This window comes from Oryx dammah, unplaced genomic scaffold (assembly GCF_014754425.2).
Source record: "Oryx dammah isolate SB20612 unplaced genomic scaffold, SCBI_Odam_1.1 HiC_scaffold_20, whole genome shotgun sequence".
Lineage (NCBI taxonomy): Eukaryota > Metazoa > Chordata > Mammalia > Artiodactyla > Bovidae > Oryx > Oryx dammah.
In genome coordinates this window covers 66,429,172-66,714,467 of record NW_024070204.1, presented here as the reverse complement: position 1 = coordinate 66,714,467, position 285,296 = coordinate 66,429,172, and the positions used below count along the sequence as shown (strand labels likewise).

Sequence of the window (285,296 nt, the reverse complement as noted above, 5' to 3'; positions counted from 1 at the left end):
AAAGCGCTAAATTCCGTAACTTAAATTAACAAATAATCTGACGTTCAGACTACCTGCCCTTGTTGCAAAGCTCCTAAGTAACCCAACTCCTCCCCCCACCTTCTCCGAACGGTCCTTCAGGGTCACCTGAGATGATGTCTCCCTGGCTTTCAGTCCTAAAAATTCCCCCTGAGTAAAACAACTCGCAACTTTTAGGCTGTTTCTGTTTTCAAGTCGACACCCTCCACACCCATCTCCAGTCTATCAACCAAGCAGGGTTGACCTCACTTCTAAGTACCCTGGCAGTGTGTCTTGTCTAGTCCTCCCCCAGAGCCTCCCAGCTCACGTGGCCATCATCCCCCCTCGGGAGGGCTGCAACAGCCGCCCTCTCTTGTCTCCCTGTTTCCACCCCCTACAAGCCATCTTCATCCGAGGCTGGAGTCCCCCCACTGAGCTTCTGATCCTGCCACGCCACCCCAGAATCCCCCTGTGACGCCGACAACACTGACAGTATCAGCCAGCACTCATGGGCCCCACATTGCTGCAGGTGTGTTCCCTGCACAGACGCTCCTGCCCCTCCCAGGAGCCCTGCGAGGGCTGCTGCGTGCTCATCCCAATCATTGGAGGGAGGAGACGGCGTCACAGAGAGCGCCAGCTACCTGCCAAAGGCCACCCTGCTGGCGAAAGCAGAGAGAGGATTCAGACTCGGGCAACTTGGAGCCACAGCCCACACACCTTTAATCTTGACACCACCCTAATGTGCCTAGCACCCAAGAGACCTGCTGGCTGGGGCTCAGAAAGCTCTTTGATATTCACTGCCTGCCGCCCCAGTGCTCCTCTCATGGAGGTGCCCCCTCCCAGCTGCCCGGCTTGGCTGGCCTCCTCCAGCCTAGGGCCCCCCAGGCATCCCCAGCTCAGAGCCTTCAAACGTGTTGTGTCTTCTGCCCAAATCTCCCCACTGATGCTCACTCCCCCTCCACCCCCTTCTCCCACTTAACTCCTAGTCAAGCTTCTCAATACTTTGGCCACCTGATGCGAAGAACTCACTCACTGGGAAAGACCCTGATGCTGGAAAAGATTTGAGGGCAGGAGAAGAGGATGAGATGGTTGGATGACATCACCAGTTCAACGGACATGAGTTTGAGCAAGCTCCAGGAGATAGTGAAGGAGGGAAGCCTGGTGTGCTGCAGTCCATGGGGTCCCAGAGAGTCCGATGCAAATTCATGACTGAACAACAAACCTCTCATCCCAGAGAGGCCTTGGCTGACCCAGCCACAGGTCAGTGCTTCAGGCATAGGCTCATATACCTGGAATGGTTCCTCCATGAATTTTTAATACAAGCTGTATTTCTATGAAAGTGGAAGTGAAAGTCACTCAGTCCTGTCCAACTCTTGGTGACCCCATGGACTATACAGTTCATGGAATTCTCCAGGCCAGAATACTGGAGTGGGTAGCCTTTCCCTTCTCCAGGGGATCTTCCCAACCCAGGGAACAAACCCAAGTCTCCTGCATTGCAGGCGGATTCTTTACCAGCTGACCCACCAGGGAAGCCCAAACTGAGTTGGCCAAAAGTTGGTTCTATGTTTCCAGTACCATTCCCTGTAAAAACCCAGACGACCTCTTTGGCCAACCGAATGCATCCGCATGGGTATGTAACTTCTGTTCTCCCAGATGGACTGTAACTGCGGCCAAAGCAGCCACCGTGTCTCTGTGAGTCCTAGCGTGTCCCGGCGAGCACTCAGTAGGCGCTTGGGAAGTGTCTGTGGGAGGCAGGGAAGAAGAAAGGCAAGAACACTGGCCGAGAGGGGCTGCCAGGCCGTCTCGCTTTTGCACGCGGACCACTAGAGGGCGCCGTCCCCCGAGAAACCGCCCAGCGGCTTCGGGTCCCCGCGGCCCGGGACTGCTTCCTTCTGCGGGGAGAACGGCGGCCTCCTGCAGAAGCACTCGGGGCAGCAGGAAGCTTAGACCCGGCTTGACTCCCTTCTCTGCCGCTTCCCCGCGGTGTGAGCAGTGGGCGTTCAGCCCCGGTGTCCCGTTCTGTCAAGTGGAGTGGGAGAATCAGCCGCGCCTGCCCCACGGAGCTGGTACTTCCCTCTCACAGACCTCAGGGTGATGGCAGAAGTGCTCGCTGTCCTTGTGGAAACCAGCGCCTAAGAGCCTCAAGGGGGAAAACAGATGTATTTGCCCCGAAACGTCTGTGGAAGGGGCCACCCTGAAAAAGGACTCCTGAGTAGACAAGAAAAATGAATGTGTGCGTACTCAGTCCTGTCCAACTCTTTCTTCCCGGCCCCATGGACTGCAGCCCAGCAGGCTCCTCCCGGCAAGCTTTCCAGACAAGAACACTGGAGTGGGCAGCCATTTCCTACCCCAAGGGGATCTTCCTGACCCAGGGATCCCACGCTCATCTCCAGCGACTCCCGGAGTGGCAGGCAGATTCTTTACCGCTGCACCACCTGAGAACAATTCTGGTCCCTTCCTCTCATGTGTCACTCAGACTCGAAGATGTACCTATTGTCGTTGCCTGTTCTTGATGGGAAAGGAAGCAGGCACAGCTCTGCCTGGTGAGGTGCAGGGAGCCCCTGCTCACCCCCTGCCTGCCCGCCGACCACCCCTCCAGCGGGCCTCTTGTACAGGAGCTCTCCTCGAAGTGAGAATGCCGCATGGCCAGCTGCATGGCCGGGGCACAGGTTAGAAATCCACACCCTCTGACCACAGCCATACAGCACCCCCGGGACTATCCATCTTCCCAAACTGTCTTAGTGATATGCTCAGTGATTGCTAGTGAAAAATGGAGAGTGTTTCCTGCCAAATCAGTAAACAAGGATGTCACAGTCATCAGCCCTCTAATATGAGCTCCTGTTCTTGCCTGGAAAATTCCATATACAGAGGAATGGCAGGCTACAGTCCATGGGGTCACAAAGACTGAGCACTTGCCTCAAAATGAGCTTCTGAGCCCTAAGGACACTCCCGGGGGAGAAGAATATTCGACAGCCATCAGGACTGCAAGCACTCCCCAGGGGCGCTCAGGCCGTGAACAGCAGGATGCTAGCCCAGGCAAGCGGAGATGCGTATGAAAAGAATGATTTCAGTGAGCCCAGGCTCTTGCATTTTCCCATACATAGAAAAGCTCTAAACTCCTTAACTTGGGATATCTGGGTTTCTTCAACACTAATCTGTTGATGTTCAGACTACCTGCCCTTTGTTGCAAAACTTCCATAGAACCTGGCTCCTCCCCTCGCCTCCTCCAAAGCAGTTCTCTCAGGGTGACTTGAGATGCTGTCTCCAGACTGGAAGTCCTCAAAGTTCATAGTGGATAAAACATAACTCTCAACTTTTAGATTGTGAATATTTTTTAAGTCAACTAATAGTGATCATGTAGGTCTTCTGAGATACAGCATGATACCAGGTGAATTATTATTATTTTTGAGATAACATTGGTTTATAACATTTGCCAACTAAAAAAGATGCATAACTTGAGAGTTGCAAGTTTTATTTGGGCCAAAATGAGGCCTGCAGCCCGGGAGGCAGCATCTCAGCTCTGAGAGATTGAGGCAGCAGTGGGGGGTGGTCATAAGGTTTTGGTGAAGGGGGAGTTCAATGCCATGAACTCATTTTCCAAAAGGCTTTTTTGTTAGGATCTGATGTCACTGTCAAGGGATTTAGTGCTTCTCTAGACACGAGGAGACACAAGGATCAGTCAGTTCAGTTCAGTCGCTCAGTCGTGTCCCACTCTTTGCGACCCCACGGACTGCAGCACACCAGGCCTCCCTGTCCATCACCAACTCCCGGAGTTTACTCAGACCCACGTCCACTGAGTCGGTGATGCCATCCAACCATCTCATCCTCTGTCGTCCCCTTCTCCTCCTGCCTTCAATCTTTCCCAGCATCAGGGTCTTTTCAAGTGAGTCAGCTCTTCGCATCAGGTGGCCAAAGTATTGGAGTTTCAGCTCCAGCATCAGTGCTTCCAATAAACATTCAAGACTGATTTCCTTTAGGATGGACTGGTTGGGTCTCCTTGCAGTCCAAGGGAATCTCAAGAGTCTTGTCCAACACCACAGTTCAAAAGCATCAATTCTTTGGCACTCAGCTTTCTTTATAGTCCAACTCTCACATCCATACATGACCACTGGAAAAACCATAGCCTTGACTAGATGGACCTTTGTTGGCAAAGTAATGTCTCTGCTTTTTAATATGCTGTCTAGGTTGGTCATAACTTTTCTTCCAAGGAGTAAGCATCTTTTAATTTCATGGCTGCAGTCACCATCTGCAGTGATTTTGGAGCCCCCCAAAATAGTCTGCCACTGTTTCCACTGTTTCCCCATCTATTTCCCATGAAGTGATGGGACCGGATGCCGTGATCTTTGGATGGATATCATAAAATCTGTTCCTAAAAACATCCAACTATCTAAAGACCTGTCCCACCAGATTCCCTGGAGCAGACTACCTCACTCCGCCCTGAACTTCCTCAGGGGCTGTTGAAGGTCAACAGATATAGCTGCTTATTCTCTATAGAGGCAGATAACAAATACCTTTGTTGTTCAGTCATTGGTGATGCTCTTGGTAAGTGCCAGTTTGTACTTGACACGATTATATAAGGTTCACATGTACAACATCCTATTTCAGCTTCTGTATACACTACAGCGTGAAGTGAAGTCGCTCAGTCGTGTCCGACTCTTTGAGACCCCGTGGACTGTAGCCTACCAGGCTCCTTCGTCCATGGGATTCTCCAGGCAAGAATACTGGAGCGGGTTGCCATTTTCTTCTCCAGGGGATCTTCGTAATTGTCACCAAAAATGTACTTTCCAGCATTCACTCATTTTGCCCTCAGCCCCCACCCCCTTCCCCTCTGGTAACTACTGCTCTGTTCTCTCTAGGTGTTTGTTTTCGTTTGGTTTCAGTTCAGTTCAGTTCATTTGCTCAGTCGTGTCCGACTCTTTGTGACCCCATGGACTGCAGCACGCCAGGCCTCCCCATCCATCACCAACTCCTGGAGCTTGCTCAGATTCACGTGCATCGAGTCAGTGATGCCATCCAACCATCTCATCCTCTGTCGTCCGCTTCTCCTGCCCTCAATCTTTCCCAGCATCAGGGTCTTTTCAAATGAGTCAGTTCGTCGTATCAGGTGGCCAAAGGTTTGGAGTTTCAGCGTCAGCATCAGTCCTTCCAATGAATATTGATTTCCTTTAAGACCGATTTCCTTTAGAGACTGGTTTGGTCTCCTTGCTGTCCAAGGGACTCTTTGTTTGGCTTGGCTTGCTCATTTTGTTTCTTTTGATTTGTATTTGTGTTCCTCCATCTGACATATCACTTAGCATAATACCCACAAGGTCCGTCCACGTTACTCCAAATAGCAAGATTTCCTCTTTTTATGATGAAATAGTATTATGTTGTGTACACACACACTTTTTGAACTATTCATCTATCAACGGGCATTCAGGTTATTTCCATATTTGGTTATTGGAAATAATGTGGCTGTGAATGTGAGAAGACACGTATCTTTTTGAAGCAGTTTTTTCCTACTCTTCAGATGGATACCCAGAAGTGGAATTGCTGGATCATATAGTAGTTTTATTTTTAGCTTTGTGAGGAATCTCCACACTGTTTTCCATAGCGGCTGTACCAATTTACATTCCCACCAACTTGTAGGAGGGTTTCCTTTCTTCACATTCTCTCCAGCACTTACTGTTGCTTGCCTTTTGGATGACAGCCATTCTAATAGTCATGAGTGGTGCTTCATTGCACTTTTTATTACCGTTTCCTACTAATTAGTAATGTTGAACATCATTTCGTGTGCCTATTGGCTGTCTGTATGTCTTTGTTGGAAAAAAGCTTCTATTCAGATCCTCTCTCCCCTTTCTCAAATGAGATTTTTAACCTAGCCTGAGAAATGCTGGGCTGGAAGAAGCACAAGCTGGAATCAAGATTGCCAGGAGAAAGATTAATAACCTCAGATATCCAGATGACACCACCCTTATGGCAGAAAGTGAAGAGGAACTAAAAAGCCTCTTGATGAAAGTGAAAGAGGAGAGGGAAAAAGTTGGCTTAAAACTCAACATTCAGAAAGCAAAGATCATTGCATCTGGTCCTGTCACTTCATGAGAAATAGATGGGGAAACAGTGGAAACACTTTCAGACTTTATTCTGGGGGGCTCCAAAATCACTGCAGATGGTGATTGCAGCCATGAAATTAAAAGACACTTATTCCTTGGAAGAAAAGTTATGACCAACCTAGACAGCATATTAAAAAGCAGAGACATTACTTTGCCAACAAAGGTCCGTCTAGTCAAGGCTATGGTTTTTCCAGTGGTCATGTATGGATGTGAGAGTTGGACTGTGAAAAAAGCTGAGCGCCAAAGAATTGATGCTTTTGAACTGTGATGTTGGAGAAGACTCTTGAGAGTCCCTTGGACTGCAAGAAGACCCAACCAGTCCATCCTAAAGGAAATCAGTCCTGAATGTTCATTGGAAGCACTGATGCTGAAGCTGAAATTCCAATACTTTGGCCACCTGATGCGAAGAGTTGACTCATTGGAAAAACCCTGATGCTGGGAGGGATTGGGGGCAGGAGGAGAAGGGGACGACAGAAGAGATGGCTGGATGGCATCATAAACTCGATGGACGTGAGTTTGGGTAAACTCCGGGAGTTGATGATGGACAGGGAGGCCTGGCGTTCTGTGATTCATGGGGTCGCAAAGAGTCGGACACGACTGAGCGACTGAACTGAGCTGAAAGAGTCCTATATTAAGGTTAAACTTGAATGACCCACAATGACTTCCCTTTGTGCCATAGGAATAATATTCTTCCTCCATAAAATCAGTGATTAGGTGTTGCTAAAGGTACACAATAAGCCTCCGACTCTTTGCGATCCCATGACCATGGTATTCTCCAGGCAAGAATACTGGAGTGGGTTGCCATTTCCTTCTCCAGAGGATCTTCCGGACACAGGGATCGAACCCAGGTCTCCCGCACTGCAGGCAGACTCTTTACTGTCTGAACCACCAGGGACTCACACAATAAGCCTAAAGTTCCCCTTTTAGGAATCTGGAGAATTTGTACTTTGAATTGAAGGAATTATGGAGAAATAAGACAGCTTCACCAAAAAAAAAAAAAAGAAGAAGGCCAAAAACAAACAGGCACAAATGTGTGTTTTGAGGTCCCAGCTGGGCCTCCTGACCGGAGACTGGGGCTGGGCCTGGCAGTCAGGGCCTGAATGCCCTCTGAGTGAGACCTCCAGGCTGCAGCAGCCGGTCCTCAGGTGCAGGCAACAAACCTACTTTGTTTTGTTCCCTCCTTTGAAGGGAGGGAAGGACCCTGAGGAAGGAAGCGTGGAGGGGCCGCTTTGTGACCCCGTGAGAGAGGAGCAGGAAGTCGAGGCGGCGCCAGGCTGCCAGGAGCCCTGGGGGGTCAGGACCCACCAGCTGGAAAATCTTCCAGCAGATCTTGCAGCTTCTGTGACCACTGGGACCACTCCAACAGATCTGGGGGCTGTGGAGGGCTGGAAAGGAGGTGCTCAGACACCCCAGGGAAATTACTAGCCACGACTACCATGCCTCTCCCCTGCATTCCCAGCTTGGGCCCTGGAAGCTGCCTTGGGAAGAGGCCCCCGGTCATTTCTCTGTCCTGTGGCCCTGGGGACCTCTGGCATGGAAGGTTTCAGACCTGCCAGGCCTCTGCCTCTCATTGGTGCTGTGATATGATTGACACTCTATCCTCTCTTCCGTCTGCGGATTCCTCCTGTATAAAATGCGGTCGGTCGTGGTGGAAACGAGAGAGTAGTTTCAGTGTACCAAGAGTGGCTCAGGACGTTCAAAGCAGCAAAGCTGGCTGGGGCGGCGGAGCAGCAGGGGGAAAGGGGCGCAGCATGTCATTCTCACAGCATGGATTTCTGTCCCTGGGGTAAAGGGGAGCCATGAAAGGGATTAGCCCAGGAGACACGCGATCAGATTTGCGTTTTCCAACGTTGCGCTGGCAGAGGCTGAGACGGGCAGGAGGCTGCATCCACTGGGGCTCCTGGTACCAGCTCCAGGCCAGACACCCAGGATCCACATGCCTGCCCTGCCCACTCCCCGCTGTGGCAGACCTACTTAACTTACTCTGCCAATGCTTTAGTTTCCTCATCTGTTAAATGAAGATCAGAAGATTATGAGAATTAAGTGAGAGACATAAAGCACAAGGCCAGAGTAAGTGCTGAACCCAGGGTAGCCATTACTGTTTATCAGTAAAAACCATCAATTTTAAGCAGAGTACATCATGTGAGACGCTGGGTTGGATGAAGCAAAAGCTGGAATCAAGATTGTTGGGAGAAATATCAACAACCTCACATACGCAGATGATACCACCCTAATGGCAGAAAGCGAAGGAAAACTAAACAGCCTCTTGATGAAGGTGCAAGAAGAGAGTGAAAACGCTGTTTAAAACTCAACATTCAAAAAACTAAGATCATGGCATCTGACACCATCACTTCATGGCAAGATGGTAGAAAAATGGAAACAATGACAGATTTTATTTTCTTGGATTCCAAAATCACTGCAGCCATGAAATTAAAAGACACTGGCTCCTTGGAAGAGAAACTATGACCATCCTAGACAGCATATTAAAAAACAGAGACAACACTTTACCAACAAATGTCCATCTAGTCAAAGCTATGGTTTTTCCAGTAGTCATGTATGGATGTGAGAGTTGGAACATAAAGCTCAGTGCTGGAAAATTTATGCTTTTAAATTGTGGTGCTAGAGAAGACTTTTTATGTTTTCGTTCAGAAAGGCCACTTTACTGATGGAGGTAAAACTGAAGGGTGTTCTCCACAGCCCTCCCTCACTCATGTCAGTGGCTTCATTGGGCCCTTGGACTTCAAGATCCAACCAGTTAATCCTAAAGGAAGTCAACCGTGAGTATTCACTGGAAAGACTGATGCTGAAACTGAAGCTCAAACACTTTGGCCACCTGATGCAAAGACCTGACTCGCTGGAAAAGACCCTGATGCTGGGAAAGACTGAAAGTGGGAGGAGAAGGGGAAGACAGAGGATGGGATAGTTGTATGGTATCACCAACTCAATGGACATGAATTTGAGCAAACTCTGGGAGATGGTGAAGGACAGGGAAGGCTGGCGTGCTGCAGTCCATGGGGTTGCCATGAATCAAACATGACAGCATCTGAACAACAACGAAGGAGTCGTAATCAATGAATGCAGGAGTTTGTGAAGATCAAAAAGGACGAAGTCACTGAAGGCCCTTGAGAGTGCTTGAGGAACAGTGTGGCCCGGAGGACACAGTGTAACAGGACTCCTTGGCCCTCCTTGGGTGCCAGGCTGGGAGCTGATGCCTAGATTGGACTCCCGCCCCTCTCCTCCCTGTGCCCTGGCCCGATCCACCCACATGACCTAGCTTCCTGTTTGTGATGCCAAGGCTGGTGGGAGGAAACCAGTGCCCCCACCCTGGGGCTGGAGGGCAGGAATGTGGATGTGCTGACGTCAAAGCGTGTCCTAGTTCTAGGGAAGTCGGCATGGGAAGGGCTTCCTGCAGCTTCGCCTTTGACCCCATGGCTGCACTGGAGTTGTGAGCCAGCCCAGAGGGAGTCCAGCCACAAAAGCAGGGTTTTTTTCTAATGGACGCCCCTATAGTGAAGTCAGGGTCCTACCCCCACACGGCTGCGTGGTCCAAGGAAATCACCTCCCCCTCTTCAGGCTCAGCTTTTCCCTAGCTATAAGGATCTATAAGTGTTCATTCCAAAGCCTCCTTCACTCTTTGGACACATATTATGGGACCCAGCCTGACCCACCCAACCTGGAAGGACTGATGCGGAAGTTGAAGCTCCAGCACTTTGGCCACCTGATGAGAAGAACCAACTCATTGGAAAGGACCTGATGCTGGGGAAGATTGAGGGCAGGAGGAGAAGGGGGCGACAGAGGATGAGATGGTTGGATGGCATCATGGACTCACCGGACATGAGTTTGAGCAAGCTCCGGGAGATGGTGAAGGTCAGGGAAGACTGGTGTGTTGCAGTCCATGGGGTTGCAAAGAGTTGGACATGACTTGGAGAGTCAACAGCCTGAGCTGGCTGATGGTGGGGGTAGGAAAGGAGGCCCTGAAGCCAGCAGACTGTGGCCCAAAGCATTTCTGGAGGTGGCTGCAAGGGGTTTTCCGAGCATCAGGCCTGTGACTCAGGCTGAAGCCTGACCCAGGCACCTTCTGGCCCAGCTCTGCAGAGGCATAATATACCTCTTCTCAGCCGTGCAGAGGCAGTGAGGCATGGCTGATATGTGTCCATCTGTGGGGGTCCTTCATAATATCATCTATCAAGCACTTGTCACACCCTCAGAGATTTATGTGTTTTCAATTGATTCCAAATTTAATCCTAAGAGATAGAGACTGGGATTGCTTCCATTTTACAGAAGGGTAAACTGAGGCTTCCCTGGTAGTTCAGTGGTAAAGAATCTGCCTGGCAATGCAGGAGCTGAATTGTGCTTAGTCGTCCAGTTGTGTCCAGCTCTTTACGACTCCATGGACTGTAGATGACCAGGCTCCTCTGTCCATGGGGATTCTCCAGACAAAAATACTGGAGTGGGTTGCCATGCCTTCCTCCAGGAGATCTTCCCAAACTAGGGATCAAACCCAGGTCTCCTGCACTGTGGGAGGCCATCTGAGCCACCAGGGAAGCTTAAGAATACTGGAGTGGGTAGCCTATCCCTTCTCCAGGAGAACTTCCCAAACCAGGAACTGAACTGGGGTCTCCTGCCTGCAGTGCAGATGTGGGTTCAATCCCGGGTCAGGAAGATCCCCTGGAGAAGGGAATGTCAACCCACTGCAGTATTCTTGCTGGGGAAACCCCGTGGACAGAGGAGCCTGGTGGGGCTACATATAGTCCATGGGGTTGCAAAGAGTCAGGCACGACTTAGTGACGAAACAAAAACAACAGCAAAGTGAGGCTCAGAGAGGTGAGGGAAGCTGCCCGAGCTCACAGAGTTAAAAAGTGGCAGAGCCAGAAAAAGAGCACTGTGTATCCCCGACATCAGCAACACGCCCCTTTGACCATGGCCCGGCCATCATCTCAGAGCACGCTGGGCAATCTGCCCCACAGAGGGTCTCCCACCCACTCAGACAGCCTGAGCTGCAGGCCCCCAGAATGTGAGGAGGTGGCCCAGACCATCCAAACCTGTGTGCAGGTCTGCCCACCCTTCTCCAGGGTGATCACCCGTGTCTCCCTGAGCAGCAGGCTCACCCCTGGCCCACGCTCCCTGGAGCACAGGGGCTCAGGCTCGCCACCCCCGTGCGGTGGGAGTGAAAGAGTGCACGCCCAGGAGCACGGAAGGATGTCTGAGGAGGGCTCAGAGCAAGGTCTTGGGACAGCAGGAGAAACCAGGAGTGAACTTCCCTGGGAAGGGCACCAGGAGTAGTTTTCAGAACCTTCTACCACCCTCCACCCTGTTCTTCTGCCTTGCCTGCCCACCCTCCCACGGCCTCTCTGCCTTTCTCCAGGACACTGCTCAGCCCCACTGTAGAGCCAGAGGACCTGGGAGAGAGTCCAGACTTGGCCGTCACTAGCGGACCATTTTTCCTTTCTCTGAGTCTCTTTCTTTTTCTGTATAAATACATCAACATAACATCTGCCTCATTTCAAGATTGCTGGATATTAAGACATGATGTTTTGAAAGTACCTGGTACAATGTCTGACATAAAGTAGTCATTTGATAAAATCACAGGTGTTAGTGCTCTTGGTATTTTTTCATTCAAGAGTCCAGACAACAGGAAGAGCTCACTGGGTGTCTGTGAGGCCCTTTCCCCAGACACCCAGTAGGTGGCGGCAGAGACTCCTTGTTAATTGAAATCCCTGGTGAGCGACAGCTCTCCCAGCGTTCAGGACTGTTAATCCCATCAGCAGTTGATTCCTGAGCATCCCAGCAAAGCGCGCGGGCCCAGGGGCAGTGGGAACAGAGGGGAAGGGCAGGGACTTTTAGCCAGTGGATAGGTCGGGAAAGAGAGTACTGACCACTTCGAAAGAAAGCTTGGTTTCAATTCTGCACATATAACCAAAGTGGGATGGTAGGATCATATGGTAATTCTATTTTTTTATGGTAGAATTAAAATTTTATGGTAATTTCTATTTTCATATGGTAATTCTAATTTAATTTCTTCTCTCTCTCTCTCTCTTTTTTTTTTTTTTTTTTTTTTTATTGCCATGCCTGTGGCATGTGGGATCTTGGTTCCCGGACCAGAAATTGAACCCATGCCTCCTGCATCGCAAGCAAGGAGTCTGGACTGCCAGGCAAGTCCCTATTTTTGATTTCTTGAGGCCCCTCCATTCTGTTTTCAACAGTTGAGTTCAGTTCAGTTCAGTCACTCAGTCGTGTCCAACTCTTTGCAAGCCCATGGACTGCAGCACACCAGGCCTCCCTCTCCATCACCAACTCCCAGAGTTTACTCAAACTCATGTCCATTGAGTCGGTGATGCCATCCAACCATCTCATCCTCTGTCATCCCTTTCTCCTCCCACCTCCAATCTTTCCCAGGGCCTTTTTAAATGAGTCAGCTCTTCGCATCAGGTGGCCAAAATATTGGAGTTTCAGCTTCAGCATCAGTCCTTCCAATGAACACCCAGGACTGATTTCCTTTAGGATGGACTGGTTGGATCTCCTTAGTATCCAAGGGACTCTCAAGAGTCTTCTCCAACAACACAGTTCAAAAGCATCAGTTCTTTGGTGCTCAGCTTTCTTTATGGTCCAACTCTCACATCCATACATGACTACTGGAAAAACCATAACTTTGATCAGACGGACCTATGTTGGCAGAATAATGTCTCTGCTTTTTAACATGCTATCTAGGTTAGTCGTAGCTTCTCTTCCAAGGAACAAGTGTCTTTTAATTTCATGGCTGCAGTCACCATCTGCAGTGATTTTGGAGCCCCCCCAAAATAAAGTCTGTCACTGTTTCCACCATTTCCCCATCTATTTACCATGAAGTGATGGGACCAGATGCCATGATCTTAGTTTTTTGAATGTTGAGTTTTAAACAGCTTTTTCACTCTCTTTCACCTTCATCAAGAGGCTCTTTAGTTTTTCTTCGCTTTCTGCCATTAGGGTGGTATCATCTGCATATCTGAGGTTGTTGATATTTCTCCTGGCAATCTTGATTCCAGTTTGTGCTTCATCCAGCCCAGCGTTTCTCAGTCCGGTTTTCAACAATAGCTACACCATTTTGCATTCCTACAAACAATGCACAGAGGTTCCCATTTCTGCTCATTCTCACCAGCACATGTTTTCTTTTTTCATTTGTTATGTTTTGTTAATAATAGCCATCCTGACAGGTGTGAGGTTTTGATGATTTAGTGATATTGAGCATCTTTTCATATACCAGTTGGCCATTTGTAAGTCTTCTTTGGAGAAATATGCATTCAATTCCTTAGCCCATTTTTAAACTGGATTACTAGTTTGAGTTCTAGAAGTTTCTTATGTCTTTCAGATATATCCTTTGTCAGATCAGTGGTTTGTAAATATTCTCTCCCATTCTGTAGGATGCCTTCTCGTTCAGTTCATTGTGTCCTTTGCTTTGCAGAAATGTTTAGTCTGATGATCACCGTAGCACTATTCACAGTAGCCAAGGTGTGGAAGCAGCCTAAGTCTCCACGGACAGAAGAATGGAGAAGGAAAATGTGGCGCATGCGTACATTGAGGCCTCGCTCAGCCTTGGGAAAGACGGAACGCTTGCAATTTGCAACAACAGGGATGAACCTGGAGGACACCGTGCCAGGTGAAATCAGCTAACCACAGAAGGACAAACACTGCATGAGTCCACTTGCGTGAAGTCCTGAGAGGCGTCAGATTCACAGAAACAGAGAGTAGAGGGTGGGTGCTAGGGCCTGAGGGCCAGGGAAGAAGAGCTGCTAATCGAGGTGTCCACACTGAGTTTCAGGGTGAGTGAGCTCTAGAGGTCTGTGTACAGCCTGTGTGTGCAGCTGACCTGCTTAGTGCATTGTGCACCTCAAAATCTCCGAGGACGGTAGATCTCAAGTGTTTTGGGTTTTTTTCAAAATTTTTTCTATATTGGAGTATAGTTGATTTACAATGTATTCTTTTCAGGTGTATAGCAAAATGAATTTCTTACACATCTATCTATTCTTTTTCAGATTCTTTCCCCATATTGTTGTTGTTCAGTTGCTCATTGATGTTTGACTCTTTGGGACCCCACGGACTGCAGCTCACCAGGCTTCCCGGCCCTTCGCTGTCTCCTGGGGTTTGCTCAAATGCGTGTCCCTTGAGTTGGGGTTGCCATCCAACCATCTCACCCTGCTTCCTGTCGAGGTTATTAGGGGTTATTGAGGAGGCTCCCTGTGCTGCACAGTGCGTTCTTGCTGGCTTTCTGTTTGTGCGTCGTTTGTCTGTGTTAGGCCCACACGCCCTATCCACCCCCTCCCCCGGCCCCTTTCTAAACCTGCAAGTCTATGTCTGTTTCGTAAATAAGTTCATTAGCATCCTTTTTTAGATTCCACCTGTAAGTGGCATCATATGTTATTTGTCTTTCTTGGTCTGACTTAAATGTCATCTTAAGTGTTCATACCACAAGAAAATACTTTGAAAGAAAAAACAAGGAAGAAAAGAAAGTTCAGGTGAAAACCATCACTGAAATCTGAAGGACGGTGGGGAGAAGCAGAGGAGGTTTAGGGTTCCCCAGCCTCCACTGCCCTCTTCTCTCCTTCATCTCTTCTGTTCCTTCCTCCTTCCTTTCCTTTCTTCCTTCTCTCAACAAATATGTACCATGTACCTACTACATGCTCTGCACTATGAGCTGAGAACGCAGCAGGGAGCCAGACCAAGCCTGTGCCTTCTGGAACCTCCAAACTAACAGTGAGACACAAAATAAACAGATAAACTGAACAAACAAGAAAGATCCTTCCAGATCCTGGCAAGTATCAGGAAAAGAATAAAACCGAGTGATGGGATTCAGTGCCCAAGCAGAGAGGTAAGGAGGGAGGTGGGCAGCTGGGGGAAGCGCCCGCCAGAGCAAACAGCCTGTGGGAAGGCTCTGAAGCACTCAAGTCCATCACGTATTGGGGAAGAGGCAAGAGGCAACTGTGAGGTCAGTAACAGACAAGGGGCCCAAAATGCCAGGCTCAGGCAGACGTGCAAGGGTGTCTGCAAGGCTGCAGCAACCACAACTGCCTCGAACACTGACAGCACCCTCCAGGTGCCAGGCTCCAGACTCAGCCCACTTTACAGATGGGGAAACTGTAGGAGGGGCCGCAGCCAAGGCAGGGTCTTCAGGGTTCCTGGAAACCTCAGGGGCCACTGGTGAGAAGGAAGAGAGAAAGGAGGGCAAATTTAACATGTATTTAGCACCTCTGGGTACCAGGCACCCTGCTGGGCTGTTTGATGTTGAGTCCATCGTCATCCTTACTCCAGAGGAAGGTACTGTTGTGATGCCCACCCTAGAGATTGTGAAACTGAGCATCCAGGAGGAGAGGTAATTTCCTTGAGGCCACAGTCAGGGAGTAGCAGACCCAAGACTTGAACCTGGGTCTTCCTCATTGAGGCAGGGGGTTCCCTGTGTCCCCAAAGCCTCAGAGCTCCTTGGAGTTCATTCTTCCTCAGACCCTACAGGCACCCTGGCTGCCGCTCCTCAGGGTCCTTTGATCCTGCCCATCAGCTTATCCAGTCCATACAACCACGAGGTCCCCTCTGTCCCCAACTGCCAGTACTCCAGCACATCCCATCATCTCTCCCTGGATGGCTGGGCACTGTTTCCTTCCTTCCTAACACTGCAACAGTCTAAGATGCTCTAGTTCCTTCTGTCCGGTCATCTCCCCATCTTACTGTACCCTAACACTGCTACAGTCTAACATGCTCTAGTTCACTTCTATCCATTCATCTCCCCATCTGACTGTACCCTAACACTGTGACAGTCTAACATGCTCTAGTTCACTTCTGTCCATTCATCTCCCCATCTGACTGTACCCTAACACTGCTACAGTCTAACATGCTCTAGTTCACTTCTGTCCATTCATCTCCCCATCTGACTGTACCCTAACACTGTGACAGTCTAACATGCTCTAGTTCACTTCTGTCCATTCATCTCCCCCATCTGACTGTATCCTAACACTGCAACCGTCTAAGATGCTCTAGTTCACTTCTGTCCGGCCATCTCCCCCATGTGACTATTCCCTAAATCCTGCAGACCTCTCCAGCCTCATTTCTCAACCCCTAAACCCTGTGTTCTGGACTCCATCACCCTGACACACATATTTTCCTGAACAAACGCACCGTCCATGGAAGCAGACACGAGTCCCTCTTACTCATCCCTCCTTCCTCAAAGCTTAGCACTGCTCCTGGCACAGAGAGCAGACTCCGTGAAGGTGGATGGATGGATGAGGCTGATAGGGATAAGCAAATGGATGGATGGATGAATGGAGATGAACAAATGGATGGATGGATGGATGGATGAGGAGGAATGGAGATGAAGAAATGGATGGACAGATGGATGGATGAGGCTGATGGGGATGACCAAATGGATGGATGGATGGATGGATGGAGATGAACAAATGGACAGATGGATGAGGCTGAATGGAGGTGAGCAAATGGATGGACAGATGAGGCTGAATGGGAATGAGCAAATGGATGGATGGATGGATGGAGATGAACAAATGGATGGATGGATGGATGAGGAGGAATGGAGATGAATAAATGGATGGATGGATGAGGCTGAATGGGGATGAGCAAATGGATGGATGGATGAGGCTGATGGGGATGAGAAAATGGATGGAGGGATGAGGCTGAATGGAGATGAGCAAATGGATGGATGGATAAGGCTGAATGAAGGTGGATAAATGGGTGAATGAAGGGATGGGTGGACAAATGGAGGGATGGATGGATGGATGAAAAACTATTTGAGCATGTGTTGTACCCCTGACTCCCAGAAAGGAGGTCGGAGCATAGATGGGATCAGGGAGCCAAGTAAGCAGTCCTCCAGGTGGGACCATCTGGGTTCAGGAGCAGGTGTCAGTGCTGGGGGCAGGCCATCACCGGGTGCTGGCAACCTCTTGTGTGCACAGAGTTATGACGTGTGAACCCCAAGACGTGACCTGGAGCATCTCCTGGAAAGGACAGGAGTGGGTGGAGTACCAGAGCTGGGAGCAGTGAAGCATGTCAAGGCTTTGACTCGGTCAGGTGCTATGGGAGTTTGAAAACTGAGTACAAACACCCACCCCACGCACAGACACAGTCTTGTACAGGCACAGAGGACTCTCACTTGTGGTGCCATGACTGAGCTTCACTGTGGTCCCTGAGAAGGTGAGATTCTGCCCATCATGCAGATGAAGACACTGAGGCTCCTGAAGGGGAGGTGACTTGTTCAGGACCGCCCAGACAGAGGGTGGCAGAGCTGGGTTAGCCCAGGGTGCAGATGAAGGTGGTCTGGTCCTGGCTGAGAATGCACCTGGCATCTCTTTCGCGGGAGCCGGACGCAAAGGAAGCTCAGATGTGGGGCCAGGCTTAAGAGCATGCCCACGTGCAGTCTCCAGGCCTGCCCCCCGAGCTGGCCCAGCACCCACATAATCTTCCCAAATGCAATGTGACCGTGTCCTGCTCTTCTCTGAACTTCAGCTCTCCAGTGGCACAGGATGAAACCCTAGCTCTGGACTTGACCTTCTAGCTCCCTCATTCTCTGACCCCTGGAGACCCCTCCAGCTTCCTGCTTCAGCTCCCTGCACTCCGTCACCCTGAGTGCTTATATTTTCCTGAACAAACACACAGTCCATGCTCTCAAAGGCTGAACACATTTACACAGGCCAAGCTCTGTGTCAGGGCCGCCTTCCCGGTCTTCTGCACTCCAAGAGTTCCTACATGGCCTTTAAGGTGTAGCTCTGCCTTCAGCCACCATCTGTGACCCACCCACCCACACCTAGGCTGGGTGAGACAAGCCCACTGCTCTCTGCTCCAGTTACATGCTATGCTGAGCTCTGCCGTCAGCGCAGTTATCGTAGAGCAGCAATCCGCTGGTTGCTAGTCTGCCTCTCCGACTAGATTGTGAATTGCAAGAGGATGGGCATCACGACTTACCTCTGGAGCTGCGGTACCTGGTACAGCACCTGGCTGGAAAGAAGGGAGGGAAGGACAGGAAGGAGCAAGGCAGGGCAGAAGTGAGGATGAGAGAGATGGGAGGAGGGCAAGACGGAGAAGAGGGAAGGAGGGTGAGGAAGGGCAAGAGGAAGAGCCGTCGAGCGTTCTTTCCTCTACATTATTTTATTGAAAAGTTTGGGCAGCGAGGAAACCCGCAGGGAAGGGGCCACACCTCATAGCATAGGGCTTTGATGATTTTTGCTAAATCTGCAGACCATTGTTTTTAACCTTAATCTTTGTTTTTAATTGGCTCACTGAACCATATGAATCTTAAAAGGAAATGCTGCATCACTATCCTGAACGGAAGCTAGAATCACTTCCCATCAACAAAAAGTTTTCATAAAAATGAATAGAGCTGGTGCTTACCGTGTGCCAGGTGCTCTGCTAGGCACATCGCTCACATTAACTCGTTCAGCCCCGGAGCAGCCTTAGGATGAGGCCCCATTGTGTCTCAAGCACAGAGATGGGGAAACTGAGGCACAGAACCCCACCCAATGTCACAGCGAGGAAGCAGCAAGGTTACCATCGGAAGCCAAGCAGCCTGGCTCTAAGAAATAAACAGATAAGACAATGTCTTGTCTTTTGTCTTCTTCAGGTTCTGTGCCTGAAACCTTTCTTTGTTACAGATATCAGCAATCGCTAAAGAGGCATGGTGGCTCAGACGGTAAAGTGTCTGTCTACAATGCGGGAGACCTGGGTTCAATCCCTGGGTCGGGAAGATCTGGAGAAGGAAATGGCAATCCACTCCAGTGCTATTACCTGGAAAATTCCATGGATAGAGGAGCCTAATAGGTACAGTCCATGGGGTCGCAAAGAGTCAGACACAACTGAGTGACTTCACTTTTACTTTCAGCACCAGCCTGAAGCTTTCTGAAATAATCCACTGATGGAAGGGGAATCAGAGAAAAACGGATTTCTCGTGATGTGGTCGGTCTACTTTTATTTCATGCCAAGTCTGGAAAACGGTCTCTGCTCATTGGCTCAAAACGAGCCGGTAGGGTGCAGCCCATACTTCGGGAACCTGGAACAGAAGGAGCTCCCAGCAGCATCGCCAGCACCACCCTGGCATTTTTAGCTCAGAAGACTGTCTGAAACTGTAGGAGACAGAGCCAGAGAGGAAGTGGAAGAATGGGCAAAATTCTAAAATTAAACAAATAAAATTAATTTAACTGTGTAGCAAATTGATCTATCATTGTGGTATCTTAAGACCATGGAGAAGGGAAAAAAACAAATCCAAGATACCTCTTAACACAGCCAAAACACCGTGCTGCCCTTGAGCTAAAGGCAACAGAAGTGGAAGGAAAGACCGAGCTTTATACAATAGGTTGGCTGTGGCTCTCCAGGTCTGAAACTGCATGTGGTTATTGTAGCACTGAGCCAATGAGCAAACACATTGGTGTTTTTGGAAGTCATGGTTTTCAGCAAAGGACATATGAAGATGGGAGGGAGAAAATTCCTGTGGTGCTGAACTGGAATTTGAGGGGAAAGCATGACCTCATGCTATAAATGTTGTTATTGTTGTTCTGTCTCTCAGTCGTGTCCAACTCTTTGCAACCCCATGCACTGCGGCACGCCAGGCTTCCCTGTCCTTAACTGTCTCCCAGCGTGTGCTCAAACTCATGTCCATCGAGTCGGTGATGCCCTCCAACCATCTTATCCTCTGTCTCCCGCTTCTGCTCCGGCCCTCAGTCTTTCCCAGCATCAGGGTCTTTCCAATGTGTCGGTTCTTTGCATCAGGTGACCAAAGTATTGGAGCTTCAGCTTCAGCATCAGTCTTTCCAGTGAATATTCAGGGTTGATTTCCTTTAGGATTGACTGGTTTGATCCCCTGTAACTGTATTTAAATGCAAATGAATGTTGATTTCCAGCTCTGTCTGCTCAAAGGATTGGGATCAATGACACTCTAATAACAATGAGCCCACCAGAGCTTGGTTTTTAATATCATTCCCAATACAAGGAACCAGGGCCATCTGGGAAAATGAACAATTCCAAGTTTGGGAACAAGAAAAATACAAGATGAGCCTGGAACAGCAGGTTTTGGCAGAAGATAAGGAAGTGACCAAAGAATGATACATCAAAAAGTCACAGGAGCCAGCTCCAGGAGATCACTGTTGCCAACTGTGGCACAATTTAAGTATTGACTTGGAGGGGACAATCAGCATTGAATAGTGATGGCAATGGATTGTACCATGCTGAATAAAAAAAAGAACCCACAAATTCCCCCTGATAAATATAAAATAAAGAAAAAAGAAAGAAAGGAAAGGGGAAAGGAAAGAGGGAGGAAGGAAATGGGGGCAGAGGGAGGGGGTTTGAGGGAAGCTCGTCCTTGGAGAAGAATGCCAACTAATGAATGAAGAGGAAATGATGGGTTTATAACATCATTTGACCACCATTTGTAGTAAAAAAAAAAAAAAAAAAAAAAAACAACAAACTAATTCCTTTGTCATCAGTGAATGCTCGAGAGTCATCAAGGCAGAATCATCAAGGAATGATGGAATTAGAAAACCATTTGGATCCATAAATTGATTTAAATAAGAGTCATCAGTTGGGGGAGGCTTGTGCGGGGTAGGCAGGGTATATACACAGTCTCAAAGCTCAGCCTCCATATTACTTGCTAATTCTACAAGAGAAAAATGGACCTTTGTTGTAGAGAAATCTGGCAGAGCCCAGCTTAGCCAAGAGCTCATTTGGGACCATTGGAACTCACGTGCCTCCTGATGGGCCGCGTGGAGGACTGGGCAGCGATGCTGGGAAGTCCTGCCAAGACGCGGGACCCGGGTCTGATCCTGAGCAACAAGCTGACAAACCGGCACCACAGGACAAGGACGTTCTACAAAACAATGGCCCTGGATTTTGCAGAAAGGTCAAGGCCATGAAAGGCACAGAGGATGGAGGGACTAATTGTTTCAGATTGAAGGAGAGAAGAGAGGCAATACAGATCTCATCCTGGGCTGGCCTGCAGATGGGAAAAGAAATGCTATCGGGGTATTCCTGGGACAACTGGCAACATCTGAATATAAACTGTATATAAGATAATCATGTGTATCAAATGAATGTTGTGATTATGCGGGGGGTAAGGAAGCGTGTAGGGGTAAAAAGTCATGATAGCTACAACATACTTTGAAAGGGTTAAGCAAAAGAAGGAGGGGTGGGGGAAGAAGGTATATAGATTCATACAGCAAAAGAGATGAAAGCACATGAATCGGCCCATTTAGAGCAGGATTTCTCAACCTTGTCCTTATTTTGTAGACGCAGAGTCTCTCATCTTAAACCGCTTTTCTGAAGATCTGTTTACTTTTGGCTGTGCTGGGTCTTGCTGTGTGCTGGCTTCTCACTGTTGTGGTTTCTCTTGTGGAGCGTGGGCTCCAGGGGCTGCAGGCATCAGTAGCTGTGGCCTGTGGGATCATCGGCAGGTGGATGCTTAACAGCCGGACCACCAGGGAAGCCCTTAACCTTGTCCTTAACGACATCATCAACCAGAAAATTCTTTCTTCTTTTTTTTTTTTTTTAAGAGTTGCACATAGCAATTTCATCACTTGGTTGTAAGAGTTGGGCTGGACATTAGCGATGTAATCTCTAGGTTGATTAGAGGTCAACCACCCAAATGCCATGAGATTTAGTACTTTGTCCTAGAGGGAACCCCCTCAGTCTCTCTAGTATGAGTGTGTGTGTGTGTGTGTGTGTGTGTGTGTGAAACGGAAACATTCACTCAGTCGTCTCTGACTCCTTGTGACCTCATGAACTGCAGCCGCCAGGCTCCTCAGTCCATGGGATTTTCCAGGTAAAAATAGTGGAGTGGATAGCCATTCCCTTCTCCAAGAGATTTTCCAGACCCAGGGAGCAAAACTGGGGCTCCACACTGCACGCAGATTCTTTACCGTGTATACGGACGCTAGGGAAGCTGACAACCATCTTACCCTCCGTCACCTCACACAGTTAGCATTTTTTCCCTTGTGATAAAAACCTTGTTGAGAGGGGCAGTCACGACATACTACGTATGAGGTGGCATCATAGCAGTGCTGAGTAGCATCCTTGGCCTTTTCCCACTGGGTGCCAGTAACAAGCAAAAATCTCTCCAGACAGTGCTTCTAGACCTGTCGCCTGAAAGGCAAAACCACCCCCAGCTGAGAACCGCTGCTCCAGGTGAAGGGCCGAGAGGCGTTTATTGAGCCATTCTTATCACTTTGCGGGTTTATACATTTCCCAAATAAAAATGCTTAAAGCAACAGCCCACGTGTCAAAGTGTTGGCTGAAATAAAAATGAACAACATGAGAGCTGTGGGTTCCAGTTTTATCTGGGGACTCGCTGAGGACCATAGTCCAGGAGACCGACTTTCAGATAGTCCTGAGGAACTGCTCCAGGTCGGGGAGGCAGGGGCAGGTGAGCAGGTACTCGATTTTGGAGAAGGGGTACGTGGAATCATGCAAATCTCTCAGCAGGGTTGCTGTTAGTCTCAAGGAATAGATATCTCAGTTAATGATCTTAGCACTTTCCTAAGTATGGAGAGATGCAAGAAATTGGGTTCATAAAATTTTCTCCTGAAAATATCTAACTACGTAAAGGCCTGTTCTGCCAGTTTCTCCAGAGCACAGAGAGTTCCTGATCTCTGCCCAGAACTCCTTTCAGGGTGTGGTGAAAGTGGAGAACGAACGACTCAATTCTTGTAGAGCTGGATTCAACAGTCTTGGTAAAAGAAAGTGGCTGTGGGGGCTGGGGGCGGTGCAGTATGTGTGTGCGCTTAATCCCTCAGTCATGTCCAGCTCTTGGAGACCCCGTGGACTGTAGCCCGCCTGGCTCCTCTGTCCACGGGATTCTCCAGGCAAGAACACTGGAGTGGGTGGCCGTGCCCCGCTCCGGGGGATCCTCCTGACCCAGGGATGGAACCCACAGTCCCGTGTCTCCTGCACCGGCAGGCAGGTTGTTTACCAGGTGAGCCATGAACGGTCGGGGGGTGTAGAGGGAGGGGTGTTTACTCCTCTGGCCGGGTTGTTAGAGCCCCACGGTCCCTGGTCCCTGTTTGAGCTCCTTGGTGGCAGGTATCTCTTTCATCTTCATTGCCCCACAGAGGACCTGGCCACAGCAATTACGTGTCAACCTGGGCAAATTCACAACACCATCTTCTGCGTCTGGGAATCCATTGATTGACCATCAGATTGGGCGTGCATGCCACCAGCTAAGGAGGCCAGAGTCAAGAGTCAGCTGAGGTGAAGCAGAGCATGGAAGCCCAGACCCTAAGCCCAGAGGGTCGGTGGCAGGCGGGGTGCTCACAGAGAAGCAGGAAGGTGTCTGAGCCAAGGCTGGGCAGGGACCAGCATGTGGCCTGGAGTTCCTAGTGGGCCCAGCATGGAGTGTTGGGACTTTTGATGGAGCAGGCAGCAGGGAAAGGAAGCTGATGCAGCCAGTATATTGAACGGGGCAAGAAGAGCCATGCCCAAGAAGGGAGGACCTCGGGCCTCCAGCTGCAACCCCTAAAGACAGCAAGCTCCCTGGCTTCAGCCCTTCACTCCTGCAGCCCCCACTGCCTCCTCAAACTGGACTAATGGAACATTCCAGAAGGAGAGGCTTGGACAAGAAAGAAGAGGAAGGGATGTGGGACCACAGCCACTGCACGGAACTGGTATCTCATGTGGTCCATGTCTGAGAACACGGACTTGAATCCAGCCTTTCCGGACCATCTGTGGCAGTCCCGGAGCCCTGAAGATGGCATTGTCAAATTCCGAGGCCTCTGACAGCCCTGCCCGAGCCAGCTCTCAGCACTTCTCTACCCTACCACACCCCCCCAACTCTGCTCCCTCACATCATTGCAGCCACATTGGCCTCCTTGCTGCTCCTCAAACCAATTAAGACAGTCCCCCAGCCCCAGGACCTTTGCACTTGCTGATCTCTCTGTCTGGAATGTTTTACCTCGTATCCTCTCACTCTTCCTTCCTCACTTGCTTCAGCTCCAATTGCACCCTTTGAGGGAGGCCCTTTCTGAACCCCAACCCCAGTCCTAAACTGCGAAAGTGAAAGTGTTAGTCACTCAGTTGTGTCCGACTCTTTGGGAGTCCATGGACTGTAGCCCGCCAGGCTCCTCTGTCCATGGAATTCTCCAGGCAAGAATACTGGAGTGGGCTGCCATTCCCTTCTCCAGGGCGTCTTCCCCACCCAGGGACTGAACCCGGGTCTTCTCCATTGCAGGCAGATTGTTTACCATCTGATTGTTTACCACCAGGGAAGCGCATGAACTGTTCTACCCGGACCTTATTTCCTTCATAGCAGCATTGTTTCACTTCTGAAATGATACTTTTACTCGCTTGCTTGTTCACTGCCTCTCTTGCTAGACAGTAAATTTCGTGAAGGTGGGGACTTCATCCTATTCCCAGCTATACACTCTCTAGAACAAGGTCTGGCATACAGTAAGTTCTCAATAAATACTTGAAAGAATGAAATACTTTAATTCATCACCCTTCTGTTCCGTGTTAAGGTTGTCCCACCTCCAAAAGGAAAAGTCCTGACTCCACTTCTCTTCCTTTCAAATCTTTACTTTACCAAACTCTTTTCCCTTATTCTAGAGAGGGAAAGATGATCTTAAAAAAAAATTTGTTTTTGAAGAGCAGGGGAGATCATAGTAAGCCTGATATTGACTTCCCTTAGGGAAGTTTTGCTTTTATTTTTTTTCTTGGTTACGCTTCATGGTTTGTGAAATCTTAGTTCCCTGACCCTGGTGGCTCAGACGGTAAAGAATCTACCTACAGTTCGGGAGACTCAGGTCCGATCCCTGGGTCGGGAAGACCCCCTGGAGGAGGAAACGGCAACCTGCTCCAGTATTCTTGCCTGGAAAATCCCATGGACAGAGAGGCGTGGCAGGCCACAGCCCATGGGATCGCACACGGGCGGACACCACTGAGCGGCTCACACTTTCACTTTTCAGTTCCCTGCTGCTGTTGTTCAGTTGCCCAGTCGTGCCCGACTCTGCACCCCATGGACTGCAGCCCGCCAGGCCTCCCTGCCCCTCACCATCTCCCAGAGTCCGCCCAAGTTCATGTTCATTGCATCCGCGAGGCCGTCCAGCCATCTCATCCTCTGACGCCCTCTTCTCCTTCTGCCCTCAATCTTTCCCAGCATCAGGGACTTTTCCAATGAGTCATCTGTTTGCATCAGATTACCAAAATCCTGGAGTTTCAGCTTCAGCATCAGTTCTTCCAGTGAATAGTCAGGGATGATCTCCCTTAAGATTGACTGCTTTGATCTCTTGGCTGTCCAAGGGACTCTCAGGAGTCTTCTCCAGCACCACAGTTGGAAGGCATCAACTCTTTGGCATTGTACCTTCTTTATGGTCCAGCTCTCACAACCACACGTGACCACTGGGAAGACCACAGCCTTGACAGTACAGACCTTTGCTCGAACAGTAACGTCTCCTTTTCAACACAGTGTCTTAGGTTTGTTGCCGCTTTCCTGACAAGAAACAATTGTTTTCTGATTTCATGACTGCAGTCACTGTCCGCAGTGATTTGGGAGCCCCAGAAGAGGAAATCTGTCATTGCTTCCACCTTTTCCTCTTCTATTTGCCATGAAGTGATGGGACCGGATGCCATGATCTTAGTTTTTCTAATACTTAGTCTTAAGCCAGCTCTTTCACTCTGCTCCTTTACCCTCATCAAGAGGTTCTATAGTTCCTCTTTGCTTTCTGCCATCAATGTGGTATCATCCACATACCTGAGGTTGTTGATGTATCTCCTGCCTGTCTTGATTCCAGCTTGTAGCTCATCCAGCCCAGCATTTCTCACGATGTGCTCAGTGTATATGTTAAACAAACAGGGTGGGAGCAGATAGCCCTGTTGTACTCCTTTCTTGATCTTGAACTGGTCAGTTGTTCCATACACAGTTCTAACTCTTCCTTCTTGGCCCACATACAGGTTTCTCAGCAGACAGGTAGATGGTCTGGTATTCCCATCTCTTTAAGAGCTTTCCACAGTTTGTCATGATCCACACAGTCAAAGGCTTTAGCATAGTCGATGAAACAGAGATACATGTTTTTCTGAAATTCCCTTACCTTCTCAAACCCAGGTGCTCAGCAGTGAAAATGGCAATTCCTAAGCACTGGAGCACCAGGGAATTCCCAGAATAGTTTTGCTCTTAAAGGTGGGTTCCCAGGATTTCCCTGGTGGCCCAGCAGTTAAGACTCTGTGATCTCAATGTAGGGGCTCAGGTTTGCCCTCTGGTCAGAGGACTAGACTCCACAAGCCACAGCTAAAGATTCCATGTGCTGCAACAAACACCCGGCATAGCCAAATAAATAAATAAATTTTAAAGTAAAAAAAAAAAATTTTTTTTAAGTGGATTTCCCAAATGCTGATTGTGACCAGCCCTGGAAAACCAGCATCATGCTGAATAGCGCAAGACTGGCGTGGGCTCCGAGCCAGGCTCCCGCTGTGGCCTCTGCCAGCCACGCACTTCCCCTCACTGTGTGCATGGAGACCCCCAGCTAAGCCTTCAGATATTGGCTCAAGCGTCCTCCTCTGTGAGAGGCCTTCCCCTGACCCTCCGCGATGCAACGGTCTCTGCCGCGGAGGGCATGTTTGGTTCACAGAACTTCTCATATTTGTAACTGTTTGCTCCTTGGTGGGTTTCCTGCCTCCCACCCTGGACTGTTGGCCCCAGAGGGCAGGGACCCTGCCTAGGCTGTGTCCCACTGCACACCCAGCACCCGGCCCAGAATCGGTAATGCCATCCAACCATCTCATCCTCCGTCGTCCCCTTCTCCTCCTGCCTTCAATCTTTCTCAGCATCAGGGTCTTTTCCAATGAGTCAGCTCTTTGCATCAGGTGAAATAGTTATGTATTTATTGTGGACCATGCTGTTCTAGGTGCTGGGGACACAGCAAAGAACAGGTCTCACAAAATCCCCGGCCCTTTGCAGGTTACATTCTGGGCAACTAAAATAAACTATAGGATTATGGGACCTCCCTGATGGTCCAGTGGCTAAAGCTCCATGCTCGCATTGCAGGGGGCTCAGATTCAATCCTTGATCAAGGAACTAGATCCCACACACCAAAACTGAGAGTTTGCATGCTGCAATTAAAGAGCCTGTGTGCCGCAATGAGGATCAGAGGTCTCAGGCTGCAGCTCAGACTTGGTGCAGCCAAATATATAACATAATGTACAATTTTATATATAACATATAGTTAAATATATGAATATTTAATTAAATACTGAAGGAGGGCACAAGACCCCACTCCAATATTCTTGCCTGGAGAATCCCCATGGCTGGAGGAGCCCGGCAGGCTGCAGTCCACAGGGTCGCACAGAATCAGACCCAACTGAGCGCACACATGCATATGTTAAAGTAAAATGCAGGGTTACTGAACAGTGACTAGAGCCACATGGGAAAATAAAGCAAGCAGGGGGAACGCGAAGGCTTGGGTGGATGGGGGTTGTCCTTTACATGTTGGAGTCAGATAAGATGACATTTAAGCAAAGACCAGAGGAAGGTCAGAAAGCGAGGCAGGCTGGCATCTGGAAAAGAACATTCTAGCCGGAGAGAACAGCTGGGCGAATGCACCAGGGCAGGTCTTTCCTTGGTGTCCGCAGACTGAGAGAAGGGCGGGTGACAAGAGGTGAGCCTTCAAGGTGAGGGGAGGCCCTATGGCAGGGCCCATGGGCCACCGAGGCCTTGAGTTTTCCCACTGATTGAGACGGGGAGGCACATGAAAGGCACTGGAAATAAGCTGTTTGGAGCCCGTGTGGACGCAGAAAGAGCAGGGAAGCCATGGACAATGCTGCCTCTGAGCAGAGTGCAGGTGGGGAGGGAGACATGATTGGATTCCAAATAAATCTGAAGGTAGAGCCAACCAGACTCCCCGACGGTCGGATGTGGGGATGAGGGGAAGAGAAGAGTCGCCTGTCTCTGAAGTTTTGATCAGAGCCCCTGGAAGGATCGAAGTGCCAACTCCTTTAAAATGAGGAAAGGAAGGCACAGCGAGGCAGGTAATCTTCCTGAGCTCCCAGCCTGGGCTGGAATTTGAATCCTGGGCTCTGGCTTTGGAGACTTTGCGCTCCCTAACCCTCTATGGTGTTCAGCAAACATTGAACTTTATGATGAAAGAGTTTTCGAAAGAAAGAGATCGATAGTCAGTGCCTGGGTTGGAAGTGTGATTGCTTCTAGGATTGGCCCTGGAGATGAGAATGGCAACCCACTCCAGTATTCTTGCCTGGAGAATTCCTTGGACGAGGAGCCGATAGTCTATAGGGTTGTAGAGAGTCAGACACAGCTGAGTGACCAACACTTCCTAGCACTGCAGCACCCAGATTTGGGCTTCCCAAATTGCTGAATTTCCCAGAAGGCTCATCACCCAGGCCTAGCTGCCCTTGTAGTTTCACTGGGATGGCATTGGCCGTGCCAGCCTGTGTAAGCCAGCCTGCTTCCTGCAATGCCCTAGGCACAGGGACAGCACCTGGGGGTGCTGGGCACACAGGCAGTTTCCTCACCTCCATCCCACTCAGGGTGCCGTCACCGTGGAGACACCCCACCAGGTCTTTGCAATATTTGGGTAACACAGGTTGGAAGGGCTCCTCCTCGTTGTGGAGGCCAGGCCCAGGCGAGCTGGGGCGTGGGACAGGGGTGGGGCCTGGGGGATTCTGGGGCTCAGCCTGACACCCCAGCAGAGAGCAGACCTGCCCCTCCTGAGCGCCCACCAGGAGTCCAGCACCCCTTTATCTCAGCACACCCTCCACCCCACAAAGAAGGACCATCAATCCTGAATTGCATATGGGGAGATGGGCTCAGCGAGCCCAGGTGGAACAACCAAGAAATGGCAGCTAGTCTGAGTCCCGAAGCCTGCGTCTTCCCAGTCACAGCCTCTCGCCGCACCCAGCACGTGAGGCCCCGGCAAGTGATTTACTCGCCCTGGCCTCAGTGCTCTGTGAAAATGGGAGCGTAACCTTGCCTTCCGCACCGGCTGCCACGAAGCCAGAGTGACTGCGTGTGGAGAGCCAGGATCTGCGTTCACCACGCCGCCTAGGGGGTTCTGAGGCTCGCTCCTGTGTGGGCACTGCTGTTTCAGGGCACCAGCCTGCGTCACCTCTCGGCTCTGAATCCTTCCATGGCTCTCCTTCGTCTTCTGGAAAAGCCCAGCGGCTCTGGAGTGATCTGAACTGATAGGAGGCTATTCACAGATAGCCTTCACTATTTGCGCTTTCTTTGCGTATCCATACATTGTGGTGTAGAAACATCATCAGTGTGTTTGTTTCTAGAAGACCCCTCCCACTGGATGTGTTGTGTAAATACAAGGTATATTTCCCTTTTTTAAATCTGAAAAGCTCGGATTTCTGAAACCTCTAACCCCAGCAATTTGGGATAAGGGATTGTGAACCCCTGACACCCTAAGGCTCTTGCTATATTTCCAGGCACTAGACTGAGCACCCTGCCCGTATTTGATCCTGACAGTAACCTAAGCAGCCACTTTATTATTAAGTTCATCTGATAGAAGAGGACACTGAGGCTCCAAACTGTGCAGCAGCTGGCCAGGTTCACGTATGACGGCCAACCTCTGAACATCAGACCACCGCTCAGAGCCCTGCACCCAGTCAACATGTGCCACCGTCCTCTCCTGCCCTCTGCGAGGTCGGCCAGCCTGGCTGGGGCAGGACACACCAGATGGAGGCCTGAGTCATGGGCACGGCCCCTCCACAGCCTCTCATCTGACCGGGGAAACAGGTCTGGCACCTCACATCAGTCAGGGCCACTAGGGAAGGGCTTCAAATGCTGGTTAGAGCCCTTGAACCTTATCCAGAAGGCCATGGGGAGCTTGAGAGTGACACAATCAGGTCAATGCCCTGAAAGAGCGGTGCCCAAGCGTGCGTGGGCACCAGAGGGCTTCTTAGACAACTGGGCCCCGCCCCCGAGCTTCTGACTCCCTAGGTCTGGGGTGGGGCCTGGGAATTTTCATTTCCAGCCAGTTCCCAGGTGCTGCTGGTGGTACGGGGTCCCGTGCTGAGAGCTGCTGCTTTAGAACAGCACAGCAGCATGGAGTGCCTGAGTATTTGCTGGAAGAAGGGCTGCCACGCTGGTCGCTCGATCCTCGCAGCTCACAGATGACGAAGCCCTGAGACTCAGTGGGCAGAGATGGCCCACACAGTCCACACAGCCATTCCATGCTGGGGCAGGAACTCCACCCTGGGGGCTTAGGGCTTCCGAGTGACCTCCCCTACACCTCGGCTCTGAGATGGTGCCAAAGATGGGGCTCTTGGAGGGCAGGACAGGGTGCTCGGTCCTCGGTGAGCATCACAGTCACCCAGTCTATGAGTCAAGCCAACAGGTGTGGGCGTTGCTGCGTCCCTGGGCTCCCGACCCTCTCACCCACTCCACCTGTGGACCCCCAGCTGCAATGAGTCTGCCCCAGCTCCTTGCCACGGCAGCAAGGCCATGAGCAGGTTCAGCCAGGCTGGGCTGTAGCTGCTGCAGAGCGCATCTCCTGATAAGACCCCCTTCCCTGGAGAAACCCCTGACCTTGCCTTGAAGTCCCCGAATGGCTGCTTCAAGAAAATCCAGGCATTTCCCTCATGGCCCTGTTCTCTGGCAGGTTCTTGCCTTCAGCACCTCTTGGAGGGACTCCACCCTGCACCCTTAGGAAGGGATGGCCCTGAGGGACTAGTGGCTGTCCTCTCTCAGCTCTCAACAAGGCTCACAGTCCCAGTCCCCTTCCTGGCTGAGTGACCCTGAGCCCTATTTGCAGACTGCCCACCTCAGAGGCCATAGGTGGGTGAGATGCCATATTATCAGGAAAACCACTATTTCCTGAGCACTCTGTGCCAGTTCTGAAGTCAGGCATTGGCTAGCACCCTCTCATCAGCAGGATGGATGATCTGCTGATCTGCTTATCTCCCTAGACAGGCCTGGGGGCCCCTCACCACTGCCTACCATGGATGGCCATGCTCACACAGCCCTTATGTACCTTATTTTTTAGGAGAGAAAATGAAGCAAATAAAGCAGATGGTTAAGAGTTAAACAGGAGTGAGGGGGTGCTTGACTGCAATATGGTTTTCTGAACTTTGCCGAATGCTTGAGCTATTTTCTGATACAATCACACTAGCTTGGAAGGCAGGAGGAGGTCTGAGAAACTGGGTCAGGAGCTGGCCAACCTCCTCATCATCCAGCTGTGATGGTGAAGACAGGAGGCTGTGACTCACTGAGAAATGCTGGGGTGTTCTGGATGTTTCTGAAACTCTGAAGTCCCCTCTCCCCTTGCCCAACTTCTGGCGAGGGTGTGCATGGGGTGAGCCCCTCAAATAGCAGGGTGAACCAGCGTGCCTGAGGGGTCACCCATCGCATTCCATCCTCAGACCCCAGAGCACACGGGGAATGCCGGGATCTGAAGGCTTTCCTGGAGCCCTTGTGATCCCGGTTCCAGCCCAGCTCCACAACACCCCCACTTCCCATGGCCATGGTGTGAGCCTTTGGGCCCCCGGCCCACAGAGGCAGCGAGTCCCCAAGCTCTGAGCCTGGTGGAAAGCACCTCGGCTGTAGAAGTGGGCTGACTCCAGCTTGTTGTGCTGTTGCTAAGATCTGTGCTGATCAGTCTGGATCTTGTGGGGTTTTTTCCTCTGGTTTCATGTTCTGACGGGAACTGTGCAAATCTGGAGCGAGTTCATAGCCGCCACAACATTCCAGAGGGTGTGACGCCGCCCCGAGTTCCTTCTTGGCCCCAGACCCCGCGTCCACACCCTCCCCAGCTGCTGAGCAGAGGGACCGTCAGGAGAGCAGCTCAAACCAAGGCTGGAATATGATTTATACGATTCGATCCTCAATTGTCCTTTCCAGATGCTAACTTGCCTTCCAGTGAAAAGGAAGACATTTTAGAGTCAGTACTGAATTCTGCTTCTTGGTTCCCTTTTCAGGTATTTCAAACTCCATAAATTCTGTCCTAAAATCTTCCCCCAGCCTCATATTCCACAGTGCCTTGCGAGCCAGACCAGCCGTCCCCCAAATATCCTTGCACCTGGGGTTCACCTCTCCCCTCCTTCCTGTGTCCTCCCAGCTGGATGGGATCAGATCAGACAAGCTCTAATTCCTTCCTCCCTCCTGCCTGCCTGCATCACTTCTCCCTGCCCTCTTTCCCTCAGGAAACATGCATGCTATCCCAGGGCTTTGTGTGTTCGAGAGACAGTTGCAAAATTGATTTATACATTTTATAAATAAAATTACCGGGTGATATAACTTCAGGTAGAGATGATGAGCACTTTGAAGAAAAATGCAGGCAGGAAGGAGATGAAGGTTAGGGTGTACGTGTGGGAGAGAGTTGGGGGCACTGAAGCCGGGGGTCGGGGGAGGCCCCAAGGAAGTGGAATTTGGGCAGAGACCTGGAGGGGAACACAGCAGCCTGAGAAAGACACACCTGGGGGCGAAAGGGCAGCCCACAGCCTGCGAGGGAGACAGCAAGGAGGCCCTATGGCTCCACGGTGAGAGGCACGGGAGCAGAGGCGGAGAGGGCGCCCTGGGGTCTGGGGGCTGCTGAGCTGCAGGAGGATCTGGGGTTTTCTTCCACATGCCAAGAAGCTCCAGGGAGCGGAACGCAGAGATGCAGCAGCATCGGGGCTGGGCTTTAAAAGGCTCTCTGGCTGCCCATGGGTCAACGGTGGAAGCAGACGTCAGGCAGAAGGAGGCTCCCGCTGCATCTGGGTGGGACACGGGTCAGGCCTGAGGGGCTAGCACTGGTGGCCCTTGGGAGAGGTGGTTGGTTTTCTCAGGGACAACACTGCCTGAACCGCCCTGGCCAGGCCAGATAGCAGCCACTTGCATGAGCTATCTTAATGACAGGAGGTCTTGGTAAGGAACGCAGAACTAACAAGGTACCACCAACCGGAGGGAATCGGCAAAGCTCGGAAGGAGACAAGCGTTCATGTGTCCCACCAACCTTCCAGAACCCACCTCGCTGGGACCCATCTTGGCTTAATGATGCACATGCCACCGGGAAGGACCCTGAGTCGGAGTGATCGGCCAGAGACAACTCAGAAACTAAGCCCGTCACGTAGAACCCGAAACTGAGAGCCACGTGGCAGAGCAGGCCTCCTGGGCCCTCTCACCCTCCTTCTCCCCACCAAGAGGGGCCCCTTCCCAGCGAAGTCTCTTGCTTTGTCAGCACGTGTGTCTCCTCGGACGACGCACACTCTCAGGCCCTGGAAGGGCTCCTCCCTCCTGCAACAGTTTCGGAATACCTGTTAGAGGGACAGGGTATGAGAGGGGAGGCCAAGTCAAAAACAGCTCTGGGGCTGCAGGCAGAGCCACCGCTGCTGGGAGGGAATGGGATGGGGAGAATGCAAGCGGAGTGTGTCTGTGGGGGCAAAATCAGGAGGTTAGTTTGGGTTCCAGACAGCGTGGAGCCTTGGGAGCCATGGAAACAATAAACAAACCCGCTCTGCGTTGGTCCTGAGGGCAGCAGAGGAGCCACTAGTGGGTTTCAGGCAGAATTCCAGAACATTCTAGATGTTATCTCCTCTGGGGAGCTTCCTGGTGCAAGTGGCCTCTGTCTTGTTAAGTTACTTCATTTCAGAATCTTGACTCAGTTTCTGCAATATTCTGTTTCACTCTAAAAGCTTTTACTGGGATTTCCTTGGTGGTCCAGGGGCTGAGACTCCACGGTCCCAATGCAGGGGGCCCAGGTTCCATCCCTGGTCAGGGAACTCTTAGTTACAATGCTGTAACTAAGAGTTCACATGCCGCAACTAAGGCTCAGTGCAGCCAAATACATAAATAAGTATTTTCAAAACTAAAATAAAAGCTTTTACCATGTGTTAGGCACTGTGCTGACCCTGGTGCCAGTGCCGTGGCATGAATTAGGAGGAGCAGACCATTGACTGTGGCACTGTTTCTTAGAGGAAATAGGCACAGAGAGGGTGGTCACTTGTCCAAGATCACACAGCTGGGATTCAGACTCAGGCAGCCTGGCTCCAGAGTCTGGGTGTGAAACCACTGCCCTCTATTACCTGACTCTTCTATCACCACTTCCCCACCCCACACACATGTCACTGTGCAGCTATGCACGTAGAGACCTCCAGGAGAACCTGAGTGGAGGATTATTCTCCAGTCTGGGTTTATCTGCAGGCTCCTCTCTCTGTGTTTAATTCACTAGATAAATATTTATATGTGAAGGCCGGGGCTGGGGGCTGCTGAGAAGCAGAGACGTGGAGCCTGTATTTCCTGCCTGCACAGGGATGGAGGGAGGAGGGGAGCGAGGTGGGGGCCCAGGCCGGAAAATTTGCCTTGCGGAGGGCTCAGCCCCTGGAGAGAAGAGAGCCCGGACATGGCCCCAGAAGCCTGGGTTAGGGGCAGGGGAGCATAGGCGTAGACAATGCCAGTTTTAGGGTCACTTCAGACAGCTCCCCTACCTCTCCCAGCCTGTTTCCACCTCGCTGTAGAGGGAGCAGAGACACCCACCTCCTAGCACCATCACGAGGGTCCTATGAGGCCGTCCACAGCCCCACACCGCCAGTGGGTGTCCTTTCTTTTCTAGCTCTGTGAAAACTGCCTACCAACACTCCACAAAGAAAACCAGAACTGGCGCTTCCAAGCCTGGGTCAACGTCCCGTGCCTGTCATGCACCGTTCTCTGAGAAGTTCTGGTGCTTCCAAGCCTGGGTTCAATGTTCCATGCCTGTCATGCACCGCTCTCTGAGAAGTTCCTTTCTCAGGGAGGCTAGACAGCGGCCAAATGCTGGGTGGTGGCTCTTGGCTTCCCAGTGCCCCCTGCCCGACACATGTCCCGCTGGGGCTGGTGCAGAGGACACAGGGCCACACGGATTCCCAGCTGTCTCTTGACACAGCAGATTCCAGGGCCTTATTTAGAACCTTTGCTGTTCTGGCGGTGGGGGGGGCGGGGGAAGCTGACAAACTCCCCAACCACTCTCCCCTCACCTCCACTCCCACCCCAGGGTAAACAAGGGCTTGGGCTCTGGAGCCAGGCTGACTCCCCAGCTTTGAGCACAGCCTCACAACTCTAGTCCCAGGCCTTTCAGGAACCCTCACTGCCAGTGTTGGCTGCTTAGGCCTGGGGCGCCTCAATGTAGTAGCCAGGATAGGGTGACTGGTGATCCAGAGAGGAAGAAAAGCAAGACCTTCTTTGGGAATAGAAGTGAAGATGCTTCCTCTGCACCATCTACCAGTATCATTAAAATGAAATACCATGAGTCTTAATAAGAATATATGTAACATTGCATATTGCCTAGAAGAAAGACTAGAAGGAAAGACAATAGGCGGAGACAATTTCTGTCTTTGGATGGTAAGAGATTAGGAGCTATTCTTTTAATTGATTTTTATTGGAGTATAGTGGCTTTACAAATTTGTGCTAGTTTCTGCTATACTTATACAAGATCCCCTCCTTTTTGAGCTATTTTTATTTACGTATTTATTTTTTCTATATTTTCTAAAAATTTTTCCATTGAAAATACATCATCATTAAAATCACAAGGAGAAAGCACCTTTTTAAAAAGATCAAATTGTTAAAAAGATGAAACCCAAAGATACAGTAAAAAGCTATAGAATATATTTTGAGAAGAGATGCAAAAATATAACATTTAAAGCAAAGATAATATATATAAGTAACATATAAACCAGATGAGAACAGATTAAGATATGTGACTAAAATAATATATGATATATGTGGTAGCAATAATATATTTTAAATGAGAAAATTATATGTGAGATAGAATAAAATACTATATCTCCTGTATATCTCCCAGTACAGTACATACTCAGGGCTCCCTATGGTTTACTTGTCTTTATCTCTTGCTGGACTCTGAGGCATTCAAGATTCAACGTACAGTTTTACTTATCTTTCTGTTCCTCTGAGTACATAGTAGGTACTCAATACATGTTCACAAATGAACAAATCAATATCTCCTTAAAAAAAAAAAAGATACATATGGAAGCTCTAAGTGTACCAGGAACAAGTCAATAAAACACAGAAGGTTGTATGTTTTCAGGCAGGATCCCCAGCGGCAGCTCCAATACCCGTGTCCCCATCTAAGTCCCCTTGTCCCGGTGGGCTGCTTGTGGACTCTCTATCTTGCCCATCAGTCTTGCAGATCCATAGACAAGGACTGTCTTTGCAAAGCTCTGAAGCCAAGGCACCCACGCAGCTTAGGCCTCTCTCAGGAGTCCAGCAGAAACAGGTCAACAGTCAGAAAAAGGCAACAGACAAGATGACGTTGGCTCTCTAAACGAGTTCAGGTAGGTCCTCGATTTCAGACAAAAAGGTATAAGGGCACCAAGGATGGATCCTTAAGGGCGGGCCCAGCTCCCCCCTCAAGATGCAGCTTCTTTCCCCACTGCTGCTTCTGTCCCGGGGACAAGAGGAACCCCAACCCAAGAACTTAGGGGAAGCACTGTTGGCTGAAAAAGGAAACATCAAGAATGAGAGGGGCCGGAAAGTGTCCTGTTTCCCTTCCTGTGTCACGGAGTGGGTGACTTGTCTGTCTTCCCATCTCAACTGAGTTCCTCACACAGAGGGGTAAGGACTTCTCCAGCGTTGTGCAAGAGACTCTCAACAGGTGATTAAACTCAAATGACGCTGAATGAACTGCTCTGCGCCACTGTATTCATTGAAAGAACAAATGAATGAATGAACGGATAGAGACCCATTTCTGCTTCATCTCCACCCCTGCGCCCCTTCCCTGAGGATATCAGAATGAGTAAGTCTTTGAACATGCGTTCGAAAGTGTTCACTAGCTTCTAGTATGTGCCTGGCACAGTTGTATCCCCCACATTCATGAAGCTCACTTGCTCTGTCACAGCTACAAGTGATATTTTTTAATTCCACTCTCCCTACACATATGCTGACTTGGGGGATATTTTTTCCTTTTAGAAGAAAGTAGATTCCACTCCTAGATAGATACCCAAGGGAAATGAAAACATATGTCTACGTAAAACTTGTTGAATGTGCCCAGCAGTATCATTCATTATACTCCCCAAATGGAAACAACCCAGATGTCCATAAACCAACGAGTGAATAAAGTAAATGTGGCTTATCCATACCATGGAACATTATTATTTGGCCATAAAAAGCAATGTAGTACTAATACATCCTATAACATGGATGAGCCTGGGAAACCTTGTGTTATGTGAAACAAGCCAGTCACAGAAGATCCCATATAATCCCATTTATAGTAAGAGTCCAGAGAGATGAATCTATAGAAACCGAAGTAGAATCGTGGTTGCCTAGTGAAGCGGATTCATGGTTCTTAGCACTGGCCATGAAACGGGGCCATGAAAAGGGGTGCTTTTGGGGAGTGATGAAAATGTTCTGAAAGAGACTGTGGCAGGGCTGGAAAAATTCTGAATATACCCAAATCTGCTGAATTGTATATTTTAAATGGGTGAATTATACATGTGAATTATATTTCAATAAAACTGTTATAAAAGCAAAAAAAGAAAGAAAACAGAGAATTTCCTCTTTCAAGCAGGCAAAGTGTTGTGGGGATGGATTTCACGGCCGAGTGGTCTGCTTCGGTTTAGGAGTGGAACTTTTCTTTTTCAACAGCTTTGAGTTCATTTTTCAAGGCGTCTTTTCTCAAGGTTTGTGCTCAGAAGCTCTCTGCTTTCCACCACCACTCTGTCCCCAGGCCAGGCAACCCTGTCCGTGGCCCTTGACCTAGTTTGCTCCGCACCCCTCCCCAGCCTCCCCCTCCCCCGTGCCCACGCTGCTCAGCTGCCACCAGCTCTCAAATGCCAGAGCTGCCACCTGGAGCCCTGACGACGCAGGGGCCCGCAGTGTTGTGATGTGTTTGGATGGAGAGTGAGTTTGGGGCCAGCGTTACCAGGCTCTGAGGGTGACTAATCCCATCTGTATTTTTGGTTTCAGCTGCCTGGACTGCTCATCTGGAGGACCTCAAACCTCTCAGCTGTTTCTGAAGAAGCTTGCCTCCCAGATGAGGCAGCGCAAGCTTAATTAAACCCGTTCTCCAGCCCACTCAGCGACCACTCACACATGTATGTGCCCAGCAAGTATTTACTGAGCACCTACTATGTGCCAGACACTAATCTGGGGACACATCGATGACAAGACAGAACTCTTGCTCTAATGGAACATCACAAAATAGTGTTTTTTTTTTTAAAGAAAAAAAAATCTAGATGGTGTTAGAAGTGCTATTCAGATAAATAAGCCAGCATGAGGCGATGGTGGAACTTAGAAGTCACTACATCTACTTGTGGGGGGAGTGGTAGCAAGCAGCTTCTCTGGGGAGAAGACGTGTGATAAAGAAGTGTGTATGTGAAGATCTAGAAAAAGACCGGTCTAAGGTGGCTCAGAGGTTAAACCGTCTGCTTCCAATGCGGGAAACCCGGGTTCGATCCCTGGGTGGGGAAGATCCCCTGGAGAAGGAAATGACAACCCACTCCAGTATTCTTGCCTGGAGAATCCCATGGACAGAGGAGCTTGGTAGGCTACAGTCCACAGGGTCACAAAGAGTCGGACACGACTGAGTGACTTCACTTTCACTTTCAAGCAGAGGAAAGCAGCCATGATATTAAAAGACGTTTACTCCTTGGAAGAAAAGCTGTGACAGACCTAGACAGTGTATTAAAGAGCGGAGATATCACTTTGCCTACAAAGATCCACATAGTCAAAGCTACGGTTTTTCCAGTAGTCATGTATGGATGTGAGAGTTGGACCATAAAGAAGGCTGAGAACCGAAGAATTGATGCCTTCAAATTGCGGTGCTAGAGAAGATTCTTGAGAGTCCCTTGGATTGCTCGGAGATCAAACCAGTCAATCCTAAAGGAAGTCAACCCAGAATATTCATTGGAAGGACTGATCCTGAAGCTCCAATACTTTGGCCACCTATTCAGTTCAGTTTCACCTATTATGAAGAGTCAACTCATTGGAAAAGACCCTGATGCTGGGAAAGACAGAGGGCAGCAGAGGATGAGATGGTTAAATAGTATCACTGACTCAATGCACATGAATCTGAGCAAACTCCAGGAGAAAGTGAAGGACAGGGAGGCCTGCAGTCCATGGGGTTGCAAAGACTTGGACATGACTGAGTGACTGAAAAACAATAACAACAAGCAGAGGAAACAGCACATGCAAGGGCCCTGAGGCAGTAATGGCAATGAGTCCACCATGATCACAACTCTCAGCCAGTAAGGAAGGGCAGAAAATAGGTTGGTGCAGGCTGGATTATATAGGGCCTTCTGCACCTTGGGGAAGAGTTTGTTGTCTTTAAATGCAATGGGAAGCCATTGGGGGGATTCACAAGAGAGGAACAGAATGTGTCTTACATTTTTCAAAGGCTGCTCTGGCTGCAGAAGGGAGAAAGGGACCAGACAGGTGAGGGCCAGGCTTCAATACCTTAGGGGTCAGGCTCCCTCTGCCCTCGACTTCTTCCACTGTCTCCAGGAGGCCACCAGGGCCCCATCCCTCTCTTATTCTAGTATCAGTGCAGTAGTTTTTTTTCCTATACCTTTCCTGTTTTTACTTGAAATTTTCCTTTAAATTAATTGCTATTTTTACTTGTTTTTTTTTTAAAGGAAATTATATCACTGCCAAAAATCATGACTTCCATTTTTCTTTCTAATACCCATTAACATAATTAACATAAAAACACAACCATTAAATGGTTTTAAATGAACAAGTGAATATAGTCTAAAGATGATTAGTGAAATTACAAGACTAATAGTTCACCAGAAACATATGAGTTTGATACACTAGTTATTTCTTCTCTAACACACTCTAAAATAAATACTTGGTTATTGAATTAAAAAGCTAATCCAAGTACTAGCTCAAATCATCTCATGCTGGTTTGAGAAAGAGTGTTATATAAGTTAGGACTGGAGACTCAAGCATTCAACAGGGCCTGTCTATTCTACTTGTTGTCTCTGGTCTTGAGCTGGTTACTTACCCTCTCTGAGCCTCAGTTTCCTCTTCAGTGAAGTGGGGATAATAACAACCCAACCTCATGAGGTTGTTATGAGAACTACATATGTAAGAAGTACTTAGAATACTGTTTCACACAGTATAGGCTAAACAAACAGTATCTAGCTGAACCATCCCAAGGATGGTCAGAAGGAGTTTCCCAGCTGTCTGCATGCCCAGCCCAGCCAGTACCCAGACCAGCTGAGCAAGCCTATCCTTCTCTTGCCCCACCATGCCTCAATCCACACCCCAGGAGTTCCCGGGTTGACTGGCTGGGACTGACCCCAGGAGGGAAGGTCATGGTAAATGAAATCAATATACATTGCAGAGGAATGGCTTAGTGACCCGTGTGCTCAGGGCTCAGCACACAGCCTTAATAACCAAGGACCCCCTTGATGAACCTTCCCTCAAGCCTTCCACTCCCTCAACAAGCAGACCAGGGGCCCAGAGTCGGGGAGGGCTTTGCCCAAAGTCATACAGTGAGGCTCAGGAGCTAAAGCCAAGTCAGGGACTCCAGGGCCCCTTCTTTGTCCACTGGACAAACGTGTATTTGTCTGTGGGTTTCAGTCCCCTTCAAGGGCGCTTTACCTGTACCCAAGAACTTGCAGTTGCTGACTGGCCTGCTTATCTCAAACCTGGGCCGTCTGCTGACTGTTCCCTCTGCTGAAATCCCCTTCCTCTACCCTTGATGCCTCCTTTACTCCTTTCCCACCTAGCAAACTCCTACTTATACTTCAGGGCCCAGTCAACTGCCTCCTTTTCCTCCAAGAAAGCTTCCCTGATCCTCAGCCCAACAGACTCAGCATTCCTTCTCTTTCATCACAAAGTGCTTCTAAATCACAGTGACTGAGAGCTCCTGGAAGGTAGAAAACAGCCTCTCCTCTCAACTTTGATGTCATTAGTATCTACCAGTAACTAAACGAACACATGAAAGAATTTATGAGTCAGCTGGCTTGCCATCCCACATTCCTGAAGGCAGCAACTGTGTTCAGTGATGTTGTTGAAAGTGGAGAGAGCATGGGCCGCCATGCGCAGCCTCACAGACGGTGCACTGCGCAAGGCCAGGGATGCCAAGCAAACAGACAGTGATGTGAGTGACACCCTCCAAGGTGGGCAACATGCCAGCCGGACTCCTGGCCATCCTGCAAACAGAGGCAGCCCATCAGATAGTGCAACAGAAAGGGCACAGGCTTTAGATTCACTCACTTGAGTTCAAATCCCAGTTTTGCCACTTATTCACTGTGTGCCCTTTGGCAAATGACTGAAACTTTTTGAGCTTCTGGAGCGAAACAGAAATACCCACTTCACAGGACTGCCATTCCTTCCCTTCCTTGGACATCTGGAATTCTTGCCCTGCTCCTCAAACTTCCAGACTGTTTGCACATCCAGGCCAAGTTCTTCCCAGACTGAATATAAACGCTTTTTGTTCCAGAAGCCTGGTCACTAGGGCCAGTTTGATACAAATCAGTAAGGCCTTGTTCCTCTGGGAATTTCTCTCACAGATTCCCTCATATGTGTGCATGAGAATATACACCAACGCTTCATGTATGGGGCAAAAGGCTGGAAATGATCTACATGCCCATCAGAAGAGATAGATTAGTGAGTTACATGCATCTATACCATGGGTACCACATAGCCATAGCAAAGAGGCAGCTCTCTGCTTACTAACAATATGCCATTTCCGAGATAAAGTAAGGGAAAAAGAAAGGTATGAAACAGTATGTTTAATGACTCAGCTGGGGGTCAGGATCTGACACAGAACATGGAAAATGACATAAGGAAACATCCTCGGTTCACCCTAGGATTGTTCATCATCAGTACCACTCAGGATGCAGAGGAAAGAAGCTAATTCCTTACACACAATGATCCTGTGAGCCATTAAGGAAACCCCACTGAGAAAGGCCAACCAGATGGTCTCTGAGAAACTGATAATGCAGTTCCTGAAATGGGGAATCAGGTAGGTGTGTAAAGAAGTCACTTATTACTAATCAGATCAGTGGATACTTAAAATATTTTACCATGGACATGAACTTTTAAAATGAAAGCAAACCATTTAAAATAAGATTTTGAGGCTGATATGTATGAATTAATAATAATAATAATGTTCTTTGACCTTGTGCAAGGCTCATAGTGACCCCATTTCCCCATCTTTAAAATGGAAGGACGATCGGGGGAAGAGACTGGATTTCTGTTCTCACGTCCCAGGGCCCACTGCTGTGATCCAGGCCTGAGAGCCACTGCTGGATTTCAGCAGGGCTGTCCTCACAGGTGTGGGATGTCACCATTGAGAGCCACCTCTAATTTGGGCATGAGTTCTAGTTCCTAGCAATTGGAGCTTGTTGCTTACACCAGTTCCCAGGGAGCAGGATCACAGTAACCTCTGGCTCAAAGAGTCTAATTTTAAACTCTGGGTTCTGGGCAGACAGAACAGAAAGGTCAGATCCTGGCTACCTCCAAGATGCATGCCCTTTAAAAAGATGACCCTGAGTGCCGAGGACAGGAGAGAGGAAATGATCTCTTCCTACTCCTTCCTCTCTCCCTCCTTCTGCAAACTCCAGTGAGTGCCTATCTCCCAGGGGTACCCAGCGGGGAAGTAGTGACCCAGGGAAGTTCCCATTTCACCCTGAGTCAGGGATCTCAAAGCTGCTTGATCTCAACAACCCCATCTAGGGTCATCAGTTCAAAACAGATCACTAGCCTCCAGTCAGGTGATATATTAGGACTTTTTATTTCTCAAGTGGCTTTCATCTGTTTGGGGGTTTTGTTTGTTTTATAATTTGTTCAGATCGGAGTCCCAAATGATATGTGCACACCTGGCGATCGGTTGCTATGGTTCCAAATCTCCTATACGCTTCTGATTTCCTCTCCATTTATTACTACTTTCGTGCTTATTATTCCTCTCCCTCCCTCCATCTCTCTCCTTGCAATTTATCTACAGAAGAAACCACCTGTGTATCTACAGAGCCGCCCACATCTGAAGTTGGCTGACTACATCTTCAAGGTGCCACTTAACATGTTCCTCTGTCCCCTGTAGTTCCTGTAAATTGTTCAGATCTAGGGGTTTGATCAAATTCAGGTTTGAGTTCAGGGCAAGACTACCTCCTGGGTGCTGCGTGTTTTGCATCAGGAGGTCACACCATCTTTTTGTGCTGTGAGCAGCCATAGCTGCCAATTCATCCATTAGGGGTGACACAATGGTGAGTGTCTAATCTGATCGTTTTTGCTACATTTTAAAGCAGGCATAGCAAGTTTAAAGCTTAAAGCAAGTTTCTATTTCTCTAAACAGAAAGGTAGACTAACTCATGATGCTTTCTCTTTCTTCAGCAGCTTAAATCCCTTTTGGTACAATAAATGTGTGCTGGCAGGCACAGCTCTCAGAACCTCTGATGTCCACCTATAAAATGAGGTGCTGGTCTACTCACAGACCTGTTCTGGCCTACATGCTCAGCTCTCTCGTTAAGGCTGTGTGCAGGCCGACTTTCCATGAACTGCAGAACCAGGCATGCAGCAGGGTTTTTCAGCCTCATCCCACCCCTCACCCAGCCTCCATCCCAAACCCCACTGCTGGAAGATGGCAGCAGGCCTTCCCTTGAAAGTGAAAATGTCAGTCACTCAGTCCTGTCCAACTCTTTGTGACCCGATAGACTGTAGTGTCCTTGGAATTCTCCAGGCAAGAATGCTGGAGTGGGTTGCCATTTCCTTCTCCAGGGGATCTTCCCGACCCAGGGATTGAACCCGGGTCTCTCACACATTCCAGGCAGATTCTCTACTGCTCTGAGCCACCAGGGAAGCTCATGTGCATGTGCAAGGCGTTTGTGCACGGCCTTCCTTTAGCCATGCACAAGCCCGGTTTGCGGTGGACGACCCTCTGCATGCCTGCTGTGGGAAGTCCGTGAGATAATACAGCAGGGGCCCGACCTCCAGAGAAACCCAGGACGGGTCCCTGGTCTTTCTCCCAGCATTCGCCCTTCAGGAAACACACAGGTACACACACAGCCTGGTGTACACACACAACGCAGTGTGTATGCGCGCGCGCGCACACACACACACACACACACACACACGGCCCTGTTCTCCCAGCATTCCCCCTTCAGGATACACATACATACACACACATCCCAGTGTACACATACACCCTAGTGTGTACACACACACACACACACACACACACTCCCAGCACTATCCCTCCGGGAGGCCCTATTGTTCAACCACTTCCCCAGCCCGGAGGGGGTGGCCTGCGGGGCCCTTCCTGCCGGCGCTGACGTGAGGCCTGCGGAAGGAACAGCGCGTCTCGGCCCGCATTCCTTTGCTGCCCCGCCCGGCCGCACGCACGTCCGCACCTCCAGCGGCTTCCCAGCGCCCTGCGGCCGCGGTCCGGCTCCCCACCAACCCCGGGAGGGGGCTTCTGGGGAGTCTGGGGGTCGGGGACCAGATGCCCACGATCTCCCTGACACTTCCCGCCCCCGCGGCGGTGGGCTCAGTCGCCCATTCAACAGCTGAGCAAAGTGGAGGCCAGAGGCAGCTAGGATGCCCAGGGCAAAAGGGCAGAACCAGGGCTCATGGCTGGCGGCCGTGTTTTTTTTTTTATCTACACCGCACGTTTTCCCCATTTCACTGCCGGGGAAGGAGAAGGAGAGAGGACGGCCTGGCAGGAGGCTTCGGTACCCAGGTGCCCCACCGGGTAGCCAGCAGGGGTGTCCGTGGGACCAGTGAGACAGCGGATTTATGTGACCAGGTCTTGCCACTTCAAAAGGGACAAGCAGTGGGGAAAGGAGCCGTCACTTCCTGAGCACCTACGGAGGTCAGGCTTCCTGCAATGATACTCCTCGATCCTCATGACAACCTTACCAAATAGATACTGTTTTTCCCAGGTTGAGTGTTTGGCTAGGAAGTGACTGAACCTGGGTTTTCTTAAGCCCAAAGTCATCCTTTTTCCTGGCATAACTGGGGTACTGTGGCCCCAGAGGAGCAGAATCTGGATCCTGGCGCCATTAACTCAGCTCGCTGTTCTGCAGTGGGCAAGTTTGCTTCACCCCTCAGCGCCTCAGTTTCCTCATGTAAAATGGTGCGCTCAGTCCCTCAGTCATGTCCAACTCTTTGCCACCCATGAACTGTAGCTCTCCAGGCTCTCCTGTCCCCGGGATTTTCCAGGCAAGAATACTGGAGTGGGTTGCCATTTCCTTCTCCATGTAAAATGGAGACAATAGCAGAACCTACTGTGTAGGATGATGGTGAACATTCTGGAAGATGACCCAGGTGGTTCTTTCTTATTCTTATTAATTCATTTCTGGAGCTAAATGGGGCTGAAATGGAACTCAGGTGACTGACTGTCCCAGTTGCCAGTGCTAAAACCAGGATACCCTAGGCAAGCCAGCAGCGATGGTCACCCATCATGATGCTGGTGTTTTTAACAGTCCATGCTGGTCTCCAAAAGGTGGGAGGATAGCCATTGTGTGCTCTCAGTGCAGGTGAATTTTCCCAGAAGCCCTCAGGCCTCAAGCCCTTTGTCCTGGTCTCCATCCTCTGCCCTTGCATAGCCAAAGGGAAACCAGACATTCTCCACATAAAAATTTTCCACATCCTTCAGGGCAATCTTCTGATGCCAGAAATAGTCAGCAGGCTTTGGGAATCAGCCCAGACCACTAAAAATAGCTCCCATGGCCCCCTGGAAGGCTTGCACCATATTGGCCCCGGGTGGCCTGCCACCCAGCCAGCTGTCTGACCCAGCCAGCACCTTAAATGACCATGAGCTCTGCTAGTACTGCCGACCGAGGACAGCGGACACAGAAAAGCCTGGCTCCCCCTCCGCTCCCTCAGGCCAGCTGGCAGGCCAGGACCACCCTGGCCTGCCACCCAAAGATGATCCTTCCTCTACCTCACGGCATGTCCTTCCCCTCCATCCAGACAAGACGGCACGTTGCCCGAGTTGACGCCTGGACAGCCCACAAGGGCCTCTGCGGTGCTCACACAAGCAAGGACACAGCAAGGACACAGGCCCCCTCCCTGACCACCTACCCCACGCTTGGTTCAGCGCCTGCAAACAGTGACACGCACGCACACACCGAGTGTCTATCTTCAGCTACTCAGTTGCCTCTACCCTCTTAATTAAAGCCGTGTTTCCAAACCTTTAACACCTTTGCCTCGATTCTCTGCAACCCCTGCACCTTGCAATTGCTAAGAAGATATCACTTTTTGCTATTGGTACCCAGGGTTTAAAAAAAAGAAAAATAAATAAAAGGATGAATATGCATTTTCAAGCTAGTCAATACCTACGATTCCCAAGATTTCATATCTGCCCCTACCTCCCTCCCTTCACATCAGTGAAGTCCAAGACCGACAGAAAGAGGATGGCTGGGGGCACTTGTGGGGGCGCCAGGTCCCCGCCAAGTCTCCCAGCCTGAGGCTCGCAGTCCTGGTCTGAGGCGGGAGGGGGCAGAGAGGCACTCTGCCTGGAGAGGGGCCGGGCCTAGGGGCGGTACTCCTGGGGCCCGCCGCGTGCTGGAGCAGACACACAGCCTGTGCTCCCTGAGTTGCTGTTGTTCAGTTGCTGTGTCGTGCCGACTCTGCGACCTCATGGACTGCAGCCCACCAGCCTTCCTTGTCCTTCATTATCTCCCTGGCTTGCTCAAACTCATGTCCATTGAGTCTGTGATACCATCTAACCATCTTGTCCTCTGCCATCCCCTTCTCCTCCTGCCTTCAGTCTTTCCTGGCATCAGGGTCCTTCCCAGTGAGTCAGCTCTTCACATCAGGTGGCCAAAGTATTGGAGCTTCAGCTTCAGCAACAGTCCTTCCAATGAGCATTCAGGATTGATCTCCTTTAGGTTGGACTGATTTGCTCTCCTTGCTGTCCAAGAGACTCTCAAGAGTTTTCTCCAGCACCGTGATTCAAAAACATCAATTCTTCGGCACTCAGCCTTCTTTATGGTCCAACTCTCACACCCATACATGACTACTGGGAAAACCGTGCCTTTGACTAGACGGACCTTTGTCGGCAAAGTGATGTCTCTGTGCTCCCTGTTGTTTGTTGCTGAGTCGCCCAGGCGTGTCCGACTCTTCACGACCCCATGGACTGCAGCACGCCAGGCCTCCACAGCACCTCAGCAGACCAGACTGAGTCCATGGAAGGCACGGAAATAGTTGGACTTTTATTCCGGGTGCTGTCTGTGCTGTTACCCAAACCCTACCCTGGCCTATCTGCCTTCTTTCGGGGAAGAAAGCAGAAGCAGCAGAAAGAATGTGTTCCGGAAGCAGCCCTCCATGGAGTGGAGGCCACATCCTCGCCCTGTGGAAAAGCAGAGGAAAGAGAGCTGCCTGCCAGGGTTTGACAAGCCCCAAATGAACTCGGAGGAAGGAAGCTGAATTCCACGCAGGCATCCCCACCCCATTCCTGCTCTGGCCAGGCCAGGTCCTTTCCCCTCGCTCAGCCTCAGCTCCCACTGACAGGGGTTTCAGACAACCTGTGGTCCTTCCCACTCATACATTCATTCATTTCCCCAAGTATTTCTAGAGCACCTACCATATTCCAGACCTGGTCTAGGGCTGGGAATGCAACTGTGAAAGAGATTGATAAGGGCCCTGCCCAGCAAATGACGAGGGCTGACAGTGCAGAGAGGGGAGCAAGAACAGACACTGTCACTCTAGACCAGAAGCTAGGCCTGGGCCTGCCTGGTGTATCTCGCTGTCTGATATGTTGGGTGAGTGGAAGCAGCCCTTGCCGGGAGTGGTCTGTAGTCAGGTAGCAAGGTTCGGGGGTGTGGAAGTGGAGGAAGGGGCCTCTGGCCTGAAGGTATTCAGGCAGGACCTCTCTGAGAAAGGGAGAAGCCAGCCTTACGAAGGAGAGTGTGCAGTGGTGTGTATGAATGTATGAGTGTTCACGGATGCATGTGAGTGTGAGTATGTGTGTGAGAGCATACGTATTTGAGTGTGGATATGTGTGTGTGTTTGGGTCTGTGTGGGTGTGTGACTGCATGTGAGTGTGTGTGTGGGTGTGTGAGTGTGGGTGTGAGTGTGTGTTAGGTGTGGGGGTTCAAGTTCCAGGTAGAGGGAAGGGTACAAATGTTCTGCAGTGGGGAAATGCAATCTGTTTATTGAAGTAAATGAAAGAAAATAGAGGAGATTCAGAAAGAAAGTGGAGGTGGTGTGGGGAAGAGATGCTCTGCCAGTAGCAACATGTATGGGGCACTCGTCACGTGCCAGACACCATGTTACATAGGAACTCGCTGAGCCCCACAACTTGAGGAAGTATTCCTATTATTAATCCATTATACAGATGAAGAAACTGAGGCACCAAAAAGGTAAATAACTTCCCCAAGATGACAGAGTTTGAACCCTGGCTTCAGGGACCTCTCTTTTAACTGTTCTACCAGGCACCAGGCTAACTGAGTCCATGGAAGCCAGGAAAAGAGCTGAGCTTTTATTCTGGGTATGACTGGAAGTCACTGGAAGGTTCTAAGCAGAAGTATGACTTCAGGTGTTAGTCAGAATTAGGGTCAGGGGCAAGAAAAGTCCCGGAGAAGGCGATGGCACCCCACTCCTGTACTCTTGCCTGGAAAATCCCATAGATGGAGGAGCCTGGTAGGCTGCAGTCCACGAGGTCGCTAAGAGTCGGACACAACTGAGTGACTTCACTTTCACACACTGGAGAAGGAAATGGCAACCCACTCCAGTATTCTTGCCTGGAGAATCCCAGGGACGGGGGAGCCAGCCTGGTGGGCTGCCATCTGTGGGGTCGCACAGAGTCAGACACAGCTGAAGCGACTTAGCAGCAGCAGCAGCAGCAGCAGCAGGAAAAGTCCAGTATAATAGTGGCTTAAACAACAGGAATATAAAATAGAGTTTTCTCACATGCAAAAAACCCCACCAGATTCCAGAGAAAGAGAAGACAAGCCACAGACTGGGGGATAAACGACTGTTATCCAAAGACACATACAAACATCTTGAAACTCAACGGTAAGAAAACCACCTGATTTTTTCTTTTTTTTTTTTTCTATCGTGCTGCCTGACATGTGGGATCTTAGTTCCCTGACCAGGGTTAGAACCTGGACCCCCTATAGTGGAGATGCAGAATCCTATCCACTGAACCACCAGGGAACTCCCACAACCTGATTTTTTTTTTTTAATGAGCAAAAGATATGAACAGATAGCTTACCAAAGAAGATATAAGTATGGCAAATAAGCATATGGAAAGATACCCAACATAAGTCACTAGGGAATCACAAGTTAAAACAAGATACCAAAATAAGATATGAGGATATATTGTACAACACAGGGAATATAGCCAATATTTTTAAACAACCATAAATGGAGTATAACCTTTAAAAATTGTGATTCACTGTATTGTACACCTGTAACTTATGTAATACTGTACATGAACCATACTTAATTAAAAACAAAAACAAAAATACCATACACACCCATTAAAATGGCCAAAATCCAAAACATTAACAATACCAAACGCTGGCAAGGATGTGAAGCAACAGGAACTCTCATTCATTGCTGGTGGGATGGCAATGGGTGCAGCCACTTTGGAAGACAATTTGTCACTTTCTTACAAAACTAAACATGCTCTTTCAACACAATCCAGCAGTCATTCTCCTTGTTACGTACCTGAAGAAGCTGAATGCTTATATCCATGAAACCCAGAGCAGCTTTATTCATGATTGTTTATAATATTTATTTATGAATTATATCTATAATTATGCATTCATAATTGCCAAAACTTGGAAGCAACCAAGATGTTCTTGAGTAGACGAAAGGATAAATAAATGGTCATACATCAAACAATGGAATATGATTCAGCTATTAAACCATGAAAAGACATGCGGAAAATTTAAATGTGTATTAGTAAGTGAAAGAAGTCAGTTTGAAAGAGCTGTCATAAATGACATTGTTGCTGTTGTTGTTCAGTCGGTAAGTTGTGTCTGACTCTTTAAGACTGTGGACGGTAGCACACCAGACTCCTGTCCTCCGTTGTCTCCTGGTGTTGTGCGCTAAGTTGCTTCAGTCGTGTCCGACTCTTTGCAGCCCTATGGACCATAGCCTGCCAGGCTCCTCTGTTCAAGGGATTCTCCAGGCGAGAATACTGGAATGGGTTGCCATTTCCTCCTCCAGGAAATTGTCCCAACCCAGGATCAAACCGGTGTCTCTGACGTCTCCTGCCCTGGCAGGGGGGTTCTTTACCACTAGTACCACACCGTCTCCCGAAGTTTGCTCAGATTCATGTCCACTGAGTTGGTGATGCCATCTAACCATCTCATCCTCTCCCACCCACTTCTTTTGCCTTCATTCAGTCCCTGGGATTCTCCAGGCAAGAATGCTGGAGTGGGTTGCCACTTTCTTCTTCAGTGGACCGTGTTTCGTCAGAGCCCTTCACTATGACCCGTGCGTCTTGGGTGGCCCTGCAGGGCATGGCTCATTGAGTTATGCAAGCCCCTTCACCACAGCGAGGTTGGAATCCATGGAGGGGCAGTGACATTCTGGAAGAAATTAAACCTCAGAGACAGTAAAAGGATCAGTGGTTTCCAAGGGTCCCGGGTAGGGGAAGGACTGAATAGGTAGAGCACAGGACTTTTTTTTTTTTTTGCTATTGCATGTAGCATGAGGGGGTCTTAGTTCCCTGATCAGGGATCAAACTAGTGCCCCTTGCAGTGGAAGCATGGAGCCTTAACCACACAGGGAAGTCCTGATCACAGGATTTTTAAGGGAGTGAAACTACTCTGTAAGATACTGTGATGGTGGATACCTCATTATATAGTTATCCAAACCTGTAGAATGTACAACACCAAGAGTGATCCCTAATGTGAAATGTGAACTGTGGATATTGGGTAATGATGTATCATCATTGTAACAACATCCTACTCTGGAGCTGTATGTTGACAGGCAGGAAGTCTAGGGCCTGTATGCGGAAGAAGGTACATGGGAACTCTCTGTGCTTCCCACTCAGTTAAGAAGGTACATGCGAACTCTCTGTGCTTCCCACTCAATTTTCTGTGAATTTAAAACTGCTCTAAAAAATAAAATCTAATAAAAAAATTTTAACTACTGATACAGACCACAAAATGGACTATGCTAAAAGAAAAAAAAAAGCATGCTGACTGAAAAAATGCAGACACAACAGAAAGAATACTGTGTGATTTCATTTAGAGGAAGCCCTAAGATTACAATTTTAATTTATGGTGACAAAAGATATACCCTTAGATGGTTGGGGTAGGGGTTGATTTGGCAGAGGCATGAGGGAATTTTTGATGATGGATATGCTCTAGACCTTGGATGTGCTAGTGGGTATTCTGTATACATTTGTTAAAATTCAAATATATATAAAATTATGTAGATTTGTCAAAAATCACTACCCCATAAGAGTAAAATAGGTTTATTGAGGTGAAATTTATCTCAATGAAATTAGAAAAAAGGAAGGAAAAAAAATCCTACTAGGGCTAATGATTTTGCTCTGCTCAATGAGATTCTTTCTTACATGCAAACTAACAAGTGAGCCAACCAAAGTTTTACAGATGTTTACAGAAAACACAGGACTCCTGGGTCAGAGACAAGGGAGTTTTATTTCTCACAGCAGAGTGGGCAGCATGAGGTTCTTGTTTGCACTGGGTCCTCTTGCTGCCGAAGTTCCATGGGACCAGTGCAGTAATCCCAGAGGGATGCTGTGGGTTTGTATCAGAGCTGAGACACACTGACTTTAGGAAAATCATTATCTTCTAGGAGGCTGCTAAAAAATCTAGCCAGAATTTGTTCTGGAGAATAACATCTCTATTATCCTGTTCAGAACAAATCTGTTCTCTGGTCCAAAAGAAGACACTATCTTAGTTCCCTCCGGCTATTTGCCATTTAAAAATTCTCAAAAAGATGTGATTCTGTCTAAAGCATGTCACAGAAGGTATAAAAATTCCATGGAGAATTACCTCCCGACAGGCCTCAGGGACCCAGACTCCTATCTTTCTGCTCTGCAAGATATTCATGCTCTGCACGAATCATTCCCAGTATGCTTCATGGTTTTAGCTGGCTGCCTCAGCTCCAGTCATCACATCAGTATTCTAGACAAGAAGAAAGAAAAGGAGAAAAGCAGTCTTTAAGGACAATCTTTAAGGATACTTTCTGGAAGTTGCACACACATTAGGCCTGACTTATTCAAATAGCCGCACCTGGCTACAGGAGAGACTGGCAAATATAAGACGTATACCTGCCTAGAAATCTATTACTAAAGAAAAAAGGAAGAACAGATACTAGTGGCCGTTAGCCATCTCTGCCCTCATCAGTTTAATCATGGTCTGTTAATTTACTGAAAATGCTGAGAATACAAGGATACATCAACCCACTTCCCAGGAGCCCTGGGAGTGTGGGAAGCCTCATCAGTACTTCCCACCTTCCCCAGTCTTAGAGTGCCGGCAGGCTCCCAACTGCGGGCAGGACTCACCCCTGTCTTGCTTGGGGCAGTGGAAAGACCCTGCCAAACTTGGCCTTGGACCTGACACTGAATTCAGCCCAACTTGTGACTCTCAGTGAATCCTCTACTTTTTCAGGTCCCTCTACTTTTTACTACCCTTTGTGACATGGCAATAATCCTAAACCCTGATGAAGAGGCTAGATGGGAGCATTAAATCAATCACATATAGAAAGCAATAGTCAGAGGAGGTGCTCAATAAATGAGAGTTCCCTTATCTTTCTTTTCTGACCCTGAGCTATCATGGCTGTATTGGACACTAGCTCTGGACAGCGGAGAAGGCGATGGCACCCTACTCCAGCACTCCCTGCTTGGAGAATCCCAGGGATGGGGGAGCCTGGTGGGCTGCAGTCCATGGGGTCGCTAAGAGTTGGACACGACTGAACAACTTCACTTTCCCTTTTCACTTTCCTGCATCGGAGAAGGAAATGGCAACCCACTCCAATGTTCTTGCCTGGAGAATCCCAGGGACGGGGAGCCTGGTGGGCTGCCGTCTATGGGGTGCACAGAGTCGGACACGACTGAAGTGACTTGGCGGCAGCAGCTGCAGCAGCTGCAGCTCTGGCCAGAGATATCAGAGATAAAGTCCCCAGGATGAGCAATGGCCTGAGTGGAACCCAGGTCTTAACTCTTCAAGGCTGCAGGGCCCTTCACACCAGAGAAGCAGCTCATAGTACAATAACTGGGCTTGAATGCTGTGTCCTGTCACATTCAAAGTCAATGTGAATGGGAACCCAAAGGGCTGACTCTGGGCCATGGGGGCAAGGTAGTCATAATCATGTTGCCTCATCTTCATGAAATACTGTACTCGACACAGTTTTTAGGTCCCTGATGAGAAGAGCCTAACGAATTCATTCAATTAAAATACGGAGAGGAAGCTGGGGCCAGGCTCCCAGCTAGTGCCTTTCAGTCTTTCTTCCCTGAGGGCCATGCCCTTGGCCTCACTTAAGGCCCCACAGTGCCCACAATTTGAGATGCCCGCTATGTGGGGCACAGGGCTCTGGTCCATTCTGTGTAAGAAGAACAGGTGCAGGGCCTCTCATGATGGCTCCCGGGAATTCATTTCTAGAACAAGCAGTTTCGGCCTGCGACAAGTCCTAGGGCCCTTCTTTCTTCTATAAAATCTATTAAACAACAATAAATTGGCTTCAGACCATTCTTTATACCCCTGAGGACAGGCGTCCTTTCTGTGCCATGAACCCAGACTTCTAGGGCTCAAGGGTCATCCCCTGCAGAAAGCCTTTTCTTCTTCTTCTGCCCTCCACCCTTTCCTCCCTGCCTCTCCCCACTTTTTTGTCCTTTCCACACCTCACCACCAGCTCCCAGACCATTACACTAAAATCCTGGGTCAGCCCATCAGTCTCTGCCACTTGCTGGGAGAGGCCAAGGTCAGGGACTGTGTCTTCTCCATTCCTGTGTGTCCAGTGTCCAATGGGAGGCCTGGCACCAGTCAGAACTCTAGCTTTCATGCCTGGATTGTGGGCTAAGGCACTTATCTTGGCCAGGACCATCTGCCTTAGACTCTCCAGTGTCATCACAATAAATATCAAACCATAGTCTGACTGGCACAGACATCCCCCCGCCTGCCACTGCGTATGGCTCTACCAGGCTGGCAATATCCTAGAATGAGGTCCCTCAAGGTCCCCCAATATCCCTTCATTTCCCCAACCACTCCTTTCGCCAGCTATAAGCCCAGCCTCATGGTGGGCACAGAAATGAGAAAGGCACGATCCTGCCCTCGGTGGCTCATAATCTGGTGAGAGTTGGACGTCCTCTCCCCCACCCCCCCTCCTCCCCTCCGCTCCCTGCCCTTGCTCCTTCCATATGCACTTAATGAGCAACAGACAGACAGCCGAACAGACTCAGCCGTGCTGGGAAGGTGCTGCTGAGAGCTCTGTGGGGAAGAATCCCCAGTAGTCACTTGAGACCTTGACAAGGGACATTTCCAGAAGACTCAGTATGGAGATCTAATCCTCTTATTAGATGAGAAGCTGTGAGTCATAAGCCCCAAGCAGTGCTACAGACTTCCCCATGAATCACCCACTGCCCCATCTCCGCGTTAGAGGCACCCACCGCGGGGAATTCTCCCTTGGATGGGAGGGAGGGAATGTGGGGAAAATGTAGGAGGTGGGGGCTCTGAATGGGGTCCCTGCGCAGCTCTCCCCACTGCTGTCCCGCCAGAGCCTCAGCCCTGGTCCCGAGAACGAAGCCCAGGGTGAGCCAGGACCCTCACGCTATTTCCTGATTACCAAGTGCTTTTATAGGCTTTATTTCAGTTGCACACCACTGTTGTGTTACTGGAAATTCTCCAAGGGAAATTGCCTCATGTGGAAGGGAAAGAAGTCGGTTGAGCAGAAAAGAACCACTTCCCCCTAGCTTGAGCCCAAGACCCACCCAGAAAGGAGAGGGATTGTCTAGAGCCGTCCAAGTTCTCTCATTTATTGATCACATGTATTGACTGAGTGCCCACTGCATGCCAGGCTCTGTTGTAAGGGCAGAAGACCCCACGGTGAACAAGACAGACAAGATCCTTGCCCTCAAGGCCTTCCATTCTAGCAGGGAGAAAGACCATACACAAAGAAGTCAGTGTTAGGTGGTAATGAGTGCTACATGGAGGAACAAAACAGAAAAAGTACACGGGGTCGCCGTGGGGCAGGCTGGTTGCTAAGTTTAAATGGAGTGGATGTCAGAAAATGGCCCATTAAAGAGGTGCGCTGAAGGAAATGAGGGAGCCAGCCTTGCAGGGATCTCAAGGGAGGTCTGTTTGGTGGAAGGAAGAGAATGGGTCCCTGAAGCAAGAGTGAACTTTGTGTATGCGAGAAGATCAATGAGGCCACCTTGTCTTGAAGAGATAATTGAAAGGGAAGAGGAGCAGAAGATTCGGTCAGAGATGTAGCAGCCAGATAAGTCATGTCAAGTCTTGTAGCCTTTGTAAAACTTGGCCTTTTATTATGAAAGAGATGGGTGCCGTGGAGGGGTTTTAAAAGTCTAACTCCTTTCCTGTATGACAGACCACATCACTCTACTGCTGAGGACTAGGAAAGTTGGACAAAATATTTTTAAGCATTTCAGATTGAAAACATTCAAGCACTAAAAGGGCAGTGAGGAACTGTGGGATCAAGAGGCAAACCCTGAGGGACGAGAATAGGATTGGGGTGTCTCCTTTCCCCAAAGGGGTTATCTGCCAATTCTGAAGCGGAAGGCTGAAAGACTAACAATGTGAGCAGAGATTTTAAAAGACTCATGAGTATAGTGGGACAAATATTAAAGTTGAGGGCATACGAGGAAGGAATCTGGTACACTCCTAGGCTTTCTTGTATATTACCCCAAAAAGTAATATGGGCTCAGGGGGCTTGGAACTTCCCCAGACTTTTAGTTGAAACTACTAAGAAAGTGTTAATCAGTCAGTCGTGTCTGACTCTTTGCGACTCCATGGACTGTAGCCCACCAGGCTCCGTGGTCCATGGAATTCTCCAGGAAAGAACATTGGAGTGGGTTGTCATGCCCTTCTCCAGGGGATCTTCCTGACCCAGGGATTGAACCTGGGTCTCCTGCATTGCGGGCAGATGCTCTACCATTTGAGCCACCAGGGAGGCCCTGAAACTACTGAAGAATACAGCTTTAGAAGAAGATTTCCATCCTCACAGGGTCTAAAGTCCAGCTTCAGGTCCTCTCAAGCCACCTCTGTTTCTGGGTGGGTTAAAGTTTTCTCAGATTCCTAGGCCTCCAAGCCACCTACAACAAAGTAAACCCTCTTGAAAAGAAAGTTACACTGCCTTAAATAATCTCTAAAATTTTTCATACACAGAGCCTGACAATCAAAAATAACCAGGCATATGCGGGAATAAAACGCGATTTTACAAATACAAAAGAAACAATAGGCAACACAAGAGAACCCAGAGTTATTAGTCACAGATGTTAAAATAGCTGTTTACATGTGACAGTATCAAAGTGGAGGGTAACGGAATCTTCCAAGACTAATGAAAGACATCAAGCCACAGATTTGAAAAAAACTACAAATCATAAGCAAGGTAAATAGGAAGAAAACTACAGAGACATTGTAACAAGAACTGCTTGTAAACAGAGACAGAGAGAAATCTGAAGCAACCAGAGGGAAAAAGACCAGTTACCCTCAGGGGGACAACAGTAAATTAGTAAGCTGACTTCCCAAAGACAACAAAATTCAGACGATGATGGAATATGCCTTCAAAATGGTTAAAGAAATAAGACTGAAATTAGAGTTCTTTGCCCCATGAAAACATTTTTTCAATAATGAAAGTGAATTTTTAAAAATGTGTATGGAAGCAAAAACTGAATTTGTCGTCAAAGACGTGTCCTATGTATAGGCAACCCTAGAAGGATAGTCTCAGCCTCTGGTGGCAGGCAGAGAGGAGCAGCGCAGAAACGGGCAGAACAGCCGTGGGGCCGCTGTGGCGATGCAGGCAACTTCTGAGAGCACCTGGATCAGAGGGCTGGCTTTTGGAAGTGATGAGAAGCTGGTCTATTTTGAAAATTGTTTTGGTTTAAAAATGGACCTGTTTCTTAATTTACTGATGAATCAAACACATGCTATGAGCAAATGAGAGGAGTCAAGGATGTCTCCAAAGTTTATGACCTGAGCTAAAGGAAGAATGAAGCTGCCAGTAACCAAGATGGGAAGGGCACAGATGGCGCTGGTTTGGGGGTAAATCAAAGGTTTGTTTTTGGAACTGCCAAATTTGGAAGTCTCCTTAAGAAAGAAATGGATATGTCAAGGAGGTTGTTGGAGTCTGCAGTTAGGTGAGAGGTCCCGGCTAAAGATTAAAATTTGTTACCTTTTAAAATTTTTTCCTGTATGATAATGGAGGTGGGGGTGGTAGTGTTGATAATAATTATGGTTAAAGCGGTTAGCACTTATTGTTTATTGTGTGTTAAGTACTGTGCAAAATATTTTATATACATTATTTCATTTAATATTAACAACTACCATGTAAAGCAAATACTTTCAAGACTCCCTTTTTAGATATGAAAACTGAGACTTTGAGTGGAGAAGTGATCCAAGGTCATACAGCTATTAGTTGTTCAGGCATATGAAACAAAGTCTCAGAATTTGGGGGATATTATCAAACTACTGAGCACTTTCTAGAGGATGGTCACTGACTCCATTATTCAAAAGACATGTATAAGTACCTGCTGCTCCCTAAGCCTTAAAGTAAGTCCTGGGGCCCAGACACAGGGCAAGACAACTCACTTCTCCCTGTTTTCCTTCACCAGCACACTCTAGGGAAGGGTTGTTGTTCAGTCGCTAAGTCATGTCCGATTCTTTACAACCCCATAGACTGTAGCCCTCCAGGCTCCTGTCTATGGGATTCTCTAGGCAAGAATACTGGAGTGGGCTGCCATTTCCTTGGGGAGGGTGCTGCTGGGCAAGTGACAGATGGGGCCAGAATGAGGACTAGCTGTGTCACCAGAGGACAATGAGCCTTTCTTAAGCCTCTCTGACGAGCCCAGATGTGACCACCTTTCATTTAATCCTTAAAAAGCCTTTGACGGTCAGAGGTTATTGGCCCATATTACAGATGAGGAAACTGAGGCTTAAAGAGTTTGGTAACTTACCCACAGTAAGTAAGTCACAAAACTAACAAGTGGCAGAAGCAGGTCTTGAACTCAGGTCTAGCTGACTCCAAGTCAAGTGCTTTATCTACCATCCACAAAAATCCCTCTCAAACCTCAGGTCTTTACTGCCCTCCTGGTTTGGAATTGTCTTCCCAGTTGTATCCTCAGGTCTTAGGTTCACCAGTCACCCCATCAGAGAGGCCTCCCTGATCAGCAAAATCTAAAGGACCCCCTCTTAATATCTCACATTCAGAGCCTTCATCCCGCTTATGTCTTAATTATTTACACACTCCAACACCACCATTGTTAGCTACCTGAGAGCAGGAACTTTATCTAGCGCTAAAGCATCCCTGGGCTTGTAGAGAGTCAATAAATATTTGTGGAATGAATGAATAAAAAAATGAATGAATGAACAAGAGAACGAATGGACTACTGCTTAACCTAAAAAGCCACAGTCAAAAACAATGTGATTCTACCCTATTTCCCTTGGCGGGCACAGCTGTGTGCACCGTGGTGCTGGCCACACCCTTTGTTTGGAAGATGAAGACACCTCCTGAGCCCATAAAGGGGAGCAGAGGCTTGGCTGGACCCCGAGGCTCTTCTCCAACAAGTTCTCCCTGCAGCCCCAGGAAAGTCCCCAGAAGTGGGCAGCCCTCCCACCTGCTCCTCAGAATGCAACCTGCGGAGAAAAACAGCCCCGGGTGACCTGGATCCACCCGGAGAGGTGTGGGAAACCTGAGCCGGGGCTGGCGCTGGGCGGAGCCACCCCACACGGCCTCGGCTTTGTTTGCCTCTGTGTATGGCAACCAGAAACCAACGAGCCAGCAGTTCTCAGAGGCCACCTCCCCCCACCCTCACCCCTTTATTTTAATCTCCTAAACTGATTTGTCAGCAGCAGGAAGTGACATGACAGCTTTCCTCACAAAAGGGAAACTCCTCCGTGTTTCCATGGGGATGGAGGCTACTGTGTGATCACAGATTTATATAATCTTAAAGGTGTACACACCATGATGTCATCTGCCAGGAGCCAGGGGAGGGAGGGAGGGAAATGGAGGCCAGAGGCTGCAAGCCTAAAGCAAATTAGCTGCGATTTGCAAAATTCCAAAGAAAAGAGAGGATGCGGTGGAAGCATCTGGGGTTGGTAGTCTCCTAATGGAATAATGGATGCCTGGAAACCACAGGAAAGCATAAAGTGTGCATTGATGCATATTCTATGTCCTAGAATTAGAGGGCTGGGAGGAAGCTTACCCATTAGATCCAGTGCAAACTGGTCATTTTCTGGGTGGGAAAACTGGGCCCCAAGAACCGCTAGTGGTCATCAGGAGAGGGGAAAGGAATCTGACGTTTTTCCAGGGCCCACAACCTGCCAGGCACTTCTACATTCAAGAGCCTATCTCTCCCTCCCAGGTGAAGTCCAATAGGTTTTTTTATCTTCATTTTACAGATGAGGAAACTGAGGCCCAAAGGGATAAATGGTTTTTCCACCTCAATATCATGGGGTAAAACCATGGTGACCCCTGGTTGGCTATAAAGCTCATCTTTTCCTCACTCCCATGAGCTGTCTTTTGGACTGAACTGGAGCTTCCTTCCCTAGTCTTTTTACACACCCACGTTCCCATCTCTGCAAGGCCGTTTACTTGCTATATGACCTTGAGCTACAGAGGGCTGTCACTTCACCTCTCTGAGCCTCTGTTTCCACCTCTGTAAGATGGATTTTGCTTTAAAGGTTAAATTCAATCCTATGGAAAGCAGTTAGTACAGTGGCTAGCACAGGGCACCAGTTCTAAAACTGACAGCTGTTATTACATTTATCAGTATTAAATGATTGAGTTGTCCCTATGTCAGTCTCCCAGCTGAGAAACCTTTTAATAGCTTAAGCATCTTTCTTCTCATCTTAGGTATTTTTATCTTGACTTCATTGGTGGCTCAGACGATAAAGCATCTGCCTACAATGCGGGAGAGCCAGGTTCAATCCCTGGGTTGGGAAGATCTCCTGGAGAAGGAAATGTCAACATACTCCCGTATTCTTGCCTGGAGAATCCCATGGACAGAGGCCTGGTGGGCTACAGTCCACGGTCGCTAACTTCACTTCACTTCACTTCATCCTTCCTAAGAAAAGCAGTCTCAGGTCCAAAGTGACATTTTCTGGAGGGCCTGAAGACCAGGAATTGAACATACAAAGAGGAGGGGTTATTATAACGCTGGCTATCCTGGCTGGAGGGAGGTTAAGTAGCTTGCACTGGGATAAGTGAGTGAATTGTTTTCACTGGCGGCTCCCTTAGGCAGCCACTGTATTTTTCCACTGTGTGGATCACACTGGAGATTAATTCTGGTTCAGCCGATGCCTGCCAAGCAGAAAGCGATGGCCCAAGCCCACAGTGATGGCAGCCATGGCATCTGCCGTGGACTTGAAGTCGCTGGTATGCTTGCACGAAGGGAGATATTTGCAATAGTAAATGTCTAGGGTTTGATAAAAAAACAAAACAAAACTGGATACGGTTTGTTTTGAAAGGCGTGAACACACTTGTAATCGGAAGCCCAGTCGAGGAAATGAACTTGCCGGCCCAGGGTAAGTTCTCAGAACAGGGAACACAGGAATCTTTCTGGCGCTGGGAATCAAGTGGTGCATGGTGAACCAGTGGAGAAAGGTCAAGGCCTTGAACAATGGGCCTGGACCAAGACCACTACTCTGGGAACCCCTGGAAAACTAAGCTGTTTGCTTTCTGGCTTCCTACAGCACTTTATCCAGAAACAAAGGAATGCAGAGGCTAAGAGGCCAGCAGTCCAGAAGCTTCTCTGTTGTTTAATTCAACATTAAAGACTGGGCTACGGGTTGGTAGTCAATTACACCTTCTCTGTTTCGGGCTGTTTGGCAAGACAGTGAAAATCCAGAATATTGCCCTAGAACAAGCCAGATTTAATTGTCTATCTTCAACAAAATTATGAAATCAGGACAGCAAGTGACCTGAAGGAGGCTGCCACCAAAAATGCTGGGTACAGGTGCGGAGATGCCCAGGGAATGGGCTCCAAAACAGTAAAGGTCAGGCTGGGGTGGGGGCTCCAGGTGACTTGTCTGCATTGTATTGGCTTACTGTGCTCAGTATTCCTTTTCATAATAAAGGTCTTTTCAAAAGAGAAAGAGCGCATGAGAAGCAAGTGATGAAATAAAAAGGCCATAAAATTAGGAAACAAAACAGACATAGGGCCCAACTCCCCCACTTGTGTTACTTAGCTATGCTGGGTCTCTATCCTTTACAGATCTTGCTGAGTTGTTCTGGGGTAAGCACAGCCCACCTTGCACATGGTAGAAACACACTTGTGCCAAGTGTACCGAGAAACCATCTTTATCTTTTTAGTAGAGATCAGAGGAGGGGAAGAGGCTTAAGATTAACCTGGGGGAAGGTATTAAATGAGAAAAGCAACCAAGCAAATGGCCACTTATTCCTAGCTTTGGCTCTGGGTACACTTGGGTTCCCTGTGTGACATGTTGGGAAAAACATAGGCAGACACTTGAATTCATTACCAAGAGCAGGTTCTAGTACTTTTTAAAAATAATTGATTACATTTCTCTACCACCCTGGCAACCCAGCCATCTCATGGGACTAAGGGGCCAAAACATATTCTGAAGGACCTTGTTTTCCCCTATTCCAGTTATGGGAACGGAATCAGAGGGCTGACCAAGAAAAGCATCGAGATTTCAATAGAAATGCCATAATTTATTCTGTTGTATAAAAAAGTCATCCTTATGTAACAAAATGTCTTCTTAAAAGAAGATATATATTATTTCAGGTCATAAATAATCAGCAAACATACAACTGTTGGCAACTTAAACAAAACAAAATCAGCACTGGTGCTTTCCAGTGCTGAAAACAAACCTTAGGATATATTTACAGGATATTACAGTACTCAAACACAAAAATTGAGGTATTTGGTTCTTCTAGGAGTAGACACTGACATTTGTGAAGGTGGACCGCCTACACAAAAATAAATAAAACAAAGTATATTCTCATATGTATATGTGTTGTTGGGAATGGTAATACTGGTAGGTATGTCAAGCATGAAAAGTGTCTTCAGAAAACAGGGACAAAAAAAAAAAACAGAAATCGGCTCTCACACTTGAGTCCTCTCTCTTCTGCCCCTTTCTGTCCGAGGGACTTGATGTACCCACTCTATGTTGGTCCCGAAATGTGCTGAGTTCAGCAAACATCTTGGCGTGAAGTCATCATTACAACTGCTCAGGAACCCAGTGGAACTTGGGTGAAATTAAATAAATAAAGACCAGCCCTCACAAGCCCCCTTCCCTGGAGTTATTGCATTTCCACTTTCCAGGAGCCTGGAATCCCCGGTGGGTTGTGAAGATCACCTCCCGTGGCTTTTCAGCAGCTGGGAGAGGTCGTGATAGGGCTCTGAAGGTAGCTCAATGCACTGTTTGTGGGGTGGACGGGAATGGAGACCGGGAAGTTGAAGACGGTGGTGGTGGAGGCGCTGCAGTCAAGCACAGCGATGGCGGGGCTCCCCGCCTCTGCCGAGCAGTGGGGGGCCAGGACCTGTGACTCAAACTGCAGCAGCTGGCCCATGAAGCTGAAGTTAGGGGAGATGATGCTTCTCCTCTGCTTCACAAACTCAAAGGCCTCATCCAGCTTGACTCGATTAGTCCTCATGAGGTAAGCGAGGCAGATGGTGGCCGATCGGGAAATGCCCGCCTGACAGTGGACAAACACCCTTCCACCAGCATTCTTGATGGAGTCTGGAAAACAAAGGGTAGCTGGTTATTTGAGAGCCCAGGAGAATGACTCCAACCAACCCCAGGTGTCTTAAGAAATGCCACATGTGTCCTCTCCAGTATGGTCAATGTCACCTCATGTCATCACAGACACACTGTCCATGAAGGCAATGTGGGCACAGTGGATTTAAGCAGCCGGGGATTTAAACCCAGGCAAGGCATCGCCACTAAGCAGATTGATATTGAACAGATCAATTCAACCTGAGATTCAGTTTGCTAATTTATCAAGTGGGACATCGAACCTCTACTTTGCAGGGATGCTGCCCATGCCAGACTGATTTTAACGTCTAGAGGAAAGCTTAAATCTATGTCGCTCAAGTTCTTGCCATGGAGTTTAGTCTCAGTCACTGAAACAGAAGGAGTCTGGCCAAGCCCCAGGCATCTGCTCCGCTCACCTATGAAGTCGATCGCCTCATTGAACCAGGAGCTGATGTCCGCCTTGTGGTTGTCCTCCACGGGGATGCTCTTGTACTGGTAGTGACCCTCGAAATGGTTGGGACAGTTCGCAGAGACGTTGATCAAGGCAGTGATGCCCAAGGCATCCAGCATGTCCTTGCGGGAAGCATGATAGGCACTGCCCAGGTACAGAAAGGGCAGGATCTCCACTGGGCCACCCTGAAATCCAGAAACACCCAACGCTTGTCAAGCTTTGTTCAACGGCAATGGTGGTGCCCACATCCACAAAACCTCCCTGCTGGATAAGTTAGTTTCAATATTGGGTGAACCTCACAGCACTGTTAAAGAGTGTCAATAAATAGGGGACTAAACCCATTTGCCTAGGCAGGGCCAACAAGCTAATTTCTGTAGTGCCAACAATTAGAGGCTCGGCTCCATCATACCATTTAACCACGGGATAAATGAAATCTCCCTGTGTCCCCTGTTATAAATAAAGCTGCACGTCACTTTCTATATTTTCACTAGCGCGGCTCTGCCACCTTTGCCAGCTTTCCTTCTCCCCTCCGGCACAGCCCCCTACTAACCTGATCGTAGAGCGGGGTGCTGCAGGAACTGCACCCCGATTCAGCGCTGTCAGGGACACTAGTACTCAGGGGAAGGCTGAGCCCCATGGGGGTCGACTGTTTGCTGCACAGCTCCGGGTAGGAAGCAGAAAAAGCTTCATATCCTCCTGGGAACACAAAGAGACACATTTTTTTCCATTAGTACCGCCGAGACAGGGTACCTTCACACAACTTCCCCATCCACCAGGGCTGGAAGTTTAGCCCGGAGAGCCCCAGGCGAGTCTTTGTTCCTAGAGCCAAACAAAGCCAACAAGTCCCACAATGCGACTCAGGCGGCCAAGCTCTCCAGGTGACAGCACCCCCGCAGCTGAGAACCAGGGGTCCCCAGACTAGGCGGCGGAGGGCGTGCGGCCCGCCCCTGAGCGTCCCCGAAGGCGTACCTTTGAGCAAAAAGATTTGCGCGCTGCGCGCCTCGCGGCAGAGCGCTCCGGCGGCCAGGGCCAGGGTGCCGTCGCGCTTGGCGCAGTCCAGCGCGGCGCTGCGCTCGTCCAGCAGCACCACGGCGTGGTAGGCGCCGGCCAGCAGGCGGCCGCGCAGCTCGGCGTTGGGCACGATGTGCTCCAGACCCATGGCGCCCTTGGCCCGCCGGCGCACAATGGTGCTGAAGCGCACGTTGACCGAGCCGGCGATGTGGCCGGCGTTGAAAGCGAAGAAGGAGCGACAGTCCAACAGCAGGCACTGCGCCGCGCGCTCCCTCAGCAGCGTCCGGAGGCCTCCGGCGTCCAGGGAGGCCACTTCCATGACCATGGCCGGCCCCAGCGCCCCCAGCCTGCAAGTCGTCCTGTGTTCTTTGTCCCGGGAAGCGAACAGCAGGGCGATGGCTTTCGAGGAAAAGCCCGACCCCGGTTTTCTTTGCGCCAAACCCAAACTGCCTTTGGACCGAGCGAGGGGTCGTTCTGTGGGACTCTCGACCGCCTCGGCTTCCTTGTTGCTCTCCCGACGGCCCTTCCACCCGCGACTTGCCCGGAGCCCCGAAGTCTTTCGCAGCGACTCCGAGCCGGCGGAGAGCGTTTATATTGTGGCTCCGCGTAAGCAGGCGGGGCGGCGCGGGGCGGGGCGCGCGCGCGCGCGCTGTGGGGGAGGGGATTGTTTGTTTGAATGACGGTCACGTGACTGGTGTGGTGACGTCACCCGCCTTGCCGGGTTTGGCGCCGGAGCAGCCAAAGGCGAAGACGTCAGCGGCCTCCGAGTGGGGTCCGCTGGCTAAGCTCTGGCTCGGGCTTCGGCCTCCGCCCGGCCGTCCAGCCTGCGCCTGGCGCGTCCCTAGGGAGCTGGTCCGGGCCACTCTCCGGGCCCAGCGGGGAGGGGAGAGGGTGGGCGCTCTGCCAGCCGAGGGCTGACTCCCGTGTGCGAGTGCCTGGGAGAGCGAGCGGGCCGCGTGCCACGGGCCCCCGCCTCCCCTCCCCTCCTCCCCCTCCACCGCGCTGCTTCCCGGCGCCCGCTCCTCCGCCGACCGGAGCCGAAAGGGGTCTCCTTTGTGACTGGAAACACATGCGCCCCTTTCTCTCATGTCCTCGTACCCAGCAGGCGAGGAAACACGGGTTCCCGAGGAGACGCGATTTATTATACTTGCCCAGTATCGCACTGCCGGGGGTGAGGGGTCCGAGAGGAGACTGAAATGAGGGTCGGAGAAAAATTGAGCTTCTCCGCTCAAGAACAGCCGGGGTAGGTTGGGGTGGAGGTGTTCAGGGAAATACATTCCTGTTCCCCAGGCTTTCCTGTTACTTTAAAATGTACATTTAACAAGTAAAATGCCGTCCAACCAAACCCCAAGCAGAAAAATGTCAATCCTAGTCATGTGGTCCTTACGTGGTTGTGAGCCTAGGAAGGCGGGTCAGGCGTCTGAAATGAGGGTGAGGGTCGCAAGGTGCGGTTGTGGGTTGCGGACGTCCGGCGACCCCCCCGCCCAGTGTGGATCGACAGCGCCCCCGCAGGAGCCGCCAGACACCTTTCTTCTGCTCGCGTTTAAGTCTGAGCGGCTTCATTTCTTTGTGGTGGTTTTTTCAGATTCTTTGCGACTTCATGGACTGGAGCCCACCAGGCTCCTCTGTCCATTGAATTTCCCAGGCAAGAATACTGGAGTGGGTTACCATTCCCTTCTGGGGATTTTCTTTTAGTCCCCAAACATGTACTGATTGAGCGCCTACTAAGCGCTGGGCTGGGGACTGCAACCGGGAACCGGAGCGCGGTCCGGCCCCAGGGCCCTGGTTCTTGCCATCAACGTGAGCTGGTCTTGAAATACAACCCTACAGAGCTTTAAGAGGATTTAGAGGACCTGGACAAAGGTTTGGGGAGACCCCCCATGCGGTCACCCTCATCCTGGGTCCTAGTGAAGCCCTCCGACCTCCCCACCCCCGGCGGCACCGAAGTGCTAGGTACACAAACACAAATATTGCGCCATCAGGCTGGGGTGCTGAGTCAGGAACATTCTGTGGTTTCCTCCCCTCTCCTCTAGGAGAGCGGGGGATTTCACTGCCACCCAGTGTCGTTGATCTGCTGGTTGTATCAACAGAGGCAACTTCTGCATTTGCCTCGCTTAGTTTGTGTTCTCACATGCTCAGACTTTCTGCCTAAATTCTAAAAAAGTAAAAGTCTAAGTGCTTTTTTAAAAAGAGCATTTTTCGCCTTCAGGTAAACACTGGCTGAGAACAGCTAAGAGGTCCTTAGATTATGGCAACACCCGCCCTGTATCTTTAAAAAAGAGAAAGTATTTGTTTATACTACTTATTCAGCTGAGGAACTCAACATATTTTATGCATTGAATCATGAAATGTTACAGCTGCTGACTTTTCACAGCATACCAACTTGATCTATCCCAAGTTTTGTGTGTGTGTGTGTTTTACTAAGAGCAGTTTTTAATACCTACACATTTTCAAAAAGCAAACTTTTTTTAATACAAATATTAGAGCGGTAAGTGGCAGTTTGGCCCTACAATCAGGTGTCTGCTGAGCTCTGCAAGGTTTTCCTCTCTAGCTTGTCTAGAAAGAGCAGAGCTTGGACCCCATGCTGTCATTTTGCTCCTGGGTGATCCTAGTTGAATCTCTTCCCCTAATGAGCCTCTAAGCTGACATCTGAACAATTGTCTTACAACTGCCTACTTTGTGAATGATTTGAGGCCCAAGTTAGAGATGGTAGATATAAGGAGCCCAGGCCCTACCCATGCCTTCTTGCTATGATTCACTAGATCTTTTGGTCTTCCCTTTCCCAGAAGAGCACTTCTTATATAATCATGCCATTTTGTGTTTCAGCATTTGGCACCAGAGCCTGGTGAGAAGGTCACGACTGGATGCTGGTAGGTGAGGCTGGTACAGAGGTCCCTCCTTGAGCCCAATCAACACACAATGGCTCAGGTTAGGGAGTCTGGTGGTAAAGATGTAGCCCCCTAGGCCCTCAGTCCAGGATGCAGAGGTGCTGCTACTGGGTGGAGATGGAGCCAAAGAGAGGCCCAACATAATCTGGTCTGTGGTGACTGCAGAGGCCGAAGGGACTGGCACTGTGGCCCTGGGAGGCAGAGGAACATGAAAGGGCATCAGGGGATTTTGACTCAGGGGAGAGAACCTGGTCTTTCTCACCTGGGCTCTTGCTGATTTTAGATGTGCTCAGGAATAGACCTGGAGGCAGTGTAGAATAAACCTGGAGGCACCGTTAATGTGTAGCTTAACACTGAAAAGTGACTTTTCCTCTCGTGTCCCGACTCCCTCCTTCCTGTGATGGAGGTAAGGACACAGGGGCTGTGGGGAGACTGGGTAGCCACGATTGATTTTACACTACAATCCCTGTCCAAATCCTGCCCTCAGAGTTGACTTTGGACCTGTTCTGAGGTCACTGGAGGAGAAAAAATGGTGCTCCCACAGATGCTAGTCAGAAAGTAGCCCCAGCTCACTGTCTCCTCTGTGACCTTGGCAGGCAGATGGCTTAACGTTTCTGAGCCTCTGTTTCCCCATTTGTAAACTGGGAGCGCTACCCAGGCCAAGATGGCAGACTAGTGTCTCAAAATAACCATCTTCTAGCTCAGCTGGTTAAGAATCCGCCTGCAATGCAGGAGACCCTGGGTTGGGAAAATCCTCTGGAGAAGGGATAGGCTACCCACTCCAGTATTTCTTGGGCTTCCCTAGTGGTTCAGACAGTAGAGAATTCACTTGCAGTGCAGAAGACATGGGTTCAATCCCTGGGTTGGGAAGATCCCCTGGAGGAGGGGATGGCAACACACTCCAGTATTCTTGCCTAGAGAATCCCCATGGACAGAGGAGCCTGGTGGGCTACAGTCCATGGGGTTACAAAGAGTCAACTGAGCAACTAAGCACAGCAGGGCCCAGCACAGGGGGGTTGGGATGCCCGTTATTTTATAGGACAGATGGGGGAGGAGTTGAGGAAGTAAAGACTATTATCCTACAAATATCTCCTGGAATGGCCAACCTCAGGAAGAGAGGTGTTAATTTCTTCAAGCAGAGGCAAGGGTTCCCTGAGGCAGGCCATTATATATGATTATAATAAAAACAATGAAAAACAAGGTTAAAGTCAAAGAAACAGATCCATCATGGAGTCAGAATTGGCTCTTAGGAGGGCCTGCTGTGGATCCCATCTGGAGGGGGTGCTCTTGAGAGAGGGTGCTGGTTCCCACCATTCATGTTCTCTTCTGGGATCCTTGTACGGTCCCCCTTGTGCTGTGTGGCTGGCAGCTCTAGCCTTTGCTTAGTACCCTTCATAACGCCCTCTGTCCCCGGAAATCCCACCCCTGGGCACCACCCCTTCATCTGGCCCCGCCCCCACAGCTGTTGCTGATTCTCTCATTGCTTTCTAGGCAAACCCCTGGTTTCTCATCCTCTCCCACCCCCACTCCTTTGCTCACACTGCCCCCTTCCCATGCCAGGATGCTCCCCTTAGGGCTCCAAATCTCAGAGTGCCATCCCCAGGAAGCCTTCTTTGGTCTCTGTGACTTCTGCCCTAGGGCTTCCCTCGAAGCTCAGTTGGTAATCTGCCTGCAATGCAGGAGACAAGAGTTTGATTCCTGGGCCCTGAGTCTGGAAGATTCCCTGGAGATGGAAATGGGAGCCCACTCCAGTTTTCTTGCCTGGAGAATCCCATGATCAGAGGAGCCTGGCAGGCTACACAGTCCATGGGGTCGCAAGACTTAGTGACACCACCATCACTTCTCCCCTAGGTCCTGGAGGACTTTGTCCAGAACTTTCTAATTATGTAAACATCTCTTAGATCCTTATCTTACCCTCAGTTGCTTAAGGGCGGGAAGTGTGTTTTTCTGATCTTTGATCTCCCCACCCTGCTATCATAGTTATACAGTGCCTGGCACATGGTAGGTCCACAATTTGTAGCACAGTGGAAGAATTTCCTATGAGGTGCTTTTGAAAAGTGTAAGAGAGAAAGGGACAGGAATGGCCATTCGTGAAGCCTCACTCCTTGCCATCTGGATTACAGATATCATCTCATGAAGCAGTCAGTGGTCCCATGAGGTGATTATTATCCTCATCTTACAGGCAAGGAAACAGCTCAGAGAGGAGAATGTGCCCAAGATGGCACAGCTGGTAATCATCAGATTCAGATCCTGGTCCTGTCTGATGGCGATATGGAGGGGGACCCCGGCATCCTGCGGTAGGAAACCCAGTCTGTAAGGCCTTCTGGCCTGTTGCAAGTGCATCCCCACAGCTCTGGCTGAAGCCTCTGACTCTCAGCTTGCCTGAAGCTCTGCCTCTGGCACCAGCCCTGGAGGGAGCCTAAGCCTCCTAGAACCCCGGACTCCAGCCCTGGTGTCCCTGTTGCCTCTCTGAAGTCACTCAGTGCTTGGGATTTGGGGCAGCCACAGGCACAGCTGGTGGCTCAGATGGTAAAGAATCTGCTTACAATGCAGGAGACTGGAGTTCGATCCCTGGGCCGGGAAGATCCCCTGGAGAAGGGAATGGAGAAGGGAATACCCATGCAGTACTGTTGACTGGAGAATCCCCTGGATAGAGGAGCCTAGTGCGCTACAACGCGTGCAGTTGGAAAGAGTTGGATACGACTGAACTACTGAGCACACGCGTAGGCACAGACGCTCAGCAGCCGGGCTGGCAAGGGGTGACTTCACCCTCCACACCCAGGCAGTTAGGACAGAACTGGCTTCTATTGCACAATCCTTAAAAACAGATCACCATGGTCAGGACCAGGAAGGCCCATGGGAGTGCACCATCTCAGTCAGCCCCCTCATCTGGGAGACAAGGACCCAGAGACATTAGGCAACCTATCCAAAGTCACACAGTGTCCAGAACATTCCACATCTAGTCAGCGCTGTGTGAACTCTGTGTACAAAACCTTAAGTGTTTGTCTCTGGAGGGTGGGGTTACTTTCATTTTCTTCCTTAAAGCTCAATATGATTTGAATTTTCTAACACAAATGTGGAACTTTTGTAATTGGGGGGAAGCTAAAAGTATTAAAAGGCAACCATATCTAGGATAAGCCCTATTTACCATATTTCAGGTGACTTATTAAAAGCAAGGTACAGAGTTCAACTGCCTGGGTTAGAATCCCAGCTTGAGCACTCACCAAGTTGTCCTCAGACAAGTAACTTTACCTCTCTGAGACTCAGTTGCCTGACGTATAAAATGAAGACAATAATAGCATCTATCTTGTAGGGCTGATGCAAAGATCATATGAAACAGGTCAGCAAACTGCAGCCCATGAGCCAAATCTAGCCCGCTCCCTTTTTGTATGCTTCACAAGCTAAGAATGGTTTTTATGTTTTAAATGGTTGGGAGGAAAATCAAAAGAAGAGGAATATTTTTGTGACACGAAAGTTGTATGAAATTCACATTTTATTGTCCACAGATAATGCTTTATTAAAACTCAGTTATACACACTGGCACTATCCTCTGTGGCTGCTTTCACGTTACAGTGGGAGGTGAGTGACTGTGGTGCTGTCTGGCTCACAGAGCCTAAAGTATTTACTTCTGTCCCTTTACAGGAAAAGTTTGCCAACTCCTGATATGAGATCATGGATGAAAAGCACTTTAGAGCAATGCCTGGAACAGGACATTTAGTGAATTTTGTTACTATTAATATATGGATATCTACGAAATCTTCTTTCCATAGGATGTGTTCAAAAGCAACAATTGCTTTCATAATATTTTTCATTGAGCCTAAAACACACTTTTCATATTTTAACCTTCCTCAAAGTGGAATATAGACTTGCGGTCAGAGGCAAAGCATAGATGATTGGCGTAGTTAGTAGCCAGCATTCCCCTCTTTTTAATTTTTCCATATTTATTATTTGGCTGTGCTTGGTCTTAGCTGTGGCACTGGGGTCTCATCACAGAGAGCGGGCTTCTCTTTAGTCGTGGCACGTGGACTCAGTAGTTGCGGTACGTGGGCTTAGTTGCCCCTCAGCATATGGGATCTTAGTTCCCCCACCAGGAATTGAACTCCTGCATCCGGAGGAGGCAATGGCACCCCACTCCAGTACTCTTGCCTGGAAAATCCCATGGACAGAGGAGCCGGGTAGGCTGCAGTCTGTGGGGTCTCGAAGAGTCGGACACGACTGAGCGACTTCCCTTTCACTTTTCACTTTCATGCGTTGGAGAAGGAAATGGCAACCCACTCCAGTGTTCTTGCCTGGAGAATCCCAGGGACGGGGGAGCCTGGTGGGCCCCCGTCGGTGGGGTCGCACAGAGTCGGACACGACTGAAGCAACTTAGCAGTAGCAGCAGCAGCATTGGAAGGATCAGGGAAATCCCCAGCATTTCTCTTTCTGAATGGTGTATACATTAAAGAGGGGAGGGGTCTCAGAATTGCTCACCTCTCAGTTCAATAGAATACAGTGAAGTTAAAAGGTTTCAGATGGACAGGAATTAAAGCACCACAGTCATTTCCTCAATAAACATTCTGTCAGGGAAACAGATTTGTCAATTAGACAAGTGCAGCTCAGGTGCTAAGAGTCAGGATAGAGATAAGAAAGACCAGAAAAGGGGCCCTCCCCCAGCTAGGAGAGGAATGTGAGGGAAAGATGCCCAGGGGAGGGGCTGTCTCCCTGGAAACAAAAACTGTCACAGAATAGAAAAGTCTGGATGAAATACTTCTGCAAGATGGGTCTCAGTGACCTACTGCTCAGACCCTGAGAGTCAGGTCTCAGTTTTCTGCCGTATAAAACAGGGGCAGTAAGAGTCCCAAGAGGCCAACTCTCAGTTTTGATGTGGGACCAGATGAAGCCCCGCAGCCTGTGTGAACAGGCCCCGTGGCCAACCATCTCTGTGTCTACCACTAGCTTGGGAGCAGGGACAAGACTTCTTGTCTTTCTTGGTCCCCAGCACAAACCCCAAAGCAGGTTTGTTGGATAAACACATGCAGATGAACCCGGGAGCCCGGGAGAGGGACCAGGAAGTAGCAGGGCTCCGTGACTCAGACAGGCCCAGCCCTGAACCCAGGGCACCGCTTGCCAACATGGTCCCAAGCCCCGCCCCAGCCACCAGGGGAACTGACGCCACAGTGAGAAGCGACAGATCTCTGTTGTTATTTTTTTTTTGGACAGAGTATGAATTGAGACGTAATTTCCTTTTTATGATTAGAAAACATTAATTAGTGTTGAAGGAAGCAAATGAGGTCATACTTTGTCTCTTCCAAACTCTCCCCTGAAGGAAGGAGAAGTTACCAGTGGTGTGTTCAGAATCCTAGTTGAAGACTCAGAAATTGTGCCTACCAATTTTGCCTTCATGGCTGAGTTATTTGGGGGCGATTTCTACTAATAGTTGCTAATCTCTACTGAGCACTTCAGCTTCCCTGGTGGCTCAGACGGTAAAGAATCCCCCTACAACGTGGGAGACCTGGGTTTCATCCCTGGCTCAGGAAAATCCCCTGAAGAAGGTCGTGGCAACCCACTCCAGTATTCTTACCTGGAGAATTCCATGGGCAGAGGAGCCTGGAGGGCTATGGTCCATGGAGTTGTAGAGTGGGACACGACTGAGCGACTAAGCCCTGAGTGCTTGCTATGAGCCTAGCCTTTTGCCAAGTGGTGTATATACATTTCCTCTTAGATCATGACGCTAGCCCTGTGAGGCAGGTACCATTAACCATCCCCACAATAAGAGAGGAGGGTACTGTGGCTCAGAGAAGTTAACTAACTTGTCCAAAGGCACACAGCCAGTAAGAGCCACTGCCTGGGGCCTGTCACTCCCTCTCTCTAAGTCCTTTGTCCTTATCTCTCCACAGCACATGGTGCATGTATCATGAGGGTAGAGTGTTTCATCATTTCACGGTCATTTCGTGGGATAATGACTTTTAGGGGGCTGCTTCTAGATTCCTAAGGAAGGGGGAAAGGAAATAGACCTCAGACTGGGGCTTTCTGCCTTGCCCTCCCTGACTCACTGAGCCACATTGCACAAATGATTCATTCACTGGCCTGGACCTCAGTGGGTTTGGCTACCCATTGAGAGTGAAGTCACACCTCCAGCTTTCCAATGCTTTCATTGGTTCACTCACCCAACTTCGGGCAGGCAAGAAACAGGCCTGGCTGGCCTCATTTGGGGTCAGGAAAGCACACAAATGCTTCTCGATGTCTTGAAATCATGGCTGGGCATCTCACTTCTAGCCTAAGAGATTTTCTGGGGGGCCTAAAGTTGATTTTTAGGGCTGTTGAAACAAAGTACCACAAGCTGAGTGGCTTAAAACAACAGAAACTGATTGTCTAACAGTTCTGGAAGCCAGAAGTCCAAGACCAAGGTGTTGGCGAGGTTGGTTCCCTCTGAGAGCTGTGGGGGAGCACCTGTCCCAGGCCTCTCTCTTAGCTTCTGGTGCCTGGAGGGCAGTTTTGGATATTCCTTGGCTTGTAGAGTCATCACTCCAATCTCTGCCTCCATCTTCATCAGTCATGCTGGATTAGGTTCCACCCTAATGATCTCATTTTAACTTGATTACCTTAGTGAAGGCCTTGTTTCCAAATAAGGTCACATTCTGAAGTGGGGGTTGGGACTTAATCGTATCTTTTGGGCGGAACATAATTCAACCCAAAACAGAGCCCCAGAGATAGCCGCCTAAGAATAACATGTTCAGTATGGCCCAGGTAAATATTAATGTATCCATTTAACATGATCTTCATGAAAATACTGAAGATGGGTTGTTTTTTTTGTTTTTTCTGGAGTTGATACTGAAGGTGATATGAAATAATAATCAAGAATAGACAGAAAAACTGGAAAAGAAAAGTAGTGTGGTGGGGATAAGTCCTACCAGATATTAAAACATGTCATAAACCCCAGCAATTAAAATGGTGTAGTTAGGAGCATGAATAGCCAGGCAGAGCAATGAAACAGAATAGGAAGTCTAGAAATTTGCCCAAATACATATTGAAATTTGATGTATGGTGAAAGTGGCATCTCAGATCATTGGGACATAATGGACTTTTAAATAAATGATCTTGAGACAATTGGACAGTCATTTTGAAAAAAGATAAAAAGAGCCATACTTCACACCATACATTTGAATAAATATCCAATGGACCAGAGACTCAGATTTTTTTAAGTGAACCATAAAACTTGTAGAAGAAAACATGAGGGGATTCCTGTAGAACATAAGAGTGAGAAAAGCTTTCAGTTTAGGACTCAAAATCTGGAAACAATGAAAGAAAAACTTGATAAATTCAACTACATAAAAATTAAAGCTAAATTTAAGCTTTTATGGCAAAAATAAAACTTCAACATTTTTTTTTAAAAAAGGCAAGTAGTAGACAAAGGCTAATTTCACTGGTATTTAAGGAGTATTTAAAAATAGAGATTTTTTTTTAAAAAGTATGATTTTATAATGGACAAAAACCACAAGGAGATAGTTCCAGGAAAAGAGCTGCAAAGGGACCCAGAACATGTAAGAAGATGCGTATTCATAATCATAATAAGAGACAAGAAAATTCTAACTATGCTGAGAGACTCTCATCCTTCAGGTTGGCAAAAATCCAAAAATTTGAAGGTACCCTCTGCTGAGAAGCTAAATTTGAATATGAATTAGGCATTAGAAGATATTGTAGAAATGAAATGTTCACTTTGGTGGTTGCTTAGGAAAATGTCTAGACCTTAAAAGATGCATGCTGAAGTGTTTGGCAGTAAAAGGTTATGATGTTAGCAACTTGCTTGAAATGTTCAGAAGAAAATACACACACCAGTAAATGAATTAAATGGCACAACATGAACAATTGTTGAGTCTATGTAGGGTGTAAGGGTGTCCATGACTGCTATTCTTCTTTCACCCTTTCTGTATGCCTGAAATGTTTCGTAATATAACGTGAGTTCCTGTCACATGGCCTCGAGGTGAACTCGGTGAAGTGGAAGGTATCAGCAAAAGAAGCTAGCTCAGCTGAGACAGTAATAATTGATACTGTGGGCACCGGGCACTATTTCATCAGCCAACTCACTAATCGTTACTGTCCCCGTTCACAGACAAGGAAACTGAGGCATCAGCAATCTGCCAAATCCACAGAGATTTGAACTCTGGAAGCTCTGCTGATTGATTTTAATCTGAGCCAGTCCCTGAGAACTGCTAATAGGCTTTGAAAAAACAGTCTTAAATCCAAATGTTATTAAATTGGACTAAGTTCTTTACTCAAATGAAAGGGTTCATTCAAAGGGTTAGCAGAGATCCTGCTGATGCATCTTAGAAACACTAGCCATTTATAAGGTGTACTGTCCTGGCCTCTAATTTAGACTCAATCATTTCGGACTCACTGAGGAGAGAAAAGAATTGTAATAAAGCAGTTGTGCACTCAGTCTAATGATTCACCTAGCAACCTGTCAATGCAAATTCAGGGTAGTCTTTAAATCAAGGTATATTAACAAAAGATAACTTACAATTGAAGTGAAATGGAATCACTTTCAAAGTGCATTTAATGATGTAGAGTGCTTTCATCAATTAAAAAGTTTCATAATTTAAAGAAAACTAGTGCAACCCCACCCCAGCGCCTGGGTTTGAATCCCAGCTCTGCCAGTAACCTCAGAGGACAATGCTGGGGCAAGTCACACACCCCTCCCTTGACCCTAGTTTCCTCATCTCTAAAGTGGAGATGACTAGCACCCTCCTTGAAAGCTCTCCGGAGGGTTAAGTGATCTGGATGTGCTGTCTGGAGGGATATGTGAGGTTTGAGACCCTCTGCCATCACGCTCCAGTGGAGCCACCCTGAGAAACTGCACCAACAGCTTGGTCTGTGATGGCTCCACCTCCCGCAAGGCTAACTCTCCCCTTTTTATGGAGTGTCCACTCTGTGCCAAGCCTGTGCAGCACACTGGGGACCAGGAGATGAACGACACGTGGTCTCAGCCTGGAGAGAGAGGAGCACAGAAGTCATCTTGCCACTCAAGTGCGCGTGGACAGGCAGACACCAGCACAGCTGTGGGGCCCCAGAGGGGAGCCTGGGGCGTGGAGTACTGTTTAAAGGACAGTATCTTCTTGGGGTGCACAACAATGGGGATGTAGTTAATGCCACTGACCTCTTCACTTAACCAATGGTTAAGATGATAACTTTTATGTGTATTTCACTAAAATATATATATATTGTATATGAATATGTAATCCATATTTTAATGGTCAATACCTTCTTGGGGAGTCCCCAGCCCAGAGGAGGTGTTCTTACACTGGTTGTGCAGATGAAGAAATGGAGGCCCAGAGTGGGGGAGCAACCTGCACCCCCCCCCCCCCAAGAATAAGGCAGCTTCCTCAGGTCTATCTGATGGAGATGGAAACCCACCCAAGGCTTGACTCTCTGGCCTCAAGTCCACTCTGGGGCAAAGACACAGAGCAGGATAGGATTGCTTGATGTCCAGCTGGGGGCTTTTTCCACCACAGCCCCCACCCACAAACGCCTAGACTGGGCCCTGGGATCACCCCCACCTAGCCCCTATCCAAGTTCTGGGACAAGCTCCAGACAAGGGAGAGGGTGTAAAGAGATCCTGTTCCTTAATCCTGTTTAGAGAGGGAATGTGCCCCTGGTCGCCAGGGGCAGAGGATGGTCTCCAAAGGGTCAGTGGCTGGAGGAGTCACCGGGCTCCCATCTCTATTCTCCCCATCTCCTGAGTGCCCTCATTTTCTATTCTGGTGAAATCAAGCTTCAGGTAGATCCCTTGTCTAGGTGGGGCCTTGTCCGTGTGTGGCTGGGGTGTTCAGGCAGCCATGGATATATATGAGCCTCCCTGGGTACCCCCACCCACTGCCTCCTGAATATCTGTGTAGAGACCCTTCCCCTCCCAGCCAAGAAGGGTGGGGCAGGGATCTGAGAGCCCCAGAGGCACGCTTTCTATGCCTTCCTTCATCCCCCAGTGGCTGAGACCAACTCAGGCCCTCCTTCCAGGGACATTATTCCTTCTTGGAACTCTCAGGACCATCTTGAGAAGGGAGAGGGATAAAGTCTGAGATGGTCAATGCTGAAGAGAAATATTGATACAAAGTAAGAAAAGGGTTAGAAGTAGGAGTGGGTTGGGGTCGGGGCTCAATGTAAGTTGGGTGTTCCAAGAAGGTCTTGGCAAGAAGTTGACATTTGAGTTAAGACCTAAGGGGGTGAGGGAGTGAGCCGTGCAGCATCTAGGGAAGAACCATTCAGGCAGACACCCCCAAACAGAAACAAGCCTCGTAAGAACAAGAAACAGGCCAGAGGCATCCAGACTGGAAAGGAAGAAGGACACTGGCTTCATTCTCAGGTGACGTAATCCCATACGGAGAAAATCCTATGGAATCTGAAAGAAAAGTTTGATACTATGAGAACTAGTAAACAAGTACAAGGTCACAGGATGTAAGATCAATATATAGAAGTCAATTTTATTTCCACACAGCAAACAATGAGCCAGCCAAAAATGAAATTAAGAGTATAATTCCAGGGAATTCCCTGGCAGTTCAGTGGTTGGGACTCTGGGCTTCCACTGCAGGGGGAACAGGTTCAATCCCTAGTCAGGGAACTAAGATCCTGCAGGTTACGTGTGACACACACACACACACACACACCCAAAATTCCTAATAGCATCAACTAGAATAAAGCGTTAGGAATTAATTTAACAAAAGAAATACAAGACTTATACACTATTACAATATTTCACTGAGGGAAATTAAACTGTAAGTAGTTGGAGAGACATTCCATGTTCTTAGATTGGAAGACAATGTTGGTCTTACAAGTTGATATATAGATTCAACATCACTCGCTCAGTCACTTCAGTCGTGTTCGATCTTTGCAACCCTATGGACTGTAGCCTGCAAGACTCCTCTGTCCATGGGATTCTCCAGGCAAGAACACTGGAGTGGGTTGCCATTTCCTCCTCCAGGGGATCTTCCGCGGAATGAACATGGGTCTCCTACATTGCAGGCAGATTCTTTACTGCTGAGCCGCTGGGAAAGCCCTTAGATTCAACATAATCACTATCAAAATTCCAGCAGGCATTTCTTTTCCCAGAAATTTGCAAACTGATTCTAAAATTTATATGGTAATGAAAAATACCTAGAATAGCCAAAACATTCCTGAAAAAGAAGAACAAATCTGTAGGATCTTCACTTCCTGATTTCAAGACTCACTATAAAGTTACTGTCAAGATATTGTGGTACTGGCATATGGGTCAATGGAACAGAATTGAGAGTTCATAAACCCTTACATTTATGATTGATTAATTTTTGACAACCATACCAAGGCAGTTCATTGGAAGAAAGGATAGTCTGTTTAACAAATAGTGCTGGAACAACTGGCTATCTGTCCGCTTGCAAAAGGAAGAACTTACCCTTACCTCACACCACATACAAAAATTAACGCAAAATGGATCATTAACTTAAATGTAAGAGCTAAAACTATACAACTTTAAAAAGAACACACAGGGGGAAAAATCTTATAAACTTTGTGTCAGGCAAAGTTTTCTTAGCTTGGTTTATAAAATTTAAAAAATCAATAAGCTGAAATTCATGAAGGTTCAAAATTTTTGTACTTAAGAGCCACCATTAAGAGAACCAAAAGGTAAGCAGTAAAGTAGGGCACAGTATTTGCAAAACCGAATCTCTTAAAGGACTTGTGATCTGGTATTTACAAAGAACTTCTGCAGCTCAACAATAAGACAAACAACCCAATCAAAAAATGAGCAAGCAATACGAACAGATACTTCTCCAAAGAAGATATACCCATAGCTGATAAGCACTTGAACAGATGCTCATTAGTCATTAAGGAAGCACAAATGTCAAATGAGATCTATATCATACCCACTAGAATGACTGTGATCAAAATGACGTATAATAAATGTTGGCTAAGATGTGGAGAATTGGAACATTCACACCATGCAGATAGGGACATAAAATGGGGCAACATCTTTGGAAGCTAGTGTGATGGTTCCTCACAAAGGTAAACATAAACCTCCCACGTGACCCAGCAACTCCACTCCCAGGTCTCCACCTTAGAGAAGCAAAAACATACGTCCACACAAAGAGGCGTGAGTCAGTGTTCACAGAAGTGTTATTCATAATAGCCCCAAACTGGAAACAACCTGCATGTCCCTCGACCGATTAATGAAATGAATAGGCCAAATGTGGCCAATGTACACACCAGAACTGTTCAGCAGTAAAAAGGACCAGACAGATGACAGATGCTGCCACACGGATAAACCTCAGAGATGTTATGATAAATGAACGAAGCCAGACACAAGGGACTAAATAGTGCATGATTCTGCTTTATGTAAGATGTCCAGAAAAGGCAAATCGGCAGACAGTGAGCAGATTAGCAGTTGTGTAGGGCTGGGTGGAAACAGGGACTACCTATAAACGGGCATGGAAAAGGCTTCTGACTGGGGACTGTGCAAATGTTCTAAAAGTGATTTATGGTGATGGTTACACCTCTGGGTGAAACTACCCCCCAAAGCACCGAATTGTACTCTTAAATGTTATGATATTTAAAGTATACCTCAATAAAACAGTTTTTTAAAAAGCCTCTGTTCAAGGTTCGGGTTGAGGTTGACTTTATACCTGGCCCGGGAGTCCTTCCTGGGTTGCAGTAGGCTGGGATAGCTATCACCCTGTGGCCTCGGAGTGCCATGGGTCATAGTTCCATAGCACGGCCCCAGCAGAGCGTGACTACTGTTTTACACATAGGGCTCTTCACTTTGGTATAAGCTTCTTGAGAACAAATATTTAATGTTTATTCTCAGAATCCTAGTAATCCTGGGGAGGGAGCTGGGGAAGAAGGAAGCAGAGTGGCCAGACCCTGCAGGGCTTCACAGGCAGGACCTTGGAGGCTGTGGGCAGAGCAGTGACCAGGAGGACATGTGTCAACAGGGTAATAAGGACTCACTTCACCTGGGAGTGTGAGGATGAAATGAGCTCACAGTGCAAAGTCATAGCACAGTGGCACAGAGTACGCACCAAACTCACTAGTTGGTGTCACGATCACCGTCTCATCCCCAGTACCGCTGGCCCAGGGAGATGAAGCACAGCTCATTGAGGTCACAGCTGTCTGTCTCATGACCTGCAGGAAGCCAGGTTCAGCAAACGCCCGTCCCTCAGGGGAAGCCCCAGGGCTAGTGGTCAGCTCCCGGAGGGCACAATGCCATGCACTAAAGACAGGCGGAGTACAGAGTGGCCGTGACCGTGCCACCCACCACCACCTTTGCTCCTCACCTGGAGATGGGCAAATAGCAGCAACACCTCCTACAGGAGTCATTGAGGGTAAGGCCCAGCCAGTGAGGTTGAAGTCCTGGGCCTGGAGTCAGCATCTCACAAACAGCGCTACCTATTCGGAGGCCTTTATTTGGCAGATATTTACTGACACATCGCAGACCATGCCAGCCGGGACACAGGGTGAATGAGACATCCTTCCCCAGACCACACACACACACACACACACACACACACACACACACACAGACACGCACAGAAGCACAAACACACACAGACACATGGACATACACACACATACATGGAGACACACATACATAGAGACACAAATATACACAGATATATACACACAGATGCACACGTAAACACACACAGACCCAGATACATATACCATTCAGTTCAGTTCAGTTGCTCAGTCATGTCTGACTCTGCGACCCCATGGACTGCAGCACACCAGCTTTCCCTGTCCATCACCAACTCCCGGAGCTTGCTCAAACTCATGTCCATTGAGTCGGTGATGCCATCCAACCATCTCATCCTCTGTTGTTCCCTTCTCCCCCTGCCTTCAATCTTTCCCAGCATCAGGGTATTTTTAAATGAGTCAGTTCTTCGCATCAGGCAGCCAAAGTATTAGAGTTTCAGTTTCAGCATCAGTCCTTCCAATGAATATTCAGGACTGATTTCCTTTAGGATGGACTGGTTGGATCCCCTTGCAGTCCGAGGGACTCTCAAGAGTCTTCTCCAACTCCACCATTCAAAAGCATCAATTACTAACATATACTATTAGTAAGTTCCAATTGTCAAAGCATCAAATTCCAGAATAGGGGTAGTGTTTATAAAATGCCTTCTGTGGAAATGAACACAGTAGGTGTCCCATGGGGCTTACTTGGTCAAGGATAAGCTGGGTGGCTCTTCCAGTTCCTAACTGACAGGTTTCCTTGATGAAGAGGCAGGAGAACCTTCAACCCACTCGGTCCTAGCCCTGGCAAAGTAACCATCCCAAAGAGAAAGAGAGACTATGACACTGGGGATATTTCTCTGACTTTATAAAAAAAATTTTTTTTTTCATTTTCCCAGACAGAACTCAGCACTGTCAGCTTTAAAAAGCAGAGAGTCCTGGAACTTCCCTGACAGTCCAGGTTAAGAATCCTCACTTCCAGTGCTGGGGGCAGAGGTTCAATCCCTGGTCAAGGAACTAAGATCCCATAAATTGACTGGCTTGGCCTTAAATAAATAAATTAAATTAAATCAGAGAGTCCTGGTCACATTAGCTCCCACCCCACATACCGTGAGGCAGGTTGGTTCCTGCTCCGGATGCTGGCGGGGAGCCCAGAGCAGTGTTCTCAGTCCTGGCCACACGCCGGAGCCCCTGGGTGCAAAGTCCTGACACCTGGGTCCTATCCCCAGTGCTTCTAATGTAACTCACTTAGAGTGGGGCCTCAGCCCTGAGACTTTCCATACCTGCCCAAGGGCTCTAAAGTCCAGCCAGGGCTGAAAACTACAGACCTAAAGGATTATCTTTGAGGTCCAGCACCTGTTGCTGAGGGAAAAAGCAGATGGTAGTTTACTGTATGTTCATTCAATGTGATATATTCATTCAGTATACTCAGTGTGTATTCACTCAATGGTGTTAGTTAGATGCTCAGTCGTGTCCGACTCTTTGCAATTCCATGGACTGTAGCTGGCCAGGCTCTTCTGCCCATGGAATCCTCCAGGCAAGAATACTGGAGTGAGCAAGGGATCTTCCTGATCCAGAGATTGAACCCAGGTCTCCTGCGTTGCAGGCAGGTTCTCTACCATCTGAATCACCAGAGAAGCCCCATATGTATACAGATGGCATGTAGATGTGTATAGAGTGGCTTCCCTGCTTTTGTTTTTTCAAAGATAGTGTGTATGTGTGTGGGGTTGGGGATAGGGGCGCTACAGTTAATCACTCAGGACAGAGCTGGTGGGGCTCCAGCCGAACCAACACGTCCTTCTGGATGGGGGCGGGGGACACTTTCAATTTTCAGAGTATGTGCTTCTCAAGCAGTGGCATTTTTCACTCCAAGCATGTGTCGTTTTTAAAATTATTAATAAAGAGAAATAAAGCCACCATGCCTTGAGCTTCTCTCACTTCCCTTTTCTTTACCTATTCAGGGGACAGGAAACACCCATAAATAGCTGGTGGGAAGGAAATGTCAAGGTGAGGGTTGAGTCAGTGAGCCAAAGCCAGCCGGGCCTAGCTGTCTGGCTCAGCCCTCCAAAACCCCTTCCAAAGTGCCCAGGTCCCTTCCAGGCTGGCAGGTTGGACACTGCAAGGGTCAGGGCATTCCAGGAGCAGGGAGTTCCTGGAGCAGACCCCAAGAGCCAGGAAGGGGCCTGGGTTCCAGCTCTCGAGCCAGCCGGCCCTTGGAGACGGGGCTTGGGGCTCCACTGGGTCACGGTCCTGGGGCCAAGTCATCCTGGTAACCTCCCTCTGACAGTCACCTGGCCCTGCCTCTGGTCATTTCAGAGGAAACTCCAGACAGGGCTGCAGAGAGCCCAGAAGGGCCGTATTATCTAATGAGACCTTCACACAGCCCGGGGCCACACAGACCTCCAAGGGCTCCAGCAGGAGCCCCCCAGCTGCTGCTGAGTGCGCTGAGGCCAGGCTCAGGGTACCCGGGTGCTGGTCCTAAGCCATACAGGTCTGTGATTTCAGGACCCACAGCACCTTGCGGCCCACAAAGGCTGGCTGAGGTCCGTCCCCCACTCACACTGTCCCAGGAACTCTGCCTGGTGGTCTCTCCACTGTTAGACAGAAAGCCAGGGCCCTGGTAATGTGACCCCCAGGCCAGCCCCAGGAATGCCAAGGCCCCATCACCTGTTGCCCCACCTACAAGAACAGGAAATGACGTCACTGAGTCACCTGCTCCAGGCCAGCTGCTTAGAGAAATGAAAGCGTCACCTGCCTTCCGGGTGACAGTGTTATCATTTTCCCCATTTACAGTCAAGAAAACTGGGGATGAGAGTCATTTTGGCACATGACCTGTGTCCCCACAAACGGGGTGAAGCTTGAGCTCAAGACCGCTATCCTGAAGGGCAGGCCCTACAGTGCTCTCAGAGCACCTGGAGGCAGCAGAGGCAGAGGGCTTCCCTCCAGCCCTGGCCACCTCCCCCCAGTCCTCAGCCTCAGGCATCCACCAGGAAGGCCGGGAGAAGGCGCTGGATGCGGGCAGATCACAGCTGGCCTCAGCCTAGCAGACCGTGTGTGGGGGCTGAGCCAGATCGGACCGGAGGAAGGGCCCCTGGAGAGCCAGCCTCCGGGCCAGGAGCCAGGCGGACCTCTGGCTCTCAGGCCAGGACAAGGGTGTCCCTTCCCGCCTCTCTCTTTCTTAGAAGTCCTCTCAGTGCTGCGCTTCCTGAAGTTTCTGCTGCGGTGCCAGCAGCCTGCCTAAGCCCTCATCCCCCGGGGCCTCCTTTCCAGAACCCAGAGGGGAGGGATCACAAGAGGCTGGTGCCATGGGTTCAGGGGAAGAGAACACGCATCCAGGGCCCTCCAGGGTTCTGTCTCAGCTTCACCTATTGGACGGTGTGAGGCCAGAGACTCGGCCCCTCAGAGCCTTGGTTTCTTCAGCTGTCAGTGGAGTTGGCAGTGACAGCATGCTTGCAGACCGAAAGAGGACAGGCTTTGACGGGGAATCGAGCACCTTCCTTGAGCCACTTATTGTCGTAACTGCTGGGCATGGATGAGCATTTCCTAATGAATTCTTCCCAATAGCCAGATGGAGTAGAAATTAATATTTTCCCCATTTTATAGCCATGGCACAGAGACGCAGGGAGAGAAGGTAGTGGTCAGAAGTAGAACAGTGCTATTGGCAGCAACATAGATGGCCCTGGAGACTGTCATCCTGAGTGAAGTCAGACAGAGAAAGACAAATATGATATCACTTATATGTAGAATCTAAAAAATGTCACAAACCAACTTATAAAATAACAAGACTCACAGACTTCGAAAACAAACGTGGTTAAAAGGGAAAGGTTGGGGGTGGATAAATTAGGAGTTTGTGATTAACATACACATCCTACTGTATATAAGATAGATAACCAACGAGGCCCTCCTACACAGCACTGGGAACTCTCCTCAGTATTCTGTAATAACCGATGCAGGAAAGAACTTGAAGAAGAATAGGTACATGTACATGCTGTATATCCGAAACTAACACAACATTGTAAATCGACTATATTCCAATATAAAATAAAAATTAAATTAAAAAAATTTTTTAAAGGTTTGTGGTAGAGCTGGGAGGAGTTGAGCTGAGGGGCCAGAGCTTTCACTTTGCCTCCCATGAGTAATAACACCACCTCACAGACTTCTCATGGACCGTGATTCACACAAGGACAGACCTGGCCCATTCACTGTATACCTGTCCCAGCACCTAGTAGGGCACATGTCAAAGAGTAGGCACTCTGGATACAAGAAGGTTCTGGATGGACAGTGCTGATGTTCGGAGAGGAGGTAACCTGGGCTGTGGAGTGAAACACCCCCCATTTGCCAGCCCTGTCACTCCCAGCTCTGTGACTCCGCCTCAGCCTCTCCATGGAGAAGTGCAGTGATAATCACAATAATACCATGAAGGAGTCGCTGTGAAGATTAGTGGCACATAGCCAGGCCCCTTTTATGAGACTGAAGGGCTGCACGTGAGTTGACCGTGAGATCACAGAGGTGAAAGCCCTGTGGCACGGCGTGAAGGGTGACACAGGTGTGAGTCATGGCACATCTGGGCTGCGTGCAGGTCACAGGCTCCGGGCCACAGGGCCCAGGCTCGAGTCCCCTCTGCCGTGGACTAGCAGGGGGGCCCTTGAACCAGTTTCCTCACCTCTCTGTGCCTCAGCTTGCTGGGTAAGAGTACTCATCCCACGGAAGATCCGTGAGGTGCACACACTTGGCCCAGGGCCCAGCTTCACCAAGTCATGGCCATCATTATTGTCTAGAATAGTTGTCTCTGAGACACACACTTGCACACGCACCCCGCTCCTGGATTGCTTCCAGAAGCAGGGCTGTCACCTTGAGTCACTGGAATAGAACTTTCTAGAAAGGCATCAGCATTTTCCTGCGCTACCGTTGATGCCCTCCAGTTCTTTCTGGCTGACTCCAGCCACCCTAAAGCCCTGCATTCCTGCCCTGGGCCATGACACAGCAAATCCTAGGGAGAGACCAAGGCTCGTGAGTGTCTTCACTCCAAATGGCCCCAGCCTATGGGGTGAAGTGGGGTCTTCCAAGAGCCCTGACTGGGGAAAGTGAGCTTGCGGTAACCTCAGGCTGGGTGTTCCTCCTGCATAGGCCTCCTCATCCTCTGTGGTAAAATAAGAGATGATCTAAAATAAGATTGTAATCTCCCTCTGGTGTTGCTTTGATGGCTGATATGCTATTTTTTGTCTTCTCTGTTAATAGCATCATCATTGCCACAATAGCTAGTACTGATTGAACACCTGACATGTGCCAGAAACTAAACGCAGGGATGGAGATAACAGCAACTATCAGTTATTGAATGCTGACATCCACCAGCAGTGACCAGTCTCCTGATTATCTCATTTGATCCCCACAGCAACCTGACCATCCCCACCAAAAGGATGAGCAAGTAGGTTCCATGCAGTGAGATGGCCTTATTCACCTGGGATCTGAACCCAAGAGCCAGGTTCCTGATCAGTAGGTCATGCCCAAGTCCCTACAGCCCTAAGAGGTGAGAATTATTATCTATTTCACTGATTTAAGAAAACCAAAAACCTGTGGCCCAGAAGGGAAGTGAGTCAGCCCACGTCACACTGTGTGAAATGATGGCCTCTGAGGATATCCTGCTTCTATCTTCTTTTATTCTGATCGACTCAGCTGAGGCTTTAAAGAAACACGCTTGGACTTTGTGACTCTCACTCCCGACTCAGAATTCCTGTCTTGTTACTCTGGGCCTGCAGCTGAGCTTCAGATAACCAAGGGCTCAGCCTTAACCTCCAGATAAGCGGAGCCCTAGGGTGGAACAAAGACAGGAGTCACAGGAGAAAAGCTCACATCACACTCACTTCCTGGTTCCCCACTGAACCTGGGGAGGGGGAGGGGGGCATTTATTCCACCGGCACATGTACCATGTTTCACGCTCATCATCTTATTTTTGGTCCATGACAACTTTGCCAGCTCCATGTGACAACCCTCATTTCGTGGGAAACGGAGCTCATGTGATTTACCTAAGCAAGGAACCAGTGACCAGTGTCCTGGGCAAACTGTATCATCCAGGATACTTGAAAATTCCAGCAGGTTGTAGAGGGTGGGTTGTTTTTCACTTTGAGGGAGAGAGTCTAGAGGTGGAGGCTGCAGGCCCTGCCTCCAGCCAGGCAGGAAAGAGGTTGTGAGGAAGAGTAAGGCTGCACCTACAAGCTCCTTCCCGAGATATAATCCCTTTCAGGGGCTGCCCTGGAACCAATGGCAGCTTAGTCCCTCTTGTCAGTCCTCCCTTTTTATACTCACCTTATCCCCTCCAAAAGTCAAGAAAAGAGGAATTGGCTGTTTGATTTCTGAAGGCCCAGGCTAAGTGAAAATAGGAGCAGTCCTGAGGGGTGTGTGTGTGACTCACCCCCCGACCAAAGGACCAGGCTGTCCAGAGCAGAGGGGACCTTCTTAGGACCTGGGCTTTTGTTCCCTTCGGGACCCGAATGAATCACAGCTCCCACCAAGCCACACTGGCCAGTCCCAAACTTTCCCACGTAGAATCGAAAATGAGTCCCAAGCATCACAAATGAGTCAGGGGGGCCCCATCAAGCGCACAAAGGCAAAGGCTATGCTCTTCCTTACTCTTCACCTTCAACTTGGCCCCTGAAAGAAGCCAGACAGAACTTGGTGCTCTTTGGGGGCAAAGTGGAAACTGCAATCAGAAAAAGGTCGGCCACAAGGCCTCTATGGAGACCAGCCGGCAAGGTGGTGACCCCCCACTCTGAGGTGGCTGTTTGGACACCACTCAAGCTTGCTCACTTGTTCACTGACTTGGGCAGGTCAGGAGCATTGGTGGGGTGGCCAGCAGCCTCCAGGCTTTCTGCAGACTTTTGCTCCTGCAGACCCTTGCTCCTGTAGACCCTGCCGAGCGTGACGCTCCTGCGAGGATGTGGAAACCAAGGCACTGGCCAGGGTTGCCCAGCCAGGAATTGGTTCCAGAGCAGTCTGACTCTGGTGCCTTGCTTCTTCTGATCCTGTGTCTATAGAAACCCAGTCTCCATCAGTGGGCAAAGAATGCCCACTTTATAGGTCACCAGATGAGTTGGGCCGGGAGAGTCTAGAAAGCCCGAGACTTTTCTCCACCCAACAGCTGGGTTATTTTGGAGGAGGAGCCTGCCCCAAAGAGCAGCAAAACCCAGGCCTGTCCCCTGGGGCCTCAGCATTCCAGAGGTCAGGTGTGCGGGCCTGAGGCAATTCACCAGGTCGTGGCCCGCTACAGGCTGCGCTCCGCTGGCTTGTGACCCGCGTTCCTCCATGCTCCCCTCCTCCCTTTCCTCAGCATGAAGGAGACGGAGCTGCTGGCAGAGCCTCCTCAGCATCTGGCAGAACATTCTGGCCCACTGCTGAGCGCCTCTCACTCCCCAGCTGTCCCTGGGGATGGCCGGTGACTCATGTTTCCATTTTCAACACTGGTCCAGGGACCAGATCTTTCCATGACCACCAGGGCGGGACATATGGTGTTGGAACCAAGGACAGGAGCTGTGACATCAGACAGGCCTGAGTTCAAATCCTCCTTCTGGTGCTGGTGTGTGATTTCAGGCAACTGACTTACCAACCTTCTGAGCCTGCTTCCCTGTTCATAAAGGGTGATCACAGCAAATGACTCTAATATCTTTGTTGAAAAAATCTCTTCCCTTTTGCTTGCAATTCTAAAAAATAAACCTTCCCTTCTATTAGTTTTCTTTTTTATATACTTGCCATTCATAAGCCAAGGAGAGAAGAAATTGATATTTGGTTTCTTAAAATGGAACAGTAATATTTATCTACCATTTACTATGTGCGAGGGATCTATTATAAGGTGCTATCACCAACCCCATTTTATAGATGAGGCAACTACTTCCCTACTTTACCCAGGAAGTTTTACTTTACCCAGGAAGGTTTACTTTACCCAGGAAGGTAAAGTAACTTGCTTAAGTTCACACAGCCAGTAAGTGGCAAAGCTGAGATGCACACCCAGGCTGTCAGGCTGCAGAGTCTTGGCTCTTAATCAGTACGTTGAGAAAAGTAAAGATGAAGCACATGAGCGAGTGACATGGTGCTGGGCACATCGTGGATTCTGAATGCTCGATGGCAGTGTTACCACCACTATTGTTTTTGCTTTGCTATCAGCATGTCTGAGTCTCATTCTTTTTTTTTTTTTTTTGGCCATGCCAGGTGGCATATGGGATCCTAGTTCCCTGACCAGGGGTGGAACCTGTACCCCCTTTGTTGGAAGCACAGAGTTTTAACCACTGGACTTCCAGGGAAGTCCTTGAGTCTCATTTTTGAAATAAGACTCATGAAAAGAAGTGAGCGAGAGCTCCTTGCCCTTCCAGCCAAATCTAAGAAGCTCAAAGACAGTCATTGGCTCACCCAAATGTGTAGGTCCCCGAGCAGGCCAAGTCAGCATTCTTGCTGGGTGGCCTCGAGCAACTGACTTCCTGTCTCTGGGCCCCAGTTTCCTTATCTGTCAAGTGGAAATGCTCTGTTCTAACTTACCTTTGGGTTGGGAACAAGTGAGAGAGCACTAGGCTTGCCCTGCGTGCCCTGTTGAATATTGGCAGGCTGTCAGCAGACCCTCCAGCCCAGCAGCCCATGGTAGCCACTGGGGTCTGTTGCTTCCCAGGAAGAATGCTCCTGTCAAAAGACGAGGCTCGCAATTTGGCCCCCAAACCTCCAAATCAAATGACCAATGAAATGCTGGTAACAGAAGACCCACCTGAGTCCAAGTATCCCTGGGAGGTACTGAAAGACATGATAATCAGGCAAAGATGAACAAAAGAAAGCAGGGCTGACAATGTTGATAACAGAGCACGATTTGAAGAAAAAAATGTTCAGTTGGATGGTAAGGGGAGCCTTAACTCTCTTTGCCTCCATGTGCTATCCTCAACTGGCTTTTTTAATTGATTTTTTCTGGTTGCACCACGTCTTGGTTGTGGCACACAGGATCTTTGATCTTCTTTGCATCATGTGGGATCTAGTTCCCTGACCAGGGATCAAGCCTGGACCCCCTACATTGGGAATGTAGAGTCTTAGCCTCGGGACCACCAGGGAAGTCCCATGGCTTCTTATTTTTAATGTCCTTCCCAGACCTTTCCACCTCATCCAGGTCTTCATTATTGCTTCCTGGTCCAAAACCTGTCTTCATATTACTTGAAGCATGGAGCCAGTCTCCTCCAGGTCTCCACACTGCTGCTCATATTCACTTCTTGGAGGCTGTTGTCTTGCTGAGATCTTTCCTGTCTGGTTCCTCTTTGACCAGACAGAGCCACTGCCCGTCTGTCCCCCTGTTTCCAAGGCCCCACCACTGCCTGCTCTCAAGATAGTAGGGAGTTTGCATCGCAGACGAATGGAGGGGGAGTGGGCATCCAGAAGACCTCCACCTGGTGAGTTGCTCACAGAGCCAACTTCAGCACTAGTCTATGAGTGACACGGGGCCTGTCTAAGAGTAGACATCCATTAAAGATGGGTGGAGTGAGCTTAAATTGAACCCTTAGTCTGTTAAATGTTAATTCAACCCGAAAAAGTGATGAGGAGGAGGTCTTGTCTGGCAGCATGGGTCCTGAGCTACAGAGAGAATTTTTTAAAATTCTGATTGAAATTTTTCAACTGGAAAATATGTTCACTGGAATCTTCCAAGCCCATGCCTTTCTCTTACTTCCTTCAGTCAATATGTATTAATTGTTTTTGTTACCAGGCTCTTGATGTTGTAAGCATGCAAAGATTGTGTAAAGATTGGAGCAGCTAACTCTATAGAAGGGACAGGAAGTCTCTTAGCCATTGGTCAACATCTATGGAACATCAGCTATTTATTGCAGATATTTATTGCGTACAATGCAATAGGGAACAAGGGCTTCGTAGAGCTTACCCTCTGGGGAGCGGGCAGATAGTGGTGACAGATATCGCAGTAAGAGGCAGGCACCCACACACACATAGTTAGTTACATTTCAAGACACTCCCTCTACAGTTGTGCTGGGCTTAACATCCTGGCTTCTTTACTAATTTCATGTGACCTGGAGCAGGAGGCTTAGTAAGCTCCCTGAGGTTCAATTTCACTACATTTAGATGGAAATGATAATTACTTTCTTTCTAGAGTCACCATGAGAATGATAAACAATTCAAATAGCTGGCATATCATTTTTTATATTTAGGACAAGGATGATGACAATATAATAAATGCCAGATGAATGGTTCAGAAAGAGAGGGAGAGGAATATCTCTTCCTGGAGAGGAATGGTATAGATGAAGAGGGTTTTCACGAGAAGGGGGTGGTTGGTGCTGAGTCTTAAAGGAGGGGTTGGATTTCTATACAAGGAAGTGGCCAAGAATGAATCAGTTCAAAAGAAGAAAAATGAATGATTCAGAAGGTCATTAAAATAAAACAACTAAAGAATCTAAACCAAATGACTAGGTTCCTTAAAAATAGGACATTGCGCTGCCAAGTTAAGAGAGTGTTAGTCAGGCGGGGGAGGAGGTTACTGGGAAATTTCACCCAGTTCAGCATTATTGAGAAGCTGCGGGTTCTTGGAGCCCTCAGTGAGTGTTGCACAATCTTATGGGGTCAGGGGTACCCAAACTGTGGGCCAGAGATGGAGAGGGAAGTGTTTAGGACAGGACTGATGTCAGAAAAAAATAAGAAGCTACTGGTAAAGAGGAGCTGTCTCAACTCACAGACACTGAGAACAGACTTGCGGTTGCCAGGGGACTGCAAGGAGATCCAACCAGTCCACCCTAAAGGAGATCAGTCCTGGGTGTTCACTAGAAGGACCGATGTTGAAGCTGAAACTCCAATACTTTGGCCACCTGATACGAAGAACTGACTCATTTGAAAAGACCCTGATGCTGGGAAAGATTGAAGGTGGGAGGAGAAAGGGATGACAGAGGATGAGACGGTTGGATGGCATCACTGACTCGATGGACATGAGTTTGAGTAAACTCTAGGAAATGGTGATGGACAGGGAGGCCTGGCCTGCTGCAGTCCATGGGGTCGCAAAGAGTCGGACACAGCGGAGCGACTGAACTGAAATGAACTGAACTGAACCGAACTGAACTGAAATGTTAGGGGAGGCAGAGGGATGGACTGGGAGCTGGGGATTGGCAGATGCAAACCATCTCATATAGAATGGATGGACAACAAAGTCCTACTGTCCTGGGATAAACCAGAATGGAAAAGAATATGAAAAATGATGTATATGTGTGTATACCTGAGTCACTTTGCTACAGCAGAAACTAACACAACACTGTAAATCAACTGTAATTGTTTTTTTGTTTTTTGTTTTAATAAAGGAACTGTCTCAAGGGAAAGTGGTTAAATGTATTGGAGGAATCTGGGTGGGTACACAGGCCAGCAAAAGTCTGTTCTGGGAAACTAAGGCAGGGACGATGCATACTCAGGGGTCTGGGTCTGATCCACAGGACCAGGATGTATCCTGTTCCTTCTCCACCAGAGCCCTGCAGCCCCTCCTCACTTTCCCCCACCCTCTCCTACGTGAGGACCTCCCAAACTTCTCCATCCAGCTGGTGGAGCTAGGCAGGCAGATGGGCTCAAATCCCAGCCCTGCCATTTGCCAGCTGTGTGATCACTTCACCCCCTGTCCCCTCAGTTTTTTGTCTATACAAAGGAGATTGTAATACTCGTGTCACTGGATTACAGTGGAGAGTTAATGAAACACATCCCTGGCACCTTTAGGTGCTCAGAAAATGTTAGTTCCAGCACTTTCTCCCATTCTCTTCCTTCTTCTGACTTCCTCTTTCCCTATCTATTCTGATTATTTCTTGCTAGAGGTAACCAAGCAGTCTACAGCAAAATAATTCAACACTTCCTATCTGGTACCCTGAAATAAGATAATAGTTTCATTTATGTCGTTCAACTTACATTTATAAATACTTAGGAAATGGCAACCCACTCCAGTGTTCTTGCCTGGAGAATCCCAGGGGGGAGCCTGGTGGGCTGCTATCTATGGGGTCGCAGAGAGTTGGACACAACTGAAGTGACTTAGCAGCAGCAGCAGCAGCATCATATAATAAGCATTGTACTTGGAATAAAGACAAAGTGATGAGGGGCATACAAAGGATAGAGATGATGAGCCAAGGAATTGAAAAAGGAGGGACCAACATTTCCAGTGCCCTAATTGGATGTGGAGGTGGACATGGAGGATAAGGAGGCGAAAGTGACAGCCTGTAGCATCGGGGGAGCCAGACCTCAGGTGGAGAGAGACACACACACCAAAATCACGACTGTGGAGACCCATGGGAGGCTGTGATTTTATTGTCTCAGGGAAGCTAAGAAAGCTTCCAGCAGGAAGAGACAGAGAGTGCTGGGTGCTGAAGAGTGAGTATTCACCAGGCAGATAAAACGAGGAAGTGCCTTTCAAACCGAGAAACAGCCTGTGCCAAGGCCCAGATGCATGAAAGGACAGAATGTTTGGAGAACAGTTGGGTGTCTCTTTAGAGGAAATGAAATAAAATCTTTTCATTTAGTGTAGGACCTGGCACAGAGTAAGTGCTCCATTAAAGTTGGCCATTAGTATTGACAAATGGTCCACGAACTTGACCTTCAGAGGTTAGTTAAGACTCCAACAGAGAGCCCAATCGCCTTCCAGGGTGGAGGCAGGCTTGGGGTCAGAGGAGGGAGGGAAGTAAACTTCCGAGAGGGGCCGTGGTGAGAGATACTTCCTGCTTCAGGGGGCCTGTGCTCGTCCCTCCTCCCGGGGCTGCATGTTCTGTTCCCTTCCCCAAACAGATCCTCCAGATCAGCCTGCTGACTGGGAAGGCAGACCACGCTGGGTCCCAGTCATTGGCTTGCCCTGATGAGCCAGGCCCTGGGGATTCCTCGGCCCCTGGGAGCAGTTAGAAAAGTACCCAGTGAGTCACATGCCCCGGGCAATCACTGCGTTGTCAGAGCTGCGCAGAGCAGCTGGGGAAATGGCAGATTGCAGCACCGAGATCGGTGGGAACGAGCGCTGGGCCCCAGAGCCGGCCCTGTTGCCGGAAGACGGTTAGGTAACCCGCCTTTGACATCTGTGTACTGAGTGCCCACTGTGTGCAAGGTGCTGTTTCGGGCTCTGGGAACATTGCAGAGGCAGATGTCCTATCCCCGCTTCAGGGGGTTGCCGTTCTGGAGGAAAAATATGCTCTAACCATGCCCTTCCGTGTTTGTTGATTTACTATTCATATATGCCAAGCCCAGTACCCCACATCGTGCTGGCAGGATCTCATCTCATCTCTTTAACTGCTTCACAAGACAAATCTCGTGATTGTTATCCCATTTTATAGATGACATTCTCCCGCTTTAGAAGCCTACCCACAGGCCTTCTCTGGCAGTCCAGTGGTTAAGACTCAGTGCTCCCAATGTAGGCAACACTGGCTTGATCCATGGTCAGGGAAAATGAGATCCCACTTGCCAGCTAGGGGTGGCCAATACTAATACTAATACTAAAACCTACCCACAGGGACCTTCTGCAGATCTGCCCATCAGCGCCTTTCAAAAGAGGGTGAGCTAAGGTGAAGTGCAAACAATGACACAGAGCCTTGCTCTCAGCTCACAGTGACCTAACGGGGCAGGCATGAGGGGTCTGGCATCTTCTGATAAGAGTCAGGCCCCGCCTGCCCAAACCACTCTCCTGAACTCTCCTGAAGAGCTTTCGAATGCTTTTGGAGCCATGTAATAATGCCTTTTCCCAGCATTCCTTAATCATCATTACTCCGTACTCAGGCATTTGATTGCTCATCTCTTTCTCAATTCTTTCATGAGTGGAGACTTTCTTTCATGATTGGATTAGGGCTAGAGCAGCCTTCCAACCCAATGGTGCCAGAGGTGAGTCCTCCCTGCCCACCCTTCCACCCCCTATAGTTGCCACTTCACTCTCCCTTTCACCCTCTCTCCTGGTACCCATGTGTGACCCCTTCTGTGTGCCAGGCACTTGGGTCAGGAGACCCTGGGGAGGCAGAGGAAGACGCAGGCCTGTGGGAGAAGGGTGACAGATAGGAACCAGAGAGGGGAGCCCAGGAGATTGGAGGAGCCCAGGGGTCCCATCACCTGGCCAGGGAAGAAAACACCCCCTGCAGGAGTGAGCATTTACAGCCGTGCCTGGAGGCCAGGAGAAGTTATCCAGGGTAGGGTTCTCTGGGTTAGAGATGCAGGACAGGACGTGACCTTTGGGGGGCTGGATGCCAACCAGGGTGTACCACGGCGTCTGGAGGATAAGTCCAGGTAGCAAAGGGCCATGAAGACATGAGTGGTCGGAAGGCAAATTCATGACGGGTCTTCAGAGCTGGGTTAAAGGAAGCGCTTTGCCCTCTTCAACAAGCAAGGATGCGGCATACCCACAGAAACCAACTTCCGTATTGGATTCAATTCAGCCAACATTTAGTGAACATCTCTGATTAACCAGGTTTCTCAGGCGGTACTAGTGGTAAAGAACCTGCCTGCCAATGCAGGTTAGATGTAAGAGATGTGGGTTTGATCCCTGGGTCAGAAGGGTCCCCATGGAGGAAGACCACACAGAGTCAGACATGACTGCAGCAGCTTAGCTCGCACACACGCCACGACTGGCCTTGTTCTGAGAATGTGTGTGTGCCAAGTGGTTTCAGTCGCGTCTGATACTTTGTGACCTATGGACAATAGCCCGCCAGGCTCTTCTGCCCATGGGATTCTTCAGGCAAGAATACTGGAGTGGGTTGCCATGCCCTCCTCCAGGGGATCTTCCCAACCCAGAGGTTGAAGCTGTGTCTCTTACGTCTCCGGCATTGGAAGATAGGTTCCTTACCACTAACGCCACCTGGGAATAATAGACTAAAAAGCAGCACATAATAGTGATTAAAATAATAGAGATTAAAAATGCATTCATGGAGCTGGCATTCTAGTGGGAGGGAGAGGGGGAGACAGCCAGTAAACAAACAAGCAAAAGGCATGACATGTCAGCTAGGGGTGGAAATCCAGCAGGGGAGGAGAGTGGAGGGTGCCTGGCGCAGAGAGTGAGGACTTCAGTGTCAACATGATGCTGGGGCACAGACCCCAGGAAGATGAAGGAGGAGCTGCTGATGTTGGGGGCGAGCTGTCCCAAGCTCAGTGAAGCACAAATGCTCAGGCCAAGAGGTGCAGGCTGATCTGAGGAGCAGGAGCCGGTCAGGGAAGCTGAGTGGGACAGGAGGGAGGGTGAAAGGGCTTTCTTCACCTGTGAGCCCAGAGACATGGGGGCGCTGGAAGCTTGGCTACTGTGAGAAGCCAATAAAGGCATCTGAGAAAATAGAATGGGTGAATGGCAGGCCCACCAGCAGCAGAAGCTGGTGGAGGATATGAGATCTCTTCCAGACAAGCTCTGGAAGATATGAGACCTCTCTAACCTTAGAGAATGTTGCTCCTAAAACTGACAGCCTTTGTATAAGATGATCATGGGCTGGCATAGCTGTCCACGAGATGGTACTGAATTTTTAAAAAGTTAGTTTGCAGCAGAGTATAATCCACTTTGTGTGGGAAAAGTGAGTAAATGATAAATAGATGATAAATTGATAGGTAGAGATAGATACAGTGAAAGGAGAGGAGGAAATGGCCAGAGAGAAAGAGGAAGGAAGGGAGGAAATTGCACAGACTTGTTACCCAGTGGGAACCAACCCTGCAGCTTGCCCTGCTCTTGAACTGACTCTAGACTCAGCATAGACTGACCACCTCCCTCCACAAACCCAATCCTGAACTGTAAAGGTGTACATTTTGCTTTTGATTTTTTTTACTTTCTTTTTTTGGCCACACTGCACAGCATGTGGGATTTTAGTTCCCTGGCCAGGGATTGAACCTGCGCCCCTTGCACTGGGAGTGCAGAATCTTAGCCACTGGGAAGTCCCTGTTTTTTCACTTTCTTTATCATGAAATATATGAATAAAGAATATGCACAGTCTGGTCCACTGTATTGCCAGAAATGGAAGTCTCAATAATAGATTTTACTGCTGGTTTCCCATAGAGATAGAGAAGGGGGTTACAGGATGCAGGGCTTGTGGAGGCTTCTGGAAACTCCATATAAGTACCCTGCTCCCTTCCCAAAGCCCCTCTCTCCACCTCACCCCCAACTTTTCACTCTTAGCTCCCTTCTCCAAGCACCTTGGCTTCCTTTCCCTTCTTCTTGCCCTTCCAGGCATTTCCTGCTTGGCAAGACCAAAGCTTAGTGCCCTGAGCGCTTGACACTGCAAATAGTGGGCTGCTGGTCAGGCTGGGACCTGCTGCCCTTTGGCATCCCAGGGTCCCACTTGTGCCCTCAAGAAACTGTTTAGAGTGGTCTCTTTTGGAGAGGCTTGGCATGCCATCTTCCTCTCTTCTGAACAATTAAGCTCTTCTCTGAAAGTGAAAATGTTAGCCGCTCAGTCATGTCCAACTCTTTGTGACCCCACAGACTGTAGCCCACCAGGCTCCTCTGTCCATGGGATTCTCCAGGCAAGAATACTGGAGCGGGTTGCCATTTCCTCCTCCAGGAGATCTTCCTGACTCAGGGATCAAACCTGGGTCTCCTGCTTTGCAGGCGAATTCTTTACTGTCTGAGCCACCAGGGAAGCTCTTCTCTACACTAATTTTATGTTTAAAAAAAAATAATTATACTGCCATCTAGGCCTGCCCTTATCGTCACAGGGCTCAGACAAAGAGAGCAGAAAGAGGCCTCTGAGCATTGCTTGCCCCTGCCCCTTGCCTTCCCATCCCAGATCCAGCCTCTGGGCAGCCGTAGGAAGACATGTGCTCGGCTCACTCCCAACACTCGAAAGCAAACCCTTGGTCACTCCTCAGCACTAAGCCTACTCTTGTCAGGTATGCCCAGACACAGGCCCCTGCAGGCTCTGGAAGTGGGCCTGGGAACGTTCAGGCTGGGATCGCATAGATCCGGCTACCCAGACACGCAGGAAGTCTTAATACCGCATCCACCCAATGGTAGGATTAGGATCGTCTTCCTCTGACATTCTTCAGTATTGTTGGAAACTTTCCATGTAACAGAACGTGTATGATCTCTGTGGCCCCCAGATTACTTGGTCACATTTTGGGGAATCTATTTGACTGCGAGATGGCACAGTGGAGAGCTGGGGCACCAGGCTGGTCTGTAGGGTATCCTGGGTTTTTTCACTTTCTTGCTGAGAGTCCTTGAGCAGGTTCTCTCAGCTGTCTGAGCTTCAGTTTCCTACTCTGTAAAAAGGTAAGAGGAATGACCACTTTTCAGAGTCACTGAAAGGATTGAGTGGCCAGGCAAATGAGTGGCACATCTTAAAAATGTAACTATTACTAGTTTTTAAATGCCATTTGATGCCAGGAATATTTTGACGATCCTCCTAGGGTGGTTTCAGAAAGCTTATTTCCTGGTCATAATCACTTCCTCCATCATCCCCTACGTCATTCTCAGCCCTTACTTCACTCACTGTCCCCGCCCTGCCTCTCCCACGAGCCACATCACCGCTCCCTGCCTCAGGCTTAGCTGACTCCCCGCACTCCCCACACCCCCCCTCAACTCCAGGGTTCAGCCTGAGAAAAAAAGTGCCAAGAGGGCATACTTTCTCTTTTTCTTCAGGATGCTCTTTTGACCTTTTCCCTCTCCTTGACCCATTTCAGACCCTTTTATTCACTTCTGCAGGAACCCTGTGATTGAGCAAAAATCAAGCGTGCATGTTACTGCTCCCAGGGTTATTTGCAGGTTATACTGGATAAGCTGAGGCTTTGCCACTCACTCAGGGGGAAAAAAGCTGGCTGGGAGCCAGAGACTTGGATTCAAAGTTTTGTGTCTGTGCTGCCTAATTGTGGGGTCTCTGATGAGGTCATTTTTACCTCTCTGAGCCTCACTGCTCTCACGTACCAAATGGAGAAAGGATTCCTACCCAGCAGTTTGCAGCACAGATCACTGACACGTGTCAGGTATGGAGATACAGGGGTTTGGTCAGCATTAGCAGTTAGGTGGAGGTCAGATCATGCAGGGCCTTGAAAAGTAACTAATGGACTTGGGCTTCATCCTGAGGGCACTGGGCAAGCAGTGATGACGCTCAGCAGGTGGTGGTCATACTCGGTGCTGGAGCTGTGGTGGGGGACGTCTTGCTCAGGGTGACAAGACGGGGAGAGGCAAGAGGTAGCGGAGCAGCTGTGAGACCTGAACTCAGGCAGTGGCTGGAGAATGAGGAGGAAGAACAGATTCGAGAGCTGGCCTGGTATTGGCCTCCCCTCCAGAGGAGGTGTCCTCTTTTTCCACTCCTGTCAACTAGAGGGTCTGAGAGCCTCTGTGCAGCACTGGTCTCCTGGATTTAACCCTGGATGAGGGGACAGGAGGAGCAGGAGGAAGGAGAGCCTGAGAGGGGGGCAAGGTGAAAGTCAGGGGACATCTGACTTTTCTTTCCCAATTTTTCAAACACTGATTTTTAGCTAGAACAGTCAAAACCTGGCAAAAAATGAAGGAAAACAAATTTTTTACTGAGAAATAATCATATCTAATTTTCACTGAACTCCTACTGTATGCCAGGTTCCACGACAATCATTTTACTCCATACTCTCACCTGGCGGCTCAGATGGTGAAGCGTCTCCCTACAATGCGGGAGAACCGAATTCAATCCTGGGATTGGGAAGATCTCCTGGAGAAGGAAATGGCAACCCACTCCAGTATTCTTGCCTGGAATATCCCACGGACGGAGGACCCTGGCAGGCCACAGTCTATGGGATCGCAAAATCGGACACGACTGAGTGACTTCACTTTCTTTCTTTCTTTCTTTCTCATTTAATCATGACGATTAGCCCATGGAGCAGGTATCATCCGTGATCTCACTCTTAGAGATGAGGAGCATAGGAACAGACAGATTGAGGATGGTGTCTAAGGTGAGAGAGGACAAGGACCGTGATTCAAGGTTGTCAGACCTCAAACCCCCAAGTACCTAGAGGACAATGAAACATCTGAGAACAGAACAAAAGGAAAAGCAGAAGTCTGGGATGTTCGGTAACAGTGGGGTAGTCACTCTTCCCTACAAATACTCAGCAACCCTTAGAAAAAATTGTGCAATATGACATAAGTGGGAAAAGCACGTTAGATGCAGTGTGACTACAAAGACATTTCAGAAGTCCATGAACACAAGATACTACTCACAAAAGCAATAAAGAATATAAGGTACCTAGGATAAGCTGTGAAAGGCTTTTAAAGAAAGTTATAACATTTCATTAAATGACCTTAAAGAAAACCTAACTGGAGACACATGCTATGTTGGTGGATAGGAAGGCAGTTTTCCTCAAAATGTCCTAACACTATTTCAGGCAAAAACCCAGCTCAGTTTTTTGTATGCATGCTGTATCTTCAAAATATACAGAAGAGCAAAGGGCCTAGAAAGGCTAAGACAATCCCAAGCAGATTTCTGGGCAGGGGCTTAGCCTCCCAGATATCAAATTAGTAAAGCAACCACAAAAATGAAGGGCCCCCAAAAGGGCCCCACACATATTAGAAAGCCTGATTTTGTTATTATTGCTCTTTTATTATTTCTACTTATTTACTTTTTAGAAAATTCGGATGGCAGATGCCCCGAAGGCCAGAGAGGAAATAAACATTGATTCCACAAATAAATCTGGGGAACTCGGCTATCCAGATGGGGAAAACAATACCCTTAGCACATAAAAGATCAATTCCAGGTGGGTCAAGGCCTTAAAAGTGAAAGAAAAAGCTTAAAATTCTTTTTTTTTTTCTTTTTTTTAATATAAAATTCTTAAAAGAATTATTCAGCCATGAAAAATAAGGAAATCCTGCCATTTGTGACATGGATGAGCTTTGGGGGCATTATGCTAAGGGAAGTAAGTCAGACAGAGAAGGACGAATGCTATGTGATGTCATGTATATGTGGTATCTGTTGGCAGCGCTTGGAGGGGTGGGGAAAATGGGGCAATGTTGGTCAAAGGATATGAACTTCCAGTTACAGATGAATAAATGCTGAGGATCTGTTGTATAACACGGTAACTGTATTTATGATACTGTATTTTGTCCTTGAAATGTGCTGAGACTAGATCCTAAATATTCTCGTTACACACACACACGGACAGTAACTGTGAGATGACGAATACGTTTAACCTTATTGTGGTGATCATTTCCCAATATGTGATACATGCAGTAAATCACCATGTTGTAGACCTTAAACTTACACAATGCTATTTGTCAGCTATGTCTCAATATAGCTGGGGGCAAAAGCCTTAGAAGAAAATATAGAATATCTTTATGATCTCAGGCAGAGACAGACTCTGAATTAAGCAGAAGTCAGAAAGTACAATCATAAAGAAAAAGATTTGAAAGAAAAACATTTGGCTAAATTAAAATAATTTCCTTTCCATCAAAAGACATCAAAAGAGATGAGATGACAAGCCATAAATTTGGAAAAGACATTTGTACTGTATACTCAATAAATGTTTAGTATCCAAAATAGATAAAGTCTTCCAATTCATAAAACTAAGGCAAACAATTTAATAGGAAATGGACAAAAGACTTAGATATTTTACATAAGAGGAAATAAATATGACCAAGAAACCCATGGTAAGATACTTAATATTGTTATTACTCATGAAAATGTAAAATAAAACCACATTGAAATATCATTTCACACGCACCAAACTGGCAAAAATGGTAAGTTTCACAATAGTGTGATGAAATGAGAACAATCATCTATTCTTGATGATGAATATATTGATCCTGCCACAATGGAAAATAATACACATACAGATATCTTCAGTTCAGTGCAGTTCAGTCGCTCAGTCGTGTCCGACTCTTTGTGATCCCATGAATCACAGCACGCCAGGCCTCCCTGTCCATCACCAACTCCCAGAGTTCACTCAAACTCATGTCCATCGAGTCACTGATGCCATCGAGCAATCTCATCCTTTGTCGTCCCCTTCTCCTCCTACCCCCAATCCCTCCCAGCATCAGGGTCTTTTCCAATGAGTCAACTCTTCGCATGAGGTGGCCAAAGTACTGGAGTTTCAGCTTCAGCATCAGTCCTTCCAATGAACAGCCAGGACTGGTCTCCTTTAGAATGGACTGGTTGGATGTCCTTGCAGTCCAAGGGACTCTCAAGAGTCTTCTCCAACACCACCGTTCAAAAGCATCAATTCTTTGGCGCTCAGCTTTCTTCACAGTCCAACTCTCACATCCATACATGACCACTGGAAAAACCATAGCCTTGACTAGAGGGACCTTTGTTGGCAAAGTAATATCTCTGCTGTTTAATATGCTATCTAGGTTGGTCATAACTTTCCTTCCAAGGAGTAAGCGTCTTTTAATTTCATGGTTGCAATTACCATCTGCAGTAATTCTGGAGCCCAAAAAATAAAGTCTGACACTGTTTCCACTGTTTCCTCATCTATTTCCCATGAAGTGATGGGACGGGATGCCATGATCTTCGTTTTCTGACTGTTGAGCTTTAAGCCAACTTTTTCACTCTCCTCTTTCACTTTCATCAAGAGGCTTTTCAGTTCCTCTTCACTTTCTGCCATAAGGGTGGTGTCATCTGCATATCTGAGGTGATTGATATTTCTCCCTGCAATCTTGATTCCAGCTTTTGCTTCTTCCAGTCCAGTGTTTCCCATGATGTACTCTGCATATAAGTTAAATAAGCAGGGTGACAATATACAGCCTTGACGTACTCCTTTTCCTATTTGGAACCAGTCTGTTGTTCCGTGTCCAGTTCTAATGGCTGCTTCCTGACCTGCATATAGCTTACTATCCAACAGTTCAGTTATCACTGTATAACTGGAAAAACTCTCGCGTACATGTACCAGGGTGTATGTACCAGGGTGTATGTGCTAGCATGGTCATGGCTGTTTTGTTCGTCAACAATTCTGGAATCACTTTATATGCACATTAGAATGGCTATTACTAAAAGAAGAAGAAGAAAGAAAGAAAGAACAAGTGTCGACAAGCGTGTGGAGAAATTGGCATCCTTATGAGCTGCTGGGAGGAATGTACCACGGTGCAGCCACTGTGGGAAACAGTGTAGCATTTCCTCAAAGATGAAAAGTAGAATTAACACATGATCCAGCAATTCCATGTCTGGACATACACCCAAAGTAATTGAAAGCAGGGCCTCCAGCAGATATTTGTACACCTGTGTTCATAAACGCATCATTCTCAGGATCCAAAGGTCAAAACAACCCACGTGCCTATCAACACATGAATGGATAAACAAAATGTGGTATATACACACAATGGAATATTATTCAGCCTCAAAAAGAAGGAAGTTCCAACACATGCTACAATATGAACGAATCTTTAGGACATTATTCTAAGTGAAATAAGCCAGACACAAAAAGACAAAGACTTTATGATTCTACTCACATGAGACATTTAGAGCAGGAAAGCTTAATAGAGAGGGAAAGTAAAATGGTGGCTGTCAGACATTGTGGAGAGGAGAGAATGGAGAGTTACCGTTTGATTGTTACAGATTTCACCTTGGAAAGACGAGAAAAGTTCTTCAGATGGATGGTAGTGATGTTTGCATAACCATGTGAATCACTTAATGCCATTGAACTATACACTTAAAAGTGGTTAAAAATGGTAAATTTTATGTTAATATATATTTTATCACAACAAAATACATCTTTAATCATTCCATTTAATAAAATATTTCAAAGAAAAAAAATCCTGGACATATCCACATGTCCAGCCGCAGCAGAATGGATAAACAAACTGGAATGCAACATACACATACAATGTGCCACTACGAAGGGCTGAGAATGAGTAATCTACGCTTGCACACATCAGTGCGGCTGAATCTCACAAAGATCATGAATGAAAGAAGCAAGCTGGAAAACAATGCACTTCAATCATATCAAGGTAAAAAGCATTACACTGTATGTTCACACAACACAAATACAGTAAAACCGTAAAGAAAAGCAAAGGAATGACACAAAATTCAAAATGGCAGCTGCCTCTGAGTGGGTTGGGAGACAGGGACAGATGGGTTGCTTCTAAGCTATTGGTGAAGTTCTGTTTCTTAAAATGGGTGATGGATACATGAGTATTCACTCTGTAATTCTTTAAATTATACATCTGCATTATATATACTTTGGGTATATCTATATTACATACATTTTTAAAAACCTGACTGAACAACCACAGCAAATTACATAGAAAAAAAAGACTGAAAGAATTCTAAATGTGATGGTATCTCCGTAGTGGCACTCTTTTACTTTCTCTTTTTCTCTATTTTTAAAATATTCTTTCACCCTTTCATACTGAAAAGAGCACTAAAACATATTAAGGAAAACAAAAAAATGAAGAGAGCTTTTCCCTCAGATTTTCTCAGAGAAAAGGGAAATGAGACAAAATGGGTGAAAGCTTTGGGCTTTCCCTAATTTTAGTAGTAACAGATGACTTTGGGATTTTGAGGCAAAGAGATAATGAATTTTAATTGTTATCTTGAGGAGGGGAACCGTTCCTCCCAAAGTGAACTCCCCCATCCCTCTTCTCAGGAAACCCCTGCCAGTTTCAAGAGTGGGCAGCGGGTTCTGATGCCCTTTTGAAACAAGACGTCACTAAGGAGATGAAGCCACTGGGCTCAAACAGACCTTGGTGGGATTGATTTCAGATCCCTGAAATCAGGGCATGCATCCCTTTTCAAGAGCGTTAAAGACCAGATGAAAGAGAAGATTAAGGGTAACATCACAGAGCTAAGAGAAACATTTGAGCTAGGAGATGGCTTGAGAAAATATGGTCCCATACAGTCGCCACACAATTATATAGTATGATTGCGTTTGGGTAAATTTACTTCAAGAGATTATGGGTTTCTCTTCCCAGCACTATTATCTTGTGTGTCTTCTCTCTCTCACATCAGTAAAATCTCAACACGAGTGAACAACTCAACTGTTTACTCTCTTGAGGCATCCATGTACTCCACAAACACTGTTTGGGACCTGGAGGTGCAGGTGAGTGAGACAGTGACTCTCACTTCAAGGACCTAACCCCTGTTAATGAAAAAGTTAATACTCAGTCTAAGAAAGGAACTGAATATTTTACTGGAGCCAATTATAACCTAGGAGATAGTCTTTCAGAATGCTCTAAGGACTGCTCTGCCCATTAGAGGTCAAAACATGGTAATATAAATTTCTGAGACAAAGGTTATATGTCAATGACTCACCACTGACAGTTTACATAATCCAAATTTATGCATACAAAGAGTAGTGGGTCATGGATCATCTTGATCCCAAGCTGAGATTGAAAAGGACTGTTATCTCCAAAGGATGTCTAGTTAACACAGCTGTACAATACTTACTAATGGGGAGGGAAGGGGCCCAAACAGGCAAAGAAAAATTTTATGTTTACATTTTTCTTACCTTGCCATAAAATATGAATTTTATGTCATCACCCTTAAGAAGAGGAAGGCACATATAATGGCAATTAGAATAGGAGGGGAAATGCTTTGATAACAATAAATACAAGACATTGAGGGCACAAAGGAGGAACATCTAACTTTGCCTACGGGTGACAGGAGAGGCGCCCACAAGGGGATGGTTCCTGCACCAAGGTGCACAGGATGAGTTACAGTGACTCAGGCACAGAGGGGCTAAGATGGGGAGCTGGTCTGCCACACGCGGAGTGGACTGCATGGGCAAGGATGAGGAGGAAACAGCTGGGCCTGAAGAGAACCCTAAGTAGTTTGTTTTTTCTGGAATGTGAATTGTGATTTATGATAAGAAATATATATTTGGTCTTTGTCCAGTTTCTGGCTTCTAAAACCTTAGGAATTTCCTCAGTGATTAAAATTGTCCTTTTTTTTTTTTTAAATAAAAATTTTTTAAAATTAATTTTAATTAATTTTTTATTTTTTTAAAGTCTTTGTTGAATTTGTTTCAATACTGCTTCTGTTTTAGGCTTTGTTTTTTTTTGTTGTGAGGCACTAGCTCCTGATCTGGGATCGAAGCCTGCTTTGGAAGGGGAAGTCTTAACCAGTGGACAACCAGTGAAAAGAAAGTGAAAGCGAAAATCGCTTTCATGTCCAACTCTTTGGGACCCCATGGAATATACAATGCATGGAATTCTCCAGGCCAGAATACTGGAGTGGGAAGCCTATCCCTTCTCCAAGGGATCTTCCCAATCCAGGGACCGAAGCAGGGTCTTCTACATTGCAGGCGGATTCTTTACCAACTGAGCTATCAGGAAAGCCAGACTGCCAGGGAAGCCCCTAAAGTTGTCTTTAGATATTCATAGCAAATTCCTTTCAACCACACCTGGGTTTATGTTAATGAGGTGACTTGGAAAGCCTCTAAGGATGAAAGCTGTTTGACAGGGGAACCAACTACGTGATTGGAGGGGTGTAATTTAGCTGTCTCCCTGAACTCCAGGAAGGCGAGAGGGGCTGGAGATTGAGTTCAATTACTAATGGCCAATGATTTAATCCATAGTGCTTATGTAATTAATGAAGCCTCTGTAAGAACTCAAAACGATGAGGTTCAGAGAGTTTCCAGGTTGGTAAACATGTGGAGGTGCTGGCAGAGTGGTTCCTTGGAGAGGGCATGCAAGCCCCTTCCACATACTTCGTCCCAAGTACTTCATCTGACTTCCATCTGTATCCTTTATAATATCTTTTATAATAAACTGGTAAACCGAGAGCCACTTGAGTAAGTTAATTGAACCCAAAGAGGGGCTCATGGGAATCTCCCCTTGCTGGCCACTCAGAAGCACAGGTGACAACCCAGACTTGAGAATGGCATTGAAGGGGGGCAGTGGGCACTTAGCTTGTGGGATTTAATGCTATCTCCAGGTAGACAGTGTCAGAATGGAGTGAATTGCTCGGAGGTGTCAGAAAACACACGCTGGATGGAGAACTGATAACAAGGCGGGCCTGGCCACAGGGAGCTGGAGAAATGACAACAAGCTCTCTGTCTAAAAGATCTATTCTTACCCAGTTGAGGGACTTAGACTCAGTCCTTTTCGAACTGGGGGGCCATGTAGGTATTTTAACAGGGAATGGAGGTAGTCGAATTGTCTCTTGCATTATGATTAATCTGCCATTAAAATAGCCCCTTTGATGACATCATAAACCAGGAAACTTAGAGCACAAACCATAAGCAGATTGGATAAAGGGCAGGTACAATCCAAACTCAGACAAATTCACGTCTGAATCCTGCTCCCCTTACCTGCTGGGGTGAGTCACCTGGCTCTCTGAGCCATGCTTGCTCTTCTGGAGTGGGGCTGACGTGAAACACCACCCATGGAAGCCCTGAGCATAGATCTGTATCCACCTGAAAAGAAACCTCCCAGATATATTATCAGTCCAAAAGTGAAGTGGCAGAAGAATATGTATGAGACAAATACAAATCAAAATGCAGAGAAAAAAGTTAGCAAGATTCACACCAAATTGAAAACAGCAATTCCTTCTAGAGAGGTAGAAGAAAACCAAGACTGGAGTTAGAGATCAAAGGAAGATTTAGCCTTATCTGTAAAGTTTTCTTTTCTTTTTTTTAACACAGAAAATGTATTCCTATACTACTTGTGTATTTAAAAATTAATTTTAAAATAACCTAACAAAAGTCCTTGACAGTGAGAAGATATTTGATCAGTGTTCCCTCCTGCTTGCTCTCACAGTGAGATTTGGGGCCTTCCCAGCTCCATTTCCCAATTCCAACCCTAGGTGAAGGTCAGAAGGCCTGTCATAGTCACTCAACAAATATTTGTAGAAGACCTCTCTGATAAGGTAGTAGGTCTCTTGCAAGTGGGTTAAAGGTCTCCCTTGGTGAACCTGAGACTCCACAGTCTCCCCCAGAGACCACCTGAGGCTCTCAATTCCATCCTCAGTGTCCCCATCCTGCCCAGGACACTGCCCTCCCTCTGGCCTTCTGGTAGACCCTCGGCTCCATGGGAAGCTCCACTCTGCCCCCTCTCTCCTGGCCTCAGAGCTCCTGGCTGGCAGAGTAGAGAGATGCCGGCTTCCACTGCCTTCCCAAAGAAAGGCTGGGGTCACCCCTGGCCACCAAAAGGCCCAGTCCAGTGAAGAAAACCTTCAGAAGTGGGTGCCTTTGCTGGGGGCTAAGAGGACAAGAGAGACTTCATTTTCCACTGTGAACCACCTTTCCTGTTTGAATATCTTTTTAAATAGTTACTTTTTAAATTAAATTATCACTGTTTCTTTAAATAATTAATTTGTGAAAACAAAAACATCTCACAAAAGCTAATCCTATTTTGAAAACCCTGACTGAGGCTAGATTAGAGTGTTTGATCAATATAGACTTGAATGGAGTCAGGGCAGAAACAAGCAGTGGTCTTTTGATGAATGGGGTGACTCTTCTGGAGTGGAAGCTAGAGTTAATGTCTCCTTCATCCAAAATACCTAAACACTGGGACTTCCCTGGTGATCCACTGGTGAAGACTATATGCTTCCAATGCAGGGGGTCTGGATTTCAATCCCTGGTTGGGGAACTAAGATCCCAGATACCATGGGGCACAGCCAGGAAAAAAACCAACAACAACCCACTGACCAGAGCTCAGTGAGGATGCCTTTCATTTATACTTATGTATTTATTTTATTTTTTTTAGGATTTCTTGAATTTAACTCACATAGGAAACCATGTCTCGGGTCTGCTAAAAACGTACTTGCTCTGGAAAGGAGGAGAAAAAAATGAGAGGATAGAACGAATTCGCAGAGCAAGGAAAGGGCTTGGTTGTCCTTCAGATCTCTTCACTTCACCAATACGGCCATGAGACCAGAGGGGCAGATGGTACTTGGTATCCAGCTAAACCCAGATCCAAGGCAGGGGGAATTCACATATGACCACTGGATAAACACTCACCCCCTCAACTATCCCGTGAGGTGGGCATTCTCTCCATTTTGCAGAGCAGAAAACGGTGATTATGGTGGGAAATTAGATAGCCCCAAGGTGACTCAGACAGGTATCAACTGAACTAGGCCTGGGATTCTGATCTCTGACTTCAAAGCTTTCCCTTCCACCTTTGACCTCACCTCTCATCATGCAGCTCTTGGGGTTCCAGTGAGCCCGATTTTCATCTGATTTTTCTCCGTTGGAATACATGAACCTTGCCAGAGGCACATTATTATTGGGCTTACCTATATTCACCACTATTTGGGGAGCACGAGACACTCCTGCGTGAGGGGAATTTCGGCCTTGTGCGCTAGCAAATCATCAGCTTGAGTGATGAGTGAACAACTGGAGATCCACGATTTACAGATGAAGAGGCTGAAGCTCAGAGAGCTGAAGGGATTTACTTCAGTTACACGGGAGTCACACCCAGAGCCTTCCAGGGTTCCCTTTCTGTTTCCTCCTCAGAGTCAAGGTTGGCTTACCACCCAGGCCACCACCAGCCTACCCTGAGGAAACACAGCTCCACCCTCAGCCAGGAGAACAGCTCCATCTGCTCCCTGGGGGTCCCACATACCACGACACACAGTCATGCCCGGGCCACACAAAGGCCTCCCCAAGTCCTCAGGTTCAGCCAAGGGTCAGGGATGGAGGGAAGAGCCATGGGGGATAAAGCCACTGGGAGACACCCGAGATGCAGGCCCCACCCAGCCCCAAGCCATGCCACAGACTGCGGAAGAAAGGGTCCAGGTGAACTCCAGGCCAGAAAGAGATGAGGAAGACGCCGAGGTGATGCTGAGTCACCAAGCCGTCGGAGCTGACTGCTGCCGGCTGAAGGGAGCACCGAGTTGAGTGGGACCTCAGCCCCGTGAGCTTCTCAGGTCTTGAAAAGCATGGACGGAATGCCACAGCAGAGGCAGCCAGATGTGCCCTGTCTAAAACTTGCAGATGGCTGATGGGGGGCGTGCTTGTGTTCTCTGATTTTCATGAGAAGGGGTTTCCCTCAACACTTGTGCAGTCCCCTCACCTACTGTCTGGGGAGATGGGTGAATTCTGATTGGTAAGTTGTCACCTGGGGGTCTGTGACTATGCTGTCCTGCTCTTTGGGAAGGAGGCTGCCCACAGGGAACAGCGTTCTGCTCTGCCTTATCCCAGATCACCCCAGGGAGGCCTGACCTTTTCCTGCCCTTCCTGTGCCTGCCTGGGTCTGTAGGCCACATTTAGAGATTCACCGTCAGGAAGCCCCGATGCAGAGAGTAGTCCCATTTGTTCCAAGCACAGCCAGGAAAGAGAGGACATATACTGGGCTCCCGCAAAGCCTTAAATCAAAATACTGTGGCGCAACCCCGCTTTATATACTTCAGGGCCCCTAACTGCCTGTAGAAGAAAGTTCACGCTTTGAACACGTCTCTCAAAGCCCTTCACAACCCAGTCGCCAGCTACTTACCTCTCCAGCTTGACGTAACCCACAGCCACAGCCACTGCCTGCTCTCCCAACGCCATGCTTTTGTGTCCTTCCCAGGATGTATCCAGCCCCCAGATGGGCCCCGTGATGACCCCCACCTCCTGGTATTCACACCCTTGTGAGATTCCCTCCCTTCGAGTGGAGGCTGGACTTATGAATAAAAGAAGGTGGAAATGACAGCACACACCTTGGAGAAACTTCATAGAAGCCTGACTCTCTCACTTGGCAGGGAGAAACCATGTCATGACCAGTGTTAAGGATAGGCCCATGTGGCGAGGGCTAAACTCTCCTCCAACAGCCCCATGGGTGAGCCTGGGTCCACCAGCTCCAGTCGTCTTGAGACTGCAGCCTTGACCAACAGCTTGACTGCAGCTTCATCATGGATCCTGAGCCAGAACCACCCAGGTAGCTGCTCCTGGATTTCTGACCATCAAAAACTGCAAGGCAGTAAATTGCTGTTTAAGTTTGGGATAATTTGTTACACAGCAATAGATAACTTAATGCACTCAACCTGCTTTTCTCCTTTTCTCCCTAAAATCTACTTATTCTTCAAGGTCTCAGCTCAGATTCTTCTTCTTCCTTGAAGCTTTTCCTAACTCCCTGTAGAAGATACCTGACGATTTTTCCTCCCAACATCCTCTCCTTCTTTGGGAGTGCTGCTCTGACTTTCTTTCTTTCTTTTTAAAGGCCTTGCTATGGGATCTTGGTTCCCCGACAAAGGATTAACTCTCAGCAGTGAAAGTACTGAGTCCTAACCACTGGACTACCAGGGAATTCCCACCCCTGACCTTTCTTTAGGAAACCACATTTCTTCCATCTGAATTTGTGCATCTTGAATAAGGCTGATTCCACTCCAGGCTCGAGGGTGGGGATTCAGTCTAGGCTTGGCCTATCCCTTCTCCTGAGCCCACTATGCTGGTCTGCGAACCCCTGAGGGTCAGCCCAGGAGCCTTTGCCTGAGGCAGCAGGAAACAGCTTGCCTTCAGCTGCTGGAGTTGCTGAGCTGGAAAAACAGCCTGGAGCAACAGGCAAGCATTTTGCTAGCACAAAAGGAAAGCCTCTCTAGAGACAAAGTCAGAACTTAAAAGATGAGCCTATGGGACTTCCCTGGTGGGCCAGTGGCTAAGACTCTGCACATCCACAGCAGATCCCACATGTCTTGTGGCACAGCAAAAAGAAAAAATAAAAATAAGAAAAGGTGAGCCTAGGGATGGGAAGAGAGATTCCTGATGCAATTATTGAAGTGCCTGAAACCAAATCTACGTCTGGACTTTTCTTTCTTCCCTTTTTTTTTTTTTCTCTTCTCTGTTTTTCTCTCTCTCTGGCCCTAGGCAGGATATGTTAATTTGAGATGATCTTAGCCACCTTGAACTGAAAGTGTTCAGACCAATTTACTTCCATGGGTAGAATTAGGAACACTCTACCAGCCTCCTAGAACCTCTGGTGCTGCCCCCAACACAGCACTTACCATGAAACTGTACCTGCACAAGGAGTTGGGGCCCCTGAGATTGATTCTTTGTTGTAGCAACACACTTCTGCTTACCTCCTCCCTGCTTCCTCAACACAGGGATGTGTTGTGTTTCTTTCTACAGGCAGAGGATCTGTCATAAAGAGGTGTCCACTGAATAACTTAAAATGGGTGAGTGAATGAATGACAGTCTTCTAGTTGGCCAGGAGACGTTACAGAGCAAGAAAGGAGAATTTGTTGAGAAGCCTGTTATGAGGCCCAAGTTACCCTCAACACCTCTTCAAGCTGACAAAGGACTATTATTTCTTAAGCGCTTCATCCAGTTGAACCAGCCACACCCCTAGAACACAAACCAGGCTCCTATTACAGAAAAACAAATCTGACTTGGCCATTTCCCTGCCTCAAACAACTTTCCGTGATGTGTTTGGCAAGAGGGGGTAGAGACCAGTGAGCATTTGGAGCCGGGGAAATTTCTACACTATAGAACGTCCATGTGTCTATCAATTGATTAATTCAGCAAGCATTTAATTAGCACCTGCTATATGCCTGGCCCTGTACATGTTACTTCATCTTTACAGCAAGCTCTTAGGCCATGTATTTGTTAACTGTTGCTGCATAACAAATTGTCCCAAACTTAGTCGCCTAGAACAACAAACTTCTCATTTCGTGGGACCCAGATGCAGCTCAACCGGATGCCTCTGGGTCAAGGTCTCCTGGGAGGTTGCAGTCAAGTTGTGGGTCAGGGCTGCGGTCATCTCAAGGCTCAACTGAGGCTGAGGGATCCACTCCAAGTTCAATCACGTGGTTGCTGTCCGGTGCCAGAAGATTCACTAGTGAGCTCTCCCACAGGACCTCTCCACAGGGCTGCTGGCTTGCCCAGAATGGTTGATCTGAGAAACAGTGTTCAAGGTGGAAGGCATAATCTTTCTGTATCTTAGTCTTAGGAGTGACATGCCACTGTATCTGCCATATTCTGTTCATTCAGAGTGAATCACAAGTCCAGCCTACACTGTAAGGCCGGAGATTATGAAAGTGTTTGGATACAAGGAGGTGGGTTTATTGGGATGGTGATTTGAGAGGTTACCTGCCACAGGAAAGGTATATTTTTATCCTTCACTGCATACTCAGACAACCGGCTAAACTGTGTGTCCATGTCTCTCAGCTAGAGAGTCATCTGATTGCAGTGCTTTACCATTTCGCTAAGCCTGTTGGGGGTGAGGCGGAAGAAGGCAGGGAGAAGGTGCTGGCAGAACAACGAATGAGGGGGTGGGATCTTTATTGACAGTCTACACTGTGCAACTGAATACCCACGAGTTAGTGGCTTACACTAAACATTTATTATCTCACAAAGTTTCTAAGAGTCAGGAGGAATCCAGGAGCGACTTAGATGAGTGGCTCTGGATGAGGGCTTCTTGGCTGTAGTTAAGCTGTGGGCTGGAGCTGCAGCTCTGAAGACTTAGAAGCTAAGGATCCACTTCTAGGATGACTTGCTCACATGGCTGTTGGCAGGAGGCTCCAGTTCTTTGCCATCCGACCCCTCTCTAACCGTGCTTGAGTATCTTTATGACCTAGAAGCTGGTTTTCTCCAGAACAAGTGATTCAGGAGAGCCTAAGGAGAAGGCTCAATGCCCTTACTACCTAGCCTGCAGAGTCATATGAGGTGATTTCTGCAACGTCCTGTAGGTTACCCAGCTTGGCACTTCACATTGTGGGAGGTGATTACACAAGGGCATGGGAATATCAGCCACTTGAGGCTGGCTACGACAGGGTCCTGAAAGATTAGCAATCCTAAAACTCAGTTTTAGTAAGTCACTCCCTTGGTCAAGAGATGCAGGGTTTTCTCATTTACTGTAACACAACGTCTGATTTCCTTTGTCCCATCTTATGCTGTCTTCTGGGCACACAGGCCATCTGGGACTGGCTTACAGACCTCAAGAGTCCCCACAGAGATCTTTGTTGATGTGTCCCTTCCCCCCCATTCTCTCTGGGAATTCTTACAGAAGGCCTGCCTCTCTGGGAAACTGCCATTCAGCCTTCAGTACATAGTTGTGCACCGCCACCCCCCCCCCCCCCCGACCTGCCTCACCATGTGCAGGCTCTGGTTGGGTGCTAGGATACAGTGATGAGCAAACAGACATCCATCCTCCACGGAGAACTTCCAGTCAACATGGGGAGGTAGACACTAGCCAATTAATAATAACCTCATTACAAACTGTGACAATTTCTCCCCCTAAAAACCTATGGGTGCCATGTGACCATATGATGGGGGTCCAGGCCTATTCTGCATGTGGTAGTTGAACCAAGTCAAGAAATTAACTAGGCTGGGCAGGAGTATTAGTATTAGGTTCAGGTGTTAAGTGAAAATACAAAATAACAGTAACTTAAACTGTTTCTCTTTGGCTTAGAAGTTTGGGGAGATGTTTGAGGACAGGTACTGTGTCATTCAGGGGCAGGGGCCCAGGCTCCCTCTATTGTTGCTCTGCTCTACATGATGACCTTCACTGAATGGGGCAGGATGGTGGCATCCACATTCTGGGTAGCCAGAGGGAGAGAGGGACACAGTGGGTAACATCCACCGAGAATCCCTGAAGCAGCTACATTTCTTTACATCTCAGTGGCCAGAACTTAGTCACATGGCCATGCCTAGCTGCAAGGGAAGCTAGGAAATGTAACTTTCCTTCTGAGCACCCATATGCCCAGCCAAAAATTGGGAGCTCCATCTTCATGCAAAAATAGCAACCATAGTCAAACCTCTCTTACACTTACTCTGTGCCAGGCACTATCCTAAATCCTTGACATTCACCAACACATTTTATCCTTACAACACATCTATGCGGAAGGTACTATTATTGTCCTAATTTTACAGATGAGGAAACTGAGGTACAGAAGTAAAATAAATTGGTAAGTAGACAGACTAGAATGTGACCCCACGCAGTTTGGCTTGAGCATGGGCTCTGTTACCATAGCTAAGAGTTATGAAGAAAGGGAGAATCTACTGGGAGGCATGCATATTCTCTGTTCATTACAGCAGGGTGGAACACAGAGAGATGAACGTGCTCAAGGCAAAAGAAACACAAATGCAGAAGTCCCCTAACCCCCCAAAACATGGTCCTTTATCACAGTGTCTCTAGGAATTAAATGTGTCAATGAATCTTTTGGAGACCGTGTGAAATGCACACTTAATTCAATAGGTCTGGGCTGGAGCTGAGAATTGGCCCCATGGTGCCTTTGCAGTTGCCTGGTGGACCAGCACCAGACTGTGAACCAGACTTTGAGAGGGAGGATTCATTGTCAAATGCTTACCACTGTGTGACTCCCCTCTTATAGAGGGCCAGGCAAACAGTCTTTTGGGCTCAGGGGCTACTCAAGGCCCCTTCAACCTTTCTACTGCTCCTAGGATTCAAGTTCCAGCTGAGATTTCCTTCTCTCTCCCAAGAGTGCCAGGCTCCTTGCTGGCTGAATGAATGAATGAAAGAAAAGGGAGGAAGAGGCAACACTGTACAGGGTCCAGAGGAAGAGTGTGGTTCACAGCCCACACCCTACACCAGACAGGAACTGGCACCATGCATTCTGAATCCTCCCAAAGGAACAGGTACCACCATTTCCCTCTATTTATAGAAGAGAAATGGCCTGCTGGCCCTGCTTTTTGAACCCGAGCCCCACCGGGCCCCTTCCTCCCTTGGGATTTTTCAAGCTTCTGTGTTAGCAAAGCCTTGAGGTAGGGCCAATCATAGAAGGGGAAGTTCAAAATGAGTTTCTTCCACCTGGGTCTTGTATTACAGCTACCAGCTCCTCTCCAGCAAGCCTGAAAGGAGATGCTGATTACCTGTGAATTGCACAGAAGGAAACTGAGGCTCAGAGAGGTCTACCCTGGGCCAAATCACACAACAGGTCTTGGTCTGCTGTCCACAATAGAGTGGGCTCAGAGCCAGGCTCAGTGAATACCACTGAAATGAACATGTACTAAAGATGCAAGCAGAGAAGTAGAGCTAGCAGACCAACCACAACAGCTTCAGGTGACAAGTCTTTACTAGGTGCCAGGCATCACACTACGCAGTCTCCCAACTTTCTCATTTGATCCCCAGGAAAAACCTCCTCCGGTAAGTGTCATCAGCTTCTACCTGCAGATGTGGAAAGGGGTGTGGGCTCAGAGAAGCCCAGCGTGTTTCCCAGAGAGGCTCAGCAGGTATGTGGTTGGGTCCACTTTACAAATCTAGGCCTGTCTGACCTCCACCTTTCTGTCACGGTATTAGGCCCTTCAGTCAGAGTTAGATGCTGTGCATAGCCCAAATCTGTACCATGCCATTTAATTTGCACAACTCAAGAAAGTGAAAGTTGCTCAGTTGTGTCCAACTCTTTGCGACCCCATGGACTGTACAGTCCATGGAATTCTCCAGGTCAGGATACTGGAGTGGGTAGCCTTTCCCTTCTCCAGGAGATGTTCCCAACCCAGGGAATCGAACCCAGGTCTCCCGCATTGCGGACGGATTTGTTACCAGCTGAGCCACCAGGAAAGCCCAAGAATACTGGAGTGGGTAGCCTATCCCTTCTCCAGCGGATCTTCCCGACCCAGGAATGGAACCGGGGTCTCCTGCATTACAGGCGGATTCCCTACCAACTGAGCTATCAGGGAGGCCTCAACTCAGGATTACAGGTTTGCAAATGCAAAATAACGGAAGCAGTGGGATTTGTTCAAGGCCACAGAGGAATTGATGGAAAACACAGTGGGGGGCGGGGGCTGGGAAGGCATGAATAACTATCTTTGGGTGCTCCCTTCCTCTCCAAGCCTCGAGCCCCACCGCGCGCCCCCCTAAGGCCCGCCCCTCCGTGCCGGCACCCAGGCCCCCACCCCAGCCCCAGGGCCCCTTTAACGGTGCGGCGGAAGGGGCGGCCGGGGGCGGGGGGCGGTGCCCAATGCGCTGAGCGGAGCGTCACTTCCCGGCGGCGGGAGGCAGCGGCGAGTGTCGGAGGTGGGGGGTGGCCGGCGGGGGCGGGGCGGCCGGAGGCGGCGTTGGCAGCGGGCTGGGACCCACGCGGCGCCGCGGCCCACCTGGCCTGCAGCGCTCCCATCCCTGGCGGCGGCGGCGACGGCACGATGCCCTTTGACTTCAGGAGGTGAGTGTGGCAACACCGCCGCGGGTTGTGCTCGGGCACGCTGCGGACCCCTCCCGCCTGAAACGCAAAAGCAGTCCCCCACCCTGTGCATGCCTCCGCCGGCCCTCGGGGACTCCAGGCGGGCCCCCTGCCGCACACAAAGCCAGCCGGAGGCTCGGAGGGCCTCCTCGTGCAGCGGGAAGCGAGGCCACCCACCTCCCAGGCCGCTCCGCCGCTTCCCTCTCGGGGGTCCCCCTCCCCAGGCTGCCCTGACACCTCGCAAAGTCGCATCCCCTTCCCCCCGTACTGGGAAACAGAGTTTCTTCCTCCCCTAGATGGGCGCGAACGAGAAGCCATCCCCTTCCTCCCCTCTTCAGAAGCTCTGCTGAACTCCACCCCAGTGACAGGTGCGTCCAGGGCACCTTGGATGAGCCCCCAGGGGTCCACAGGGGTCTGCAGCCCCCTCCCGCCAGGCAGCTGCTGGAGGGTTTCAGGTTTCCGTAGGCTCAGCCTCTCCCCACTGGCTCCAGCTGGAGGCCAGTCCCTCCGCTGGTCCTACTCCTGGGCTCTGGGTCTGGGGGCTCCTTGGTGGGGGGGGGGATCTGTGGGCAGGGCTTTGCAGAGAGGGCCCAGCCAGGTCTGGCCTCGGCTTTCCGCAGTCACCACAGTGAGCCCTTTGTGGGGTCCCGCCACCACCTGGTCCATGTTGTGCTGGGCTAGGCCTTCTGGAAGCCTGACTGACAAGGGTCTCCACCAGACTTTCCCTTGAGGTATGGAGCCCCAGGGGCTGTCCTGGCCTGAGGCAACATTGCTGGACGTGTATACCAGGGAAAAAATAGCAGGGCTTTAGTGGGCTAGAATTTAGTTCGAGCTGAATTAGAATCCTGTCTCTGTCCCCTCCACTGAGCAGGTTGGTATATTCTAGAAGTTGGGGCAAAGGCTCTGGGTATAGACCTCTCCTGAGCTGCTCAGCTGGATGACTTGGGCAAGTGTCTGAGCCCTCTCAGTATCTCTGTCACCACCTGCAGATTGGGGCTAAAAATAAAGTCCCACCTGGTAGGGCTGAGAGCCTGAGAGGCGCTTTATTCAGGGCCTGGTGGGGTGTGGAGTTCAGAAGTGAGATGTTAGTGGACAAGCCGCCTCTCCATGAGGCCATTTCCTCACCCACAGACTAGGGCTTCTGGTCCCTCCCTGCAGCTGTGAACGAAGCCAGGGTAAAGTGCCAGCCTTCCTGGCAGAAAAGCCTGGCAGTGCCCCCCAGGCGTGTGGGTGTATTGGGGTGTCAGCCTGAAGAGCACAGTGGCCTGGGAACTCTTGCGCTGGCGGACGTGGAGCTCGGCCTGCAGTGGGTGCTGTGGCCGTCTCACAGCCTGCCCCTTCCACGCAGCCCTGGGGCTGCCACACAAGGAAAGGCTCCTCTGATGGAATTCAGGGGCAGACCTCATACCAACAGTTAACATTCAGGCCACGAGAGAGCTGTAGTTGGCACTTCCATTCCGATTCCATAAAGCCTCCCCTTACCCTGAGGGCTGATAATTCCTGCCCTCTTCTACTATCTTCTTTGTGGTTCAGTAGGTTCTGGTGATTTTGACCTTATTGAAGAAGTCACTGCTTTGGGGCATATAATTCATTCACTCTGCACCTAACCTCACATTTTAACAGAAGGAAGTTGAGGGCTGAGGGTCTTGCCCTAGACTGAAGGGTGGGCCAGGATCCCAGGTTGCACAGACTTACTGACTTGGTGCTCCTTGAGTTGGAGATCGGGCGTGTCCAGGTGTCATGGGAGCCCCAGCTTAATGAGGTGTGTTAATCAATTTCCTTGAAAGCTTGTGCTGCTCCAGAACAGTGAGAATGTATTCAACACTTTCCATTCGCACCTTGGAGGATGAGCCTAGTAACCTACATTTCTAAGACGGGTTCCTTCCAGGGCTCAGGTTCAAGGGAACGGTCCCATGCCCTTCAGGGTTCATTGATCAAACATTTACTGAGTGTCTGCTCTGTGCTCAGCCCTCCGCCCGATGCCCCACTGCAGAGCGGGGTGACATGTGACTTGTTTGCCCAGGGCCAGGCAGTGGTGAGCTGATGGAGCTGAGATTCAAACTGAGGACTGTTGGCTCCAAAGCCCTGGAGCTTGGTCTGTTAGCCTTGGGTGAAAAGGGAAGACGGAGGGTCCCCAGACCTGTCAGATCTCTTAAAAACCATGGGGGAGAGAGAAGAATATGGCGACTCACTCACAGTATTCTTGCCTCGGAAATCACATGGTCGGGGAGTCTGGTCATCTACAATCCGTGTGGTCGCAAAAAAATCACTAAACAGTAACTACAAAGCATTCGCTCCACCAGGCATGTGGGCTGCCCCGGCAACCCCAGCGATGACCCGCAATTTTACATGTGTCTTTTTGTAGTCCCTTCTACGTGTGTGCATAGGTGACATTTGAAAAGTTGTCTTGACACTTGCTACTTGATTCATCTCTTTTTCTGTAGTTGGTATAAACCTATTGAGAGTATAAAATCCAGCCACTGAATTGTGGTCACAACTGTATGAAAGTTTAAGAACATATATCAGTTTTGTTATAGGTATATAGTGGTACAATTTATGCTCAACTTATGTTCAGTGAAATGTACATACTGTAATTAAATAACCCTTAATACAAAAAAAAAAAAAAAAAAGACCACGGGAGATGGAGAGGGACATATTCTGATTGAATCCCCCCCTCTCCCAGTTCGAGGCCAGGGAGAAAACCAGGCTTCCTGGTCATTTTGCTTTCCTTAATACAGAATAAAATCAAGCAGGAGGAGAAAGGAATCTCTTGCCCTTTCTTATTAGCACTCCTTGCTTGCTTAGTGCCTGTGGGACCTTACCTCCTGTGTGCTTTCCTGACTGTGAAATGGGGATGAAAACAGTACCCATTGTTGAGAAGATTAATTGAGCCACTGTGTGTAAAGCATTTAGATGCAGAGTAAGCACCAGGAAATTTTGGTCACTCTTTTCGTTATTATTTCGGTATTATTTCATCGAAGCACCTGTTGCCTAACACTATATAATTCACTTCATTATTTTGTGCTTATTTTCTTTCTGCCTCCCGTGAAAACATGAGCTGCCTCAGGCAAAGACTTCTGTTTCCTTCATTGTTGTAACTCCAGTGCCTAGAAAAAATTGCCAGGGCTACCCTCGTCCCAAGGACGGGTCTTTCAGAGTCTGTCAGTTCAGTTCAGTTCAGTCGCTCAGTCGTGTCCGACTCTTTGTGACCCCATGAATCGCAGCACGCCAGGCCTCTCTGTCCATCACCAACTCCCGGAGTTCACCCAAACTCCTGTCCATCGAGTCGGTGATGCCATCCAGCCATCTCATCCTCTGTCGTCCCCTTCTCCTCCTGCCCCCAATCCCTCCCAGCATCAGAATCTTTTCCAGTGAGTCAACTCTTCGCATGAGGTGGGCAAAGTACTGGAGTTTCAGCTTTAGCATCATTCCTTCCAAAGAAATCCCAGGGTTGATCTCCTTTAGAATGGACTGGTTGAATCTCCTTGCAGTCCAAGGGACTCTCAAGAGTCTTCTCCAACACCACAGTTCAAAAGCATCGGTTCTACAGTGCTCAGCCTTCTTCACAGTCCAACTTTCACATCCATACATGACCACTGGAAAAACCAAAGCCTTTACTAGACGGACCTTTGTTGGCAAAGTAATGTCTCTGCTTTTGAATATGCTATCTAGGTTGGTCATAACTGCACTTCCAAGGAGTAAGCGTCTTTTAATTTCATGGTTGCAAAATCACCATCTGCAGTGATTTTGAAGACCCCCAAAATAAAGTCTGACACTGTTTCCCCATCTATTTCCCATGAAGTGATGGGACCAGATATCATGATGTTAGTCTTCTGAATGTTGAGCTTTAAGCCAACTTTTGCACTCTCCTCTTTCACTTTCATCAAGAGGCTCTTTAGTTCTTTACTTTCTGCCATAAGGGTGGTGTCATCTGCATATCTGAGGTTATTAATATTTCTCCTGGTAGTCTTGATTCCAGCTTGTGCTTCTTCCAGCCCAGCATTTCTCATGATGTACTCTGCATAGAAGTTAAATAAGCAAGGTGACAATATACAGCCTTGATGTACTCCTTTTCCTATTTGGAACCAGTCTGTTGTTCCATGTCCAGTTCTAACTGTTGCTTCCTGACCTGCATACAGGTTTCTCAAGAGGCAGGTCAGGTGGTCTGGGATTCCCATCTCTTTCAGGATTTTTCACAGTTTCTTGTGATCCACACAGTCAAAGGCTTTGGCATAGTCAATAAAGCAGAAATAGGTGTTTTTCTGGAACTCTCTTGCTTTTTCCACGATCCAGCGGATGTTAGGGAAGCCAATTATAATGTGATAATGCCATTTCTTCCTTTACTGGGCACCTTTTCAGCTCTGGGTGGTTCATTTCCCCCCTTTCTTCCTTGAACGTGTGCTTCTCTAGGTTGCACTCGGTGGGGGAGTAGGCAGAGCACAGAGCAGGCCCCCGGGCTTTCAAAGGTGACTTGTGTTTGCCTGGCTCCCAGGGCTTTGTTTCCTTGGTCGCTGGACCTTGAAGTGGTAGAACTGGCCTTGTGACCCAGTTCCGTGGGCGTTGGCCCTGCCAGGACCCAGTTCCGGCTGGCAGGGGCCAGAACACCTGCAGTCTCTGCCTTGGCCCGCGGTGGGGGGCAGGGGTGCAGTTCCCGTTGCCCGGGCCCAGAGGAGCCTGAGCAGGACTTTCAGGCACGCAGCGGGGAGCTGGCCACCTCTGCTGAAACCCGAAGACCTGCGGCGTGATGCTCCCCTGTTGCTGACCATCGGGCTCTGGAAGAGTTGACTTAACCTTCTTTGAGCCTCATTTTCTTCATTTTCAGGAGATGGCACCCTTCTCTGCCTTCCCCGGTAGGGTCGATGCAGGGGCAAATGAGCTGTCTCTGCAGGGTGTGGTCAGCTACATAGTTTGTGGGGCCCAGTGCAAAATGAAAATGCAGAACCCCTTGTTGGAAAAGTATTAAGCTTGTCAGGACAGTGACAGCAGAACGTTAAGCCAGGTCTGAACGCAGCCCTCCGAGCGTGGGGCCCTGTGTGACCACACGGTTCTCAAGCCTGCAATGCAAGCTCTGCTGTTGGCATCTTGGTTCAGCCTCCATCGCCTCTCACTCTTGCCTTCCGAGTGGTCAGGCATCTCCAAGAGACCGTAGATCTCCTCAGAGCCCCAGGGGAACTTTCTGAAGTTGACATGATTTTTTTCACGTCCTGGTTTCAGCCATCAAGTGGGGCCTGTAGCTCTGATCAAGGACAGTTTCCTTAGCTCCCCGTGTGGCCCCGCCCGAGGGACTCCCTGCAGCCCCCCTCACTCCCTACACCTGTGTCAGCCTCCCAGCCACCGTGGCGGGCTCTGAGCACACAGTCAGCACTCGGCAGATAGCAGCTTACCCGAGTGCCTGTGTTTCTGCCCTGCTTCAGCCCAGAAAGAACTTGGGTAAGCTGATGGAAACACATACTTTACAACAAGTTAAAAAAAATATAAATAGACTTAAAAATGAGGGCAAAAGGGAAATAAAGATCAGACCAGAGGAAAATTTTAGGTGAAAATCAAGCCAGTATTTTGTGTTTATTGAGCACTTACTAGTGCCTGACTCTTGTAAGAATCCTACCTGTGCTCATTTAATCCCTCAGTAACCCTGCAAGGCAGACACTGTTGTTATCCCACTTTACAGATGGGCCCGTTGAGGTGCATGATGGATCAGCAGAAAGTCCTGGGGGTTGGAATGCTGCTCTCTTCCCCAGAGCCCCGCTTGTATCCTGTAGGCTCATCTCTAAAGTTTTCCCCTCCCACTCACCAAGTTCAGAGAGAACCGAATCCCCCTCTGATTGGACTCATTGGTTTTCTCATCTCTAACTCTTTCCCAGAAGTGCTCACTAAGAACCCTTGTTTTTTTTTAACTAGCCTTCTGTGGTCTGACACCTGATTCTAAAGTTGTCTTTAAAGACCCCCCCACCCCCTACTATGGTCTCACGGTAATTTAGAGCAGTGGTCCCCACCCTTTTCGGCACTGGAGACTGGTTTCATGGAAGATCGTTTTTTCCACGGACGGGCAGGGAGGTGGGGAAGAATAGTTTCAAGATGATTCAAGCGCATTACGTTTAGGGCTCACGCTCCTATGGGAATCTAATACTGCCGCTGATCTGACGGGAGTTGGAGCTCAGGAGGTAAGGCGAGTGATGGGGAGCTGCTGTAAATACAGATGAAGCTTGCCTGCTGCTTACCTCCTGCCGTGTGGGCCCGGTTCCTAACAGGCCATGGACCAGTATCGGTCTGTGGCCCAGGGGTTGGGGATCCTTGACTTAGAGCCTCTCACTCTGGAGGGCCCAGGTTTTCCTGCTCCAGCCTCTGGGGCTCTAGAGTGTAGGGCATGCGTTTCCGTGCTCATCCAGACATGGAGGGAGATGGAAAATCTCTCCTCCCGAGGCGGTTTGGATTCCTGACCTCGATACTGTAGTATCTTTAGCCAGCTGTGGATTCATTAAGTTCTGTTTCCCATCTGGTAATCTGTTCATTTTTTAAATTTTGGAACTGCTCCTGGGCGGTAGTGGAGAGGCAGGCAGGGTGTGAGAAGGGCATTTGGGGTGAGACTTACCCACTCCCCTTGTATCAGTAACCTTCAGCTCTGGCGGAATATTAAGAGTCACTTGAGGAGCTTTAAAAATCCCCAAACTCAGGTGGCTCTCCAGACCCAGTACTCAGGACCTGAGGGTGGGAGGCTGAGGCATCAGTGTTTTATAAAGGCCCCCACGTGATCCCAGTGCACAGTTCAGACTGAGGAGATTCCTCTGCATCAGGAGAGCCATCTTTAGTAGGCTGAGAGCTCAGGGAAGGCCAGATGCTGGAGAGGGTCCCTGCAGGGGAAGTTGGGGCGCAGAGTCTGGTCCCATTGGTCAACCCTGCAAGCCCATTCCCTCCTCTGGGTTGGTTCTTCACTAGTAAAGCTGTCAATAAGGCAGGTCAGTGGTGGTGGTCGGGGGAGGGGTTGCCTTACCATTGATATCCTTACTTTTCAAACTCTGGTGCCACATTAACAACTTCAGCATCACCTCGGAGCTTGCTAGAAAGGCAGCGTCACAGGGCCCACCCTGAATCTGCATCTGTAGTTTACCAGGGTTCCTGGGGGCTTTGGGTGTACAGTAAGGTTGACTAGCTCGGCGTCTCCTGGTCTGTGCTGTCCATAATGGGTTCCCTCCTGGGAGATCCACAGCATGTGGATAGCTTACTAAAGACTCTGAGAAGTCCTGCACAAAAGGAACCCGAGTCACTTGGTTCAATCCAGCTTTTGCCAAATGTACTCTGTAAGCCACCATGTGGCTCATAGGGCGGCCACTACCATTTCTCAAAATATTGTTTGGGAAACACAGCTCTAATTGATCCTTTAAGGAAGTGGTAATTAGCCTAATTGTCTGTTGTCAACTTTAACATTCAGGTCTGTTAACTTAATTACATTGGTCTGTGCAGGAAAAATAGGGCTTCCCTGGTGGCTCAGTGGTAAAGAAGAATCCACCTGCCAACACAGGAGACCCAGGTTCTGTCCCTGGGTTAGGAGGATCCCCTGGAGAAGGAAATGGCAGCCCCCTCCAGTATTCTTGCCTGGGAAATCCCATGGACAGAGGAGCCTGGCAGGCTGCAGTCCATGGGGTCTAAAAACAGTCAGACCCAACTTAGCGATTAAACAACAGTATGCGGGAAAAGTACCAGACAGGGAGAAAAGCCTGCCGACGCTTCTGTGTGTTCGTTTTTAAGAGAGGCAGGGGGTACTCAGGGTTCCCTGTACTACCAAGAGCTAGGGGAATGTAGAAGGTGCTTTACAAACCTCTCTACTCTCTGACTGGGCATTATTCCTATTTTACATCCAGGGAAATTGACCCCCAGAGATGCTGGGTCACACAGATGGTACTTCAAAGGGGCCCCAGGGGACCAGCTCAGCTCAGACACCTGAAAGCAGAATCCCTTCCTTGAACACTGCCTCTCGGAACCTTCCGGGCAGCACAGCTGGACAGGAAGCAAGATCCGTTTGAAATGGACTGAATGTTCTGTTTATCCAAAAGGTGGAAACCCTATTTGAGATGAGCGGCCTGGCTGTTACCAAACTTTAGTTACAGGTCCCTGAACATGGGGTGCTGGCAACACTTTTCTCTTGAATTTTGGTGTGAGGCTTGTATTCCTCAGGAGAAAAGGGGGCAGTCTGCATCTTACTGGTAATGCCTGACAGTTCCGGACAGTTCCTCAGCTGCCAATGTGTGTGCTCTGTGCTGGGCCTGTTATTGAACTGGAAAATCACACTGGTCACACGAGATAGATACGATGATAGTCACTTATTTTTCTGTGCTTTATCTTTTTAATTAAGATGCAGTAAAAGTGGCCTTTTTTGGGTATACTCTTCTACGGACTTCATGTCATGTGACCGCCCCACAATCTGGATATAGAACAGTTTCATCCCCTCAAGAAACTCTAATTCTATCACTTTATTAACTAAAATTTTTAGAATTGTGGTCAGAACACTTTAAAATGAGAGCTACCCTCTTAACAGCTTTTTAAGTGCACCATGCAGTATTGTTAATGCTGGGCGCAGTGTGGTAGAGCAGATCTCTGGAACTTATTATTTGTCTTGCATAACTGAAACTTTATACCTGTTGAATAGCAAATTCCCATTTCCTTCTCCTCCTCCAGCCCCTGGCAACCACTGTTCTACTCTCTGCTGCTGTAGATTTAACTGTTTTAGATGCTTCCTATAAGCGGACGTAGTAATTTGGTCTTCCGTGACTATGACTAACCGCTTCCCTGGTGCCTCAGACAGTAAAGAGTCTGCCTGCAATGTGGGAGACCTGGGTTCGATCCTTGGGTTGGGAAGATCTCCTGGAGGAGGGCATGGCAACCCACTCCAGTATTCTTGCCTGGAGAATCCCGTGGTAGAACAGCCTGGCAGGCTACAGTCCATGGGGTTGCAAAGAGCTGGACACGACTGAGCAACTAACACACTTTCTGTGACTGGCTTATTTTACCTAATGCAGCGTTCGCCGTGTTCATCCATGTTTTTCCTTTTTAAAGGCTGAGTAACATCCCCTTGTGGTATACACCACATTCTCCTTATCCACGCATCCAGCCATGGACTCGCGGGTTATTTCCACATTTTGGCTCTTGTGAGTAATGCTGCGGTGAATACGGGGGTGTATATACCTCTTTAAGACCCCGATTTCAGTTATTTTGGATAAATACCCTGATTACTGGTTTGGTATTTCTGTTTTTAGTTTTTTGAGGACCCTTCTTACTGTTTTCCATAGTGGCTTCTCTGACTGACATTTCCGCCAACAGTATACAAGAATTCCAGTTTCTCCACGTTGTCCCCAGCACTTGTTATCTTTTATTTATTTGGGTGATGGCCATCCTGACAAAGTGTGAGGTGGTATCTCACTGTGGTTTTGATTTGCATTTCCCTAATTTTTAGTGATATTAAAAAAGTAGAGATATTACTTTGCCAACAAAGGTCCATCTAGTCAAGGCTATGGTTTTTCCAGTGGTCATGTATGGATGTGAGAGTTGGACTGTGAAGAAGGCTGAGCGCCAAAGAATTGATGCTTTTGAACTGTGGTGTTGGAGAAGACTCTTGAGAGTCCCTTGGACTGCAAGGAGATCCAACCAGTCCATCCTAAAGGAGCTCAGTCCTGGGTGTTCATTGGAAGGACTGATGCTGAGGCTGAAACTCCAGTACTTTGGCCACCTCATGTGAAGAGTTGACTCATTTGAAAAGACCCTGATGCTGGGAGGGATTGGGGGCAGGAAGAGAAGAGGACGACAGAGGATGAGATGGCTGGATGGCATCACCAACTCGATAGACATGAGTCTGGGTGAACTCCAGGAGTTGGTGATGGACAGGGAGGCCTGGCGTGCTGCGATTCATGGGGTCGCAAAGAGTCGGACACAACTGAGCAACTGAACTGAATTGAACTGAATTGTTAGTGATGTTGAGGATCTTTCCATATACCTGTTGGCCATTGGTGTGTCTTATGTGGGGAAGTGTCTGTTCAGGTCCTCTGCCCAGTCTTAATCAGGTTATCTGGTTGTGGGTGTTGTTGTTGTATATTTTGTGTGTGTGTAATTTGCTATGGAGTTGAAGGAATTTCTTATGTATTTTGGATATTAACCACTTTTCAGATGCATAGTTCACAAATATTTTCTCCCAGTGAAAAAGGTGCCCTTTCACTCTGCTGATTGTTTCCTTTATTAATTTAGTTTGGAAACAGGAAGCCAGTATTTAGAGCTGGGAAGTGACTGGCCCAGGTACACAGCTGAGAAAGTACGGGTCTAGGACTTGAACTTGGGGTCTGAGTCAAGAGCCAGGGTGCTTTGGCATGTGCTCCCTGCCTCGCTGGTGCGCAGACAGTGTTGATTTTTATGACTCCCCGCCAGGTTGCACCGTCCTTTTCTCTCTTGCTTCCACACCAGGAGCCACTGTGACATAGCAGAGTTTAAGTAAAAGACCCCTTCACTACTTTGGAAGGAACCTGGCGACACTTGCCTTGTTTGGATGTTTTGCTGGGTCCAAGGGCACCTTTGTGACATGGAGCAGGTGTCTTCAGGGGCAAGGGCTAGGTTGTGGGCCCCCTTTAGGAGTGGCTTTCTTCCCTACGAATCCCTGGAGGGCTGCCTTCAGAGTGCCTCCCCTGGGAGCAGACCCTCACACTCAGCCCATTTGGCAGATCGCCCTGGATACGAAGCCATTACCCGTGTTCACTGGGCTCTGGGCCCTGAACGAGACGCCTGACTCTGTGAGCCTCCCTTTTCCTCATCTGCATGTTGGGGTGTTCACACTTTCCCAGCAGGACTTCTGTGAGGTTGGGATGAACCGTGTGGATTGCGGGACAAGTATGCTTAGAAAGCAGGGTGTGTTTCTCTCATCCTGGCCTTGCCTGGCTGCCCTGTGCTGTGCCCCATGCTCAGCCCTGGTGGATCTGCGCAGAGGGGCACCTGACGGGCGGACATGGTAAGGCCGGGACTCCTGGGGTGTGCAGGGCAGAGATATGCCCTGGTGAGGACACCTGGGGTGATTCAGCCTGGAGCTGGGCTACCTTCTCTTAAGTGGCACCCACATGGTGACCCCAGACACCAAGGCAGTAACCTCTAGTGGGAGACAAAGCGGTCACAGGGTCACACACAGTTGCCCCCAGGATCCCAGGAGGTACCTTGGAGTGGGGGGGGCAGCTGGGTGCAGGGGCTGGAGCCTGTCAGAGGGTGACGCTCCGTTGGGAAGGGGCAGCTCCCTGTGGCTTGTTGCCCTCTAGATCACCCTGTTTTTCAGGAAATGATGAAAATCTCATAAATTGCGTGAAAGCGATTAGTAACTGCTTTCAATTTTATTTTTGTTGAGCGTCAGGCTGGGCCAAACCAAAGCCTTCTGAGGGCTGATGACGGCCTGTGGCTGGCGGCGGGTAGGCTGTGTGCAACACGTACCAGGGAGCCAGCACAGGCTCGCCCGGTGGACAGGACTTGGGTGGAGCCCCTGGACTCAGGAGGGGGTCTGGTGGGTCTGGACTTGGAGCCGGAAGCAGAGGAGTGAGGGACCCCCAGATTTGGGCAGAGGCCTCTCAGGGCATGCTTCCTGGCCTGGGGCTTTCCTTCCATGGATGGTGCTGGGGGCGCACAGCCAGCTCTGCCACCAGACCTGACGTTGCTCCTCAGCAGTCCCGGGCTGGCCTAACCTCAGTCGGAGTGGCACTCCCTTCTCCAAATCCCTGAATACCTTCAGCCCCCAGTGTATCTCTCTCAGGGACCTCCCAGCACTGTGCTGTGCCCACAGTGCCCCCGATGGTCCCTGCCTATCCAGTGCCAGGCTGGAGGCCTTTCTTGGTTCAGGTCACCCTCAGGTCAGGTTGGAACCCAGCCAGGGTCATTCCCACTTGCCTGATGAGCATGCTGGGCACAGCGGGGATGGGGCTTGGCCAAAGGCGCACAGACCACGGGCAGGTGGAGCACTCGTCTGTGTTGCCAGAGCTGGTTTTCTTACCCAACTTGCATGCCCCGGAGGGGAGTGTTATCCCCTTGGTGTAGGAGGGCTGCTCCATGGACGCTCCTGATGCCAGCTGCTGTCTGCTCAGTGATGTTTACAGTTTGCTGCCGGGGAAGTTGAGGGAGGGGGCTCTGGGTTGCCTGAGAGGAGGCCGGGCCTCAGAGGCCGTTGTCAGTATTCAAATGTGTACACCTGGGGCGGGGGACCAGCTGAAACCCTGCTGGGGGGAAGGGTGCAGCCCTCTGCGGGGACAGGAGGGGCCGCCTAGCCCTCCCTCGCTCTGGTGGCCTCTGGAGCCCCAGTTAACAGGCCAGCCCTGGGCTGGGGTGGTGGAGACATTGTCTGTTGAACATATTTCTTGAGGGCCTGCTGTGTGCCAGGCACTGTGCTCAAAGCTGGGGATACAGTGCTGACCCAGCCAGACAGCTTCTGCCCCCCAGCCTCATGAGACATATGTTTTGTTGGGCTTCTCTGGGGGCCCAGACAGTAAAGAATCAGTCTGCAATGCAGGAGACCTGGGTATGATCCCTGGGTTGGGAAGGTCCCCTGGAGAACGGAGTGGTGCTTTTCTCTCTTTTTTTAAATTAAAGATACTTTTAAATTTTAGAATAGAGTTACAGGAGGGTTGTATAGGTGGTACAGAGCCCCTCCAGTGTTCCCATGGTTCACACATCTGTCTCAACCAGGAAACTGACACGGGTGTGTTATTATTAACTAAACTCCACACTTTATTTAGATTTTGCCTCTTTTCCACTAATGTCCTTTTTGGGGGAGGGGACAGGCTTTTTATTTCAAAAAGATAATCAATTTTCAGTATCCAAACAGTTACACTATTGGTTTTCCTTTCTCCCAACTGGCTCCCCAAGAGACTACAGCAAAGGAGAAGGCACACATCTAACAGACCTTCCTGGAGCCTCACTGGAAAGGGGAGATTGGGTCGGAAAGAAACGTTTTAAAAGATCGTACATTGCCAGCCCACAGACCATAACTTTCACAGCCAGGTGGGGTAACCCGTGCACCCCAACCTGAAAGAAGCAAAGTTTCAACACAAGGTAAAATTTAAAAACAGCTGTCCCACTGGCGCCCATTTATTGCTCCAGAACGTAATGCATTCAGTGATGGCGTCCCCTCCAGCGCTGCCTGGGGACAGTTCCTCGGTCTTTCTCGTTCTCCGTGACCTTGGCAGTCTTGAAGAACCCTGTCCAGGTATCTTGCAGAATGTCCCCCACCCTGGGTTTGTCTGACGTTTTCTCAGGGCTAGGCTGGGTGGAGGGTGGAGTGCCCTTCTGAGCACATCCTGTCAGGGTTACCTGACACCCGCCTGGCGTCACGTTGGCGTTGACCTTCAGCCGGACCCGACGGCGTTTGCCAGGCTGCCCCCGTGACGCTCCTTATTGATCAGCAGTCTCCCCCTTCACGCTCAAGTGGCCCTCCCGCAGGGAAGCAGAGCACCAGGTGCTGGGATCCTGGCGGAGTTTCTCGTGCTCTCTCAGCAGAGCCTCTTTCCGCTCCGCTGGTGCAGGACGTGCTGAAGCAGACACCTGTGTCTCTTCTGAGTGGGTCGGAGGCATCTCACCGTGTCCGCTTCAGTTCTTTCCGTTACACCCCATGCCCTTTGAAAGAAGAGCCGGTAGCGAGGCCTGGAGGAGCGTTAAAGGAACTTTGAAAGGACTAGGCATGATTCGTCCAGCTCAGGGAGGCGCTTGGAAGACTCGTCGCTCGTCCCTCAGTCTTTCAGGCCCCTCCGTGGACAGAGTGGTGGGCCTGGCCCCAGCTAACCCCTGTGGCTCCAGGAGGTTGGATGAGGCACATCTCCCCACTCTTCTCTGCGGGCTGAAATCTCACCCACCCTCCTGGGTGGCCTTGAGCACCACGTCCTCCGAGCGACCCCCTGTTCTTCAGGGGGTGACGTGCCACGCTCGCCACAGCCCTCCCTGACCGCGCCATCCTGTGTCCATCTGTCTCAGGGCCAGCCGCCTCCCTTCTCCCTTCCCGCCTGCTTGCGGGGCTCCAGGCCATGGCAGTGCCACCCATGCCATCTGCTGCAGGACCCTGCCCGGGGGCTGACATAGGGCGTGGCAGTCCCTGGGGCATGTGCTTAGCAGAGGCTGTGTGGCATTGTGACTCTGACAGCCCTGGATTCAGGTCTCAGTTTCACGGCTTCCCCAATGTGTGACTTTGGGCAAGAAGCCCTCTGGGTCTCCATTACCTCACTGAGACATAGTAAGCCCACTACTCGATAGTGCCTGGCTCCCCGTCCTGACATGAGGACTAACTGAGCTCATCTCCGTGAAAGCCTCGGGACTCTGCCTGGCATCTGTTAGCTGCTCAGTGATATCAGGCTGGTATAGAAGATTCCAGGTTGGCAGGAAACTGGACTAGAGATGCCCCCTTTGTATTAGCCTCAGTCAGCTAATTCTCATAAGCAGACTGAAGATCTCAGTGATTTAATGCACCACACGTTCATTTCCCTTGAGAAGTCCCGAGGCAGTGGGGCCTCTGCCCCACGCAGCGCCCAGGGCCTCAGGTGTCTACCATCTGTGGGTCTTTCTCAAGAGTGTGCTGGACCCTCTCTGCAGCCTGGCAGTGTGGAGAGAGAAAGGAAGGCTGTGGCGGGCCTCATGGAAGGTCTGGGTGTGGCCCTGGCCTCACCCAGCTCCAGAAGGGGTCAGGAGATCTGATTGGGCTGTGAGCCCCAAAAGAAGAAAAAATGAACGGTCCTTGATATATATTTCACTAGCGGAGGTAGGAACTCAGTCAGCATTTTCAATCTCCCACCATCCTGGGACCATTTCCCTACTCTGGGGGTATGTTCCTAAACAGCATATGTTATATATTCAGTAACTTTTTTTTTTTTTTTTAACTTTTAAAGTACTCAGATTCCCAGGTGGTGCTAATGTAAAGAACCCCCCTGACAATTCAGGAGACATAAAAGACGTGGGTTCAGTCCGTGGGTTAGGAAGATCCCCTGGAGGAGGGCATGGCAACCCACTCCAGTATTCTTGCCTGGAGAATCTCATGGATAGAGAAACTGACAGGCTGTGGTCCTTAGGGTCGCAAAGAATTGGATATGACTGAAGCGACTTAGCATGTTAGCACTGGGTTTTTTGCTGTAACACGTTTACTTATTAAAGGTAACTTGATAACATCTTTGAAAATGGACAAATGGTTTCTCCTACCACAAACAGATACAAATAAATAATTGCAAGTTTATTCCTTTCTATCCAGCTGGTGCCTGCTGCAGTGGCTGGGTCTGTTTAAAAGGGGGTGTTAGCAAGTGCTAGAGAAACAAGCAGGTGACGGCCAGATAGCTCTGCTTCAAGATGTTCTGTTTGGTGTTCTCAGTACCTTCAAGGGAGTTAAACAGGGAATGGCCTTGTCACTGAGAAGTCTGATGCCATTTAACCACCAGGTTCCTGCTGCTGCTGCTAAGTCACATCAGTCGTGTCCGACTCTGTGCAACCCCATAGACGGTGGCCCACCAGGCTCCCATCCCTGGGATTCTCCAGGCAAGAAAAATGGAGTGGGTTGCTATTTCCTTCTCCAGTGCATGAAAGTGAAAAGTGAAAGTGAAGTTGCTCAGTCGTGTCCGACTCTTCGAGACACCATGGACTGTAGCCTACCAGGCTCCTCCGTCTATGGGATTTCCCAGGCAAGAGTACTGGGGGTGGGCTGCCATTGCCTTCTCCTGCATGGCCTGAAATCACCATGGGTCACACCGGTGGCTTAGGTGCCACACTTTGGGAAATGCTGGCTTAGGGGACAGAAAGCCCACAATTTGTGCACAGGCAAATCCAAAACTTGGTGCAGAGAGAGGTGGATGAAATCACCCTTTCACCTCATAACACTCATCCCTTTATAGTTTTCACTGTGATTCAAGCTATTAACTAATGGTGTCACTTAACCAATGGAGAAACTGAGGCCTGGAGCAGAGCATGACCCCTGGCTCTTGCAGGACTCACGGCCCCCTTCTGTTCCTGGTTGCTGACTTTGGTCAGGGAAGGCTTCTTGCCATAGGTGTGACCGTGCCGGGCAGGGGCCATGTGTCTTCATGATGCTCTCCTGCCTCCCTGCCCTGCTTACCATTGCCTGCCTGGGACACGTGACTGTGTGTGCACAGGAATGCCTATCTCCCAGGCCTGCTTCAAGGAGGTGGGAAATCAGGCGATGACCCTAGGCATGCCTGGGAACTTGTCACACACTCACTGGCACAGGAAGTGACACGAGATTTGTGTGGGGACTGCAGCAGTGGGTGCTGCCCTTGGGGACTGCCTGCCTGCCTGCTCTTGAGGGGAGAGCTCCCTGTGTGCCCCACCATGTCTTACTGAAGTTGTTTTACGCTCTTGACTTGGGGATGCTTCCCGAGTGGTTTGTTCTCGGGGTAGAGGAGTTCGGCTTCCTCTCCTGCTCCTAACTCCCCTCTCCTGTGTCCCACCCACTCCGTTGTTATGCCAGTGCCAAGCCCACCCATTGAAAACAGGCAGTGTGCCCTGGATCTCCCAGCAACGTGGCCAAAAGTATTGTTACCCTGTCTCTGAGGAGAACGAGGCCCAGGGAAGCAGGGTTCGTTCATTGATCCATTCATGCACTCACCCAAAGGTTAATTGAGGAGGATTCCAGGGACAATAAGACTGACGTTGTCTTTACCAGCAAGGCATTTCCAGGGTAGTGGGAAAGGTAAGCAGAGTGACAGGGAGCAAATAATTGCCCAGATTATGGTGAGTACTGAGCGCTGTGGCGGGACTGAGAAGGAAGGAAAAGGAGGCAGGGTGAGAACGAGCTTGTGGAGGAGGAGCTCCCTGGATTAGCTGGGCCACCCAGTGCCCTTCCTCCAAAAAGATCTCTCTCCAATTTGTATCGACCCCTGTCCCTTCCCTGCTGTATCTTTTATCACACCTGGACATGTCTATCAGCTCACTTAGCACAACTGCAGTGATCTGTGTGTGCCATTTGTTACCTGACATCTGTCTGTCTTGGTGGAGTCTAAGCCCCGGAGGGCAGGGACCAAACCTCTCTGTCATCCCTGGATCCTGGTACTGAGCCTGGGGTCTGCATACAGTGGGTGCTCAGAGTGGTTGTTAAATGAAAGAAGGAACGGAGGTCTAGTTAACCCGGAATCAGATCCTTGATCTGTGGGAGGTGGGGCCCTGCTCTACGAACTTCACATCTCCCATAGCTCAGAACCCAAAGCAGATGAGACTCCCCAAGACCTGGCAGAGGGGTCCGGGTCCTCTGGAATTGGGGGCATCGTTGCCATATCTCTGTGTTTGGAAAAATGTTTTCAGTTTTCTTATAAGAGTCTGAGCGCATCAGAAAGGATTTACTTCCCTAGCAGTGGTAATGGGAAATGTTCTACCGTTACCATTACCATAATGGGTAATGGTAACGGGAAATGAAGGTGTCCTGAGGAATTGGGAAACCCCTCATTACTCAGGGCCGCCCATACTGGGAGTGGGTGGCCAGCTGCCTGTCCTACTGGGAGGCTCCCAGGGTCCCCTCATCCCCACTAGCTCCACTCGCTTGAAATGACCCATGAGCCCCTGGAAGCTGAGGTGGGGAAGCTGGGAGGGGGCAGACACCTGACATTCCACACTCACCCCGGCCAGGGGCCTCAGCCTAATTGTTTCCGATTTTGAGAAAACAGAGGCTCAGAGAGGTTGAGGGCCTGGCCCAGAGTCACACAGTTAGCAAAGTAACAGCCAGTCCCTAATGTCAAGACTTTCCAACCCCCAGAAAACGAGACTTTCTGTTAGATCATCTGATTGTGGGCATCCTAAATGCCCCCTTTTCAGTTTCAGTCCAGTAATTCTGTCCTCTCTGGATCTGGCTGGTTCTCCTACTCACCAGGGTGCTGTCCTGCCCCCACTCCCAAGTCCAGCCCATATAGGTCTGGAGGTCTGCATCTTTCAAAGTTTCCTCAGTGATTCTCAAGGTAAGCTGGGGAACCTGAGGAAGGGTCCCTGTTATTATTCAAGTGTCCTTCTGAGACTCAGTACCACAAGTGTTAACTAACAATAACGATCATCACAGAAGCGTCACATGGGGCTTCAGAGTTTAGAAAGCCTTTAGAAGATGCGTGGAGTCTGGGGATGATCGTTTTTCTCTGCAGATGTGGAAACAGAGGTTCAGAGGGGCTACGGGGCTACAGCTTTTCTGTACTTGGATCCTGTACCTTTTCTACTTTTCGTAGGAGGCGTTTGCATCCTGGTGAGTGTTGGGTCCTCAGCTCCTGCTTAATGGCACGTGGGTTTTGACCTCCCATTTGTCCTCAGTGCAGAGAACCAGTCCTGACCCGTCCTCTGCAGGCAGATGTTTCTGGAAGGAGGGCAGAGAGAAGCCACAGGTGCTGGACGGTTGGAAGGGATGGTGATGGAAGTAGACATTTACTGAGCACTTCCTAGGCGTCCCGCACAGTGCTATGTACTGTGACTCTATCACTGTATTCAGTTCACACTACAAACCAAAAGTGGGGCTTTTACTTCCCCGTTTTACAGAGAAGACTGATGGGTGTTCAGGTTCCAGAAGGCTGATTAGACTATAAACAGCGGAGCCCGCCCGGGAGGGCTGGGAGATGGGTGGAGCCAACCCCTTCCTTTTGGAGCTGAGGGCCCCACCCCTAAGCCCTGCGAGCCAGGTGGCCAGGCTGGTTCCCCTCTCAGGCCTGCCCACTTTCCCCAACTTGGCTTCAGGTGGCTGAGCTTCGAAACTAGGGCATTCTCAAAGCCATGTGGTTTGTCAGAGCTGAGTTAACCCTGAGTCAAAGGAGGAATGAGAGGGCTCACTCACCTCCTCCCTGCCCCACCCCACCCGCCCCTTCCTGGGTCAGGCCCCTCACTGTGAGGCCGCACAGACGTCACCCGGCTTGGACCTCTGCCTGCCTCACACGCCCTGGAGCATGGAGAGTCAGCTGCCCAGAATTCAGCTTGTTCTTGAACCACTGTTGGGAGGTGCCAGACAGACGTGGGGCAGCTGGGCTTTGAAGACTGGTGCACCTGGGGCCTGATCCTGATGCTTCTGCCCCTCGCTGTGTGTCCTTGGGCAGCTCACTTCACCTCTCTGAGTCTGCTTTCTGGGGATGTGCACCCTGACCTCACAGGATTACCAGTCTGAGCTGAGAGTGCCTCCCACAGCTACTGGCTCATTGTGAGGCCTAATGCATTGACAGGACCCTCTTCTTCCTTTCCCCATTTATGAAACTTCTGTCACACTTGATCTAAAGCAGAGATTGTAAACTGGCAGCATTGTGCATCGAATTCTGCCCAATCACAGATGCGATTATTTGGTTCTCCCATCTAAAACAATTTTTTAAGTTAGATGCCAGCATTTCAGATAAGGAGATTTCACATAAACATCTGGATTTCCAGTGCCTCTAGAAGAATGGGGCTCCAGGCTTCACTGGCCAAAAGGAAACTGCCAAAGGATCAGAATTGGGTATATTGTCATCGTTTGAGAGGTGGCAGTATTGTATTTCTCGTGCCTCCACTTTGAGCCCAATGCGTTAAGGTTCTCTTAGGGCCACTCTCCAGGGAAGGAGTAGACTCAGAAGTGACGCAGTCGTCCACGACTCTGTTGCAGTCTGGCATGTGCCACGTGTCGTGGGTGAGCCGGCAGGGCTTGGCTCCTGTTGGCCAGTGTCTCTAACCCAGACCACCTCCTCACAGGGCCTTTCTGTAGGCCTCCTGCCCACCGTGGACACGGGGAATCCCGTCAGGGAGGTCTCCCTTTGGAAGGAGCCAGTGGAGACCAGGGCTGGGAGCTTGGTCTCCGAGTCTCCCACCCGGCTGTCAGTGGCTTGTTCTGCCTAGGTCCCCAGGGCCTAGGACAGTGACGGGCACACTGAAAAAGGTGTATCGAACTGCGGTCTCTCTGGCCGTGAGCCACAGCCCCGTTCCTTGCAGAGCTGGTTTGCTAGCACTTTACCCACGTCATCAGCAGGGTTGGTGATGGTGCCTTGGTCCTGGGGGGCAGTGGAACTGCAGTGAGGTAGCTCGGTAAACTGCGCAGCATGGCAGCACCCACCGTGTTGAGTGCCCGGCACATGTGGCTGTGACCGCTACTGAGTCGGCACAGATAGTTCTGTGCTTGGACCTTGATACAGGCCGCCACTTGGCACTCTGCCCCTGCAGGTAGTGGTGTTACAACTTTGGCATCTGCCTAAGCAGGCTGGTGGTAACAGCCTGGAGGAGAGGGGGCACACGGGCTTGACCAGGGGTGCAGGTCCCCAGGGAGGACCAGCTGTTTGTTGGCCGGTGTCACTTCCTGGCATGGAGACTTGAGGCATGGACGTGGTGTCCACCCTCCTGACAGGCTGAACTGGTTCGCCTTGTGCTCCTGTTGCCTGAAGGTGTTGCACGGAAGACAGGATGAGTAGGAATGCACCCTGGGCCTAGCAGGCCCCATGACGTGTGAGCGGCTCCTGGGTCTGCTCCTGCCCCAGCTGGAAGCAGCTACAGCAGTCCAGCCGCAGCCCCACAGCGGTGTGTGCTGGTCTTCAGAGACCCTTTCTAGCCCCCAGGGCTCCAGAAGCGGAAGGGCTGGTCAGGCAGCCCAGAGCGCCTTCCGCAGGGGGAAATTGTGCTCAGTACCTCTCGGCTCTCTCCAGCTCACATGCCTGATCGCCCACGTGGCTCTGTGGGGAAGGGGCCACCCCTTTCACAGATGGGAAAGTTGAGGCCCAGGGAGTCACAGTCAGCTGGGGCAGCTGCTGGTTCAAATGCAGATTCCCACTGAGAGAGTGTGGTGTGGGGAAGCAGGACCCGTGCCTCTGTATTTTTAAGAAACCTCTCTGGCACATTGTAACAATCAGGAGAGGAGGGGAAACCCAAGCAAACACTCAGGGCTTGAGCTCTGGCCCTGCTGTTTGCTCAGTCAGCCGAATCATTGACTTCTTCAGGCTTCCTCAGTGTCGCCCGCTGTGTGAGGTGAGGAGGGCAAGGGGTACTTGGAGGGCAAGGGGTACTTAGCGCACAGGGTGGTTGTGAGAATCCCATAAGCAGTCTGTCTAAGCCTGTTTTGGCAGTTAGTCATGTAACATTCTTAGGATTCAGGGAGTATTGATTTGTTGCTATTATTCCAAATGCTATTTCTTACAAAAGCGATTTAAGAAAGAAAAAAAGATAACCTGTGCGTTACTTACAGCTGTGTCTTCTCCCTTAAGTAGGAATCTCAGGACGCTGGGGTCAGGGTGGCTCTGCCCCACTTTCTTTATTTCTGTATTTGCTGCCGAAACCCAGGAATGTCTGCTGCACCGTAGGGATGAAACTACGGAGGGACAGGTTGGATTTGGACCTCCCGTGGGGACAGGGTGGGCGTGGCTGGCGGCTGCCCTGGGTGACCGCAGCAGTGGGCTTCGATGGTCCCCGCCACCACACCCCCACCCCCCGGAAGCACCTCCGGGCAGAGATGGTGATACTGATTTCCAGGAGGGCCCTGGGCGTGGGAGAGGAAGCACAGCCACACCTGCTCTGGATCCAGGGGACACGACCTCCTGTGTGCCCCCTCACTCCTCCACTGGTGGCTAGATGGGGCCGTAAGTTCTCCCAAAGCATGTCTGCTGAGGTGGTCTCCGTCCAGCCAGCACCCTGCCTGCGTATTTGGTCGTTTGTTCATGTATCAGTTACCTGTTGAGCACCTGCTGTGTGCCATGTGCTGTGGCTGGCTCTAGGGTACGGAGCTGAACACCATAGACATGGTACCCACTCTCATGGAGCTTCCATTCCCACAAGGAAGATGGACAATTAAACCATCAAGAGTTATCTGAGCAAAAATGTCCAGGGGTCTTTGGGGACCTTCTCATCTAACTTGGTGTGGGCCTCTGGGGGGGCCTCCCCTTCATGCCACCTTGAGGCCTTGTGGAGAGCAGAGCTGGGTAGATGCCTGGGTGAGGGGTCCAGGCACATCCAGAGGCAGAGCCAGGAGTGAACTCTCAGCCTGCAGTGAACTGACTGGAGACTGCATCATGGGCGCCATGAGGAGCATGCCCTTGACCCTCAGCATAGCCGGGCAGGTTTGAGTGGGCAGCTGGCATCTGTTTGTGCCGTGGGCAGCCTGCAAGTCTCTGCTGCGGACTCAGGCCTGGGTGCAGCCGGCGGGGGCCAGGCCAGCAGCCGCTGGCTCTTGCGGTGTCCAGCCTTCCTGCCAAGAGGCCTCTTTGATCCACATTTTCCACAAGGACTGGATGTTTTGGAAATGTTGACCTACAGCTAATCAAATGTCACTTATTAAATTGCAAGTCATATCCTTTTCAATTTACAGAAAGGACAATGGATTGATGACTTAGTTCATGGCCTGCGGGCAGGAGGGAACTGGATAGCACTTGAGACCAGAGAACAAATAGGTGCCTGATCCGTGACCCTCCAGTTCCCCAGGGGGTGGCAGTGTCTTCTTTGCAAGAAACTGGGCTGAGAGTGAGGCTGGGGTAGCCGCCAGGCTGGAGAAGGTGTGGCAAGGCTGGAATGCCAGGTCCAGGTGGGTGAACTTGAGCATCACTCTCAAGGAGCCGAGAATCCCCTTAGAAAGGTGAGGTCAGTTTATATAGGCTGGAGAGGAGTCAGTGCCACACAGGCAACAGCATGTGACTAGGAGAGAACACGAAAGGCAGGATGTGCACAGGCAGGCAATGGGTGGGTGGGGGGCTTCCTGCAGGAGGGACCCTCGAGAGAAGAGTCAGGTCAGGATCAGGCGGGGGCGGTGGAGGGGGGGGGGCGACACTCTGGCCAAGGGGCTCCGCGGAGGCAGGAGCAGCAGTGTGGGAAAGGGTAGGGGATGCAGCGGGGAGGGGAGGTGGGCCTGGAGTGTGCGCCACCCGGAGGGACCTGGCGCGGGGGTTGCGTCTGCTGCATCAGGCACTGGGGAGCCATGGCCGGCTCTTGAGCAGGGACGGTTCTCAGGAAGGAGAAAGGGGCCGAGTGAATGTGAAAGCTACCTGGGCCTGGGCAGAGGGGAGCTGAGAGCCACTGGCTTGTGTTAGTATGTTTCCCAAAACAGCGCGGGACTGTTCTTCCTGATGGAAGAATTCTCCTTCACACCCTCAAGGAGACTGAAAACAGATTGTGGAGGCTTACCTGAGACCGAAGCTCTGCATATAAAAGTGCCTCACGTGGCAGACCTGTGGGCCACCGTGGGAACTAGAGCCAAGGGTTGGAGCCCCTGAAAACCCCAGAGCAGGAAATTCACAGATGGAGAATCAGAAAGCATTTGGAACACAGCATTGGGGTCCCAAGGCCACTCGTGGGCCTGAGGAACATACTGATGTACGTTGAATTTCACTAGAATAATACACTAGAGAGAATATCTGCAATGCGTTAAGCATCTTAAATTAGGAATAACGGGAACTTGTAAATTCAGTTTCCTCATCTGTAAAATGGTCCTAAGGATAGTGCCTGCTTCCAAGGGCTGTTCTGAGGATTAAATGGACTGATGCAGATGAGACGCTTGGCATTGAACTTGGCTGGGGTAGGTTCTTCAGTTGATGGCCTGGAGTCCAGTTCATCCCCTCGTACCATCCTTACCTGCTAAAAAGCATATGCATCTCTGCTCCAGCAGTTTCAGGGAGATACTAAGAAATTTGTTTCCCTTTCTTGGAGGGATGCTTGGCGTGAGAGACTTCCCTCCTTGAGTCTAGAACTGGACTGGACTGTTCCTTGTGTGCAGCAATGAGTAGTCACAGCCCTGACTCCACCCCCTCCCAGCTGTGGGATCATGGGCAGGTCCTTCATCCCCGTGGGTCTCAGTTTCCTCATCTGTAACAATAGGCTAGTAACCCTCACTACTGCCCAGCCCCAGGCACTGTGTGAGGCAGGGTGAAATGGTGTATGAGTGGTCAGCAAACACTCCATCATGGCCACCTGGAGCCCAACCGGCTCCTCCTGGGGTCCCCTCAACCCCCAGGACGCCAGGCAGCCCTCAGGTATGACTGAGTTCCCACCTCCTGTTCCTTCCTTTCTTCTCCCTTTATAGCTCCTTCGTGGTGGTAATAAAATCTGGGGCTCTACATCTGCTCTTTGCTTTCCTGCCCATTTCATCTTTCCTACCCTGGGCTGTCTGTTCAGTCGTTCGTCTGTTCACTCTCTCATTATGTACACATTATGCTGGTGGTTGTGCTGGGCACGGGGGTGGGAGCAGTGGTGAACGGGAGGGATACAGCTCCTCCTGTCATGGAGTCTCCATTTTCAGCGATTAAATCAAGCATCCGATTAAATTTGTACTTATCAGCTGCTGTGAGAAAGGAAGAACATAGGGGCCCTTCTAGAGGTCAGGGGAAACCTCACAGCAGTGATGCTTGAGTAGCTTTCTGAAAGATGCTTCGGGATCACTGGGCGGAGGCCCGGGTGGAGGGGTCAGCATGGGCGCGGGCCCTGCAGGGAGGGAACATTGTCCGGGTGCAGGTGTCTGCGGGGCAGAGCCCGGCAGACCCCGGATGGGAGGGCTCAGCCGGGCCAGGCCGCTAGGGCCTCGCAGGGCACAGCTGGGAGGGTGACCTTTATCCTAGAGAAGTCTTTGCCCCTTGAAGCGTTCTAAGCAGGTCTTCGTGAATAGCTCATGTCAGCCTCCTTCAGCGTCCAGGTGAGGGTGGGGACTTCCATCACACACTAGAGGAACCACTCACGCCTTGCACTTGGCAAGACCAGAGTCCTTGTGTTGATACAGAAGAAAGTCACAGAGGCCAGGACCATGTGTCCCGGGAGCTTGGGGTGGGGCCCAGGAGCCTTTGCCGAATCCCTGCCTGTCACAGTGGTGACGCTCGTGGCCAAGGCGGCGCAGAGGAACCCAGGGAAAACCTATTGTGTGCCCAGCAGGTCCAAGCTCATACTCTCAGCTGACCTTCCGAGCGCCCTGTGGTCCAAGGTGGGTGTGCCCTGTTGTCCAAAGAAAGCAAAGAAGGTTGGGCGCTGGTGAGGGATCTGCCCAGGATCCCGAGGTTCCTACGTGCCAGGTTTGGGGCAAGGTCCGTACTTCCTGCCTGTAGGTAACACCTGGGAGAGCACGCCTCTGTTTCCGAAGCACTTTGGATGGCAGCACCCGGTCAGGAGGTCCTGGCGCCAGGAGAACCTCTCTGAGGTTGTGACTTCTGAAACTCACATCACCTGCTCCTGCCATGTAGCCCAGGCCCCATTCATCGCTTCCCAGGCTCCCCCAGGCCCAGGGACAGCAGGTGACCTTATTAGGGACAGTTCTGCTCCCATGCATATCCATCCCCCCTCTGTGTCTCCCCCCGCCCCTCAATTTATCTTTCAGGCCTTGGGTTGAGGCAGGGCCGTTCCCTGTAAATACCAGTACCCTTACATGCGCATTTTTCCTCTATGATTTTTCCTGTTTTGATGAAACACTGCTCTTGGCTGTGCAGGTTCCCAAGAGGGAACTGGGGCCCTGACCCGGCCAGCCAGTCATTCAGGAACTTTGCTCCCAGGCCCAGCCCCACACCCAGCCTGCATTCCGCTGGGGCCAGAACCTTAACCTCCCTGCACTGTGTGAATGGGCCGGCCCTCCCCCACTCCCAGTCCCCGGATTCCCATGGCCACCTCCTTATCGCCTTTCCCAGCTGACTGAAAAAAGTGCATTCCAGCCCCCAGTTAGCCTCGCCCTCTCTGCCTTTCTTCCTGACTGAGGGGTGGGCGAGTGTACTAGGGTTCATGGTCTGAGGCCCCTGCATCCATCAGGGCCTGACTCACATACAGGCCACCTGTAGGGAAAGAGTCGGGGGGTGCCTTAGCCCGTTCTTTCACTCGTGTGTTCAGCAAATGCACACACCTACTGTGTGCCAGGCATTGTTTAAGGCCCTGGGCGCAGAGCGCGTGGAGATAGACAAGTGTCGCCCACCCGCCTGGTGAGGCCCAGTGGCGCTCCTTGGCTCCACTTTACAGGTGGGGACAGAGGTGTGGAGCACTTGGGCAGGTTTCCAGGGGCTTCTGGCCACCTGTCTGCCACCTCTGGGGGGTCATGTTAAAAGCCCCTTGGGTGGGGCCCCTGGAGCCTGATACAGCCCTGAAACCTCCTCTGACCGAGCGCGGGCGAGACTCCAGCCCCCACCCCCTGCCTCGGTCAGGTGTCCTTGGGCAGGACAGCCTGCCCAGCTGGACACGGTGGCCTCGCCAAGACCATGGCACAGCCAGTAGGTGGTGGCCCCTGGATGTGGGAGCCTGATTCCTCTTACCCCAAAGCCAGTCCTTTGGGGTTCTTTACTGTTTGTTGGCTCGGTTACGTCTGCCTCTGTTCCCGCGGTGTTTCTTGCCTTTCAGCAGTGCTGTGCCTCAGGCCTTGTCTTCATCCCCCAGCTCTGCCAGAAGTGCTGTTCACAGTGTTTGTCCTGAGTAATTACAAGTTTTCAATCTTACCTTTGACGTACACTTACCCACCCCATTCTCCTACGTGTTTGTTCATTACTTATTCTTTCTTTCAACAAACAGTGTTTATTCAGGACCAGGCCCCTGCATGCCAGGGAGGAGAGAGACAGGTGAAGCAGACTCGTCCGTGTCCTCAGAGGAGGGACGAGGACAGGGTCCCCCTGCTGTGTGCGGCAGTGGGGCTGATACTCCGGAGGGGCAGGCAGGCCGACCTACTTGGCCCTCATGCTGGTGACGGGCAGAGCTAACCCTGAGGAGAGGTCTCAGGGCACCTGCATGGCCTTCTCGCATCTCTTAACTGATTTCATCACAACCATTGCTGTGAGGTGGTACAGGGTCTGTTATTATGAACGCTGTGCGTTTCAGGAGCTAGGCCTTCCCCGGTGGTCTAGTGGTTAAGAGTCCATGCTCTCCGTGCAGGGGGTATGGGTCCTATCCTTGGTCAGGGCACTAAGGTCCTGCATGCTGCATAGCAAGGTTATAAAACCATAATAATAATAAATAAAGTGAAACCCACCTGATTCTTAAAATACATCGGGAGCTAGCTAACTTACCCAGGGACACCTGGTTAGTGGCAGAGGCGGGATTGAACCCAGGCTTTCTGGCTCCCCAGTCTGGGCCCTAACTGCACCAAGCTGCATGGGTGTGAACTTGTTAGAGAAAGAAATGGGAACGAGAGTGTGCAAATTGCAGAACTGAGAAAGAAGCAGACTGCCCTGAAGCTCGTGTGGCAGAATCGAGACCAGCTTGGGTGGGAGCTGGTGCCCGTGTGCGTCCAGGGCTCAGGTCCTTCCAGACCGAGAGACCCAGAGTGATCTTGGGTGAGCGCAGAGCCAGGGTGTCGGCCGCACCCGTGTGTCTCACTGAGCACAAAAACATACTCCAGAGCCAGACCCTGAGTTCCACAGTGTTTGGAGCCCTGCCTGAGGGCCTGGGCTGGTGCTGTGTGGAGGAGGAAGGGCCTGGCCGGGGCAGACGGAGGCCAGGCCAGCCTCGGCCGGAACCTGGCGCTGTCGCTGACCGCCGGGGTCACTCAGGGTGAGATGGGGTCCGCCCTCCTGGGCGCTCAGCGCGGCTGCACAGCCACTGCTGAGGACGGTAGAAGCCTTCCCCCGCCCGCAGGGGCCTGCGAGACCCGCCCTGCCCCGTCACTGCCGAGCTCATCCTGCACATCCCTGCTCTCCGTGCTCCAGCCATGTGGGTACTGATGCTGGGTGACCAGCTCAACCGCGCTCCCCCCTTACCCTGCCGCTTGGAGGCCCTTCCTGGTCTCGGCACGGCCGACTCGTCCTCTCCCCCCAGGTCTCTGCTCAGAGGGCCCGCCCTGACCACTCAGCCTTGCAGTGTCCCCGTGATCCTCCCCACATCACCCTGTGTGCTCCTGTGTACACTTAGCACGCTTCAAAACAGCCACGTCTCTGTTTTGTCCATCCCCTCCACGAGAACACCAGTTCCTCAGTTCATGGGCCTTGCCTGTCTTGTTCCTTTCTCCAACACCATCAGTGGTACCTGGCACTTGTGGACACTAAATGTTTGTTAGCTAGACAAATGAGCCTCAGTTTCCTTATCTGTAAAATGGGAAGGAGCTTGCAGCTCTGATAAAGGTGGTGTAAAGATTAGAGTGTGTTTAGGTTAAGGTGCCTCGTGCAGACCTCGCACTTACCGTAGGCACTCAGGATTGGTAAACGAAGCATGTGCTAAGACCCAGGAGTGAATGAATGTTCATCCTAGTTTAGACTACATGGATGCTGCATAGCTAGGTTTTTTTTTGACAATACCAGGCCAACCTGGTGCTCACCAGCTCTGAAAATCGAGGTGATGGGTGAGGCAGAAGCAGGTGAAGGAAGGAAAGAAGAAGAGAAAACATGGAAAGGAAGAAGGCCTAGGTTGTGGACTGTTTTCTGGTGGAAACGTAGAAAGAGATGATTTCTCTCAAGGCCAGCTTTGCTTCCTGAAAAGTTTGTAAATTCCTGCCAAGATATATATTATATATATACATATTTTAAGACCAAAAGAAAAGAGGGAGGGCACAGGTAATTTCAATTAATAAATCTGGAAATGACAATTTAAAAGTCACCATTAAAACCCCACAGTAATACTTGTTTCAGTTAAAATCTGCTGCTGCTGCTGCTAAGTCGCTTCAGTCGTGTCCGACTCTGTGGGACCCCACAGACGGCAGCCCACCAGGCTCCCCCGTCCCTGGGATTCTCCAGGCAAGAACACTGGAATGGGTTGCCATTTCCCTCTCCAATGCATGCAAGTGAAAAGTGAAAGTGGAATCTCTCATTCGTGTCCGACCCTCAGCGACCCCATGGACTGCAGCCTTCCAGGCTCCTCCATCCATGGGATTTTCCAGGCAAGAGTACTGGAGTGGGGTGCCAATGGATGGTAAAATTAGTGGGCAAAAGTTTAAGTAGAGACAAAATATTTTTAAAACAGAGACAAAATATTTTATCTGGGAGTCTCAGTATCTCCCCCCAAATACTTAGTAATTACAAAGTAGGCAGTAGTAACGGCCAGGAGAATCCTGCAGACCTCATCTTAGCCGAGTGGTCACGGCTGACAGCACGCGTGGTAAGACGCACAGCCTCACGTCCCCAGTGTAGGGCTCTCAGGAGGGGACAGCCCTGTGGGATTCATCCCAGAGATGCACAGCCTGGCTTGCGTCACTGGAAGACGTCAGGCCGTCCTGGTTTGACAGGTATTCTACAGAGTAAGTGGCAAACCCTCTTCAAAAGTGTCACAGTCATGACGGACAAGGGGAGATTGGAGACTAAGGAGGATCCTAGATTGGATCCTAGATGAGAAAAAAAAAGGACATGAGTGGAAAAACTGGTAAACTCCCAGATAAGTTTGTCTTTTCCTTAGTGGTATCGTACCAGGGTTCATCTCCTAGTTTCAAGAATTCTGTGGTTTTCTCTGGCTCTGTTAAGATGTAACTCGAGGGGACACTGCCGAAGACTGTGTGGGAAATTTCCCTACTGTCTGTGCACTTCTGTTAAGACTCAGATGATCTCAAAAAAGTTTAGAAGGGTGACTCTAGTTAAAGGGGGAGAGTAAGGAGGTATGGCAGGACAGATCTAATGGAGACTTTGTTACATGCTCAGGCGCTCATTCACGTTTGTCTCTTTGCAACCCCGTGGACTATAGCACAGCAGGCTCCTCTGTCCACGGGGTTTTTCAGGCTAAAATGCTGGAGTGGGTCGCCATTTCCTACTCCACGGAATCTTCCCGACCCAGGAATCAAACCTGTGTCTCTCGCATCTCCCGCACTGGCAGGTTCTTTACCTCTGAAGCCCAGAGGCTTCGTTATGGCCGCGCAAAATGAGTATGTACTTGCAGAAAGGCCTGGTGACGGGGACCTGAGTTCCAAGGCACAGAGGTAGAAGCCATTCTATTGAAAAAATCCTGGGTCCGTGAAGAGTTCTCCACAGCTGGTTGGCTGGCTGGCCTTGACTTTGCTCTTCCTTAAGGGTGTCTGATTCTTCTCTCCTGAGCTCTGTCCCCCCTTACTCAGCAGAGGATGTGTCCTTTAGTGACTCCCACTGATGTCAGGCTGTAGAAAGCTACAGTAGGACTCCACAGATTTGGGAAGCTTTTAGCAGTTTTGTTAAATTTATACCATTCCCGGGCCATTTTGACACCTTTTGCCGTATCTACCTCTATCCATACTATTATAAACTTTCTATTTTATTTATGTGGACTTTAAAGATTTAAACAAATGAGTTAAAAGCAAAAGGTAAGACCAACATCATCTGTTGTGACTGCGAAGTATCCATAAAATTCAAAGACGTGAATTTTAAAGAAAATTCGGCTGTTGCTGGTGGAAAGTTCAAAGCCTGAAGCCTGCTCTTGGATTTATTAAAAAGTGAGATTGTGTGGTGTTAAAAAGGTCCATGGAACCAAAGTGAGACTCTTCTAGTCTCGTGCAGGAGACTGATGGAGAAGCGGAGTTGGGGGGCGCTCCCTCACTGGGTGACTGGCTGCCCTGTCTCGGTTCCACCTAAAACCATCTCATGCAGGACTACAGACGCTCCCCTGGAGCCACCTCGCTCTTCCTGAAGGGCAGACACCCGGGGGCCAAGCTGGCCACACCGTCAGGGTGTGCAGCCATGAGACCTCTTTCTCCCGGCCCCAGGGATTCACGTCTGAGCATGAGTGCCCACGTCTGAAGCCACCTCCTCTGACCAGCTGTCCCTCATCTGCCCTCAGCGTTGGAGCATGTTGCCTTTAAAAAAAAAAAGCAGACATCTGACTTTCTTGGAGATACTGGAATTATTCTCATATTACATTATTGTTCCTATTTGATTCCAAGAATCGAGCTTTGTTGCATTGAGGTGGTACCTGCTCTGTCACAGAACTGTGTGGAGTTTAGTGGAACAGGGCACTTAATCACTTTTGACATCTACCCTTTGTAAGAAATACAGTTTATAACGACTTCCCTGGCACTCCGGTGGTTAAGACTCTGATGAGGGAATGAGGGTTCAATCCCTGGTTGGAGAACTGAGATCCAAGGCATGGCCAAGAAAAAGAAACGCATTTTATATCGCAGCCCAATGGACAACATGTGAAAACTCAGCCCGGCAATGATTCCTTTATACAGGCAGTGCAAAAAGTTACCTTTCACTTTATTTTGTGTGTGTGCTCAGTCACTTCAGTCGTGTCCAACTCTGTGATCCTATGGACTGTAGCCCTCCAGGCTCAAGGCTCCAGCCCTCCAAGTTTTAAATATTGCAGCATTTAAAAAAATTGTTTATCTGGCTGCACCAGATCCTTATTAGTTTCGGCACGTGGGGTCTAGTTCCCTGACCAGGAATCAAACCTGGGCCCCCTGCATTGGGAGCGTGGAGTCTTAGCCACTGGACCACCAGGGAAGTCCCATGTAATATTTTTTTTAAATGCTGGTCACAGCCCACTAAGTTGATTTCTCAACTCGCTGTAAGAGTTGCTCAGTCGTGTCTGACTTTGCAACCCCATGGATTGCAGGCCAGAATATTGAAGTGGGTAGCTGTTCCCTTCTCCAGGGTATCTTCCCAGCCCAGGGATTGAACCCAAGTCTCCCACAGTGCAGGCAGATTCTTTACCAGCTGAGCCACAAGGGAAGCCCAAGAATACTGGAGTGGGTAGCCTTTCCCTTCTCCAGCAGATCTTCCCGACCCAGGAATTGAACCAGGGTCTCCTACATTGCACATGGATTCTTTACCAACTGAGCTATCAGGGAAGCCTGCAAAAGTGAAGGTGAAAGTCGCTTAGTTGTGTCCGACTCTTTGCGACCCCATGGACTGCAGGCCAGAATACTGGAGTGGGTAGCCTTTCCTTTCTCCCTGGGATCTTCCCAACTCAGGGGTTGAACCCAGGTCTCCTGCATTGCAGGCAGATTCTTTATCAGCTGAGCCACCAGGGAAGCCCCTCAATTCCCTAGTCAGTCTCAACTTGCAGTTGGTGAAACATTGCTCTGGAGGGCAAAAGCGTGACCCATAACAGGCCCCATTTTTTTGAGTGCCTGGTATGTGCCCAGCACAGTGCTGAGCACTATCTCGTTTAATCCTGACCGCCTTTGCTCATCAGATCACTGAGTCTCAGAGAGGGGCGTCACTCAGCCCAGCTCACATGGCGAGTAAGGGCAGAATCAGGATTCCTACCTGGTTGCCTACGTCCTTTGGGCTTGGGAACACTTCCCCTGTGTATCTGCCTTTTGTACCTTTTTCAAGATGGTCCGCAGAGGAGGTATGGGTGGATATGTAAATGACGGAATCAAACATCAAGTTGGTATGGAAAGAAACTCAAAAAGAATCTCTCTATTTTTTTACGCTAAACCCATGCGGGGGTTCAGTGGCCAATTATTTGATGTTCTTTCTTCTTAACAACTTTTAACTTCTTAGCTTTTAAGTTACTTTTTAAATTGAAGTATAGCTCACCGTAAAGCGTACAGCTTAATGGCTTTTTGTGGACATATGCCCACCCCCAGATCCAGACACAGAACATTCCCTGCTCCCGAGAGGGCTCTGTCACGCCCCATCCTGGTCAAGACCCCAACCAAAAGGGGACCCTTCCCCTGGCTTCCCTCACCATGGGTTAGTTTTGTCTATCCTTCAAGGTCACAGAAATAGGCCGGGTGGTACGTGGGTGTCGCCTTCTTTCTTTCAGTCTGTGGGATTCATGCATGTTGTGTGCGTCAGTCATTCACCTTTGTGTTATAGCATCTGATTTCTTTTTTGGTACTTTAAGCTTTTTTAGAACTTTTCATACACTATATTGGGCATATCAAATAGCATAGAGACTACCTATCTCCCATTTCCATCTTTGACACATCTCCCCCACCATCCCAGGATAATGACTCTCCCAAATGTGGTATTGATCCTTCCTGCACGGCTTGGTAAAGCTTTCCTGTTTGTGTATGAAAATTCTTAATGGGTCTTTCATCTGCGTGTGTGTGCGCATGTGCGCACATGCTTTTTTTCTTTTTTGCATTGCTGAGCCCAGATAAAAAATATTTTAAAAATGTTCCAAGTCTTTCTGGAATTCAGAACCTCAGCTCTGTGCTATTGAGGTCAAGAGAGCCTGGGCAGAGTCCAGAAGGAAAGGCCAGGCAGGGAGAGGTAAGCAGAGAGCAGAGCGAGGACGGGAGCCTGGGGGCAGGAGAAGAGGGGGGTGGGCACTCCCCACCGTGTGAAGCAGCTGTAACCTGGGGGCCTGACACCCTGCCTTCTGTCTCGTTCTGGACCCATAGGGACCTCACTGTGCCCCTCTTTCTTTTTTGAAAAAATGTTTGGCCAGACCCCACGGCGTGTGGAACCTAGTTCCCCCACCGTGACTGAACCCACGTCCCCTCCCTTGGAAGGTGGAGTTGTAATCACTGGACCGCAGGGAAGTCCCACTGTGCTGTTCTTTCTGACCTGATTTCCTGGGTCCAGTGGTCCCACCTTTGCTGAGACTGCCCTCCCAGGGATTTGGTGAGGAGAGAATGAGATTCTCCTTTGGAAAGAAGAAAAGGCTTGTGGTCTTCTCTACCTCGCACCCTGACGCCTGGTAGTAATAGGTGGAATGGTGAGCACTCACTCATGGGGCTAGGCGCTGTGCTAAATTAGCACTTTCCATGTGTTAACACGTGGACCACCTCAGAGCCACCCAAGGAGGGGGGCAGTGCTTGACAAACTGGGAAACTGAGGCACAAGGGGGTGGGGCAAATTCCCAAGGCCACTGCTAGCAAGTGATGAATGTGGACTCACAGGGAAAGGCCAGCCCCTCTGGGACCGTACACCCTGCAGCCTCAGCTCTTGTACAGTGGGGAGGCCTTCTTTTCCTGGTACTCATCTCCTCTGTGACTACACATTTGTTACAGACCTCTGCTTGACTCTGGCTTCAGGCAGGCAGGGGCTGCCTTTGTTTGGTTCATACTGGGTCTTGAGGTCCTAGCTCAGCCTCCAGCACAGAGTAGGTGCTGCTGACAGCTGCAGAATGGATGCTGAGTGAAAGAATGGGCAGCCGTGCAGGAGCAGAGCTGGGGAACCGTGAGGTGGATTCTGCACATGCCAGGCTTTCCTCTGGGCTTTGGGAAATCTGAGAGCCAGGGGTCTGAGTGCAGCTCCATGGCTCCCGAGCAGCACCACCTGGACCTTCCTCATTTGGAACATGGGGCTGGTGACAGTCCCTCCCTCCCAGGGTCACCGACACCGCACGGTCAGTTGTGCGGCATCACAGGCCATTCTGGGTGCGGGTGGGGCAGCTGGGCTTCCCAGGCAGGTGGGTCCTCGGTAGACAAAAGATCAGGGTGATTTCATGCGAGAGGGGTCCTGGCTCAGGCCCTGCAGTCACATGGAACTTGCCTGCGCGTGTGAGCTGTTTGATGGGTGCTGTCCTGTAACTGTCCGGTGTGTTCCCCATTCTGCCCCTCAGAAACTGCAGGAACACTGACTGGCTTTGGCCACTGCCTCTGAATTTCAGCCCTCTGCAGTCATTTGATACCAAGAAGACAGCCAGCCAGCTAGGCTGTATAGGAGTTACCATCCCCATTCCTGGCTGACGTCTGCTTGGTCCTGGCTGGGCAGGACAGCAGTTGCCTCTCCCCACAGGCACCCTGCTTTGAAGTCGTTCCTTCTGGTCCTAGTACTAACCAGCAGGCTTGCATCTCCATCCTCTAATACACCCACTCTTTGCCTTGTCTGCGTCAGGAGCTCAGCCAGGCTGTTAACAGGAAATGTGGGATCTTTCCCTCATAGCATAGCATTGAACTAACCTTTTGTGATTGCCTATTGGGTGCTAAGGGCTCTCTCTGCATTCCAGTTAGTGATCCCATTTGTTTCTTAAAATCAGACTAGAGTTGGGGCATAATCCACAGGGGTTCAGAGGTCCAGCTAGTTGCTTAAACAGAGTCAGCATTAGAATGCCAGCTGGTGTGAGACCGAAGCCGGAAGCCAGGCTTGTCTCCACTCCCCTTCGAGCAACCTGCGGCCCCCCACCCCGCCATGCTGCTCTGCAGAGAGAAGGCAAGAGTAAGCCCACGAGAGGCAGTGGCAGCCGCAGCATCGTGGTGGTAATCATCAGTGATGAAAACTGCAGCTGGCGTCTGTCATCTGCCGTGTGCTTGCTCCCTGCTGTGAACTGTCTTCAGTGCCTTACATGTCCTTCCACTTACAGTCCTTACTCTCATGAGGTCGTCAGTAATTTTATTCCCATTTTGCAGATGAAAAACACTGAAAGCTCATGGGAAATTTTGTCCAAAGGCACACAGCTAATGAATGAGGCAGTAGAGCCCCTGGCTTTGCAGACCCACACCTTGGGCGTTGAAAAACCAGGAATGCTGTGGTTCACCCAGACATTGGATTATTATTCAGCCCTAGAAAGAAATGATCTACCAAGCCACAAAAGGACATAGGTGCTGCTGCTGCTGCTGCTGCTGCTGCTAAGTCGCTTCAGTCGTGTCCGACTCTGTGCGACCCCACAGACGGCAGCCCACCAGGCTCCCCCATCCCTGGGACTCTCCAGGCAAGAACACGAGTGGGTTGCCATTTCCTTCTCCAATGCATGAAAGTGAAAAGTGAAAGGGAAGTTGCTCAGTCCTGTCTGACTCTTAACAACCTCATGGACCTCAGCGTATCAAGCTCCTCCATCCATGGGATTTTCTGGGCAAGAGTGCTGGAGTGGGGTGCCATTGCCTCCTCCGGGACATAGATGGGGGAAACTATTGCTCAGTGAAAGAAGCCAATCTGAAAAGGTTATATACCTATGTAATCCAACGGTGTGACATTCTGGAAAAGGCAAAAGTGTAGAGAAAGAAAAAGGCAACAGTGGTTGCCTGGGGCGGTGGGGAGAGGGAGGGATTCTGTTATTCAGGCACTGAACTGAAGAGGATTTTTATGGTGAGTAAAACTTCTCCGCATGATACTATGATGGGGCATCTATGTCCTTTCCCACTTGTCAAAATCCATAGAGTGTACAATGCCAAGAGTGAACCCTAACGCAGACTGTGGACTCTGGGTGATAGTGGTGTGTCAGTGCAGGTACATCCATTGTGACCGACGCCCCGCTCTGTGGGAGAGGCTGATGATGGGAGAGGCTGTGTAGGCATGGAAGCAGGGCATCTATGGAAAAAATCTCTGTGCCTGCCGCTCCAGTTTGCTGTGAACCTAAACCTGCTCTAAACAGTGGTCTAGTTTTTAAAAAAGTAAACAGGTACGCAATGCACTTGATGTCTGAGCCACTGCCAGCCTGACCTCCAGGCCGTGTTCTTCCAGCTGCCCTCAGCAGTGATGTGAGTGGGGGTGGGTTGTAGCTCTCCAGAGTGTGGGGGCATCCCTGGGTTACCTGTGAGATGGCAGGCATGCCAAGGGACTCTGCCAGGGGATGGAATGATCCTCCCGCTTGGGGAGGAGGAAGAAGGAGGTGAGGGAGGTGATAACCGCATTCTTTGGTCTTCATTCCCTGGGACAGTGTGTGCTCAGGGAGGCTGGCCTTGCCCCTGCCAGGGCATTGCAAAACTCAAGTTCAGTTGAATCAATGTCCTTTGGAAAAGTACATTCTGCTCAGGAGCCAAGTAAAACTGAAGGTCTTGTAGCCAGCACACTGGAGTCGAGCGCTGTGACTCACGCTGAGTGGGAGGGAGGCGGGCCGAACTCAAGGCAGGCCTCAGCTCCCAGGTGGGCCCAGGCTCGCTCTGGTGCCAGGCCTCTCTGCCAGCTCAAGGCCCTCAGCTGGGGCAGTGTGCGTGCTCTGGGGAGCATCGTCATATGGCTTCGTCAGGGCTCAGACCCCCTCGCTGGTTAGAAAAGGTTCTGTCCCAACAGAGCTATGGATAAAATGAATCACTGTTAAAATCAGATTTTCTTATTAGCTTGCATTATTGACTTAGAGATGACTCCTCTCTAAGGTAAGTCTTTGGCAGATGTAGGGGCACCTTGGTGTCATGGGAAGAGCCCCAGATAGGATTCACAGCTAGTTCTCATTTGTGACATTAGGCAATTCAGTGTTGCTTCCTGAACCTCAGTTTTTCTAACTTTAAAATGGGTCTGAACTAAATCAGCTTTGTTGAATACCCAGGAAGCTCACTGGTGCCCCCAGTTCCTTGGCCTTGGCAGACATTGCGAATCCATCCCACCACACATGCACCAAGTCCAGTCCCAGCTGTAGCATCTGGGCAGCCACTGGAATCGAGCCCTGAGGAGCCCTGGTTTGGCCACACAGGGACCCGTAGTCTCAGTGTCCTTCTAGCTCTACAGCAGGCGACTCCTACTGCCCTCTCGTATCTTTTCAGTCCTGCTGTCTGTTCTATAACAAAAATACTTCAAGATTGAAGGCCAAGTTCACCAACAGTCCCCGGCTGAATCTGAGCCATAGGAGTGTTTTCTTTGATGTGCATATTATTTTATTTAAAAATCAAAAAGCAAATTTAAAAACCCTGAAAATCCCCGTTGCCATCATTTTTGTTGTATTTATTTTTGTTTTGGAGTTAGCTGGGTCTTCACTGCTGCACGGCTTTCTTCCGGTTGCAGAGAGCAGGGTCTGCTCTCCAGTTGCCGTGCAGAGGCCTCCCATTGCGGCGGCTTCTCTGTGGACATGGGCTCTGGAGCGCGTGAGCTTCATTATTGGGCACATGGGCTTAGCTGCGCCACAGCGTACGGAGTCTTCTGGACCAGGAAGACCTGTGTCTCCTGCGCTGGCAGGTGGATTCTTTACCACTGATCCCCACCATCATGTTCAAATTGGTAATTTCATGTAAGACCCCAGGTTTCTTTCTGGTTTCCTCTGATCTGGCTGCCCTTCTTCTGGCCACAGGCCGAGCTAGGAGGCTTTCTCCCCTCTTCCGGTGGACTGTGGATCCTCTGATTGCCACAGGCTCCACCGGCCCACTTCTCTCATCCCAGTACCTGCCCAGCCTTGGTGGGCGTTTTCCACTGGGGAGCACATAATGCCTCGTTGCCGCTCTTTGGGCGCTGTGAGCAACTCGGGGATCAGTGTCTGGGCCCGCTGATGCATTTGGGATGCTTGCTGTTTCCTGGAATCATTTTCAAAGGGAAGAGTGTTAGCTCTCCGTGAATAATCACCCCCTGGTGAAGTGGTTTTAAATTTTTATTTTCCCATGTGGGCTCTCCTGAAAGCGAGGGCTCAGCTAAGCCATGTGCTGGTGAGGGAAGTGCAGGTGGAGGCAGATGGGGGAAACGGGGAGTGGGGAGGAGGCCCCCTGTCTGCCCGCTGCCAGTCGCGCACCCCCCTGCCTCCTGTAGGTCTCCTCCATGAGGTCTCATTGCTGGGGGCTGGTTAGGAAGCCAAGAGGTTCTCTGAGGAGAGTCGCCTGCACATCTCAGGTGAGCTCTTGGTCCAGAAAGACCACCAGTCTTATGTGACTCGGTGGATCTCTTATTGCTTAAAAATTACGCTCCCCACTTTGAGTGCCGGTACTGAGGCCCCCACAGTGTATAAGACCAGCTCCTGCCCTTGAAGAGTTCGTATCTGTGAAAAGAAGACGACACCAACGTATTTTTTTAATGAATATGGTGCTACACTGTAAAGGACGGATAGAAGAAAAACAAGCAATAATAAAGTAACACAGGTTTGATTTCTTACTGTTTTTATATTCCCTAGTTTGTTGTCTTTTTTAGATTCTGCACGTTAACTGACAGTAGGCACTGTTTCTTTCTCCAGCTGACTTCTTTCAGATAGTGTAGTACCCTCACGGAGAAGGCAGTGGCACCCCACTCCAGTATGGACAGAGGAGCCGGGTGGGCTGCAGTCCGTGGGGTCGCCAAGAGTTGGATACGGCTGAGCTACTTTCACTTTAGTTCACTTCGTGTGTGTGTGTGTGTCCTTTATCCATTCACCTGTGGATGGAAGATACCAGCAATAGTGATGAGACAGACTAGGCTGTGTTGTTTGTTCATGATTGCACATACATAATGTGCAATACATGTGTGACAGTATATTGCGGGCCAAATGATGAGAGAGAGCAGCTCAGGGGCGGTGGCAGCTGGAATAGGGTGCCTCAGCCAGCCTGATGCTGATTGGAGATGGCTTCTCAGAGGAAAGGGTGTGTGAGCTCAGTTTTAAAGAACTACCTGGGGCCTCTGACTTCATCTTCCAGTCCAGCTGTATCTGCCTCCTTGCCATTTGGGAAACCTGCCAGATATGTTCCCTGCCTCCATCCCTTCAGCCTGGAGCTCTCACCCCTGGACATCCAGATGGCTGCTGTCCCACTTGAATGAGATATCTGTGTGTTCATGTCGCCTTGTCAGATGAGCCTTCTCTAACGCCCACCTAAAGCAGCACCCACACGACATTCTGTCTCCCTAGCATGGCTTATTTTTCTGCAAGGCACGGGCATATATGAGTTCATTATTGTTTGTCTCCCCTGGGATGTGAGCTAAGTGAAGGCAGAGAGTTTTGTGTCTTGACCACACCTAGAACAGTGCTCTGTCCACGGTGGCACTCGGCAGTGGAGCAGGGTTGAGCTGCAGAGAGAGGGATGCTGCAGATGGGAGCACAGTCTGTAGAAAGCATAGAGCTGGACAGTAGGAGCTTTTCTGAAACCAAGGGTGGGGTCGTGGGGTGAGGGGCCGATAATAGAGAGGCAGGGGTGGCAAGCTCACAGCAGGTCTTTTGAAGACCCTGACTGCCGCTATTTTCCTGCTTGTAACCTGTTTATTATGGAATAACTGAAAAGTACCAGAATATGCCCAAGGGACCCTAACCGAGCTCTTCCCCAGGTCAACAGGGGAACACTTTGATCCCTTTCCTTGCGCCTTTTTGCCTGGGACTGTCTGAACATCCCACCTTTTCACTTGTAAGCCAGACCTCTTTTCCTAAAGCACACAGCCACTCCCAAGCTTGGCGCCATAACTTCGTGTTTGGACAGACCTCCATCTTGCGGCTTGCTGAGTGCGTGACCTCGGGCATCCAGGGCCGTGACCCTTGGCCAGAGCTGTCACTCTGTCCGGGGCTTCTCTCCCCCCGCTGCCCTGGCCTCGTGTCCACTCGTCGTCTTGCACTCAGGGACCCAGCCCAAAACTCAGCCTCTCGACCCAGTCTTTTCTGAGCCTCAGTTCCTTTTCCTGTGAAAGTGGGGGTGAACCTCATTTTGAGACATTGAATGGTTTTGAGGCTGCGGTGGGGAGACGTGAGCTAAGAGGCTGGCGCATGGGAGGTGCTCAGTACATGGTCTTTCCCCTCCCGTGACACCAGCTTTTTCTCTGTGATACTTCCTTGCCTGCGAATCTCTTCAAACCTTAATCCTGTCCTAGGCTTCTACCCCAGGACTAGCCAGAACTCAGCCTTCACCTCTCCAGTAGCTGAACTGTTGTCCAAAAGGAGGTCTCATGGCTGAGTGATTCTGAATTCCCCCGAGCAGGTGGAGGTCAAAGGGCATTTGGGGTCCCTTGAAGGAGGCCCCTTCCACAGGTGTCTTGGCACAATTGTCTTTCCCCATAGTTCGCTCCTTCTAAACTTAAAAACCCCAACGCCAATGGTTTCTTCCTTTTAAATCTCTGTAGAAGGCCGTGCCCTGGCGGGGAGCCATGGCCACGAGAATCTAATCCCCGAATAGCTCCTGCCGCTCAGCATTTAAAGGCCGTCTGTATTTTTATCCGATGATGGGTCACTTCTTAAAAACTCCGCTCAGGTCCTGCCCCTCTAAGAACACATTTCCATTTATAGCGTCTGCGCTCGGGATGTTGTCGTGTCTCGGTGTGGAGCCGCCGGCTGCGTCCTGTTTCCAGTGATCTGGAAACACGGTGGGGGCCATAGCTGTTTCCCCCAACCCTGGCTCTCGCTCTGTGGCCAGGATGCGTGGGAAGCTGACTCCCAGCCAAGCCCTGGCTGCCTGACGGCCTCGGGCCCCGACACCAGGCCTTTCCTGTTGCTGGGGGAGCGTGGGCTCCTCGGGCTGTTGCTGGGCAGGGGAGGTCGGGGGGTGAGGGACCCCGTCTGCTCTGCTGGGACCTCAGCGGCACCTCCCTGCAGTCTGTAGCTCCTCGGGACCCTTCTTCCTTCCCTCGCTCACCAAGCGCCCCAGCCTGCTGTCGGCACCAGGCTGTGCACGGACCGCCACGGCCCCCAGCGGCTAGTGGAGCTCTGGGGAGGCCGCAGAGGGTCAGTGTGCAGCCTCCAATCCTGACCCTGCCTCCTGCTGGCTGTGTGAGCTTCACCCTCACACATGTAGAGTTATGTGTAGAGTCACATGTAGTCTCAATTTCTACCTTGGTTGATGGTACCTTGTGGTTGAGGGGGAGGGGTTCAGTGGGTTAAAGTAGGTCAAGGGTCTCCAGTAGTGCGTGGCCCACAGGGTAGGACCAGGAAATGCCAGTCCCTTTGCCTAGCCCTCTGTTGATCTGTGGTAATTCAGGTGGGTACGAGCAGAAAGTCTTAGGAAATACATTTGAAGTTGGAAATAAACATACAATTTATACTTTAGCAGTCCTTGCACACCAAATGTCTCCTGAACTGCAATTTTTCTGGCTGTGAGACTTCTTGCCTTCCCCAACCCTGTGCTGGTTTAGTCCTTTCTGCAGCGCAGAGCCCTGGAATCTGCACATTTAACCAGCCTCCTAGCGGGTTCTGAGGCCGTTCCATGGACCAGACTGAGAAACACTGCCTCCTTCATCCATTGCAAAGCACTTCTGTAGACCTACTGTGTGCTGGGTGCTTCTCTGGGCCCTGGGCATATAGTGGCAGGCAGGCCCCTGTTAGTGATGGAGTGGAGCAGTGAGCAGATACGCATAACACAAGGTGGTGATTGCAAGTGCGGTGAAGAAACAGGCAGCAGAGTGAGGAGTGTGCGGAGTGCTGTGTTTTATTTGGTCTCCGGGACAGGTCTTTGAGGAGGTGACATTTGAATATATACCTAAAAGAAGTGAACGAGCAAGACAGGAAGAGATCTGAGGGAAAAACATCCCAGATACAGGAACGCAAGGGCAAAGGGTCTGAGATGAAAGCTCACTTGCCTGACTGTTCAAGGAACACCACTGCGTTAGGATTTAGAGCTAATGCAGCTGAACATAAATTACAAGACCAGTGCCCCCTCCTTGCTGTGCGTGAGTGTTATCCTCCCCAATGAGCCTGGGTCCAGGAAACAGGTAAGGGCATTGCCTAGCACAGTGAGGCTTCCATCTTTCTGCTGATGGACCATCTAAAACACTCTGAGAATTGCCTGGATGGTCGTCTTCCTCATCAGCTGACTTGACTTTCTTGCTCACCGTGGTGGCCCAGAACAGCACATCTTTCCACTTCTCAGACGTTTGGGAACCCAGGAACACACAGGCTGTGTTCTTCTCTGATTCTTTGGAAGGAATCAGGGATCCTTGTATCTAACACAAGATGTTAGGCGTCTATCTGGAAACACATCCTTCCCGTGTCTCATTGTAATTACCTGTGGATGTGCACGTTTGGGTTCCATGGTCCCTAAGAGAAGTTCCTCCTGCCTCTGTTGCTTTCAGACCGTAAAAGCGGGTTTTGTGTGAGGAGCTGTTGGTCTCTGTTCTGGTTTGCTCCACATCGAGTGTAAGAGGCAGGTGTGATGCCTCTGGGAATGGGGAAGCTCCTTGGGCGTTACCGTGTGAGTGCCACAAGGACGGTGCTGCTTCTGTCTTGCTCACTTTCTCCTGTCTCCCTTGAACTCGGCACAGTAAATTAAGTCATAAGTTGAGGGGGGGAATTAGAAGAGAAGGGACCTGAGCACACATGCTTGGGATGTACCTGGATATCGGGCAGGAGAAGGAAAAGGAACAGACAGAGAAGATGCTGAAGGGTGAGGATGCCATGGTACTTCAGGCTGCCAAGAGAAGGGCGAGATCTGAGAGGGCAAGGATAGTCAGCTGAATCGGTGCAGAGGCAGTGCTGAGCAGAGCCAATGGCATCTGGCCCATCGCGTCTCTTGGGTGATTTTAGCAATGGCAGGAAGAGAGAGTGGGTGAGGGGGGCAGGCTGCTACGGGATAAGGATCAGATGGAAGGTGAAATGTGAGGTTATTCTAGGTGAGCCGTTGAGAATGTACCGCATCACACTGAGAGAGAGGTACAGAATAATGGGTTTTCTTTTCTTTTTTTTTTTTTAATACTAAGATCGGTCACTGGGTTCAGGTGATGGTAGCTGATCTGTCTGTTATGAAATTTAGATAAATGCCTAAATCCAACATCTCATCAGAGGATGCACAGTGATGGTTTTTCCAATTCTATTAGTTCTTCCACATTATTCTTTGAATTTATTCAGTAAAATAGGACTTTGTCTTCATCAGCTATTTAGTTTCCTAGAAATACATTGTGTATACCAAACAAAAAAAAACCCAGAATAAATGCTTTCCCATTATTTACCAATTTTCAGAATAATGACTTGCATCTTCAAAGTTATCGAAAGAGGCTTTTTGTTTGTTTTTTGAAGTATTTTTATGAACTCATAGATTACTTAGTGTATTTGATGTGTTTCAGTCATGGCTATCATGAAAAAATTTTTTCTATTAATAACAGTTTTATTGAGGTATAATTGACATACAGTAAACTTCATGTACATAAAGTATACAGTTTGAGAAAATTGATATATGTGTACACCCATGAGATGGGAATCATACCACAATTGCTTTCATTCAGCATAACTGTTTTGGGAATCATCCATGTTGTTGTTTGTATCAATGTCATTGCTTTTTACTGCTGATAATATTCCATTGTGTGGATGTACCATCTATCCATTTGCCTGTTGATAGATATTTGGGTTGTTTCCAGTTTGTGACTATTACAAATTAAGCTTCTATGAATATTCATATACGTGTCTTTGGGAATATACTTTTGTTTCTCTTGGGTAAATGTCTGGAATTTACCCAGACATTTAGGAGTGGGATGGCTGGATCATATGGTAAGTATATATTTAACATTTTCAGACACTGCCAAACTCTATTCCCTAATGGTTGTGCTGTGCATTTCGCCAGCAGTGTCTGAGAGTTCCAGTTGCTCCATATCCTCACCAACACTTGATGCGACCAGTCTTTACCATTTCAGCCATTCTAATAGGTATAGGGTGGTATCTCTGTGGTTTTAATTTGCATGTCCCCAGTGTCTTTGATATATTAGCATCATTTCATTTGGTTATTCACCATCAGTAAGTCTCTGATGAAATGCCTGTTTAAACGTTCAAATTTTTGCCCATAGGTTTAATGGGTTGTTTTCTTATTCCTGTGTTTTGAGTTCTTTATATTGAATATAAATCCTTTCACAGATATGTGATTCACACATGTTTTTCCTAGTCTATAGCGTATCTTTTCATTCCTTTAACAATGCCTTTTGAAGAGTGGAGGTTTTTCATCTTGATGAGGCCTTATCTATATGTTTTTTCTTTCATAGATCATGCTTCTGGTGTCTTATCTAAAGTCTTCGCCTAACCTAAGAGTGCTGAGATTTTCTCCCATGTTTATAGTTTAGTTTATAGTGAGTCTGGAAGTTGGAGTCAACTTCGTTCTTTCTCATAGTTGTTTTGGTTCTCGTAAGTCCTGTGCATTTCTGTGTGAATCCTAGAATCAATTTGCCAAATTCTACAAAAATGCCTGCTGGAATGTTTTTCTTGGAATTGAGTTGATTCCATATCAGTTTGGGGGGAAATGCCATCTTAACAATATTGAGTCTTCTGACCCATTGACGCAGTCACGTATTACTCTATTTATATCTTCTTTGATTTTCTCAGCAGTGTTTCACTGTGTTCAGTATGTGGGTCTTGTACTTCTTTTGTCATATTTATCCCAAATATTTAATATATTTTATCCATCTCCTAAGAATAATAGAAGTAACCATTTTTTGTTAGCTTTTGGTTACAGCTTCTATTGTTCCTTTTCAAAGATAATAAGCAAGGATGCAGATTTATTTTTATCACCAGCCTTCACTTTATGGATGGTTTGTAGTTTATGAACTGGTCCCACTGGATGGACATTTGAATGGTCTCCAGTTGTTTGCTATGATAGACGATGTAACGGTGAACAACCCTGTGCCTACGTCATTTTATATTTTCCCCTGGAATTTACTGAATGCCGTTAATGGGCTGAGCCCTGCACGACCCATGGGAGATTCAAGAACAAATCTGACCGTCCCAGCTCAGCAGGAGCAGAAGACCCTGCAGCCATCTCGGAGCTGTGTCAAGAATGCATATGCCCACAGAGCCCCAGGAAGATGGGGTTGGGGGGGATGGCGCCTTGAGAGGTGCCTTCTGGAAGCTCAGCAGTCAGACTTATTCCTCTTTCTCCTTGGCTAGGGCTTGGTGGTCAGAGAGGCTATTCTGAGACAGGAGACATCACAGGTGGAGGCAGTTGGCTCTAGGACGCCACCCTGCAGATAGGTAACCTCCACGTGGGCACTGAGATTAAGGGAGAGAGCCACAGTGGGTGGGCTGTGGATCTGTGTGTGTTTTAGTACCTCATACACAGAGCGTCATCACCCAGCCATCCCGTAGACACAGGCCTCTACTCCTCCGGTTCCTGGCCTTCCATCCTGTTGCAGGCAGGCACGGGTTGCAGTGGACAGAGCAGAGGTCCTGGAGCCAGGCTGCAGCAGTTTGAATCCTGGCCCAGAGTCTGGGGCCAGGAGAACGGGGAGAATGCTGGTGTCCACTGACCACGGCTGTACAAAGGACGTGAGCTAATGCAGGCACAAGCCAAGGCCAGCTGCACAGTGATCGTCACAATGGGGACGGCAGCAGCGTCGGTGTGACGGCTCTTGCTATTGTTATTCCCCCTCTAGGCTCCTCCAGTGGGGCTGGAGAGGCAGACTTTTTCCCCTTCCTTTTGCCAGAGGGAGGTGTGGTGTGTGAGCTCAGAGTGGTATATAGTTTGAATGTCAAGGACAGGATCTGTGGACTGGCAGGCAGAGTGGTGAGAATGATCCTAGATGTCATTATAACTAATGCTCTCATGGTTCTGTCCCAGCCGTGCTCAGCTCTGGCGTGCCCACGCACCTCTGTATGCCCTTCAGCACACACGTGTGGCACGCACATGCCAGTGGTTCTCAGTAAGGTGGAGGAGATGACTAAGTGAACCAATAAGCAGTTTTCATCCAGCTCCCTGAGCCTCACTGAGGGCTCTGATGAGCTGGTGGGCAAGGGTGAGCAGCCAAAGAACCCACTAAAAGCCTTGCTGCCTATTTTTGGGACTAGTGACCCACCACTTCCAATGACTTGCTCCTAAGTGGCGTCTAATTTCATTAGGCCATGGAAACAGTGACATCACGAGCGCCTGCCTGGTGACCGCCCACACATGGCGAACCGCAGGGCACTCTGAGATTCGTCTTCAGGAACAGGGGAGAAGTCAGGTCCCAAGCAGCAAAAGTTAAAATAGCAGGAGCTGAGGCATTCTGCTATGAAAAGAAATTACAGAAGAAATCCATTAGTCAGAGATTTCCAGCGGCTGTTTCCTTGCTTGGGAGCGGGAGAAGACTGATGCCTGTTTATTTTGGGTGAGGTTATACAGCCGTCCCTCACTCTGCAGGCTGGAGGTGGCCTGCACAGTGAATTTCCTGTTAAGTAAATCCTATATCCTCATCAACTTCTAGTTCTGATGTTGATGTGTGTTTTATTCTAGGGAATTTGTGTGATCCTAAGGTGTAATGAAGTTGGAGGCATGGGTCCAACAACTTTTTTTTTTTCTTTTTGATTCAGTGACACTTGTACTTCATTGTTGTTGTTCAGTTGCTAAGTTGTGTCCAGCTGTTTGTAACCCCATGGGCTGTGGCACGCCAGGCTCCTCCATCCCCCACCATCTCCTGGAGTTTGCTTAAATTCATGTCCATTGAGTCGGTGATGCTGTCTAACCATCTCATCCTCTGCTGCCGCCTTCTCCTCCTGCCCGCAGTCTTTTCCAGCACCAGGGTCCTTTCCAGTGAGTTGGCTCTTTGCATTAGGTGGCCAAAGGATTGGAGCTTCAGCTTCAGCAGCAGTCCTTCCAATGAATCAGGACTGATTTCCTTTAGGATGGACTGGTTGGATCTTCTTGGAGTCCACAGAATTCTTAAGAGTCTTCTCCACTTACTCTTACTGCACCTTTATAAGGAGTCACAAATCCAGGTGGACTTTATTTTTTCCCTGTGGTTTCCTTTGTCCGGTTCTCTCCAAGTGTGCTTTCTCAGACACAGGGTGAAAAAGGACAGGGAGAGACTACTTAGTCCAGATTCCTGGTCTCCATGGAGGTGATCAAGGCCATGGCCGTGACATCACCCAGCCGGAGCAGAGGCAACTGGAGGCGTCTCCGTGGAGAGAACCCAGGCCCAGTGGGAAGTGAGCTTCCCACTGCCTGTTGCTTTGCCTACAAAAGGGTTTCTCAGCTTCAGCACCATGGACACTGGGGGACTGTATCCTTTGTTGTGGGCTTCCCAGGTGGCGCTAGGGGTAAACAACCCACCTGCCATTGGAGGAGACGTAAGAGACATGGGTTCTATCCCTGGGTCGAAAAGATCCCCTGGAGGAGGGCATGGCAACCCACTCCAGTATTCTCGCCTGGGGAATCTCATGGACAGAGGAGCCTGGTGGGCTCCAGTCCGCGGGGTTGCAGAGAGTCAGACACGACTGAAGCGACTGAGCACTCACGCATGCACACCCTTTGCTGTAGGGCCCCCTGTGCATTGTAGAGCTGAGGGATGTATTAGCAATCCTGAGTTCTTCCCTCTGGGTACCACCCACTCCCCAGGGTGACAACCAAAAATATCTCCAGACGTTGCTAAGTGTCCCCTGGCGGGCCAAAATTGCACCTGGTTGAAAGTCACCAGCATATGACATTTCAAGAGCATGAGATAACAAGGATTTCACAAGTTTTTTATTAGCTTGTTTTTGTTTTAAATACTCTGAGTTTAATTATACTTTACATTGGGCAAGTCACTCCTTCTTGGAGCTTCTGCTTTCTCTCCTGTAAAATGAATGGGTTGGACACAGTGATCTCAGCATATCCTCTAGACCCCACAGCAGAACGTGGTGAAGCCGTAGGGTTCCTGTGTTTGGGTCCTGTCCCAGCAGGTGACAGGTCTCTAGTCTACCTGGCTCCAGGCACTGCTCCCATTCTCCTGGCACCTAAGCTTAGTCTTTCTTAAGTCCAGTTGATTATATTCTTGCTTTCATTTAAGCCCATTTTGCCTGATTTATAAGTGAAAATTTCCAAATACAGTCCAAGGAACCCCTGAGGACATATCCCCACCATCCATTTCATCTTAATCTTATTTGGAGGGCCAGCCAGTGGACCTTATCTTTGTGTAGACTCATCCATTGACTCATTCATTCAGGTCAGTTCCCCAAGGGCCTGCATTGGGCAGAGCTGAGCAGCAAGGAAGCCCTGGTTTTTTCCTGGAGAAACTCACAGTCTTGGGGGAGAGCAGGGAAAGAGCTTTTTTTTTTTTGTTTTTGATGAACATCAAGAATCCATCCTTGGGCTTTCTCTATTTAAGATTAAGCAATTCTAGTTCTTTAATCTTTCTTCCTAAGAAATATTTTCTACCCAAATGGTCCTAGTTATCCCCACATCGTTGGGAAAAGCAGCAACAATGTAAATTAGGCCTGGATTCAGATCCGTGCCGTGACACTTTATAGACGTGAGAGCTTGGCCAAGTCAGCAGCCTCTGACTCTCATCTGTAAAATGGGCTAACAATCCCCAGCTCACACGTGGGCTGGGGGAGTTAGATGAGAACATGCCAGTCCAAGGCCCAGCACGAGCCCAGCCCACGTGACGTGGGCACTAAGCATCCCTTCCCCTCTGCCCCTTTTTCTTTACTCTTTACTCTACATTCTCTTAACAGTGGGTGGCGGCAGCTAATCATATCACCGCATGCCCCAGAGAGGGACTGACTAATGTGAGCCAGAGAGGACGGCTCACTTCCTCATCTGTCACATGCCTGGGTGCTCACCAGCCTCCCAGCGGCCCGTTTTCTTAGTGGCATTCACTGCTGACTCACTTGGCTTGTGGTCAGCTCTGAACCCAGGGTCTTTTTCAGCTCTCTCTTTACCCTGCCACCACTCCCCAGCCTGGGATTTGTGGCGTGGGAATGAAATCATTGTCAAAGAACATTCTATTTAGTTGACCCTTCTCAGGGAGCCAATAGCATTGCTAGACCGACAGTTTCACCGGGGCAGGGGCCACATCTACTGACCACTTTCATTTTCTACCAGCTAGAGCACTGCTGTTCTACATCTAGTGACATTCACTCAGTTTGTATCTGACTCTTTGCAACCCCATGGACTATACAGTCCATGGAATTCTCCAGGCCAGAATACTGGAGTGGGTAGCTGTTCTTTTTTCCAGGGGATCTTCCCAACCCAGGGATTGAACCCAGGTCTCCCGCATTGCAGCTGGATTCTTTACCAGCTGAGGCACCAGGGAAGTCCAAGAATACTGGAGTGGGTAGCCTATCCCTTCTCCAGTGGATCTTCCCAACCCAGGAATCAAATCGGGGGTCTCCTGCGTTGCAGGCAGATTCTTTACCAGCTGAGCTGCCCGGGAAGCCCTAGGTACTTGGTTGAGCAAATGAATGTATTTTGAACTGTTCCCTGTCTTCCAGGAGATTGCCACGTGCTCTGGGACAGCATCTTTAGAAAAGCAAATAAGTGAAAACTTGAGTTTAAGTTGACCAATAAATGAGCTGTAAACTGAGTCCCACAAGCACAGGCAGTGGAAGGACAGTGGCCTGTGAACCCAGACTTGGGGTTGTATTCCAGCTCTGCTAATCGTTAGCTTGCTGCCTTTAAGCAAATTGCCTTTGGCTGAGCGTCAGTTTTCTTTCTGGAAAAATGGGATATCAATATCTTAGAGTTACTGAGAATGGAATACAAGTAGATATGGGAACCCGGCCAGCAGGAGAAGCCAGTGGTCTTGGCTTTGTGTCGTTCACTCTCTCGAAAGCACCTCCCGTCTTTGACTGCCATTGCTTCCTGCAGCTGATGGAAGCCTCACCTCTCCTCTTAGACCTTTGTTCACTCAGCCTTTGTCTCCCCTCCCTCCCCTGACAAAGATGGGCTCTACCTGACACCTGGCACAGTTGGCCAACATTTGTTTAAGCCAGCCTGACCAACCATACACAAAGAAGCGGACTGAGTGGGAGTTTTACACGGAATCTCCCCCTTAAGCTTTAAATGTCTTTCTCATTAAATGTTTTTTTAGCTTTTCATTTTGAAATAATTGCAGACTTGCAAAAGAAAATTGCAAAAATAATACCACGACTTCCCATATGGCCTTTACCCAAGCTTCCTTAAATGTTAGCATCTTATATAACCAAACCATTTTCGAGACCAGGGAAAGCACACTCTACCATCCTGTTAACTAATCTGCAGTTCCTATTCAAGTGCCATCAGTTGTCCCGCTGACGTCCTTTTTCTGACCCAGGACGTTCCGTGGGATTTAGTTGTCATGTCTCTCTGGTCTCTGCCTCTGACCGCTCCTTACTCTTCACTTGCCTCCGCATCCTTGATACTTTAGACAGATGCTGCTGACCAGTCATGTTGCATCATGACCCTGAGTTTGGATTTGTCTGATGTCTTCTTGTAATTCGTCTGCAGCTGTGCGTTTTGAGCAAGCTCCCCACGGGTGGAATGGGCTGCCCTCCTCAGTGCGTCATGTCAGGAGGCACATGGCCTGTCTGCTTACTGGTGACACTCATTTTGGTCACTTGATTAAGATGATGTCTGCTGAGTTTCTCCTCTGTCAAGTTACTCTTTTCCCCTTGATGATTAATAAAGATTTTGTGGGGGAGGTACTTAGAAGGTATGTGAGTATCTTGTTCCTCATCAGACTTTCGATTTACTTATTTCTTTACATCTGTGTAGATCTGTGGCTTTATTTTATCTAATGGGTCGTAGCATTTTACTTCTAACATTGCCCCTTCTTTGGCCAGTGGGAGCCCCTTTAAGCTGGCTTCTTTTTATTTATTTATTTATTTAAATTGGAGGCTAATTACTTTACAATTTTGTAGTGGTTTTTGCCTAAGCTGGCTTCTTGTCCTTTTATTGCATCTCATCATTCTTTCTTGCTTTCTGACATAAGAAGATACTCCCAAGTTCATCTTGCCTTTTCCTTACCCACATCAGCCATTTCTCCAAGGAGCTGATTCGTTTTGGTAAAGAATGATATTTAGAAACCAAGGTTTGAGGGCTTGATGTGCTCATTGCTATCTGGCTGTCACTTGTCGTTGTTCCTGTACCCTCTCTACAGAATGAGCTAGGAGAAAATATATATGTGATGTGCATTTGCACATGAATATCTCTCTGTTTGTGTATGCTGAAAACCATGCATTGACAGCAATACCTTCATTTCCACTGTGACACCGCAGGGTTTATTCTACGTTTTTCTCCATATGTTATATCCTTTCTCCAACAGTGAGGCGCCTGGCCCCCGTTGTCCTTACTGTATGTATAAACTTGATCAGCTCCCCCATATGTAACGATCTCCCATCTTTCTCTCTCACCCCTCTCTGGTTCTGACAGTCTGCTCTAGACCACTTCCACCTCCTCACTCTGAGTGGCCTCTGACTTCCCATAAAACTCCCAGTTCCGTTGTTTTTTTTTCACTTCTACCAGTTTATTGCAACCAACCCACCTCCCTCCATCCTCATGCTCACTTATGCAGCCCCGGGGACTGCAGCCCGCCAGGCTCCTCTGTCCATGGACTTTGCCAGGCAAGAATACTGGAGTGGGTTGCCATTTCCTTCTCCAAAACTTCCAGTTTTGAAATGGTGCCTCATATATTATTTAAACCATGAGGCCCATTTCTGACTGTGCCCTGGCATTAACTGGACAGGAAGCTGGCTTCTAGGGCCCTCCTGCCTCTCCAGCACACTAGAGCCTGTCCTCTCCTCGGCCTCTGCTTTCGCTGTGATCACTGCCTGGACCGGCACCTGCCCTTTTCTCCCATCCTCCTGCTGTGTTCAGATGTCACCTCTTGCAGGAAGCTTCAAGGTCGCCCTGGGTGCCCTCTGTGGGCTCCTCCACCCTGTGATGAAGCACCACTGTGTTCTCCTTTTGTGTCCTCCTTTGTCTCTGCTGCTTAACTGTAGGTGTGCAGAGCCAAGGGCCAGTTTTATCTCCATGTCCCTAGTACGTGAAGGAGGGGTAGTGCACAGTAGGTATTCGTAAGTGTGTGTCAAAGAAGCATTCATCATAGTCATAGCAAATACTCATAGAGCACTTTTAGATTCCAGGCATGCTCTAAATGCTTTGTATTATGCACCAAGTCATTTGGTCCTAATCCCTATGCTGTGAGATGGTTACTATTGTCCTCATTTTGCAGACAAGGGAACTAAGGCACAGAGAAGTTCCGTGAGGCACCCAAGGTCACAGTCATATTTGAGCCCTGGCAGGCTCACTCCCCAGTACCTGCGCTCTCCCCTCTAACCTGCCTCCCACAAGTAAAAGGGGCAGCATTTTCAGAATTAGGGAGGTGATAGTTGAGTCACCCGAGGCCTCCCTCCCTCCTGACTATAGCAGCCCCACTTTTAGTGCCCTCTGGGGCCCAAGCACTGGTGACTGGTGGCTGAGCAGGTAGGGGAGAAAGTGATACCTTTTAGCTCTGCAGCCCACAGGAATGTTTTCTCCCTCTAGGTCTTGGGAAACCAAGCACCTTTCACGTGTAATTAGAGTGAGTGCCCAGGAGTCAAGTATGCGGTCTTAGGCAAGATTTCTAAGTCACTGCACTGGGATTGGCAGGGCACTAAGCTTGTTTCCCAGTCACCCAGAGAGAAACCACCGGGAGCCCATCAGCCCCGGGGGATGGAGCAGCCAGCCTCTCTGCTCGAAGCACGTTCCCTGGGAGTGGTGTGTGTCAGCGCCTCTCGCCTCTCGGTAGCTGAGCAGGGTCTCGTGGTCGCAGCCCCATTTTTACAGAAAAGGAAACTGAGGCTCAGAGAGCTGACATCATCTGCTTGACGTCACACAGCAAGGAAGACCAGGCAAGATTTGAAACCAGGGCACCTCTGATTCTAGGGCCTCAACTCTTAAAAACAACTGGCCAAGTCTGCCTCACTCTAGAGTCCCCACTTTCACCGCCCCCAGCTCCCGTCTGCTCTGGTGGGACCCCTGTGAAGGAAAGGCACGTGCTCTGCCTCTGGGCAGAAACCCACAGTTGCGGGAGCCAGCGCTGTCACCCGCTGATGTCAGCCTGGGCAGGATTTTCTGTTAACCTCCTGCCTTGGAGTTCAGGAGACTCCACCACAAGGAGCCCACAGGAGCCTGGGAAGAGGGGAGTGGGAACAGGAGGAGGTGGAGGCAGGAAGGGGAAGAGGGGGCGGGGAGGTGACGCCAGGCAGGAAGGCAGCGCCGTCAGAGAACTCAGAAAAGACTACATTCCCCTGTTCCCTCGGCGTCAGCACTCGGGCTCAGTTCACTCCCCCAACGCTTGCTGAGGACGTGCTGTGCCCCAGGCCCAGGCGAGAGGCTGCGGGTGCAGCTGGGACAACACCTAAGGACACACTCTGATGGGGGCAAGACCAGACAAGAGCCATAGGCATCTGAGGGGTCCCAGCTGTCTGCCTCGGGCTGATAAGTTGTGACTAGGGAGGTGTGGGGGCTGAGGGGGGTCCTTCAGGCCTCTTGGAGGAGCTGGTTCTGGGAAGGTTCTGGGAAGAGCCAGCACTGTTCCCCCCACTGCCTGGCACCTGTGCCCTGTGCCCGCCTCACCCCGTCCACTCTGCTCTCTGCAGGTTTGACATCTACAGGAAGGTGCCCAAGGACCTCACCCAGCCGACGTACACCGGCGCCATCAGTGAGTAGCCCCCCACGCGCCCTTGCGCCACCCTCCATACCGGTGCCCACTCACCTCCTGCAGAAACGCTGGGCCGGGGAGGGAGACGGGGAGACAGGCAGAGGGAAGAAAGGACAGGCATCCTGCCGGGCCCTGTGTCTAGTCAGTCCTTCAGCCCAGCCATGTCCTTGCTGTAACCCCACAAAGCATGGCATCACCTCTTTCTGGAAGGGGACACCAGAAATCATCACGGGTGGCTGCCCTGGGAGGGGAAGTGGGGCCTGGGGTTGGAGGACGGCCGACTTTTCTTTCCACACCTTTTGGACTATGTGAGTTTTTGATGTAAGGATGTTTCTATCCCTTTAAAAAAGTAACCGTCTCGCACAGATTTCGGCTTCTGACTGCCAGTCTTGGATCCAGGCTCCCGGGAGAAATGGCTGATAGCAGGGCTGGGGCAAGAAGTGTACAAAATAAACCTGGACTCCTTGTGCAGAAAAGTGAAAAAACTGCACAGAGGAAAAAAAAAAAGGGTGGGGGCATGTCACCAGGCCCCAGGAGCCAACCTGAAAGAGGGCAAAGCCCAACCTGGGGCAGTTTGAGTAACACAATAAATAATAGTATGGACTTCCCTGCTGATCCAGTGGTTAAGGATCTGCCTGGCAATGCAGGGGACACGGCTTGACGCCTGGTCTGGGATAATTCCGCATGCTACGGAGCACCCAAGCCCACACACCTCGGCTACAGAGCCCGTGTGCCAAAGCTAAAGAGAAAGCACCGCACTGAGAAGCCTCTGCACTGCACCTGGAGAATAGCCACCACTCCCTGCAACAAGAGAATGCCTGCGTGCAACAGTGAAGACCCAGCGTAGCCATAAATAAATGAAATAAAAATAATAGCACTATTGGCCTATTGCCAAAGAACTAAGAAAAAGGTCCGTGAGTCTGGAGTGATCTAAATAAGTGGGGGAGAAAGGATGGCTCTTCCTTATAGAGGAATTCTAAATGATATATATGAGTATACCCTCTTCCGGGAGGTACAACTCAACTCTCCTCTCCTGGAGTATGGGCTAGTGACTCACTATTAAAGAGGACAGAAGGGAAAGGAAATAGTGACTATGGTGGAGACATCCAGAGGTGGCCCCGTGACTGAGTGATGAAGGTTAGCATCAGCCAGTGAGAGAGAGGTCACGTGGATGTCATCCACCCAGCCCCCACCATGGGGTGTGATGGGAAGAGCACCTCACCTCCGTGGGATCTTCCCCCCAAAGCACAAGCCGGTGCAGTCATGGGAAAGCAGCCGACCCCTCCCCCAACCCAACCTGGGGGACCCACTGCAGGACACCTGACCAGCACCCTTCAAAAGTGGCAAGGTCTTGAAAACCAAGGAAAGACTTGAGGAACCATACAGATTTGAGACTAAGGACACGATGACGAATTGCAAAATGGGATCCCAGGCCTGGTCCTGGAACAGAAAATGGGCACCAGTGGGGAAATTAGTGATCGAACAAATCTGTAGCTTAGTCAGCAGTTGTACAGTGTTAATTTCTTCAATTTGACCAAATACCAGCATTATATAAGGTGTTAACAAAGAGGAAGCTGACTGAAGAGTGTATGGGAACTGTCTGTGCTATTTTTGTGTTCTATTATTATTCGCGATAAAGTTTATTTTAAATAAAAACAAACCAAAAGCACCTTGCAAGCAGTAATGCTCTACCCACATTTTCCCAATGAGAAAATGGACTCAGAGAAGTGAAGCGACTTGTCTGAAGTTTCACAGCTTGCAAGAGGTGGGCCTCCTTGAACCCACCCTTGCCTCTCCAGCACTTGGTGTGGGAGAGGGACCCTTCCCATGGCCAGCCCCCTGAGCAGGGCCCTGGAGCAGGGCAGTCGGACAAGAGTCCACTGCTGCCTCCCAGAGCAGACTGCTGTCCGGTTGGGGATGACCCTGGGGACTCCTTGCAGCCCGGCCAGCCCTGCCGAGCTCTCCCTCCCTCCAGCTTCAGTCATCCAAGCTCTAGGTGCCTTTTGGAGCCTGGACCTCCATGTGCCTGGAGAAGAGGACAGAGCAGCCTGGCAGCAGGCTTCAGGTCTGGCAGAGCTGGGCTCAGTCTCCCGTTTAGCAGCTGGGTGACCTTGGGAAAGTCAGTGCACCTCTCTGAGCCTCAGTTTTCTGATCTGGGGATTAAATGTGATCACACCATGCCAAACCCTCTGAGCTCGGACCACATGCCTCTTCTCATTACTGTCCTCCTGGAGCCCACGGCCCATGAGGATCGGTGACTGCAGGAGCTGTGGCACTTTGTGCCTTGATCCCCAAGGAACAGGTATTCGGAGGACATGAAGAAAGGGGCTTGTTCATCTGTCCATTCAATTAATTTATGAACCTTGGTCACAAAATTCCAATGAGGTTTTCTGTCTTCTTCCTACAACCAGCCAAGAGCTCAGACCATTTCTTTGTAGGCTCTGCAGTCCTCTCCCTTGTCAAATATGTTTAACAATCAGGTCTGTGTCCTAGAATGAAAAACAACAACAACGACCACCATATTCAGGCTATGAAATACCTGCGTCATCATTTTACCTGCTCTCTCCAGGCGGAGTGTGCTAGGCACACCATGCCTCCCTGCCCTTTTCCAGCTGATGTCCTGCACACCTTTCAGACCAGCATGTAGATGGCCACCACGCACCTCTTTCCAGCTGTGTTGTGTTCCATCATCCAGCCGCCCCACAGTTTACGTAACCAGCCTCCTGAGGGTGGGCGTTCTGATCCCAGCTTATTGCTATTACAGACAGCCTTGTCCATATGTTTTTGTATCCTTGTATGGATATTTCTGTAAGGTACCCTTCCTAGAAGAGGAATTACTGGGTCACAGGACGTGCATTGTAAAATGTAGAAGGTACTGCCAAACGACCCTCCGGGGACGTGGTCTGCTTTGCAGGCTCAACCACAATGTGCAAGAGGGCAAATTCCCTTGCACAAAAGGAAAGGCGTGAGCATGGGAAGCCAGCCCTTACCGACCATTTAGTGAACAAATATTTATCAACCAGGTCTGGGGCCGGGCCCTGTGCCAAGTCCTGGGACCACGCTGATGAATGGGCTTCGGTTATTGTCCTTGAAGAGCACATGGCTGAGCAGGAGGGCAGGCACAGAAACACACCATTTCCTGACGTCACCCTTAGTGCTATTAATAACCGAAGGAAGCAGCAAGGGTGTTGGAGACTCAGAGGTCGAGGTTTGAATTTTGCCTCCCCCACCGAGGCGGCCATGTGGCCTTGGACAAACCCTTCAACTTGCCAGCGTCTGGGGTCTTGGGTCCAGCGCCCCCTTTGCTGGTTCCACCGGGCCTCTCAGGAGCGAGCGTCCTCCTGGGGTCACGTTCCTACGTCCCGTGCCCGAGTCAGTTTCAGAAGTCTGGAGTCAGAGAGCCTGAGCATCTTGCCCAAACGTGGATTGAAAAACCCTTCAGTATCGGAAGGCTTTTTTGGTGGAAATGCTTGCTACCTGTCTTCACGTTTTTCACTCGTTCCCTCACTGACTCAGATACTTATTTCCTGCCTTCTCTGAGCCAGGCGCTGTGCCGGGCCCTGGGGCCCCAATGGTGCTGAGCTGTTGTCTGGCCCCCAGTCTGGGAACAGTGCAGGAATAGTGGACCCGCTCCCGGGGCTGCTGGGCGCTGCGACTCCGCCGCTCAAATGCTGCGCTCACCCCCTGCTGGGACGGCAGCTAGAAAATTTGGATTCTTCTCAGTTGGCGTTGACCTTCAAAATCACCTCCTAAGCTTGTGCCTGTTCATCCTTAGAGCAACCAATTGTCTTCTGGGGCTTGAAGGTGGGATGGGAGGGGTGAAAGTGACTGAAACGTGAGTCAGAAAAGGTACGAGATTGCAGGTAAAGGGTGCTTTGCCCAGCTGGCTGTATTTTTTTTTTTTTTTTTTTAAATCAGGAGGCATCATAGCTGCAGTGGCTTATTTGCAGGTAAGAAGGCTGTGAGTCTGGGAAGTTTTGATTGCCAGCCGGTCTTCTGCAGTGGATTTGTTTAGCAGCTGGAGAAGACGTGGCATTAATTTCTATGCCATGTAAACAAGCCACATGGCCACTCTGATAAACTGATGTGACTCCTGCCAGGACGTAGGTTGCTGCATGAGCAAAGCATGTGGACATTGTGCTCTTTGCTTAGAGGAAAAACTTGTATGCTTATGGCAGGACACAGGACTGTAAGGGCAGCACCTCTGGGCAGGGGGCTCTGGGTCAGGACTGAGAAGGAGACTGGCATGGTATGCCTTTTTATGCAGATTGATGATTTTTCTTATCATTTAGAGTAAAACCCTTAAACTCTGCTCATACAGCTTTTCTCACAGTTTGGAAGAACGGGGGAGTCCCTCTAGCGTGCCTGCTGTCTGGGTGTGGGTTTGAAGGCTTGGTGGGGACTCGAGGGTGTCCTTGTGCCATCCTTCTCTTGGGCGCTAAGATCTCAGGGTCCTTTTCATAGGGCATTGGCTCCAGAACGGTCAGGTTTCAGCCCCCACCCTCCCCCTGCCTGCCACCCAGTGTGTTCCGGGGTCAGCCCCTTCCCCTCTCGGAGCTTTCATTTCTACACCCTCTGCGAGGGCTTGTGCCCTCTGTCACATGGCAGTGTGACATGATCTGTACCTGTGAACGTTTCCACAACAGGGCATGTGTTAGGTGCCCCTCGGACACTTGTTCCCCGCCTTCTTCCCTCCGAACACATCTTTGCCTGTTCGTTTTACCATGAACAGGTGATGCAGTAACAATGCTGCAGCTGCTGACGAACGCCTGGCTTCAGCATCTTCAGGATGGCCTGGTCCACCTGATGCTGGCTGTCGAGAATGCAGCTGAATCAGAGAATGTCGAGAATCAGTAGGTGGGACTGACTGAGAACTTTGTTCTTCGTGGGAGACTGAGGGTCAACCCATTTGCCAAGGCACCTTCCTGGAAGCAGCAAACCCACTGGGGTCTCCCTGATGACGATCCTAAAGTGAGCTAATGCTTGCACCATTATTACCTGTAAGGCACCGTTTCAAGCCCAGTGTCTGTGTTGTGGAAACTCTCAAGCAGTCCCGTAAGGCAGGTGTTACTACAGTGCCATTTTGCAGATGAAGAAACAAGCAGAGAGAGGTTGATTAGCTTAGACACACAGCATGTCAGTAGCAGGGCCCACTGTGGGAGCCCTTGCTCACGCCTCTGTGATATATCCGGGTGAGGCGTGCTGAGCCCATGCTCTGTATTATGGGGGCTGGCTTCCTGCCTTCCACAAAGCCTGTTATCACCTTCTGTGTACCCAGTCCCAGCCCAGACACTGGGGTTGTGGAGTTTTTGCCTTCTGGGTTATCAAACTAGTGAAAGGCAGGGCTGCAGATAATCAATAACGTGGAAGGTGTTCAAATGGAGGCGGGTAGCACAGAGGAAAGAGGGACCAGTTCCACCTCTAAGGCCTGGAGGAGCTTCCCACCAGAAGGGACATTTGAGTTGGGCCTCAACCTGGAGGATGAATAGGAGTTCACCAGGCAGAGATGATAACCAAGGAGGAGGAGTGAAGATGCGGAGGTGCCTTCCAGACAAGGCACCTCTGGGTGGCAGGAGGATCCTCGCATTTAGGGACCAGCACATGGCCCGGGGTGGCTGGGTAGTTAGATGTCGGGGGCACTGTCGGGAGATGGGGCTGGAGAAGAGTTAAGGGCCAGCCCCAGGGGTGCTTGTTATGTCCTGCCCCAGTGAATGACTGCCAGGGGCCAGGCAGGCCAGACAAATATGAGTGACGTGGGACGACCTTGGAGCTCCATTGCACTCTCTGCGTTTCAGACTTGGACCTCCCACGGAGAGCCTTCTTTGGAAGCACGGCTCTGGGTGTCCTCAGTTCTCACCTCTGATGGGGACTCAGGCACGTTGACGAGTCCACAGCAGGCGGAGAGATGGCAGTGGACGCCCTGCCTCAGCCTTGGAATCTGGGTGGCAGGAGGGAATGCTGAGGCCTGAGGCAGACTGGTGAGCCCAGGCCACTCCCTCATGGAAGCAGGGCTCGACTGTTCTGGAACAGCCAGAAATCTGGACTGTAATGTGACATCTGCACATTGGTCAATGTCGAGTCCAAGGTCTTCTCTTGCTTTGTGTTTATTTTGGCTGCGCTGGGTCTTCGTTGGGGCTCACGGGCTTTCTCCTGTTACAGTGTCTGGGCTTACTTTCCCCACATCACGTGGGGTCTTAGATCCTGGACCAGCGATCGAACCTGCGCCCCTGCATTGGCGGGTGGATTCTTCACCACTGAACCACCAGGAAAGTCCCTCCAAGTGTTAATATGTATATCCATTGAGCCAAACAGAACACATCTGTGGGCCATTGACCTGCAGCTGCCGTTTTGTGACTGACGTCTGTGTTAAAACGTTCTTGTGGGGAGAAGCTGGGCTGGCCCCTCCGAGGACTGGCCCTGGTCCTTGGCCCGTAGGAAACCAGGCTGCACAGCAGGAAGGAAACGGCGGGTGAGGAAGGAGGCGTCGTCTGCCGCTCCCCACCTCTCGCATGACGGCCTGACCCACCTCTCCACTCCCACCCATCCCCCTCCATGGAAAAATTGTCTTCCGTGAAATCGGTCGCTGGCTCCGGAAGGGTTGGGGGCCGCTGCCTTGGAGGATCTGCCCAAACCGGGGACTCTGTCCACGCGGGCGGGTCAGATCAGCCGGAGGTGGTCTCCCTTTGTGGGAGTGGGGCTGCTTCACGTGCAGGCCGAGAGGTGGAAGGGGCTTTGGCCGGGGTCTGTCTGAGGGCAGGGGGCCAGCCTCCTGTCAGTGCCCACCACCCCTTAACTGGGCGTCTGTGTTGTCTGTTCCAGTCTCCGTCTGCTGCTGCCTCTTCATCCTCTTCCTCTTCCTCTCGGAGCTCACCGGATTCATAACGACAGAAATGTAAGTTATATCCCCCCTGGGCTGGGCCATTCCAGAGGTTCCGGGCACCCTAGACAAGAAGAGGGAGGGGCTTGACAAAGGCGAGGAACCTCCGAACCTTCCGCCTCCCAGTTTCAAAGCCTGTGGCATCAGTTCCTCCTCTGTGTCCTAAAGGGTTTTAAAGCTAGAGTGAAAACTAACGTCGCTTTGTTGAAGCCGAAGAGAAAACTCTGGTTCCCTTCTGGGGTCCGGACGGCGCCTCCTGGGTCCGCGGAGGAGCAGAAATCATTTCCTCCTGTTTGCCGTCTCTGTGTTTGGCCAGTGGGCTTTTTTCCCTCTGACTCATCGCAGGGTCATTTGAATGTTAGAGCTGGAAGAATTCAGAGGAAAAAAAGAGGGCAGCTTTCTACCCAAGTGGAGGCGAGGTTCTGACATCAGAGGGCAGCCCCTCCACCACGTCCCCTCCCCTGCGCTGAGCCCACACTGGGTGAGGAGTCCGCGTGGGCTTCCTGGCAGTGATTGACGCATTGTGAATGCATCCCGGATTCCTAGAAGCCTCTGTTGTCTAGATAACCCAGTAAACCCTCTGGGGCCTGTGTAACATCGAATGCTGCTGGAATTATTCAGTCACGGCCTCATCAGATGCCCCTCCAAGATGAATTAGACCCAGAAGCTTCCTGTCTTCACCTCTGACTTCCAGACCTCTTCATTTCCATGTTTACAACCCTGAAAGTCATCACGGGGCTGGGCTGTGGCCACCCACTCCCCTGTCCAACACTGGAATTCTCCTTTTCACTCATGGAATTTCTTGGTTTCCTGTGCCTCCCTGTCAGCCACAAGACAATAGGAAATGGGAAGCTTAGCTGTGCAGCCATCCCTGCCTTTCATCTTCAGACAGCCCTGGGACATAGTTGTCCCCTCTTGACAGATGAGGAAACTGAGGCTCAGAGAGGCGGGGGGGGGGGGTGGGGGTGGGCCTGCCCACGGTCCTACCTCTGCCCCCACCCCACCGCCACAACTCGCTTCTGAAAAATAGCTTTCTGTCCTCCTCTGATGTGGGAGACTGTCTCCTTGTTCCTCTGATCCTGTTTGTAGCCCTGATGGCACCAAAGCCCCAGGGGCCATATAGAGCAGTAGAAAGAACACTGGACAAGGTCTTGGCAGGTCCAGGGTCAGACGGCCTCTGCTCAGTCACTGCCTGCTCTGTGACCTTGGACAAGGTGCCACCCCTTGCTGGGTCCCAGTGCTGCCGGCCAAACAAGGGAGGGTACATCAGAATCAAGGCACCCTTCCAGGTCTGAGGAGGCTTGTCTGCTTCCTAAGACACAACCCCTTGACCAGGCAAGGGTCAGACAGAGGACTTTGTTCCCCCCAGAATGGACTCTCTCCTAGTCAAGTATGCACATTTGGGCCACTGGATATTTCATGGGTCATCCCATCGTGATTTGGAGGTAGAAGCAGGGAGAGCAGCCAGAAATTGAGACCTGGGAGGGGGGCTGCTGTGCAGACTACTCATGTTCGAGACGAGGTGAGAAGGGGTCCCCATGTGGCAGCTACGAGGAGGGAGCCCTGATCCTGTCCCAGGTGCCAGGTGCAAGGGTTTATGTATTCCAGGCAGGGACGCTGGCAAGTGCACAAGCCCTGAGGCAGGAGTTACCTGTTACCCAATGTATGTATAGAGAGCCAGTGTGGATAGAGCAGAGCGAGCCAACAGGGAGAGCAGAATGCGGAGCCGGTGGCCTCTGTGCACTGCCGTAGATCAGTGCGGATCACCCTTGGTCCTGGCCCCGGAAGTCTGGGCTCAGGTCTGCCTGACTCGCTCCTGTGTGGCTGCATGCTCAAGAGGAGCCAAAGAGGCAGGCAGTGACCCAGACGGACAGCAGGCAAAAGAAGTGGGGTGTGTCGGCCAGTGATAGGGCCCTGAAGAAAAAGCGGGATGGGAGAGAAGGGATGGGGTGTTTCGTGAGATCTTAACAAGACTGTTTACCTGCAAGGACCTTAATGTGGTGCCTTACATACTTTATTTTTTATTTTTTTCTTTTTTTTTTCTTACATACTTTAATATCCGTAGATCCATATCCCTTCAGACCTTTATTCATTGCATATCTCTTCGCTGTGTAACAGAAAACAGCAGTGTGTGTAACGAGTGCCCTTGTGAGTGTTCATTTCTTTGTCCTTTCCCTTGAGCTAAGAAGGGGCCTCCCTCACCTTCTGCCGAAGTCCTGAGGGGCTGTCCCTTCCGCTGATCGTCCGCTTCGCCCATAGTGAGGCAGGGCGCCGAGGGAGCACCCAGCAGGTGCGTTTGGATGTCAGAGCCGGTGACTGCGGCAGGAGGAGCCTGCGGCCGCGTGCAAGCCGGCCAGCTCGCCTGCTTACCGGGGCGGGGCCCGCGCCTCCCCCAGGAGCACGGTGTGTCCCCGCCGCTCTGGCCCATTCCCCTTTCCAGGACATCCTCTTCTTGGCTCCTGGGGGTATTCTGGACACTCTGGCCCCACCGCATGCCTGGAGAGGAAGAAACATGAGGGGTGAGGGGCAGAATCCAAACACGAGGGGCCGTTCATTCGGTGCTTGCCTTGTGTCTGGCTGGTGAGCACTTCCCCGTGGGGAGAGAGGGAGGGCAGGGGGGTGAGAGGAGAGGCCTGTGGGGTCAGAGGCTCCGTCCACGATGATACAGTGACCCTGATGCCTCCTCTCTCTCTGCGGCCTCATGACCAAGATGCAGGAGCTGCCCAGAGGGCGTCCTCAGGGGCGAGGACTCCACGGAACATTCCAGAGGAGTAAGAGTTGTGCCTCGGGGTCCTTTTTCTCTCAGAAGCTTCTCTGACCACCCCTGGCCCCCAGGAAGCCCTGCTGGTCCAGGAAGGACTGTGGGTCACAGTTCTTTTCCTTTTCGGGATGGCTGGCCCTCCCGGGCAGCTTGGTGACCACAGTGGATCGACCTCCCCACTCTCCACCGTGAAATTGTAACCCGAGGAGATGAGGTCACTGCTGGTGGATCAGCATCGCTCCAGCACTGGCCTGTGGTTCTCAGTGACATAAGAGGCTATTCTGACCCAGCCCGGTGAGAGGGAGACCTGTTTGTCTGCGTGGTTGGACTTTGACCCAGCCATTCATTATCCATGGGAAAGTGACCCTGCAGGGTGCTCAGAGGCTCCGTGTTCGCAGGGGAATGGCACCCCATCCTCAGAGGACATTGCCACAGTACATTCCGGCCTTTGACTGCCCAGGCTCTGGCTCTTCTCCACTATTAACTGGATGAGGATTTATAATTTAAAAAATGTGGTCACTGGATCTCTCCATTGATCGTTTATAGCTTAATACAACTCATTGTACTTTCCAGTTTTGATTTATAGCGGGTGACCATGTGCTGGCCACCGACGTCAGCACTTTACAATGCTCTTCTCTTAATGGTCGCAGAACTCCTGGTGCCAAGTACTGCTGTTGGCATCAGCCTGACTTTATAGCTGGGGAAACTGAGGTATCAGGAGGCTAAAACCACAGCGAGGTTGGTTAGCAGTCTGAGTGAGAATCACACACAGGCCTGTCTGAGGGCAAAGCCTAGACTTGGTACCAGGCCCCCGTATCCTGCCCTTTCCTGTTCAGAGCATTTTGGAGCCCCGGGGACATGGGAACTCCTGTTTTCTGGAAGGAATAGTTATCTTGGATGCACCATTCTAGAGGGGGCGGGGGGCTACACAGGCAGGGGGGCCTTGCCCACCAAGTTGGAACTTGGGCATTCCCCTGAATGAATTGGGCATTATCCTCACGCGCAGGCCCAGAGTGGGGTGGCCAGTAGCGTAGCCAGGAGGAGGGGCTGGATGGCTCCGTAGGAGCCCAAGTTGCCCACTCTGAGGTCTGGATTGGGAGCCCAAGCTGGGTAGAGAGCATGGTCACCACGTGGAGGAGCAGCTGGAGGCCTGGAGGTTTCTGAGCAGTGATGGGATCAGGTTCGTGCCTCGGAAAGATCACCTCTTGCAAAGATGGGTGTGGGGTGAGGTGACCCTGGAGCCCAAGGCCTGGTGGGGGGTGCTGGATGATGACCCAGGACAGAGGGGCTGAGGGTCCCAGGGCAGTGGCTGTGGGGAAAGGGACGGGGGCAGGACTAGGTGGCTGGAAAAAGACGCTTTCTGGACATCTGCCTGGTAGGTCATGGATGGACTCACTTGCCCCTGGAACTGTCAGGATTTCAAACTCAGGGTCCCAGAGAGCTTGCCTACATAACCTCATCCCTCTCCTTCCACTCCCACCCCAGGCCCTTTCCACGAGCCTCCCTGCTGTGTAAGTTTCCATTAAATCAAATGATTAAGCATGGAGGTCAGCAACTTTGGGCAGGAATCCGAAGTATTCAAGTACTCTTCTAAAAGCAAATAAAATCGCTTTCCATAGATGTCATCGGACTCACGCCTCAGCCTAGAATTTCAAGGCCCTCTGTTACATTCCACCTACCCTCCCCTGCCCATACCTCCCCAAACCCTCTCTTCCTCTCTCCCTACATGGCTGCTGCTTACTGACCCCCATGCTATCTGGCGTCCTCTACCTGGAATGTGCCTCACCCCAACAGAGGTCGTGAGCATGTGCTTTCTGCTACCAGTTCGGGGAGCCCTTGTCTGGGGTAGGGGCTGGGGGCAGGGAACAGAGGCAGCAGCCCACCAAGGGGTGAAGGGTAGAGAGGACAAAGGGAGGGGCACAAAGGGAGTGGACCCCTTACACCTCCATGCCCAGTGGTGCTTGGGCCAGGGGTGGATTGAGGTGGGCTGGGCGTCTGGAGTTCACCAGGAAGATGGTGGCCCCTGCGTCACAGGCCTCCTGGGAGCCACTGCCTCTTGGTCTTTCGTTGATCCTGTCCCATCCAGTGGAATGCGGTGGAAAGAGCATGGCTCCGGGTACCAGTGGCTCCAGCCTCAGATTCTGCCTCTGTGGTTTCCCAGCTGTGTGATCTTGGCCAGTCTTTTATCTACCTCCGAGCCCAGTTTCATCCTTGTGAAAACAGAACAGAACCCTATTAAACGGTGGTGTGCTGTCAGTATTAAATGACCTAATATGTGTGGAAGGCCCCAGTGTAGTGCCTGGCATCAGCTGGGTACCCAGAATTGGGATGTCTCCTTGGATTAGCAAGGCCAGCTTTTGTGCGGGCTTTAGAATATACCAGGGCTTCCCAGGTGTGTCAGTGGTAAAGAATCCACCTGCCAGTGTCGGAGATGTGGGTTTGATCCCTGGGTTGGGAAGATCCCCTGGGGTAGGACATGGCAACCCACTCTAGTATTCTTGTCTGGAAAATTTCATGGACAGAGGGGCCTGGCGGGTTACAGTCCATGGGGTCTCAGAGTCGGACCCGACTGAGCGACAGAGCTCCCAAGCGTCTTGCACACGTGTTTATTCCTCACAACAGGCTGTGAAGTGGATCCTGTTGCTGTCCCTGGGACTTTGAACTCAGTAAACGTTATGGTAATAACAGTAAGCGTAGTGGACATTCATTGGGCATGTATGGTTTTCTAAGGTTGTGTCCCTGTTTTCCGTCTGGGAAAACAGTGGGTGAAGAAGGGAAAGCCCCCTGTAGGAGGTCAGCCAGCCCGTGGGTGGCAGAGCTAGGAGCTGAACCCCGGGAGCCTGGAGGTCTGTCGCGCAGTCTCACTCCCTCTGCGCGGCAGGGCCTGTGCTCTGTGCTAGCTGCTCGGACACGGGTGACGCACACCCCTGGCCCGGGACAGCCTGCAGCTTTGCACCGATCCTCACACACGCCTGTGAAGTCGCTGGAACCACCAGCCCCCTTTTTCTCCTTTTCTCCCTCCCCTTTCCTTTCCTCTCACCTCCTTTTTCTTAAGGTACGTGTGTAACATACAGTGGGCCGATTTCTAGCCTGTCAGAGTCAGTCCAGCCGGTAGCGGTTAGCTCGGCTTGGCAGGCGCCCGTGAGTGGTGCTGGGGGCACGTCTGTGGCGCTGGCACGCATGGCAGGAGCCCAGGGTCCCTGGAACGTTTTCCCGAGACGTGGAAGGCGGCCGTGTTGACCTCATCCGGCGGGCGGACAGGTGATTGAACCGTGTTTATCCTGCAGCCCTGGGCCCTTCCGGAAGGCGCCTGGGAGGAGCCAGCCCCAGCCTGATGTAACCAGGCTGGCCCCCAGCTCTCAGGCCAGTGAGTTTCCCAGCCCCTCCCCAGTCCTTCAGCCGGTTTGTCCAGGGGTGGCACTTCAGCCCCCGGGAGAGGCCTCCCGGAGCCTCGGGGGTGAGCTCACCTTGGCGCCACACCTGGGCTGCACCTTGCTCTGCACTGAGGTCACCTCCAGAGGATTGCCAGGGGGTGACATCATCCCACAGGCCCTCAGCAACGTGCAAGGGCCCCGCCTCCCAGGTAGGAGCGGGGATTAGCTTCAAGGAAGAGTCTTACGCAGCTGGGAAGGGAAGCAGGAGGCTCTCCCTCAGTGATGTTCTCTTAATCACCTAGCGACCTTATTACTCAGCAACGCTGTGGGGCTGCGAATTATAGAGATGGGGCACTGAAGGCTTGAGAAGGAGCATTGGGCTGTGTACAAGTTAGCCTTCCTCCAGCGTAAGCTCGTGTGGTCCTGATTGCTCCCCCTGCCACTGGCTCACTTGTTCCTCCTGATCGCTTATGTGGGCCAAGCCCAGCCCCGTCCCCCTCTCTCACACCCGGTGGCTTCAGAGGGCCAGGGCCCCCTTCTGTTTCTCCCTTGACCCTGGATGCTGAGGAAGGGAGGGAGGGAAGGCAGTGTGAGCCCTGGAGAGCCTGGCAGAAGGCAGACCTGAGTTGGGGCTCCACCTTGATTGGCTCTTTGAGGAAGGGGCTCACCTTCTCTAAGCCTCAGTTTCCTGGTTCTGGAATGGAGATCAAGGACCCCCTGGTGGTCCAGTGGTTAGGACTCCACACTTCCACTTCAAGGGGCACATGTCAGGGAACTAAGATCTCACATGCTGCGTGACATGGCCAAAAAAAGAATGAAATGGAGATCAGGATATTTCCCAGGAGCAGATGGGATAACGTGATGTGTATAGACCTGTTTGGGCCTTTCCTGGCTTAATGGGATGCAGGCCCAGCCATCTGAAGGCTAAGCCAGGCCTGTTGCTCTCTCATCTCTGAGCACATCCTTGTGACTCCCAAGAAATAGGCCCCAGGTATCTTTCCGAGCCTACCTTTTCTTGTTAATTGAACATCAGCGACATGCACCAGGAGCTAGGGACACAAAGACAGGGTCTTAGTGAAAATGAAGTGCCTTTGCCCCAGCCTGACTCATTCTTTCCCAAAGAAGTGATCGTCCACAAGGCTCTCTTTAGAGTCCAGTTGTTTGGAGCCAGTAGTCCTTTATGTTACAGCCTGTGGACAGGACCCACAGGACCTGACTTTATGTTTAAAATAACCACAGCCTGGCTGCTTCATGCACTGTCCATTAGGCTGGTCTCTGGAGTTGGTGCTCTTTCCCTGTGGGGATTGACCTGGGAATCAGAGGTGGGCTGCAGCCACAGCCGCCTGGTGTCCACTCAGCAGCTCCTCGAGGGTGTCTCCAAGTCACTTTGAGCTCGGCACAGCCGTATGGAGCTTGGTATTTTTCCTTCCCCAGTAGTCCTGGGCTCCCTCTTTCAGGGGCTCCCAGCCTAACACGTGGTTCCAGAAAGAAACATGGCTATCTGCTAACATGCCTCCTTCCACCCATCCCCACGCCCTGTCCATCGGCGAGTCCTGGTTGCTCTGCACCCTGTACCCTGCATCTCTGCCTCCTCTCCATCTTCCTGGACACCAGGTCCAGGCTGCCACCTCTGACCACAACAGCAGCTTCTCCCTGGTGCACAGGGACCCCCTGGGCCATCCTCGAATCTGCCCGAGGGATCCCGTCAAAGTGCCAGCCAGACCACACTGCTGTGCTTGGGATCCAGAGTGAAGGCCTCATGTAGCCTCGTGCCTGCCTAACCTGGCCTCTGCCCCTTCTCCGACTGCATCACACCCATTTCCCTTTGCTTTGCAGCCATGGCGACCTTCATGCATTTCCCCAAACGACCCCTGCCCTCCCTGCTTCCAGGTTTCTGCACAGGTTGTCCCAACGACTCTCCCTCCCTCTTTGCCAGGACAGCCTCTTCAGCCTTCAGACCTCATCTCTCATCTCAGACCTTCCCAGCTCACTCTCCCCAGGGGTCCATCACCCTGTGAGTCCCTCCCGCAGCACCCCGAAGCTTTCCATCAAAGCAGTCATCATAGTTGGGGTGACGTGTTTATTTAGGAGGCAAATAGTGTCTCAGCTCAGTGAAGGCAGTTGTTGGTTATTCAGTTACTAAGTTGTGTCTGGCTCTTTGTGACCCTACAGACTGCAGCATACCAGTCTGTCCTTCACTGTCTCCCGGAATTTGCTCAAACTAATGCCCTTGGAGTTGGTGATGCCATCCAACTATGCCACCTAGCCATCTCATCCCCTATCACCCTCTTCTCCTCTTGCCCTCGATCTTTCCCAACGTCCAGGGTCCTTTGGATCAGGTGGCCAAAGTATTGGAGCTTCAGCATCAGTTCTTCCAATGAATATTCAGGGTTGATTTCCTTTAGGATTGACTGGTTTGATCTCCTTGCTGTCCAAGGGACTCCCAAGAGTCTTCTCCAGCACCACAGTTCAAGAGCATCACTTCTTCGGCACTCAGCCTTCTTTATGGTCCAGCTCTCCCAACTGCACATGACTACTGGAAAAACCATAGCTTTGACTATGTGGACTTTTGTTGGCAAATTGGCTTTTTAATACACTGTCTAGGTTGTCATAGCTTTTCTTCCAGGGAGCAAATGTCGTAAATGAAGGCAGGGACTTTGTCTATCCGATTCCTCACTCTCTCTAGTGCTTGACAGGTAGTACATGCTCAAAAAGTATTTGTTGAAGGATTTTCCTTAAGGATTCAGTGGTTAAGACTTCATGCTTCCAATGCAGGGCACCCAGGTTCAACCCCTGGTCAGAGAACTAGATCCCACATGCCGCAACTAATATTTCTCATGCCACAGATAAAGATCCCACTTGCTGCAACAAAGATCAAATATCCCAAGTGCTTAACCTAGGACCTGGTGCAGCCAAATCAATAAGTAAATATTTGTTAATAAAAGAACAGCTGATGATCAAATAGGTCAGCACACACTGGACACTTAGTGTCTTGCCAGCAGGTCCCAGGGTGGTACTGTTGTCGCCGACAGCAAGGAGGCCTAGCTGCCCATGGAGCGACCTGCCCCACACTATGCCTCCCCCGTACCACCCAGACACCCAGGCCCCTGTCCCCGAAAGCAGCAAGTATGTTACCTTACAAAGGTAAAAGGAACTTTACAGATGTGATTATGTCAAGGGTCTGGAGACAGGAGATGATCTTGGGTTATCGGGTGGATGGAATCACGAGAGACCTCACAAGAGGGACAGAGGAGATCAGAGAGAAGAGCAGCTCCCTTGCGGCTCACGGAAGGTGGAGGAAGGAGCTAGGAGCCGAAGCCTCTGGAAGCTGGAAACAGATTCTCCCCGGAAGGAGTACAGCCCCATGGACCCATCTCAGACTTCTGACCTCCAAAAGTATAAGAGAATAAATGTGTGTTGTTTTAACCCATTAGGTTTGTGATAGTTTGCAGCAGCAGCCACAGGAAAGGGATCTGTGTGCCAGTCATGTCTTGGACGTGGTGCCTGGCCCAGGGCCTTGTGAGAGCTGGGGAGAGGATGAGCACCCAGAGCCTGCCCCACTTGAGAGAGTCAGGGGAGCCCAAAGAGGAGGGAGTCTGGGACTGTGTGCCTGTCGGTGTCAGGCCCCGATCCCTAATACGGTCTGATTACGCATTTAAGTGTTCAGGACACCCCATGAACAGTGGGTGGGGGTACCCCCGTTTAATCGATGGGTTCACAGAGGTGAAGTTATCTACCTGAGTTCCATAGAGAAGAGGCAGGATCACAAGTGGAAAATGAATCGTCTGACTCTGAAAGCCATGCTCTTTCCACCATCCTGTCCAGTTCCCCTCCCCTCCTTCTGAGTGGTGAGGCCCGAATTTGAAGAATGCCATGGGGATGGGTTGTAATTCCCAAGGTGGTTCTCTCAGTAAAGAACCCACCTGCGCCTGCAGCACAGGAGACCTGGGTACGGTCCCTGGGTCAGGAAAATCCCCTGGAGGAGGAAGTGGCCACCCACTCCACTATTCTCGCCTGGAAAACCCCATGGACAGAGGAGCCTGGTGGGCTCTGATCTATGGGGTCACAAGAGTTGGACACGACTTTGCAACTAAGCCACAACCACGTATGGAGATGGGAGCCCGGCTCTCCTGTGCCCGGGCAGGCCCAGGCTTCCCCCAGCTGGGAGTCCAGGGTATCAGAGCGTGGTCACCAAGTGAAGCGTCCCTGGCTGTCCCCTGCAGCCAGGATGAGTCCCCCTGTCTCACTGAGGCTCCCGTACTTGTCTCCCGCAGTGTGAACGAGCTGTACGTCGATGACCCAGACAAGGACAGTGGGGGCAAGATTGACGTCAGCCTGAACATCAGTCTCCCCAATTTGCACTGCGAATGTGAGTATTCCCAGCACCCCTCTGCTCCGCAAGATGCCACCTGTAGACAGCGCTGTGTGTACGGAAATGGTGAGATAAGTTAGGACATTAGGTGGATGGCAAGCTGCAAATAAGGGGCAGCAGGAGTCTCTCCCTGCCTGCTTGTCGTGGGGAGGATGTCGTGCTGTGTGCGTGCACTTGGGGGGGTTTGGGAATCAAAAAACTATATTTAAGAAACTGCCAACAATTTACCTCTAGAGAGTAGCCAGGTTGAGGTAGGGGTAGGGTGTCTCTGAGGTCAAGTTCCCAAGAAGCAAAGCCTAGATGTTTCGTAAGTGATTGAGTGCGAGAGGGCTCCCAGGAGGAACCTGTAAGGGCATGAGGGAGGTAAGACGACAGGCAGGTGTGTGTTCAGCTGACGTCTGATTGCAGCCTCATCCCACGGGGAGCTGTGGCATGTGAATGACATCGTGGTTTGTCCCGCCTGGTAGCAAGGGGGCTGGCCTATTGTTATCCGTGGCCTTGGCTGCTGGCTAGAGAGTAGTGTGCGGGGAGGGCCGGAGGCCACGTAACCTCCCAGGCAATCCAAGGCATGGAGACCTCCAGCTACCCAGGAGGAGTCACCCGGAATAGGGTGAGCACAGAGTTATTAGCCATGGGGAAATCCCCTTGTACTGTGAACGCCTTTATGTGGCTGTGTAGGGGGACTTTTGTGGCTTTTGTTTGTTTTGCTAGTATATGTGCTGCCAAAGTGAGCACTTTTAAAAAAATTTGTTTCAAAACCAAGAGAATGAATTACCTGTATAAAACAAAGCTCTTTGATTCTGGTTTAGGGATCAGATTCTAGCTCCTTTGCTTACTGAAACTGTGTGGCCCTGGCTAAGGTGACCCCTCCAGGCCTCATTTCATCAACTGTAAAACAGCATAGTGCTATCTCTTTTTTAAAAATATATTATTTATTTATGGCTGTGCTGGATCTTCATTGCTGCACTTGGGTTCCGTCTGCTTGTGGCCGGCGGGGCTTCTTTCTAACTGCGGTGCACAGGCTTCTTATTGCAGTGGCTCAGTAGTTGAGGCCCCCGGGCTCTGGAACCCAGGCTCAGTAGTTGAGGCCCCCGGGCTCTGGAGCCCAGGCTCAGTAGTTGAGGCCCCCGGGCTCTGGAGCCCAGGCTCAGTAGTTGAGGCCCCCGGGCTCTGGAGCTCAGGCTCAGTAGTTGAGGCCCCCGGGCTCTGGAGCTCAGGCTCAGTAGTTGAGGCTCCTGGCCTCTGGAGCTCAGGCTCAGTAGTTGAGGCCCCTGGGCTCTGGAGCCCAGGCTCAGTAGTTGAGGCCCCCAGGCTCTGGAGCCCAGGCTTAGTAGTTGAGGTGCACGGGCTTTAACTATCCCTCAACACATGGGATCCTCCCAGACCAGGGACTGAACCCACGTCCCCTGCATTGGCAGGCGGATTCTTTACCACTCGCCCCCAGGGAAGCCCAGCATAGTGCTGTCTCCAGCTTGTTGTTGGAGGCTTTGAGGAGCTGGTTCCTAGATCTGTCCATGAGCAGGCTGGGTTTCCAGCTGCCCCTCTGCCCAGCCTGGCGCTGACCCTGTGCAGACCCTCCTTCTCCTCCCACTCCCTCCCTTCCTCCTGAAGGGCAGACCGTTGGGTAGGTCTGAGATAGGGAGAGATTCAACCCTGTTATTGCTTTTGGTGAGAATTACATCACACTGTTGAATCCACAGTGGGCCCCGAGCCAGGGAACCTGTTGAAATGAATTAGTTTTATTTTTATTTTTTCTCTTTCTCTCAGAAAAATACTTGGTCTGGCAGCTTCTCATTTGGGAGTTGGCCATGTCTCTGGAACAAGGAAATTCTTAGGCCGAGGACTGGGACCCGTAGGGCAGGGGTGGGAGGAGAGGTGGCTCTAGGCTGGGTTCCAGCCCAGGAGGGGCTGAGCGACCTCAAGCCGCTGGTTGTGCCGACCCACACGGCCCTCCCCACCCTGCCAGAGCCCCACACTCAGACTTTCCTTTAAAGAACTTCAGATTTGTATTATAGAAAAAAAATGCATGCTCATCATTGTACCTTTGGAAAATCCGGAGCAGCAGAGAGAGAAGAAATCGCCCATAATTCCACCCCCGATGACAACATCAGTTGACATTTGACGCCGCTCCATCCCGCTGGCCTTCCATCCCTGTTCTAAACATGGTTGAGATCATGCTGCCTGTGTAATCTCATATCCTGCTTTCAGAAATAATATTTTTCTGTTACACAACTAATACAGGGATGCTTTTTTAAAAAAGATATATGAGTTCAAAATACAGAAATAACATTAAAAAAAAGTAAAAGAAGTAAGTTCATCCCACATGCCAGCCACCTGGAGGAATCCTCTGTCAGCAGCTGGGACCCCTCCTCCCACCCCTATGTATCTGTCTATCTGCAGACATAGGTCATGTTTGGTGGTGGTGGGTTTTTTTTTTAACATAACTGGGACCAGACTAGAGGGGACCTTTCTGAGATTTCTTGTTTTTTTTTTCCATTTATATCTTGGGGCTCTTCTTATATTACTCATGATATTGGTAAAATAATAAGCACAGCTGCCGTTGATTCAGCCCTTACTCGGGGCCAGGCCGTGTCCCGAATCCCTCGGTTGTGTGAGTGCACTAAGATGAGGTGTTCTCGCAGAGTGGCCAGAGTCTGGATCCAGACTCTGTGGGTTTCCGTCTAAGCGCCATTGTTTCTTAGCTGTGAGATCTCAGGCGAGGTACTTAACCTCTCTGTGCCTCAGTGTCCCCCAGTATAGGGTGGGTCTGATGATGATATCTTCCCCACAGGGGTGTTCAGAGGGTGTCTTTTCATGGAAAAGGCACTTGGAAGAGGGTCTAGCCCATAGTCAGTTTGTTTTAACTAGGATAGAGCAAGCAACGGAGGCACAGAAAGGTTAGCTAACTCGCTTGAGGTGCTGTGGCCAGTAGGGGCAGAGCCAGGAACCCCAGACAGGACAGGACAGCCCCAGAGCTCAGGCTGCCTCTCCCCACATATGGATTGAGCTCTTTCCTTGCAACCACTGCACAGCGACCTAGAGGGGGCTGTGCCATTGACCGGTCCCCCGCTGGTGGGCAGTTAGGTTGCTCCCCATTGTCATGATTTCCAGCCAGGTTGGCCGGAGCCTTCATCATGTCTCAATGCCTGTGTGTCTAGGGGATGAGCTCCCCGGGGGTGGAACTGCTGAGTCAAACGGAGACCTGCTTGCGTTTCCTTTAATCTGAACATTACGACATCAGCATTTCCCACATACTACAGACCTGGGAGCATCATTTTTAACAGTGCATCACACTCCCTTCTATGGATGGGCCCTCTTGTCCTTCCATCCCTCATTGAGGAATGCAGGGTTCTTCCCATTTTTCCTTTTCATAGTTGCCTCACTGAAAATTGCTTCCAGCTGCTCTTTCTCTGTATCACAACCTGCTTTCTTAGCTTTCCTGTCAAGGTGATCTCTGCATCTCCATAGTTTACAGGGATCCTGCGCTTGCTACTTAGACCGTCTCAGGGAATACAGTTGGCCTGAGCCTGCCCATTTTGCAGATTGGGAAGCTGAGTCATAGTAGGTGATGGAGAGTCCCATTGGAGCCAGGACCGGGACTCCAGGCCCCAGGTTTCCCCTTTAAGTGTGCTGAGGAGCTCAGAAAAGTGCCCATGCTCCTAGAGGGCAGGAAAAGGCACTGGGTAAAGGAAGGTGTGAGTTGTGAGTGAATGGCTGCCTGACCCTGAATGATGCCCAGGGGACGCAGAGACTGTCTGAGACTTAGCAAGTGCTGACAGCCATTAGGTACTTGCCACCTACTGAGCACTGGGCCCCATTGTAAGCATTTTTAACACATTAATTATCTGATCCTTGTGATTCTCCAAGGAAGCTTTGATTATTATCCCTACCCCTCCCCTCCCCATTCACAGGGAAGGAAACCAAGACATGAGAGGTGAAATGCCTTAGCCAAGGTTGCAAGCTGGGAAAAGGCCAGGCCAGGGTTAAGACACCTTCTAAGCCTGGCCCTCCGCCGCCCCCTGGCAGCCTCGAAGCTAGCAGAGTCCTCACCCCTGCACCCTCCGCTGCTGCCTCCCCCGACTCTCTCACTAGCGGTGGTCGTGGCGGGGGTCAGGTACGCTGTGCGCAGCCTCTCTCTGGCTCCAGCCGTCCCTGTCTCCTCCTCACTGTGACTCTAGACTGTGAGCTGCTAGATGGCTAGGGCCCCTGCCTGGCCATCCAGTGGATGCATGAGGAGTCCCTGTTTCTCTGGGTGTTTGTGACTCTTCTCTCCTTGGCCCCTGCAGTAGTCGGGCTCGACATCCAGGATGAGATGGGCAGGCATGAAGTGGGGCATATCGACAACTCGATGAAGATCCCGCTGAACAACGGGGTGGGCTGCCGCTTCGAGGGGCAGTTCAGCATCAACAAGGTAGGAGACCCTGCCTGGTCCCCTCTCGCCTGTTCCCCGTCCCCACCGTCCCCTTCCTCCCTGGAAACTGGATGGTGGAGCTGTGCACCCGCTCGCCTTCCCTCCCCAAGCCCCTGGCAAGCTCAGGACCAGCGTCTAGGTACCTGGCAGTTCTTGCTGAGAATCTTGAGTGGGGGTTTCAGGCTCCCTGAGGTTTGGAGCCCCAGCTGGCCGGTTGAGGAAGGAGCTACTCTTCTCCCCAGCGTGGAAGGAGTGGGTGGTGAGAAGATGGTGGGATTGGCAACCCTGAACCCGAGTGTGCCTCCTTACCCTACCCTCTCTTGGCCAAGCAAAGGTCTCCAGGTCACTCGAGCCATCTTAACCTCAGTTTTTAAATCTCTGGGCTGAGGGTGTGATGATAATAATAATATGACCCTATTCACTCCACAAAGTCTTTGTGATGATTAAATGAGCTGTTACACATTCATTTGTTCAGAACGCTTTCATGGAGCACCTGCTGTGTTCTGGGGTGGGCTGTCGGCTCTGGGCAGTGCCTGGACTAGGTGGGCAGTGTTCCTGCACTGGTGGGGCTTCCGTTCTAGTGGAGGAGGGCAGACAGTGTGCAAACTAAAAAGCATTTCATTGGGTGGTAAGGGCTGTGATGAGGAGTAAAGCAGGGGAGGAGTGAGAGTGGATTGGTTTGAAAATACCTAGTCAGCTCCAAAGGGCCATTCAGGTATCGATGTTGTTCTGTCGCTAAAACCAGGAACTTCAGATCCTAAGTTAAAGGTGTCAGCACGGTGCATTTGGGAAAGCCGGCGAACCCTGGAGGCAGCCAGCACTATCCTGGGCTTTTTATGTGTTGTTGCAATGGAGCAACAACTATGAGGTGGCAGCTTTTTACACATGAGGAAACAGACCCATAGAGGTTAACTATTACAGCCAAGGTTGCATAGGTGTCTCCATGTCCCCCATCTCTCCTTCCCAGTCCCAGACAGACTGAGCCACTGGCTTTTTTTTTTTCCCTCTGTGCTGTGTCTTTGTAGTGGCACACGCTCTTCTCTGGTTGTGTAGGCTCTCTAGTTGCACGGGCCTGCAGAGGCTCCAGAGTGTGACGGCTCAGTAGTTACAGTGCACTGGTTTAGCTGCCCCGAAGCACGTGGGATCTTAGTTTCCCGACCAGGGATCAAACCCAAGTCCCCTGCATTGGAAAGTGGGTCTTAACCATTGGACCACCAGGGAAGTTGTTGAGCCACTGGTTTCTGCCTGCCCTCCTGCAGCCTCTGCTCAGATGCCCTTCTTCCTGCCATCTCAATTAGAGGTTGCAAACTCACTGACCACACCCAGCCCCAAAACAAGTTACATTTGCCCTGTAACAGCGTTCGGATCCGTCAGAACCAATATCAAAGACTGGGTGTCCAGATCTCTGGCTTTTATTTTTTTAATAAAGTTTTTATTATTAAAAAATTTCAAATACAGAAAAGGGGAAGGAAGACGACAGCCCCCACACACATTCCCACCATCCTGCTTTAAGAACTGTCAACATCTGGTCAGTCTTGTTTTGTCCATACCTCCTCCACTCTCCAGCTCACTCACTCTAGATTATTTAATATAGACATTCATTATATCATTATGTCTGTAAATAATTCAGTGTTTATGTAAATACTTCAGTGTGACCAAAGCTAAGTATTCTTTTTAGCATAGTCCCAATGCCATCATTACGCCTAAAAAATAATCTCTTATTATCATCAAACATCCACTTGGTGTCCAAATTCCTCCAATTGTCTAAAAAAATGTATTTTTCTGTGATATGTTCAAAACAATAATGACAAGGTTCACACATTGCCTTGTGTTTGGTTTGGTTAATGTTTCTTAAATCTTTCTTTTTTTAAAAAAAAAATGTATTTTTACTTTATTTTACTTTTCAATACTGTATTGGTTTTGCCATACTTTGACATGAATCCACCACGGGTGTATACAAGCTCCCAGTCCTGAATCCCCCTCCCACCTCCCACCCCATATCATCTCTCTGGATCATCCCCCTGCACCAGCCCCAAGCATCCTGTATCCTGTATCGAACATAGACTGGCGCTTCATTTCTTACATGATAATATACATGTTTCAAAGCCATTCTCCCAAATCATCCCACCCTCTCCCTCTCCCTCAGAGTCCAAAAGTCCGTTCTATACATTTGTGTCTCTTTTGCTGTCTTGCATAAAGGGTCATCATTACCATCTTTCTAAATTCCATATATATGTGTCAGTATACTGTATTGGTGTTTTTCTTTCTGGCTTACTTCACTCTGTATAATCGGCTCCAGTTTCATCCATCTCATTAGAACTGATTCAAATGTATTCTTTTTAATGGCTGAGTAATAATGTTTCTTAAATCTTTCTAATCTATACTCTCTGTATATATGTATGTCTTTATATTTATCTTTTTTCCAGCTTTATTGAGGTATAATTAAATTTAAATTGTATACATTTAAGTGTATATATTTAAAGTGTATAAATTTAAAACAACATGATGTTTTCATTTAGTCCAGTTGTTTTTAAACATGGCTGCTCATTAGAAATGCTTCTGGAGCTTTGGAGAAGAATAGCAGTATCTGGGCATTTGTGTTTTTCAAAAAATTTCAAAGTAATCCTGTTATGCATCTGGATTTTAAAAAGTAGACTCAGGTTTTTCTATTAAATGGTAGTTTTAATGATATAGAATTCTATTATTTTCTGTTGACCAATCATGATACAGATGGTATTAAGTGAATGATAGTTACATAATCACAATAGTAAAAGATGTTTATCGGTTTTCACAATCAATACCCAGACAAAAAACAAAAGATAATTGCGATTGCAAGCCATAACGGGAACATGATTAACCTAACAATATAAAATAATTCCTTTACAATTGGGAGGTTTAATAGAGAGGAGTGGCAAGTGGCAGTGCGTACAGGAACATGTTCTCATCCACTCAGCCAGTCTATGATTTTGGTTGGTACACTAAATCCACTTACAATTACGGTAATTATCGATACGTGTGATTCTATTATCATTTTCTTAATTGTTCTGGGTTTATTTTGTGTAGGTCTTTTTCCTCTCTTGTGTTTCTTGCCTAGAGAAGTTCCTTTAGTATTTGTTGTAAAGCTGTTTTTTTGGTGCTGAATTCTCTTAACTTTTGCTTGACTGTAAAGTTTTTGATTTCTCATCAAATCCGAACGAGAGTCTTGTTGGGTGGAGTATTCGTGGCTGTAGGTTCTTCCCTTTCATCATTTTAAATATGCCATGCCATTCCCTTCTGGCTTGCTGGGTTTCTGTTGAGAAATCAACTGCTGATGGGAGTCCCCTTGTGTGTTCTTTGTCGCTTTTTGCTTGTTGCTTTAATGTTTTGTCTCTGTCTCTGATTGTCATCATGTTTGATTACCGTGTGTCCCTGTGTGTCCCCCCTCGGTTTGTCCTGCCCGGAACTCTCTGCTTCCTGGACTTGGTTTGCTCTTTGCTTTCCCGTCTTAGGGAAGTTTTCAGCTGTTATTTCTTCATATGTTTTCTCAGGTCCTTTATGTTTCTTCTCCTTCCAGGATTCCTATAATGCAAAAGTTGGTGCGTTTAATGTTGTTCCAGAGGTCTCCTTGGCTGTCCTCATTTTTTTTTTTTTCATTCTTTTTTATATATTCTGTTCTGTGGCAGTGATTTCCACCATTCTGTTCTCCAGGTCACTTATCCGTCTTGTGCCTTTATTGATTCCTTCCAGTATGTTGTTCATCTCTGTTTGTTTGTTCTTTAGTTCTTCTAGGTCTGGTAAATACTTGTTGCATCTTCTTAATCTTTGCCTCTATTCTTTTTTTCAAGATCCTGGATGACCTTCACTATCATTATTCTGAATTCTTTTTCTGGAAGGTTGCATATCTTTACTTCATTTGGTGGTTTTTCTGGGGTTTTATCTTATCCCTTCATTTGGTACAAAACTCTTTGCTTTTATATCCTGGTTTACTTTCTGTCATGTGGTTTTGTTTCTAGCCTCTGCAGGATTGTGGTGGTTCTTGCTTCTTCTGTCTGCCCTCTGGTAGATGAGGCTAACAGGCTTGTATAAGCTTTTTTTTTTTTTTTTTTCTGTCTATATATTTTATTTATTTTTTTACTCTTTTTAATATAAATTTATTTATTTTAATTGGAGGTTAATTACTTTACAATATTGTATTGGTTTTGCCATACATCAACATGAATACACAATGGAGTATTACTCATCCATTAAAAAGAATCCATTTGAATCAGTTCTAATGAGGTGGATGAAACTGGAGCCTATTATACAGAGTGAAGTAAGCCAGAAAGAAAAACACCAATACAGTATACTAACGCATATATACGGAATTTAGAAAGATGGTAACGATAACCTTGTATAAGCTTTTTGATGGGAGGAACTGGTGGTGAGAAAAACTGGGCCTTGCTCTGGTGAGCAGGGCCATGCTCAGTAAAACTTTAATTCAGTTGTCTGCTGACGGGTGGGTTGCTCTCCCTTCCTGGTGGTTGGCTGGCACAGGCTCTATGGTAGGGTTAATGGCGACCCCCAAGAGGATCTAGGCCAAGTGACCCCTTCCAGGACTGCTGCTGCCTGTGCCCTCGTGCCCTCGTCCCCTCGGCGAGCCATTGCCAAAGCACATCTCCACAGGAGACCCTCCAAAATTAGGGGGTAGGTCTGGTTCAATCTCCTGTGAGGTCACTGCTCCTTTACCCTGGGTCTTGACACACAGAAGATTTTGTTTGCTCTCTAAGGCTGGAGTCTCTGTTTTCCCCAGTCCTGTGGAAATCCTGTAATCAAAACCCACTAGCCTTCAGAGTCAAACTCCGTGGGGATTCCCAGTCCCCTTGCAGATTCCCAGATTGGGAAGTCTGACATGAGGCTCAGAACCTTCACAACAGTGTAAGAACTTCTTTGGTACTATTGCTCTCCAGATTCTGAGTCGCCTACCCGTTTGGTTTCATTGTGATTGCACCTCCCATCTTGTTGCGACTGCTTCTTTGTCTTTGGACATGGGGTACCTATTTTGGGTGGGTTCTAGCACCCTGTTGTCGATGGTTGTTCAGATTTCTGGCTTTCAAAAGTCACACTGAGCCTGAGTCTCATTGGAAACAACAACCTGGAGCTAAAGCCCCCCCTTGGTGTGCCCCCCTTGGCATGCCCCCTTAGCGTGCCCCCTTGGTGTGCCTGCCTTAATGTGACCCCCTTGGCGTGCCCCTCTTCGTGTGCCCGCCTTAGTGTGCCCCTCTTAGTGTGCCCCCCTTCGTGTGCCCTCCTTGGTGTGCCCCCCTTCGTGTGCCCGCCTTAGTGTACCCCCCTTGGCGTGCCCTCCTTGGCGTGTCCTCCTTGCTGCAGTCCCGGCTGGATGACTGGGAGGCTCAGCCCAGATGCTGGGGATGATTGGACCTGTCTCTTTCTCCCATGTGGTCTCTCCATGTGGATTTCTTGCATCACAGTTCAGGTTTCCTTAAATGCTAAAGCAGAGACTATCACTTCTGCCACATTTTGTGGGTTAATGGGAGTTAGCTGCCAGCCCAGGTTCTACAGTGGAAATACCGAGGGACTGGGAGAAATACTCAAGAGTGTGGGTGCTGGGAGGTGTGGCTCAGGAGTCCCTTTGTTGATCAGCTACCACACAGGGTCTTGGCTGTGCCCTGTGACTTGGATTTATGGTGCATGTGATGGGGCCCATTTGAAGGTTTTAAGTAGGAAAGCAGTGCAGTTGATTCATGCTTTAGAATTGCACTATCCAGTTCAGTAGCCTACAGCTCCATTTAAGTTAACTTTTTTTAAATTGAGTAAAATCCAGTCCCCTAGTCTCACTTGCCACATTGCAAGCCACATGTGGCTAGTGGCTACCATATTAGTGCAGATATGAAACATTTCCATCATCAGGGAATGTTCTCCTGGACAGTGGATCTTTAGAAAGATCACTTGGGCATCTACACAGAGGTAGACTGGAGAGGGCCAAGAGCAGAGGTTACAGGCGATGCTTGTGGCAGTGGTATTGGAGAGAAGGGTCCAGACCAGGGGGGTGGCATCAACAAGACTTACTGATCAATTGGTTGTGGGTGGCAAGGGCGAGAGTGGAATCAAAGAAACCTCCTGGGCTTTTGTCTCGACAGCCAGGTGATCCCGTTTTCTATATATGGAAGCATGGAAAAGCACGGACTCTGTGGGAATGGGGGCTGGGACTCAGTCCGTCAATTCTGGACACATGTCCTTTAGGATTCTCACTGGAGATGTTAAATTGGAAGTTGAGGGGGTGCTTCTGGAGCTCGTTGGAGAGCTCTGGGCGGGGTGGGAGTCATCTGTAAACAGGTGATGGCTGTCGTAGGTCTATGTCAGCACCCCTCAAAGTGGGGTCCCCAAGTTCCAACAGCATGGATGGACCCAGATGGTTATCATACCAAGTGAGGTGAGTCAGAAAGAGAAAGACAGACACTGTATGATACCCATTATATGCAGAACCTAAAATATGACCCAAACTTATCTACAAAACAGAAGCAGACTCACAGACATAAAACAGACTTGTGCTTGCCGGGGAGGAGGGGTGGACTGGGAGTTTAGGGTTAGCAGTGAAAACTATTACAGATAGAATGGATAAACAGCAAGGTCCTACTGGGTAGCACAGAACTATATCCAGCATCCTGTGATTAAACCATAATGGAAGAGGATATGAAAAAGAATGTGTATATGTCTAACTGAGTCACTTTGCGATGCAGCAGAAATTAATACAACGTTGTTAATCAACTGTATGTCAATAAATAAAGTGGGCCCCCCAGCAAGAGCAGTAGCATCACCCAGAACTTGTCAGGAATGCAGATTCTCAGGCCCCACATCAGACCTATGGAATCTGTGTTGTAACAAGCCCTCCAGGGAGTCCCGATGCCACTCATGTTTGAGAATCGTTGGTCTAAGCTAGATTACCTAGGGAGAGGTATAGAGTGTTCTAAACCTGGGGTCCACAGATGCCCCAGGAATGCAGATCAAATTCAAGGAGTCTGTGAACTGGATGGAAGAAAAAGAATGACATGTTTAGTTTCATAAGTGCTAAACTCCGATTCGACACTCTATTCTACGCTGAATGTAGGCAATAAGCTATAGTAGTGTTAGCAGCACCTGTGACCTTGTCACCAATAGAAATTACAATGTATATATCACATTTAAATTGTCACAGATCATTTTGAGATGCTGTTTACACTCATCACAGTTTTGACATTACAGTCATTAGTTGGCCTGTGACCAGGTCTCATTATTTGCTGCATTAATAAAGAGGCATGCGCAAATGTTTGATCTATTTTGTTACTGTTTAAAATATTATTTCTTTATGATTCTATATGTTTTATGCATTTGAAACACTTGAAGCAATTAAAATGTAGGTGTTGGCAGACTGACAAAGGGTCCATGGTACCAAAAATATAAGAACCTAAGACCTTGATAAGGGTGCAGTTTGAGGGCTGACTTCTGGTGCCCACCAGCGCTTAGAAGTGGGCAGGAAAGGCAGAAGGAGCAGCCAGATAGGTAGGAGGAAACCAGGGCTGAGTGGGCCCTGGAGTCTGGAAGAGAACATAATCAAAGAGGAGGGCTGGTGCTCTAAGGACAGGGTGGACCACTGACTCACATGCTGCAGGGAAAGGCCCCCGCGTGACAGAGAACAGGTCCACTGCACAGCAGAGTTCTCGGGATGCTGGCCACAGTGGAGGATGGGCCTCGGAGATGAGGGAAGGCCAGTGTGCACACAGCCAGGGACGTGGGTGCATGAGTGGTGGGCCAGGCTCTCACTCTGCCTCCAGTACCCTCGCTCTGCCCCCCTCTCTGCCTGGAGAGCTGCTGCTCCCTCACAGGTCTTGACACGGGTCCCTCGGGGCACCCTCTCTCTCCTTCCTCCACCATCATGGTCCGTATGTTGCTCCAGTCCTCTTCACATTCTAACTTCTTTAGACCATTGCTTCCCCTTCCCCCTGCTCATTTGTTCATGCATCCTGCTCGAGAGTGCCTGCTGTGTGCCTGGCTCCACGTTCGGCCCTGGGGTGCGGTGCCAAGAGAAGTAACCGAGGCCCCTGCTCTTGGTGGCACTTACGGTCTGTTACGGGGTGACAGGTAAACCGTCAAGCCAGTGTGTAATTTCATGAAGCGGCTGGGGAGAAAATGAAGTGAGTGTTATGGTGGAGGAGACCCACTGAGAGAAAGAAGGCCTATCCGTGGGGTAGAAAGATGGTTGAAGATGAACGAACCACACACACGCATCTCCTTCTTGTGGAGGTCTCCCTGGCGAGGGGTGTGATCACGTGGGTTAAGCAGATATGGACACTCCAGATGGTGAGCAGGAGGCGCCCGGGAGAGACAGGAGGACCACCTGGAAAACAGCCCAGCGCCACACCCTACCCAGCGTGGCAGCCATGCCAAGGCTACAGGCGGCTCCTCTCAGCAGGCTCTGATGGGTCTCCTGCTGGCTCTGGCTGAACGAGAACTTGCTCTTTGGGGTCAGACAGACCTGTGGTTGAGGATCCTAGCAATGACGTTCACTGGTTAAAAGCCTAAGCGATTTTAGCCTCTCGGAGCCTCAGTTTCCTCGTCTGTAAGATGGGGATAGTGATACTGCCCTCACAGCTTGTGAGACGTGAACAAATTAAAGTCTGTGAAGTGCATGTCACAGTGGGGACAGGAGAGGTCTTGCTGCCCTTCCCCAGCTGGCCCTATCTCCTGTCAGTGGGGTATCCGTGATCTCATCAGCTGGTACCTGCCAGCACTCCAGTGCAAGTGTGCTCACGCAGTGTGCAGGGGTGACGTCCAAGAAGCGGGTTTTCTCTGGTCAAGGAGGGCTGGGATTCTAGAACAGGGTCACACCTCTTGGCGGCCGCTTATTGGGTTCTCACCTGGCTCTACCCCACTGTTAGCTTATTTAGTCCTCGCAGCAGTGCGTAGGAAACGGGCGCAGGGTATTACATGACCTGCTAAAGGGCCAGGAGCCAGGATCTGGAGCCAGGCCACCTGGCAGCAGGCTCCCTGCTCTGTCCCCGCACCCCTGCTCACTGTGGCTTCAGGCCAGCCTCTCGGTCACAGCTCAGGCCAGCCTCCTGTGCAGGGTTAAGGCTCGTGCCTCCCTGGAGCGCCCCGTCGAGGGGTGCTTAGATAGGAAAGGCAGCTGTGATGACGGTGAGGTCCGCAGCCCCCCACCCCGCCATCTCCCAGCCGCAGGTTCACACTTGCCCCACGGCCCCCTTATCCACTCATCAGGAGGTCAGCCAGATCCCAGCGTGCGCCTGTTTCAAGCAACCCCTGGCCGCGCGGACTCCTTGCTTAATCACCCAGCCCCCCAGGAGGAGGACAGGATGGGCCAACCCAGCTCCGTCTATATGTTTTTGAACGCCCATCAGAGACATTGACGTCGGTTCCTAAGTCACAGCTCTAAAAGCGTCGTCTCTGCTTTCTTCAGCCCAGCGTGTGCTGGCATGAGTCAGCCACCTGTGATGGATTCTGTGCCGAGGGGGAGTGGGTCACTGAGTCACAGCCTCGCGGGGCAGCCGCAGGTGGCAGACGTATGGAGCCAGCCTCCTTGACTCACTTGACTCTGGCCGCGTGAGGCCCAGGTTCCAAGCCCAGTTCCGAACCCTGCCCACGGCCTTGTCCACAGGGGGCCCCATGTCACTGCCTAGAAAAACTCAGAAGGACGCACACCGGATGCTGTCAGCTTCTTACTTCTGGGGGCAGCAGGCAATGGGACTTTAGTTCTAATTTTATCACGTGACATTTTTCACAGTGAAAAATATATTTCCTGGTGGCTCAGACAGTAAAGAATCCACCTGCAATGCAGGAGACCCAGGTTCGATCCCTGGGTTGGGGAGTTCCCCTGGAGAAGGAAATGCCTGCCCACTCCAGTATTCTTGCCTGGAGAATTCCATGAACAGAGGAGCATGGCGGGCTACTGTGCATAGACTCGCAGAGAGTCAGACACGACTGAGCGACTTTCACATCTAGATATTCTTTATTTAACTAACAATAAGGTTAAATTACTTTCAGAAGGCAATAGGATTTCCACCCTGCACATATACACTTTTTCCCTCTTCCAGAAGGGTTGTTCTCTCTCGGCTCAAATGTGTTTGTGCCGTGAAGCCAACGCAGTAACACCTGCCATCAGTTTTGTATTCCTCATCTCATTTAACCCTCCCACAACCCTTTGTGGTCATTATTCCCATTTCCCTGATGGGGAAACCGAGGCACAGGGTGGTGGGTACTGAGCTTGCCCAGGGGCCTCCAGCTAGGAAGTGAGGCCAGACCAGAACCTGTGTGTGGCCCTCGGCTGCTGCCCTGCTATTGGTCCCCTGCAATGGGCAGCGCTGTCCCGCCAGGGAGATCTTGCCAAGTTGTTGTTCCTGTTCCCCCTGAGCCAGGCCCAGCAGGTTGCCTCCTCCTCCGAGCAGCCCAGGGCACACTTGACTGCAACGCACTGAGGCCAGGCCATGCTCTGTTGGCCTGGTACCTCTCCCGTCAGTCCAGAGCTCAAGTCCCAGTGGAGACAGGAACGCTGCTGCAGGAAGCCCACAGCGTTATGCTGGAGACAGGTGTGCTTATCAAATAAGCGGACTTTGATGGACTGGTGGGCTGGTGGATGCTAAGCCATAGGCCATATTCCTTCCTCCAGTGCAGCTTTTTAAGGTTTTATTGAGCTGGAATGAAATAAAGCCTGAGTTTTCAGGGTGGCGTTCGGGGCCTTTGCCAAGCAGTGCCCCCCATGGCTCTTTGTCTCTTGCCGCAGCCGCTGCCCCAGGTCTCTGGGGGTTCATCCATACCCAGCTCTTCTTGTTCCTCACACGTGCCTCCGACCCGGCAGCTTCTGACCTCCATACCTGTTCACGCCGGCCCCTCTGCCCAGATGCCCTTCCCCCGTGTTCCTGACTCAGCTTCAGAGCTTAGCACTGGGTCTCCTTTTCCCTGAGAACATGCCCAGATGAGCTGGGGCCCCTCCATCATCGCTCCCACCGTCTTTGCTTCCCTCTGGACCAGTGTGGTCAGGCAGCCGCATTTTCTGTCCTGAGTCTGTGTCACAGCAGGCCAAGGGCTCATCCAGGGCCAGGCTCGCATCTGGGTCATCTCCCTGAGCCTGGCACCTCCCGAAGGACTGGCACCTCCTGAAGGGCTGCCTCCCCATGGCATCAGCCCAGGGCTGCTGAGGTCAGTCGCCCCAGTTTTGACATGTGACAATAGCAAGTTTCTTCACTGCTCTGAGCCTCGGTTTCCTTTTCTGTAAAACAGAAGTTGTTGTTCAGTCACTCAGCCGTGTCCGACTCTTTGCAACCCCAGGGACTGCAGCATGCCAGGCTTCCCTGTCCTTCACCATCTCCCAGAGTTTGCTCAAACTCATGTCCATTGAGTCGGCGATACCATCCAACCATTTCATCCTGTCGTCCCCTTCTCCTGCCCTCAGGGTCTCCCTGCATCAGGGTTTTTTCCAATGAGTTGGTTCATTGCATCAGGTGGCCAAAGTATTGGAGCTTCAGCTTCAGCATCAGTCCTTCCAGTGAATATTCAGGAGGTACTGGGTGCCAAAGCCAAAAGTGCTATTTTAAGGATTAATGTCATTTATTTATTCTTTCATTCATTCAGTACATATTTATGAAGCACCTGCTCTGGGTCAGAGTCTGGGGAATACAGCATCAAGTCAGGCACAAACCCCACCAGTGGGTTTCCGTTCTCGTGGGGGGACACAGATGAGAACAAGTTGAGGGCAAGGTGGCATGTGATGCTGAGTGTTTCAGAACATCAGGGCCTTGGGGGTGGGTGGCGGGGGTGTCCCGGAGCAGAGGCCAGAGGGCGAGCCATGTGAAGAGGGTTCCAGAAGGGGGCGCAGCACAAAGGCCCAAGATGGTACCATAGTGGCACTGTTCCCCGGGCAGCAGGGAGGCCGGCGTGACCAGAGGGAGGAAGCAGAGCAGGACGTGAGGATGTGGCTTCACCTCGAGAACAGGTGCCTTGGAGGGTCCTGAGCAGAGGCGTGCCGGGACCAAACCCAGGTTCAAAAGGTCCCCACTGGCCACCGTTGGGGAAGGGCCCGGGGGAGTGAAGGGTGGCAGCTGGGAACCCAGCGGGGATGCTGCCACCGCGTCCAATCCAGGAAGGCGGTGGAGGCTGGAGGGGTCAGATGCTGGGCATCTCGGGGGTGGCGCTGGCAGCTTTTCCTGATGGGCGGGACGTCCGTGTGAGAGGAAGACAGGGCCAGGACGACAGCGAGGGCAGTGGTCTGAGCAGCGGTGGGGAGGGAGGCCCCAGGAAGCTCCGTGGCGGCCTCCCTGGTGCCACTCGCTGAGCAGATGGTCATCCTGCAGTACCGCTCACAGGCTGCGCTCTGCAGGGCCTCAGCACCAGAGGCGAAAGGGGGGCCCTGTGGTCTCGACTTCACGGGCCCCAGTCTGCGGTGATGCGGTAGCCGGGCTAGTGATGGTGTTTGGGGTGTGAGGACATTTCCTGAGTCTGCACGCCTACCCCCCATGTGGGGAACAGCCAGGGATTGATGATGGGCGGCTGCCTCTCTGAGCCTCGGTCCTTCACCAGGCGCCCAGCTGGGCCCTTCACATGCCTCCTCCACCCACAGCCTGGGCAGCCCCCTCCAGTGGGTACTGTTAACACACCCTTTCCACAGACGAGGAGTCTGAGGCTAAGAGAGAGCCGTGTCCCATGGCTGGAAAATGGCCAAGCTGGGATGCAAATCCAGATCCAGCCCAGGTGAGGCCCTGCACCCTGCCCGCTGGGGCTGCCAACCTGGCCCCTGAGCTCTCCATCTCTCCCCCAGGTCCCGGGTAACTTCCACGTGTCCACACACAGTGCCACAGCCCAGCCGCAGAACCCGGACATGACCCATGTCATCCACAAGCTCTCCTTTGGGGACACGCTGCAGGTGAGCGGGCCACAGCTGGTGTGGGTGCAGGTGGGCATCAGCGCCTCTTCCGTCCTGCTCGGGCACCGGGAGGGCCTCCAGAGGGGTCACGCCCTTCGGGCCTCTGCTCCACCAAACGCGCCCTCACCTTCCTTCTGAGCGTGGCTGCCCTGTCCCCGACCCTGCTCTCAGAGCCTCAGCGTGAGACTGGGGCCTGGGACTTTCACAGCAAGTCCTCGGTGCTGGTGCTCTCTCAGCTCCAGGCTGGCCTCGGGAGGGAGGAGGGGGCACCGCAGCTGACAGCGGGAGCCGGGCCCGGAGGAGCCATTTGTCCAGGGCTCCCCCAGCGGGTGTCGGCCTCGAGTCCGGGGCCCTGTCCGCCATGGTGTCAGTGCCCACGTCCATTCAGGAGGCTGAAGGAAGTGTCCTGAGAGTCCTTGTGATTTTGATGGGAAGGGCCATATCTGGCAGGCCCGGCCTGACAGTTTCCTCCCCGGGACGGGACGCTGACCGCCTGATCTCTGCCGGCCACGAGAAGGCAGCTATGCTGACGGGGAGGGCTGCTCTGCCCTGCGGGACAAGGGGGCATCGAGGATCAGAAGCGGACGTAACTGCTCCAGCCGCGGTACTGATCTAGCTACCCTAGCTCCTGCCCCCAAGTCTGGCTTGATGAGAATCCCATTTTGTGGGTGAGGTCACTGCATTGGTGCCCTCCAGGCACGGTGATGTGTGCACAGGGCCCAGGTTGTCACATGAGTGCATGCATGCACACCATTACCGCCCGTGTGCACACACGTCTGCTCACATGAACAGACATACTCATCAGACACACACTGAAAGGGCCCCGACACACATGTGCTCATACATGCACCCTGAGCGCACACACTGAACACACACCACACAGGCACACACTCAGGTCTTACACAACACACACACTGGGGTGTACAAGCGTTCTTGTAGGCAGCCCCCAAACCAGAGCAGTCATCCCTGGACACATATATATACTCACCATTCAGAGATACACACATACACCACCCAGAGATGCACACACCACCCAGAGATACACACACTGCCCAGAGATACACACACACACATACACACACCACCCAGAGATACACACACACATACACACCACCCAGAGATACACACACACATACATACACACACCACCCAGAGATACACACACACACACACCACCCAGAGATACACACACACATACACACACCACCCAGAGATACACACACACACACCACCCAGAGATACACACACACATACACACACCACCCAGAGATGCACATATACACACACATACACCACCCAGAGATACACACACACACACACACCAACCAGAGATACATACACACATACACCACCCAGAGATACACACACACATACACACCACCCAGAGATACACACATACACACACATACACACACCACCCAGAGATACACACACACACACACCTCCCAGAGATACACACACACATACACACACCACCCAGAGATACACACACACATACACACACAACCCAGAGATACACACACACATACACACCACCCAGAGATACACACACACACCACCCAGAGATACACACACACACACCCCCAGACTGGAGCGTCTTACACACCGATCCACAAGCACATGCGTGCCCCCACTGCCCGCCTCACATGCTCGTGCCACACCGGCTGAGGCCTACTGAATCCTGTGTGTGCTGAGCACCTTCCTTCACAAGCATGATCCTCTTTTACCCTCTCAGCAGCCCCAGAGATACTAGATGTTGTCCCAGAGAGGGCACAGCCTGGTGCAGAGCCCAGCTCTGAAGCCAGCTCTGCCCAGGGGCCACACCATGGGCTGCCTCCTGTGCACCCTGTCTCACTTCTTCTCCCTCCACGTTGCTCCTGCTTCTTTCCTGACATTTTTGCCCTGCCATGCATCGAGCACCGCCTTCCCAGGCTCTTTGGAAGCGCCAGAGGTTTTCCTCTTGGAGGTGAGGCTTTGGAACAGTGCGGGTGAGGTCTCTCTGGAGCAGACTCGCTGTCCACACACTCTGGGAAGCACAGCTTATCTTAGGACTGTGGACCCTGCCTGAAGGCGAGTTCACATAGGCTTCACACCCACAGCCTCCCATCTTTCTGTTCAAGGGACTGCTCTGCGCTGGTTCCCCCGCCTGCCTTTCAGGGTTCGGATCCTGGCTTCACCACTTACAAGCTGTGTGACCATGGACAAATTATTTATTCTTGCTAAGCGTCAGTGATCTCACTGTAAAATGGGAATAGTAATGGTACCTTCCTCATAGAATTGTAGTGAAGATAAATTCATGCAGGTGAAGCTTTGAACCGCTGCCTGGCTCAGAGTGAAATGAGCTGTGGCCTCACTCTACACCAGGCCCTGCAGGGTGAAATGCTGTCGGTGGGCAGGGACTCCCATGGCCGTGGGGGAGACAGATGTGGGGTGCTCACCATCCAGCGGGACAGGAGCTGACCAACCGCAGGCAGGTGGAGGGCCCAGGGCCCTCCATCTGTGGGCGCTGGGCAGCATCCCAGCTGCCTGTGTGACCCACCAGGTCAGCAGATCCTTCACACAGCGGGGGAGGTGGGCACTGTGAGCCCTGGTGTGCACACGGCGGTACTGAGACCAGAGTCATGGCCCAGGGTCACGCAGCTCCCTGGAGGCGCCTCCAGAGTCCAAACCCCATCTTGGCAACAGACCACACTCCCTCGTGGGCGCTGTTGGCCCCTCAGCCTGCACTGCAACCTGTGCTTTCTCACTGCGGACCAGTGTTCAGATGAAGCCTGGTTGAGCCATCACAAAAACCCCCTCAAGGATGCCGGGTAGCATTTATTTTCCCTGAGGAGGAAACAGGGTCAGAGGGGTTCAGTAACCTGCCCAGGGGCGCACAGCTTGAAAACTAGGTGTGTCTGGCCCCAGGCCTTCCTTGACTGTGCCTCAGAGAGTTATGGATTCATCAGACCCCCTCAAAACCTCTGCTCTGCTCCAAGCTTTGCCTGTGGCCCTGGGGTAACAGCAGTGGATTCTTGCCCTCAAGTGAAGAAGAGACTAAGTGTAAATAAATGGAATTACAAGAGATAAGAGGGGCACAGGATTCTGGGTAGTGGCATGGAGATGAGGGCAGTGTACTCCCCAGTTTGGAAAGTCGGGGCAGGCTTCCCTGAGGAGGTGACATCCAAGATGACATCTAAGCCAAGCACTGAAGGGTGAGAAGGATTTGGCCAAGCTCAGGACAGGGAAGTCTCATGGGCAGGGGCCATCTTGCATGTCACCCCTCTCCTAGAGCACCCTATGGCACATCCAGTCAGTCATTTTCATATAAAAGACCCTCAAGATCAGTTTCAGAAAGAAAAAAAAAAAGTGGACCAGCAAGTGTCCATGACATCAGAACGGTGTTCTGTGTATGAGATGCCGGAGGCTCGTCAGCGTCAGTGCAGAGGGCTCAAAAGTGTCACCTGGAGCGGGGAGCAGGGAGCTGGGTTTTAGGTAGAGCGAGAGACCCACATTAGATTTAGGAAGGTGGGGTCTGACGCAGGCAGGTGGCTGTCATAGGAAGAGCACCCACCTGCCTTGTGGAAGGTGAGGCGAGGCTGCAGGTTGGGAGATGAGGAAAGGGCTGCAGCCAAGCCCAGGGGACAGGAGGAGGGAGGGGAGGGGCGAGGAGAGGCAGGGGCCGTCTTGCATTGCCGTCTGCTGCTGCAGGACACAAGGGCAGTAATATACTTGCTTCTTATGGTGGAAATAGGATTTTTTTTAAATGTAAAATACTTAGCTGAGGATTTATCTACCCATTCATCATCCATCATCCATTCAACAAATATTAATTGAGCCCCTACTATGTGCTGGGTGTTCCACACATTGGTGAGGATGAGCCTGGTCCCTGCCTGTATGGAGTGTTGAATAGTCTAGAGAGGAGGACAGAAATTAATCAAATAATCATACAAATGAATGTCAGATACAACCCTGACACGCGATGGTGTAAGGGAACATTCTAGCACTCTGGCCTCCACAGCCACTGTCCTGGGGTTAGAACCCATGTCGTTAGTTGGTCTCCAGGCACAAGGGACATGCTTTCCCTTGGCCTTGTTGAGAGTGTGCGGTTCTGTTCAGTGCTTGATAGACATCAGTGGCCTGAGGCTGGGACCGGGGGCCGGGTCACCCACTGCCCCTGAGTGGCCCTTCCGTAGGAGCCTGTCCCCTCTGCCCTCTATGACCTCTTCCCTCCCCACCCCTCATCCCACTCCTCTCTAGGGCAAGCAAGCTCTGGTTCTCAGTCTCCACGCTTGCGTGTTTGCATGCGCTGCCTGCCTGGTTAACTTCCCACTTTCCTACAAAGCCTGCTGTGACTTCCCCCAGGAAGCCCTCCAGGAGGCCTACCCCACCCACCCCTGTTAAGCATGTCCTTGACGACAGATTCCACGTACTGGGCAGGCTTTGTCCTGCTTTCAGTTTTCCTGGAGGCTGACCTGGTTTCCCGTTGGCCTCAGAGGAGAGTAGGAGGTGCCCTTCAGCCCCTGGCTGGGGGAACACAGCCAGGCCGGCTGCCAAGAGGAGCCATGTCTTCACAACTCCTGTGTGTTTCCCACCACAGACAGGGAGCCCGCAGCCCTGGGCCCTCTCTCAGAGGGAGGTGGGGTCTCAGGAGGAGTGTGCTGGGACCCACCTCTGCCTTTGCCTGAGTTTCCCGTCTGCCTCCATGCTTGAGCTCTGGCTTGACCCTGAGCTGGACTCAGCCACTTCTCAGCTGCAGGACACTGGACAGAGTTCAGCGCTTCTCCAAACCTTAGTTTGCTCCTGTAATGAGCCCGTGGTCCATCCTTAAAGGCATTAAATGAGACGACCCTCAGGACCCAGGACTGCGAGTGTCTCGCAGCGAGGGCTTGGAAGCAAGCTCGTGCCTCCTCTGTGCCTCGTGCCCCAGGACTTTCCGAGACAGACCGTGCTGGGTGCCCGTTTTACACGCGGGCAAGGTCTCTAGACCAGCTGGCATCTGGCCGCTGCCCCTCCCCAGGCCCGAGCCTAGAGGTGGTGGCATCCTGGGGTCAGTCCTCACTGTGCTTCTCCGCAGGTCCACAACGTCCACGGCGCTTTCAACGCTCTCGGGGGAGCAGACAGACTCACCTCCAACCGTATGTACCGCGCTCCTGCCCCGGGAACAGCTTTCCGCCCGAGCTCCCCAGGGCAGCGGGGAAGGAAGGGGGACGGAGGGAGCATTGGCCAAGCCCTCGGTGTGAGCCACGCTGCTCATGCTTCATTCCCCCGGTCGGCCTGTGAGGACGTGGAATTACCCATCTTACTGAGAAGGGAGGAGAGTGACTTGTCGGGGCTGATGGGGGGCGGCAGGGGAGGGCTTGGCAGCCGAGACACACCATCAGCGCTCTGTGAACGCCTGGCTGCCATTGTTACTGTTGCCATTTCATAATACATTGTTGACACATAATTATTGTTGGTTGAGATAATCGTCAGAGATCTCCCAGGGAGTGCTGACACAGCCAGAGTTCCTCCCGGCTCCAGGCGGCACCGTGAGAACGCAGCTTTGGGGCGCTCAGCCTGGCCTCCTGGGCAGCCGCCCACCCCACCCCTCCTCCCGCTCCGGCCGCTCCCAGAGCCCCCTCCCTCCCAGGCTCCCTGGCACCTTGGCGCAGATTAAAGAGCGTGCCATGTTTTTGCACACCAACAGACGAGCACACACACACACACCTACACATGTGTGTGCACACCCATGGGGTCTTGCCCAGAATGGGCCTGGAAGGCCTGTCTGCTTATGTGGGTCTACCCACTGGGCCCTACGAGACACGTTACCGGGACTGTTCTCATCTCTTCCCCTGAGCACAGCTTTTCACCCGTATGTCTTTAATCATTTCTTGAGGTACATTTACAGGCAGACCTCAGAGATACTATAAGTTTGGTTCCCAGTTAACCCAGTGAACTGAAGACGCAATAGAGCAGGCCACATGAATTTTTTGGTTTACCAGTGCATAGAAAAGTTACATTTAAAAAAAAAAAGGAAAGTCACATTTACCGTACACTGCAGTCTGTTAAGTGTGCAATAGCATCGTGTCTTCAAAAATAATGTAAATACCTTAGTTTAAAAATATTGCCAACAAGTGTATCACCTGATAACACAGGGTTGCCCCAAACCTTCAGATTTGTTAAAAAAAAAAAAAAAAAGCACTATTTTTGAAGCACAATAAAGCAGAGCAATAAAATGAGGTGTGCCTGTACTCGCTGCCAAACCAAGCATGGAACTGGGATAATCCAAGCAAAAGAGAACTTCCCTCCATGACCCGCCCAACAAATCAAGCTTCTCATTTCTCCATGTCACTGGGCCTCCTTGTCCATGAGCAGAAGTCATTTTTTCCCAGCATGGATCACAGTTTACTTTCTGGTGTTTGCACCGGCATTGTACTGTAACCACAGTCAGTGTAGTTTTCCCACTGGTCATGGACACGGTTGGCCATCTAGCAGCTCCACGGTGGTCTATCTTGGACTGTCTTTTTATGGAAAACGTCTATTGTTTCTACCACAGTAATGCCCCTGATATTTACGGGATTTGCTTTATGGGATTTGCTTTATGAGATTTGCATTGCTTCCCGACTGGGTCCATGCCCACTCGTGCCACCTCCAGCAGCGTGTCAGTATATACCTGTACTTTCTGGGTTTCATGCCGATGTCTGGTTCTAATAGAGAGGGATGATTCTTCATATGGTGGGGTCGTCATTGTGGTTCTGCATGGAGGCAGCCCCTAAAGGGCCTGTCTGCCCCCACTTGCAGTTAGCCTGGACCCCTCAGCCACCTGATTTTGGAGGAAGATCAGGCTAGGAAAGGTATGCGAGCCCATGGAGGGTGTGGGCAGGAAGCCTCTCCTCCTCCTGGGCTGCTGATGAAAGCAGGGGCGGGACCCCCGGGGTCCATCAGGCTCTCGTTTCCTCATTTCCCAAGCCCGGGCCCCAGCCACCCACCAGGTGTTACTCTGCTCCCACGTCGCCGTGGGGGCTGCTTGTTATTGTTCAGGTCTCAGCTCGAATGCCACCGCCTCAGAGAGAGCCTCTCTGACCACCTGTGTACAGGAATCACCACGCCTGGCAGCACACGGCTCTCTGTCCTGAGCGCAGACCACTGTGTGGAAGATGCTGGAGAGGGGCTCTGTTGATGATCTAGGTGTGATGATGATGGCATTGTGGTGGCTTTCTTTGAAAGTGTCTCTGTCTTTTAGAGTGACATCATGCAAGTATATGTGGAGGAACTGATGTGAGGTCTGGGATTTGTTTCCAAATAAAATGGGGGCAGAGGAGCAGTGGGATAGAGATGACGCAGAATTGGACATGTGCTGTTCATGGCTGCAGCTGGGAGACGGGCGGGTACCTGGAGGTTCCTCCTCTGCTTCCCTGTGATTTATGGCTGGATTTTTACCAAGATGTTTAGGGGGAGGGAGGAGGCCAACAGGGCATGGGGTGTGCCTGGTTCAGGTTGGAGCTGGCAGTCCCGAGGAGGGGTCCTCTGACCCCTTCAGGAGCCCATGCGGGTGTGATCAGGTGCAGGGTCTCCAGTGGACATTTGGCAAATTATACCAAAGACCTTAAAACTGGTCACTGCCATTGGTCATCAGTTCTACTCATAGGAGAGTAAGCTAAGGAAACGAGAGTATGCAAGGATTTAGGAAAATAATGGTTGTTAGATCATTGTTTATAAGAGTGAAAATGAGCCACAACGTTGGTGCCTGGCCCCAGGGGCCTGGTCAAGCACATCGTACGTGGTCTTCCCTGGGAGATGCGTGCAGCCGTGACGGTGATGTGTCAGAACCTCACTGGTGTTCGGGCAGCAAGAGGTCCTTGAGCTCCTTCTACGTGGCAAGCACTGCTCGAGGGGATATGGCGATGGATAAAACCAAGGCGGTAGACCTTATGCTGTGTCCTAGGCTTGTCACGACGTCAGCGGTGTTCAGTTCTCAGGAGAAGGTTCTGTATGATCCGATTCTGTATTTATGTTTAGGGAAACATAAATATATGTATAAATAGACGTCTGGCAGTTTGTATGTGAGAGTACGAATGTATGATTTTCTGAGCAGGCTGGCTTTGTGGGTGATTTTTTTTTTTTTCTTTACGATCATCTGTGTTTTGTACAGGCTGAACAGAACTATTACAGCTGTGATTTTCGTAGGGCATTTTTATTCTCACCCCTTCAGATGTTTTTCAGGGGCGATGGGGATTTGGAGCACGGCGTTTCAGGTGTGGTGCTGGAGCTCCTGGTTTAAAATGCAAAGCCTGAGCCCCACCCCAGCCTCAGTGCACAGAACCTTCAGGGGTGAGGCCCAGGTGTCTGCCTGTTAAATTCTGGGCAGCCCTAGTGCTCCGGACAAACCAGCGGGGTTGAGCAGAGGGATGTTGGGGTCTTTATGGGCTTAGCCTGAGACCACAGAGCTTTTCCCAGAGTTTTAGAGGAGTCAGGTCTCCAGACAGTTCAAGAAGCACTGCCGTTTCCTTACTAAGATGTCATATTGGCAAGGAGAGGCTGTGAGTACCATCCACATCCTCTACCCATTTATGGAAGATGAGCCCGAGGGCTTTGGAGTGACGTAGCCAGGAGACCAGGATTAGAGCCCACAAACCTAAATCTCTGTATTTGTTTCACCTGCATGGGCCCTGACCCGAGATTCTAGAAGGCAGCAGTAGCGGGGTCTTTGAGCTTCTCCTCACATCCCAGAAGGCCCAAGGGAATGTCATTTTTCCCGGATGGTATTTAGCGGCTTTGGGCCAGCATTCTCTCAGCCTAGTGTTTGATTCCGGTTACCTCACGCTTATCAGAAGCTGATTCATCTCTTCTCCCATTCATGAGTCTGACCAGTCAGCTTTCCATCCGTTCATTCATTCAGTAGGCGTTTGCCAGTGTCTAGCTCGTAACAGGCCTTGCGCAGGGTTCTAGAGACACCGAGATGAGCAAGGCTTAGCCCTCCACGGCCTCGCTCATCCAGCGGGGATGGCGTGAGAGTCTCTGTGAAACAGGACACAGGGCCAGATGGAGGAAGAACTCATCTCTCATTAATTGAAAATGGAGAAAGAAATTAATCAGTAATCTGTAAATGCGGTTCTGGTGGGTGGCTTTTTCTTTTTTAAAACCTTGAACCATTTTGTTTCAAAAGTAACAAGTGTTCAAACCAGACAAGAATGTGTACAGTGAAGTGTGATTTTTATCCAATCCTGCCTCCCCTGCCCCAAGGGTAAAACTGCTTGTGGTTTCTTAGGTATCTTCTCAGAAAATTCTTCTATGTATTCACGCATGTAGAGGAGTGAGTCTTCCTATCTTTTTGCTTAGCCATCCTCCCTGGGAGTCTTTTCACTTAACAATAACCCCCTGGAGAGTGGCCTTTCCCAGCACCCCCCTCCTCAGCAGTTGCCCTTTGGTGGACATTTGGACTGTTCTAGAATCTGGTATCCATGTCCAGTGCAGGAGTGCAGATCCTGGCAGATGGAATCTTGCAATTCCTGGTGCCCAAAGGGAGAAACGAACAGGGGTTGTTTGGTGAAGTCGTGCAGTCCCCTCTGAGCCCTTCTCCTGCCCCCATCCCATCTCAGTACAGTTCCAGGCAGGTTTAGGGTTGAAATGATGTGAAAAGACCTGCTGGCCGGGCATTGCCCTTCACCCTGCCTCATGCTGCTGAGTCTTTCCCACAGCGCTCGCCTCCCACGACTACATCCTGAAAATCGTGCCCACAGTTTACGAAGACAAGAGCGGCAAGCAGCGGTACTCCTACCAGTACACCGTGGCCAACAAGGTACGCGGGCGGCAGCGGCGTGCGGTTGCGCCCTCTGCTGGCCGAAAGCAGAGGTCCGGCGTGATTTCCTCTGATTCCTTTCAAGGGGCCTTTGCCCTGGGTAAAGAAGGGAGACAAGTCTCAGAGTCCAGGGGAGGAAATCTAACTGGGAGACTGGGTGTGATCTGGTTGAGAAAGGGTAGGCAGGGAGCCTTTCCCAAAGATCCAGGGTTTGCAGACATCACAGCCGTGTATCTGGCTCTGGTCCTTCAGACATGGGACCCTGCTTGGTTAGCACACAACAGATACTCTGGCTCGTGGGGCACAAGCTCTTTATCCAGAATCGTGAGGCTCTTGAATTACACCAGATGGTTGTTGGTTAACTGGTATGTCCCAGGACCCCAACACTCGATGTCGTGGGGAAGTGGGCGGGCCTTGGTGAGAAGCAAAGATTAGTCACAACCCTCAGAACAGGGTGACTGACAGTGGTTTCAAGCCAAGACAGCCTCAGCTTCCCCGGAGGTCACCCTGCCATGGGACATACATGCTTGAAGCCCATTGGTTGAAGTATCCCCAAAAGACCCTTTTACACTAGGTCCCTCCCTCTTTTTTTTTTTTTTTTTTTCTATTCCAGAACTGCCCAAACCCCTTAAAGTGATATATTGTTTGGCACTAATAATAATAATAGTAAGAATGAAAGTGAAAATAGTCACTCAGTCCTGTCAGACTCTTTGAGATCCCATGGACTGTAACCCACCAGGCCTCTCTGTCCAGGGGATTCTCCAGGCAAGAATGCTGGAGTGGGCTGCTATGCCCTTCTCCAGAGGATCTTCCTGACCCAGGGACTGAACCTGGATCTCCCACAGTGCATGTCTGGGCCACCAGGGAAGCCCCAGGAGAAAGAGAGTAGCTATCATTTATGGGGAGTCACCGTGGCCTGGACATCATGCTCAGCTCTCTACTCCACCATCCTTTTCAGTCATCACAACAGCTCTGACGTTGGGCCTGTTATTGCCCCCATTTTGCAGATTTGGCCACTGAAGCACTGAGGTGGTCCTGGAGCTATAAAGTGGACAAATGGGGATTAGAACCAACTTCTCCAGCTCCAGAACCTGGTCTCTCGACCACATCACCTACTCAGTGTGAACAGGGGGCGTCTGAGTCTGCCAGGCTGGGAGCCCCTCTTTCTCACGTGGCTTGGGGTCCCTCTGCTTGGCTCCACCTGCATTGATGTGCTGGTGTAACTCTCTGGGGCGGAGGCATCCTGTTTCTTGGCGGGCATCTCACTGGTACCCTCAAGTGCTGACAACATCTAACAGATGGAGAAGGCGGATGCAATCTGAGCAGAAAGCGTGTGGGCTGTGGAGCAAACTTCCGGCTCAAACCCAGCTCAGCCACTCACTTGGGCTGTGACCTGGGACAAATCACACAACTACCCCGAGCCTCAGTTTACTCATGTGTAAAATGGGGTTGGTCCCCACCTCAAAAGATCACTGTCACCTGAGGCAGTGTTTTTAAAACCACTGAGCCCACAAAAAAGGCTTTGGCAAATGGTACCTACCGTTGCTCTGTTCTATTATTTTCCTCTGTCCCTCAGCGCTGGGCCATGACCCAGACAGTCACCCTGCCCCATCAACTCTCCCAGGAGAAAGCTGATCTTGTTTTGCCCAAGGCTTTTTCCCCTGAGGCTTTGGCAAGGGCCCAGCGGCCAGGACTGCGTGTTCAGCTCTCTCGCAACCTCAGCCCCAGTCTGCCCTGTGAGCAAGAGGGGCTGCATCCACAGGGACTGGTGGCAGTCCAACAGAGAGGGCCGGTTTCAAGGTTGTCCCTGAGAAGCTGCAGAGCTTGGCTCTTAGCGTTTGGGGTTGGGGCTTTAGTTTGGTTTCCAGTTGCTGTGGACGAACGAGTCCCCCCAAGGTTTTCAGCATCCTGAAGTGGATGCACTGTTAATTCAGCCCCTTGGTATCCTTGGAGTCCCAGCCGGTGCCTTCTCCAGGAGTCTGGTGGTGGGGCTTTGCCCTCTGGCTTTCCAGCTCGGTGTATTCCTTCTTTGAAGAAGCCCCTCCCCACATCTCTCTCTCACACACAATGCTCAGGAGGCCATGAGTGGCTTAGCCTGTCCCCTCCTCGCCAGGCCTTCCAGACACCCCTGGGACCCGGCCATCCACTGAGGGGCCGCTCAGCGCGCCGTGCCCCTCAGCCATGGCACTTGTAGCGCTGCAGCGTGGCAGATGTCTGCACATCTGCCTCCTTCTCCAGACTGTGGGGCCCTCTGGGGACGGGGCAAGGTGTTCTCACCCGAGGTCCCCAACACCCAGCGCGGGGCAGCACACAGGAGGGATGCTTGGTGAACAGCCACTGGATAAGCCAGTAGATTCTGTGTGGCCCAGGAGCTACAGGGGGAAGTAGGCCTTCACTCAGACTGAGCCCACATCACAGTGGCCCTTCAACAGCTCTGCTCTCAGACACCTCTATTTTGATTCTGGTGCTGCTTCCAAGGTCATACCATCCATTTCCAAGCAGCCAAAGGGGTCCCAAATGCCCCTAGGGAGTGGTGGCCCTCCAGACGCTGACGGCCGAGCTTTGGGAGAAAGGGTGTGAGAGGAGGGGTCTGTAAAGCCTGGCTCCGCAGGGAGGACTGGGTTGCTGGGGACCCTGTGCAGCCCACTCCCACATCCCCCGCGAGACAGGGTTGGAGTCTGAGTCTCGCACCCTCACCTTTCTCTCATTCCGCTGCAGGAGTACGTCGCCTACAGCCACACGGGCCGCATCATCCCCGCCATCTGGTTCCGCTACGACCTGAGCCCCATCACGGTCAAGTACACGGAGAGACGGCAGCCTCTGTACCGGTTCATCACCACGGTGAGTGAGCAGGCGCCTCCGAGAAGCAGGATGCAGCCCGCAGGGCGGGGTGCTCAGCCTGTCCACACGAGTGTTTAGAAATGTCCTCAGAGGTACATCAATATCAATGGCATTTCATCAAGAAAGTCTTTTCCAGAGGGGAATGCCACTCATTCATTTCCATCCCTTAAGCAATTCCATCTTTAGCTGTTCCTGTTCCTGATTTTCTCCAGTGGTTTTCATTGTGGTGGAAATTATTCCTTAGCAGAGCTTCTCCTTTTCTGTGTAAGTTTACAGTGAAGATTTCACTCATTTTTTTCAATGCTAGCTGCTGATAATGTCAGATTTTTTTCCTTTCTTTCCTCCCGCCTATTCTCTTTTTTCTTTTTGCCATTGTCTCCACTAAGTCCAGTTTTCTGCGGGGCAGTGTCAAGCTGATGTCAGCTTTCCTTGGTACTGACTATTTCTGTCAACTGTTCTATCCTGACTTCCCATTCACAGTGTCCTTGGGGGGTCAGAACAGCAGGGTCACAGTGCCCTGGCCCGGCCAGGAGGCCTTGAGAGGTTTAGTAAGCCAGAGGCGGTAGAGGTGGATGAGATGGGGTGATGTTCCCTCTTTCTTAGATTGGAAACTGCCTTTCTGCCTCTTTGTACTTTTAATAATGAGAGAATTTTAAAATAAGAGAGTTAGCTGTCCAGTCTTGGCTCTTTCATTTCCTGCTCTGACTTGGTCTGTATTAGGACCCTGTTATTAATCCAAAGGAGACAGGACCCCACAATATGCTGGCTTGAAGGATACATGGGCTTCAGGTATGGTTAGTCCCAGGTCCAGATGTCTGAAAAAGGTCTCTCATCATCCTGCTCTCCTCGGTACTGGTTTCATTTTCAAATAGAATTTACCAGTAGAAAGTGTCTCTTTCGCAGTAATTCTGCCCCAAGTACTGGTTGGAATAGCATTGTCATTGGCCTGGCTCAGGTCCCATGCCATCCTTGTGGCCTGGAAAATGAATGGTGTGCTCCAGTGGGCCAGCCCCCACCCAGACTGCAAGGACAAAGACTGTGATGTAGTCTTTGGGGGGTAGTCTTTGTGCGGTTCCCCAGAGAAAAGTCAGAGGCCAGTCACTAGAAGGAGGATGGGCTGCAAGGAGGCCAAAAGCCGGATGGCCGCTCCGGGCGCTCCGTCTCATCCTCTATGAGATAGGACTAACAGTCCCCACTCTTCCTGCTTCCCACAGCCTTGTGGGACTCAGAGCAGATCAGGAAAGGGCTGCTCTGCAGTTCCAGAAAACCATGTGGATACAAAGGATGTCAAAAGTTTGGGGCTCATATGAGCCTCAAAATAGCCTTTTGCTGTCCTCTGACTCCATAAAAATTTGAAACTTCTCATCAGCCAAGGGTACTTAACATAAAGCTAAAATACCAGACACAGATTGGGAGAAGATATGTGCCCCACATACAAGAAAGATGTGGGGCTTCCTGAGTAGCTCAGCTGGTGGAAAATCCGCCTGCGATCAAGAGACCCCAGATCCATTCCTGGGTCAGGAAGTTCCCCTGGAGAAGGGATAGGCTATCCACTCCAGTATTCTTGGGCTTCCCTGGTGGCTCAGACGGTAAAAAAATTCGCCTGCAATGGGGGAGACCTGGGTTCAGTCCTTGAGTTGGGAAGACCCCTGGAGGAGGGCATGGCAACCCACCCCAGTATTCTTGCATGGAGAATTCCCATGGACAGAGGAGCCTGGGGGACTACAGTCCATGGGGTCGCAAAGAGTTGGACAGGACTGAACAACTCAGCACAGCACAGCACAAAGAAGAGGTATGCTTCAGAATTTATATATCAAAAAATTCCTACAGGGAATTCCCTGGTGGTCCAGTGATTAGGACTCAGTACATTCACAGCTGTGGGCCCAGGTTCAATCCCTGATTGGGGAACAAGGATCCTGCAAACCACATGGTGTGGCCAAGAAAGGTAAAATTCCTACAGATCAATAAGACAAAGTTAAGTGATCAAAAAGAAAATAGGTAAGGACTTGACTGCTGACGGAAGAGACCACACTGGCAATGGAAAGATGCCAAGGTTCAGTAGACACCGGAGGAATGGGATTCCAAACAGCAAGACCCAATCGTATCCTATCAGACTGGTAGAAGGATAGGCCTGCCCTGTAAAGACTGGGAGGATACCAAACAGGAGGACCCACATATATTCTCTGATGTGAGTGGGCTCAGCCACTTTGGATAGAGATGCACTAACCCTTTGGCTCCAAATTAGGGAATTTGAGCAAGTGATTCTACCCAAGGTCCCACAGGGTAGCGGCTGAAGTAGGTCGTGGCACTGAGTCTCAGCCAGTACTCCTGCTGCAGGCCCAGAATAGGACAGAAGCGAAGATGCAAGTAGGCACCCCTGTGCAGATGTGGTCTGCATCTCAGAGGCCCTGGGGTCTGCAGCCTTGACAGTGGCGGAGAGACGACCGTGCCCATACCTCACCGTGGGGTCAAGGAGGCTCTCCTGGCCCGCTTTCTGTTTGCTCCTGCATTCCTGACAGCTGAGGCTCTGAGTGTTGAAATTTCTTGCCAAGTGGCTGAGAAGTGAAGTGACTTCATTTATTTGCTAAATAATATTTGCCAGACTTTTCCCTGTGCTGGGCAGCAGGAACAGTGAACTAGACAGAGTCTCTGACCTTAGCTTGCTTCCTAGCAGGGTAGGGAGATGGCTGAGCATGCAGAGCTGCAGTCCGGATCAGCCAGGACTCTGATGTGGACCAGGCACACCAGTGACAAAGACTCTTCTCTGTTGGGAAAGTTCAGAGAAGGACACCCCAGGACGGGTCTTGCAGGGTGAGGAGGTGTTTTCTAGGCTGGTGAGCAAAGCAGAGAGAGTCTCAGCAAAGGGAATAGTGTGTGCCGAGGCGCACAGCACAGCGTGTCTTGGTGGAGGCCTTGTAGCTTCTTTTGATGGGGAAGGACTTCTGAGAGCTGGAGGCGTCCCAGACCCCCAAAGCACAGGCCTGACCTACATCGCCTGGAGACCTTCTTCTCTTCGCTTTGGCCACCAGTCGCTCATCCATCCCTGCCCTGCCCACCTCCACCTGAATGGGGACCATTCTGCAGGGTACCTCCTGACATCATTAGCCTGCTGGGTTTTTTGAGGGCCCCATGCTGCCATCTTGGTTGCCACGGCAACCATGGGGTCAGTCCAGCGCGAGCCCACCGGCTGTCCCTGGCAGATGGCGTCATTGTGGAGCTTCAAAGGCCCCTGTCACCGGGCGGCAGATGTGGGATGACGCTCACACGCAGACACACATGTACAGAGACCCCCGGAGCCCTCGCCGGGCAGGGTGGGGCCGAGAGGGAAGTGGAGGCACCTGCTGTGACTTCTCTTTCTCTCTTTATAAAATCAGACACTTGTGTGCAAAGCCCTGAACCCCCAAAGAGGGGCCTCTGCAAATAGCGCCTCAGCAGGGCTGTTGAAGAGGGGACTTAAGCCAGGGTGTCGTCAAGTGGCGGCTGTGTGGAGGCAGCTGTGGGTGGGCTGGAATGAGGGGTGGGTGCAGTCCGGGGCGGGAGAGTGGGTGTGGAGGGGAGAGGCAGGTGGGACCTCCCCGAAGCATTCTAAGTAACAAAGCCCTGGCTTATTCAGGGCTGCCCCTCCAGGCTCTTACGGTCTACAAAGGACCAGTTCATTCCCAGCCTGAGCAGAGGAGGCATCCTCCTTCCAGAATTCTCCACCAGGCTGCCCAGGAGTCCTCTCTCTGGATACCCGGAGAACCTTGTTCAGACCTCTACCTTGTGTTGTTCCAGAAAATTGCACCACTGAGGGAATAAACAGATGGTGTTTAACAACATGCAAGCGATCCCTTTAGAGTGCCCCCTCCCACACGCGCACATTTGTTCCCTACCCCGCCACTTGCCAAAGCCCCTTTTTGGAGATGGCCTTCAAGTGGGCAGTGGTGACAGATTGGATGGTCACGTTGCTTTCCTTGTGTGTTTTATTCGACTTGGGGGGAGCAACCAGAAGTCACCAAGTATATACCAAACTGGGTCAGTATGGCCATGAGTTTTTGTCCACCGGAAAGTAGCGGCTGTGATGACACGTCCCCGTTGGCCAGCAGGGATGACTGAGTTAGGTGGCATCCCTGACCTCGTGGTGCTTCTTGCCAGTGAACTAATCCCCCAGTCTTTTGATTGCACTTCATAGCTGCTAGGCCTGAGGATGAGGAGTTCCAGGTCTAATTCACCTCTTTGTTACCCACATCTAGCACGGGACTTGGCCTGGATATAGGTGCTCAGAAATGTACAAAAGGGACAGCTGCTTAAAGAAGTGATCATAGGGCTGCATTTATTAAGCAGCTACTAGGTACCAGGTAATTTTATAGTTATCTCCTTTAATCCTACTAGGAGCCCTCCAAGGTAGATGGTATCATTCCTGTTTTATATGGAAATTAACTGAGGCCCTGAGAGGTAAAGAAACTCTTCTAAGATCACACAGCCAGGATATGGCAAGGCCAGGACTTTGCCCTCCAAACATGCCTCTGCCATACCCTTCCCCACCAGTTTGGGAGCCTGCAGTTTCCAAAACAAAGACTCTCAAGGATGTCCCAGCTACAGAACCCCCAGAGGCCACGGAGCCCTTAATAAGACACCAGGATCATCTGACATAGTGACTTCAGTCTTGGGACTCAAGAAGGAACATTATGGCAGGAAACAAGCCGATATCATGCAAGCGTGTGGGAAAGTCACAGTCACGCCCGTGCAGATGCAGGCAAGCAGGCAGACTCCACCTGAGGCCGGTCAGCTGCTGATGCGCAGGGTTTCCTGCCTTTAGCTGATTACTTTTCACTCCTCTGTTAGGCACTTGCAAGGATTTTCCTGTTGACAAAAGGCAGCAGGTGCATGAGGTGGGGGCACTTGGGATGGTTAAAAGAACAGAAGCTGAGAGGAGAGAAAACTGAGAAGGTTTTCCATCTGAGACTGAGTGCTGGGAATAGACCAGCTTGGTGGCTGGACTGCTGGAGCAGCCGCTTCAGAGCCTCCATTCTCTCCCGCTCTGGCGTTCCTTGCTGCGCCTCTCTCTCTCCCGCAGGGCGGGCTCCATCACCGTTCTTCCAGACCGGGGCTAGCACAACAAATTACAAGGGGGTGTGAAACGGAGCCAACACAACGAGGGCACACATCTTGGCCCACCCCCCACGAGACAGTTTCCGTTATCTGAGGAACAGAACAGAACCCCAAATTAGCTAAGTTATTCAGGTCTGGAAATGGGTTTAAAAAAAAAAACCTTCAGTTCTGGTCCTTCTGGGCATTTAAGCCAAGTTTGTTCTTCCAGAAGGTTGTGCACCAGGCCCTGATTGCTTCAGCTGGGTCTGGAACAGAAACGCCTGGCACTTCTTTTCTAGGGCAGGTTCTGAGACAAGGAAAGAGTATTAGAATGGTGCGGGCTATGTTGTATAAACCACACTTAATTTTACAACCACACAGCTTCTTCATGAACTTCCCTGACAGAGACTTCTTACCTCAGGATATCTGATATGTGAGACTTAGCTGAGAAAACAAAATAGAAAGAAGCCATCCAAAAAAAAAAAAAAAAAAGCCATCCATACATGCAGATGAGGACTGAGGGGAGCCTTCAGGTCGGGGAGAAGCAGGTGGGAGAACTGAAGAGAAGCAGGCCCCCTGTAGCCCCCCAGACCTGGGTGCTCATCCCGCTTGCCCACTTGGTATGGCTGTGTGACTGTGGGCAAGTCGTTCCCTCTCTGAACCTGTTTCCTCACTATGAAAAGGCGCTCAGCCCATTTGCCCCACCACTTGGCACGATGGGGTGGGAAAGCAGAGGAAAAGTGCTGTCTCGGTGCTGGCACATAGTAGGTGCTGAACAGAGGGGGCAGTGACGGGGAGGGTTTGGGGGTTTGTTGTTTTGTTTTTGTGTTTTTGGCTTTACCACATGATGTGTGGGATCTTAGTTCCCTGACCGGGGCTTGAACCCACACCCCCTGCATTGGAAGCACCGAGTCTTAACCACTGGACTGCCAGGGAAGTCTCCAGGGTGGTGGGTATTTTGCAGCTGCAGCCACTGTAAAAATGGCAGGGAAAGGGCTCCACTCTCTCCCCCCAGCCCCCTGGAATAAGGGGCGCAAGTGGGAGGTTCGGCAGGCATGACCCCATGGCTGGAGATCACCATACCCTCTCCTCCCCGCCTCTCCTCCCACCTCTCCCAGCTCCAGTCATCAGCTTCCCTTCCGCGACAGCCCCCACCTCTCTCAGCCACAGCCTCCGTGTTCTCATCTGAGGCTCCAGCCTGACTGCCGCCGCCAGCCTTTGATGGGACTCTGATTCATTATTTATTTCCTCAGACTGTGCCTTTTTCCCCGAGCCCGGCAAGCAGGGCTGAGTGCAGGAGCAAAGTGAATGAACGGTTCCCAGGCACTTCCAGTGATACATCAGGCAGCTGAACAGAGCCTCCTAGTGGGCCCCATTCACAGATGGGAGAAACTGAGGCTCTGGGAGGTCCACTGGCTTTCCCAGCCAGGGTCGCAGAGCTGGGAGCTGCCCCCAGGAATGCTGACTCCGGAGCCTGGTGGAACAACAGAGGGATTCAGGCCACCAGCCAGTGTGGTTGGAACGTGTCCTCTTCATATTATAAGGCATCAAGAGCCATGAATAAAATGTCAAGGGAACACACACACCCCTTCTTCTCAAGGTAGACGAGCTGACTTCATTCTCCCCACAGTGGAAGGGCGGGCAGCTGGGGGAGCCACAGGGAGGAAGCGTCAGCCTGAGAACAGAGGGGCATTATGGATGGCTCCTGATGGAAGCAAAGGAACGTGCGTCTCCCGGACTCACTGGGGCCTCCGGACTGAAATGTCCTCATCTCTGTTTCTGGAGCGGGCCTGCTGACCGGAGCGAGCTCGCGTGTGCCGGCCGGGGTGGCCGCTCCCAGCTCAGCAGCCCCGCTCTCCCCTCCCCTCCCCCGACCCTAAGGTTGTTACCCTGCCTAAAGGTGGGAGATGCGGGAGGCCAAGGGAACAGGCAGTCAAGCGGGTGTGTGTGACACGGGCAAGCCCACAGCAGCCCTGACGCGGGAAGGACTTCCCGTTTGTAAAAGTCAGGAAACTGAGGCTCAGGGAGCAATGGGGGCGGCCTCCAACATCCTGAGTCTGGTCCTCCACCCACCAGCCCCTGGCCCACACCCCGAAGAGTGAGTCGTCTTTGCCCCCTGCCTAGGCCGTGGAGTCCTCCTCCTCTCCTGGGACATTCATTTGCTCATTCATTCTCTTACTGCTCCTCTGCTCTTTGTCTCTTACTCCCTCCTTTATTCGGTGAACATGTCCTGAGCCTATGTAGCTCCGGCTCTTCTGCTGACTTCTCTCCCTGGTGCGTTCAGGACAGCGAGCTTTAAGCCGTAGAGTTGGGGTAGGGGGTGGGGAGTTAAGGGGTGCTCCTTGCCTGGCCCAGGCCTGGAAACAACCTCTGTGCTCTGCGGTGCTTTGCCCCCATGCATGTTCTTCATGACATACGCTTCTTGCAAACCTGTTTGCATCTGTAGAATGGACCTTCAGAGGGCTTGGGACCTGAGCAACTATAAAGAACCTGCCTGCAGTGCCTAGGACATCCTCACTGCCCTGTCCTTCCGTAAATTGCCTTGTCCTTTGCTTAAAGAGTTAGGTAGAGAATGGAAATTGAGCCCCAAAGGCCTGCTCTGGGGAATAAGTGATATTTTATATGTTGTTCTTCTTAGACTGGGTCTCAGGCTTAGAAAAATCTCAGATCTTAGCAACAAGGTTGGAGCCTTCCAGTCAATTGGAAGGTGAGATGAGGTCCCATTTACTGACTACCTACTAAGTGCTAGGCACTCCAGAGGCATTGCCTACAATATGATCATTGGCAAAGTAGGAATGGTTTGCCTATTTTGCAGATCAAAAACCTGAGGCGTAGGAAGGTGCTTTTGTGCCCAGAGTTAAAAGGTGACAGCCAGGAGACAACTCGGCTTCCAAAGGCCAAGCTCTTCCTGCTGCCACAGTCAGGAAGGCTGCTGTGGGCTCCTCAGTCCTCATCTCCTCACCTTGGCCCAGGACCGTGAGGAGGTTCACGCCTCCCAGACTCCGCACTCACAGAGGCCCGGCTCTCCTAGCTCTGCAGAGCAGCAGGCAGGGGAACCAAGTGTCATGGACATGATTTGCCTCATTTTCCTTTGTGTTCATCTTGGGCCCTGTCCCCGCTCCTGGGTCAGGGGGATGCCAAGTCACCATCCTCCCTTCCATGAGGCCTTTATCTCAAGAGCTGGATCACCCTGCTAACGTGTGGTTGGTCATTCCCCACCACCACCATCAGCCAGGTGTAGTGAAGCCGTCATCTTTCCACCAACAAGGGAAGGCCCAAGTTTGAAGGCAGACAAACCACCTGGTGCAGCCTCATAGCCGCATTTGCACTTCAGACGTAGAGATCTCCTGGGGATGAGGGTCATGGTCACGACTGACCACCCTCTAGGACGAGTCCAGACGTGGCAGGCCCCTGGTGCTGGGCCTTTCTGTGGCCACCATCTGTTGAAATCCAGGGAGCCCTTCAGCCTGGGAGCACCCCAAGACCCTCTCCTCACGACCCCTGCCTCACCTCACCCCCTGTGGATGTGTGGAGGTGGGGTGCTCCAGCAGGCCAAAGGCAAAATTAGGAAAGTGGGGGGCCGTGGCCACATCAGGCGGCTGCTAGATTTCTCTCCGCTTCTGAGGACCGTCCCCCTGAAGATGCCAGGACTTCCCCTCAGCTGACCGGTGGCCAGCGCCTGAGTAGACAGAGGGGAATAGGGGACACGAGGCTGCAACAGCAGGGCATGCCCACAGAGCCTGCCGCGCTCCCAGGGCCTCAGTTTCCCCGCAGCTCTGCGCTTGCTCCCATGCCTCAGTGCATGTGCTGTCTCCCGCTCTGGGCCAGCCCTGTGAAAGCAGCTCAGTCTGGGTGCCAGGTGTATGTGAGTCATCACACACACAGGCTCCAGAGCGTGCAGATGAATATAGATATGTGTGTGTGGTTATTTTTTATTTTTTTTATTATTTGCTCCATTGCACTTAAGTCACATTTTCCCATCCTCTGATCCAAGCTCTGAAAGCTTTTTGTGGTATAAAATTGCCCATCATCTGATCCACTCTACCGAAATAACCCAGCTTCCCTGCCGTCATCTTCCTTGAAAAGGGGCCCTGCGTCATGCTCTGAGGCGGGCGGGGAGAGGCCTTGCCCGCTGAAAACACTTCATAATAATCCCCCCAGCACCCCCATCCTCCTCTCTCCCTGGGGGGCTGCTCCGGTTTCTGGAGCTGTTATTACTGGAATGCCAGCTGCTTACTTACAGCTCATCCATACAGACCTGCTCTGTCTGTCTGGGCCTCACAGGCCTCCGCTTAGCTCATCTGGTGGAAATATAATTTCAAAAATAAATGCTGGTGCGATGCACACTTCCCTCTTGCCTCCACTGTGTCTCCTGGCCTTGTCCACGTGGCACTGAGGAGCCAGGGAGGCACTGCTGTCTCCCAGAATCCTCCAGTGCTCAGCAGCAGGGGCCTGCAGGGTGGCCCAGTGTGGCTTCTTCTGAGCCCCGTGGTCATTTCCCTGCTTAAATGTGGCATGGGGGAAGAAGCGAAAGCTCAGGAGGCAGACAGACTCGGCTCTGCCATACCATTGCTGTGTGACCTTGCACAAACTCTTTCCCTCTCCGGAGCCCATGGGTACATGAGAGAAGAGGTGCCTCCCTCCAGGGCATACGGCGTGGTGGGTAACACTGGTTTTTAATGAATGATTTAAGTATGTCTTTAGGGGAAAAGGACATTTAAAGTTTCCTTACAAATCGTTTAGGCACTTTGGTTTCTTTGATAGCCCCAGAAAGCACTCATAGGTAAGCCAGAACATTCTGAGGAGAATGTAACATGTTGATGCGTCACAAGTAGGAGTCCTGTCAAATTCAAAGCAAAGTGAGTAATTCTGTGAGGTGGGCTGTTCATACCTGGGAAGCAGCCGAGGGCCATGTTGAGAGTTTTGAACTCCAGTTTGGCTCAGATGGTAAAGAATCTGCCTGCCATGCAGGAGACCAGGGTTCAAGCCCTGGCTGGGGGAGATCCCCTGGAGGAGGGCATGGCAACCCACTCCAGTACTCTTGCCTGGAGAATCCCACAGACAGAGGAGCCTGGCGGGCTACAGTCCACGAGGTCACAAAAGGAGCTGGACACGACTGGGCCACTAGCGCCGTGACTTTTACTTTTCAGCCGCTAATGCTGTGGCGCTGGGCGGGTGACTGGCCCTGCGCCGCGGCTCCGCAGCCGCCCTATGGTTGTAAGAGTAGTGCTCCCCTCTAGAGCTGGCCTGGGGCTTCAGTGAGGTGGGCGCATCAGCACTCCAGGCCTGGCACAGAAAGGTGTGCAAGTGCTGTCTGCTTTGCTGCAGCTCTTATCTTACTATGTGAATTGAGGAAGTATAGACACAGGTGACATTCATGACCATCCCCTTATGGCTGCAGTTTTTTTGTTTTTGTTTTTTTTTTAATTATTTATTTGGCTGCTCTGGGCTTTAGTTGCTGCGTGTGGGATCTAGTTCCCTGACCAGGGGTCGAACTGCAAGGAAGGAACTTGCGAACTTCCCCCGCATTGCAAGGAAGGCACATTCTTAACCACTGGACCACCAGGGAGGTCCAATGATTATTTTTATTATTGTTTTTATTTGAGCCCTGAGTGTATTCCACATCCTACTGGTTACCATGGGGTGGGCATAATGGGTCAGAGCGTCAGTACTTGCTGAGCTCATCATCTCGTGATTTAGGGAGGTCTGGCCATTGCTCCCTTCCCCACTGACCTCTGACCATTCCCCCCACTTTCAGATCTGTGCCATCATTGGCGGGACCTTCACTGTGGCCGGCATTCTGGACTCGTGTATCTTTACAGCCTCGGAGGCCTGGAAGAAGATCCAGCTGGGCAAGATGCATTGATGACCTGCCCGGCCCCACAGCCAAGGACCCGGGAGACCACCAGCCCTGCCCCGAGCACCCCGTCTCCTCCTGCCCTCTGTCTGGCTCAAGACCTGGCTGTGTCCCAAAGTGGGGGTGAGGGGAGGGAGGGGGTGGCTCCTGGGTTCGACGCTACCTCTTTTCCCCAAGTTTAATTTTAGATAAATTACACTGCCTGAAGTTGGGGCACCCCTTTCTTTCCCTGAGGAGCCCCAAGACCAGAGACAAGGCCAGACAGCTCGGGGACGCACTCCTGGGAGAGCTGCAGTCCCCTCCCCTTTGTGAGGAAGCCCGGAACCCATGCGGTTGGCTCGAGGCCAGGCTTTGACAATCTCGAAGCCCCCACGTTTGGTCCCACTGGCCACTTGGGTTCTGTCCTGGGCAGGCAGCCTGCAGACCTGGGCTCCAGGTTCTGGACCAGGCTGCCCAAAGGCACCTCCCACCTGGCTCCTTCAACAAAGTACGGTACTTCCCAGGCAGGCCCCTGAAATGTGGCGCTGTAGATGGAGCCCTCGCCTCTGCTCCATCCCTTCCTGCCTGACCTAGAGCCCAGGCCTCAAGGCCCTCTCCCCCACGCCTTTCTTTTCCTACCCAGAAGCAGATGCCCAGTGCCAGGGCAGCAGCCTTCGTAGACTCAAGTCTGCCCACTGGTCACTGGGCGCTTGGCGACTTCCCCTTCCTCTCTTCATCTCGTTCGTCTGCACCCCCTGCCGATGTGCCTCAGCCCCCGGGCTGTGTGGCCGCAGCCTGGCTTGGTGGAGGGGCAGGCTGTGACTGGGAAGTCATCCCTTGAGGACTAGACATGGTTTGTACGTCGATGTCCAGATGGGAAGCATCGTTTTCTGCGACCCTAAAGTAATCATGTCTTGGCTTTTCCCAGATGGCTGCCAGCGGTCCCAAAGCCTTAGGTGGGAGAAGCCAAGTGGACCAGCCCGTCTCCCATCTTAGCACGTCCACCTTGGGCTCCCAAGGGTGCACAGCGCTTGGGCCTCTCTGAACCCAGCTGTGGCCCACCTGCCCCGCCGAGCTCCCCGTTAGCTGGCCACACAGCAGCTCAGTCCTGGTTCCCGGGGTGGTTCCACTGTTTCCTCACTGGCCCCCGGGTGGGTCCCCACCCCACTGCTCCCCCTTCACCTTCCCCTTTAGTCCTGGAAGGGAGGGGCCGTGGTCCAGGCACGAATTCCACCTAGGGAATTTTAGGCATGCCCCTCTGTCCCAGCGAGAGAGCCTCCCACTGTTTTCCATTTATATCAAGATTGTTTGCATACTTTTGTAATCAAGGGGAGTGTCCAGTAGAAGGCCTTTTAAAATTATCTCTGTGGATGGTTCAAGTCTCTGCCTTTTGTGATTTTTGGCTCTCGATTCCAATTAGAGACGCTTCCCTTTGCATTTGAGTTGATGGATGTAAGTGTAAACTGTATTTGGTTATTTCTGGTATCTGTGGCCACTCCGATGGATTTTTTTTTTTCCCCTGCATTCTCTTCCCCCGTTACAAAAGGAGTCCCTTGGGTGTGTGAATATGTGTGCCTGTACATAGTGGGCAGGGCAGGGTGGGGAAGTGTGTGGCATGCACATGAATTGAAATCCCACATTGATGCATTTAAAAAAAAAAAACCTTTGAGGACATAGGGGATGTCAGTTTCCTATGGAAGAGACACCTCTGACTCATAAGGAAAATCTCAAGGGAAAAAAATGTTTTAGTTCTTTCCCCACTCATTGGGTTCAAATAGATTAAAAGGCTGATTTTCAGAAATATTGCTGTGTGTTACTTTTGACTTGCTTACGGTTGGGTAGCCTGGAGCCTGGGATCGTAGTCCGAATGGAATTTCATTCTAGAGGAGAGAAGCTGGGAAATATGGGGAATATCTGTGAGCATGATCAGAAAGTCAGGAACCCTTGGATTCAGTCTTCCTCTATTGAATCCCTACAGGATGTTTTGCAATCGGCTACTTTCTTTCCTCTTCTTTTTTTGAAAAATTTATTTTATTGAGGTATTTGAGCTTGGTTTACTACGCTGTGTTTAACCTGATCTACTTACTTTCCAGTTGCATAGCCTCAGTTCATGTCCTTAACCTCAAGGCACTGTTGTAGAAATTAAGTCTATAGTTTGTGCAAATAAATTATACTGGATCAGAACAAGCTCATGTATGCAGGGAGTGGTACATGGTAAATTTTCAAAAACAGTACTTGTTTCACGTAGGTATTCCCAGATCAAGTAAGGGAGACCCCTCACCAGCTGTAAGAAAGGGACTTGCACGGACTTCCGCTGCCTGGTGCTTCAAAGCCTTCTCTGCACGGACGTGGATGAACATATCAGAGATGAGTGTGAGAGCGCACCAGTCTGCAAGAGACTCTTCACTGACCCTCTCTATTCTCTCTTTAACATTCTGTGTGACATTTGAGTTATTGTGACACTCAGAGCTAGTGACCAGGAGTATATGCCCACCGGTAGTCAGAGGTGTGGGCTTTCCAGATGGCACTAGTGGTAAAGAATCCGCCTGCCAGTGCAGGGGTCTCGAGAGATGCAGGTTCGATCCCTGGGTCAAGAAGATCCCCTGGAGGAGGAAATGGCAACTCACTCCAGTATTCTTGCCTGAAAAATTCCACAGACAGAGGAGCCTGGCGGGCTATAGTCCATGGCTGCAAAGAGTCAGACACGACTAAGTGTACACACAGACAGAGATGTGTTCCCAAACCTGTTTGTGCCAGCTGGGCTTTGTGCTGTAGTGATGTGACTTAGTTAACCAGTGAAATATGATAGAAAAATGAAAGGATCTAGGAAAACTAAGTTGAATACTTTGGAGAGACCTGGTAAAGGTGAGTTGCCACCCCCTCCTCAAAATGCTACTGAACTCAGGGAATACCCTGGCAGTCAAGTGGTTAAGACTCCATGTTCATACTGCGGGGGTCGTGCAACTACCCTCTACCCCCGCCTCAAAAAAACCCCACCAAATTCATTGTGAAGAAGATGACTGAAAAGGGTTGGGGGAGGATAGTCCTTGAGGATTCTGCATCCACATTGAAAATGTATAAATTCTTATTTCACGGCAAAGAAAATGAAACCTGGAACCCTGGGATTGGTTTTTGTAAGGACATAGCTTAGCAGCAGCAGTTTACAAAAGGAGGATAAAGGAGAACTCCAACAGAGGAAATGCAAAGCTCATGTTTTGTGTTATTTTTTTATTTTATATTGGGGCTTTCCTGGTGGCTCAGATGGTTAAGATCTGCCTGCAATGCAGGAAACCTGGGTTCGATCCCTGGGTCAGGAAGATCCCTTGGAGAAGGGAATGGCAATCCATTCCAGTATTCTTGCCTGGGAAATCCCAAGGACAAAGGAGCCTCTTGGGCTACAGTCCATGGGGTTGTGAAGAGTCGGACACGACTGAGCAACTAACATGGCCAGTTAACAATCTCCTGACAGTTTCAGGTGCACAGCAGAGCAACTCTGCCATACATAAACACATATCCATTATCCCCCAAACTCCCCTCCTATCCAGGCTGCCTCAGTGTTGAGCAGGGTTCCCTGTGCCACACAGTAATTCCTTGTTGGCTGTCCATTTTAAATACAGCAGTGTGTACATCCCAAACACCCTAAGTACCCCCTGCTGCTGCTGCTTCTGCTGCATCGCTTCAGTCGTGTCCGACTCTGTGCCACTCCATAGACGGCAGCCCACCAGGCTCCCCCGTCCCTGGGATTCTCCAGGCAAGAACACTGGAGTGGGTTGCCATTTCCTTCTCCAAAGCACTAAAGTGAAAAGTGAAAGTGAAGTCGCTCAGTCGTGTCTGACTCTTAGCAACCCCATGGACTGCAGCCCACCAGGCTCCTCCACCCATGGGATTTTCCAGGCAAGAGTGCTGGAGTGGGTCACCAGTGCCTTCTCCGAACTATCCCCTAGTAACCATAAATTCATTCCCTAAATCTGTGAGTCTGTTTCTGTTTTGTAAATAAGTTCATTTGTATCATTTTTTAAGGTTCTGCATATGAGGGATATCATATAGTATTTCTTCTCTGACTTCACTCAGCATGACAATCTCTGGTCCATTCACAGACATGTTGCTGCAAATGTCATTATTACATTCTTTGAGTAATATTCCATTGTATATATGTATCACATCTTTTTCCACTCCTCTGTCAATGAACACTTAGGTTGCTACTGTGTTTTGGCTGCCGATGTGTTTTACGTTGATGAAAAACCTTTAAGGTAATGTGTGTGTGTGTGTGTGTGTTTAAGCTGCTTGGCATGCCGGATCTTAGTTCCACAACCAGGGATCAAACCCATTGCCCTCTGCAGTGGAAGCATGGAGTCTTCACCACTGGACTGCCAGGGAAGTGCCTGGTGTCGTTTAATGATTTCTGAACCAGTTCTTTCAGTTACCTAACCAAGTGCAGACTATAGTATTTTCATGCGAGAGGATTTCTCAATCAGGGCTTATGATACAAACCCAGAGTGGGCTAGGTGATGGGTTGGGGGCTGTGGTGGTTCCGGCAGAAATGGATTCTCCTGGGGCGGTGTTGCACTGCAGCAGAGGGGAAGTCGAAGAGGTGCTTCAGTGAGGAGCTCACATGAGCTCACATGCTGAGCTCATGCTGCTTGGGGGCGGGGTGGTGCTGGGAAGCTTGGGGAGAAGTAGGCTGTAGCCGTGGGGCTTAGAAGTGGCAGCTGTGTAGTTAGGTTCTACAGCTAAACGTCACAAGCTTGCTTTTGGTTCTTGCCCAGAACAGATGGCAGGCCACTGGCAAGCCTGATCCCTTCTTAAGAAGCTGGTTCCTTAGCCGCTCCAGCAGATAGAAGCCAATGTGAGGGGCCTATGTGGAGAACTTTCACCCAAGACACTCCCCTGCCCCGCCCCTCCCAGCCGTTGTCCTCTGTCAGTTCTGTATGATGAGGTCATGCACTGTATTCTGACCAAAATGAGTAATTTTTATCTCAACTCTTATAGCTACCAGTGGTTCAGGCCTTGTCTTTCTTAATCCTCACAGCAGCCCTACAAGGTGGCAGCTGCCTCCTTGTTAAAGGAGGACACTGAACGTAGTAATTCATCTAGGGCACACAGCTAGCACGTGGTGAAGCTGGCATTCAGACCCAGGCTCGCGCGCCTCCAGGGTTAGGGAGGATTGTGCAGCTCTGCCTTTCTACCCACAATCCCTGTCAAAAGAGTAAACTGACTCCTCCTCCTAAAGAGAGGGGCTGGGAATTGAAAGTGGGGAGGGTACTTTTGGTCTTCGGTTTTCTCCCTTTTAAACAGCCTGCAAAGGAAAGCTGAGTTGAACACTGGGGGACTTGATTTTTTTTTTTTAATAGTTTGTATTAGAACTGTTTGTTTATTTGGCAGCGGTGGCTCTCAGCTGTAGCACACTAGATCTTCGATCCTTTAGGTACAGCATGTGGGATCTAGTTCTCTGATCAAAGATGGAACCCAGGCCCCCTGCATTGGGAGCATGGAGTCTTAGCTACTGGATCACCAGGGAAATTCCATAGGGGGATCTTCTTCAGCAAAAATTTTAAACCCTTACAACATGATTTTATTTACACAGATAATACATGCTCATAGCCCCACTGGAGGAAAAGCAGAAAAGCGCAAAAAGGGAAAAAAGGAAAATTAAAGTCACCCATTATACCTGAAACTAACACAACATTGTAAATAAACTATAACCCAATACATTTTGTTAAGATCAAGAGTAAATGAAAGTAGGATTAAAAATAAAGTCACCCATAATCCCACTCACTAATCATTTTTAATACTTTTGTGATATTCTTCCATAAACAAAATGGAATCATGCTGTTAACATTATTTTGTAGTTTGCTTTTTTCCTCATGTAATAGACACCTTCCTATGTTAGTAACAGTGGATATTCTCATTATCTTATTGGCTGCAAGATAGCAATAAATGCTTAGGTATCTGATAGTGAATCATGCTCCCATCTCATTCAGAACCTGTTTTCTCACTTGTAAAAGGGACACTTTAAAGGATTGTCTACTAGATTAAATGTGGTAATGTTTATAAAGCACAGTGTCTGACAGTAAATGCTCAACCTAATACAACAAGCTGTAATAATTCACTCCTTTAAGAAATAATAATTTCTTGGAATTTCCTGGCAGTCCAGTGGTTAAGACTCCACACTTTAACTGCTGAAGGCCTGGGTTTGATCCCTTGTCAGGGAACTACAATCCCATGAGCCACATAAAGTAGCAAAAAAAAAAAAAGCAAATTATTTCTACCATGTGTTAAGTGCTTACTTTGTGCCAGACATTGTGCTAAAGATTCATGGAATCCTGACACCAGACTCATGAGGTGGGGACTCTTACTATTCCCACTTGACAGATGAGGAAAGTGAGTGACCAAGAGGCTAAATATGTCATCCAAAGCTCCCGGGCCAGTAAGTGGTGGAGATCTAAGCCCAGGCAGTCAGAATCCAGGGCTCTCACAATTCCCCACCACATTACTCTCTGCCGCGGAGGCACGAAAATGTTCCCCTGGCGTTCCCTCTGAGCCAGGCGCTATGCTAGATCCTGCGGCTTTATGCCAGTCTCTGTGCCTGTTTCCAAGGTAGGCATGTGGCAGGATGGTAACCCTCTATCTATTAAATCCTATTAGAATGGCAGAACCTCAGTCTTTTGTCATTTTATCTAGTGATGTCCCTTAATTCTTTTGAGCCATAGGAGGCAGAGGCTTCCCAGGTGGCGCTACTGGCCAATGCAAGAGACATACGAGAAGCCAGTTTGATTCCTGGGTGGGGAAGATCCCCTGGAGGAGGAAATGGCAACCCACTTCAGTATTCTTGCCTGGGAAATCCCTTGGACAGGGAAGCCTGGTGGGCTACAGGCCATGGGGTTGAAAAGAGTCAGACATGACTAAAGCAGAGGGCAGAGGGTGGGGATGAAGAAATGGCTCTCCTCTCCGGTTGATAGTGAATATATCCTGATAATCCTGGGTTGTAACGATCCACCCTCATGTGGTTGCCCCTCACCAGTGAGGCCCTGCTCTTCTTGGGAGCAGGGACCAGATTTCACTCCTTCCCGTATCTCTGCTCTAGCCCTAAACCTGTGCCTCCATGCAGGTACCACATACATGGCAAATGAATTAATGAGCAAATGGATGCATGTGTGGGTAAATGAGTGAATGTGATAGGGAAATAATGAATGAGCCAAGAAGGTGCGAGTGAGCAAGTGAATTGATGAATGTATGAATGAGCAGCTTCTTGGGAGCTTGGGTCTGATGAACGCTGTAAGGGCTGCTCTGAAAGCTCCATGACCATCTATGTGCACTCAGTCATAACGGCATTTGCTCCCGCCTTGCCCATAGGAAGTGACTTCCTTTTTACCCCCAGCTTTATTGAGATATAATTGAACTATAACATTCTGAATTTAAGACGTACTGTGTTAACCTGATATACCTACATATTGCATCATGATTACCACAGCATTAGTTAACACCTCCAACACCACACATAATCGTGTGTGTGTGTGTGTGTGTGTGTGTCTGTCTGTCTGTCTGTCTGTCTACCAGGAGTGGAAGGAGGAGCTCTGGCACGACCAGGCGGGGCGATGCAGGGACAAGGTGGGCAGGGGTGGGCGGGCCCAGAGTGAGTCGGGCAGGGCAATGGCTCCAAACCCACAGGATCGCTAGTCCAAAGAATCCCGGCTGTGCTACCAAATTTTTAAAGACTCACAGAATTTAAAAAGGGAGAGCAAGCACAGCTTCAGTTGGCATGAGCGCACTGCACGTGTTTAGATCAAACATAGAAAGCTTACAGTTTGCGTCTTTGGGAGTTAATGGCAAAAGTCTGATTCTAGTGTGGCCTGCCCTTAGGGCTATTGTGGAGCAAGGCCCACAAAGAGGCCTCTGCTCTCTAGGAATAATCTCTCTGCTTGCATGCTCAATCGTGTCCGACTCTTCTCGACCCCATGGACTGTAGCCCACCAGGCTCCTTTGTCCACTGGATTCTCCAGGCAAAATACTGGAATGGGTTGCCATTTCCTCCTCCAGGGGAATCTTCCTGATCCAAGGATCAAACCACATCCCCTGTATTGGCAGGCCGATTATTTTACCACTGAGCTACCTGAGAAGCCCTTAGGAATAATGGCTGGTTGTAATTGAGTGCTATGTGCCAGACACTGTTCTAAACACAGGAAACCGGATTCACACACTTAGTCTTCATAACAATTCAACGAGTCATCTACTTTAGATCATCCCCATTTCACAGATAAGTAAACAGGCTCAGACCGAGAAGGCAATGGCACCCCACTCCAGCACTCTTGCCTGGAAAATCCCATGGGCAGAGGAGCCTGGTGGGCTGCAGTCCATGGGGTCCTGAAGAGTCGGACACGACTGAGCGACTTCACTTTCACTTTTCACTTTCATTTGTTGGAGAAGGAAATGGCAACCCACTCCAGTGTTCTTGCCTGGAGAATCCCAGGGACGGGGGAGCCTGGTGGGCTGCTGTCTATGGGGTCGCACAGAGTCGGACACGACTGAAGCGACTTCGCAGCAGCAGCAGGAGCAAACAGGCTCAGAAACATGGAGGCATCTCCCCGAGGTTCAGCAACTTGAAGAGCCGCTTGAGTTCGTGTGTCATTCTACAACCCCAGCTTTTCTAAAAGACTGGGGGACAATTTGCAAAAGACAAATGGTTGGTTTGTAATGTCCCTCAAACATTGGTGCACCTCAAAGTCTTTGGTGGGGGGGAGTGCTTACTCTAAATTCAGAGCCCCTGACCCCAACCTAATACTGTCTGATTTTGTAGGGCTGTAGCGGAACATGAAAATTTGCATTTTGAACAGACTTCTCAGTGATTGTGAAGAAGCAAGTCAGCCAATTGCATTTAAAGCACCACATTGTTTAATCACCCCGATCATTTGCCTAAACAACCTCTGAGGAGGGTAACGGGGCAAAGAGTTTTGAGTGGGAAAGAGACTATTAATAATGTAACTTTAAAAAGAACAGGTGGCTTCCATGGTTGCTCACACTATACAAAATCTGCCCGCAACGCGGAAGACCCAGGTTCGATCCCTGGGTCAGGAAGATCCCCTGCAGAAAGGCGTGGCAACTCATTCCTGTATTCTTTTTTTTTTTTTTTAACTTTATTTTGCTTTACAATACTGTATTGGTTTTGCCATACATTGACATGAATCAGCCACGGGTGTACATGAGTTCCCAATCCTGAACCCCCCTCCCACCTCCCACGCCATATCATCTCTCTGGATCATCCCCGTGCACCAGCCCCAAGCATCCTGTATCCTGTATCGAACATAGACTGGCGATTCGTTTCTTACATGATAGTATACATGTTTCAAAGCCATTCTCCCAAATCATCAAAAATATGGAACGCTTCACGAATTTGCGTGTCATCCTTGCGCAGGGGCCATGCTAATCTTCTCTGTATCGTTCCAATTTTTAGTATATGTGCTGCCGAAGCGAGCACTCATTCCTGTATTCTTGCCTGGAGAATCCCCACGGACAGAGGAGCCTGGTGGGCTACGGTCCATGGGGTCACAAAAATTAAGACAAGACTGAGCGACCAACACACACAAAGAGAACATCAACAAGGCTTTATTGCCAAGCCCCACAAATCTGCCCTTGCTCCCCGGCGGCACCAAGTCAGTGGGTTCCGGGCGTGATCCCCAGAGCCGCCTAGCCACCCAGGATCCCTGGAAACGAGCCACTGCGATCCCACCCCAAGCCTCAGGGGGCGCTATTCAGTTTCATTCTGATGGGAATGGAGCATTGTTTTCTTTCTGCGCTTGCGCAACAAGGAATCCTCACTTCCGTCCCTACGCGCGCACCGTCTGAACACTGCGGTCGCTCGGTAAGTGAGTGGAGCCGGTGAATTATCCGGCTACGAAGCCCTCCGCTCCACTGGACTCAATCCTTCCTGCCCGGGGGTGTGGCCGCCTCCCCAGAGATCTCTCCGCGTGACCCCCAACCGTGCATTCTTTTGCAGTCTGAGCCCTCGTCCCTCAGCCTCAAGGCCCCAGTGCCGCCCCCTCCCCACCCCCGTTTAGTTCAGCATGCGCCCTCCACGCTCGTCTTGCTCTGTGTAACACCCAGACCTTTCATATCCTTCGTTTTCCTCCTTCAGTCTCCTTCCGAGGCCACCTCCCTAGAACCCCTGGGCGGGGATGGAGCGAAGTGTCCCGGATGGAGAGAAAGCCCTGGTACCCCACCGAGCCGCTCCTTCCCTTTCCTCTATTTGCAGACGAACACGATGAAGTTCAACCCCTTCGTGACCTCGGACCGCAGCAAAAACCGCAAACGTCATTTCAATGCCCCCTCCCACGTGCGCAGGAAAATCATGTCCTCTCCACTCTCCAAGGAGCTGCGACAGAAGTACAACGTCCGCTCCATGCCCATCCGCAAGGACGACGAGGTCCAGGTACTTGTCTCCCGGGCTCTAGTTACCCACCTGCGTGGCGCTCGGGCGCCGCCTTCGCCGAAAGTGTCGACAGTGCTTGGACGTGGAGGAGTCAGAGACTCACACGCCCTCAGGACCGGGGCAGATGATGTGACCCTGCAGGTGACGGGAGCTGGGGCCCAGAGTCACCAGAGCGCGCCTGCCCAGCTTAATTTAGAGCATTCCAACTCTTGAATAATAATAATTTGAGAAGTTTTGCTTTGCTTTGCCAGCCAAGCAAAACTATGCTTTATTTTTCAGTCCAGAGGTTGCTAGTTCCCAGACACTGCTCGGGGAAAGTGTGTTGGATCTTTGCAGGGGAAGGTGTTGGAATAAAAGTAAAGTTTTGGCATCATTCTGTTTAGTGGAAGCTGAACATTTGATGTTGCTGGATTTGGCAGGGAGAATGGGGAAACAAATCAGAGGCGTGAAATTTTGAGAAAGTATAAGCTGTCTGTTCTCTGATAGGAGTTTAGAATGTTTAGTAGGGAAGGGAAGTGAAGGTGAGTTAAGATAGATCAGAGCTATATTCACACCTTGAAGAAATATATACTGAGCATTTACTGGACCAGGCACCGTTCGCTAGAACTCTAGTGGTGAACATCATCCACAGGGTCCCTGTTGCAATAGGGCTCACACTTGAGAACAGGTTTCCGGCCTCTGCACTGTTGGCTTCTTGGGCTGCGGAGTTCTTTGCTGTGATGAGCTCTCCTGTGCACTGTACGATGTTCAGCAGCGTCCCTGGCTTCTCCCCACTAGATGCCAGTAGCACCTGCTCACAGTTAGGATGAGCAGAACTACCAGTTTTTCCAGGTATTGTCCCTGGGGAGCAAAATTCACCCCTGACAACCTCCCCCAATTGAGAACCATTATTTTAGAAAATGAAGTAAGGAATTTGGTGTATCTGTAAGGGACTGGGACTTGGAAGGTTTGAGGAGGAAAAGGTCGGAAGCAGGAGAGAAGTTAGGTGGAGAATGTGACAGGAATAGAGTGGAAAAAATAATTTGGAGCTGTGGTCCAGCCTCTTCTCTTCTGGAACCTTCCCATCAGACATGCTTTAGTTTATGTTTTGTTTTTTTTGCCACAAGGCATGTGGGAGCTTAGCTCCCCGACCAGGGATTGAACCTGCACCCTCTGCATTAGAAGGTGAAGTCTTAACCCTTGGACCTCCAGGGAAGTCCCTCAGACATGCTCTAGAACAGGGGATTGCAAGCGCCTGTAGGTGCCAGTCAGGGACACGCAGAAACACCTGTAGGTGCCAGTCAGGGACGCACAGGAACGCCGGTAGGTGCCAGTTAGGGATATGCAGGCTCTTCAGTTGTCAAATTCTCCAGTTTTGTGAGACCTGGAAAACCTGGATTCTTTCTTTTATAGAAACTGCTTTTGGCTGAGACCACCAAAAACCTCTTTATGACTAAATTCAATGGTTCCGTCTTCATCTGACTGTCCTTGACCTTTTCAGCAGCATTTGGCATGGGTGGCATCACCTTACTTCTTGAAATCGTCTCTCTTTTTAGCTTCTGTGACACTTTAAGCTCACAGTTTACTTCCAACTTCTCAGCCTCCATTGCTGGCTAGTTCTCTGATCCCTAAATACTAGAGTTTGTCAGGGCCTGCACCTGCTCTTCCATTGGCTGGCCTACCTTGTCTACCTAGGTGGTATTACTTATGCCTAGAGTTTTAAATATCTGCTCTAGGCTAACACCTTCCTCCTTTATATCCTTTATAACCACTTTTCTGACCACAGACCTAAGATCTAACTGCCTGCTGAACGTCTTTATTTGGATATCTCACAGACATCTCAAGCTTCTTATGCATGAGATCCTGACATTGCCACTGCCTCTAAAATCTGATTCTCCTCCCGTCTTTGACACCTCAGTAAGTGATGCTTCTATCTCCCCACCTGTATATACCATAACCCTTTAAGTTATTCTAAGTTTCCCTAACCCCTCTTCTGTCACTGTGTCTTGTTGATATTACGTTCAAAATAAGTCTTAAATCTGACACTTCTTTATATTTCCATTTTAGTTCAAAGCATCTTCAGCTTCCACTGTTAACCCTAATCCATTCTCTACAGACAAATTATTTGCAAATCAGAGCCTACTTAAAACCTATCAATGGTGCTTGATGTGCTAAGTGTAACATCTAAATCATTGATAAGGCTCCAGTGATCCAGTCCAGGCCTAATTCTCCAACCCCGTCTCATTTTATAAGCCCCCCACTTGCACCGTACATCAAACACATCTTTTCAGGTCCTTAGAATGCTCTGGGTCTTTGTCCAGAATGCTCCCTCTGCCTGGAGTGCTCTTCTCCCCTTTACCTAACTCCTCATTTTGCAGGTCTTACCATTTCAGTATCTTCCCATGTGCCCTGTTCATGGATCATATATTTGTATGTTTACCTGTTAACTCCTTACTGTTCATCAGACCAAGCTCCCTGAGGCCAGAGAACTTTTCTGACCTCAGTGCAGAGCCTGGCACACAGCAGGGGCACAATCAATATTTATTAAATGGATGAAAACGATTGACTGGATGCAGTTGGAACGTGACATAAAGAAAAGGGGGCATGAACTGTTTCCTTTTTAGATATGAAGACAATGAAACTCAGGTAAAATAATAAAGAATAATATAGAAAATGAGTGTCCAGGCCAGGAATACAGGTCTCTTAACTCCAGAGGTCATTCGGGGTAAGCACGTCTCCAGCCAGGAAAGTAAAATAGTCCAATTAGGTTTGTTCAGAGTGCCTTTTCTCTCTTGGTATCTTCTAAGTCTCACCTGCCTCTTTCTCTGAGTAGTTGAGTCTTCCTCCTACTTTACAGAGGGAATTAAAACTATCATCCAGGAACTTCCAGAGCTCCTGGCTCCACACCCTCTGGCTTAATACCTGCATTTCCACCCCTCCTGTCTTCATTCTCTCCTGTTATAAATCCTGTTTCTATCTGAAGCTCTTCCTCTGCCACTGAATGTGACACCCACCACCCTCTTCTCCCCTCTTCAGATACTTCTATCCATTATCTCCTTTCTCTACAGCTTCCTGTACCTTTTCCTCTATACTTGTTCATTTAAACACAGTAATGTTTCCCCTTCTTAAATAATAAAAAATTATCCCTTCACTTCACATCCCCATCGAGCACATGTCCTCTTTCCGACGCTCTTCAGATCCAGGCTTCTTGGGCCAGGCTTTTTTCATCTTCACCTTTCCACCTCTGGTGAATTCACGGCCTTCCCATACACAGCTTTCATCCCGCTGCTCCACCAAGAGCACTGTAGCCACGACCACCGGTGACCAGCTTGTCGTCACCTGTTACTTAATCCTTTCTGTTGTGGGCCGTTCCACAGCATCTGACCTTCTCGTCGCTGCTGTAAGGCCACGTTCCCTGGTTTCCCTCTTACTGGTTTCTCCACTGCCGTGTGGGCTTTTCCCCGGTTGTGGCGAGCGGGAGCTGCCCTCAGCAGGCGGGCCTCACTGCGGTGGCTTCTCCTGTCGCAGGCGGGGGCTCCAGGTGCAGCGGCTTCAGTACTCGGGACCTGCAGGCGCCGTGGTTGCGGCAGGCAGGCTTAATGGCTCCGTGGCCTGTGGGATCTTCCCAAATCAGGGATTGAACCTGCGTCTGTTGCATTGCCAGGTGGATTCTTTACCCCTGAGCCATCAGGGAAACTCCCTGGTTTCCCATTCTTTCAGGCCGCTTCAGTCTCTTGTAAACCCTTCCAAAATGTTGGCTTTTCTTAGATTTCTACATTCTGCCCTTGTCTCATACCAGCAGTTCCCTGCGTAAACTCAGGCTTTGAGTTGCCATGTCTGTGGATGACTCTCACGTCTTTGTTGCCGGCCCACTTGGCCTTCCCCGTGTATAGAATCCCCCCATTCCATGCCTCCGGGAAAGGCATACCCGTACATCCAGGTGCGCAGCTGGACTCTGGATGTCCTCCTCGCCTCGTCCCTCACCTCTCAGTCCACTGACCGAGTCTTTTCCCGTCTCCTTCCTCACTGGGTCTAGTGTTTAATCTACTTTTTTTCTGATGATAAAATATTTGTATTAACTGTAGAAATCTTGAAATGTGGACTAATATAAATTAAGAATTCTACTTCCTGTCTAATGTCAACCATTATTGACATTGGGATATATTTTCATCTTGTGTATACCATATGTATGAAGCATGTACACACACACAGACTGTATTGTGTTTAGCTTGGTATTCTTTTTTCTCTAAAGGTCATATCTTGAAAATTTCCCTAGGTCATAAATTGTTTTTTGAAAACGTGGGCTTTATAGGTAGTTGGATGAGAATCTCAATATAATTTTTTTCTTTCTTTTTAAATTGAAGTGTAGTTGATTTACAATGTTGTGTTAGTTTTATTCTCAGGACTAGTTGTGTGATGACCAACCTACTTCAAGGAATGTTTTGTTCAGGTAAGAGAAGGAAAAAATTCAGGTGAAGAACCTCCACCTGACTTAAAATAACAAAGAGAAGATTTATACCAGAAAAAAAAAAAGGCTGATTTTGACTGCCAAGATTAATCTGTTTTTTGTGCAAAAAGTTTCATTGTTAGCCTGTATGTTCCCGATCATTAGTTTCCTTACTGTGATATTCAAGCATTAGAAATGAGAAGAATTCACTTTTGTATTTTCTCTTAGGTGGTTCGAGGACACTACAAAGGTCAGCAAATTGGCAAGGTAGTCCAGGTGTATAGAAAGAAATACGTCATCTACATTGAACGGGTGCAGCGCGAGAAGGCTAATGGCACAACTGTCCACGTGGGCATTCACCCCAGCAAGGTATGGCCTGGGGCCACACGGTGGCAGTGGCTGCGTATCCCAGCATTCCTGCTGGAGTTGTTGGGCATCAGTATTGCCCACACAGGCAGATGTGATAAGGACTTTAGAGGGAGGTCAGGCAGGCTTGGTTGGTTTACTGGCTAGTGGTAGCATCAAGGATCCAGATTCTTTTCTTGTGTGTTCTGTCACCCTTGGTGAGGGCCCATCTGCAAGCTGGTAGCAAGAGTGTTGCAGGCATGATTTCCCCACGAGGGAGTGTGCAGAGGGACTAGAGAGAACACCTCTTCCTTCAGCCCTCACTCCCAGCTAGTGGAATTGACCGTTCCTCTCTTAAACTCCCAGCTTACACGCTGTAGAGTCTCTCCTCCAGAGTTTCAGATCCTTTAAGGGCAGAATGGTTGGGTCTCACTCATCTGTGTGATCTCTATATCACCCAGTAGCTGGTGGGAATGCAGTATTTTTAAAAACAATGTATTTTGCCAGGGATGATAGACAAACCATCCGTGTTGGTAGTATAATCTTCAATCTTTGTATCGCTAAACTACATAAATGGTCCCTAGACCCACAGGAGTTAGGGGATGGAGATTGGGTAGCAGAAGAAGGAACCCAAGCTGCTCTCATTGAGGGAAGATCTGTTGTGTGAGATAATTATGCTTTTAAGTCCTTTCCCCTTAAAAAAGAAATCAAGATCTATTTGTTTTCTCATCCTAACAGGTGGTCATCACCAGGCTAAAACTGGACAAAGATCGGAAAAAAATTCTTGAACGCAAAGCCAAATCTCGACAGGTTGGGAAAGAAAAAGGAAAGTATAAGGAGGAACTTATTGAGAAAATGCAGGAATGAATATACCCTGTTGCACAACCATGGTTTATCTGTAGGTTTTTTACCTGGCATGTAGGCCTTTAAAACTTTTCAAGATGTCTGTCTCTCGAGTATTTTATTTCCTTCCTGTTTTGTTATTATTATTTATGTGGTTGTGTAAATACACTTCTGCTGTTTTGATTAATAATTTTATGAATAAAAATTGGAAATGTTTTCTTGTTCCGAATGGTATTTATTGCTTTATAGGTAAAATCCATCTGAATTCTCAGTTCCCCATTGGGAGTCTTTCATACTCTTAATCTACAGAGAGCAGCACAGTAGCAGCTGTGAGATTAAGACAGCCCTGCTCCTGCTTAGACCCTCATGCTGACGGGGTGGACAGGACAGGGCTCTGGTTCCTGATGCAGAGATCTGCCCCGCTCGACGGACGTCAGCCTGTGCCTGGCAGGCACAAGGCCCCACTGAGAGCAGCGCCGCTCAGCACTCCCACCCTGGCCTGCCGCACTGCCCTCTGGCCAGCTTCCTCTCCATACCCTAACCAACCCAGGGATGTGCAGCTCCCTGACCCGGCTGCCCGGCCCAAGTAATGTAATGAGAGCACAGAGAAATCCAGACCTTTTGCTTCATCTGGCTGCGTGAGGCCCTCAGCTGCACAGCATCAGTGTGTGGAGACGGGACTCTTCCTGTCCTCAATGGACTCCAATCTAACTTCTAGTCATTCCTTAAGATTAGCTTCAGAGCCACATCTAAAATCCTCCCTTGCCCCTATGGTAAACAATCTATTGATTAATGCATCAAACAGCCTTTTGTGGTTCTCTAGTAACACAGGGTTTATCTGACACTGATGTTTCTTAATACATGTTGACTGATTCCATTATTTTCCATTTTCACTGCTGAAGAAAATGAGTTTAGGTTAACTGCCAAAATCCCAGAGCGCATAAGAGATAGAGCTAGGATTTGAACCCAGGCCTCGGTGCATCAAAGGACATTCACCTTCTGCATCAGCCCGTTCTGGTATTCCTCCCTCTACTCTTAGCAACCCTTTGTTAGAGTCTGATAAGAGCCTAGAGGTATAGAACAGAAGAATCTGTTTGCAGCAACAGTGCTGTAGTGGGAAGAGCACTGTCACCAGCCGTCAAGTGCCAATCGCGGCTCTGCCACTGGGTGGTCAGAGGCCTTCGAGCAAGCTGCTCATCTCAGCTTCCATTTTCTCAGTAGAAAACGTCAGTCACTCAGTTGTGTCCTACTCTGTGACCCCATGGACTATCACCTGCCAGGTTCCTCTGTCCATGGAATTCTCCAGGCAAGAATACAGTGGGTAGCCATTCCCTTCTCCAGGGGACCCTCCCACCCAGGGATCAAATCCAGGTCTCCTGCATTGCAGGCAGATTCTTTACTGTCAGAGCCAAAAGAAAATAATACTTGCGCTGCCTTCCTGTCTCACAGAAAATGCCGAAATAAAATGCCAGGATCAAATGGGCTATTACTGAGCACACTTCGGAAGTACGAGTGTATAAATTCTAATATTGCTATTATTATTCAGTATTTCCAATTCTGACATTCACCTTGCACTCAAGTAATGATTTTTCATAGAAGATTGATAAGATCACAAACCACAGAACTCAATATGCATGTTCTGACTGCAGTGTTAAGAGTGAGCAGAATGATACCAGCTCTGGAGTCAGAGGAATCTTGAATCAAGTCCTGTTCTGGTCTTTGGTCAGCCCTGTTTATGAGCCTGTTTCCCTATTTTATGTAAGAAGCTAGAAACACTGATCTTCAAGACTGAAAATTAAAGTAGCAGTCCACCAGACCCCACTGATTTTAGGAGTCAATGTGGGTGCTTGCTAACAGTCTCTACCTCCTTGCCTTGAGATTCTGTGATGCAGTAGGTCTGAATTTCACATGGCCCTTGTATGATACTTATGACTAGGTAAATTTGGGAAATTGTGGATCAGGAGTCTACAAATTACAGCACATAAAATATAGTAGGTGCCCAAAACATGGCGACTGTATCAGCGCATTGAGCTGTGTGTCTAGCAGGCATGTATGTCTAGCAGGCATGATCAACCAGTAAGGGCTGGAGTTTGTTTCTTTAATTTTTGTCTTCACTCTTGATAACACGTTTGTTTCTTTAATTTTTGTCTCCACTCTTGATAACACATGTTTTAGAATCTGAATAAAAGATTTCAAACCAGGTTAAATTTATAGTAAGATAATATCTTCTGATTCCTGGTCTGGGCCCTAGGCTCCAACCATTACTCTCATCATTACACTTAAATGATGATTATTTCCTAGGAATCAGATTTGGTTTCTTTTCAGCACCATGTTCAAGTGATACATAAGAGTTTTGAGAACGGTAATCTCCCCCAAATCACACCAGACTTCTTATCATCAGTCATGTGAATAATTGTGCATGATCAAGAGCAGGAATTCGGCATCAACTGAGAGCTAATCCCTGCTCTGTCATCTCCTAGCTGTGTGACTCTGGGCAAATGGCCTAACTTCTCTGGGCCTGTATGGTTATCTATAAAATGGAGATGAAATGAGTACCTAGCAAATAGAGTTGTCAAGACTTACTACTTGAGATACTGTGTGTAGAGCATAGAGAACTCAGCAAGTGATAGCTACTGTCTTTCTGAGGAGATTGCAGTGGGTTTGTCTGCAGGAACAGAGGGAAAAGTTTTTCTCCAGAGAGTTTGGATAAATGCTGGAAAAGTTTTTCTCCAGGGAGTTTGGATAAATGCTGGTTCTTGACCAAAATGGGAGGGTTTAAAGGCAGCAGTATTATGCTTGGGCTGCTGCAGGAAATTGGGACTGCAGAATGCCAGCTGGATGGGCCTGGCATTATCAAGCCTGCTTATCAAGGTTCAGGCTGGGGAGGGGGGGTTAGCATGTTTCCTGGAATGAGTTTGAATTAAGTAGTTTCCTACTGACCTTTTCATCAAATTTGCAGGTGTCCACTTACGTGAGTGAGTCCCCTGTGTTATTTTGGAAAAACTCCAAACTTTCACACTTCAGATAACTCCTTCCAAGTGTCTGCTTTCACAGTGCACTGGGGTCTGAGATGTTCAGCTACAGGGCTTTCCACGTGAGTTGGGTAAGCAAGGAAGTAATCAGATCTAGGAACCAGGCAGAACTTTACTAACCAAGAGTCCTCTGTACTCTGCTCATGCTATAGAGTTGAGCAGTTCCAATCTGGTAATGGCTTGGGTCTTTGTTCATTGTTCTTTTTAATCAGTTTTTCTCTTTTAAAGAAAAAAAAAAAACTGAACAGAGGAGAGTGGCAGGCTACAGTCCATAGGGTCGCAAAGAGTTGGACACAACTGAAGCGACTTAGCATGCACACATGCATATACAGTACAACATGAAAAGGTACAAAAGGTATACAGTGAAAAGTGAGTCTCCTTGTCACATTGACTCTTAGTCACTCAGTTCTCCCCAGAAGCAGTCAGTGTTTCCAGTCTTTTGTATCCTTCTAGAAATATTCTATACATACATGATTGGGTTTTTACTAAAGTCTGGTCCATGAATAAGTCTTCATGAGAATGGCAGATCATCCAAATTTAATTAGCGATATGAGGTTGATTTATTTCCTGAACACCATAATTACAATACAGATATGCATCAATATAAGTAAAATATTATTTGTCCATCAGAAATAACTAAGTCAACCACATAGCCTATCCCTAATATGAGGGCAGCTAATTCTGCAACAGGTTTTCTTTTTTTTTTTAATATTTAAATTTCCAACTCTGTGTGACCCCATAGATGGCAGCCCACCAGGCGCCCCCATCCCTGGGATTCTCCAGGCAAGAACACTGGAGTGGGTTGCCATTTCCTTCTTCAATGCATGAAAGTGAAAAGTGAAAGTGAAGTCGCTCAGTTGTGTCCGACTCTTCGCGACCCCATGCCATGGACTGCAGCCCACCAGGCTCCTCCGTCCATGGGATTTTCTAGGCAAGAGTACTGGAGTGGGGTGCCATTGCCTTCTCCTGCAACAGGTTTTCAAAGGTCTCATCTTATGTGTTAGATATCTCTCTTTTAAAGTACTGTATAATTTAAGGGTTTTTTTTCTTTTGGTGATTTACTATTTGAGATAGAAGAGGGAGCATGGTTTACTAGGAAGAACAGGAGCTACAAAGACTTACATACAGATTCCAGTTTTATCTCTTAAAACAGCTAGACGTTGAGCAAGTTACAAATCTGAGCCTCTCTTTCTTAATATGTAGAGTGAATTTAATAACACCTACTTAGGTGTTGTGAGCACTCAGTGAGACAGGTAATTCAGAGCACCTTGTTTAATGGCTGACGAATGGCCGTCAAAAACTGGTAGCTGCCATAATCAGTGGTGTCGGCCCACAGTACTTTCCCTATACACAAGCGGAGTAAAGAGCAGTAAATTATGCTCGAGTTTCCACTTCTCCACTAACTTCCAACCTTCTCAATCAACTTGGAAAGGACCTTTACGACTGTGGCTTTGTAACCCTGTGTTCCTGTTTAGGAGCTCCTTGGGGTTTGCACTGTAACGTTTCGGTCCACTCTTGTTTACTCTATCCTATTGAAGTTGCCTCTGAGACTTTTCCTCTAATTTAAAAATTACTGAGCAACTTCCCTGGTGGTCCAGTGGTTGAGAATCCCTGCCAATGCAGAGGACACGGGTTCAATCCGTGGTCCAGGAAGATTCCACAAGCTGCAAAGCAACTAAGCCCAAGCGCCAGAGCTACTGAATGAAGCCCATGCACCCTAAAGCCCATGCTCCGCGAAAGAGAAGCCAGTGCTACGAGAAGGCTGCACACCGCTACTGGAGAGTAGCTCCCACTTACTTCCTTCAACTAGAGACAGCCCACTTGCAACAACAAAGACCCAGCCAAAAATAAATAAAAGTTAGAGGACCCAAAGACCTTTACTACGTGGATTACATCTATCAAAATAATTCACCATATTAGACATTAACATTGCAAGATTTTAATTCATTTAAAAAATAATAATAAACCCAAAACATGTTAATGTTTTTATAGAAAATAACTACCTTTTCCAAAACAAGACCAAAAAAAGTAGCCAGAAGAGTGACATTGTGCACAGTTCCTTTATGTCTGGCTTAGTAGAAAACAAATGGATTCTTATAATGCTTCTGCAATCAACCTGTTGCAATGATGTTCTTGGTGAAGCAAAGAAGAAAATTCAGTGTCAAATTCACATAGATTGGTGGTTAGAAAAGAGAGGATTTGGCCAACCCACTGGGAGAGTCTCTAGGATTCTCCAGCAGTCCTGGGACCATGCTGCCCAAAGTCTCATTTTTTTCTTGCAGGAGACCTGAAACCAGAGAATATTTCTTCATTTGGAGGGTCACTGAATCCTAGTTCTTGGCCTTCTCCACAGCTTTCACTTGGAATGTGTGATAAAATGCTTTTGACAGACTGACTGATAGAGGGAGCTATTGGCCAATACTAGCCCACATATATATATACCCAGATTAAAGTGTTTTCTCTTTCACAGCGGCTGAAACAGATTTCAGCCCAGTGTCTGAACAGAACCAGTGTCTGAAAAGCTACATGCCTGTGCTCCTGACATCTGCTTCTCAGAGAGGCTGCTAAGAAGGCAAGGCAAAAGGTAGCCTTACCAAGATCAACTTAAAAGAAAATACTGCACTAATTTAAGAAAGGGGGAAATTTTTTACAATAGCCAAAAAAGTGGAAGCAACCCAACTATCCAATCACGGATGAATGGAAAAACAAAATGTGGTATGTACATACAGTGGAGTGTTATTCAGCCTTAGGGATGGAAATTCTGATATGTGCTACCACATGGATGAATCTCGAGGACATTATGCTCAGTGATACATAAGCCAGTCACAAAAAGACGAATGTTCTATGGTTTTACTTACATCAGGTATCTTGAGTAGTCAAACTTATAGAAACAATTAAGTAGAATGATGCTTGCCAGGAACCAGGGAAGGGAAGAATGGGGACCTGTTTAGTGGGTATAAAGTAGTTCTGGAGATCTGGTGCAGAACCGTGTTAAGATACTTAACACTACCGGACTGTACACTTAACAATGGTTAAGAAGGTATGTTCCATGTTAGGTATATTTGTATGCCACAATTAGAAATAAGCTTTTAAAAAAAGAAATGGGAAGGAAGACCAAGCTTTTTTCTCTAATTTAGTTCTGGCTGATGTCACCCTTTCTTAACTATTCATTGCAGTTGCATAAATGTTTATTGAGCACATTCTAGGCATAAAATGCTTCTAAGGAAGACAGATCAGGTAAACAGCGCCCATTCTCAAGGAGTTTGCCCTCTACTAAAGGGTTGGTTGATTTATACACACAAACAAGTACAAGGCCACAAGACATGCATTAACAGAATGAAATAGGTCTTGTGAAGGTGGTGCCCGGAATGGAACTTAAGAACAACAGAATTTCTGCTGAGACCGAGTTGCTGGGAGGGGGCAGGATGAGCACACAGGAGACCAACTAGTTTCCTACTTGGTCCTTCAGGTAAAGGTTTGAAATCAGGTTTGAAGATATGTCAAAGATCTTTGGTCCAACTTCCCATTTAATCCAAGAATTCATTCTAGTTCAATGAGGAAAGAAATCAGGAGGTAATTCAAGGGAGGGAAACGTGACTATCACAGGGAAATCATGGTCCAGGGTAAAGCACACTGGGTTGGTTTACAGATTTTACTTTTGCCTGAAAGCTCTATCAACTTCTCTGAGAATTACGTTCTTCCTGTTACAAGGCTGTCACATACACTGAAAATGAAAGTGAAGTCGCTCAGTCGTGTCCGACTCTTTGCGACCAGTGGACTGTAGCCCACCAGGCTCCTCCATCCATGGGATTCTCCGAGCAAGAATACTGGAGTGGATTTTCTTCTCCGGGGGAATCTTCCCGACCCAGGGATAGGCAGATGCTTTAACCTCTGAGCCACCAGGGAAGCCCCTGGTGCAAATCCTTGTGCAAATCCTTGGCAGGCATCAGAAATTCCTTGTTACCTTCTTCTTACTACCCTGGCTAATCCCTACTCCTTTTTCAAGGCTCAGCTCAAGACTGGCTTGGGGTGGAAAAGTCATGCACAGTGGTCCAACCTACCTTCACACTGCATTCAGTGGCCTGCTCAAAGTCCGTCTTTTCACCAGCCTGTGAACTCCCTGTGGGTAGGTGTGTCTGATTCCTGTAAGCCTCCAAACCTGGCACAGTCCACGTCATTCAGTAGGGCAATAGTTAAGAGCACTGGCCTTGAAAATCACACCAACAAAGGTTGAATCTTGCTTTTGCTACTTAGCTATATGACCCTGAGCAAGATCCTTAACCTCCTTCCTGGGCCTCAGTTTCTTCACCTGCAAAGTGGGGATAATAATTAAACGGCGTCATAGGCTGTCGTGAGGTGTTCAAAACGAAACTCAAGCACTTAAAGCTCATGACCCAGTGGCTACCACAAAATTCTGAACAGAAACTTACGGTGAAGTTCTCTATATAAGCTTGTTGCATAAGAAGATAAGGCTGTAAATGACTACACTTTTCTTATAAGGGCCACCTTCTTATCTGAAAACTTTGCTGAGCCCCTGACGACACATCTCTAGCTCTGGGGCTCCAGAGTGTCTTACACAGCAGCAGCCGGGCGGTCTCCCAGCGGAGGACGGGGCGGAGTCCCGCGCGCGGTCACGTGGGGACGCGGGGGGCGGGCCTTTGCGCGCGCAGGTCCCGCGGCCGGGGTTGACACTTCCGGGTGGGACCCGAGTGCGGCGGCGGGCCCGGGGCTGGCGCTTCCCGCAGCAACCATGGCGTATACCGGCCTCACGGTCCCTCTCATCGTGATGAGCGTGTTCTGGGGCATCGTCGGCTTCCTGGTGCCCTGGTTCATCCCTAAGGGTCCCAACCGGGGGTAAGTGCGCCAGGCCTGCCTGGGGAGGGAAGCGCGGTGAGAAGCCGCCGGGCCGGGCGGGGAAAGGGGCACCGGCGCCGGTTGGAGACCTTGCCCGGGTGATCTCGCCCTGCAGTCAGGCCTCGGCCCCCCACCCCCCGGCAGCCCCCCGACTTCCTTGTCGCGGCAGCCTCAGTGTCTCCTAGCCCGAACTGAAGAGGGTGGCCTCCGGCGGATCCTCCTTAGGAAGAAGCTTTGGAGGAATCTTTTCTCCTCACGTCCCTGTGTGGGGAGGGTGCCGTCGGAAATGAGGAGAAGTTGGGGCTCGTCACCAGACGGCTGTCGCCTTAGTCCCTCTGTCTACCCAAATGAGGCCTCGTTTGCCTACACTTTAAAGGGACGGATCAAATAAATAAAACAGAAATTGACCTCTCTGCCTCACAGGCTGTCGCAGTTGCACAGCACACCCTTGTGCCGCAGCGCTGAGGCCAGGCCTTGCATCTAGTGGGCGCCAGGAGCTAGTTGGGGCTTGATCTGGAGCGAGGTTAATTACCAAAGAGTAGGAGGTGTTGTTAAGAAACCCCTGCGTCATACCTTTCGAAGGGCGCTCCCGCACTTGTGTATGAATATAACAAGCTCTTAGAATAATTGGTTAAGAAAGACTCCCCACCCGCTCCCCCGGCTTCCTTGTTAAATAGAGCTTTATCTGTTTTGTAAGTAAACTTTTTTTATTATGGTATGAAATAGTCTTATCTTCAAAGGAGCTTTGGAAACCCTCTTTCTGGTTCCTCTTTGCCTTTTAGTCATTTTTTCTCAGCGGCAAGATCATGTGGGGTGAAGCTTATTATGAATCACAGATTTTGGGGAACACCATCTCTTGTTTTATTCTTTGAAACTGATTGGTGACTTCACAGTGCTCTACACGCATAGTAGGCTTGAAGGGTTGTTGAGTGATCTGTTGCCTTTATTAAAGGAAAGAAAATGCTCGCTTTTAATAGTTTGTGCCCTGAACCGCTTTTACTGTCTGGAATAAACTTGTGTTAGACCCGTTCCTTTCATCTAGCTTACAAGTAAATCATGATTCGTTTAAAAAGTAAAAATTACAGGTGAATTTATCATCTGGTTGCATGAGGTCCACCCATTCTGCTCCCCTCCTCGGATGGCATCAGTTATGTAGGGTCATCTTTCCAGCCTGTAATAGATGAGAATTCTCAGGTTATTAGAACAATTTGTGTTAACCAGATTTAATTCCTTGGACTTGTTTCTCCTGCTAGAGTTAGGGAACAACAAAGTGCTCTTTTGTTGTGATTCAGTGTTCAGCTGTTCCCTTACCCACTGTCTTTCCAGCCTCCATGCTCAGAAAGCATTTATTAATGTGCTGGTAGCGTTGACCACTTCTTTCTTGAAGTTCCCCATTTGGGGCCCACTGTGCCCAGCCTTGGGTCTTGATGCCATTGCTCTTACCCAGAGTAATGAAATGCCTTCTGTGGTCCATGGGTTACTCAGTTTGTAGTCCTAGTGTTACGATTCAGGTTTGACCTGCTAGTAACATGTTATCTGGATTTAATTCATAGCCTCCATCCCAGCCCTTGTTATTTCCTGCTCTTGGCAGGATCGAACAGGTCTTAAAACACAAGGTGTCTCCTAGGAGTTACTGTGTTACACTTTGAGAAACACTGCTCCTGGTTGGATGACCCCTATGACCCTGGATAATTTAACTTTTCCATGTTCCTATTTCCTCACTGTAAAATGGAAATATTAGTACTAAATTATTATTGGTTCTCATTTACCTCCTGAAGAGACTGCAGATAATTTTTTTTTTTTTAATGGAGGGGCTGAATTGCTTCAAGGACTATGGTGAATTTTTAATGCAGGAGAGCATTTCTGATTTGAAGAATTGAAAACATCTTCATTAAGGAGATGAGTAAAGGTGCTGTGTGAGAAGGAGAGAAAGGAGTTTTTGCTGTTAAATTTTCTTCTCTGAGATCCCTGCATGTCAAAATGCAGAAACTTGGGTCATTAGGAGGATTTCAGGACCTTGTGAAACTGGGGAAAAACGGGGGCAAAAGGGAAAAAGCTCTTCTGAATCTGTGTGTAACCTAAAGCAAGCCCCTTACTGTCATCTTTTCTGCACCTGAAAAAGGGCGGAATACAATGAAGTCTGTACCTGGAATGCTGGTTCCTAACCGTTCCTATTCTTTATGATTTCCCACTGTCCTCTAGGAATCCAGAGACCCTCTAAAAACTTCAGGTGGGGGGAGGGGGTGGCGACAGAGCGCGGGGATTAGTGTGCCGAGGGTTCACGGCTCCAGTTTTCTCAGACATAACACTGTTAAACATACAGAAGAAGAGAGCAGTGTAAGTGTTATGTAACACCACCTAGATTCAATAATGTTAACATTCATATCTGCTTTATATTTGCTTTGTCTCTGAATCCGGGTGTGCATACATACATACATAATTTTGCTGAACCATTTGAGTACACATTGCAGTCGTTGTGACACTTTACCCCTGAACACTTAAGCAGACCATAACTCAGAAAAAAAGCACATCAGGAGCTGATATTTTTGTGCTTTTTGGCCATGGCACACCTCTGAGCTTGTGAGATCTTAGTTCCCCAGCACATTGGGCACTCAGAGTCCTAATCACTGGACCAGCAGGGAATTCCCACGAGGGACCTTTTGCTCTCCAATGTCAAATGAATAGTACAAAGGGGCCTCAGCTGTTGCCATTCTCTGAGGTGGTCTTTTGGGGAAGAGGAAGATGGAGGGAAGGATTCTGGGTTGAGGCAGGGGAATGGAAGGAGATGAACAGGAGCTTGGGATGGAGGATAAACAAACATGATGCATTTTGGGGACACTAGGGCACCCACGTTCAGGAGTGAAATGCTGTTTGAAGGTAGAGGGGTGAGAAGGAGGAATGGAGCGAACTGATGACAAGTGAGAAGCTGAACTTGATTTTATAGACCTTCAAACATTTTTATTATGAAACCATCAAAATTTGGTAGTGCAACCTTAATGCCTATTTATGTATGTATTATATTACAAGCTTAATGTATGAGGTACACATTTTGCTGCAGAATGTGCCTCCAGGATATATCTAGAGTCTGACCAGTTCTTACAACCCATACTGCTACCAGGCTGGTCCATTAGTGCAACTCTCCTCTAACTGGTTTTTCTGCTTTTCCCCTTGCTTCCTCTTCCCAATTCTGTTTTCACCCTGCAGAGAGATCCTATTACAGTTTGGATCAGATTTTGTCAGTGTTGTTAGTTGTTTGGTTGGATCTGACTCTTTGCGACCCTGTGGACTGTAGCCCACCAGGGTCCTTTGTCCATGGAATTCTCTAGGCAAGAATACTGCAGTGGGTTGCCATTCCCTTCTCCAGGGGATCTTTCCAATCCAGGGGTCAAACCCAAGTCTCCTGCATTGCAGGCAGATTCTGTACCATCTGAGCCACCAGGGAAGCCCCATTTTGTCAGTCCTTTCCTCAGCTCCCTCCAAAATAGCTTCCCTTTTCCTTTCAGAGGCTGTGAGGTACTGCCAGGCTCTCCTTGCTGTGCTCAGCCACACAGGCCTCTGTCCTCTTTGAACCTGATACCCTCTCACCAGGAGCCTTTTTGTTGCTAAACGTCATCCCTTTTGTTTTCTCCTCTTTCTCCAGAGCCTGGTACATGCAGGACCCTGAGTCTGTTGAATGAGTGAATGGACAAGCCAATATATTAACCACAGGGTGGAAAAATATATGTGTGTGTCTATGTGTGTATACACACACACACGCACGCATGCACGCACAAAATTTCTAAAGGATAAGTTAAACGTCATCACATATAGGAGTTGTGATATTTGCTCCTTGCCTTCTAGGAGATAGTCTTGCGTATTCTGTGGGGTGTGGAGATGCCATATTTGGAAATCGTTCTTACAGATGATGGGCATGCCTTAAAGGTGTTAAGGACTTCCTTGGTGTTCCAGTGGCTGAGACTCCATGTTCCCAATGCACGCTACCCATGTTCTATCCCTGGTCAGGGAACTAGATCCCGCATACTGCAGTTAAGACCCAGAGCAGCCAAAAAACAAAGAACTAATCCTTCTCGTTTGGTGACTGCAGGTTCCAGGGGCGGTATGAGCAAGGAGATGACAAATCTGAGGGATGAAAGTGGCAGAGCTTTTTGGGAGTAGGAGATTTCAAAGGGGAGCCTTTAGAAAGAGAAAGTGGAAAGAATATCACAAGTTCAATTTTTTAAAATGTCAGAGTTCAACTGCTCAAAGATCCAGGTTTAACTTTTTCAGAAAGAAATGGCGATGGGGAGAGATCAAGGCTAAAAAGTATAGTATCATTTCATAGCAGAGAATACTACCAGATAGGGCAGTTACTTGGGTATTAAAGCTAATTTCTACTGCAGCCTTTTGTGTTCAGTTTTAGATGGGTTTGGAATAGACCTCTAAACTGTGGCATCAGTACACATTCCCTTATATACCAATGTTAATGACTTGTGTAGAATTCTGCCGAGTGCGCGCAGGGCACACTGATGTCTACTGGTATTTCAGCAGATCAGATCCATTTTCCTAGAGTGCAGTCCTTGCCAGCTTGATCACCTGGGAAGGGAGCTTAACCCCCTACAACGTTTGCTGGTTATCTAATGATTGCACTGTTTTTTTTCCCCAGAGTTATCATCACTATGTTGGTGACCTGTTCAGTTTGCTGCTATCTCTTGTAAGTAGTTAATTTCTAAAATAATAATCAGTTATTTCTGGTATTTATCATATGTGTGATTAAAAGTTAAGTAAGTTGTTATCAAGTTAAGTTTCATGGTTTATCAAGTTAAGTTTGGTTAAGTTAAGGTTATCAAGAAACTTAACCAAGTTAAATTTCATGGTAATCATGAAACTTTATACTTTTGTTTAATTGGGGTTGGTTCTTGGTGTAACATCTAGAAACAGTAACTTAAGATTGGAAAGAAGATATTTTCCTATGTTCAGTATGTTACCTAAGAATTGTGCAGATGCTCAGTTCCGGCAATACAGGTGTAATTTATTTGGCACTTATTTCAATCATAATTAGTTGGAAATTGTCATCATACTGCTTTAGATTTTACTTCCATGAAGTATTTGAGCCTATTCTTTTCACTTAAATATCGTGTTAAAAAGCCAGTAAAGCCATTCTTTACTATGACTTTTATCTCATGAATAGACGTTAAACTGGAATTGTAATTCAGAGAAAGGGTAATCTTTTAAAATAATTCACTATACACTATATCAAAGTATGCAAATAATTGGCCTCTGTTTTAATAGATGGTATCAACTGTTGAATGAAAGCTGTAGGCTATATGAAGTCGTTTCTCAACATAGATTTTTCAAATACTGTTAGAAATGACAAAACAGCATTTGAAGTATTCCGTTTTTTGTCTTTGTTTTTTTGATTTTATGTTTTTATTTATTTATTTTTTGGCCACACTAAGTAACCTGTGGGGTCTTAGTTCCCCGACTGGGGATTGAACCCATGCCCTCTGTGTTGGGAGCTCGGAGTCTTAACCACTGAACTGCCAAGGATGTCCCTCTTTTTTAAAATTGAGATATATTTCGCATACCATAAAATTTATCCTTTTAGGCTTGTTTTAAAACCAGCAGTTCTTTTTCGTAAAAGAGAGCTTGCTAGTTTCCTGAGCTTCCTTGTATGGAAAAGTATTGGTGATGGCTGGCTATTGTTTAGCGCTCATATATGGTGGGAGGCAGCACTTCTGATCCTGTGAGGAAAAGCCATGGTTCTCTGTGGCTTTGAATCTGAATTTCTTATATCCTGGGGCTTTTGCATTGAGGTTTTTCAAAGAGGTTTGTGGGTAGGAGCCAATTCTAGTTGTTGGCATACATCAAAATCTGCCCCTGTCAAAGAGTTAAATTACCATGAATTTTGGCTGTCTGGCCATTAGATTACTTAAGTGCAGCTTGCCGTGTTTAAAGCTGAATCATACAGCGTGATGGAAGTGTGGCTGAGGATGATGTCTAACTGCCTTGACATGCGAGCTTAGATGATGGGACTTTGTGCGGTTGCCTTGTTTTACTCTTTTCTTTTTAGAAAGGTGAAGAGGCTTTTTTGGGTCTTCCCCAAAAGACCTGAAGTGTGAAACATTTCACACTTCCCCAGAATGGAAGTCTGACAGGTAGTGAATAGAGGGCGTTCTTATTCTAGCTCTAGCTGTGTTTAGCTCTAAAGAATAAATGAGAAGAAGTACTTGCATCAACAATTCCTCCTCTAAGTAGGGGTGATTGAGTACCAGCCTGTCCTACCGAATCAAATGTCCTCTAGAAATTCCAGCAAGGAAGCTCTTTATCAATCCAGGAGCCAAGGAGCGGTCCTGTGATTGAAAAAGCCTTTTTAAAATTCCTTTGATCTCTGCTGCGTGAGCAGTAAGGTTGGTGGTGGGATCTTAAAAGAGAGAGAAAATTATTGTACAGAGGAATGACTTGAGATTAAACAAAGATGAGGCAAAAGTGTTCTGTGACTTTCTATCTTTGAAATTTGGTTAATTCTCTGGATATTCTCTTTAAAGCAGGCAGGAGACCTTTCCAATTAGTCTCATGCCTTGTGTCTTCATTTTCAAGTATAAAATACAGTAACTGGACTTGGTTGGAAATTGTGTTACTTTGAGTCTTAGTGACTTGGTTAAGAACTGGTTGAGCCCTTGCCTCTTGCTGTCTAGGTTTTTCCCTTTGTCCCAGTGTGCTGGCGGCTGCTTTGTTGACAGTGGGTCGGTACTGTCATCAGTGTGTTGATAAAGGTAGTTAGTACACAGTGTTGCAACATTAAATGCTTCCAGAGGCCTTTTTATGTTGAAATGAGCTGGGTGGTATAGACTTTATGCAATTTTTTTTAAGGTTCTCTTTTTTTCTTTTTAATTTTATTTATTTTTGACTGTGCTCGGTCTTGTTGCTGTCAGGGCTCTTCTCCAGCTGTGGTGAGCAGTCTCCTCTCAGGTTGCAGTCAGTGGGCTTCTGGTTTCGATGGTTTGTCTGATTTGGGAGCACAGGCTCTGGGTGCAAGGGCTTCGCTAGCTGTGGCAGCAGGCTCAGTACTTGCGGCTCCGGGGCTCTGGAGCACTTGGCTTGGTAGCTGTGGCCCACGGGCTTAGTTGCTTTGCGGTGTTGTGAAACCTTCCCGGAGCAGGGAATGACTGTCTCTCCTGCGTGAACCACCAGGGAGGCCTCTATGCAACTGTTTTTTTCTTTTGTTTCTTTGAAACTTGATCATTTATCCTGTTTACAAAATATCTGCCTGAAACCTGCAGGTGGAATTCAAATTCCAAATACTTTACATACCTTATTCCACACAGGGGTGTGATTCTGTAATACATGTAATTTGAAATGCAAAGGAAACTTTACTGTTTGGCACTATACATACAGTTTCTTGAACATACCTCGTTTATAGTAAGACATGCCCAAAGAAACTAGATTTCCTAAACAAAGTTACGTTTTGAAATCGTCATAGACTTTTGAATTGCCTTCTGTTTGTGGCATTCTTCCCTCTTTCCAGTTTGTTCTAGTCCAGGGTTAGATTCCATGGGGTGTACCTTGTTTGAGTTCTGAATAAATCAGGATCTCTGCTAGAACAACCACTTGTGTTACTAGTTCAGCAGAGGAAAGCCTGAATGCTCCACATATGGTTCCCTCCCTGAGGCGCAAGATCACTTTTGTTTCTTAAGCATACAGGCCTTTTAGTTACTATTCTATACCTTTTCTTGGTCTTAGATTAGTTGTTAATTTGAGTTATGTTGTAGCTTACCCTGAGTCAACAGAACTCACATCTTCAGAGTAAATTAGAAATTTAGTATTATATTGTGAAGGTGCAAGCACTTGACTAATTGTAAATCTTACCCGCAGAGTGACAGAGAAAAATGTTGACCAGGAGACCAGAAGACCTTAATGCTAGGTTGAATAATATTTGACCTGATTATGTTGTAGTACGGTTTGGTGAATTTTTGAATACGATGCTGTGTGTGAAAATTTGTAATGAAAAATGTATTATTATCAGTGATTTTTAAAAATTATTATTTTTAAAAATAACTATTTATTTGTGTATTATTTTTGACGGTGCTGAGTCTTCATGACTGTCCGAGGGCTCTGGTTGCAGTGGGCAGGGCTACTTTTCATTGAGGCTAGAGGGCTTCTCGCTGCCGAGGCTTCTCTTGTTGCAGAGCACAGGCTCTAGGGCGCTATAATCGTGGATTTTTCTATTTCTCTTTAAAAGAAAGATCCTTGTTTGTTTCATATGTTTTAAAGCTCTGTTATTAGAAGGATGCATATATATGATTGTCATATGTCTTCTGATGAATTAACATTTCTAACATTATCAGATATTTTTATCCTTGCTAATACTCCTTAACTCAGTTTTTACTTTGTCTTATTTATATCAGTAATTGTACCACTTTTCCTGTGTTCATTATATCTGTGTCTTTATATTTAGAACGTGCCCTTTTGAAGACGGTGTACTGCTTGGGTTTACTATTTCTTCTATTCTGATTGTCTTTGCCTTTTAGCAAAGGGGTATTCCTTATACAATTAATGTAACTAATGTAAGTAATGTATCGATTATAGCTAGGTTTGGGCTCACTATTTGTTCTTGTTTTCTGTTTGGCTCAACTCATTTGTGCTTCTCTGTCCTTTTATGCCCTCCTTTGGGTTAACTGAATATTTTCAGTATTCTGTTTTAATTCCTTCAGGAATTAAATTTTGTATTTTTCTCCCCCTCCTCTTTATTTTATGTATTTATTTTTATTTTAAAAAATTTTTCTGTGCTGGATCTTCATTGCAAGTAGACTGTCTCTAGTTGTGGGCTCTTGGGGGCTTCTCTTGTTGTGAAGCTCAGGGTTAGTAGTTGTGGCATGGAGGCTCTCTCTGGGCAGGCTCTCTAGTTACTGGATGTGGGATCTTAGTTCCTGGACCAGGGATCAAACCCATGTCCCTTGCTTTGGAAGGTGGATTTTTAACCACTGGGCCACCAGGGAAGTCCCCATTCTCATTTTTGAAGGATTTTTTTTTTTCTTTCAGCCAGTTTTAAAGGTGCTCTTCCATTATCTCTGTCCTCCATTATTTCTGCTGAGAACTCGGCTATAATTTGAATGATTGTTCCTTATGCATTCTTTGTGCTCTGAATGTTACCAAGATTTTCTCTTTGTTTTTGCTTTTCAGTATAAATTCTGCTATGATGTGCATAGGTGTGGTTTTGTTAGAATTTATTCTGATTGGGTTTGCTGAGCTATTGGATCTTAACTGTTTTCCACCAAATTTGAGAAAATTTCAGTCTATATTCTTTTTTTTTTTCTCTATTCATTCTCTTTCTGAGTCTACAATTCCACGTATGGTAGACTTTGATTTTCTTTTCAATTTTCTGTTTCTTCAGGTTGGATAAGTTCTGTTGATTTTTTTTTATCAGGTTCACTATATCTCGTATCATCTCCAACCTTATGGTAAACCCATCCAAATATTTTTCAGTTCATATATTAAACTTTTTTGTTCTAGAATTTTTATTTGATTCTTTATTAATGTTTTAATTTACTTTCTGAGATTCTCAATCTGTTCATTCTTCATAGCCAATTTGTCTTCTAAGTCTTTAAACATATTTATAATGCTGTTTTGTGTTTATTCTAGAACAATAAACGCCTTTATTACATGAGCTAGCATAGGAAGGAGGAGGATTTATTTGCCTTTCTGTGCCTTGATTTCCCTCAGATAGAACTCTAGCTCCTTGCCCTCTAGCATGCAGCCATTTGTAGGCCAGATTTGGGCTTCCCTCATCTGCAATGGAAGAGACCCTGGTTCGATTCCTGGGTCAGGAAGATCTGCTGGAGAAGGGATAGGCTACCCACTCCAGTAATCTTGGGTGGGTAAATCCCGGGTGGCTCAGCTGGTAAAGAATCCACCTGCAATGTGGGAGACCTAGGTTTGATCCTTGGGCTGGGGAGATCCCCTGGAGAAGGGAAAGGCTACCCACTCCAATATTCTGGCCTGGAGAATTCCATGAACTGTATAGTCCATGGGGTCCCAAAGAGTTGGACACGACTGAGCGACTTTCACTTTCTGCTTAAGAGACATTACCTTTTGGAGGGGTGCACCTCACGTGCATTTGGCATGGGGAAGTTTCCTGACTAAGGATTGAACCTGGGCCCCCTGCTGTGGAAGCACAGAGTCTTAACCACTGGACTGCCAGGGAAGTCAGAGAAACATTACCTTTTAACTGCAGCTTCTATATAATTTTGGACTCAGCTTCTGTTGATTCCTTTGTCCTTGACTGTTGATTACATTTCTTGGGGGTTTTTTTGCCTGTGTATTTTTTACTAAATGCTAGATATTGAATCTAGCTAGATATTTACTAAAGCTAGATATAAATCACTGGGAAAGACCCAATGCTGGGAAAGACTGAGGGCAAAAGGAGAAGAGGGCAGCAGAGGATGAGATGGTTAGATAGCATCACGGACATGAATCTGAGTAAACTCTGGGAGATAGTGAAGGACAGGGGAGCCTGGTCGCAAAGAGTCGGACATGACTTAGCGACTGAGCAACAACAAGATATTGTAGAATATAGACATTCTGGATTCTACTTAAATTATTAATTGACCACCTTAAACCTGTGGAAGGTTGGTTTTACCCTTTGTTGGGGCAGATCTATTTCAGTTTTGCCCTTAGAGTGAGTTCTCCATGAAGATGTGGCCCTTCTGGGGTTTCGTGGAAAGTCTAAGGTGTGTCAAGCCCCTCTGATGTGAGACTCCAAGCTCTCTTCTCTGTCATACACAGAGGCAGCGATCTCTGCTCTGTCCTTTCGGCCCTGCAGGTGTTTTCCGCCAGCACTTGGCCTTTGCATGCTTGGTTCAGGGATGGGCCAAGGAGTTACGGGGAATTTCAACATGTTTTTGGACCCTTGTGACATATCTTTTTTGAGGTTTCCCCTCTTAATTTCCAACTGCTCTGGCAGCTGTGAACTTACCATTTGATACCTCAAGTCAAGAAGATTGCAGTGTTTTGCTTGAGCTTCACATAGACTGGACAGTGTCCTCTGGGGAAATGCTGTATAAAAGTTCCTTATTTCTTTCACGGATTGAATCCCTTCAGACTCTCCCTGCTTTGGACACTCTCTAGTACCATCAATTAGTTATTTTTTTGTATTTTGTTCAGAGTTTATAATTACTGTCTATAGAATGAGTCTGATATAAGCTACTTATTACCAAAACCAGGACATTACCTATTGACTTTTTTTTTATGTTCAAGTATTATAGTTTTTCATTTCTATAGAAGTTCTTTTTGCTGCTATTACTATAGTTTTGTTTTCCTTTCCTGTCTTCCCCTTTCTTTCCCCTCTTCCTTTTTCCCTGCATATATTTTAAGCGTATCTTATTTCTTAAAAAATAGTAGACAGTTTATTTATAGTCACTATTTGATCATTTCATTGTCTGAAGTCCTTGCAGGCTTTTATCTGCTTTTTGCTGTCTCTCACTCGTGGTGCCTTGTTTCCATATGCATTTAGTTATATTTGACTGTCATATGTTCATTTTCCCTATGGATTTTTGTTTGTGTTCTGGCTGTGCCTAGTGGCTTGCAGGATCTTAGTTCCCTTACCAGAGGTTGAACCTGGGCCCTTGGCAGTGAAAAAAGCATGGAGTCTAACCTTCAGACCACCAGGGGAATTCCCTGTTTTCTCTAGTTTTATTTCTATGACTTCTTTGAGGCCTGGTATGAAGGTGGGCTCCTCCAGAAAGGATTTACATTGCTTCTACCAGGTGCCTAAGACCATCAGCAGAGTGCCATTAAATTAAATACAATTCTTAGTATATTCTTTTTTAAAACCATGGTCTTCCCTGGTGGCTCAGCAGTAAAGAATCCCCCTGCCAGTGCAGGAGATGCAGGTTTGATTCCTGGGTCAGGAAGATTCCCCTGGAGAAGGAAGTGGCAAACTGCTCCAGTATTCTTACCTGGAGAATCCCATAGACAGGGGCCTAGTGGGCTACAGTCCAGGGGCTCACAAAAGAGTTGGACACAACTGAGTGACTAAACAAACAAAAAACAGCAAAGTATGAATTTGAGCTGGCATACTTTCACGAAGACTAATTCTCTGGGCAGTGTTTTTCTCCCTCCTGCTTGGTATTGGTGTCTGAGACAGTTTATTTTCCTAGCATTCCACTCAAGGGTGTTCTTTGATTTATCCTTGGCTTAAGACAGAAAGAACCCTTTGGGGTCTTAGCTTTTTAGGGGGTATGCGTGAAACTTTTGTTAGACCCTGTACCTTGAATGGGTCCTGAGCTTTGTCTGCCATTTTTCATGCCCTGTGAGGTCTGAAAACAGAAGCACAAGTTAATCTGGGTTAGTATATGCTCTCAGAGTATGGAAAGCAACCTGTAGTCATTCTATTTCCCTCTGAGGAGTACCTACCTTTGCTTAGTTTTTTTGGTCTGAGACTTGCTTATGTTTCTCTCGTGGATGTGTGTGAAGTATTAGGATGTCTTAACTTGTTGATAGTGGAAAGGAAACCTAGGTACCTGGCCCAGCATATTATTATATACTATATGAGAAAGTCTGTTTATCTTATTCTGACCATATAATCTTTTCATTTATAATTTGGCAGATAAGAGAATTTGAACTATAGAAAGTATGGAAGTAAAAAAGAAAGATAATTCAAATTCAGAGCTGCCAAAAATAGGGCATATTCCTATTTTGTCCTGTAGTAGTGAAAGGGCCGTAGCAGAGAGAGAGTTGGCTTCAGGCTAATGGAAAGTAAGTTTGTACCTTCTCATCTGGATCTTGGGGTCCTCTTCCAGACTCCCATGACTGTGGAAGAATAAAGTTCTGTTTCCTTGGCTGGGTTTCAGTTGGGGGCTGCCCTCAGCTCCTGGATGCCATCCACATTCCTTGCCCTTCCATTGTCAAAGCTAGCAAGAGAGAATCTTCCTTTCTGCCCAGTCCTCCTCATCCTCTAGCAGTCTGGGTTCAGTAAGGAGGTGGAAACCCTACAGTAGGTTAAACACAGGAGGTTTTCTCTAACTGTACTCCGTGATGGAAGAGCAGCCATAAGAGAGAAGGGGACTCCACCTTGCACCTGAGGCTCGGGGAGACAGGGACTGGCACAGGCAACTCGGAAAGGGCCCAGACCTTGCTGGAGGAGGCAGAGCTCAGCCCACCAGATAGCGGAGAAGGTCATTGGTTTGGCCAGGCTGGAGTTGGCCTGGAGTTGCTGGGCAAACACTTAGCCACACTCTGGAGTGCAGGCAAGAGAGCGGGCATGGGAGATCAGTGACCGGGGTGTGTGTTGGGAATCCTTGCGACCCTATGAGCAGAAGGACCTTGAAGCATGTAGTCCAAGCAGGGGCTCTGGTTTCCATGTTGAGAGGGCTGCAGAAAGGCTATTTCCAGGCCTCACTTCTACCTTGAAGAATGGCCGTGCCCTGGGCTAGAGCATTGCAGGTTCCGCCAGGTGGCCTCACACCCACTCCCCCAGCTTCTGGCCCTTGCCTGCCGTGCCCCTCCAGCGCCCTCTGCTGAGGAAGCTTGACATCATGCTCACTTTAAAGGAGAAAAAGGAATTCATTTGTTTACTACAGAGCTCTTATTACAGGGTGCATTACAAGATGACTGGCAATAAATTAATAAGTGGTATATGCACTCCAGATGTCCTTGGTCTGGAAGACTCCTGTCTCTTTTAGGAGCTCACCTGATTAGGTCAAGCCCACTCAGTAATTTCTCTTTCTTTCTTTTTTTAATTGAAATATGGGCTTCCCAGGTGGCTCAATGGTGAAGAATTCTCCTGCCAGTGCAGGAGATGCAGGTCCAATCTCTGGGTCAGGAAGATCCTCTGGAGTAGGAAATGGCAACCCAGTCCAGTATTCTTGCCTGGAAGATCCCTTGGCAGACTGTAGTTCATGAGGTCACAGAGTCAGACGCAACTGAGCACACATATAGTGGATTGATGGTGTTTTAGGTGTACGGCAGAGTGATTCGGTTATACCTGTACATATCTATATTCTTTTTCAGATTATTTTGCATTATAAGTTACTACAAGATGTTGAATATAGTTTCCTGTGCTATGTGTTAATAGTAGTTCCTTGCTGATTATCTATTTTACATATAATAGGGTGTATCTGTTAAGCTCTTAATTTACCCCTCTCCTCCTTTCCCCTTTGGTAACCATAAGTTTGTTTTCTGTTTATGAGTCTCTGTTTATAATTTTTTAGATTCCACATATGAGTGGTTGTCTGACTTACTTAGTGTGATAATCTCTAGGTCCATCCATGTTGCCGCACATGGCATTATTTCATTCTTTTTTATAGCTGAGTAATATTTGTGTGTGTGTGTGTACCACATTTATTCATTCATCTATTGATGGAAATTTCCCTTTCTTAAAGCGAGCTGTATTTTTTATTTTTTGAGGTACAGTGGATGTATAATATTATGCTTCAGGTGTGCAGCATGGTGATTCATAATGTTTAAAGGTTATGTTCCATTTATAGTTATTATAAAATACTGGCTATATTCCCTGTGTTGTACAGTACATCCCTGTAGCTAATTTTGTACATAATAGTTTGTATCTCTTAATTCCTGACCTTTGTAATGCCTCTCCCCCTTCCCTCTCCCCATTGGTAACCGCTGTTTTGTTCTCTGTATCTGTGAGTCTGTTTCTGCTTTACATTCACTAGTTTGTTGTATTTTTTAAATTCCACCTGTGGGTGATGCACAGTGTTTGCCTTTCAAGGCAGCTGTATCTTAGAGCATAATCTAGTCATGGTGGTGGTTCTCCCATCATATCTGCCACCCCCTGTTTATACAGGTGTATATGCAAGGGGATGGGAATTTGGGGGCACCGCCTTAGACTTCTGCCTCCTGCAGACGGGGTGGAGGTGGGAGAGGAGGTGGAGATGAGCATGACTCAGTGCTGCCTGAGAAACTCCTTGGTAGAGTAAAATAGGGTGTATTTCATTCTGTGGCTTGAATACATTTTTAGCTGTCTCACAGAGAAAGAGAAGAAGTGACTAGTATTTATCGAACATCTGTTTGTCAGCTACTACAAGAGCACTTTCGTATATTATTCCTTTAGTTCTTAACATCTTAGGGCAGGGATTATTATCTTCGTTTTACACGGAGGAAAACTGAGGCTCGGGGTTGTGAGCTCAGTTGCCTAGAGTCACTCCACTTATTTTTATTAATGTTTATTTATTTGGCTGCACTGGGTCTTAGTTGCAACATATATGATCTTTTTATTTGTGGCCTGCGAACTCTTAGTTGTGGGCATGTGGCGTCTAGTTCCCTGACCATCCACTAATTTTTGATGTAGTTAAAACTGAATCTAACCCTATCTAATACTGAATTCCATGCTTTCTAGTAGTGTCTGTCTAATAACATCACTGCCCTTGAAAGAATTTGCGTCATTGGACTGGAATGAGGGTGTTTGACAGAAGTCATCTCAGTAGAGACAGGGCAAGTCACGTCTCTGCTGCCTCTTAAGGGGCCCTTGCTGCGGGGACCGCCAAAGGGAAGCCCTAGCCCGGCTCCCCTTTTCCAACAGGGAAGCTGAGCCGCTGTCTGCTTGACCTGTGCGTCACCGGGAAATAGCCATGCCTCTGTTCCCTGTTCTCTTATCTGAATGTGGAACAAAAGAACAGAGCAGGATTTTGAGCAAGCTCGGTATAGCCTTTTCTATGGGGAGGACATATTTTGTGCTTGAAGAATTCTACTGACCAAGAGCTGAGCTCATGAAAAGTGGCCAGGAGTGTTTGTAGATGAAGACCCTGTTCGTCTCTCTTCCAAAGCAGGCTCTGCCACTGCTCTTGGTTTGTCTCTTATAAGCTCATGAACCCGGGGGCGGGGGCGGGGCCCCTCGATCGAGATTCCTTTTGGCATCCTTCAAGCCGACATTGGAGCATGGCATTGATAAAGAATTGTGAAATAAAAGAGGAACTCTAAGCTGCCTGATGTGTTTCATCCGTAATGCCCCATGGATGCAGCCCAGTATCATGGGACTCAGAAGTCCTGGGTTCCCTTTCCAGCTCTTTCCCTGTTCACCGCAGGAGTATTAAGCTCCCGAGGACACAGTTTCTTCATTGTTAAAATGAGGGAGGTGAACTTGACCTCCGGTCCATTCCAGATGTTACCGTGCTGTCGCTTCCTCGGTAGTTTAAATAAGCTCAGAAGGTTAGTTATTAGGCTGGACTTCAGGTTGTGGAGACATGTGGAACAGTTTGGGCAAATATGAAGAGTACATTTAGTTCTCTTTTCTTGGACACATGAAGTAATAGATTCATTGGAATATGAGCTCTTTCTCCACCCACTTCCATCAATTCAGAGTGGATTTTTCTTTTTTTTTAAATCCTTCCAGTTCTCCACTGTGTTTATCAGCTTGAAAGAAAAATCTGAAGTCAGGCAGTAACCAGAAGGGCAGGCTCAGAACTCAGATGGTTACAAGGGGGAAAAATTCCACCACGAAATTTCAAATGAACTGACCTGGGCTGTTTCCCAAGGAATTTTCTTGAACTTTGGTTTGTTGTGGTGGTGATTGTTTTAAGTAAGCTGTTTTGCTTGATTTGAAACATTAAAAATAGTCTGTAAAATTAAATTCAAAAAAGTTTCTGAATACTGATCTGAGCAAGCAGAGGAGACTTCATTCTTGCTTCTGGATATTTCATTTTTACCTCAGGTACCAAAGGCTCAGTGGCGGACCTCACCAATAGTTAGCAAATGGATTCTTTGTTTCCTTAACTCCCAGACAGTGTAGATTTAGCTAAACTGATGCCTTCTGAACTGCTGTCAGATAAAGTATTTCAGAAGGTAACTTTTGTAGCAGGAACATTCATCCCGACCTGACGATGAGTTCAGGAGCTGCTGCCACTTAAGTAGTATCAACCACAGGCGGATTGTCTCATCTCTCTCTTCTCATCATCTCTCTCTTCTCAGTTTCCCTAACCATGTTGTGGGAAAATTAAAGATCATTTGTGAAGTAGAACATGATTTTTTTCTTTAAAGCTTTCTGGCTGTTTATAACATGCAGTCAGAATCAAGAGGCAGTGCTGTCCTTCATCATACAAAGTGCTGGGAGATGGTTGTTTTGCTTAAGTATTATACATTTTTGGTAAAGAGAAGAGACGGAGGCGAGGTCTAACATGTTTTTATTTAGCGTTTCTAAGCGCTGGCCAGTCTTTCAGTCTGTCTGAAAGGACGGACACTGTCTGTACTGTCTGCTTCCAGTGCATGCTGGGGTCGGGAAAGTCCTGGGTCTGTGTGGAATTTTCCATGACTGCCAGCTCTGCGTCGTCTGTGTTCACTGTAGTCACAGCTCTCCAGTGTGTCTGCCTGTGTGCCCTCCTCTTTTTCTCAGGGAGATGTTAAACCTCAGCTACAAGGCCGCATATTTTGTTTGTGTCGAATACTGGAGTTCTAAGGACAGATGAGAGAACCTCCTCTGAGTTAACGTTTGTTTATAAAGTGAGTCAGCTTGAGGCAGCTGTCTTGGCCCAATGTCCTCAGGTGTCACATTTCCTGTCCCAGAACCGCTTTCTGTTGGGGTGGGGGGGGAGGGCTGGTACCTCCTTTCTTGCTGTAGGTAAAGCTGCTAGAGCTGGTGTGTGTAGATTCTTCAGCCGTCTGATGGTCAAGCATCAGCATCAGCTTATTGATCCTTTGATTGGGAGAGTTCTAAAAATTACAGCAAATGGAAGAAAAGAGATCTAACCAGACCGTGACCTGGTTGCGTTTGGCTACTTCCTCTCTTCAAGGGGAATTTAAAGGCCTAAAATAGTAGAAGGAGACTGCTGTAGCAGGTTATCTACTTTCCTTAGAAAGCAATTCCTAGTATCCCATGCAGAGAGGACAGTCATGTCAGATTAGGATGCTGAAATCCATCCTCTAGGATCTGTAGCAGATAGAGTGTGGCCTTGGGTACCAGAAACCCTCCCTGTAAATGAGAGCAATTTATTTCTAATTTAAATGAAAACGCGCGTATTTTGAATAGGAATTAAAGGCACTGCGCGTTCTGCTTCGTTCTGGGCTCCCCTCTAGCAGTGCCTTCTTGGAAAGGCCTTCCTGCGCACCCCATCACCGGAGTACTACCGCCATCGTCCTCCACTCCTTCGCCTCACTATATTTCCTTCCTGATGCTGTATTCTGTAAGCTTTGCGAGGGCGGTGCCGTTTCATTTTCTTCTCATGTGTGCTGAGGCCATCTTAAACATTTGTTTAATGAAGTAGACCATGGAATGGTTTGAATGGCCAGATGTTAGCTCGCTGTCTTTCTGTTGAGTCGTATAAGTTCTTTATATATTTTCGATATTAGCCCCTTATCAGATGTATGATTTAGTGTCTTTCTTTTTGTTCTTTGCTTTGGTCTGAGTTCAGTGATTTTCACATTTCACTGGGTATGTGGGTTCCTGTATCAGATAGAAAACCATTTATTCAGAACTTTGTGAATGGTAGAAGAAAACTTTAAAGTCAGTTTTGGGCTATGTGCTGTTTTTCACTTCTAACCCTGAAGTAAGGACGTAACACCATCATATGTCCTCCGTAATCAAGTCTGTGATACAGAGGAATACGTTATTACTTTAGATCTGAAGTAAGCAAGGGCAGTTAGATGTCCATTTGGTTAAGCTCCACTGGGGCCCCACAGACACGTAACACATTTTAGTGGTGATGTAATGAGAGAAGGGGTGCTCAAGTGACACATTCTAATTGGGAGATGGTGGGCTGAAATTTAACCCTGGCTGTACGAGTAAACATGGGTGTACTGGACTTCCCTGGTGGTCCAGTGGGTAAGAATTGCTTGCCAGTGCAGGGGACAGGCTCGATTCCTGGTCTGGGCAGACCCCACATGCCACGGGGCAGCTAGGTCTGCGAGCTGCGGCCACTGAAGGCCTTGTGCCCGCGAGCCTGCTCCCCGCAAGTCGAGAAGCCGCTGCGATGAGAGGCCTGCGCACCACAGCTGGAGAGCAGTCCCCGCGCGCAGCAGCGAGGGTCCAGGGCCGTCAGCAAATAAATGAGTGAAGGATTTAAAAATATGGGTGTGTCGTATTGGTTGTGGGTCTTAGCATTTGGAGAAGGATAAAGTAAACTGATTTTTCCTGAACCCAGAAGTTGTGATTTTGATAAACTGAGATTAGGCAAAAACACTCTTGAATGACAGTGTCATATGAATTCAGGAGATCCTGAATACTTGGAAAGGGAATTAAGAATATGAGGGAAAAGATAAGAGGCATGCTCTGATGAAGCTTCATTGGTTTGTCAATAATGTATCAAAATGAAGACAGGATTTGGTCTGTGAAGCCTTTTTTTAAAAAATAAGATATGCTCCCATTAAACATGTTGTGTTTTATGAACTTTAAATGTATCGAAAATTTGATCTGAACAGAATAGATTTAAATTCTACCAAAGCACTCTCCTCCTCCTAACTTACAATGTCCTCTTCCAGCATGACTTCACCACTTTTTGTTGTGCTTCCTTCCCCATTATTTTTTAGTTGGCTGATTGCAATTCTGGCCCAACTCAACCCTCTCTTTGGACCACAGTTGAAAAATGAAACCATCTGGTACCTCAAGTATCATTGGCCTTGAGGAAGAAGACCTGCTCACTGGTACTCAGTCATTGAGGTGACTATGCCCTTGACCTTTCCCATCAGTGTTGTCAGTCGGTCAGCTAGAATCTGCCTGGACTTTTTCTTCTTTTAACACTTGGCAAGGGCAGGCTGCTCTGAAAGCAAACACAACTGAATAGCAGAAATAGAACTTAGGCCATTCACTCTACCAAAGGATTTATCCACAAGATTTTTAAAAATTGTATTCTTACCCAAAATATTCTTGAATTACTTTTGCATGTGGTCTTTCGGGCACAGATCAAGAACATGACTATTTATACTTGGTATTTCGAGATTCAGCAACTTGAAGTGGCAGACAGATTTTAGATGAAGGGTGTCTCTGAATGCTTTGGCAGAGAGAGACAGATGCGTTTTGAAAATTGGTCTTAAAATTGCAGGTTTCCTGAGCATCAGAGAAATGAGGAGTGGTGTAGTGGAAAGATTTATTCACTGGCCAAGAGTCAGAAAACTTGTCATTTCATTTGTTCTTCTATCTCCATTTTGTTAAATGGAGGTTAGTGCTAAATGCTTCCCTAGATTCAGGTTCAGCTTTTTTGCTAAGCATACTTAAATGGTTCTGTGAACTTCATATTGCCTTATATCAGGAGACACACAGTGCTTGGCTCTCTGGTCTTTAGTGATGCCAAGGTGCTGGATTCTGATCCCTCCAGGTAAAGAGGTCTCTGTCAACCTTTATCCGGTAATTTTTATCCATTGATGATCTTAGCCTGCATTGCAGTAGAAATTGAAAAATGGAAATGTTTTACTTTTTTATTACTCACATATTTGATTAGGTGAAAGATTTCTATGAAAACAAACTTTTCTTCATCGACTAGGGTTATTTAGTAACCTTGAAATATAGATCAGATAAGAAAAGCAGGATATATGTTTAATTTTTTCTTTTAATTTTCAGAGTAAGATATTGGTGCCCAAGTTGCTTCCAGGGAGTCCAATGAGGTTTTCTATTCTTTCCTTTTCAGTTTTAATCAATTATGCATTTATTATCTTTTTTAGATTCAGTTCTTTCTTTGGCGTTATGGGTACCTGTCTGGACTGGCTTCTGTGTCCTTGTGCTGTTATTAGTCTTTGGTAGTTCTTTTTCTGGCAACATCAAGGTGTCCCAGACCTCTCTTCTCTGTTTCTTCACCTGGAATCAGCTTTCCCTCCAGTTGCTTTCTAAATTTCTGACTGAAAGGATCCCTGGTTCATGAGCCAGTCCTCAAGCTTAGTTGACCCTTTTTTCCCCCTAGTGGAAGTAGTATTTCAAAACCATCTGATTGCCGGGTGCATTCATTTCTAGTAGGGTGGGTTGTTACTTCTAAGTCTTTACCATGGACAAAGCCAGAAAGTACACATTTTTATTAAAAAAAAAAAATCACAAGTTTATGTCGGTATTTATAATTCACGTGTAACATTACAGGGTTTTTATTTGACTTCTTTGGTTTTATACTTAATGTCATTCACATATGCTGAAAATGTTGGCTCCTGAAGACTAACTTACTGACTTTGATTATCCAGATGTTATAGGATATATAGGATTATCCTGTGTTTTATAGGACATATTAAACTATATGTTATAGGGTAATCAGAGTGGTAATTAAGTAATATAAAGTATTTTTAAAATAACACCAATATGTCTACTAACTATAAGGTTATTGAATGCAGTGTGGAATTTCTTTGCTGCTTTGTTTGAAAAACAAAATGCTATTTGCTTCTGCTAAGTCTCTTCAGTCGTGTCTGACTCTGTGCGACCCCATAGATGGCAGCCCACCAAGCTCCCCCGTCCCTGGGATTCTCCAGGCAAGAACATTGCATGAAAGTGAAATGTGAAAGTGAAGTCGCTTAGTCGTGTCTGACTCATAGTGACCCCATGGACTGCAGCCCACCAGGCTCCTCTGTCCATGGGATTTGCCAGGCAAGAGTACTGGAGTGGGGTGCCATTGCTATTTGCTGAGGTTACTTGAAATAATTATTTCCTCTGGTGGGTATCATTTTGATATACAATTAGATTTAAATGATTTGTTTTGTGTTCAGTTTATAGTAATTTTTTCTTTTTTATTTGCTACTTTTTTGGGAATATGTAGAACATTTCCAGAGTCAAAATTATAAATAAGATATATTCCTAGAAGTCTCTATCCTTGCAGTGTTTCATTGTGCAGAGATAATCATATACATATGTATATGTAGGCATGCATGTCCATCCTCCCTTGACATACACAGGTGTTACAGGGGAAACGTCATATTACATGTGCTATTCTGTACCTTGCTGTTGTCACTGAAAAATATATCCCAGAGATTGTGCCTCCTATCAAGGTATAGAGATCTTCCTCCATTCTTTGTATAGCCATTAATATCCCTTTGGATTATTTCCAGTCTTTTGTTATTATTGATGATAAAGCCACAGTGCCATCCTGCATGTATTTTGTATTTTTGTGTTTTTACCAGTACTCTTTGGATCAGAGTCCTTGAAAATAGAATCTCTGAGTTAAAGGTATAAATTCTTCCTCTAGATCTTACTACATTCCCTTCTGTTGGGACTGTACTATTTTTACATTCCCACCAACAATGTGTGAGAGTGCCCATTTCCTCATAGCTTGAATTTTTGCCATTCTGATAGGTAGGCAACTTTTTTTTTCCCTTAGAGTTTTGTCTGCCCAAAGGGGTTTTAATTCCCTTTTAATTAGATTTTGAGAGAGTGTGAGTGTGTGTAACCTGCCTTTTTTGTTTTTTCCATCAAGTTGTATTTTCTGTCCTTCCTCTTAGCTATACTGACTATGAGGATATTGATTGGGGTTTAAAGCTGAGAACCTCAGGCCTCAGAGTGGTATCTCATTCTAGTGGAGACCGTCACTTACCTTCCTTTGAGCCTCATTTTCACCTCTTACCATAAGTAAATTGGGCCCTTCTACCCTGAATAACCGGAGAAGGCAATGGCAACCCACTCTAAGTACTCTTGCCTGGAAAATCCCATGGACGGAGGGGCCTGGTGGGCTGCAGTCCATGGGGTTGCTAGGAGTCGGACACAACTGAGCAACTTCACTTTAACTTTTCACTTTCATGCGTTGGAGAAGGAAATGGCAACCCACTCCAGTGTTCTTGCCTGGAGAATCCCAGGGATGGGGGAGCCTGGTGGGCTGCCGTCTACGGGGTTGCACAGAGTCGGACACGACTGAAGTGACTTAGCAGCAGCAGCAGCAACTCTGAATAACGCTGTGTGTGGGGATCGGTTTCATTTACCCATTCTTTTCGGTTTCGGTTACATGTTTGTAACCGGGTGGATGAATTCCTAACACTTATACTCTGGTTCACAGCACAGACTAAGACTGCTTGAAACCCTTAGGTTACAGTTTGTTCCTTTGAAAGCAGAATGCCAGGAAACAGAGCTCACCAGGCAGCCCTGGCCATGCACACTAGATCGTGCTGATCCCATGTCTAAGGGAGTGATTGTGATAGCACCACAGCTCTAGGCATTTGGAATTATCACATCAGGAGATCTGATCTCTGCCTAGCATTGGAGCAAATGAAACCCTTAAGATAGGACCTCACTTTTCTCTGGTAAAATTCAAAGAATGAGCTAAATAAAATCCTTTTAGAACTTTGAACACATCTGGGATGATAAAGGAGTGCAGAAACCAGATTTAGAGTTGTCCTCACCTGGTAAGGAAAAGTATTCAGTTCTGTACGTGACTCTTTAAGAGGCCAGATTTGGACAGTAGGAGGTGTAAGCCAGGCATGGTATTCAGTGGAGAAAAATGAGGAACAGTCATGGAAGCTATCGAATAATTTTATACAGATGAAACTGAATTGATCGCAGACAGGACACTTACAAACAGCTAGCCAGTCCTTTGTTACTTTAAACACTTTAATTGCCATAATTTGCTTTGATATGTTGATAGACTGAGTTATACCACATTATGTTTCTTGGCTGGAAATCTTACCCAGTACTTCTAAGAACAATCCTCAGTCCATCTCGGGCCCCTGCCAGTCGAGGCTGTGCCTCTAGAGCCTCGATCCATGAGATACTTATTGGAACTGTCACATCAAGTTTGCTATTTTTCCAATGTCCTATTTTCCTACAAAATTGTGGTGTTGGGAGAAGACCCTTGAGAGTCCCTTGGACAGCAAGGAGATCAAACCAGTCCACCCTAAAGGAAATCAACCCTGAATACTCACTGGAAGAACTGATGCTGAAGCTGAAGCTCCAATACTTTGGCCACCTGATGCGAAAAGCCGACTCACTGGAAAAGACCCTGATGCTGAGAGAGACTAAAGGCAGGAGGTGAAGGGGGCAACAGAGGATGAGGTGGTTGGATGGCATCACTGACTCAATGGACATAAGTTTGAGCAAACTCTGGGAGATGGTGAGGGACAGGGAAGCCTGTAGTGTCCGTGGGGGTCACAGAGTCAGGCATGACTTACTGACTGAACAGCATTTTCCTGCAGCTTTCGGGATGAGATACTTGTGTAGAGTCTTCTCAGAGTGGCTTCAGACCACTGTTCTATAAGTTAGTTAACCACATCATGGTAATATATTTAGATGAGTCTGTATAGTTTCCCGCATTCCTAAAAGGGCAGGCATTCTATTTTATTACAAAGTCTGGACCAGAGAGGAATAGAGTATTGGTTATTAGGCCTCTGCCCTGAGGGAGCTGCTTTCTTACGCATTCCAAAAATATTTGAGTGTCACGAGGTGGATAGCACCGTGATCCACTGTGAGTGAGGATTTCAGAAGAATCTGTGGGCTCTAAAGGGGTTCGCGATCTATTGAGAGGTTGGAATTAAGCCATACTTGTGAAAAGTTTAAATAGTGCAAGGTGCTTTATGGTTAAGGCTGTCATAGTCTTCCCTGTCACTTAGGGTCAGAATCCATTCGATTGCTTCTTTCTCCTTTCTCTTCCTTGAATCCATTTGAGCCTGTTTCACCACGTGTCTGCCTGTCTATTCAGTTTCTCTTTCTGGGAGCCTAGTTTCTGAACTGATCACTGCAACTCTGAATTACTGCAGTGGATGCCTCTGTACTCGGGGTATCTACAAACCACTACCTTGTTTATCTTCCTGATAAAACACTTCCTGGAACACATCACTGCTTGCCCCAGAAACTCAATAGTTCTGTATGAGCTACCGTAGGGCTTTTTTGTAAATCATGAGGTCCCTGATTCTAATGGGTACGTGCTGTTTGGAATGCTGTATGTTACGTGTTGTAAGCACAGCTTGTCAGGGTCACTGAAGGTCCCATGCACCACAGAAGATGAGAATGACTGCTCTGCAGATTCTGTCCCATTTTCTCACTCAGCGGTTGAGGCCTGCCACATCTGCCCTCAAACCACCTTCTCAGCCTCTCTTTTCACAACTTTCCTCAGTGACCTACTGGTTTTAGCCATACTATTTTCGTGTTCTCAAGCTAATTAGCTTTCCTTAGCTTTTCCTGCCTCTTACTATGCCCTTCACTAATTCAGAAGGCAAGTTAGTAAACACACGATTCGGTGAGTATTGTCCTGGTGTCTTGTCCCCATGCACCTGTTCTCCTCATCCTTTCTGATGTCTTCTCTTTGAATGTCCAGCTTGCAGATCCTCTTTGCACTGTGTTTCCCGGCCACAGTGGCTTCACAGTGATCTCTTCTGTCCTAAGTGTATTTGGCTCTGGCGGTTTTGCCGTCCATTCAGTGCATTGCCTTGAATGGTGAAGCACTCATGCCTTTAGTTTGATTAAATCCCTCTTGTAGTCAATCTCCTACAATAAATATATACATTACACATTATAGTAAAGAAGGAATTATTTTGTGACTTTATCTGAAATGAAAAATTAAAGATAAAAATGATATCTATTCTTTGTTTAAATATTCACTCATTCTTCTCTGAACAGATTTCTTGGTTCTAGCCTTAATATTTTTCTGTTGTCTTCATTCTCAATCTTAGCTGAAAGTAGCCTTGTGATTCCTTTATTTTACAAAATGAGAACATGGATCCTTTGGTTGAGTTCCCCAAAATGGCTGTTTCATATCAGAGAGACGATTAGAATATATGCTGCTTTAATTCACTCCAAAATCAGACCACAAGTCTGTGCCACGGAACATAATGCTCACTCACATTGATCTTAAACTGGTATCGCTGAGCTTGAGGGAAGATCATCCCCTCGCTATGTGGTTTATCAAAAGTGGAGACTCGTTTTCCTCTTTTGTGGTTGTTCATTTGCCCAGAAGGGTCTAAACAATGAGGAAGTCTCACAGTATGCTCTTCATAGAAATTAACACACACACGCAATCTGATTTCACTACTTCAAATATTCTCAAGAAAAATTAATAATCTGCCTGAAACTCAGATCTATGAAGAGGGCTGTTCCGCTGGCTTAAGTAGGAGAAGAGAAAATGATATCAGATTAGAAGAAAGTTTTTCTAAAGGGCTTCCCTCATGACTCAGCGGTAAAGAATCCACCTGCCCAGTGCAGGAGATGCGGGTTCCATCCCTGGATCAGCAAGATCCCCTGGAGGAGGAAATGGCAACCCACTCCAGTATTCTTGTCTGGGAAGTCACATGGACAAAAGAGCCTGGCTGGCTACAGTTCATGGGTTTGCAGAGTCGGACCTACTGGGTGGCCGAGCACGCACCCAAGGTTTTATGAAGCCAAGGAAGAAACTGGTAGCTCTGGCCATTACCCCTACCTGGCCTGCTCTGGTTGTTTTCCTTAATACATGGTAAAAAAAAAAAAAGCCCTCTAGTTACATCTTCAGCTAACTGTTTTCAGTGTCCTGCCCCAGCAGGCCCCCAGTAGTCTGGTGCTTTCCACCCTCCAGGACAGCTGGCCTACCCAGTGTGCTCCAGGAAGACTCAGCAGAAGTCTCATGTCTCCTTCCCGGCACCTTGGCCCCGGGGCCTTGGGAAACCTACTGTTTAATCACCCAGCACTGTGGACTCTCCTGGGTGTGCCCACTGGTTTGGAAAATCTCAAGAGCCCATCTGGTCTACCTATGGGTTTTTCAGCCTTCAATCTTTGTCAGATTTGCCTGCCACAACCACACCTCTGAATTTTAACTAGCCCCTCACTCCACCTACACCTAAATAAACCTCTTGTTTTAGGTTTATCTAAATAAGCAGCTTGTTTTCCCACTAACTCAGTGCTTGTGTGGAAATGACCTCTTAAAGACACTATTTGTTTAATTTTCTTTTTTTTTAATTTCAAAAGTAAGCATATGTGACTTTATTTATAAAACATTATAAAATCAGCTTTACGTGAAGGAGTTCATGAGACCACTATGTGAAGATACCTATTTTAAATGCTTGCTAGCTCTGCAAAGGTGGTGTTGCAGCTTTAAACTTCTAGAAGAATTCTCCTTTGTCACCTACACTTGGGGTGGCAAGAATGGTGAGCCATCTCGAGTACCAAGCAGCCTGCTGTTGAGGAGTTTGACATAGGGAAAAGCCTGCCCGCCTGTGGGAGCCTGGCTTCCTTGTTGTCAGAGAAGTGCAAATACAGGTTCTTGAAGGCCAAGTGAACTTGTCAGACCCCAGTGCGATTGGTTTCAGTCCACTCCACTCTTCCTGTTTTCTACAGCACTGTCAAGCAGGACTTGGGCTCCTTGGTTTAGCGTTGTCCTTGGTAACTGGACTTCTTGTCACAGCCCTGCTGGAACCTTGTGTTTTAACTAAGCGCACTTTCATTCAGGCATTTATGGAGCACCTGTATATAGGGTTGGCCAAAAAGTTTGTTTGGATTTTTCCACACCATCTTACAGAAAAACAGGAACAGACCTTTTGGCCAACACAACATTTGAAGGGATTAGCCTGGTTGACTTTCTCAGTATCACCCTTTTGCTCTCCTGAGGATGCTGGAAAGGCCCAGTTACTGGAACGGTTTTGTTTTGCAGGTCACGGAGAGAACTCCTCTAGATGTAAAATCATCTCCATACCCAGACCACCTCCTTGACGTGCCCACTATGGCCATCAGCTGCCTTAAACATTCACCCACATTTGAATATCTTTTTCTACAATGCAGTATTTTTTTCCTGTCACGTTTTTTACACTTTGAATGATGTGCCTCTTTAAGCTAAACTGTGCTGCCTCTGTAAAATCTTTATGTACTCTTCCGAGATGGAAAGTGCTGGTCTTTTGAGAAATAATGTTACTCTCTCCTTGGAACTGATGGATTTGAAGATGGCTCCTGCCTGCTCACAACATGAGAATCAGCGGAGTGTTTAAAAAACTGTTACATGACAATACGTCCCCAGTGGGGCAGTCAGTAGGAGAACATGTTTTCCAGGGAAAATCTGACCCACAGAAATACCAAAGTATTTTCGTGTTGAATTTCTTATTTCTGCCATCTGTTGGAATAAATTATTTTTCTGCTTTCTATGGAAACCTGGTTTTGGTGTTTGTTAAATAAGCTCATTTCTATCTCTAGATAAGACCTTTTTGAAAAATGATTTTGTACTTCCAAATTTAGCTTGGATGGATCAACCTGGTTGTGTAGTTTGAGATGACTGAGGAATCTGGTAAGTACATTTCTTAACGATCCAGTAAACATATCAGTGCTTGCTGTAGCCCCTGGAGGAATCAAAGAAGTGGATATTGGGTGCCTGCAAATTCAAGAGCTGGAAGGCTACTGGGAGGTAAGGTTGGTATACATAGAACTAGAGAGCAAGGCCGTGTTTCACCATTGTCCATAGACACATAGTCGTGATGCTGAGCAGGTAGAGGGGCAGTACCAGCCACAGGGACAAACCAGAACCAGCAGCTCCTTGTACCATTCCCTGTCAGAAATGGGATGGAACAGTCAAGTGGTTAAGGAGCCTGGGATGGGGACAACATTGTGTGTTTTAGTAGTGGGCATCTCAATACTTCAGTAACTTGGGGACTATATTAGATTTAAGAAATTAAAAATGAAAATGGATCTAAATTTTCACCGACTCATGGCTCTTTGACAGCCAGCCAAGAATGGATTTCCTGTTTTGCAGTTTGTACTTTTCTTTTCCTCCTAAACTATCTGAACTCATTGCTTTGCTATTCTTATGACCAAAGAGAGTTTCAAGTTGATGTGACTCTCCTGCTTTAATTTCTTTCTTTTCCTCCTTTTCTTTCATTTTGAACTTAAAGTTTTCCCTAGGAGGCCACTCTACCCTTTACATTTGCAGCAAACAAGCTTCTTTAGGTAATTTCATGGCATCCAGAAAACACTGAAGATTTGATGTCAAAGGACCATGGTGATACCTGCTACCCCGTCATTTTATTATAAATAAGGAATCACAGCCCAGAAAAGGAGGGTTGCCTGTCCAGTTTAAGGGAGCTGGTCCGCGGCAGACGGGAGGAGACGCGTGTTTTCCAGTTTCCACTCTAGAGCACTTTTTCCCCACACCCTGCCTCTCAGTGCTCCACTGGCCAGGAGCCGACTCTGGGGCTCGGGTGGGAGGGAAGAATTCTGCCTTTGTGGATGACCAAGCTGTCTCCCATCAGAGCAACTTATTTGACCCTTCATTGTTATTTGTCATCTAAGAAAGCAATGCTGGTGGTTGCTGTGGGTACATAAAAGGATGCCACAGTCTTGGAGCCCTGATCATGGTTGGGGGCGTGTGACCTGCGAGCAGCTGTGTAACCATTCTTTGAGTCAGGCCCTACTGCCCAGCATTACTGGTGGTCAGTCTGAAACCTTTCATGCTCCCACCCCAGCCTGCTTCCTAGCAGACCACCATGAGTTTGCAGCTGAGCCTCCTGCTGTCCCTGGTGTGGTGCTTTCGTTGAGTGGCACCTTTGCCTGTCCTGACTTCAGCACGGCGTGAACTGTAGGAGCCTCCATGGGTCCAGCACAGCAGACCTGGACTGTAGCGTCCCTGCAGCTCTTGCGGGGGTCTTCTCATTCACAATCGTGGTTGGACACATTTCCGATTTAATGACATAGTTGAAGGCAGAGGTCATGACCCTGGCTGATCCAGGTCCCTGGGTTCTGCCTTGTTCTGTCACTTTGTATAAATCTATTTTTGTACTTCTGGAGGTTAGACATCATTGGGGCAAGCTGGATTACATTGCTCTTTGCGTTCGGGCTTGCTTGCCATTTGGTGTGATTCAATTCCTACAGAGAGAGGTAAGGAAGATTCGTGTGCTGCTTGCACTCACAGCAGGGATGTGAGCACTGAAGGGACTGCAGTGCGCAGGGGAGGTTTGGAAAATCCTGTTCAGTAAGCTCTCAGGGAAGGTAAAGGCCCTAATAAAGCAGCAGCTCAGGCCTGAACCTGAAGGTTTTCTCCAAACCAAAGCCCTACTGAAGCCTCAGCATAAAGCCTATGATGAAGAAAGGAACTCATTTCCTAGCCAGATTGGAGATCAGAGACACCTCCTTCCCGTACCCTACCCCATCTCAAATCTACCCCCACCTCTCACTGAAAGACAGATTTCAAGCCCTTAACAGCCAGGTTCTGTGACTCTGTCACCACCCAGATGTATTACTGTCATTGAAGTGAAGGAATGATGAGATCCACTCAGATTTCAAGGGCAAAATTCAGTAAGTTCCCTTGGCCCAACTAGTCACTTAACCTTTGAGTCTATTTCGTCATGTATGAAATTCTCAAGAATATTAAATGCAGTTAATGTATAAACTCAGATACATGTTTTCTCTTCACCTCCTCCCTAATAATTGAACAATTTTGTTGCAGCAACTCAGGCAAAATCTGAGATGAACACCTGCGAACACTTTTTCCCTTGCCCTTGCTCCAGTGCCTGCCAGGGCCCAGGTTGGAAGGAGCACCATCCAGCCCTTTGAGAGGATACTGAAGTGTTTCTTTCCTCTGGAAAATCTGGACCGGTGAACATGGTGTAGCCTGGGATGATCATTAGACTAGGAGAGAGCCTAGCTTTGCGATTACGCCATCGCTTTCTAGTAATGTGGCTTTGGGAAAATCATTTAATATCTGAGCCTCAGTTTTTTTCATCTATAAAATGGTGATAATACCTGCCCTTTTCTGCTATATGAGGTTGTTACCAAATGAGGTATTGGTGGTAAAGATGATTTGTAAATTATGATAATACACAAAGGATACTTTTTGAAGAAATGATGAAATCCCTAGAACCCACTGATTATATTTTTCTATGAAGATAGGCCCCAGAGGGGTAGCTGACTTTTTTTTAACATATGGTTTCCCTTTTGTTTAGTCATTTGTACTTGGGTTACATAAAAATAAAAGACACACACCAGGCTCCAAGCCTGATCTCTGAGCAGGACGATGGATCTCTTCGAAATAATCATAGCGTAAGTGTCTAGACCACATCCTTCCTGCCTTTCCAGCCTCTACCAGCTCATATACCAGAACAGGAGAATTTCTGGCATGCTTGCGTAGATGTCATCTGAGGGTTGTTGTTTTCTTTTAACACCGTTCTTGTTGTTTTCCTTAAACATGTAATGATGTCTGTGCCCTTATCACTGACCCAACAATTTTTTATTGTATATTCCTTGGGTATTGCTTCAGAAGTAGCACCTTTTTGTTTATTTCTTCTGGCCAGTTTTTTTGTTTTGTTTTGTTTTTCTGTTGTTTTTTGTTTGTTTGGGTTTTCTTTTTCATTTTAAGAGCGGTAGATGTTCTGACATGTGGATGCAAAATTATTTTAAGCTGTTGCTCAGACTCATAGAAGATTTGGCCCTGGATTTTGTCTTCCAAAAATTTGAAATCAACTGCTCCTTTTAAAATTATATTTAAATTATATTTTAAAATATATGTCCAGCATTTTAGAGTAGTTTTGTCCTCATTCCTCTATGTAAGAGTTCTCTTCTGTTTGAAGAACAGATGTATTTAAAATGGCGATGGACTCTTAAGCAAAAATTACGTATTGCTTTTCCCCCCTGTTCCTTCATTTCTGTTTTCTTTCTTAAGAATTGAATGTATGAAATTAATTGTAGAAATAATTTTTCTGAGGAAAAAAAATGTAAAGTGCTATTGTGAAGAACACTTATCATACCAGAATTGATCGAAAGTAACCTTAATGCTCAACAAAAGGAGATGCTCACATAAGCCATGCTGCATCCAAAAAAGGAATATCCTGGTGCGTTTAATAATCTTTTCCCTAAAATATATACCTAGAAAAAAAATTGAAAAGACAAATAACAAACTATTAACATTGCCTCTGGATAGTAATTGCAGATTATTTTAATTTTCTTTTTCAGCATTTCCTCCAATGAAGCTGTAATATTTGAATAAAAAGAAAAAATAAGTTTCTTTAATAACGAAAGATAATAGGATATTACGTTAAGGGTGGTGGGGGGAAGCCCACAGGACTTCAAACTTATGTGCATAGAACGAAACCTGATAAGAAATAGATCAAATAATTGTTGCTTGTGATTATTTCTTTTACAGCTTTGTGTACTTCCAGATTTTTCACAAAGAGCATGTATTTTATAATTGGAAAAAAATGGTGTTTTGTGGGGGAACGTTGTCAGAATAGTGTTAGTACTTCTTCAAACGCACGCACACCTGCTCAGACGCACAAATACACACACACTTTTTTTTTTTAGAGTAATTCAGGGTGAAGGGAAATGAAGTCAGCTAGGTTTATTAAAACACTGAAGCTATTCTGAACCAGTGAAATCCACGCGTTCACACAGCACTTCTGATTCTGTGTTTGCACCGAGCAGGACGGAGTGTGGAGCACTCAGCTGAGACGCCAGTCTTCCTTTGTGTAGGTGCTCACAGTGACAACGTGGGGAAGTGCAAAGGGAGCGTTGATTTTGATTCTGCCCACATAGAAAAGGGGAAGCCTGGGGTATGAATGCTCTGGGGTCCCACACGGGCTAGAAAGAGCCCCACTGTTCCTCCACTCCCAGCCACTCCAGGCAAGCCTTTTATTCAGACGGTGGCGCTGTTTCTGCTCCTTGTGAAATGTATTGGCCCTTTCTTCGCCAACTCCCACTACTTCCCAGCCAACTCCCAAACAGGAGTATTCAGCTGAGGATGCTCAGCACCGAAGACGGCTACCCACCTGAATCCAGCCAGGCTTTTATTTAAATTGCTGTCAGGATTTTGAAACGCTTTCCATAGTTTCTCCCCACTGTCCAAAGTGTGGTGCTGCTGTGGGTGCCATCCCAAAAGGGAACAAGAGGAGCAGATGTTTTGTAGAAGCGCTGTGTCTGGCGAAATGTGAGTTAAGGAGCTAAGTGTGACTTTGCAAACCACGTAAGGTTTTTGGCACCATACAACAGGCATTTTCAGCTCCTGGTCTTTATTCTGCTCTTAGCTGCTCAAGACAGTGGTGCACAGAAGAAACTCAGTTCCTGACGTCCTAGAACTTAGAGTTCAGCAGTGGACCTCAGTAGAGGTACAGGACCTCTTAGCAAGTACAGATTACTGGTTAAGTCGACTAGAAACACTCAGTGCTTGGTGGAGGAAGGCTTTTTAAAGGAAGTAACCTTTAAGGAGAAACCCAAAGGCTGAGGAAGAGCTAGGCAAGCAGGAGTGAGTGAAGTGTTCTAGGCTGACAAGTGATGAAGTTGTTGCCAGAGTCTAGGAGAGGAGAGGTCCTGGATTGTGGAAACGAGTGAAATGACATCAGAGAAGTAGCTGTACTGGGGCCATATTTATTAGCACAAGCACATGGTTGATGGACGTTGGGGGGCGGCCGAGTCAGGGATCCCACTTTGGTTTCTGCTGGGTGGACCATGGAAACTTTCACT

The 285,296-nt window shown here is 49.1% G+C and overlaps 4 protein-coding genes, 1 long non-coding RNA gene and 1 other non-coding gene across 8 annotated transcripts; 3 read left to right on the top strand and 3 right to left on the bottom strand.

Moving 5' to 3' along the window:
• Nucleotides 1-31,828: 31,828 nt before the first annotated feature.
• On the bottom strand, nt 31,829-34,673 carry LOC120879671. Of its 2 annotated transcripts, XR_005724847.1 has the most exons (3): nt 34,498-34,673; nt 33,474-33,731; nt 31,829-33,278 (listed from the first exon to the last, which is right to left on the bottom strand). It is a non-coding gene; the product is annotated as an uncharacterized LOC120879671 (long non-coding RNA). The 2 variants fall into 2 exon arrangements; XR_005724848.1 differs by lacking the exon at nt 33,474-33,731.
• A 27,036-nt stretch (nt 34,674-61,709) lies between these two features.
• On the bottom strand, nt 61,710-64,870 carry DUSP1 (dual specificity phosphatase 1). Its single transcript, XM_040262746.1, has 4 exons — nt 64,201-64,870; nt 63,782-63,927; nt 63,197-63,416; nt 61,710-62,765 (listed from the first exon to the last, which is right to left on the bottom strand). The coding sequence occupies exons 1-4, from the start codon at nt 64,565-64,567 to the stop codon at nt 62,395-62,397; spliced, it is 1,104 nt and encodes a 367-aa protein (XP_040118680.1). The 5' UTR covers nt 64,568-64,870; the 3' UTR covers nt 61,710-62,394.
• Nucleotides 64,871-116,300: 51,430 nt separating this feature from the next.
• ERGIC1 (endoplasmic reticulum-golgi intermediate compartment 1) lies at nt 116,301-229,971 on the top strand. 2 transcript variants are annotated; one of them, XM_040262744.1, is made up of 10 exons: nt 116,301-116,437; nt 169,919-169,980; nt 176,800-176,872; nt 187,267-187,361; nt 191,651-191,775; nt 204,557-204,661; nt 209,718-209,778; nt 214,321-214,421; nt 217,140-217,262; nt 228,091-229,971. In XM_040262744.1, exons 1-10 carry the CDS (start codon nt 116,418-116,420, stop codon nt 228,196-228,198), a joined length of 873 nt encoding a protein of 290 aa, XP_040118678.1. In that variant the 5' UTR covers nt 116,301-116,417; the 3' UTR covers nt 228,199-229,971. The 2 variants fall into 2 exon arrangements, with proteins under 2 accessions (XP_040118678.1, XP_040118679.1); XM_040262745.1 differs by lacking the exon at nt 116,301-116,437 and adding an exon at nt 162,677-162,708.
• A 6,561-nt stretch (nt 229,972-236,532) lies between these two features.
• Nucleotides 236,533-244,430, top strand: RPL26L1 (ribosomal protein L26 like 1). Its single transcript, XM_040262743.1, has 4 exons — nt 236,533-238,024; nt 238,415-238,591; nt 243,246-243,386; nt 244,101-244,430. The coding sequence occupies exons 1-4, from the start codon at nt 237,929-237,931 to the stop codon at nt 244,227-244,229; spliced, it is 543 nt and encodes a 180-aa protein (XP_040118677.1). The 5' UTR covers nt 236,533-237,928; the 3' UTR covers nt 244,230-244,430.
• On the bottom strand, nt 237,533-237,640 carry LOC120879720. The gene has a single exon (XR_005724866.1). It is a non-coding gene; the product is annotated as a U6 spliceosomal RNA (small nuclear RNA).
• A 7,450-nt stretch (nt 244,431-251,880) lies between the features above and the next one.
• On the top strand, nt 251,881-280,006 carry ATP6V0E1 (ATPase H+ transporting V0 subunit e1). The gene is made up of 4 exons (XM_040262742.1): nt 251,881-252,091; nt 256,734-256,781; nt 271,541-271,670; nt 279,517-280,006. Exons 1-3 carry the CDS (start codon nt 251,988-251,990, stop codon nt 271,632-271,634), a joined length of 246 nt encoding a protein of 81 aa, XP_040118676.1. The 5' UTR covers nt 251,881-251,987; the 3' UTR covers nt 271,635-271,670; nt 279,517-280,006.
• The last annotated feature ends 5,290 nt before the right edge of the window (nt 280,007-285,296 follow it).

Excerpts from the sequence above, each read along its gene's own strand:
- ERGIC1 (XM_040262744.1), top strand. The coding sequence starts at position 116,418 with ATGCCCTTTGACTTCAGGAG. Across the intron at positions 187,362-191,650 it reads CCCCAATTTGCACTGCGAAT|TAGTCGGGCTCGACATCCAG; the intron begins GTGAGTATTCCC and ends TGGCCCCTGCAG. Across the intron at positions 217,263-228,090 it reads TGTACCGGTTCATCACCACG|ATCTGTGCCATCATTGGCGG; the intron begins GTGAGTGAGCAG and ends CCCCACTTTCAG.
- RPL26L1 (XM_040262743.1), top strand. The coding sequence starts at position 237,929 with ATGGGAATGGAGCATTGTTTTCTTTCTGCGCTTGCGCAACAAGGAATC. Across the intron at positions 238,592-243,245 it reads GCAAGGACGACGAGGTCCAG|GTGGTTCGAGGACACTACAA; the intron begins GTACTTGTCTCC and ends ATTTTCTCTTAG. Across the intron at positions 243,387-244,100 it reads TGGGCATTCACCCCAGCAAG|GTGGTCATCACCAGGCTAAA; the intron begins GTATGGCCTGGG and ends TCATCCTAACAG.
- ATP6V0E1 (XM_040262742.1), top strand. The coding sequence starts at position 251,988 with ATGGCGTATACCGGCCTCACGGTCCCTCTCATCGTGATGAGCGTGTTC. Across the intron at positions 252,092-256,733 it reads CCTAAGGGTCCCAACCGGGG|AGTTATCATCACTATGTTGG; the intron begins GTAAGTGCGCCA and ends TTTTTTCCCCAG. Across the intron at positions 256,782-271,540 it reads TCAGTTTGCTGCTATCTCTT|TTGGCTGATTGCAATTCTGG; the intron begins GTAAGTAGTTAA and ends ATTATTTTTTAG.
- DUSP1 (XM_040262746.1), bottom strand. The coding sequence starts at position 64,567 with ATGGTCATGGAAGTGGCCTCCCTGGACGCCGGAGGCCTCCGGACGCTG. Across the intron at positions 63,928-64,200 it reads GCAAATCTTTTTGCTCAAAG|GAGGATATGAAGCTTTTTCT; the intron begins GTACGCCTTCGG and ends TTGTGTTCCCAG. Across the intron at positions 62,766-63,196 it reads TGAGGCGATCGACTTCATAG|ACTCCATCAAGAATGCTGGT; the intron begins GTGAGCGGAGCA and ends TTTGTTTTCCAG.